Source organism: Manis javanica, chromosome 2 (genome assembly GCF_040802235.1).
Source record: "Manis javanica isolate MJ-LG chromosome 2, MJ_LKY, whole genome shotgun sequence".
NCBI lineage: Eukaryota > Metazoa > Chordata > Mammalia > Pholidota > Manidae > Manis > Manis javanica.
The window spans coordinates 46,350,536-46,635,841 of NC_133157.1; the positions used below are offsets into that span (position 1 = coordinate 46,350,536).

Here is a 285,306-nt window from a genome sequence, read left to right on the forward strand (position 1 = left end):
TCTTCCTCCTGCTGGTGAGCTGGGGTGGGACAGCTCTAGTGTGTTACCCCATTCAGTGAGGTCGGCTCTTTTCTCCAGGTGTGTGCACTCTGACCATCCTCTTTCCTGTTGCTCTCTCAGAATTAGTTGCGCCAATTAAATTTTCTAATTGTATCCAGTTTTAGGAGGAAGCCTCTGTCTCTCCTCTCATGCTGCCATCTTTAATCCTAGCTGCCTTAATTTTTATATAATATTTTAATTAATTTAATCAACACACATTTATTGACTAATATATGCCAAAAATCATGCTGAGTGATTTATTTATAGCATCTCATTTAACCCCCATAACATTCCTGTGACATAGTTATCATGCCTGCTATTCTGAAATGACAAAACAAATGCAGGAAGTTGATATATAAATCGGGATTTGCCTCATGCCATAGCTCATACTCTTTCTGCCATACCTGCCTAGTTATTTAAGGCTACTATGGAAGGAAGGTGACATAAGGTGTCCCATATATCAGCTAAAGCACAATCAGATCTACTGACCCTAGAAAGGTACACTTTCTGGCTCAGAGCTTAGGAGAAATTCCAGAACTAAAAAGATGTCCCTACTTCAAGTCTCTTGGTTCCTAACAATCTGCTCCCAAATAATCAAAAGAACCTTCCCTAAATTAAGTTTCCCAAACATGATGCCTCAGAACTCACAAAGCTTTCAATAAAGTGTGGTGAATGGTATGGAAACAGAATCATGCTGTCTACTTGCATCTTTTGATTAACAATAATTAAATTCAATTCTCATAAAATTCTATAGGAATAATTGTAATGTTAAAATAAGACCAATAGCAGCAATCTTTCAACTATTACTATTTTATAGATGCATTTACAAGTGATTTCAGTCTAACCTCTAATTTTGCATTCATTAGTTTCAAAATTATTTATATTTGGTATGGAGATGTTCAAATGAAATCTGACTGCCCAGATATCTACCTAGATTTATATATCTGCCTCATAATACCAGACCTAACTATCAGAATGTGTCCTATATCTAATAATATAATTTATATTATTTTATTTTAATTCAAAACTGGTATGTGATTTCTGAAAGGCTGGGAGTCACATCCTCTTGCCCATGTTTCTTCCGAGCTCTTACAAACCACCTCAGACAAAAAAACTCTCTCTGAGTGACCACAGTAGATATAGACAACAGAAACAAAATTTATTGTGTTTATTATTTAAAAAACAAAAATAAAGTAATTTGTCCTCCATTAATGAAAGAATAAATACAGGCAGAGTAGCTAATTAGGAATCTGTAAGTATAGAATAACATTGACAGCTGTCTCTCAAGGTGCTCAGGTCATTAATATCATAATTTTAGAGAAAAAAAATTACTGCTTGTTTTTTTAATAGCCATGTAATTCTTCACTCTAATAACCATGACAAGATGTAGGAATTTTGTGACAAAGAATCTTCCTTTTTTTCAGTATACTTAAGCTTCTTAGGATAACCCCCTTACCTCTCAAAAGTCAAAAACAACCATGACTATTTTAGTAAATGGAAAAGAGAGAACACTCAGATGAGAAGCATGATTATCAACTAGGGATAACAAGTCAGAAATACCAATTCAATCCTAACTCTGTCATCTACCAATAGCATAACTTAATATCAAACAACAGCATGATTTCCCTCAACCTATATCCTTCCCATGTAAAAATGGAGAGTGTACATATAAACTGAGATAATATATGTCAAAATACCTAAAACCATGCCTGATACCTAAAAGCTTTCATAAAATATGAGTTGACTTAATTATGTAAAAAATGCCAATCATGGTATTCTCTCTGAAAAACTTTTCAGAACACAGGGAATTCTTTGTCATATTCTCTAAGATGCTAAAAATCTGGTAAAACAGAAGAAAATGTGAATGATTTACATTTAATTATGTGTACTTTTAGAGACTTTCAGTTTCCATTCTGGCATGTAAGGAGGTCCTAATTAATCATCATTGTATCCTAACAAATAAAAAGCAGAACAAACAGAAAAATCAGTAACTGTTCTTAGATCCATTAGAAAAGTGAGAACACAGGGCAAACTGCTGCCCCCAACATTAAAGAGGCAGACAGATGGATACAGAGTATCACAACTTCCTAGAACAGAACCCCTCTGGGAATCAGTATAGGATATGAATACCCGGATTGTAGTTAGCCAGTTGCTGAAAGCTCAACATGGACAATTCTGAGAGTTAAAACTCCAGAAGAACCCAACACTTTGGTGAATTTCACCTCCAAGAGCTCTACCTGGTACTCACAGTGAGTATCAGAGGAAGCTCTGCTTCCATTAGGGGGAAGGGAAAAATTTGAAATACATCAGAGCATTCTGTTCTTCTTAACAAAGCCTGCCCTCAAGAGAAACAATTTTAGTAGAACCTAAACTACTATAATATCAGAACCTAACCAATATGAAAGAAAGGAAATGTGCAACTCCAGGCCCATCTAGCCATCCTGTCCCACACAAGGGGATACAGGGCTGAGAAGCACTTGTGAAGTTTACAATCACTAAAAGACTGAGAGCTAATCACAGGACTATAGAACTTTTCCCTTCCTACACCATACCACCAAATTACTAAGGACCTCTTTACTACAGTTCCTTTTACCTAGTGCCTCATGTCTGGCTTTCAAAAAAAATCAAAAGACATGGTAAAAGGCAAAAAAACACAATTTTAAGAAACAGAGCAAGCATCAGAACCATATGCATATACAGCAGGGATGTTGGGATTATCAGAACAGGAATTTAAATCAATTCTGATTAATATGCTAAGGACTCCAATGGAAAAACCAGTGTGCAAGAACAGATGGAATGTGCTAAGTAGAGAAATGTAAATTCTAAGAAAGCATAAACAAGAAATGCTAGAGAAATCACTGTAACAGAAATGAAGACTACCTTTGGTGGGCTCATTAGTAGACTGGACATGACTGAGGAAAGAATCTTGAGCTTAAGGATACATCAATAAAAACTAGAAAGCAAAGAGAAAAATAGATGGAAAAAAAGGAACAGAATATCCAAGAACTGTGGGACAACTACAAAAGGTATAACAGATATGTAATGGGAATATTAGAAAGAGAAAAAAGAGAAGAACAGAAGAAATATTTCAGAAAGCAATACTAACTGAGAATTTCCCCTAAATTAATGTTAGACACCAAAACACAAGATAAATGGAAAAAAAAAACTACACCTAGTTATCATAGTGGTCAAACCACAAAAAATAAAAAAGACAGAAAATATCTTGAAAGAAGTTAGTGATACCCAAATTCTCAGAAACAATGCAAGCAAGTTAAATATTTAAAGTGTGGAAATTAAAAAACCAACAATCAAAAAACACCAACCTAGAATTCTGTACCCTATAGTTATCTTTTAAAAAAGGGAGAAATAAAGACTTTCTTAAACAAAGACTAAGGGAATTTGTTGCCAGTAGACAACGATTCTAAGAAATGTTAAAACTACTTGAGAAAGACAGACATAGTCAAAATGTGAAAATTCAAAGTCTAGAGAATTGACTAAAACGTGTTCACTGATTTTAACCAAAAAAAAGCATTCCTAAATAATCAGGGATAAATTAGGCAAAACTCCATACCTATTTTTCACTCCTAGTTTCAACCTTGGCCATAAATGCTACCATATCATCAGGTCAAAGAAAAGGAAGAGAAATTGAAGAGAGAAGTAATCATTTGTTGAGATGTTGTAGAAGAATCATGTAAGATTATGATAGATTAGGACCTCAGCAATGTGGCAACATCATATCCTTTTGAATGCACCCAATTTCTGTCAGAAATCTAGAGCAACTAAACAACTCTGATTCTGCAATTACATAATTTCATGTTTCATAGAAAAATATATTTTTACTTATGGACTATTTTCATGTGATTGGGAGAAACTGAAAACTCAAGGATTTTCTTTATTTCATTCTTAAATTATTTATGGTATCAAACACAGGTACTGATACATAGTATGTGTTCACTGAATGTTGAGTAAATGCATGAATATATGAGTGTAAGAATAAATTAAGTAAATATCATTGATGTTAAAAATACTACAATGTTCAGCTATGCTTTATAGCTTGGTTTCTGCAGATATACCGTTTTCTTCATATTCAATTATTTTTTAAAGCATTCTTCCGAATCAACAGCTTAGTTTCATGAAAAATACATTAGTAATTCATAAAAAATACACTTGCTTATGAAAAACAGCCGTGTCCCTGGCAACATACCAATCACAAAAGATAACAGTTTCTCCTTTTTTATCTAATGGAGCAATGTGACACTTCATTACCTTTGTATTTCATTATGTATATGACTAGGTTTGTGATACCAGTCTCTCCCATGGAGTACATGTCTCCAAGATCAAAATGAAAGGTCAGAATGACCTGTGAAGTTTATTGAAGCTACCAGTACAACTGCTAAAATATATCTAACTTACAAAAACAATGTTAGAGCTGCTTAAAATTAAGCCACACTATTTTGAAATCCATGAAAGGAATTTAAAATAACAAATATGGTATCCACTGTGGGAAGTGAGAATGGCTCTGTAAACACGGAATATCAAGACACACAATCAGGAATGACTTCTTCCTCTAAATGCCTTATTGCTAGCCAGTATTATTCCTGCAGCAATAATATTTTATCCAATAACTAGCATAATACTTAATAAATGGCATTGTCAATATTAATCATCAACATAAGTAATACTATATCCCTCAGCTACATATGTAGCTTGAGGTTTTATAGTCCTTTCTTTGTCAATATCACAGTGGGCCAGTTGTGTTTGATTCCTAACTCCATCATTTATGGTGGAACTTTTGTCAAGCTGACCAATTATCAACTTCTTTATCATTAAAATAGGGATAAATAGTATTTTCTTCATTGGGTTTTGTAAAGATTAAATAAGATGATATATGAAATAATTTGTAATATATGTCCACTATTGCTATCTCAATTTTTAAAAATTGCAGTTTTCTACATTTGGTGACTTAATTCTTAAAGAGATACTTCCCCCACAATAACAATACAGGAATTACTTCTTTTGATTCATCAAGAATAATTAACTAGCATAAAATATGCCTCACCAGATCTTCTGTAAATACCTTTTTTCATTACTCCTCAAACTGTTTTAAGCCTAATGTCAGATTTCTCATAAATTCCCTCAAAACTCTCTAAGGCCTTTTCAGTTAGCTAGCTATCTTTTTATTCTATTATATGACTTATCTCCATCAGCTTCTCCCAGTACCTAAAAACTGATAATTCAATTTAGAAAATTTAGAAACTAAAGGAGGAGGGTCTGAAAATAAAAGTGCTAGAGAGAAACTGTAGGGAATATTTAAGTTGAAACTTTACAGCCTGTTTACTATTACTCATTTGCTGTTGACAGTAATTCAAAGAATATAAATAGACCCAAATGAAAGGGACCACCTGTCCACTAAACATCAGATAGTCAAAAGCTTCTTACGTCAGTCAGTTTTCTTTGTCTTACCTAATTCTATACAATAAAACAGGGATGCCTAACTTTTTATGATCAGAAAACTTTTTGAAAGTAGAAACTATGAAAATTCAGCCCAGAAAAATTCACATAAAAAATTGCACACTTCTGTCAATGAGTTCCAAGTCTATGAATCCTTTAGGGATGCATTGAACGCAGATTTGAAAAACTTGATTTTGAATATGACGATATACCTGAAAGTTGTCCTGTTACTTTGTTTGGATTTATATGTTCCCACAAGCAAGTAAGTAGTTTGCATGGAACAGATGCCTGCACATAGGTAGATGTAGCCCCTCTGCAGCACATTTATCCACCTTTAAGTGAATGCACATACAGAAGTCTGCAAGTTAACTTCTTCCTGAGCATCCCCATGGCAAAATGGACTGTGAGGTAGCCCACCACATTGCTTAGATATTCCCAAATGCAAATATCCCTTAGTAGACACTCCAGTAAGGCTATAGTTACAGACTCTAATCCCAATGATACTGAATTGAGTCCACTCTTGGTTTTCAGATAGTTCTATTAAATTTCCATAAAGAGTTCTCCCCTTGGAGTCCTATGCATCTATACTTACCACAAATTAAGTCATCAGTAACAATCTCAACAACTTCCAAGAGAACATGCCATTAAAACTAATGGTGGCTGTATTTTCATGCATTTTACATACCTAACGTGCAGTTCTTATAATGGCTTTTCAGTGTATGTATTATACTCATCATTTTATAGATAAGGAAATTAGACTTCAGAGAGACTGAATGATTCACCCAATACCAAACACCAAACACATACTTTCCATCACATCAAGCTAAACTAAAAAAAAAAATAGCTCCTTAGGAAAATTATTCTCTGGCTCTGCATACAAAAACTCACATACCCTGGCCAAATGCCCTTAGTGCCCACCAAAATAATGCACATGAAAGATCGGGGGTACAAGGTATGTCAGTGGTGGTTCACTAGGGTTGACCCAGTCTTTCTCTGTTGACATCTTTCAAAATCAGTATGTTGCAGCTACTGTTTCAGACTTGCAACAAGGTCTTACGCTGCTACATTGTGATTTTAAGCCATTGCCTCTGTATATGCACATCAACTGCTCATGCACTCAGGTCTAGCAGGCTTCTTTGCTTCCGCTCCCTCATCTGCTCCTCCTTCCTCCTAGCTCTCCACTGCACCCCCACCTCTTCACTAAATGACAGACTGGAAGACATAGCTAAGTGTACCTTGTTTAAACATCTGCTTTACTACTGTTGAGTGACTGCCCTATAGGTAGGCAGGGTTTTTTCTTATCTTTCACTCAGGAATTCAGATGGTCTGATTAGAGAGGTAAACTGCTTGGAGGATCCTGACAGATGTCTCTCACTTTCTTTTAAGACCACCATGAGTGCTTAGGCATTTCTCCCAGACAATTTTCAGTAGTGGAACAACCGTCTGTTTAGGTACCTGGCTATGTCAAGCACTCATTTAGCTGAGGAATCCCACTTCCACACCCAAGGATTAGTTTTCTCCTGGGAAACAGTCAAATAAAGAACTATTTATTCTGTAAATGTTATGAGTATATTATGGGTCAGTTGCTGCAATTGTATAATGAGTGACTGCTGAGAATAACTATTGGTAGAACTAAAATAAAACACAGAGAAACCTAAAGACAGAAAAAAAAGGAAGAAAGCAAGCCCCAAATACTAAGTATATAAAACAGAAAATAGAAGGAAGAACATGGGTTTTATAAAATAAACCACAGGGTTTTTAAAAACGTGTAACTATTTTAAAGCTTCCTTGTGAAAAAAATTTAAAACAGAGAATACTGTGGATTCAAGTATCAGGGATACAAATGAATATAAGGACAGACTTCAAAAAACATATTGTTGCACTCTAGTTAGAATCCTTCAGAAAATGAAAATATTACTGATGGCAACTTCATGATGTGAAGGGTTACAGTCTGAAAAAAAAATTAGTTGTATCAGAGAGTTCCAGCATATTATGTAAGGGAATTGAGGCTCAGAAGAAAGTGGTGGAGTGATAACAGGAAATGGGTAGAGATGAAGTACAAGAAGGAGACAAAAAAGGAGCGTCAGTAGTGACACTATCAATTACTTTAGGGCATGTCCTTTATTGTTTTCACTCAGTTAACCATTCACTAGTCATCCTTGACTTCTTTCTACCCATCCACTTGTATTAAGCTCATGGGCTTTGACGGTCTGTTCTTTCTACCAGGGATACTCTTCCTCTAGATCTTCCCTTTATGTGTTTCCCAAATTCAATTGTTCCTTCACATGAAGCTGGATTATTCAGCCTAAATGCCACCTCTCAGAGGAGGCTTCCTTAACCCTGCAATTTAAAGAGCTCTCCAGCCACTCTCCATCACATGACCCTCTTTTATTTCCACTAGTTGACATTTTCTTGAATTTTTCATTTTTCAATCTGTTTCAGAAAACCTGTCTCATGCACCATTGCATTTTCAAACCTCAGCACACAGTAGCTACTCAGTAAAAGTTTGTTGAGTGAATCAAAGATAAAGTAACATGGAATCAACAAAAAGTATTCTATTAAATATATGGGGACAACTGCTTCCAAAACACAAAGCCCCCTCCATAGACCTAAACTGGTGAATGCACCTCTTCACTTCTTGAAGAGAATAGGCTGTAAGACAAGTATGGTCTGATATGCTTTTTCAGTTTCCAAAAGAGATTCTGGAGAATGGCCCGCTTTCATCACAGAGAACCCATATCGAGATGACTTGCAATGTAGTTGACTGACCCAGGAGTGCCTGCCTCACCTGAGTGCAACAAGATCTTTATAAATCCAGAGATAAGGGATTATCCCTTCCCACCATACTGCCTTTCAGTGGACTAATTCTGCCCCCTAGAATATATTGCCCAATAGATATTAGGATTTGCCAATCTAAACAGGGTAGTTTCTCATATTTCTAAAGGAAAGAAAAGATTAAGTAAGTGGAAAGATAATCTGAAACTGTTCATTCCAGTATTTCCACCTGTAGAGATTGCAATGGAAATTACTTTCCCTCAGTAAAAATGTGAGGACGTGAGATAATGCTCTCCTTTAATGAATCCTGGCACATAGTATATGCTCCACAAATAGTTAATGAATATTTTATTGAAAAATAGAAACAAAATTTAGGAAAGTTAAGGAAAGGAATCAAAGATGGAATGTAAAATAGGTCTGATCCCTGCTCCTTTATCTGTAAAAACAAGAGAAGACAAAGGAATAGAGGCACATGAGAAACTGTCACATAGATAATCATATCTATACAGAATACATCAGTGTTTGACAATTTCTTTAGATGAATGCTAATAATTGTGGGCTTCTTGAGGACAGAGACCAAGACATATCCTTTGAACCCCAGCCTTTCCCTCTGTCTGGAATACCATAAAGCTTCAAAAACTGATTTTGGAATTGAACTGATTATATTTGAAAGTAAGATGATAAAGACTTTCTTGGAAACTACTGAGTTTCTTCAGAGAACTGGAAAATAGATCATATAATCTATTGACCGGGAGACATTTGTAAAGTGAAAAATTTAACAAAGTATACCGAAACATTCTCTGTATAATAGCAATTTGGGATAAATAACTAGTTGTTTATTTATTGAATTCTGCAAGAGTATGACCTGGTACGCATGACTAAGTGCCTATGCACTAGGGCAGTGAGCTCTCCTAACTCAAGACGCCTTGTGGAGGAGTGAGATACACGCTCCCAGAAAGCAGGAAGTCAAAAACCCCGACACATGGCGTCTCCCTTGCTCCAGGAAATAAGGTTGGTCAGAAAGAGCCAAGACATTGCTAGATGTTGAGTACTCTTCCAGTGAGAATGGAGCCTGCATCCTGAGTTTGTCTTGGTGGCACCACACCCTGAGTGAAGCTTCTCCACACCCACTATTCAAGGTGGGGGATTTTCTTTGCTTCTTGTACTTTGGGACCTCCTCTACCTCTTGGTCTTACATCTGCAACTTCTCTCCAAAATCCACATAAACCTAGTAGGTGATGATATGAGAGTACATGACTATATGAGTCATGTAGTTCCCTGACCATCAAGGAATTACTTAGAAAATTGAAGTGAATATTTGCGTTTATATTGGAACAAATGAGAAGAAAAAGTGGTGGCATCTTCTTGATATTTACCTCATTTTTCAGGTATACTGAAGTATAAAAAGTACATCAAGGTATCTAAACTTCTTCTTTGATACATAATAAGCTGTGAGCTTCTCAAAGATAAAGATGAAGTAAAATGTACCCTTTGTCAGGGTAAAATTCAGCAAGTTTTGATAAATATATAAAGTTGTGCCACTGACACAACCAGAATCTAGATATAGAATATTTTAATCACCTCAAAAATTTCCCTCGCAGTCCTCTACCGTCAACCCCCTAACCCCACCCCTAACATCTAGGAACCAATTATCCGGTTATAGTCCAATAGTTTTGCCTGAAACAGAGTGGATAGACTTTTGTACCTGGTTTCTTTTACCTAACACAATGCTTTTAATATTCACCCTCACCGCTGCATGTATACACATTTGCTCACTTTCCACATAGTTCATTCCTTTTTATTGCTAAGTAATAAAATGCGATTGCATGGATATACCACAATTTGTTTTCTACTTGCCAGTTAATGGACATTTGAGTTATTTCTAGTTTGGGACTAAGAATAAAGCTTCTATAAATATTCTGTAAGGTCTTTGTGTACACATCTGTTTTTTTTTCTCTAAGGTAAAGACTTACAAGCGGGATATCTGGCTCATTGTAGTGAATATATGTTTAACTTTAAAAGAAATTGCCAGTTTTCTAAAGGGCCTGTACCATTTTGTTTTCCAAGTAGGAATGTATGAGAGCTCCATTTGCTTTGCATCCTCACCAGCAATTAGTACTGTCAGTCTTTTAAATTTTAGCTATTCTTGTAGATGCTCAGTAAAAATCTCATCATAATTTTAAATTATATTTCCCTAATGACTAATAATGTTCAGCATCTTTTCATGTATTTGTCATTCATAAACTTTTGGTCAGTATCTGTTCAAACTCTTACCCATTTTTAAATGGGTTATCTTATTGACTTATAAGGGTTCTTTATTCTAGTACAAACTTTTATCCAACAGGAATTTTGCAAAGTTTCTACCATTCTGTGCCTTGCCTTTAAATTTATTTAAAATTTATTTTGAAGAACAGGGGATTTTAATTTTAATGAACTTCAGTGTATCAATTTTTCTTTTACAGTTTAGATTTTTTGTAAACTATCTATGAAATCTTCACCTAATCCAAACTCACAGAGATTTTTCTCATTTTTTTCTAAAATGTTCAGTATTTTAGCTTGTAAATTTAGGTCTATAATTCATATCAAGTTAACTTTTTATAGTGTAAAATATACTTATTTCTCATATGGATGTCCAATTATTCCTGCATCACTGCAAATACACTCCTTTCCCATTGAGTTACCGTGCTCCTTTGTTGAAAATCAATTGACCCTAGATGTATGGGTTTATTTATGGACTCTGCTCTATTCCACTGATTTATGTTTATCTGTATACCATATCATACTTCCTTGATTATGTAGCTTTACAATAAGCCCCAAAATCAAGTACTGTGATTTTTCCAAATTTGATCTTCTTGTACAAAATTGTTTTGGCTACTTATGTCCTTTGTTTTTCATATACATTTTGGTGTCAGCTTACCCGTTACAATTTTTTTAAAAAAGCCTGCTGGAATTGCATTGAATCTACAGATCAATTTGTGGAGAATGAACATCCTAAAAGTACTGAGTATTTAGATTCATAAACATGGTATATCTCTCCATGTATGTGTTAATTTTGTAGTTTTCAGCAAATAAATATTTCAATTATTTAGTTACATTAAACCCTAAGAAGTTCAAGGTTTTCATTGTCCATTTACAAAATGATTAAAAATTTCAATTTGCAAGTTTGTTATTGTAAGGTACTACAGTTGGTTTTTATACTGAATTTGTATACTGCTACCTTGCTAATTTTATGCATTCTCAAAGAATTTACAAAAACTTTAAAAATTTTTTCTACATAGACAATTGTATCATCATCAAATACTGATGGTTTTATTTCTTCCTTTTCAAATTTATGTGACTTTTGCCTGCTTATTTTTATGTATGTATGTATTTATGCCTTATTACTTGATGAGAACAGACATCCTTACCTTCCTCAGAATCTTGGAGGGAAAAGAATTTCCTCAACCAGCATCAAGTAAAATGTGACCTATAGGGTTCTTGTAGGCATAGTTTATCAGGTTAAGAAGTTCCCCTTGCTGAAAGATTTTTCATGAATACATCTTGAATTGTGTGAGATACATTTTTCATCTACCAAGATGACAATATGGTCTTTATTTTTTTAGTTTGTTGATGTGCTGAATTGCATTAATTGATTTTAAAATGTTGGACCAACCTTATATGCCTGAGGCAACCCTTACTTGGTCATGATTTATTATTCACTTCACATACTGTCAGATTTGATTTAATAATATTTTGTTAGGAATTTTCATAACTTTGATGGGAAACATTAGCTTTATATCTTGTGTTACCTTTGCCTGGTTTGTATGAGTTGGGAAGTAGTCTCTGTTTTTCTATTTTATGGAAGAGTTTACATAGAATAGGTTCAGTATTTCCTTAAATGTTTTATAGAATTCAATGGAGAAGCCATCTTGAATCATAAAGATTTCTTTTTTGGAGGAGAAAAAAGTTATCTACAAATTTAATTTATGTAATAGAAATAGTTCAAATTATTGATTTCTTCTTGAATGAGCTTTGATAGTCTGTGCCACGTCATCTACTTTATGAATGTATTAGCATTAAGTTGCTTATAATATTTCCTTAGTATCTTTTTGTGTCTGACAGGTCAGTAGTAATTTCCCCTCTTTCATTCATGACATTCGTAATCTGTGACTTTTTGTGTTTTCTTGATCTATCTGGCTTAGTTTCATCAAACTCCTTGATACCTAGTTTACTTGTAAATTTATGCTTCAAATGCTAACCACATGTCTATTTACAGAATTATCATGATCTAGCTCATAGTTTAGATGGTTTATATAAATTTATCTTCTCTACCAAACTTTGACCTCCCGCGGTACAAAGATTATATATAGAATAGGGCATGTTATGTAGTTAATGTTTCCTAAGAGACAACAGGATTCTGTTTTGGATACCTTATGTTCTTGAAATATCTTGTAATTGTTCCCCAAATGATATTTTCAACTTCTAGGAGGGTCTTTTAACTAGGAGTATCCTCATCAACTGATACATTTAGTTAGTTTAAAAATGCTTTTCATCTTCAAAAATTTTCTTTCTTACAGCTTAGATACTCTGCTTTTGTCAGCATTGAGCTTCACTCAATGGATACAAAACTTTAAAAAATTTTTCTACATAGACAATTGTATCATCATCAAATACTGATGGTTTTATTTCTTCCTTTTCAAATTTATGTGACTTTTGCCTGCTTATTTTTATGTATGTATGTATTTATGCCTTATTACTTGATGAGAACAGACATCCTTACCTTCCTCAGAATCTTGGAGGGAAAAGAATTTCCTCAACCAGCATCAAGTAAAATGTGACCTATGTAATAGTCTTTCTTCAAATCTGGAAGAACTTCCAGTTGATAGTAACTCTCCATAGACGGTAAAACCTTAAATAAGCTTGCCAGTCTATAGGCATACCAGTTTAGCCATATAGAGGTCATAGCCTGCCCTGACATTATAAATGGGGTATCCATGTTCTATAACTTAGTTTAGATAAAGTAGTCTAAGATATGTCATAATCCCTGGAACCAGTGAAGGTTGTCTTATATGGGAAAAGGTATTTTGAAAATGTTCTTAAGGTTAAGAATCTTGAGACAAGGAGATTATCCTGTATTCTCTGGGTAGATCTAGTATAATCACATGGATCCTTTAAAGTAGACAGAGGAGAAGACAGAAGAATGACTGCGAGTGAGAGGACATCAGCAGACCACTGCTGGCTTTGAAAGTAGAAGAAAGAAATTATGAGACAACAAATATGATGAAGAAGCTGAGATCATCTTCAGTTAACAGCCAGCAAGAAAAAGAACCTCAAATCTTACAAGCACAAGAAACTGAATTCTGCCAACAGAAAGGAATGCAGCTTTGCTGAGACCTTGATTTTAGCCCAGTGAGACCTGTGTCAGACTTCTGACCCACAGTACTGTAAGGTATGAAATTTGTGTGAAGCTGCCAAACATGTGGCAGTTTGTTATAACAACAATAGAAAACAATAAACCCAACAAAGGGCTAAGGATTTAATATAAAGTAACATATACTATATATGCATTAAATATTCATAACGTATTCATTATAATTTTTTAGACCACAAATGGAGGACATTTACAAAGCCAAGAAAGAGTAACAGGAGCAAAATATACTCCCACTTGAAACAAGCAAAAATAAATAAATAATTTAAATTACTGTTTTCCACACACAGGACACCAAAAGACAGTGATGTCTGAGAGATGGAAACTAAATGAGATGAGCCCTCCAATAGACTGCCTCTGTTTACTACCATGAGAGTTTCCAGGTGGTGAAACAAAATACGGGAAATGCAGTCAGAGTCCTTGAGTTGAGGGAGTTGAGTATCTGGGGAGAACAGTGTGGCTAGAGTCCACAATAATAAATACCAGGGAGGAGAAAGTGGTGCAGAGAGAGCCTCAGGGATCTGCAAAGGGTCCACTTAAACTATTCAACAGTGTATTGATCAGGGCGTGTGTGTGAAGAAACTACACAAGGATGGAGAGGACCATCTAGCAGGATGGAAGGAACAGTGTTGGGTACTCAGTGGGAGGAAGAGTGCCTCTTCCTATGAGAAGGGATGAAGTAACTTCTAATTCCAAGGGTACTGCGTGGAGCATCCAGAAGTGTTTTAACTCATTGATGTGGGATAATTAGCCCTGGATGGGCCCCCAAACAAATGATAAAACTAGAAGAACCAATGTGAAAATACTAAATAGAAGTTTGGCAAATCAAATCCAAAAATATAAAAAAAGAATAAGGTATCAAATAGTGTTTATAGGGAACTCTCCTGCTGGAATGCAGTGGTGGCGTAAGAATCCACAATTAGTCAAAATAATATATTATATTAACAAACTAAAACAAAACAAACACAACCCCAATATATGACTGTCTCAACAGAAGCAGGAAAAGCATTTGACAAAATTCAAAATCCATTCTTACTAAAACTTTTCAAGAAATTAGGAATAGGAGAAACTTCCTCAAAGCAATAAAGAACATCTACAAAAAACCTATCAGTGATAACATTATGATGAAAATCTGTTTTCTTCTTGAGATCAGGAAGAAAACAAAACTGCCTGCCCTCACCACTTCCATTCAGTGTTGTACTAGGAGTTTTAGCCAGTGTAATCAAGCAAAAGTCATTTTTTTTAAAGAGGAAGAAGAAAGAAAGGGCTTCCAGATTTGAAGAAAGAAGCACAACTGTCTTTACTCACAGATAACAAGATCATCTGTGTAGAAAATCCAACTGAATCTCCAAAAAGGCTCCCAGAACTAACACGCAACTTTAACAAGGTTGTAGGGCACAGGATCAATACACAAAAATCAATTGTATTTCTATAAACTTGCAACAAATAACCAGAAATTGAAATTTAATAAACCAATGTAATCTTACAAGCACAAGGAAATACTTAGGGGGAAGTATGATAAACCAATGTAAACTTACAAGCACAAGGAAATACTTAGGGGGAAGTATGACAAAAATAGGAAATACTTAGGGGGAAGTATGACAAACATGAAAGATGTGTACACTTAAAAACTACAAAACTTTGCTGAGAAAAATTAAAGAAGGCCTGAAAATTGACTGCTCATGAGCTATGTTCGTGGTCAAAACACTCAATATTATTAAAATTTCAGCTCTTCTCAAATTAATTTATAGACCCAATACAATCCCAGTATGCTTTCTTATAGAAATTGTCAAACTGACTCAAAAATTAACATGAAAATGCAAAGGAACTAGGGGAGCCAAAATAACTTTGAAGAAGAACAAAATCGTGAGACTACTTTATTTCAAAATAAATTATACTTCATCAAAATTAAAAAGGGTTATTCTTCAAAGGACTTTGCCAAAAGAATGAAAAGACCCAACCACTGACTTGGAGAAAATAGTTGCAAAGCACTCATCTTACAAAAGACTTGTTTCCAGAATAAAGAACTATCAAAACTCAATAAAAAGTCAAACAACCCAATAAAAAACAGGCAATAGATTTGTGCACACAGTTTATCAAAGAAGATGTGTGTTTGGTAATAAATACATGAAAATATGCTCAACATTATTTGCCATAGGGGAATGCCAATTAAAACCACAATTAGATACCACTACATACCTAACAGAATGGGTAAAATGAAAAAGACTCACCATACCATTTTAATGAAGGTGTGAAAATACTAGGATTTTCATAAACTTCTACTGAGAATATACAATGGCACAACCATTTTGGAAACACTTTGACAGTTGCTTAAAAAGTTAAACATACAAATACCATATTATCCAGCCATTCCACCCCTAAGTATTTGATGAAGAGAAAAGAACAAATATGCCCACACAAAGTCATGCACACGAACAACTACAGAAATTTCATTAGTAATAGCCCCAAACTATAAACAAACCAATGCCAATTGAAACAGGTTAAGTAGATAAACTGTGATGTATTTCTATAATGGAATATACTACTCAGCAGTAAAAAGGAATACACAGTACAACATAAATGAATCTCAAAATAATTATGTTGTGTGAAAGGAGCCAAAACCCAGCCACAAATGGATATAAAAAACAGGAAATACTTAGAGGGAAATATGACACCTAAGTATAGGTGTACGATCCCATTTATATAAAACTCTAAAATGCAAACTAATCTCTGTTAACATAAAGAAAATCACTAGTTTTCTGGAGGGGAGAGAAGGGAATGGGAATTCAGGAAGAAATTACAAAGGTACAGGAGGAAATTTTAGGAGGATGTATATGCTTTCGATCTTGATTGTGGCTATGGTTTCATGGGTAGTTTGTATGTTAGAATGTACCAAACTATACAGATTAAATTTGTACAATTTTTGTATAATTTTACCAAAACTTTGTGTGTGTGTATATATACACACACACAAACAACAAATGGATTCTACATTTATGCTCTCTAAAATAATACACTGCAGTAACTAAAATGACTGCATCTAAGATCTTTCAATAAGACATTACAGGAAAATATCTCAAAATAGAAATGTCAGGTATAAAACTATTTATAAAAAGTAGAAAAGGACACAGAAATGAGAAAATGTTAACTACTAATGCTTTAAATTAACACTCTAGCCTCTAAAGTCAAGCCCCTGTAAAGACACTATTATGGCTGTAAAGAAAAAAAGTTTCATCTGAAATACCCATAAATGAAATCAATATGATACCTTTTAGACTAGGCTGTGGAAGACAAAAGTATTCTGACTTCAGCAAACATTCGTTTTCCTCCTCTAGAACATGGGAAATTAAAGCTAACCAATAAAGTTGAAAGTTTTATATAAATTGTTTATGTAAAGTGCCTGCTACAGTCTGTTAAATTGCCAATGTTCAATGAATATTAGTTCTTCCCTCTACCTCATTAAGAAAACATAAAGTCATATCTGCATGACCATAGAGAAAATGTTTGTGGTAGCAAAAGAGAAGATTGTGTAATATAACATTTTGTTAATCCAGCTGCAATCTTTGCATTAAAGAGGCAAATTATGTACAATGCGCTAAATAAGACTTTGTTTCTGGAAGTGCAAATAAACTTCATGAAAAGTCCCCTGTGAAATACAGACAATTTTAATTCAGAGTAAGAGACAATATTTGAAGTGGAAAGCTGGAAAGGACTATGGATAAAGCCCTAATTCTCCAAAGCTTTTTAGGGTCTATGTCTAAGGATGTCACATCAGTTACTAGAGAGAGAAAAGAAATGTTTTAATGAAAAAGAAAGTTTCATTTTCATAATATTTTAAATAATCTAAAGTGACTTGACCTTGGTTAGGTTGTACTATTAAAAAAAGAAGAGAAGAAGTAGAACGCTTATAACAAAGTTTGTTCTTGAGAGAACAAATCTCAGATCTAGATATTCAACTGGGAAAATAAAATAATTTAGTCAAAAAATGAGACCACCCTACTTGGAATTTCCTGAAAAAAAATCATCTGAGATATTCCTGAACCTGCACAATTCTATTTTCAAGTTTTAAATTCAAGTATCTTAGAAAAAATAACTGGGTATGCTGGTAACAGAACATGTAAATTCATGCTACTGAATATTCTGATAAGGTTTTATTAGTAGTAGTTCAACACACACACACACACACACACACACACACAGTGGCTTTAATTCAGTCTCAAGCTATAACAAGTGCTACTTACCTCATCTGTGCCCTGAAATCTTTATTGTAAATACAAGTTATGTCTATCTACTTCGAGTATCTCCTAACACATGAAGAGATCAATTACTTGGGACCCTATTGAAAAAGATAAAATTTTGTTTAGATAACCCAAACTCACTAACAGTTTAAAAAGAGCAATTACCAACTTAAATCAGTTACCAATCCCTTTCCACTGGACTTTTATAAAAGGTGAAACCTCTAGCCTGGAGCAACTGGGACAGTGTTTTTCAAACTGTTTTATTAAAGTGATTTTGAATAAGGTAAGCTAATACTACAAACATTAATGTGTCTCATTACAGCTAGTGTTCTTGTCCAATCTCTGCCCTGAGGTTTCATAAAGAATTCCTATGTGAAAATGTCTTGTAATAATTGAATTTAATCTACTTATTTTTTATTGTTATTACAATTATTTTGCATTTGTTTGTACTATTTGGGGGGGTTTTAATTTACTAAATTTACTTTGATGTTTGTCTTTTTCATCTTTGATGCTGTGACTACATCTTCTATAATATGTTATTTCTGTGAAATTCTGTGGTTTCATTTGTTTTACTCTTTACTTATTTTAAAACTGTGTTTTAGTCTTTTCCTTCCAACATTTAGGATTAAATTTTAATCTGCATACTTGATTTAACAATATCTAATTTAATAATTAGTTCTTCCTTCTTTCTGAATAATTAAAGAACCTTAGAACTTTAACATTAAACACCTTAGGATCTTGTTATCTAATATATACATTTTTAGTTTCAACATCTTTTGCAATGCTACACAATTACCCATGATTATCATTTCTATCAATGTTTTTAGTCTGGATTACTTTTGCTATGAGTCTGGGACTTTGAGTTATGGGAAAACTCCCATTTTGTATTTATTCTTCTATGAATCCCAGGATTTTTCACTTGGTCGGGGGAAAGTATGCTGATTTCTCAGCTTGAACCTGCCATAACACTGCAAGTTGCGAGAATTTGGGCCCCATTTGTGAGTAAAGCTTGGCGGTTCAATTACTGAAGAATTATTTTCTCCTCACCCTCAGTCCAAACCCCTACTTCTCTGTTTCACTGAGGAGTTTTTTAGGAACCTCTGAAAGAGCATAAAGGCCTTTATGGTCCCAACTTTAGACTAGGGCTTTGTTTCAACTCCCCAATTCTTTTTGGCCAGGACCTCATTAGTGAGTGTTATATCTCTAGTCCCTGGTTTTTATTGTTCCCTAGACCACGGGACAATCTTGGTCTGGCAGCACCAACTTGCACCTGGGGGCTCTGGCTTTGAATTTGTTTTTATTTCTGGATCCAGTGAATTGCCCATTATTTCTTTGAAGTTGGACTGTGTGTAGCGTAGTGCTGAGGGCTAAACCTCTATTCACTTCGTTTGTCACGTGACTGGGAAGTGTTCTGGAACACCTTTTCAGTATCTTTTGTTTTCTTGTTTCTACCCTGTGTTCATATATGTGCAACTCTTGATCTTACCTAATTTTACAGGATAATTCTTATTTCTCCTACAAATGTTCTTACTAGTAATTAGGTATGTGACAAGGCCACAGGCTGAGCCACACAGCCCGCGGGCCCCAGCTGCGCGCGTTTGCCTCCTGGGGAACCTCCCACTGGGCCAGCCACCCCAAGCCCCAGCCTGGCCCCGGGCATTCCCCACGCGGCTGGAAAGAGGAGCATTTTCGGATGGAGGCGTTTGCCCTGAAGGGGCCAGCGCGGCCACCACAGCCTGCCAAGCAGTTGGGCTGGGTCAGAACAACTCCCTGAGGCAGCTCTGCAGCGGAAAGGCGCCAGAGACAGGCGGCAGTGGGCTCCTAGTACAAATTTCAGACACCTCACAGCTGCCGGCACAAACAGCTGGCCCCGAGAGCAATGGTTCAGTTTGCTGAGGGCGGGACCTTGGCAGCCACGGAGTTGCCCCGACGTACCTCACCTGAAGGCCACGCCGCTGCCCTTTCAGGCCTCCTGGAAAAAGACTGATGGGCCGCCGAGCATGCGCAGTTCACTCCCCGAGTCTGGCCTGCGGTGGTCCCGCACAGCCTTTGAGCCAGGCAGGGCCCTTCCCCGCATTTGGTGTTTAGGTTTGAGTCAGGTAGCAGAAAACAGACTCCTTACTGGGGAGTCTGGAGGAGGGGCTCTGGCACCTGGCACACCCAGGTGCTTCTCATCCCAGGACTCCTGTGCCGGCGGGGGGCAACTCCCCAGAGCCTGCGAGATCAGGTTTCTTCTGAGTAGAGCGTTCACTTCCTCTTTTTGAGAGGTGCTCTGTATATTCAGAAAGTACATTGATTATTTGTGAATGAATATATATATACACAGAAATAATATATATAATTATTATATATTCAGAAATAATCTATAGACTTTCCAGATACCATCCAATTTGTCTTATAGAAGTATATGTAAATGTTTGCAGGTGAAGAAAAGCTGCACAGAGATGAAATGCCTGAAGAAAGACTACCTTGAACTTGGAAAAAGAGACATTTTCAGTACATATTAAAGTATTCCCATTTAGCCTTAAAACTGCTCTCCCAAGAGACATCTAAAGGTTTTTTTCTCAGTAAAATGTCCCAAATGCAATAACAAAATTAGAGTATCTTCGCTTGGAGTCCAAATACAAGGAAGTATTTTTTAAATTGTCCCCAAAATGACCAGGCCAGACTTCATCAGGATTATATGCAGAAATAATTTCCTACTACCCCCCAAAAAAGGATATAACAGATTGTAAAAAAAATGTAGCCTTTGCTTTTGGCTGCCCCCAACCAGGTCTGAATTCTGTACTTTCATATGTAAGGAAACCAAAATCTTCAAAAGGGACTTTATAGAAGTGTAACTGTGACCTTTTTCTACTGTTTTGTTTTTGTTTACATTTATAGTAAAACATATCTTCAAGCTTGGGTATTTCTGGAAATCTTAATTCTATTAGCCCTTTCTGTTTTATGAGAAAAATAAACACAAGGAGCCCAAGTCTCATATTTGCAAAGCAAAGCCACGGTAGCTAGGCTGAGATTTGGTGGATACTTACACTGTACCTCTTTGTTTCCACATAGCTGAGAAATCTAAAAAGTCATCCAGTGTTCTTAACAGCTGGGAGGAATTGGAAAGGAGACAAGTCTATCTAATCACAATTTTGGAGCCCACTCCACAATTTGGGAGGTGCGGTTAGCAGCTATGAATGTAGGCCCTGTTGAGACTGTTTGCAGATAACACGGTAAGAACACAGATAAAGCTTCAGGTGCAGAGGTAACAGCTGCTCTTCTGGCATGATGGGCAACCTGGCATTCTTTCCCACTGGTTACAGCAGTATCGGGAGAATCACGTTTTGTCTTCTTGAATAAATATATATGTCCCTATATAACCTGCTTCCCCCTTTCATTTTTTTGTTTGTTTGTTACACAATAGTGAGGTAGTTTGGTATTAAAAACTAATACAGCCCTTATCATCACATCTTGATTTCAATAAAAGGAAATGAGAAGAAGGAGGTCTTTATGTGAAATATAACTATTTATTTACCTTTTAATGCCAATAGCATGTTTAAAAAAGATCTTATTGAAAGAATTGTTTCTCAATCTAAGTTCTAATTCTTGTAAATCCCAACTATACAACACAATAATATGTGTGTAATAAATAATCATATTAAAGAAAAATAAATTCAGTCCATTGCTTGGTTCATGACAACTCAGCAGATTTGATGTTTGCATTCATTATTTTATTAATCTAGTCATGATGCTTTCAACAAACACATGCTGACAGCCTAAACTGTGCTAGGTGCTAGAGACAAAACATGTCCAACACCAAGGACCTCGTAATTTCAGGAGAGATATAGACAAGTATACCAACAATTACCAAAAATAAAGAATAAAAAGATAATCTCTAAGATAGAAATATCCTTAGGATTCTAAGAGGACAGAAGAGGGGCATGCCGATGAACCTGGAAAAAGTTAAAGGTGCCACAGAAGTGGTACCACTTGAGAAGGATCTTAAAATTTGCAGCCCTGTCTGGAGCAGAGCTCTCAGCTCAGCCAGTGCTGCTGATTCAGACATGTGTGGGGTTTTGAGCTTTTCACAATGTTTGGGCTCAGGCCCACATGTGTTTGGAGCGCAAGGGCCAGGAATGTAAAATGTCCTGCCAGGGGAGAAGATTCCTGCACAATAAAGCAACATCCTGTAATTCACATAATTTTTTTTTGCTTGGACATTATTATTGATAAAAATCCAATGTATAATCATCTTAACTTTAAACTCAATTCTATTTTATATATAAGCACAAAAATAATTTTTGCATAGTTTTATTCACTGAATTTTCCAGAATTTACACCCCTGTCATAAATCAAGGAAAAAATTGGAAAAAAATTTTTGTAACTCTTAGAAGATTACTAGTCCTGTTTATCATTCCATTACAAACAGCACTACTATGACACCCATGAACCCAGTATAACACAGTCTCTGTCTGCACTTACAGCTGCCCCATTCCAACTGAATCTGTGTGTGTGTGTATGTGTGTGTGTATTTATATACATATAGTCTGTTTATATTTCAAAATATGATGTAAAAAAAGTTTTGACAATATTCAATTCAAAATTGAAAATCCAAATTTACTTATCAATATTAGATGCAAGCATCTGACTACTTCATTATGCCCAGATATAGATGATCCCAAGCACTTTTATATTGAAATGTATATTATTTAAAAATACTTTTATTTATCCTATACATATTACTGTTAGAATTTTATATTCACTTAAATTTTTACCAAGTTATAATTACAAAAAGGAAAATGTACAAATCGTAAGTATATATTTTGATGAGTTTCACAAATACACAATTCATACATTCCATACCCCACCAAGATATAGAACTCTACTCTCCTCATGCCTCTGTATTGTCAATCCCCTGCCTTCTACACCACAAAAGCAACCAATGTTTTGATATTTAATCCATTGATTCATCTGTCTGCTCTTGAATATCATACAAGTGGAACCACAAAGAATATACTCTTTTGTGCTTGAATTTACTCAGTAGTATTTCTGAGATTCATCCACGTTGCTTTGTGTAGTTTGCTCAGTTACATTGCTGAGCACTATTCCATTTTACGAATTCTAAAATTTTGTATGTAGATAGGTTACATTATCTATACATTTAATTTTATGATAGTAAAGGGAGCCTTTCAAATTTTTTTATAAAGGGATATGGGGATTGTGTCCAACAGATTGAGAACCAATGGTACAGTGGTTAAAGGACAGAATTTATGAAAGAATGGTCCAAGGTTGGAATTGCCATTCCTGATTCACTTGCTCCTTGACAAAGATTCACCTAACCTTTCCAAGACTTGGCTGACTCATGTTGTAAACTAGGGATCCCAATAATCCCTACATCACCCAACACTGTGTGTAAAATTGCAAGAATTAAATGTACACATGCTTGACACAAACACTTAGTATTCAATTCTTTGAGCATGTTATGGTAGAAAATGGCCCATTAAGTTTTTGGGTGACTTTTAGGACCTACCTCTCTCTCTGACTGTATCCATTTCCAACCAAATATTCCCACTGACAGGATTCCTAAACTGGCCAGTCATAGGATTTGGCTCCCTTCCCAGGAGGAAGTTTACAAAAACCTACCTCTATCAGATGGTTATTTAATACCAGTATCACTTGGTGCCTGTAGCTCAGATTACACTTTTGAAAGGCGATGCTTCCCCTATTATGATTCAAACTGGAGGCCAAAGTGGGAAGACAAACTTAAGCCAGAAGTGACTAAGAGATCCCTGGGGTCACAGGTGGCATAGCCCTGCTCCCCAGGTACATGATCATATAAGGATTTGTATATAAGGTCAAACTAGCCATAAATAATTCCTCTCCCTGGAGGTACCTCTGAAAAATATGTATCCAACACAGATCAAAGTCAGGACTGACTTTCTGATGCCAAAGTAGGAGTGAAAATAGTTTGTGTCTCTTTAGATGAGTGGCTTTGGCATAAAAGCACAGGCTTAAAACATGTACATAAACAGAAGTTTTAAAGCCACTTGCCATTACCTCAGTTAGGTAGGAAACAAAGGGGAACACCCTTCTCTGAAGGAAATTAAAGACAATAGTTTTTTTAATCACTCCAGGGAGAGCACTGTGCAATCTGGTACTGGAGAGGGACTGAGCTTTATTCCAAGAGTTTTGGGTTCCAGGGACAGTAAGGACTTCATCAGGAGTCCAAGAAGGCACAGCAGGAGAAGCAGCACAATTAACTGTTGCTTCAAAATATGCGAGAAAAAGACTGACAGGCACTCTTTCATTCTGGGCCAGTTGAATCTAGCTTGACTGTTGGGGAGTGGTAGGGTAGGGAGAATTCAAGCAGCCTCATCACACATAAGCGGTAACCACTGACCAGGCTGAGCAGGGAGTCACAGATTGCCTGTCCCCAGAAAAATAATCCATACATTCCTTTAATACATGTGGCTAATAACAAATTCCTCACACAGAATTGGCATTTACATTCATAGAATTGTGCATAAATTCAAACTGCCGTAATATGATTACATTGCAGAGTTTTACACCAAAGGCCTTAAGGTAATATCCACTTTAGAACAATGGTTGTCAAACTTTAGTAGGCACAAGAATAATCTGAATGGCTTGTTAAAATATGGATTGTTGGGCCCAGCCCAGGGTTTATGGCTGAGCAATTCTTGGTCAAAGCCTGAGAATGTGCATTCTAACAACCTTTCAGATCACACTGATGCTGCTAGTCTGGAGTACCACATTTTGAGAAACACTGCTTAGAGGAGAATCTGTGGCCAAAGAATGTCTTGCTACAATGTGACTTTTGCTTGGAGGGGAGAACAATCCTGGAGATACCTTACCAAGTAAGGATCTCATAGAGAAATTAGACCTTCAGGTCCTGGCAAGTTACAAGCAGAAATAAGATTTATCCTATGCTTGAGTTGTGGTGATACTAAGCACCTTGCCTCCTGACCTCATCTGGCCCAGGATTTCTGCTTTTACTAAGTGCCACAGGTCCCTCTTGAGAGTCGTCAAATATTTGTGCCTATCTCCCTGCACTAGGTTATCAGTCTGTCCCTGGGACTGTAATCGGTGGTTTCCAATATTCCCCACCATCTCTGGAAATTCTTATTTAGGCCAAGGACAGTGTGGGTAAAATTGCAATATTTCCAGAATCTCTTGCCTGGCCTTAGTGCATCTCCATATCGATAGGTGTTTCCAAGGGGTGGAGAAAAGTAGTCCAACTCCATATCAACAGGTGATTACAAGGGGTAGCAAGGGCATATCTGGACCAGAGAGGTTGGGTGGGGTCCTTTTGCAGCTGGGTCCCGAGATGTGGGTGAGCAGAAGCAGACAGCTGCTTGTAGGCAATAAACAGATTTCTCCCACTTTATTTCTCCCTTTGCCTGATTTCGGCTTCAAAGGTTATTTGCCCCAGGGGGGTGGGGGGGACATATTGCCCAACCCCACTCCCTCCCCACCAGAGTTACAGACAGTCAATCTAAAGAGAGCTCTTTAACATGGATTAATCTTAGACTGAATTAGCTCAACACAGAAAATCAGAACAGGTCAGTATCAGATCTTACAGTGGGTGAGAAAAAGTAATGAATATGCTCTGTGAAACAATTTTTCTCTTGAATCAATCACCTTAGAAGAAGGTTTAAGGTAGTAAAAACAGATTTTTTTCAGGATGACATAAAATATCTCCTATTTTCCAAACATTTCTGCTTTATATTTAAAAAATAGAGATCAAAATAGTGAGTCTCCTTGGAATAAAAAGCATACATTCATAATTTTTTGTTTGGAAAGTCACAAATAGTCAAAGATGTTATTACAGTATTTTTTTTTTCTTTTTTACTCTAAGCATTTAGCCTCTACAGCCAGGAGATTGCTTGAACAAATTGTACCATTACCTACACATGTGAGAAATGCATTCAAGGACTAATTATATTGGCTTTGGGACAAAATGAAACAATCAGTAATTCTTAGAACTTGCTCAGTCTTCACCACCGTTCTTATCTTGGAAGACACCTCAGGATAATGTTTATTTTTCTTTTGTTATTACCTGGCACCTTTGTTCTGCCTTTCATGGTCGAAGTTGTATTTGCCAAGATTAAAATTCACTTGATCTTTAGGCCTTTTATAATGTTGGTTAAAAAAAGTAACTTCCTGTTTCCTATCAATAAAAGTTAACAAGGCTACTGAGGCAGATACCCATGGGTTTAATTTCCTTTCAAAAATAAATATTGGTTTAAATCTTAGATGAGAAATGGTCAGGCGTAATGCATTCATTACCCGGGACTTCCATGCCACCTGATGAACCACCCCCACCCACCGCCCCCCCCCCCACCCCCCACCCCCCCCGCCACATCTCCCTGTGCCCTGTTCACTCCCCTGACAAACAGATCACCTCCTAAACAAAGAGAAGCATGTTTGATGCTTTCACAAAGAATCTGAAATATGTCACTGGTCTTTTAATGGGGAATGAACTCTTGTGGCCAAAAGAGACCACTGAGTATACAATAGACGGATTTAAATGCTATCCATTTTACAAAGGCAGGACAGGGTCCCCTTGAGAAGGAGTTGTTGATCTTGACATCAAAAAATAAGTTACAATGCTTAGCATTGCAACTCAACGGACTGTATAAAGCTAATCTTTGAGCTAACCATAGAATGGATTTTTAAATAAGAACTATTTCTCATTTTGGGGAAAATACCATCCAGAAGACACAGAAAATCCCCTAAGTTACTATAGCAACCTGGACTGCATTCTTCAATATTGGGTTTAGGATTATTAAATCGAAGTTATATTTTCTGTTTCACTCCCAACCACGTACTCTCTTATTCAGATGTTATCCTGTAGATGTTTAGGAAAAATCAAAAGCCTGAAATGAAAATTAATCAGGAAGATTTTTCTTTTGAAAAATGCACAGTACCGTATCTGTCCTTATATTTCCACTCTCAGTCTACAGTATCCAGTCACTTCCCAAGCCCAGTTCACACAGATATAGAAAAAAAACCTTTGATCTTCCCCTCCTTGTGCCCCAACCAGTTTACCTAAGCCTGTTGAGGTGTAGAGCAAAGAATTCAGAATTGAGAGGACCATATTCAGGCCCTGGCTCTGCTACCCACCAGCTGGGTGACTTGGCCCAAGTTTGCTGTGTTGGAAAGAACAAATAAAATGATGTTTACATACTGTTCGTATTAATAGAAAGTGTTATATATACATATTATTATTGCTACCAACTCTTTCCTTGAATAAGAGATTGTACCTCTGTTAGAGGAGGTCATTGAGAGGACATGGCCGCCAGCTGACCACTGAGAAGGACCTGGGGAATTGGAGGCTCCTCCCTTCTTCCCCTATTCTTGGAATGTATGTTGCTGCTCACCATGCTCACAATAGGAGCTGTTTCAATCATACCACCTTGAGAGAATTTGAGACTGTCTGGCCTGAACATGTGACTGAACCCAGTTTAGGCCTCTATATCAACTTCTAAGATTCTGACAGTTGGGTGTGGAGATCTACTCATCTGGCAGTCACCTAAGACAAGCTTTGTATGTAAGTTCCCTTGCTCATGAAACCTGTCACCTACCAATCCAGAGTGGCTCCCCTCTTTCTTCAGTCTCTCCTTGCCTGCTGTGTACGGCAGCACCCTCTGATGGAGACCACCGCATCTACAGCCTTTGGAGCCATGATCAAGTAAGAAGCATTGCAACATTTGTTTTTACTGGTAAGGAAACTGAGACATCAAGATTTAAGTCACCTATCACGGTCATCCAGCTAGAATTAGAACCTTCATGTGTCCCCCTACACCACTTTTCTGAACTCTCTCCTGGCTAACTCTGGTTTCATGGAAGGAGGAAGGAATATAGAGGAGGAAGGAATGACTTCATAGAATAAGAACAAGGCTGTATGTGGAAGGACAATAGAACATAACCAACAACCCAGGGTTACAGGTGCTATAGAGGCTGAGAACACCCAGGTACCTCAGGCCTAATGAAGAGAAAAGAAATTTGAACTGGAATATGGTGGGGTAAAGAGAATGATTATGTTTGAAATATTAAGATAGGACACAGAAGACAAATTGGAAATGCTGTAATCAACAAAATGTGTGTCTGGAGGAAATCAGCTTGGAAGGAAGCAGAAATAATGGAATCTTTCAATAACATCAAAAGCAAATTTGATATTTTGAATACACATACCACATGTTTACTTTAGGAATCAAGCAGGTAGGCAAATTTGCTAAATTCCCTTCTCTGGTAAACTGACCCTCTGAATCAGAAGATTTTGTTACATAATATGTGAGAGGAAGTAACTTTCTTACAGCAAGTTCAGGCAAATGAAATAGACCCTAATTCTTGATTTCTACCCTTGGGGACTTGACAACCCTTGTGGCATACCTGCTCCTCCACTTTGGGAACTTGGGCAAGTTTCTTAACCTCTCTGGGCTTCTACTTTCTCATCTACAAAATGGGAATAATAATAAGCCTTTGCAGAGTTTATACAAGTATTCAATAAAATTATACTGCCAAGCAGAGTGTCTGATGTAAAGCAGAAATGCTGGTGTGCTTCAGAAATGCTAGGTCCCTTTCCAAACTGATGAAAGAAATGATTGTAGAGAAAAAAAAAAATCCAAGCTCACATTCTTAGACTCTTAGACCAAAACTTTTCAAAGCTGTTTCAGTTTATTATAAGCAAATCAAAAAGGATGGCAAATTTTTAATATAATCTGTTGTCTACAACATAACAAAAGTATATTAAGCATCTTGAATATCATCTCTTTGGATTCTCACCACAAACTTGTAAAGTTGATATTATCCCTATTTGAGGTGAGAAAAGTGAGACGCAGACAGGCTAAGTAATGATAGGTTACCAGGGGTAAAGTGGGATTTCAACCCAGGTCTGAACAAAGAAGGCCACATGAGCACTTTCTTATCTTTACCTTATGTTACAAGTCTAACTGGATATAATGTATGAAACTTTTCTCTTGACAGAACAGGATGTAAACAACTTATTTATACTTTTACACAGACACTTTCAGCCAGTTCTTTCAAAAGCCAGTTTCAACTTAGAGGAATTGTCTCTTGAGCTTGAGCTGCTTGCATCAGGCTGTGACAATAGAACTTTGCAACTGAATTTCAGCTTCTACTTTTAGCTAGATTTTTTTTTCCCTGGATGGATGTGAGATCATTATGAAGGGATCAATACCAAAGATTTTTGTCCATGTTCCACTGCTGTGGCTTCAATAAGCAATGTAAATGAGGGGAATGGTGTGGGGGCTATTCACTCACTCACACAGATGCACTGTTACACAGACACACAACCTCACAAAGACACACTTTGCCATGGTTCACTTGGAAAAATCCAAATGAAGAAGGTGGATGAATAATAAAGCAAAAGAGAAAAGGGAGCTAATTTAGGGATAATGAGTACTAGACTGCCTCAGTAAAGAACAACCATGTGTCATTAGGTGGCAAACTTAGCCTTGGGGCAAGATTACACTTTGCAGCCCTGCTCCAATTACCTATTTTTAAGCATAAGTGAAGGGGAAATATAAAAAGAGGGGGAAAAAATACTTATTCTCCCTAAACTCTAGTAACATTCAGAGAGAATTTACAGTTTCTCTCACAGAGACTCTTTTTACAGTTGTAACAGGAAAACGTCAGAATCCACCATGCCCACGTGAAACCATGCACTCAGCCAGCAGGTGGAACCGCATTTCTTCCACTGCTCAAAAAACAAACTAAAGAGCAATGAAAGTGTGCCCACATATTTGCCTCTTGCCTCAACATCTGGGAATCTGGGTAGCCTTTAAACAAAGCAGCAAGCCTCCATCTGAGGTGACCTGTTCGCTGCATGGGTCAGTTCATGAGAATGTGGCTCTTTTGCCACTAGGACTAATGACAGGGCAGGAAAGGCGGCTGATGAGAAAGCCTTGAGCCTTGGACAATGCAGACAAAAGCCTGGTTAAGGAGCACTTCCAAAGTCATTCCTTCCTCAACCCACCAGCAACCACTAGTATAAAGGTAGGGGTGGGGTGAAAGGATAAAGATGATCAAGGAAAGGGAACCATGATAAGAGGTTTATCTCTGAATAACTCAAACTTTTCCCTTCCCAGATATCAACTCTATTACAACAGATTGCCTTATCTAATCCCAACCCAATTTGGGTAATTGTTGGCTTTTACAAAGGGAAGCAGGATATATTCTTTTCACAGTTGCCTGCTTTTCTCAAGTGTCCAGCTTCCTAAAATCCCCTTTAATAAGGATTACTCGCATGTAAATCAGCTTCCTTTTTTGATGCCATAACAACAGTGTTCCTTGTAATCTGGCCAAATACAGGCTATTCTAAAAACCATGTAGCTAACAGGTGTGTACTTCCTGCCCCCAGGTGAAATTGGCAGCTGCCCCTCAGATTCCAAATATGTATAAGCATTTCCTCCAGGGAGGGTCAGGACTCATTTCCTTTCCCTCACGCTGTTTCCCATAGGGAAAGCAGTGTGACAGGGACAATCTTTCAGATGTCCTGGATACGTTCATCTACGACTTCCGGAGAAGGGGTGAGATGAAATCATCTTTGACTTCATCATATTAATGTATTTGTCAGCCTCAAATTGGGAAAAAACTTAATTTATTTTCTATTCAGATACAGGTTATAATTTCAACTTACTCACTAGGTAAGAATGTGGGATAATTTGTGAAAACTCTCTAGGCCTCTTTTACCTTAGCGCTGAAATGGGGACAAGCAAAACTGTATCAACCTAAACCTTAAACTTAGGTAATTAAATAATTCAAGTGCTAAGTGGACATAAAAGACACAAATCAAACACTAAACTATTTCCCTAATAGAAATAATTCTGAAGCCAAGACAGTGGCTAATTACTAAATTACAGATTCTCACAAGACAGTATGACCAAGACGTGCAGATAAAGGGAAGAGCAAACACACATCTCCACACTAAGGAAAGGGAGGGAAGATGGTGTGTGCAGAGTGTTTATCACTGGAGAAAAGGGGTGTTGTCTCTTTTCATTCGAGGCCATATCTGAAAGGAAATAAGAGAGACTGAAATTATATTTGTTAACTAACAATTTTAAAAACAAAGTAGAAATATATTCTGCTATATCCAATTATACAAAATTAACTGACGCAAATATAGAATGACATGCTTCATTCATTCTAAAATATCAGCATTGTTTTATTACAAAATAAAAAGAGCCAGAAAAAATTGCTGGGTTATGATTAGCATTTTTCACTCTAGATACAGTATTCTTTTATATTGTATTTAATCACTAATAACATCCTCACATAATTCCTATAAATCTACTGCTTATTTTAAAAATTTCAAATGCTTTGCTTTATTACCAGTCTCTCCACTCCCAGACTATTAAAACAACATTCAACTTAAATACTCTCACTGGGAAAAAAACCTTCCCAAGAGTATAGAGTACACATTTTACACAGCTCACAAAATTTAAAAAGCAGGCAGTGATAATGACTACCGATAATGCTTTAAAACAAAGGAATTGGTACACAATGTTCTCCGTCTTCCCAAGAGCAAAATGATGGCTGTGTGCCTGCAAGACAAACCGAGATCAGCTGAATATGCATAGAGATTTAGACCATGTGTCATAAGACATACATGGATCCAAAAATCCTATTGTAAACACAGGGATCAATCTGAACACATTTCTAAAAGCAGAATCTATTCTCTCTGAGGCTTAAGTCACTTACTGGGAGTTAGGTGGGTGTTTAAGAAATCATATTCAGGTCTTTTAAACATATAAATGCCCAGAGGTATTATGGTGATTCAGGCTGGCTATTTAGTCTTTGAGAGGAAAGAAGCAGCAAAAACAGAAGCATTGATCAAATGTCGACTATATTTATCAAATGTCGACTATGTGCCATATGCTTTCATTTGCTCATCACGTTGATCTTCACGACACCCCTTCTGTGGGGACGTTATTAATCCCAGTTTGACAGCTGGAGAAACCAAGTCTCAATGAGGTCAGTAACTTGCCCAGGGTTGCACAGAGTTTGTGGCAGAGCTGTGCCTCAGACTCATGTTTGCCTCTCCTCAGAATCTGTGCCGTTTCTACTACAGGACTCCATTACATTCAAAATTGCTAACTGCCTGTTTTTCACATTTAACTTTGTTGTTTTCTGACCTCTGTTCTTCTGCTTGGAAGTTACTGACACTACCCAAATTTCATTTCCATTCAATTTATCATTAACAAAGGCACAATAAGCAATTTACACCTAAATATATACCAAAACTTTAATTCCTAGTAGGTTGTGCTGTTAAAAATCCTGTGTTACAAGATGTTTTCACACAAACTACCACATTTTTACTTCACTACAGAAAAAGAGGTTATGAGATGCAAAGTGCCTCTCCCAGAATAGCAGGAAAAGTATGTAGTACAAAGGGAATGGACCGGTATGCTGATCACTTCACAAAGGTGGGTTTTCCTCTTCCTAATAACCATGCAGGTAGTAATCTCTATACTATTGTATAAACAAATAATAGAGGCTCAGAGTGTCATAAGCAGTTAGAAGGGTCAGTATTCGACTCCTCATACGTCTTTCTTCAGTATCTTTTTCTCTTATGTCATGTTACCCTGCCTTTAGGCCATGTTTAACCCGAAAGAAATACACAAAAGGAAAAAGAATGACAGTATCTAGAAAATATTTTAGACTTTTAAGACTAATCTCAAAAGATGCCTCTTCTCTCAGAACTTCTCTGGTTCTCCCTCTCTACCCCTTCTGTGTTGACTATGTGTGCCATACACCCGCTACTGCATGCTGCAGGGGCCACAAAAATAAATAGAACGTTGTTCCTGCCCTCAAGGAGCTTACAGTCTAGGAAGAAGGGAAAAGATTACAATCAAATTGACTCTAAGACTCAGAGCATACGTCCAAATAAATAGAGTGAATTAAAATATAAATGCAAACTGAAAACATAAGCTAGCAAAAATCTGACTGACTAATCCTAAAATAAGGAGGGATTCTATGGGCTTAAAACAACAGAGGGACGCACAGAGGGAAAAAGTACAATTGCTCTGATGTCTTTCTTTTCATGATATAGGTTATTTATATACATTTGTGAATTCCCTCTCCATAATCCTTGCAAAGTTTTTCTCCTTGTTTTTTTTCCTGCTGATTTTTACAAGATCTTAATATTTTAATTACATGCACACTTTGTATGTCATATATCTTGGAAATATTTTTCCTGGATGGCCATTTGCTTTTGAACCTTACAAATGGGTTTTTTATTGGATTTTTAATGCTCATATTTAATCTTTTACATTATTCTTTCTTCTTTTTAAATTTTATTTAGAAAGATCCTTCTAATCTTGATATAAAATTATTGTTTCTCATATTTTTAAAGTATTTTTAGAATCTTTTTTTTTCACATTTAAGATTCTAATCAGTCTGAAAGTTAGTTTGGTGTATGTTGGAAGGTAAGAATACAACTGAAATATTTTAAAGCCAATATTCACAACTAGTTCATGAAATGTAGTTTCCCATTGATTTGACTTGCTGTCAGTACTATATGCGAATTCTTATAAATAGTAAACTTTCTTAGCTTTCTAGCTCCACTGGCAACTTCCTCCTCCTTTTCCTTTCTCCTCTACCTCTTCCTCTCCTTCGACTTCTTCTCCCTTTTAAGTATCTCATACTGTTGAAAAGTTTTGAACTATACAGTGATAAAATTACTCCCAATCTTTAGAATGATTCATTAAGGGACAGTATGTAGCTTGAACTGGTGACAAGAAAGCAAGCTAACAGCACTCTGTCTGCCTTAGGGTAGAGGCAATGAAATGGGAAGAGGCAGATAAAGGGGAGATACTTTGTAAAGAGAAGTTGCTTGATGGAGCAATCAACTCGAGGTAGGGCATAAAAGACAAGGGACAGCCAAAATGCCCACACAGACTTTTAATGAAGTTGACCAGGAAGGGCAGTAGTTGTTAATAGGAAATAAGGAAACTTAGAAGAAGAAAAGTGGTAGGACAAAGAGAGAGAATGAGATTTGGAAGGTTGATGATTATTAATCCCACTTTAGAGTCCTGAATGAATAAATCCTAACACTAGCTTGTGACATTGGTGCCATGTCTCCAGGCAAAGTAGCATTCAGGATGCAAAAAAAAAACTTGCTATGCCTATGACCTAACTGGACAACCATCATATTATCAAGGAAAAAAAAAAACTATTCCACATACATCTGAGAAGATGCAGTGTCATTTCACTTCCCTGCGAGAATGGGAAAGATAACAAAAAAAAAAAAAGTGCGTGTTACAGATTTTGAAGTCACAGATATTAGTCTTAGTTTTTCCTTCTTTCTATAAAATACAAAATACTGTGAAACAAACAAACAATGCAGTAACCTGTTCTTAATACCAGTCGGCTTTGGGGAACTAGCTGTTTCTCTTACTAATAAACTACAGTATCCACACAAATTATTTCTCTCCAAAGGTTGCTGAAGCTGCTTAGATTACCAGGACTCTAAGGGACAAGGGGCATCTAGAGCCGTCTTCAGGCTTCCAGACGCTTCACCTCCACCAGTGCTCTCTATTTCCTGGGTCTCTAAGCGAATCCGAAGCTTCAGTGAGGTCTCTCCTTCGTCCAAGAGCTGCAAGGCAAGAGGAAGGATAAAGTGGGATCAGTGGACAACAAGGAGGGATAAAAGCTTGACTCACTAAGGCTTTGGATGAAACTATTATCTCCATTCGGTGAACCAGATGTTAACATTCCATGCTTATTCAGAGAGAGTTCTTTGATTGATTTGACAAAGGTCTTAAGGAATGTAATTCATTAGTATGAGGGCTTTGTCGTGGTTCAGTAACCACTAACCTCTATGCATTGTGTAATCCTGGGCACACCTAAGCAATGGTCCCTGATTTATTACAGTAACATTGTTTTACATTTAAAAGGGAATTGTTTCATTTACACTGACCCATGAATGAAAGTATGCGGTTCTTTTTTTTCCCCCCACCTTTCTTCATCTCCATTCTCTGATATTTCTCTACTCTTGGAAAGTTTCTCTACTCTCATTTCGCATGCTTTCTTCTTTTCTTTCTTACCAATAATTCTCTTGCATTCTCACCATATTTTTTTTTATTTCTGTTGGTTTTCCCTTCCGCTTACTATTTGATTCCTCCTTCTACTTTCCTCAAGACATATGAGAAAGAAGAAAAAAAAATAAAGGAAAAACTATTAGCTAGGAGGCATAGGCCCTAGGTGCCAGCTTTGTTCCTAGGTAACCATATGACATTGAACCAATGCCTTTTCACATTTCTGGGGGCATTAATTGAGGTGATGAGATTTGATCCCTCTCATCTCTAAACCTGTTATTCTGATTCAAACAATGTTTAAAACATCAAGTCAACAAATGTATTCTAATTTTTCTTCACTTGCTATGAATCAATGAATGAGAGCTACATTGTTCAATATGGTGATGACTAGGAACACGCAGTTATATTTAAATTTATATATATAATATATATTTAAATTCAAGGTAATTAAAATGAAATAATTTAAAAAATTTAATTCTTCAGATGCACTGACCACATTTAAAGAGCTCAAAAGCTGCATGTGCCTACTGATTACCACATTGGTTAGTGCAAACAAATAAAGGCATTTACACCATCACAGAAAATTCTCTTGGATGGCACTGAGTTAGAAAAAACTAGTATGTATGAAACACCATGTGAAATATGGACAGAAATTACAATTATTGCCTTCAAAATCTTGCAATTAAGGAAAAAAATGCAAACATATTTGCAGTGTTTGACAAAGGAGCACATTCATGGCTGCGTTAAAAAGGAGGTCAAAATGTAGAATATGGCCTGGACTTCAGTCAGAACCCCCTTATCTGTAAAATGAGGAGACTATACTAGAACATCTCTATATTCACTTCAGGTTTTAACTCACTGAGAGTCTATGATTCTGCTGGTTTTATCAGTTTATATTATCATCTTTAGTCTAGGAAGCTGTTGAGGAAATGGTAGGATTTAAGCTGGGCTGGAAAGATACATGAGGTTGAGCTAAACCAAGAAATGAGGGGAAGGTGTATATGGAGGACAGTGAATTAAGAGGTATCAAAACATGTTTAAGTCAACCAAGAAGTTCCCTGACGCTGAAGATTTTAAGGAAGACTTAGTAACCGTAAGTCAGGAATAGGGCTTCCTGCTTAGGCTGGGAAGTTTAAACTAAAATCCTGTTCAACGCTAAAGTGTTTTAAATTATGAGAGTACAAATTGGAGTATACAGATGTGGTGAGAGTTGAGGATATATGAAAAGCAAGGGGACAGACATTATTTGCTAGGTTATGGTAGTCACATCAAGTAAGTTAGCTTGAATTCTCCTTCCCTAACAAGAGTGGTGGTGAGGGAACCATGGAGAAATGCAACTGGAACAATCCTGAGACGAGAAATTTAAGAGGATCGCTAAAGACTCTCTGCCCTATTGAGGGATACTGTATAAAGATAAAAAGTGCAGTGACTTGGCTACCTGGAATTCTTGCAATATCCTCAAATCAATCTAAACTTCATTTTAGACCGGATTTATTCAGAACCCCTTGAAACAAAGCTCTGGTTGCAAGGATGAAAAAACATGATTAAGTCCTTCCAGAAAGCAGAAACATATACTTTCCCAAGAAGGAGGAATGTGTTCCCTGTCTTCTTAGAAGGATGTTCTTTTAACAAGTCTACCTTCCTGGTGGGAAGGAGTTTCAGAATTCTGTAATCTCATCAAAGGAAGCCAAGGGGCAGAGGCTTTCTCTACAGGGGCAGTTAATTAGCATGTCTTCTTTCCTTTTCTTCCAGGCCCTATTCATTGTTTTCCTGGGGATAGTTTCCAAGCTTTTGAAATTTCCCTTGATCCCTCTCAACCTTCAGTCAGATTTGAGGAAGTGATGATTTCCTCAGGATTCTTTCTTTTAAGTTCATGCTTTTGAATTAAAGGGTTCAGTTAAATCTTAGCACAATTCTCAGTCAGCCTAGTATTTGACATTTTGCAATCTTAGACACTAGTCTGAAATCAGTCTGATGCAGACATTCCCAAATGGTTACCTTCATTAAGCATATTTTGCCTCAGGTCTTAACAAACACTTCTGGATATAAAATAATCTGGTGGTTTGAAGATGTATCAGGAACCTTCAGGACTGAGCACCAAGTACAATAGGCTACAAACCAGCTAAATGGTTCAAAGCTGAAACTCTTCAATTCCAAATAAATAGGGTGAAATAGCAGCTTAGGAGTTTAAGCAAGTTTATTAGAGAGGTATACACTTTTACTCCACAAATTCACAGGTAGGTCCTGATAGTCCTTTTTGTTTTAATTTAGTAAAATAGGGCAGTCCTGACTTTTTTCTTATATTTTCTTTGCATTTCTTCACAGAAAATGGGAGAGCAATGGCTTCTTAGCTAAACACAGATGTGTGCTCAGTAGATGAGTCGCAGCCCTGCTGACCCAGTGCAGTGATTGCTAGGCTGTGGCTTCCCATTCACACACAGCTTGAAGAATCAAACTGAGTGTCTTCTTAGGAGTCATATGACAGAAGCTGCTGGTAGCATGGGTGAAGTAGAAGAGGAACATAGGAGCAGTTTTTTTAATCAAAAGGCTCAGCTTTTTAATATTGAGGTGTTTTTAAAAAGTGGTACTGGACAACAGCCATTTTGATACCACATTCCAGTCAACAGTTGACTCAGCCATCAACTTCTCTAGGCAACAGGAAACGGTTGCCCAGGAGCGTGGGGGTGCAGATTCTGCTCCCACTACAAACAAAACGTGGAATTGTATTGTTTCTGACATGGATTTTCCTGCTACCTACTACAATGTCAGTTATGTTACGACACAGTTAGCCAGGACAGACCAGACATTATGTGGCTTCAAAGGTCTTCTTATTTTGCTTTTCCAGTTCCCTCTTAGGGGAGGTAGTAGCTGAAACCTGAGATGGAAAAATGCTTCTACATTGGTCTTGGTTGGAAGCCTACAGGGACTGCCCACTTAATTACCATCTTTATAACCAGCACTGAGAGAATGTAACACTATCCCAATCACACAATAAATGTTAGCACTAGTCAACTGATAAGGTTTCCCTTCCTTCTTCTTGCAGGTTCCCTAATACTAGAAAGGCATCCTGTTTTGTGTACATTTTCTGAACAAAGCATTTAAGACATATTTAAATACATTTATTTACAAGCTCCAGAAAACAGCTGTTCAGCTCCAAATTATAGATCTTGGAGGGTGCCAGGGAAATACACCCAGAACCATGTAATGATTTCCATAAACAGTTGAATTTATCTCTTGGCAACTTTTCACAGCACCTTCAGCTAACAGGGCACCTATGCATGAAAGAGAAATAATCAGGCACACACCCTTAAGTGACAGGCTTTAGCATGTAACAAGAAAGGCAGACTTTTTTTCTCCCTACTCCCTGCTACCTACCAAATCCTCATCCCCAATGCCATTTGAGAAATCTATCAAATTCAAAAAATCTCAATTCTTACAGAGACTCTTATTTTCACCTCTGGATAAAGGTTTTCTCCTGTGACTCTTTGAAGATTCACTCCCAAAGCATTAGGGGCTTGTGGGGCAATAACACCATGCTATTCTCTTGCTTATTCAAATGAAAGATGTGGTCTCCTAAGAGTACTTCCCAGCACTGTATGGAAGTGGCCAATAGCACCTTCTGGATTTAAAAATGTACTGAAGTTTGTACATGTCAGTAGCCATTATGTCCAGGGTGTGTTGGAGAGAATCGGTGGTTAGGCCAGGACCCTCTGAGCTCCAGTGGTGGCCTTGTTTCCTAGGGAACACCCAATTTCAAGCTGGACAAGTAGCTCACCAATCATTCTGATTCTGAATTTAATATAGAAAGGCAACTGAGAATGCCACCCCAAGATATGACTGTCGGAGTTCAGGACGTGCCCCCCCGCCAAAAAAAAAATATATAATTTTGGTATATTATTTTGAGCTGTAAGTGCTTGAAAAGCAGCAAATACAGGGATGGGGGGTATCTGCAAACTCCCCTTAACTAAAGACAATTCCTCCAAAAGAGATTCAATAGTTATAAATTCCGTCCCTGGGAGTGTCATCAGCTTCTCACGGGAGACACTAGAAGTCGCTGCCACACCCAGATAAATTTTGTCACAAGCTATCATACCTCCTACCTATTATTTTAAGGTCCCATTCTTCTACGGTTCATCCTTCCTAAAAATCATTTACTCTCCTCTAAGAGGCCTATACCTGCTCCCCACCTCACCCTTTTCCCTATCAAGATGATATTTAAACCTGAATTCTAAGCCAACTCAGGGGGTTATGCATTTTTCCCTGCTTATCTCCCATATATACAGGGGGTGCACATAATAATAAACTTCTGTTTGTTTTTCTCTTGTTAATCTGTCTTTTATTACAAGGCCTCAGATAAGAACTCAGACTGTTGGGAGAAAATTCTTTTTTCCTCCACTACAGCTGACACATAATTCACAGAAGAGTTTTTCTACTTGAGTGGAACTTATCACACTAGGAGTATCAAATGACCCCCAAATGTTAGACAAGTGCTATGGCAATAAATATGAGGTGTTTCATCACCCAAATTAGCACTGATGCCAGTGAGTGACAGGGCATAACAAAGATGGGACTGCATGGAGCTGGTATCCCGTTGACCTGTGCTCACTTGGTTAGGAAGAAGAGTCAGTCTTTAGAATACTCAGGATTTTTCCTGAAAATCTGTGAATTATCTTGAATGCACATTTTCTTCCACCAAAACCCTAGAACGAGTACTGGCCATTTGGAAAACAAAAAAAAGTATCTTCCCACCTCCCATTTGATAGCCCTGAGAAATGCTATAATGACCATCTTACTAATAAAACAGGCATTAGCAGATGTTTGGGCCTTATGTACAGTGTGGTTCGGCAAACATAAATCCCAGCCAGGATACAATTTAGCTAAAAGGGGATTGTCTCAGCACCCATGCCAGTCTCTCCAGTGTTTTCATCATAACCCGGTGAGGCAGGGATATTATCCAGTTTTCTTGGATAAGGAGCTAACACATATAAAGATGAAGTGATGAGCCTAAGTTTGCACATCTAAGTCTCAAAGCTCGGTGTGCTTTCCCTGCTTAGTACCATTTCCACTACCCCACAAAAGCATCAGTATACTATACTTGAAGATTGTACCTAACACCTGAAAAATACATGATAAATAACCAGCACATGGTATTGCATATACACTTAATGTTAAAGTTTCTTATTCTTTCTCTAGGAAACTACTCCATTTACCTACCTGCTTTGATGCTTTTTTAATATGACTTACTCATTACATCAAATTTTAGATGGTAAACAGGAAATTATTCTATGTAAAGTTGTTTTCCTTATTCCTAATAAATATTAAGCCCTAATCAATATGTGATTTTCTTAATATATATTATTCCTGTGCTTTAACACTATGCTTACATACATGTGAATGGGCTCAGAGAGCTTACATGACTTCCCATAATAAACAGTGGAATACAAAATTAGGTCTACCAAACGTTTAAGGGACTGTATGTACTTACACCTCACAAGTTTCTGTGGCTGTAAAAAGTGATTCCATTGTTTATAACAATGAAATTAGGAAAGGAAATGTGTTTGAGTAGGTAAAATTATGAGTTTCATTTAGGTGTGCTTATTTGAAGGAGGTGGTTAGTCAATCTAATAGAAATGTCTGATAGGGCATTAGGAAGCCCTGGGAGAGACATCTTTGGGACACATCCTGGATGAAGCACAAGCTTTAAGATGGTATTCATTTTTAATGCACAAATTTTATTGAAAATAAAGAAGGCTGAAACAGAGACTTGGAGAATATCCAAAGTTAGTGAAATGTTAGGAAAAGAAAAATCATTTCCTGAGTGCCTACTATCTGCCATATATTGCCTTCTATGCCCATTCTCATTCATGACTATCAAACAGGGATACTTCTGCTCCCCTGTCAAGGGACATTTGTCAATGTCTACATACATTTTTGTCACAAATAGGCTAGTGTCACTGGAATCTGGGCAGAAGCCAGGGTTGGTGCTAAACACTTTACAGTGTACAAGACGCCTCAACAACAAAGAATTACCTGGTCCAAAACGTCAGTAGTACTAAAGCTGAGACATCTTGCTTCTACCTATCCAAAAATAAAAAAAGAATGAATAAAAGGGTAACATTCATTTGGCATTTGGGGACAAGTTGTCACAACAAGGAAGAACCTTTTGGGAAGAATGGCTTCAGGATAAGCAAGCAACATTTTCTACTACAGAGTTATATTTTCTGTTATAGAGTATAAGGAGAGCTTTCCCTAAGAAGTTACAAAGGGTAGTGAATAGTGTTAAATAAAAAGAATTTGCATAGAAAGAAGTAATGTTTGATTGGTTTGGTGGGATGACAGGTAACAGAGAGAGGGAAAGCAATAAGAAATGGCCTTGAGTTTAAAGATTGAGACTAATGGTGCTCTTCATTCTAATTCAATGCACACTTACTAAACTTGGCAGCAGGCAAGGCATATTCTCACCAATGGGCTTGTTAGGAGTTGAACTGTGTCCTCCTTCAAATTCCTATGTCAAAATCCTAACATCCCCCACCCAGTTGCTCAGAATTTGACCTTATTTGGGAATAGAGCCTTTGAGGAGGTAATCAAGTTTTAAAGTGAGGTGATTAGAGGGGGCCCTTATCCAATATGACTGGTGTCCTTGCAAAAAAGAGGAAATTTGGACATAGAGATATGCATAGAGGGAAGACAATGTAAAGAGACATAGGGAGAAGATGGAGGCTTGGAACAGTCCTTCCTTAGAGTCCTCAGAAGGAACCAATCCTGCCAACACCTTGATTTCAGACTTTCAGCCTCCAGAACTGTGAGACAATAAATTTCTGCTGTTCAAGTCACTGATTTGTAGTACTCTGTTACAATAGCTCTAGCTAATTGATACAGAGCTGTAGAATACAGCAGCTTTTGACTCTGATGGTAAACTTCTTTGACTGAATATCTGAACTGGTTTCTTTTGCACTACACTTGGATAAAGACACCAAGTCTTATGTTAAGTGGAGATAAGAGCACTGCCTACTTGTGGTCACTGTTCTAGGAGGATCCTGAGAAACAGTATGAAATTATAAGTCACCGTTTCACATTTTTTCCTATAGTCAGGAGTTCAGCAACTTGGTAAAAGCAAAGAGTCTGAGCATCTAGGTTTAAATGACACCAGAAGTGAATTTGAAATACTAACGTCTTAGAATTTCAACAATTCTCCTATCACAGAAATGGCAGCTATGAAGTCCTTGACCTAGTTCTTGGCAAAGAATGCAACTATAAAATGTATAATTATTATCTTAAAAACCTAGCACAGTGTATGGGAGTATGTGGTATGAGTCTAAAAAATGTACATTGGTCCTAATTTTTTTTTAATTTACTGAGAACTTTTGCCAGACCTGCGTGAACACCTTCACATGTCTGCATTATCTCATGTAATCATCATAATCCTGAGATGGAGTCCATGATTCTTAGTAATATTATTCCCATCATATGGATGGAAAACCTGAGGCTTAGAAAGTTAAGTAATTTAGCCAAATTCACTTAGCTAATAAGTGGCAGAACCAAGGCAAGAACCTACATCTACCTGATTGCTTAGACCATATCTAACCACAGCTACGATGTCTCTTTAATTGCTTCCTTATCAAGGAAAGGAAAGGGGAGAATGATTCTGTAACTGTATCTGGCACTATAACAAACACAACTTATCAGGACCAATGGGTTTATCTGAGCAAACATGATTTTTGACGTTGGCTTGCCAAGCCCTACCTATTACCTGCTGAGATCTGAAAAGGTAATCTGGTAGTTAAACTTTGGTTGAAAAACTACTATTAGATTTTGTGAAACATGGGAATTGTCTTCCATGACTTTTCCCAAATAAGCAAGCTAGCAACTTGGTAGGTTGAGGTGGGGGTGAGGGGTGAGCATTAGGAGCTAAGAAAGGTCTCCTCCTGCCACCCCCTCACCTTCTGGTGCAAGGGCACAGCTGGTGTGTTACCCTGTGTTCAGGAAATACGCTTTTTTTTTACCTTAGGCTTTGGTCCTTATGGCATCACCTCCCCAAGGAGAGAAGGAAGCTGTTTCATTTTATTGAAAATTAGGTTCATATATACATAGTGTTGACAAAGGCATTGTAGCAGTAAGAATCATTTGTTAACTTATAATTTACCAAGATGCCCCTTTGGAGAAGGCAGAGGGCTTCAAGGAGCCAGGAAAGCGCCTGTTTGCTGTTTGTTCAATACTAATCCCCCCAAATCCACTGCCTGAAACCAGACAAAAGACAAATTACATGGCTGTTGAGGAGTTTATTTTTCCAGATGGCCAACCTGAAGCTATAGTTCACTGGCAAATTAAGTTTCCTAATACAGAGAAATCCAGCCCAAAGCCCAATCATGTGCTTAATAAAAAGCACAAAGTGTGCTTCTCAAACAAGTTATTTGGAAATGTGGAAGGTGCAGGAGAAAGTATATAAAGGGGAGCCCTTGCCACATATTGAGTTTCATCTTTCATGTTTGGTCAGTTGGTGAGAAAACAAAGCTGTGAAAACTACTCTCCAATTGTCCAGTGACTCCTGTTTATATTGGTCTCATTCTTCAGAGACAGCCACTTGCCTGACTACCTCAACAGGATCAAGCTGCTTCTGTTTCTGGGTTCCCAGTGAGCTGAGTTTCCTTCTTTGATTATTTCTCTATGGCAAAGAAATAGCTATGTCTATGTAGATATATGATCATATAAGTAATATAGGAGATCTATACATTTACATATATATACCTCCTAGATATATATATGTGCATTATCTCTCTTCTATTTATGATATATGATATAAGAGACATATAGGTTACATAGAAACACACATCCATATACATATATATATATACACACACACACACATATATCCCTCTCCTAGAGATAGAGAGATACACCATATATAGATAGATAAATATAGATACAGAACTATTGATATTGATATAGATACAGATTATATAGATACAGATATAGATATATGCTAGGGCTTTGATTGCGTTGGGGCAGAGAGTGGGAAAGTAAGCTGGAATAATGAAAGAAAAGAAAAACCAACCTATCCTACTGTTCAGCAAGTTCAGTTAATATAATCATCAGTTCCATCAATTTGGTTTTTCAAATCAGAGATTTAGTGCACAGCAGAGTAGAAGGATGGAGGACTGTGGTTAGGAATCAAGAGTCCAGTTGTCTTCATGATAGTAAGCTTGGTAGTAAGAGTGGTACCTCTCATTTAATTAAATAAATACTTTTTGTGTATCAGGGAATAGGCTAAGCACATCTCATTTATTTGTACCATTTAAACTCACTGTGAAACTATGATACTGTTTTCCATTTCACAGATGGGAAAACAGGCTTAGAAGGTTGTTATCCTGCTAGTAAATGGTGGTGGAATCAGGATTCAAAACTATTATTCCTGTTCCAAGTATCTTATGCTAGCTAATATGTTTTCATTTGTTTACACATTCATTTATTCAACGAATGTTTACTGAATACCTGCTCTGTGCCATACATGATGCAAATATTGGACATTCAGAAAAAAACACTCTTCATTCACTGAGCTCTACACCTATTGGGGGAGATAGTCACAAAAATAGTGCAATATGGTGAGGGATGTGTGAGAAAGGAGTCATAGAAGGGTACCAATGGCCCAAAGCAAAGTCATCCCTACTGACCCTTTGAAAGGGAGATGGAGAGAGCTCACAGGCAGAAAATTGGCATGCAGAACACCTATCTTTCTTCTGCCTCAAAGACCAAGGGGAATGTTCTAAATAGGATTTGTCTGCAAAAGATATTTATTTTCATGTTTGATTTTCCTAAAGATTCCATTTATAAATCCCATAAAACTGCCCTGCTTAAGAGGTAGAAAAATATATTCCATCTCCAAAGTTTCTCATCTCCGTTCTAAGTCCACAACCTCTCTTTACCTTGTAGGCTCTCGTCCTCTATTTTTTATACTTTCTCAATAGATTTCCTGTTTTTCAGCTTAGTCCCTGCAGCCCAGCCTCCATCCTGCTACCAAGGGGAACTTTCTAATATGAAAACCTTACTATCTCATGTCCCTGCTAAATATCACCCAGCAGTGCTGAGTGGCCCTTCCCGGGGTGTGTGGTTTGGTGCTCCTGCCACGCCTGCCTCCACCTTCACAGCAGACACAGCTGTTTCTTCAGTGATGACTTGCTCCAGGCACTTTATACAGCCGATCTCTAATGTTCACAGAAATCTTATAATACAGATTTTATCCTCATTTATAAATAAGGGAATAATCAGAGCAACTGAGTGACTCATGCAAGCTTGTGATAATAATAGGTGGCAGAGTGACAACATTTCATACACTTCCTCAAATGCCATCACAAAATAAAACCAGCTTTTGGTTCCTTCCCCAACTGGGTTCCAAGTGGAAATCCCCAATCCACTTAGACTCCTCTTCCCCAAGGGTGGAAAGCCAAAGTGTGCATGATCATCCAGTACCTTGTTATTTATTGTTTGCAAGGTGCTGTCAAAATCTCTTAAGATGTCAGTAACGTGTAGAGCCAGACCACCTCAGTCCATATCCCAGCTCTGTCATTAAGTTGTATGACTTTGTGTATACCTGGCTACATGTGTAGGTTCTTAGTTGGAATATACAGGACAAATCAGAAAAAGAAGATGTTGTAATTTCCCTGTTGGGGTATATGGTAGTGTCCACCTTAAAAGGTTTTTCAAATAGATGAGTTAATATGTGCAGAATGCTCAGAACCATAATTGCCACAGAGTAAACATCCCAACTGTGTTTGCTCTGACCAATATTTCAACTTTAATTTATGTAATATTGTTAATAATTTCATTCTGTCCTTATGTCCATGTTACAGTATTTGGTGTAAATATTATTATTTTAATTTTACTGATAGGGACATAAAGGAGAGATCAGTCATGTTCCAAAGGTCACTGAATGTTAATAATGAGAAGTGCATTTCCATGAGGCCTTTGACCACATGGTACACAGGAATAAAAGAGGGACATCAAACAATGAAGGTATCTCTCTCCTGTTGGCATGGTGAAGAGGCCCCAAATGAGAACACCTCAATAAGGTCCTCAATTAGGCCTTTGTATTACTGTTTTTCCAACTGCATTTCCACTCTACTCATTGAATCTCAGACCCTGAGGATTAAGTGAATAAAGGAGACTTTTTTAAACATATTTTATTTTATAAGTGGCTGCTATTAATCACAAAATAAACGATAAGTATGTAGATGGAGGTCACTATACATCAGTCCCTCTTCCTTAACTGATACTATTTCCTAAGCATTTTATATACACTGGCTTATTTAATCCTATTTTACTGATGAGGAAGCTGAGAGACTACAGCTCAGTATGTGGAAATAGGACTTAAACTCAAGGCTACCAGACTTACAAGCCTATGCCCCTAAACACTTTTCTATTGAATACACAATCATAAAGATAGCTCAAAGCCCACGTTCAAGTACAGAGAACTGAGAAGTATTATACTGATATTTCTTTCTTCTAATTTAAAGATTCTATAAAGTGACAGGCCTCTTTTTGATGGTGGGCAATATGCCATGTCCTGCTTGATCTAACTGGTAATATTCATGTGGCAATTGATTTTACAGGTTCCTAATATAAGGCTATCAGTTTATGCTAATTCCTAAGCTAAAAAAGAATATTGAAAGCTAATCAGAATGTAATTTGAAACGAAGATGATACCATGTGATTTTGCCATTACACCATCAAAAACATCCTCTACATTGAGAAAACTGTCAAATGAAACCCAGAATGAGATACATGGTCAAAACTGGAAGACCTAGGTTATTTTTTCACCCATGAATATACCCTGAAAACCAATTTTTAGCAATAATTATGGAGATGTAGGGCATTTCCAAGGACTACTGACATAGAAAGGATCATTCACCCCAGTTGCTCAGTAATCCTTCAGAAATAAATGTTCATTTCCAGAGTCATTCTGCACTGATAGATTGTCCGGAGGGGATAAGGAGGATAAGTGTCTTAACAAAAAACACATAAAGATTCTTTTGAACTGGTAGGCAAAATTGCAATATATGTCCAGAAAAATCAATACATAAAAATGCAAACCAAACTTCACTGTCATCATTTCAGAGTTTGAAGGTGTTCTGAACACAAAATATCAAATCTTTGTCTCTTTCCTCTGACCCAGTAAATACAAATTTATCCACCACCAATAAAACATGAATCCATCTTCTGTAAAAAAAAAAAAAAAAAGTATTTATGCCAGAACATCCTGGATTTGAGTTCCAGTGCTTCCATTTAGCAGCTATGTGTTATTAAGTAAATTTCTTAAACTCTTTCCTTCAATTTCCTTACTTTTAAGATATAGATACAATAGAGTTTCCCTATGGATATATACACAGCATTTGTAAGACACAAGGTGAGAGAGAAACACAGATGGGAGAGAAAGAAAAAGAATCTGAATTTGGAATGGGTCTGCCCATAGGAAGCATTATAGAAGTACTGCTATTATTTAAAAGTACATTCAGATGGAAAACTAATTGTACATTGTGCTCTCTTTGGAATTTCAAAGTCATGGAATATATTTATATCAAGCTCATATATGTATCTTAAACCACACATTATCACACAATAGATTATGGTACAGACAAGCAAAGGTATAATATTCCGTATAATATTCTTTACATGAGCCTTTCCGCCCTCTGTAGTCCCACTGCAGTAACCAACATTTGACACTTGAAGGCATAAGTAGATAAGAACTGGTATTTCATCTTGAGACTTCTGAATAATAAACACAAACTCAAATGCCCCCAGGAGAGTTTATTGGCAGCAATGCGTATACACTGAGTAGACACACAAGTGTCCTCTCAAATTGATACCATGTCTTCTGTGTTTCTTGTCTTCCTATCCTAACCCCACCTATCAATCATGGTTCTCTTATTTTCCAAGAAGCTTTTCTTAGCTTCCAAAAAGCTTTTAATGATTATCCCAAACCAACTATATTACTTCTCTGAATTTATATATTTAAAGTCCAGTCATGTATTTCATATCATGTATTTTAGGTTAAAAAGTTGTTTGCCCTATGTTTAATAAAGTCTTATTTTTTCTTTCATTCTTCCCTTGTAATCCTCAGTATATAGGTAGCATCATGAGGGAAAAATGAGAATCTTCAATGAATACTTAAAGCTGAAAATTGTGATTTGATGGAAAAAGACCTATTCAGTAATCTCACCTATAAACTTTCATAGAGCTCAAAATGCCCATACATTAACCGTTTCTTCAGCATGTATCACTAAAGCTATTAAAACAAACATTCTCATGATGAAGTGGAGAACTCCTTATTCTCAATCATTAAGATTTTTGTAGGGGTGCATTTGTAAGCCTCACTAGTCACCGATCAGTAAAGCCCTAGGTGACTGAGACCCAGGAGCAGTAATTCTAATAGCTAAAAACTAATTGAAGTGCATGCCAGAACAATTCTGGTTGCTTCAAATGCACTAACTCATTTAATCCTTACCACAATACTATGAGGTTGTTTCTATAATTAGACATTTTATATATGAGTAAAGTAAGGCCCGGGACATTAAATAACTTGGAAAGATTCACAGAGCTTGTAAAAAAGGGGACCAGGATTTGGTTGCAGTCAGTCTGATTCTCAAACCCATGCTTTTAGCTTCATATTTCATGGACAATTAGGTTTAGGAGAAAGAAGAAACATCAAAGTCCTGGACTCGAGTTTTCCACAAAGAAGGGAAGATTTGGGTGCTACCATGTTTGGAAGGCAGTGTAAAATCCCTATGTGGAAAGCCAGGGGTGCAAGACCTGCTGTTTGTTTCATAACTTTATCTAGTGTTGAAAAATTCTGATTGATTTTTACTCATTCATCTACCCAACCAGCAAATGCTTACTGAGCATTCAGCATGTGTGAGGCTCTGTGCTAGATAATGGGACATCAACATGAATAAAATCTAGTCCCTTCTCTCAAGAAACTCATTTTTACAGTTTAGCAAACATTAAAAAAAAAGATTGAATTTCATAACAAAGGCATAGACACCAAATCCAGGGGATCAACTAACGGTTCTTCTAAGAGTATCATGAAGACAATCTATGTGGAGGTGATGTTTTACAGGGCTTTGAGAAATGAGTCTGAATTCTCTGAATGAAGGACAGAAAAGTCAGTCTAGGAAAAATGAAAAACAAATTTGAAGTCTGAAGATAAGAAACAACAACGTTCAGAGAAATGCAACTGAAGTATACGGTCCGTAGAAGAGCAAGAGGGCTGATGATGGTGGGAAGGGAGGTTGGGTCCTGATTCAGGAGCTTGGTGTCTGATGGAGTTTGGACCTGATTCTAGGCACAATGGAGAGAATCAAAGTTGACAGTCAAGGAAATAAATTTGTATTTTAGAAAGGCTATTCTAGGAGCATTGTTGACTTTAGGATGGAGTCCAGACAGGGAGGCTGCTTAGAAGGCCATAGCATTGAGATAAAACACTGAACTCAGCCAGTGACAGTGGGAACAGAAAAGGTCAAGAGCTATATAACAGACTTTTTGAGTTAGAATTAGGAGAACTGGATGACAGAGTGGGGGTGGTAGCTTAGACATAAGAAATAGTCTAATAGAATTCTTAGATTTCTAGCATCTATGACCAGGTGAATGATAATGATGTACACTGCATGTGAAATACAGTTTGAGAAAGCAGGGAACAAGAACATCAATCGTAATTACACCAAATTATTATGATAACTTTTTAAATTTTTCCAGATGTAGATTCAAATTGCTATTGTCATTTTTTTAAAGAAAAAATAATTTATTGAATTTTGGGTCTGCTAAACCTGGCAATGTCAAGATAATGTATTTTTCAATTTTAAACATGATGATGATTTATTTTTTGTTCAGTGTTACATAATTTTTTCATTTAACCACTTTTTTCAGCTTTATTTAGTATATTTGACAAATAGAAATTGTATTTACTTAAGGCATATAATGTAATATTTTGCTGTATACACTGTGAAACATAACAATCAAGCTAATTAATATATCCATCGCTTCACTTAGTTATGCATTTTTTGTGTGTGTAGTGAGAACACGTAGGATCAAACTCTTAGGAAAAAACTCCAAAACTCATTTTATAAGTTCAGCATTACCCTGATACCAAAGCCACAACAGGCCAATCTCCCTGATGAATATAGATGCAAAAATTCTCAACAAAATGAGAACAAATTGAATTCAACAGCACATTAAAAAGATCATACACCATGATTAAGTGGGAGTTATCTCTGAGATGTATGGATGGTTCAATATAAGCAAATCAATAAGTATAATATACCATGTTAACAGAATGAAAGATACAAACCATGATCATCTCAGTAGATGTAGAAAAAGCCCATCACAAAATATAGCATCACTTCATTATAAAGCCTCTCAACAAACTGGGTATGGAGGGAATGTACCTCAACATTGTAAAGACCATATATGAACAAACCCACAGCTAACATTATACTCAACAATGAAAGGCTGAAAGCTTTTCCTTTAAGATCATGATTGAGACAAGGGTGCCAACTTTCACCACTTTATTTCGGCTTAGTACTGAAAGTCCTAGCCAGAGCAATCAGGCAAGGAAAAGAAATAAAAAGTATCACAACTGGAAAGAAAGACACAAAATTGTCTGTTTACAGATGACATGATCTTATACGGTTGGCCCATGAGCAATACAGGGTTGAACTACACAGGTCCAATTATGCAGATTTTTAAAATAAATATACAGTATCTGTAATTGGATGTAAGGCAATAGATTCCACAGGTGCTATGATATACAGAAATGGAAAAGGACAAACATTGTAGTAGTGGCCTATATGGCAACCTTGATGTAATTAGTACCATGTTCTAACCAACTGAGCAAACAGACCAGTGCCTGGACCACAGAGAAACCCCAAGATCTGAGAGGAGCAGAGTTGCTGAGGCCCAAACTGTGTAACTCAGAGGAAGGAGGAGAGGGAAATCTTTGCCCCTTCCAAGTGTGCACTTCCCACCCCAGGCCTGATCCACCTGCAGGCAGGCATCAACCCTGGCAGGGACCAGTAGAGCAGCTAATTCACCTTCTGCTTGCTCTCTTTTCTCTGTTAGACCCTACAAAGCTCCCATTTCTCTGCTACTTTTCTACTCTTTGTTGCATCTGAAGTTAAGTGAACCTTTTATATAAAGTAGGCTATTAGTAGTTAAATTTTCAGGGAGTCAAAACTCACATGCAGATTTTTGACCGCATGGGGGGTGTCAGTGCCCCTAGCCCCGTCACTGTTCAAAGTTCACCTGTATATAGAAAACCTGAAAGACTCTACCAAAAAACTGTTAAAACCAACAAACGAATTCAGTAAATTTGTGGGACAAAATCAACAGACAAAAATCACTCATGTTTCTATACACTAACAACAAACTATCTGAAAAAAGAAATAAGGAAATCAATCCTATTCACAAAGCATCAAAGCAATAAAATACTTAGAAATAAAGTTACCCAAGGATGTGAAACCTATAAGACAGTGATGAGAGAAACTGACAACACAAATAAATTGAAAGATATCCTGTTCATGAATCAGAAGAATTAATATTGTTAAAATGTCCATAACTTCCAAAGCCATCTAGAGAGTCAACGCAATCCTTAATTCCAATGACATTTTTCACAGAAATAGAAAAAAACAATCCTAAAAGTCATATGAAACTACAAAAGATCACAAATGACCAAAGCAATCTTGAGAAAGAAGAACAAAATGGGCAACATTACACTTTCTGATTTTCAACCATACTACAAACCTATCATAATCAAATCAGTGTGGTACTGGCATAAAAATAGACTAACAGACCATTAGAACAGAATCAAAAGCCAGAAATAAAATGATGCATATATATATATATATGGTCAACTAATATTTGACAAGGTAGCCAAGAAAACCCAATGGAGAAAAGATAATCCTTTCAATAAAATGGTGCTGGGTAAGTGGATATCTACATGCAAAAGAATGAAACTGGACCCCTATATTATAGTACTTACAAAAAGTTAACTCAAAATGGATTAGAAATTTAAATGTAAGATCTGAAATAGTAAAACTTCTAGAAGAAAACAGGGCAGAGGGAAATCTCACAGTCTTGCCAGTGATTTTGGGAGTGAGACTCCAAAATCATAAAGGGCAACAAAAGCAAAAATAAACAAGTGAGACTACATCAAACTAAAAAGCTTCTGTACAGCAAAAGAAATGATCAAGAAAATGAGAAGGCAATCATATATATGATTATATATTGTAACACTTAAAACAATTCACTGAGGGAAAGGCTTTCCCTAAGGTTTTTATTTTTTTTGGTGTATTTATTTTAGTGGTTATAATGATACTTTATCTCCATTATTCCTGATATTCCCTTAATGTTAAGATGCCAAATCACTATAATCAGAGATAGAGACAAGCTGAACATAATAATCTTGGCAATAAATAAAGCAACCTCTTTTTTGAGACTATTTCTACTTTCTCTTCCAATCCAAGAGCCATTACATTTATAGAGAAATATTATTTCCTTAGGCAGTCATCTTCAACAGGGTTCACCCCTTGAGCCAATGAGATTACCTCGTTTCATAGCACTCTCTATAAAGCTTAAAAACACATTGTCTCAAAAATGAAATTTAGGAACTTCCTTTCCAAAAATTCAAAAACTTGCCTTTTCCTACCAGACAACTATGATGAAATAAGTAAATGACTCAAGAAGAACAAAAGGTGGAATGAAAGCATACTCTTTATTGTGAGCAATCAAAATAATCCTAAGAAGCAAGCCAAAGCAAATGTTTAAGGTTCTTTTGTCTTGTCTCTAAAGATGTAACACTTCTGGATCTTTGGGATTTTCAATCTTTTTTTCTCTCATAAAACAAAAACAAATACAAAAAAATGTATGCTTTAATTTTGAGGGAGATTAAAAACATAGGATGAATAATTCTTTTATAAAGATAGTTCCCTGTGAAAGACAACATTTTGATGTATTTATTCAAATTGAATGTTTTCTCAAAACAGTATTATCTCCTGGTGTTACCATCTTATGAAGCTTTTAATTGCATGTAACTCAGTAGCATTCATGATCATTTAACAGCCAGCCAACAAAGGCACTTTGTTTTCCAAAGAGCAATGTGTGCTCTTATAATCTTTATACTGAATTGTTCATCTGATAGAAAATGAAAATATATACGTGTATCTTTTTGTGAGTTTCGTGTTGCTATTTCTGTTCTGGAAAAACTGTCCTGAGATAACCAATAAATTGGCCAACCCCACTAGCTCAGAAATACTCCCCTGGTGTGATTTGCGTTAAATTAGCGTTGCTGGTAAATGCTTTCAAGGAGAATACACAATTATGGCCAGATGAACACATTCTTCATACAATTTCAGGATTAATATTAGTCTCCTAACAACCTAGAAACCAAGATCATAATTACTGACTGCCATTTCCCCCCATTGTCCAGGTAACTGGCCCTCAATATATGACCAATTTGAAACCTGGGAATCTTGAGAGAAAGCATCAGTTCTGCTGTTGGGAAATTGAATTCAAGTGCAGCCTTGCTCCCTGAACACTCATATTCTTCTTTTCTCTTTGTGCTATTTGTTCGTCTCTATTGTGCAGAGCTATCGTTTGTGCACACATTCTGTGTTAGATTTTCTACCCGATTGAGCTTGAAAAACCAAAGCTTAAGTACTAAATGTTTCCCTAAGGCCTGAATGGACTTAAAAGGACATAGGTGCAAAATGAAAAGAAAGGAAAATAGGGGGAGAAAACACGGCTTGTTAAGTTGTTGCAATAATCTCATGCTGAGAATAAAGACCTTCAGAGTTAAGAGAATGAAAAACACTCTTCTAAATAGATAGCTTGCTTTTGTTGCACAGGTGGCAAGGCCTGGAAATATAAGATACAGGGAACAGCAGGGCAGCCTGCTAGCATTTCATTAAGCTTAGAGAATAGCAGAATTGTGGAGCGGTTTCTTCCCACTTTATAGGAAACACAGGCTCCTGGAAAACTTGGACTTCAGAGTGCTAGTTTGCTGCTTTGCTTTCTACCAGGAAATACTCTGAGGAAAGGGTACGTCTGCCTACAGTTTGTAGAGGTTTACCCCCCTCCTCCTTCTCACATGGAGCATGGATTTGTGATCATCATTCCTTTGGACTTTCCACCATTTAGCTACTTTCATGCCTTTAATATAAAGTCAGTATCATCTGTGAGATGACACAGCTTCAGACAAAATGCTGTCTCTGAACACTGCCACTTAAAATTATATAAGGGCAACTGGCATGGCAACTGGCATGGCATGGGCAATCCCTTTCATTCTGGAACTAAACCACTCCTCTTGATAAATGAACACTAACTACAAAGCTTTTTCAGAGCAAAGAAACAATCAACAGAATGAAAACACAACCTATGGGACAGGAGAACATATTTGCAAACCATATATCTGATTAGGAGTTAGTTTACAAATATATTCCAAATACAACTCAATAGCAAAAACAAAACAAATAAAAACCCCAAATAACCCAATAAAAAAAAGCTTTGATGAGAAATTTCTCAAAAAAAGACATACAAATGGCCAGCAGGTATATGAAAAGATGGTCAATGTCATTATCAGGGACATGCAAAACAATACTAGAACTATCATATTATCCAGTAATCCCATTTATAGTTATACATCCAAAAGAATGGAAATCAAGGTCTCAAAGAGGCATTAACACGTCCATGTGCACTGCAGCTTATTTACAACAGCTGAGCTATGGAAGCAATCCAAGTGTGCATCAACAGTGAAGAGATGAAGAATATGTGCTATATGCACACAGTGGAATATTATTTGGCCTTAAAGAAAAAGGAAATCTTGCCATTTGTGACAACATGATGAGTCTAGAGGACCTGGTGCTAAGTGAAATAAATCAGTCACAGGACAAATAGTATATAATTCTATCTGCATGACGTATCTGAGATAGTCAAACTCACAGAAGCAGAGAATACAACAGTGGTTGCAGGGGGCTGAGGGGTGGAGGAAATGGGCAATTATTGTTTAATGGTATAAAATTTCAGTTACGGAAAATGCAAAAGTGCTACAGATCTGCTGTACAGCATAGTGCCCACAGTTATCAACATGACACTGTGCATTTCAGAATTCGTGAAAGGGGGTAGATCTCATGTTAAATGTTCTTTCCACAACGGCCAGAATGGAAACAAGAACAAGGCTCTCGAGGAAACTTCAGGTGTTGATATTTCTGGTACCTCATTGTGGTGATGGGATCACATATATCCAAACTCCAATTGTACACATTAATTAGGTACAGTTCTTTGTATATCAATTTATTTAAATAAATTTGTTCAACAACTAAATAAAACATAATGAAATAAAAATTAGTACTGTTGAATGTGAAGAACGGTGGGAAATTTAAATAAGTAGTTTAGTATTGGCTGCTTTTATTGGCCTCCAGCACAATGTCAAAAATAACATGGGTTGGCCACAACTCATAAGTTATATTTCCCATCCCTAACTTATAAAGTTCTAGTAGAAACTTAATATCATGCACCATTGATTATAATTTGGTGGTTATATTTCCAATCAGGTTAAATATTTGTGACCCAATGTCATTTTATTCTTGATACAGCCATTTCCAATTTAGGGAGTTCAGTCCAAACTGAACTGAACTAACAGTTAGTAGTCAGTGTTATTAAAGGCTTACCTGTGTTCCAAGCTCTTTGTGAAGTGATTTTCAATGAAACATTTTACAGTATTTCACAACTTTATGAAGTGAGTACCTTTATTTTCCCTACTTCAGGAGGAGAAAACTAATACACTGAAGGGTAAGCAGCTTACCCAATGTCGTAAGTGCGTTAGCAACGTTGCAATTCACCCCCACCTACAATGGAACAAATCCTTCAAACTTCAAATACTTTCCCACATATAAGAAAGTTATAAATACTTCCATCTTTAATTTTAAAGTAACATCATATCTACAAAGCAAGTGTTTTAGTACAAGAAAAAGAGAGGAGGCAAAGAGAAAAGAAAGTCACACATACTGAATACTACAATTAACTAAACTTTGTGGTACCTGCTTTCTGTTCATTACCTTATTTAATCTCCTACACAACCCTATGATACAAAGAGTATCATCTCCACTTTGAAAAGAAATAAATCAAGGCCTACATGTTGCAAGATTAAGTAAACTGTGTGAATCCTTTCATTTCACAGAGAATCAGATTGTGAAACCAGGTCTCTTCGTGTGTCTTTACCACTTACCAACCCCCCTCCCCAAACAATCTGATGCCACACAAGCTATTGTGCTTCCTCCCCTTGGCCATCAGTCCTCTCTGGGCAACAGAATAGTGTCATTGTCATGTTCAGGGAAATATTTACAATAACTCATTGAGTCAGAGAAATCCCCCACCCAGTGAGCCATTCATCCAATCATTCACTCAGGATTTTATTGAGGACTTACTATCTGCCAGGTACTGAAGCAGGAGGTTCACCTACATTACCCCCTTAGGTTTCAGAATGACCTTAATTTTATTTATGCCAAACAAAGACTTAGAAAGTTGATTATCTGTTCCAAACTCACATAAGTAGGAACATGTCCCATCACCATATTGCCTGTCTCCTTTGGAAAAATAGCCAGAAACATCCAAAGAAAATCCCTGTATGAAACACAAATCTCCATGTGGTAAGCAATTATAGTATTACTTCATGGATGAGAAAAACATGGCTCATAGAAAATGAGTTTTTTTAAACAGGCATTTTAAAGATTTACTGGAAATGGCTCTTAAGTTTCTAGTTAGTTGTTAAATTCATTTTCTGCAGTGAAGTCTTACATATGTCTTCAGGCTATCAGAAAAATAATAATTCAAGGAAATACAGAAGCAAAATACAAGAAATATTTTTGACATTATACATCTCCAAAGAATGATTAAGCCCATGGTTAAGGGGACAATGAAAGTGCAAGTCCAGCGAAGCAGAAGATTGTGACTTTGGACATATACCAGCGCAGATATAGATATATACCAGTGTGACCTTGTCCTAGATGACTCCATTTCAAGGAAACCTGAAGATCTCATTCAAGTCAACATATGTGAAGCTGGTACCACTTGGAGTCCACCTCCTACCCTATCTCTCATTTACTTACTCAAAATTAATTATTAAGCATTTACATGCACAAAGCACAAATAGTCCTAAATATTTTCTTGCACTAAATACCCCAATTAGATTATGGTGATAGTTGCATAACTCTGTAAATATAATTTTAAAGTCATTGAATTGCACTCAAAATGGGTGAATTTTATGGCATACAAATTGTGGCTCAATAAATGTTATCTCTTTATGTTATAAATATGGGATGGAAGATTTTAGAGAGACATCATCTTATAATGTAAGAACATAGACTGGAATGAAATAGATTTGGCTGAAATCTTCTCTCAATTTAGAGGCCTTGGGCAATTTAATTAATTTCAATGAATCTTCTAGTCCTCATAGGTCCTTCTCAAAATGAGAAGACAATGAACAGCATCACAGGGAAATTGTAAAGATAAAAGGAAGAAATGTGATGATGAGTGCCTACTAGAACATAAGGCATAAAATTCATTAAGTACTTATTTTAAGAGATGATAATGTATTTTCTGGAGCAAAACTATAAAAGGATGGAAACTTTGAATCCTGTTCTTTTCACTGCTGCCAGTGCCGGCCCAAGACAACAGCAGCCTTAGTCTCCACTGACACATTCATTATTCCTTACCTCCTTTTCTCTCATCAGCCTGGCCAACAGCGGCATGTGTCTCCCTCTCTCTTATTCTCAAAGGGATGATGTTGCAACAATGCCCCTTCTGATTCTTCTAGTTGTTGCTATAAAGCTTCTGAAGGTTGGGTCTAGGGTAACACCATCCTTTGAGAATCAGACCTGATGCCCAGACCCTTTCAGGCATTCCCTGAAGTAGGGCATAGATTCACTGACTGCAGTTCAAGTGAGCTCTGAGCATAGTAAAGGTAGCTCCCAGTGATTGCAGTACAGTACCTAGAGGTACTGACAAAACTTGCTCACATTCTTCCTGGGAAGTTTGCAGCAGATTCTTCTATGGCTCCCTGGGGACCAGGTATAAATCGGTCTTCCAGATGGCATCACGAGAGATATGCAAATAAAAAATGAAGCAATCTTAATATGCCTTCATTATTAATATTCAAAGAAAATATTCATATTCCAAATAGTTTATGATCTCAGAATTAGGGCACAGTTTAGAGAAAGCCCTTCACCAACTGAAGTAATGCCATTCTTTCCCACATTTTTACCTGGGCACATTTTACTCACCCTGTTGAACTATTGGGTATTAGGTATTGGAAGAATTAATGACTTCATAGCCAAATAAGTGAACCTGACAGCTAAAGATGAAAAGAGCTATTTAGGGAAAATGGTTATGCTAAAGGGGTTAAATCACACACATAGTATATGAGGGAACATTAGACTCTATATTCTAATCTTTCTGAAAGCTGTTATAGCTTTGGAATCAAAAAAAAAAGTCCCTGCATTTGCAACCATTGAGCATAATGTGCTCTACGGAACTGCTACAACATGCAATGTTGGGAAATATGAGACAAATAGTATACCTACCTCCTCATTTGTATATCCTTGAATAAATATATAGATCACAAACATCAGTTTTGAAAGTAATGCACTGTTAACCCAACCTGTTTGGTGACACAAATGTGATATTTGCTCACTCTGATTTGTAGAATCAGTAAGGAACTGACTACTTCTACTGCTTTTTCCATTTCTTTCAGTCTTGTTATCATTACACTGAAGTCTTTCCATTCCCCAAATTCTGCCTTCAAGTTTTTTCTTTTCTCAAGAGAAATAGTTTCTTTCTTGCTGATGTCATGTATGCCTGTACTTTCAACCAACACTTTGAGCTTGAAAACTACAAATTTAGGTGGTTCATATCTTATGTTTATTTGGAGTTCTTTATTCATGCAACCACTTGCTTATGAAACTTTTTAGTCTAGTAATGTCAAATGTACCTCAAATCAAGCATGTCCCAAAAATTAAATGGTTCATCTTCTCTCTCTTTTCCCAAATATAATTTTCTTTCTGTGTCCTGTATTTTCTTCTACTTTTCAAGCTGTATTTAGGACTACTCTGATCTTTCTTATCTCTTAATTACATATCCATTTAGGAACCAGTTCCTTCTAAATCTATATCTGTAAATTCATTGGACTACATCTTTTTATCTAATCGCCTTCTCCCATTTATGCCCAGGTTCATCACATTTCTCATTAGCTATTACAGGAACTCCTGTCCATCTACGCTATTTGTAATGTCACTTACCTCTGACCAATCCTTCACATAGCTACCCATGATCAGGCTGATTATGGGGGTAAATGATTGTGAAACTCAAGCATAATAAAAGGCCATTCACATTCTGCCTGAATGTGACCCACACGCACACACACAATCATCTCCCCATACTCCCAATTGTCACCTTTCCACTCCCTCCCTTTGCCACAATTGGTTTCTCCACATTCTCCAAACAAATTGTGCATTTAGGAATTCCCTGATGAGAGTATTTCATTTATAGATGTGGTAGGTTAAGGATTGTCACAAATTTTCTGGGAGTCTATTTCCCTTATCCTTGAATGTTGGCAGACAGGGAAAAAGATCCTGCGCTCATTTCTAGGCCGAAGACTTCAGAGAAGACATCCACTTCATGTCTCTTGCAACACATACTTTTGAAACCCAGATGCCATGAATGTGAGAAAGCCCAAGCAGTTTTGCAAAAAGGGCTTCACCTAGAAGCTCTGGTTGATCTGCCACCCCAAAAGCAGCCAACAAATTATCAAGCCAACCACCTGAAGCCACACTGAGTAGAAAGTAGCTGTCCCTGTCCAGCCCTGCTCAAACTGCAAATTCATGAGCCAGAAAAAATTATTATTGCTGTTTTAGTCTAAGTTTTGGGTGTTGTGTTATGTGGTGATACCTGAGATAGCATTAAATAACTTTCTATCTTTCTCTTCCAGGTTAATTTCTTCTCTTTTTTAAAAATACAACTCATATGTTACCTCCTTTAAGAGTAGAAAGACTTCCCTAATCTGCTGAGGCAAAAATCAATTACTTTTTTCTGTGCTTCTCCAGCCCTTAAGACATACTTATTGTAGTGATTAATGTCCACCTCCCAAAAAGTATTGTAAATTCCCTGTGAGTAGGATTTGTATGGATCTTTGTATTTTAGCGACTAGAACAATTGAATTACTTAAACATTCAATGTGGTAATTCCTGGGCTGTGCTAACTTCTTCTTTTAACTTCATTTTAGTTCAACAAACATTTACTGAGCACTGTATGCCGGACAGGCTATGTGTTATATGATAGGGTTGCCCTGGGACTAGGCTGCAGATTCTTGCCTTCAGTAAGCACCAATGTCTCTGAGGCACCCCAAATTACCTTCTCTGTGCTACACAGTGCAGATTTCTGGGATGTCAATAAAGTGCATGCCTAAGGGCTCACATAGCTTCAGAGACCTCATTGGAGGAAAATATTGGTGCTTTCTGCTGGTCCCCATGATTTTCAGTGAGAGCAGAGGGGGACTGGTCAACTATCTTGACAAAAAACAACAAAAATGCCATCAGACTAAGAGTTTCACAAGAAAACTAAGTCTGCTTCTGAAACGTCTAGTATCTAAAGTGTTCAATCAACAGCACATAACATTTCAGACCCAAGGTTCTTGTCTCAGAAATTACCACAGACAGCCTGTGATTTACCAAATTTACCAAAGCCTCATTTCTACATCAGGTATTTGAGAAAAACAGTTTAACAGACATGTCAAGCCTTCATTGCTCTGAATTTTCTATGCTCTGGGTTAAATGTGTGGTTCTGAAAGCACTGTCTCAAATATCCAAGGGATAGCATACATTAATTAAGATTTAACATTATATCCCCACATTTATCAAAGAAAAAGAAAAATACAAGCATTTGAATAAAGATGCACTATTTGTAGAATTATTATGCACCATTTTATTTATATTTATTTATATAGAGACACTCTTAGCTCCTTGGGTGCAGGGACTTTGTCTTATTTGTCTATAGACCTCAATCCCTAGCACAGTGCCTGATCATATAGTAGGGCCTCAATAAAAGAAGAATATCAGTTAATTAACTACTTTGACTAACAAATACGTTAGGAACAATAACTCTACCTTCAGCTCACTGTCAGTAAAAATACTGTCTCTACTCAGAAAATTGTTTCTTAGATGATGAATAGCACTACATATCCCAACAGTTTTTACTTCTTGTCTTAGCCATCAGGAAAATCTAGGCTAAATTTTATGCTCCCCCATAACTTTTTCCAGAATGTCAAAACCACAGAATTATAAGCAAATTACAGTGCACTCTTATTCATACATCAAAGCATGCATAGGCAAACATTGTTAACCTGACTTTCACTGCCAACTGTACTTGAGTGCAATAAAAGTGCCTTTTACTTAAAATCATCTATACTTCCTAGTATAGACATTCTTCCCCTCCCCCTTTCCATAAATTCAGGCCAATGAGATTTTGTCATACGTATGTTCCAACTTAAACCGGCTTTGGGAATATAGTCTAGAACAGAACTAAGAACTCTAAAAGACAATGTGTTACTGTTTCTAGGAAGAAAATGTTCATTCAAAGTGTACAAATCTTTTTTGAAGACCAGATGGATTATATGAAGAAAGTTGGTATCTGTGTAGCTTACTATGCTCTCTATTACAGGGATGTGAGATGGGTTGTAACAGAGTGGGTTTCTGAACACAATTTAAAAACATGACACCAGTAGCTTCTAGGACTAGCATAATCTTTCTCCAAGGAGAAAGAACAGTTCTAACAAAGCCAGTAAGATCATGGTATTCCAGAAGCAAATGGTAGCGCTGGTCTTCAGAGCGTTAGTCTCACAAAAGCACAAGGATCCAAATAATTCCAATGTTAGCAGCTGTATATAATTCACTACTTATGGTGCCTCACCGATAAGGAATGATAATCTCTTCTCCCCTATAAAAGGGATAAACCGGAGTTTGTTTGCACAGACTGAGGTTACAGAGAAGGTCTGAAGTATAGGAGGCTCATAAGCTTATTTGGTTACAGATATGATCTTTAACTTTCCCTAGCCTGAGAAACCAAAAATAAACATTTCATAACTTTTAATGTGTGGTTAGCAAATATAGCCGGCCCATGGTGGTATTCCTGAAATCTGGAGCCCTGGACAGAGTCAGTTTAGCTGGCTGCCTGCGGCTGCCTGCTTAGAGCCATCCCCTGGACTTTCAAAAGAACAGGGTCTTTTTTATCTGCTTAGCTCAGTTGCTATAAACACTTGCTGTATGTTAAATGACTTCTCAGGTCCATCCAATCCGATTTGCACATCATTAGTCTGTGCAGGATGAAATGGATGCCTTTGCATATTTAATTTTGTTAAATACTGAGACCTTTGTAAGTGAAAAGACCTTCATATAAAATATTACATCAGACTTGGCTAACATTCCTGTTTCATGAATCACTGGTACCTCCAAGTTGTCCTTGAAATTTCAAATTCACTACAGATGCTTCCAGACACGTACAGTACCTCTTTTTTTGTTTTATTTATTTATGTTTTGATTTGGATGCCAACTCTGCTATGAAAGAGCAAAATTTAGTATCAGAGCAAAATGCCCTTCATGCACATCAAAAAGGGAAAAGAAAAGCAGCACTACAGATTCGGGAGGAAAATGCTGGTCTAAACACCAGTAAAATTCATCACAAATCCGTGCTTTACCCTGACTTACCGCACAATTATTCAGGGAACATCACTCACCTTTTCTGTTTCTCATTCGTGATGGCCATATTAATACCTGCTACAAGCCTCTACTTTCTACATTCATTCAGGTTTGAGTTTCAAAAAACTAAGCAATGAGCAAAAAGCTTATGTATTTTACATGGACTTGTACATTTTTCACTTGGAATTTTGACAGAGCTCATGCACTCACTGCTTGGATTACAAATAGGACAGACGATCACTTTAAAAAACTAGATTTTAATTAGAACAACCAACTGTCAGTGTTTTCAAAGCTACTACTATGATATTATCACACGAAGGTGACTACGATGTTTCATGGCCCTTCAGGTCACAGTGCTCTAACTGCTGCTCTGGGACCTACCTGCACAGACTGTCAGTGAATTGCTACGGCAGCACCTGCCCAAGAGACAAGAAGCTGGACGGCACACACAGAGCCACTATCATTTCTTGGGGTACCCCAGCATCATTTTTCTCATGGAGTTTTCTTGCTGCTGTTAGAATAGAGCCATGGAGTCAGACACATACAGAATACTTACCAAATTTCAGTCGCCTCTCATTCTGCCTGCAGAATTCCTAGTAACAGGTTTTACCTGGGAAATTTCAGGTGCTGCAGATGCTCTCAAAAGGCAATCTATTGTGCACCAATAACACTTTGCACCCCTTGGATCAGACTTTTTTTTAATGAGATTGAGATTCTATTAAAATTAAAGAAAAAGGGTGTTCTTTGGTATTTATTGAACATATTTTATGGTAAGAGTTTAAGAACCATGTGAGAGTTTAAGATCCACGTGTCTCTCATTTAAACTCCAAAATAGCCCTGTCAAAGAGGGCATCTCATCCTTGCTTTACAAATACAGGCCCGAGTCTCACAGGGAACTTGTTTATTTTCTTCCAGAAAATATGTAATTAATTTACTGAAAATGTAACAAGAAGAGTAACCACCATTCTACTGAAAATTATCTAAACAGTGGCATTTTTTTTTAATCCAAATGTTGTTAAGAAATGAGAGCAACTCAGGGGGCGGAGCCAAGATGGCAGCATGAGTAGGACAGTGGAAATCTCCTCCCAAAAACATATATATTTTTGAAAATACAACAAATACAACTAATCCTAAAAAAGAAACCAGAGGACCCAGGAAAACAGCCAGATTACATCCACACCTGCGAGAACCCAGCGCCTGGTGAAAGGGGTAAGATACAAGCCCCGGCCCGGCGGGACACAAGGCCCCTCACCCCAGCTCCCGTGGGAGGAGAGGAGTCGGAGCGGGGAGGGAGAGGGAGCCCAGGACTGCTGATCACCCAGCCCCAGCCATCCGCACCAGAGCACAGACACACTGCATGCATGGGGTGCTGGAAACTAGGGAAACAGGGCAGCAAGATCTTTGAGTGTGTCCCGAAGCTGGCGCCCCTGTGACAAAGAAAAGCGAGTACTTTCTGAAAGTCTTAAAGGGACAGGGACCCCACAGCTGGAAGGAAGCATCCCAGGTCACAGTCCAGCAGCTGGAAATTCCAGGGAACTCCAGGTGCACTAACCCCCTGGGCAACAGCTCTGAGACCCCTCATGGAGGTAAAAAGCCAAACAGCCCCCTGTCCATTACCCCTCCAGGCCCTCCATAGCAGAGCAGCAGCCTGAGGCTGGCCACGCCCACAGCAAGGGAGCTTCCTCCATACCGGCCGGGCAAGATACAGAGATCCAGTCTACACGAATTGCCCAACATGAGCCACTAGGGGTCGCAGTTGTCCCAGTAAAGAAAGGCCAGAAGCAAGTGGAAAGCCTTGGCTCTCCCAGCTGACAGAAAGTCAATAGCTCACCATTGCACCTATCAACATGAAAAGGCAAAAAACTTTCATCCAGACAAGACTAACCCAGACAGCTTTGACATCCTCTACATCTTCCCCTGAGAAGGAACCTGGGGAGATGGATTTAACCAGTCTTCCTGAAAAAGAATTCAAAATGGAAGTCATAACCATGCTGATGGACTTGCAGAGAAATATGCAAGAACTAAGGAGGGAGAATACAGAAATAAAACAAGCTCTGGAAGGACTTCAAAACAGAATGGATGAGATGCAAGAGACCATTAATGGACTAGAAAACAGAGAACAGGAACACAGAGAAGCTGATGCAGAGAGAGATAAAAGGATCTCCAGGAATGAAAGAATTTTAAGAGAACTGAGTGACCAATCAAAATGGAACAATATCCGCATTATAGATGCCAGAAGAAGAAGAGAGAATAAAAAGGGATAGAAAGTGTCTCTGAAAAAATAATTGCTGAAAACTTCCCCAAACTAGGGGAGGAAATGGCCTCTCAGACCACAGAAGTACACAGAACTCCCATGACAAGAGATACAAGGAGGGCAACACCAAGACACATAATAATTAAAATGGCAAAGATCAAAGACAAGGACAAAGTATTGAAGGCAGACAGAGAGAAAAAAAAAGGTCAACTACAAAGGAAAACCCATCAGGCTATCATCAGACTTCTCAACAGAAACCCTACAGGCCAGAAGAGAATGTCATGATATACTTAATGCAATGAAACAGAAGGGCCTCGAACCAAGATTACTGTATCCAGCACGATTATTATTTAAATATGAAGGAGGGATTAAAGAATTCCTAGACAAGCAAAAGTTGAGGGAATTTGCCTCCCACAAACCACCTCTACAGGGCATCCTACAGGGACTGCTCTAGATGGGAGCACTCCTAAAAAGAGCACAGAACAAAACACCCAACATATGAAGAAGGGAGGAGGAGGAATAAGAAGGGACAGAAATAAAGAATCATCAGACCGTGTTTATAATAGCTCAATAGTGAGTTAAGTTAGACAGTAAGATAGTAAAGAAGCTAACCTTGAACCTTTGGTAACCACAAACTTAAAGCCTGCAATGGCAATAAGTACATACCTTTCAATAATCACCCTAAATGTAAATGGAATGAATGCACCAATCAAAAGACACAGAGTAATAGAATGGATAAAAAAGCAAGACCCATCCATATGCTGCTTACAAGAGACTCACCTCAAACCCAAAGACATGCACAGACTTAAAGTCAAGGGATGGAAAAAGATATTTCATGCAAAGAACAAAGAGAAAAAAGCAGGTGTTGCAATACTAGTATCAGACAAAATAGACTTCAAAATAAAGAAAGTAACAAAAGATAAAAAAGGACATTACATAATGATAAAGGGCTCAGTCCAACATGAGGATATAACCATTATAAATATATATGCACCCAACACAGGAGCACCAACATATGTGAAACAAATACTAACAGAACTAAAGGAGGAAATAGAATGTAATGCATTCATTCTGGGAGACGTCAACACACCATTCACTCCAAAGGACAGATCCACCAGACAGAAAATAAGTAAGGACACAGAGGCACTGAACAACACACTAGAACAGATGGACCTAATAGACATCTACAGAACTCTACATCCAAAAGCAACAGGATACACATTCTTCTCAAGTGCACATGGAACATTCTCCAGAATAGACCACATACTAGGCCACAAAAAGAGCCTCAGGAAATTCCAAAAGATTGAAATCCTACCAACCAACTTTTCAGACCACAAAGGAATAAAACTAGAAATAAACTGTACAAAGAAAGCAAAAAGGCTCACAAACACATGGAGGCTTAACAACACACTCCCAAATAATCAATGGATCAATGACCAAATCAAAATGGAGATTCAGCAATATATGGAAACAAACGACAACAACAACACAAAGTCCCAACTACTGTGGGATGCAGCAAAAGCAGTCTTAAGAGGAAAGTATATAGCAATCCAGGCATATTTAAAGAGGGAAGAACAATCCCAAATGAATGGTCTAATGTCACAATTATTGAAATTGGAAAAAGAAGAACAAATGAAGCCTAAAGTCAGCAGAAGGAGGGACATAATAAAGATCAGAGATGAAATAAACAGAATTGAGAAGAATAAAACAATAGAAAAAATCAATGAAACCAAGAGCTGGTTCTTTGAGAAAATAAACAAAATAGATAAGCCTCTAGCCAGACTTATTAAGAGGAAAAGAGAGTCAACACAAATCAATAGAATCAGAAACGAGAAAGGAAAAATCACAACGGACCCCACAGAAACACAAAGAATTATTAGAGAGTACTATGAAAACCTATATGTTAACAAGCTGGGAAACCTAGGAGAAATGGGCAACTTCCTAGAAAAATATAACCTTCCAAGACTGACCCAGAAAGAAACAGAAAATCTAAACAGACCAATTACCAGCAACGAAATTGAAGCAGTAATCAAAAGACTTCCAAAGAACAAAACCCCCAGGCCAGAGGGATTTACCTTGGAATTTTATCAGACATACAGAGAAGACATAATACCCATTCTCCTTAAAGTTTTCCAAAAAATAGAAGAGGAGAGAATACTCCCAAACTCATTCTATGAAGCCAATATCACCCTAATACCAAAACCAGGCAAACACCCCACCAAAAAAGAAAACTACAGACCAATATCCCTGATGAACGTAGATGCAAAAACACTCAACAAAATATTAGCAAACTGAATTCAAAAATACATCAAAAGGATCATACACCATGAACAAGTGGGATTCATCCCAGGGATCCAAGGATGGTACAACATTCGAAAATCCATCAACATCATCCACCACATCAACAGAAAGAAGGACAAAAACCACATGATCATCTCCATAGATGCTGAAAAAGCATTCAATAAAATTCAACATCCATTCATGATAAAAACTCTCAACAAAATGGGTATAGAGGGCAAGTACCTCAACATAATAAAGGCCATATCTGATAAACCCACAACCAACATCATACTGAACAGCAAGAAGCTGAAAGCTTTTCCTCTGCGATCGGGAACAAGACAGGGATGCCCACTCTCCCCACTGTTATTCAACATAGTACTGGAGGTCCTAGCCATGGCAATTAGACAAAACAAAGAAATACAAGGAATCCACATTGGTAAAGAAGAAGTCAAACCGTCACTATTTGCAGATGACATGATATTGTACATAAAAAACTCTAAAGACTCCACTCCAAAACTACTAGAACTGATATCAGAATACAGCAAAGTTGCAGGATACATAATTAACACACAGAAATCTGTGGCTTTCTTATACACTAACAATAAACTAATAGAAAGAGAAATCAGGAAGACAATTCCATTCACAATAGCATCAAAAAGAATAAAATACCTAGGAATAAACCTAACCAAGGAAGTGAAAGACCTATACCCTGAAAACTATAAGACACTCTTAAGAGAAATTAAAGAGGTCACTAACAAATGGAAACTCATCCCATGCTCCTGGCTAGGAAGAATTAATATCATCAAAATGGCCATCCTGCCCAAAGCAATATACAGATTCGATGCAATCCCTATCAAATTACCAACAGCATTCTTCAATGAACTGGAACAAATAGTTTAAAAATTCATATGGAAACACCAAAGACCCGGAATAGCAAAAGGAATCCTGAGAAGGAAGAATAAAGTGGGGGGATCTCACTCCCCAACTTCAAGCTCTACTACAAAGCCACAGTAATCAAGAGAACTTGGTACTGGCACAAGAACAGAGCCACAGACCAATGGAACAGAATAGAGACTCCAAACATTAACCCAAACATATATGGTCAAAGGGGCTAAGGACATACAATGGGGAAATGAGAGTCTCTTCAACAGATGGTCTGGTAAAACTGGACAGCTAAATGTAAGAGAATGAAACTGGATCACTATCTAACCCCATACACAAAAGTAAATTTGAAATGGATCAAAGACTTGAATGTAAGTCATGAAACGATAAAGCTCTTAGAAAAAAACATAGGCAAAAATCTCTTAGACATAAACATGATTGACCTCTTCTTGAACATATCTCCCCAGGCAAGGGAAACGAACGCAAAAATTAACAAATGGGACTGTATCAAGCTGTAAAGCTTCTGTACAGCAAAGGACACCATCGATAGAACAAAAAGGTATCCTACAGTATGGAGAATATATTCGTAAATGACAGATCTGATAAAGGGTTGACATCCAAAATATATAAAGAGCTCACACACCTCGACAACAAAAAGCAAATAATCCAATTAAAAAATGGGCAGAGGAGCTGAATAGACAGTTCTCTAAAGAAGAAATTCAGATGGCCAACAGACACATGAAAAGATGCTCAACATCGTTTGTCATCAGAGAAATGCAAATTAAAACCACAATGAGATATCACCTCATACCAGTAAGAATGGCTACCATCCAAAAGACAAACAACAACAAATGTTGGCAAGGTTGTGGAGAAAGGGGAACCCTCCTACACTGCTGGTGGGAATGTAAATTAGTTCAACCATTGTGGAAAGCAGTATGGAGGTTCCTCAAAATGCTCAAAATAGAAGTACTATTTGACCCAGGAATTCCACTTCTAGGAATTTACCCCAAGAATGCAGCACTCCAGTGTGAAAAATACAGATACACCCCTATGTTTATCGCTGTACTATTTACAGTAGCCAAAATATGGAAGCAACCTAAGTGTCCATCAGTAGATGAACGGATAAAGAAGATGTGGTACATATACACAATGGAATATTACACAGCCATAAGAAAAAAACAGATCCTACCATTCGCAACAACATGGATGGAGCTAGAGTGTATTATGCTCAGTGAAATAAGCCAGGCAGAGAAATACAAGTACCAAATGATTTCACTCATATGTGGAGTAAAAGAACAAAAGAAAACTGAAGGAACAAAACAGCAGCAGAAGCACAGAACCCAAGAATGGACTAATAGTTACAAAAGGGAAAGGGACTGGGGAGGAAGGGTGGGAAGGAAGGGATAAGGGCAGGAAAAAAAGAAAGGGGGCATTACGATTAGCATGTATAGTGTGGGGGGGCACGCGGAGGGCTGTGCAACACAGAAAAGACAAGTAGTGATTTTACAGCATCTTACTATGTTGATGGACAGTGACTGTGAATGGGGATGTGGGGGGGACTTGGTGAAGGGGGGAGCCTAGTAAACATAATGTCCCTCATGTAATTGTAGATTAATGATACCAAAATAAAAATTATAAATAAATAAAAAAGAAATGAGAGCAACTTCTGAATGACAGGAAGTCAGTGGGGTTATAGCTCAGAAAGTCAAACCGGAGGAAAGCGCAGTTCAAAAAACACACAGAGGTGAAAACTGCAGCAGAGTTTAAGAGTGGTTCGAAGATCTTCAGAGCCAGAATCAGCAGATGAAGGACGCCACACCTGGCCCTGGGAAACAGCAGGTGAGTCTTTGGAGAACTGCCGGGTGCAGCGGCATCTGCACCCAGGTGGCAGTTACAACTATGGGCATGGAGGGGCAAGCAACAGAACGTGGTTCCAGCTCGCCCCACGCCTGGAAGGTAGCTGGTGACAAGCGCAGCAACATGTTCTGTAGCTCCCTCATAGTCTGGGAGCAAGCTAAGTAGAAATACCATCCCTAGACAGGTAAATAAGGAATTTCAAACATAAGGATGGTTGTGTAATGAAGAGTAACTAAGCTCAGGACCAAAGAAACAAAAATTCTCCATAAAGTAATTATAAATTCAATATGATCCCATTCGAATTCATAAAGTGGACTTTTATGGAAACAGACAAGGCTCTTTGGGAAGGACAAGGGGGATGACTTGCCGTAGCGGGTATCAAAACATATTATGTGGCTCTGAAAATGCAAGCAGTATATTAGACAATTAGATAAGTGGGACAAACTGGAGCATCTAGAAGAGGTGTGTGTGTGTGTGTGTGTACTCATATATAAGAGAAAATGGAAATTTAAATAAGAGAGAAAGGTTGGATTATTTTAAAAATATTATAGCCCTTTAAATTATGATTACATTGAAACCCTACTGAACACCATACAGAAAATCAATCACAGAATGATTAGAGTGGTAATGTAAATAACAAAACTATTTTCAAAATTTTTTAGATATAATAATGGCTTTTTAATATTGGGAATGAGAAAGGGGGTCCCACAAACTAACAAAAATAATTCACAGATGAACTATATAAAAATCTTAAAACTTCCTTTTAGCAAAGATCACAACCACAACAATAAAACACAATACTGAGAGAAAATATATTCCCAAAAAGTTTAAGTAATTATCATTGCATATGAAGATCTCTATGTTATTAAGAAGCAATGACCTTACAAGAAATTGGATAAAAGATACAAGGAAAAATTCACAGAAGGAAAATTGGTATACTGAATATATATGAAATTATATTTATTTAATACTAACCTTAACATTAGTATAGATTATTAATTTTTATATATTATTACTATTATTATATATAAACCCTAAAACAAACAGGAAAATTGAAACTAAAATAGAATCAGTATACAATTTTTACTCCTTAGGTTACATAAATTTTTAAAGGTTGATAATATCCATTTTGGGGAGGGCATAAAGAAACAGGTACTTTCATAATTCACTGGTGGGAGTTTGAAATCACAAACCATTTTTAGAAGGTATTTTTGAAAATATCTATCAAAATTTAACATTTCTGTAAACCACATGCATAAATCTTATTTCTATATATTTAGCCCATAGAAATTCCTATTTGCCCAGAGATTCATGTTTAACAAAGTCCATTGCTGTACTCTTCAAGCAAGTACATCAAGTCAATCAAATTCCTGTAAGAGTAACTAAATATATCATGGCATGTTAGTTCTATGGAATACACTGCACTTAGTAAGTAATGATGTTTATCTGCATAGACTGACACTACAGAGTCACCAAAATAAACTCTTGTGACAATAATCCATTTCCTAAATGTGTACGGTAAGATTGCATTTAAATTTTTCAAATATGTGTATGTGAGAGTGTGTACATGTAAGAAAAAAAGAATGTGTGTGCAAATGCAAGAGACAGTGGATTATTTTGAATAAAGATTCTGATGGCAGAGGAGTGGCTGAATTGGGGAAGGGAAATTATCTTTCATAAGGTATATAGTAGATTTTTAAATATCATCTCTGTGTGATATTAAAACCTAAGGTACATAAACTTTGTCCTACAGGCCTAAAGTAAGTCTTTGAATATCAGCTAATAAAAATTATCTCATTTTATAGGCTTCCCCTAGCAAACACATTTCTTCCTATCTCTTATGGAAATTTCATAAACAGAAATTACATTTTTACACCTAAATGAAATCTAGGTAATCAATAATTTTGTTTAAAATACAACATTTGCAGTTCAACTAGTTATTCAATCATGTAGAATAACATTCCATTTTTTACTTTCAAACCAAGAGGGCAAAATACATTAATAAAAAACAAAACATTGGATTGTAGGAGAAAAATACTCTAAAAACTTAGCTATGGAAATATCCCTTTTTGAATTTTATCACAGCTTTTTCCTAGACCTTAACTCATTTTAGCACTCATTCCATGGATAAAAATTCTAATTTTGCTTTAGTTACTTGGACATTTGAGACCAAATGAATTTAAAGTATGAATAACAAAAATAACTGTATACTTTCCATTTTGGCCAGGAAAACCATCATGTTCATACTTGGCAAGATTTCCCAACATAATTTAATATACAGCTAGCTGATGCATTTCGCCTTCTCCTGTAGACATAATTTATTCACCGGTGTTATAAAATAACATTACAAATTGGGTAGTCTTACAGTTTTCTTTCAAAAATTAAAGACAGATTGATCTCTTTATTTGCTTTAAGTCTTCAAACTAAAAATAGTTGACAGAAAGTTCCTATATGATTTCAGTATCAGTTCTGTGTTAGATAAAAACTGGGAACAAAACATCATTCTTTTTCACTATAAAATCTCCTCAAGAAAGATTTTTCTTGTTTGATTCTAATCAGGACCTACAAAATTCTCTTTCTGTGTGTATGTGTATTAGTTTTAAGGATCTTCACAATGCTCGTATAATATCTAGAATTAGGAGACATAGATAGAATCTACCAACTTATTTCTCTTCTTGCATTTAGATTTTTGAGCTCCTTGTAAAGGATAAAATTCTTTTTAGCACTCCTCACTTCCATTTCTGGAAGCTGCAATGAATGGGCCTGAGGGGCAAGAACAGGTTTGTGTGTGGAAGGCAGAAAGCGGGAGGATTTTTTAATTTAAATTAAAACCAAAGATCAGGAGTTTGGAATGAGGCTAACTGATTTTAGAAAAGATATAGACAAAGTTCACTTATATTTGGACTATATAATTCAGGCTTATATTTTAATAAGAAAATTAGGCTTTAATAGTAATTTTGCAAGAGTCTATTTTAAATGTGATTTCTATAATGTTCAAGTAATAGTACTCAATAATAATCTAGACTCTGAGATCTCACCCCTACCAGACTGAATTCCATGAGGATGGGGGTAAGATTCTGGAATTTTCTGAATCCTCAAGTCCTAGTACAGTGACTGCTAAACAAAAGGCTAGGTAAATTAATACATTAATGCATCAATCAATCAATTAGGAAGTGATTCAATGCACCCCTTCCAAATTCTGAACAATTCTCTAACTTTATACAAATTGGCAGATAAACCAATACTTATTAAGGGCTTATCATTTGAGTCATATGCTTAACCATATATTGGAGATAATTTTTAAATTGTGGACAAAGGTTCAAACACTCAAGAAGCTGTAATCAAGCCAAGTGAAAAGACAAGGATGAAACCACAACAGCAAACAGCCAGCACAGGATTAAGTAATAGTGCTTAATTTTGGACTTAAAGTCCAAAATCAGGAAGGCACATGGCATAGCTGTCTCCAAGCCCAGCAGAGACACCCAACCAACCACAGATATGAGAGCCAAATAAATGCTCCTGTGGTGTGCTATCGAGATTTTGGAATACTTGTCATACAGCAAGGGTTAGTCTAAACGCTTCAAATTCCAATCCACCATAAAATTTTTAAGTTCACTTCCCAAATTCCCTTACAGTCTTAGTTAAAAACATTAGCTTAATTAATTCTGAGATCTAATGAGCTTGTCCATATTCTTTGCCATACCATGAAACACATCAAAATGACCTGAAACATTCAAAAAAAAAAATTCTTGCCTTTAGTTACTTTGAAATTGGAATAAATATCTTTATAAAACAAGGTACATACTTAGGTTATTTTAGAATACTACAAGCCTTTTCTGCCTTCTTTCTACTCAGAGTCATACTCAGAGAGTACTGGACAAATAATATCTCTTGTTTCCCTGAAGGGAATCTCGATTCATATATATTTCAAGCTTTAACCCACAACACAGTATGGGGGATAGATAAATACATAAAGAGATGAATGGATAGATTGATAGATCAAAAGATTGATAGATGGATAGAAAGATAAATAGAGACAAGCAGAAATATAGCTATATACATGGAGTTTTTAACTTGGCTTGTTCATACATCTGTGAATCTGCTGGAAGTCAGCTGCTCTGGGCTGCACATGCTTGCAAGTTCACTTAAGGCCTGATGTAGAGCTGGCATATTGTCATTTTTCCTTATTCTATTAGCCAAAGCAAGTGAATGCAGGAACCTAAGTCAAGGGCCAGAGAAATGTGTAATACTTGTTTAATGGGAAGAAACACAGTCACATACAAAGGGCATGTACATGGGGAAAAGTAAAGTTTGGGACAAATGTGCAACATACTATAAGAATTAGGGAATGGAAATATCAAAGCAGAGTGCATATATGTACTACTAATTAGGTAAGGAAGTAGTCCACCCAGGATGTAGGGTTTCCATGGCATTTATAAAGAAGTAATCCTCTACATCATCCTATTTTCTGTTGATTTGAAAACATCATTCATGATGTATTATGTTGGTTATCATTTTTGTTTTACACTTGTGTATGAGGAAATTTATCCTGAGCACTTTTAGTCTAAGGTTCAGCTATTACTGAGATAACCATTTTTGTCTATTTGCGTTTTAAGTCATGGTAAGAAAACTGACTCCAAATATTCCTCCTCAACTTCATGTCTTTATCATTTACCCTAAATATATGTATGTGTGTCTGTGAACTGTAAATGTGAATCGTCTTGGGGATAAAAAGAGATTCTGTTCTCATGATGATGAGACTGAATTTTCTTGACTGTGTGATTGGGTCTATACGACAAGGAACACTGAGAGCCACTGAGCTCAATGCCCTCACAGAGGCCTGCAGATCTCCTTGGTTTTCAATTTTTAATTATGTTCCCAAATCAGTGATCCGTATATTTTATGATTTCCAAATCAATGTAATGTTTTACATTGATTTGTAAACATTACACTATATCTGTGTGGCTGGGTTGTGCAAAAATAGTCTTCCTTAAGTTTTCAGTTTTAATAACCATATATGGAATTTATTTATTTTGTTTCCAGCACACATTATTATATACTCATTAGAAATCAAGGATATCATAGACCTACATTATCACTTGCAGTAGGAAACACCCCAGATTGAGCCACAAAAATGTATAAATTGGACAATACATGGCATATTTAAAAGATAAATGAAGAGAAGAAAGACTGAAGGAAGCAAATGTATAGAATATTTAAGGATTGTAACCTGTGGGAATGTCAATTAAAGTTCAGAGGAAACTAAATGGCTACAATTAATACCTGTTAACTGCTTTTGGCCTTGAGGCTTCCCCCTGCCCAATGATGCATAATAATTAGAAAACATTTCATTACAACTGGCAACAAAGGATTAAATGTGTATGAAAGAGCTTTGCAAACTGTGAAATTATGAAACAGGGTTATCTGTTATTTCCACTATTAGTATTAAATGATATACCAAATAAGAGGCTATTTGAAACCTCACCAATAAATGTTTCATGATTAATAAACTTGGAATACTGTGGACACACCACAACTAAGAGGATGTGTGGATTATCCTTCCCACTAATCTTAAAAGCACAAGTCAAATTTAAATTTGACTGAGTTATCTTTCTAATTTTGTGATATTAATGACACTAATTTATTTTCAGATATAAATTCCTCATATAAGTAATCTGAAGAAAAACTATACTTTCCCTATACATTTACATAGTTTCAAGGGGAAGTGAAACTTCAAATCAGTCATATATACACACACACACACACACATATACATACATATATATATACACATATTTATATATTTAAATTCATAATTACTACTCACTAAAATTAAAATTCTGTACAACTATGTTCTATAAGATTTATGAGAACCTCTGAAAGATGTAGGAGAAATATGAGGTTGTAGGTCTTAACATCTCCAGAATTAGTCCATAAAAAAGTAGATCAATAATTGGTTGTAATATTTGGATTTGTTTATTGAGATGTTTTCCCATTTGACCTGATGACCAATGTCCACCATTCCATACTCAACAAACATGATTTATGGACATGCTTGTCCAAAGTACTAATGACAGGCTCGCTCCATTCAATCATCTGTTACCTTCCATGTACCAGGCATTTTGCTAGGAGCTAGGGATACAGAATTGAACAAGTCATACTACTTGCCCTCAAAATGTTTATGACCTAGTGGGAAGGGTTATTTGCATAAGAATAACAACTAAACAACAGGATAATTGTTTTAGTGAAGAATAGATCTGCCTGGGAGAAGACAGAGAGTCTTTGATCTAAAAATTGATGGATGCATTTTCAAGAGTGTGACAGAGATATGACATGTGGTTGTTTAGGGGGAATAGCAGGTGATTCTAAAAGACTGGGAAGTTAAGTACAATGACCATGACATATGGAAAGCTGATAGATCAGAGAGTCGGAGGTCAGATGACTGTTTATTTTGTTCAGAAAAAGAAGAGTAATTGGTCTCTAAAATATACTGAGTATTTCTGAGTAATATGTTGAGATAACAAAGGTATCTTGCTACAGCTCCATAGATAAATATTGGGGCCACAGAATATAAAAATAAGCAATAACTTTTATCAGCTGTGAAAACTAGAATTTTATCCATTTGTCAGAAATATAAGGAATTTTTGCTAGATACAATGCACAGTGAACAAGACAGAATAAGATACAGCAAGCAATGACAAGGAGGTAAAGAAACTCTAACTGACCCTTACTCTATAACCTTGGATTATGAGGAATTAGAAACAATCAGGCCAAGGCCATTAGGGTGGAGGTTCCTCCGGAGACCCTGGCCAGGAGTCCAGAAGGCGGTTAGAATGGAAGGTGTCTCCATCTATCAAAATGGAAAACGGTAAGAGGAAAAAGCCATAAAATGTATGAATAACTCTATTTCAAAGGAGAAAAATGACATTAAGAATCAGAGAAGATCAATGAGCAGCAAGAAACAGGAGAAAAATGCAAGGGAAGTCTGGATTCATGCTCTCAGTAATATTGGAGAATAAAATTCCAGCTTCTAATATCAAAGCAAGCTCAAGAAAACAGAATGCTTTCTGAGTCCAGAGAAGGTGGCATGGAAATTAAAACTACATTATAAAATTACCAAACACAATGGTGATAGTAAGCAACATAAACAAAAATGTAGATGATGCCATTAAAAATGATAAAAGAAACTCAAGAATTTTTTCCAGAACTCAAAAACAATAGGTAAATAAACATGATGAAAGAAAAGAGATTTGTAAACATCTATGTGTACTGGAAATAACAGAACACACGGATACTGAGAAAAAGAACATGGGGACAAGTTCTGGAATGAAGCAAGACATAGGTCTTCAGAAAAAAAGGGTTTATTTACTAAGTAAGAGTGTTTCTTACCACGGAAGAGGTTAAATCCTAGATCTATTGCATATGGACAATTTCTGTTAATCTTGATATTTTTTATGTCTTTTTTAAGAGGTTTATAATTACCACAGCAAAAAAAAAGAAAGGAAAATATTACCTAAGAAGGTGCAAAAAGGAATGCGTTTGGAGTCAGACTTGTCTCTGGAATACCAGAAACCAATGGTACATGGAAGAAATGATTCTGAAACAAGAATTCCATTTCCAGTCAATTGGTCTTACAGGTGCAAAAGTAACTAAAAGTTATTTTAAGCAAGTAAGAAAGAGAGTGTGACACATATATTCTCCTCCTGAGAAATTGCTCAGCAACATACACTAGCTCACCAAGAGGGAAACCAAATAAAGAAATCAGCTGTGGAAATTTCAGAATAAAAGAATTGATAGTGATAAAACAATCTAATCAAATACTCTTTGTGTTTATAAAACATTTCATCTTAGAATATAATTATTAATGTCTTTAAACTTCAAAGTAATTATCAAAATGGCATCTCAAAACTAGTCTTGAAAGAAAGAGAAGTAATCTGGAGCTAAATCCCAGTTAACACCAAAAAATTTAGAAGGTAGAGAAAGAAGGAATGAAATTATTACATGCCAAAGTTTTCATCATATTCAAGACAAACCATTAAATAATATTTTATTCTTGATATTTATAATTACAGAGAATATATTCAATTATATCATCTGTATTTTCAAAACTTTCTCACAATGACATGCTGTTTATAACATTAGAAAAATAAAAATAACTGCAAATTAAAGGAATTGAGAGAAAAACAAAAGAATAAACTATGTATATGCTTTTTTACATTGAATGATAACAATCTGCTACAACTTTTGTATATCCTGATATTTTCCTTTTTACTTCCATATTACCCAACACTACATGAATAGACCTTAAAGAATGCAGGACGTCATGCGGCATTTGTCTATTTTTCCTCCTCCTCATGTTATAACCTATCCATAAGAGTAATTTCTATATAGCAATAAATGAATAGATGAATAATAAATAAATAAAACACTGTGATCAGGTTAAGTATCACTGGAGTTTAAAGGACTACTTTGAAATTTTATTCTGTATCCTAATGGAAATAGTACTGTATCAAAAAAAATGGATGCTAAAGAGCATGACAAATAGCATGACAAAGCTTTAAAGAAAAGGTTATGCAGCTTTACACAGGTTAAGCAGTGACACAGAAGAGTGAGAAAGTGTTGATGGAGGACATTTATCCAGGGTGGCATATACTAATGTACAGAACATACACCTTGAGATTCTAGTCTCAGTTTGAAAGCCAATTATAGTTACTTCGGAAATGACACTTCTTATTCTGGGAATTGGGAATCATCACCTACAGTAATGTCACCGCACGATCTGCTGCACCTTAATGCATTCTGTATCATAACTTCCCATGAGCTCTACTTTGATTTGTTTAGAATGTTAAATACAATGTCATAAGCAAATCAGTTGTCTCCATCTATTCATCATAGACTCATTTGTCTGTCTAAAGCTCTTTTATTTTATAAAGAAAGAAACTACTGTTTAAAAAACACAAGTCACAGCTTGAGGCTTAGTTTTCACCTCTGTAAAGTTAAGATGTTAGATTAAATGACCTCTTAATCCCTGTGAGCTACAAATCCTATAATTCTACCATCTGGTCACCTCAGGCTATAGAGTTCAGTGAAGTACTTACCATGTAGACTAATTGAAAAGTATTTATGAATAGTTAAAGTAAAAGCACTTGAACATTTTGATTTTTAACTAGTATAAACCTAATTTTTAAACCAGCAGTATAGAGATTTCTTTCTTCCCTCCTTCCACAAAACAAATCTCAGATGAAATAAACATACACTTTGTTCAATAAATGTGCGTAAATTGTAGCTGGTAATTAGTCAAAATACTTGTATCTAAGGCATGAAGAAAGAACTTAGGTTTTTTGCAGAGACACATAAAATAATAACTATAAATATTATATCTATATCTGCAGGTAATGAACTTGATTAGATCACAGTTTCCTCTGTAATAAATATGCCAAAACATGGCAGCTCTCCATCAAATTATATTGTGCTCTATTATACTGGTGTCAGGAATGTTTTAACTTGAATTTCAGAAGCATCTACACAGTATTCATTTAAATTGCTCTACCTAGAGATTCTATTACATTCGCGACCATCTGCTATGCTCAGAAAATGTAACATTTTCCTTAAAGTAATATGTCAAGTGCCAGGAACACTTTGCTATCTATACCTCACCTCCACCACCTTGTTGACACCCACATTAACTCAAAGCACCCAGGCACTGGAGAGTGTAACACAAGTGTTAATGAGATGTCAAGTGGTACAGTTGAGACTTGTTACTTTGATGATCCCATGTTAGACTCTTAAAAATGAAACTATTTAGAACTTACTCTAAATGTGAATTTTACCAGGTATAAAGGGAAAAAGAAAATCTTATATATTGAGACCAAGTTAGACTTTATGTCCAGAACTCTTGGAATCAATAGTCTGACTGTACAAATTTGGAATGCTTCACCGTATGAGCTGAAAAGCATGAACAAAATTAGGAGCTCCCACAAACCAAACTTCTTTTGTGCCGTGGATACAAAGAATTACTAGGTGCAAGGAAAGCAATTGTTTTCATGGGTATATGCAAATATCCAAACTCATCAAATTATAAATATAAAATATGTCCATTATTTTTATATCAATTATACCTCAATAAAGCTGTTAAGAAGAAAGAAACTGGGAGATGTATTTTTTTATGGTACTCATTTTGTAAAATCTGGAAATAATAGAAACAGATGAGAAATTTTTCTTTCTTTCTGTTTGCCTAGGATTCATCCCCAAGGCCTTCTCTCTTGGTTTTGCAGAAGATCAAAGAATTGCAAAGGGCAAAAGAAAAAGGAATGTGTCTTTCAAGGTTCAGTAAGATTAACAATATTATAAATTAATATTTGTATAGCATGTCACATTTTACAAACTGTTTTTGAAGGCTAGGCAATATTGACAATGAAATAGTCAAAAACAAACATACTCCTAGCAGAGGAATGTTTAATAATTTTTTTGCAGAAAGCATTATGACATCCATTTTCTCTCCTGGTGGGAGATAAATTAATTATCAGGTTGGTCCCTAAGCAAGAAGTTATTATTCTTGCTGAAAGGAGTAAGATTTGTAGACTTTTTCAATTACTGAAGTTGGAGAGCCAACAAAAACAAAGAGAATTAGAAGAAAGAATGTCATCCCTGTTAAAAAGCATGGTCAGTCATTCTGCAGAACTTAATGGAAAAACTACACCTTCACTGAAACTAAATGATAAAGCTTTGAACTTTGGACAATAACATTATCAGAGTCTGAGAATAATCTTCAAAGAGTATTATGACCCAATGAAGCAGGAAAGCATCAAATTCCACTGAAATTAGAAAACAGAAAGAATTCTTAGCACCTGGGAAAAGATAAACCCAGACCAAAGAAGTACTCTCTTAGCCTCATCACTGAATTTTCTCACCAACTTTTTAACTTTCTTTGTGACAAAGAACTAGAAAAACTCCAAAATGCCACTTCACAGTAGAATAATGTACCTCTCTAGGTATAGGCTAGCTGTTTATGTATAGCTCCTATTATGCAACTTGACTGTCTTTTTTGGTGTTCTGGGACCAATTTTAAAGTGTATTGCAGAAGGTGAGATGGGGGATTCCCCACACCAACAAGCAATTCTCTGGACATCAACTGGGAGTCCTACAATTCAACTCAATTCTGACGCTATCTAACTGGAGATACCATCAGATTCAACAAGGTTAAGTATCCAGTGCTGTAAGGTGTCCCCTCTCAACACTTGAGATGCAAATTACAAGCCTGTTGTTACCTATGCTTCTGACCCACCTGCTATAGATTGGAGGTTCCAAGGCCCTCTTCCAACTCAGGACGCCAATCACAAGTCCACGTTATTGCCTGTACTGCTGACTGACTAGCTATACATATCAGAGGTTCCCCCACGATCTCCTCCTTAGGTTTGATTAATTTGCTGGAGCAGCTCACATAACTCAGGAAAACTATTTACTCACTCGATCATTCATTTATTTAAAAAGGATATAATTCAGAAAAAAGGCGTGTACAGAGCAAAATAGCGAGAAAGGGCACAGAGCTTCCATGCCCTCTCAGCACACCACTCTTCCCGCAACTCCATGCATTCAGCAACATGGAAGCTCTTCGAACCTTGTCCATTTGGATTACTAGGGAGGCTTCACTGCAGAGGCATGATTGATTAACTCGCTGGCCATTTGTGACTGATTCAACCTCTGGTTCCTCTACCCACCCCAGAGGTCAGAGGAATAGGCCTGAAAGTTCAACCCTCTAATCACATGATTGGTTCCTTTGGCAATCAGCCCCTATCTTTAGATGGGGTTTAATGGTTTTAGGAGTTCTGTGCCAGAAAATGGAATAAAGATGCAATATACATTTCTTATTATAAATTATAATATCACACTTTCCTTCATCTCAGTTGACCCTTTTGTTATCTTCAGAGTGCTTTGACTAAAAGAATTCCTTCAACTATTTTTACAGATGTATGTGAACTACATGAAACTTGGGAGATTCTTAACAGTTGAGATTTGGTGTGCCTGGGTAGATAAAACAATTTAATGAAGTTTAATTCTCTTTGGATATTTTGTATTATTATAAATATAATCATATTTGATATTCACAAAATTTATGTGGAATTGATGGGGCAGATATTAATTCTACTTTGTAACAATACTATTAAAGCAATTTATTCAAGCTCATTCAGTTTGTAAGTACAGAGGAGGAAAATCTTTCCTTCTACCCATCTAGGTTATTTAGCTGGTTTAATAATTAAACTGGAATAAAACAGATTAATGGGAAAAAAACAGTTAATTTTGTATGTACCTGAGCCCCATAAAAATATGAGACCCAAAGGCAAGCTGGGCAATTGGGGCTTATGTGTCACACTGAGCTAAGGAATGGGACAGGGGCCTGGGCTTCAAAGGGGAAGAGGGTAATTCATAGGACAATAAGAAGAACAGATGTTTGGTAATTAGATATTTGCCCTGCCATCCACATAGGTCATTTCAACAAAATTATCTCGGGTAACAGTTCTCTCTGAGTCAGCCCCCCTATATAAATTCTCTTAGATAGTGAAGAAAAAGGTAAAAGCTTTTCTTGAGCCTACTGGGTCTTGATTGCCTTCAGCTCAAAATAATCCACATACCAAAGTCAGGCATTTGGGGGTCATGCATTCTGCTCTCTCTAATAAGCATATAACCTATTGGACACTAGCTGTTATATACCTAGAACTCGTTCTGAATCTAGCACTCTTGGCTCTTGTTAGTGCCACACTGAAAACTGAAAATTTTCTCCAGTCAAAGCAATTTACAGGCTCTTTAATCTTCCACTTAAATTTAAACCCCTTTGTTTTCAATGCCAAGCCAAATTCCAGTGCTATACACAGTTCAATGTTCTGATTTTTATTTAATCTCCTATAATATTTTGCATAAAAATAAAACAAATATTAGGACAATCAGTGCATTTTATATATTGAGATGACAGACTTCACCCACAGGTTTTTCCAGGTGACATATCAGAAAAGGATTACATTAGGGAAACACCACAACATACCCACCAAAATGGCTAAAATTTCAACAATTGAAAAATTCTGTTGATAAGAATATGGAGTATGCACACTGGTAAAGAATATCACTTTGGAAAAATGGGCAGCATCTAGTAAAACTGATTAAAGTAATTTATTCCTTGCTGGATATCTAATAAGGTCACATATATAAAAACACCAAAAGACATGTACAAGAGTTTATACATCTTTATTCGTGATAGCACTGAACTGAAAACAATTCAAATATTCAAGGGTGGCCCATAAGCCCAAATCCAACCTGCTACCTATTTTGTAAATTATTGGAACACAACCACATCTATTTATTTATACATTGTCTATGGCTGCCTTCATGATACAATGTCAGAGCTGAATAGTCACAATAAAAATTATCTGGTCCACAAAGCCTAAGATACTTACTATCCAGCTATTTACAGAAAAAGTCTGCTAACTCCTGGTCTAGAGGATACTAGCTTAAACATTTTTTTTGGTATTTTCATATAGTAGAATACTATATATAGCAATGAAAACAAATTAACTACACCTATATGTAACAATAGCAATAAACCTTACACACATAATGTTAAGTCAAAGAAGACAGAAGCAAGTACTTCATACTCTGTAATTCCATTAAAGTCAAGTTCAGAAATGAACAAAACTTATCTGTGGTGACTGAATATCATTGAGAAAAGGAGGGAATTTGTGATTGGAGGGGTCATGAAGGGCTTCTGGATAATGGAACATTCTGATTTAAGTGTTATTGAAACAGACTTTTTGCAATTCATGGAGATATTCTTTCCTATTTTGTGCACTTTCTCAGTCTACATTATACTTTGCTATAAAAGTACAAAATCTTAAATACAAATATTATAGAAGTGTAACCAGATGAATAAAAATAAATTTAACAGGCTTCTTTCCATGGAATAAATACACTGATCAGTTACTTGGGGTGGGGCTTAGACCCCCACCTCCAAAGGGATGTGGCCAAATAAGGACCCTCACCATGAAGTCCATGACCTAAAAAAGAACCTGAAAATATCTTAAAAGGGACTTTGAAGATGTGATTGAGGTAAAGAACCCAATCTAATCACAGAGGTCTTTAAAAGTAGAAAGTCTTTCCTAGCAATAGTCATTAGTTAATGATACAAAGAAGATGAAAAAAGGTTATATGCTAGATTTACTGGGAAAGAGAAGAAAGACTAATTCAACTAGAATAGACAAAGAAGACTTATCTTGGAAATACAGTGTGAGCAAAATGTTGAAAAAAAAGTAGCCAGGCAAAAATCTGGGAGGAAATGTTCCAGGCACAGGGAATAGCTGGTGCAAAGACCCCAAGATGAAGGCAAGATCTGAGACTTCTCAAGCCAGGAGGATGAGTGTGGCTGTTGTGATGGGAAGTGCAGGCCCAGATCAGGACGAGGTCTCCTAGGCCACGGGCAGGACTGAATTCATTCCGAATGGACTGGGATGACGTTCTCCGATTTACATTTAGAAAGATCTTTCTGACTAGTGTAGAGAAGATGGGTTAGGACAGGAGAGGAAGGGTGAGGGGAGATGGGAAGAAAAGATACCAACTGGTTGTAAAGGTCCAAGTAAGAATTGATGATTCCTTAGACTAGAGGTTTAGCAACAGATATCATAAGAAGTGGCAGGATTTGGGGTATATTTTGGGGGTATAGCATAAAGGATTTGCTGAGAGATTAGGTATAGATTATATGGGAAGGAGAGAAATCATGAATGATTCCTAGATTTTGGCCTGAGTAGCTGAATGGATTATGATGAGGCCCTGAGTGGGTATATTTGCAGAAAAATATATAGGTGATTCAGTTTTGCTCATGTGTGTTTGACAATACAGTCCTTGAAAGAAAGTTTCCTTTGCAATCCAAAATTTCATTTTACAGTATCAGTTATGTGTTCCTTAATAAGCCTCAGTCTCCTGATTAATGGATTCCCTTTGTGAACAATTAACCAGACTAGCAATGCCTATCAACACCAAGCTGAACAATGAAACCACTACAGAGACCATGCAGTAAGCTGAGCACTACACCAACAAAAGCCAAAAACTCAAGTCAAATATGTACCATATCCAATTTTTCAGGAGCCCATGCCTCAGCAAATGCCACTGAGATGAATTACATAACAACACTCAGAGGGACAGCCCAGGGATTCCAAATAAACTGGCCCTACCCTGACCTGATGAATGCTAACATCCTAAATCACACAGGAGGTAAAAGTTGTTGCCAACAGGATTTGAAACATCCTTGAAGAAAGACACCTGTTAATTCTGTGCAATTCTCTGGATAAATCAAGAGCTTAGTTCACATCTTTCCTTTCAACGGATTCCTTCATCTTCCCCCATCCTCTGGCAGGATGAGGTACCCTTTTCTCATGTGGTCCCACAGCACCCTCATCAAAACAGTGAATTCACTGCCTTTTTACTGTCTATTCCCCGACTAGGCTGGAAATCCTAAGGGGGCAAGAGCTGTATCTTACCATCTATACAGCATCCAGAAAAGATGTTGACCCCAGGTATGTAATATTTCTATCCTATTGGAAAAACTATCCCTGAGGTCAGGAACAGTAACTCAGAGAGCCTACCTGAGAAACCCCCTCCAACTGTCCAAGTCAGCCCTTTTATTCTGACTGCAGGCAAATCAGTCCTCTGATTTAAAAGTGACTTCCCTTGGAGTTTTTCCTAATAGAAAATAATTCTCTGATCATGATGATTTGAAAATGCAAGTTACATTTCTCATTGTTTTTTAAAATTCATATATTAGTTCATCTCTGCAAGATAGATTCACTTTGAAAGGGTTGCCTAAAACACTTTCTGATTTTGCAGACAATGAACACCCCTCTATGTACACCCTTTGGGAGGCAGCCAGTTAGCCTCCCTTGATAACAACTGACCTTCTGCATCTCATTCAGTTTAAACTTCAACCGTATGAATTGGTATTTTGTGGTTTGTTTCATTACTGACTTACTAATGGATAGTAAAATATTTCCTTGTTAATGGTTGGTCAAAAACAATCATTATTTTCCTTTAATTGTTTGCTTTTAAAAGATTTATTGCCTTAGTAATTTTATTATTTATTGTGCCAAAAATGCATTCAGTGAAATACATTTCCAATTTTATTATGAGATTTAAGGATAAACTTCCATTTCATATATACCAATTCAATTTACACAAAGCTCTTCTGGAAAATAAGCATTCCATAAAATGAATGATTTATTTATAAGTTAATATGTATAAAATTTATAATACACTGACTGAATTTATAGTTGTACCTACTTTTCCACTGTAATGTAATATTTATAAGATACTGGTAGCCAAAAACTCATCTCTTCCATTGAGTGTGTTGCTTCACAAGCAGACGGGTTAGGCTTTTTAGACATCTCTCCTTTGATCATGTTTCGCAGCCCTTACAAGTATGCCACATCATATAATGAGTAACATCAAAACTAAGGACTTCACTGCAATTGTAACATGCTGCCTTCCACCCATCAGGCTTTCCTACTCACACCCACACCCACACACACCCACACACACACACACACAACTTCTTTTCTAGTCTCTGACAATCTTTACAGAGGTACTTCAGGCAATCAGCATGTTTTAAAATTTGTGGGCATATATTTCTTGCTCCATGAATGTTTAACTGAAACAGACTGTGATTTCAAATGCCAAAATTGTGACATTCCTGGTTGCTTCACAAAGCTGCCTGGGCTAAGTGGAGTTGTGCATCACTTATACTGGATCATCAGCTCTCAATGCTCTTTTCCAGGAAGAGAATATTTGGAATGGATGTTAAGCCAGAAATATTAATCTAAAATGATAGCAGCAGTTCTTTTTTCCTTTAAGGGAGTTGGTTAAAAGGGATTATGGCCAAAATTTTCCCAAGAACTTTCAAACACATTAAAGAGCTTAAATTTATATCTCCCAATAATTTTTCTTGAAGGAGTTCATTTCTTATGATCCATTTTCTGTATCACACCTCAGCTCCCAAATTACTTTGAATAAGATATTGGAAAGCTAACCATCAGTGCCAAGGAAGTGCATGAGCTCCCTCTCGTGGGTCTTGTGAGTGGCTTCTGAAACTTGAAGCTCCAGCCACTCAAACTCCACATTGGTGAATTAGCAGTTAAGTTATTTTCTCCAAGAAAAGGCATGGTGCCGTGTCCCATCCTGACTAGTTGAACAATCCCCATTTCAAGCTATGCTGAGTTGCTTCACGGATTTCTCTTGACTCTTTGAATCAATCTTAGAACTATTATCATGCATAAAAAATGAAAAATTTAAAGGGCTTATTCTGGACATCAGTAATTCAGCTGTGACAATAAATGTCTACAATTTGCTTTACTAAATTTACATTTTACTAAGTATAATCACATATTATTTCACTTGAACCACACAGTATCTCTGAAAATGTGGTAAAATTTTAATTGCAGTTTTGGAGTCAGTAGAGAACTAATATTATACTACATTTTCTGGCACCAAAACTATCATTCTTTCCATCCCACCCAACCCTTGCCCATTCACAGATCTTGCAATTCCTCCTCCTAGGCGATTCCTTCGCAAGTTTGTAAGTCTCTGAACACTGTCCCAAAGTCTCAAATGTCCTTTTATTCCACAGTATGAAAACTTTCATGCCAGCTATATGATTGCAAAATTAAAACAAAAGAAAACTGACTTGGGAGCTAGATGTTTTTAACTCTTAAAATGGGCATCAGTTAACACTAATCCCTTCTCAGCAGTGACAATGTTTTTGAGCAAGGACTTAATTATGGTAAGTATGGGACTATATATGGGGACAAAATGTTTACAGGGTCTCTCAAAACTTCAGAACTTCAGATTTCCACTCCTACATCCTTTATTTGTTTGTTTATACAGAAACAGCTTCAGAATTTGAGAGAAACTATGCTTATATCTCATTTATCCAAAGTTCATTGACTGAATCTTAATCAAATGATAAATGATACTTGTTACACACCAGGAAATGCATTACAAAGCTCATTATGGAGAAATAAGTGACGTTTTACTTATCCCCTTATGCACGCAGTCCAGTTCATATCTGCTTACAACCAGAATTGAGTCTGGAAACCAACTCTTCCACTTAGTAACCATGTCCTTGGGTAAATTACTTAATTTCTTTGAGACTTAGTTTTCTCATCTCTAAGGTGAAAGTAACAATAGAACTTACCTCACCAGGATTGTATTAAGGATTAAATGACACAATGCACAAAAAATACTTAACAGTATCTGGCACAGATTGTGTAATCAATAAATGTAACTCTTATTAGCACTATTAATAGTTTTCTATTATTAATTTATCAACTATAAATGCCTCATTTCTTGCTGCTTTTGTCCCGTTCCTGATATCCAAAGTCTTGCCTAGTTTTTTGCACACATCCATTTGCCCTGGTCTCTTACTCTTTGTTGTTGATCTCTGTTGTCTTTTACCATATTCCACATTAGTAATGACAGATAGTGCCCCTTCCATTGCCCTGACTACTGGTCCTGCCACGTCCTCTCTAATAGAGCCACAACAGGCAATCCTGACTTCCCATGTGCAAGGAGATGGGTACTGGCTCTTGAATTCTAAGTCTCTGCTTGATAAACTGCCCTTTCCATACTTCTCAAATACAAGCCATCCAGTTTACAAGTCAGCTCAACAGACACCCAAAACCAAAAGGCATCATTTAGTCATTCACTTATTCACTTATTCATTATTTATCTTTTTAAGCACAATTAAGATAAAGGTGTGTACTGCAAGTAGAGACATTTCTACAACCAACCATGTTTATCACATCATTCAAAAAAGCCAAGAGGTAGAAGCAACCAAATGTCTGCTGATGAATGAATGCATAAAGAAAACGTGATAAATACATACAATGGAACATTACTCAGCTTTAAAAAAGACAGAACTCCTGACAGATGCTACAACATGGATGAACTTTGAGGACATTATGCTAAGTGAAATTAGTCAATAACAAAAATGCAAATACTGTATGATTCCACTCACCTGAAAAACATAGAAACAGAAAGTAGAACAGTGAGTTCCATGGGCCAGAGGTGTGGGTTGTTGTTTGTTCAGTGGGTACTAAGTTTCAGTTTTATGGATGAACGAGTTCTGTAGATTTGTTGCACAACAATGTGAATACATGTAACATGACTAAGCTGTTTTAAAGTTCTTAATCACTTAAAAATGGTTAAAATGGTAATTTTGTGTTATGTGCGTTTTATCACAATTTTTTAAAAAAGATCTGCTTAAATTGTCTTCAGCATTCTGTATGTGTATGTGTATTTGTCTGTGTTCTTTTGGCTGCAAGGAGTGAGATACCACAGTGTTCAACCATCACAACTACCCCAAACAAGGCTACTGAAGGTAGCCTGTCCTGACACCTTCAGTGCAGGTGAGGAAGCCTCAGGGGAATCCCCCCAAGGGGAAAACAGCTGCAAGAAGCAGAGCGTGATCTCTATTTTCTCCCTCTATAGAGAAGAATTTACAGGTACCCACTGTGAACCAAAGGTAGAGTGCCTGGTGCCTAGTTAAGGATTAAAAGCATGTCCTGTATAATGTTGCAAGGCTCATTACTTATGTTAACATGTGAAACAGCTTGGTAAATAATAAAGAGTATCCATATTTTGCACTATATTTGCCAACAAGGACCAAGCTCCACTCCCTTGAGTGTGAGTTGCTGGCATCTATCTCCCGAAAGCCTGTCTCCTTTCCTCCCTTCCCTCTGTCTCACTCTCTCCCCGACTTCCTCTCCTCCTTTCTCTTTCTGTCCCTCTCTGTCTCTCTCCCTTTCTCTCTCACACGTGCATGCATGCACACACACCCCTACACACCCACTATTCTATCCTAAAGTTTAATACCTCAAGAATCTTGAAAAAATTCTATTTCACCACTGTGATTACATTGCTGATAACATAACTTTGGGAGAGTTAATCTTAATAATGGATCTGCCCATTTTTGTCAATGTTCTTGCTATTCATTCTATCGTCAGACATGCCTATATTCATTTTATATAATGAGACACATCCGATTTGCTCAACTCTGTGTTTCTTCTTATTAAGCCAAGATAGCAGGCATGAATGTAAGTTATTATCAGAATATATCATAAGTTGGAATCTTTGGAAATGCCAATGTTATTTTATAAATGTCTGCTAGTTGAATTTTTCTGTCTTTATAAAGCCTCAACTGTAAATACTGGTATTTTCTTTCTCTCAGACAAATTCCATTTTGGATTAATAACCTCATAGCATATGGCAGCCTCATAAATTCTTACAGCTAAGTAGCAGGTTCTCTGCAAAGCACTTTATAAACATACCTTTTTCATTCCTCACAGGAAGCCTATAAGAAAGATATTATCATTATTAACCTTAATTTATGAAAGATAAAATTAAGATTTAGAGACACTAAGTAACTTGCCTGGTGTTACATAGGAAGTAGAAGAGCAGAGGTTATAACTCATCTGACTACACGTTCTGTGCTTAGTCACTGTTTTACTATCTATAAACCCCAACATCCAAGGCCTTGCAGGAAAACCAGCTTAACTCATTATTCATTTCACAGAAACAACACTATTACCTTATGAATATATTTTAAAACTCCCCTTTATTCATCCCATCAGCAGTGCTCCAGGTCCTAGGCATGTATGTATGTACAAGCAAAGTCCCCGCCCTCGTGGCACTTATGGCCTAGTTCAGATTCAAGGGGCCTTAGTATCGGCACACGTGAAAAGGCTTCTCACACAGAGGCAGAGAAGTGCTCCCTTCTTTTTCACTAGGGTCAGGGGGCCAGTGCACGACAGAAAGTCGAGATGGTATGCTGGAGACAAAAGCTACCATTTCTTATGAAGAATACCATTTTCTCTATTTCTACTTGACTCAGGATTTACAGACCCAACTTCGCTAAGTTACCTGAGTTTTCACAGATATTCTCAAATATGTTCTATGATACAGAGTTAGGACTTGTCCTGTGTTTGTGTTCAAACTCTCCCTTTAAAAATCATATACTCTGACTCCTCAAATATCTTCTGCAGCTGTGGTTACAATCATAAGGATCATTATCCCAGGAGGATGGGGTATCATGACAGACTTTTCCCTTATATGCTTTTCTTTCCAGTTGTCCATTCATGAGCTCAAAGATGCTCCATAACCAGCAATGGGCTTTCAGAAAACATGTGGCAATTAGAAATGAAGCCAATATCGTGACATATGGAGATTTATTTTTTCATCACAACATTTTTTCCCCCCTAAGTTACAGTTTGCAAGTGGCAAAACCTGCAGGGGCATCCCCCATAAGCTCACGAGTCTTAGGACTTCAGAATTGCCAACTGGGCAACTTCCATGCCCCATTAAATGTGCAGACTCGGAAATCCTGGATTTACCCTTGTTTTAGTTAATCAGGGCTGATTAGCTTTGCAATTAAGCCATATCGTTTTTAGGTTTTGCTAGGAAAGAGTACCCATCTACTTACTGCCACTTAAAATGTCTTACTTTCAGGATAATAGCCTTTTTGGTTAGTTTCCATTGGAAAGAACAGACAATATCTCACAGCATCATTTAACACAAACTCAGTCTCCAAGTACACTAAGGAACAAGCAGCCCTCTCAGCTCGCAGTTAATGAATCAAAGTTTAAGACGACAAATTGGCTCGCTGAGGCAAAATAGTTAATTAACTTTTAGACAGAAATATTCATCCTGCTTTCCTGGCATAAACAAGTCTCATGAACCCTGTTTACTTACTCAAGTGTTTTTCTCTTCTTCTACATCCTTAGGCATCATTCAGAGCTCTTAATAGATCATGTCGGAGTAGCTTCTTAATTTTAATCCAATATTTTATGTTTTCAGCCTCTAAGACAAAAAAAACATACATCTCATCATTACGTTCCATAAACATTGGATTATAATTTTTTAAGAAGAACCTCCAACATTAAATTCTGTAGCCTCCATGACTTCAGATGCTAATTGAATCAGACTTTGTGTTTCTTAAAGTAAACATGTTAATTCTAAATGTTTAGTTAATGCAGGCTGTTGAACCTGTCAGGTAAAGCTGTAGCCCAATGTTGTAGTGGTAGCTGGTGTGTCCAATTAGCAAAGGGGTTTAATGGCAGCCACTCCAGACCCTCTTGCCTCTGGTACTTCCCAGATGCAGCATTTCCTTAAAACAACACTTTAAACATTGACTAATAAGAGAAGTACGTCAACAGCTTTGATGAATATATACCTGAAGAGCCATTGTATTATATACTCCCTAGACACTCTTCCAAAGTCACCTTTTGCTAATTTTTCCCCCAATTATCATGTTTCTTCTGGAAAGAAGACTCCTACTTTCTCTGGAATGGCATCTATTTGTTATCCCCTGTCATTGGCCTGTGTTTTCTAAAGGAAGACTGTCTGCTACAGTGAATGCTTGCATTAAACAGCTACTGACATTAAATGCTGCTTACATTTTGTTTTTTGCAGTGGTGCCACAAAGTTTACCTTTTTCTAGCGCTGTGCCATATTTCTTAAACCTCAAGTCATCATCATTTTATGAGATGATTTTTCCAAAGGCAAATTACAGGTTCATGAATTAAGTAAGTGTAGGGCCAGAAATGGTGCTTATTTTTGGAAGTGACTCATTTGTGTGTGTAAAAATGTCAGGTTGATGTCTTTCTACAGACATTTAGGGATAGATGTTGAGTACTAGAGGAGGCAACCCTCAACTAAAAATTAAACTATTTTCCAAAATTTTATCAGTTGAAGTAATTTCCCATAAATAAGTTCAATAAATTTTAAGTTATGTAAGTAGTTAACTTAGATAAGTTAAACATATTTCCCATAAAACTAATTTTATACAAGATTGATATTAATTCAACAAACCCATGCTGGATTCCTACAAGGTATCAGGTGAGGTTCAAGGGTCACATATATTAAGATGAATAAGACAGTGTGCTGTCCTCAAGAATTTCCAAGGTAATGACACAGAATTTATTTTTATGGGAAATCCATTCAAAGCTTTTCCTTGGAAGTCTAAGCATGTATCATCCTTTACTCTCCTGGTGGACTCCTCATAGCCTTCTAGCTACGCCTGGAGCAAAATCTTCCCCTTCCATAACTCCAGTGCTGTGTGCCCAATGCATAGGGTATTTGTGAAGCAAAAAGGGTACTCATCCTAGATGGGGATGGGGTGGGAATGGATAGATGACCCCTCAGTTGAATTGTGAAGGATGGGAAGAACCTATTAAACCACCGATGCTCAGGAAGTGCGGGCTTCAGATCAGCCTCAACCCCGCCTGGGAACCTGTTAGAAATAAAAATCACGCGGCTTCAACTTAGGGTGACTGAATCAGAATCTGTGCGGTGGGAGGCAGCATTCTGAGTTTTAACAGGCCCTCAGGGTGATTCGCATGCACGTTGAGGTTTGAAAACCACTGGTACGAAGGCACATTTTCAGGCAGTGGAGCAGGAGAGGCCGATGATTTTCCATGGAGTGAACTATGTGAGCAGACACTCGGAGTAGCTGTGGTAGGGCTCCCATCTGCTCAGCCATTTTACAGCTACGACTTCTCCTGAGAGCCATTCTTAGCCTGGGGGTGGTGGCTCACTCGGGGATGTCTGCGAGGCTCCCCCTTTTCCAAAAGCAGCCCACAGTCAATAATGGACTGATAAGGAGATGTAAATGTAAAAAGCCAGTCCTCTTCCCTCAAAATAGAAAAATTTGGTGGTATAATCCCTGCTCCAGAGCTCTGCGTGGATCAGATGAACACATATCTTTGCCTGGATTCATCCCCTGCCCTATCCTGCTTCCCTCATTGCATTGCAGGTTCTCCCGAGAGCACTCCCTCAAAAAAAACCCTGGTACACGAATTCCCATCTTAGGCTGTTTCTGGGGAACCCAACCCAAGACAGCATGTACGGTATAAGGATGCACTGAGAACTACAGGAGATTTGCCCTGATGGAGCATAAAGTGTAAATCAGAGAATGATGAGAGAGAAAGCTGGAAGGGAGGCAGGGGCCAGTCTATGAGGTACTTTGGGCAACAATCCATAAAAGCAGTGTAACTCTCTCTCACACACATACATACACACAAAGATTGAACATTAATACATGTAAAATATTGACCCAAGTGGGAAGAAGGGAAATCACTCAGACTGCCATCTTTGATATGCAAGAGAAGTATCTTCCCTATTTACAATGAATAATAATTTACATTCCACCTCTTACTAGGCAGCAAAAATAAGGAGACTTCTGGATCCAAATGACAGAGGTCAGGGGCTGTGTGATCATTTGCAGAGACCAGTTTCTGGAGATCTCAAAGGGAAAGAAGGAATGGTAAAGCGAAGAACTGGGGTAACCCTCTAAGCAGTGGAAAATTGTAGGGAAATAGACACTGGGATGGGGAGAAATGGTGGAGACCGAAGGAATGAGATTCAATAAAGGTGAGACACAGGCTTCCCTTTTCCCTTGTCTTTTTCATCTTCTTTCCTTGGCTCAGGGACACCTGCAAGTGCAAACTACTGGAGCCATATTTCCAATGTAGAGGCGCTCAATGGTCATTTACATCCTTTTCTTCTAAGGGCTTCTGCTTTCCTTTCCACTCCACCAGTGACTGCTTCTAACCAGGATCTCTTTTCAGTTTTTTCCAGGGCAGTAGGGGAATCCAGTCAACACTGTGAGCTTCTCCTCTTGTCCTGTCAATCAAGTAAACACACATACTTTTACAGCAATGCTCTAAGGGTTGTTTTTTCCTGTTAACCCAACAGAAAATAGACCAGGAAGATGCACTCAATTACTGTTCTGGTATTTTGATTGTGTGCCTCCTCTAGTACCCATTCTCTCTTCTTATAGCAACAATCCTCAGTTTCCATTTTAGGTCCTTGTTGCCTCCATTCTCAATTAATTTGACCTTCCACCAAAGAAGGAGTCTCTTTCCCATTGCACTCCATCCTGAAAACACAGATGGCTGGACATTCTACAGCTATCTACCATGCTGCCACAAATAGAAAGCATAGGCTTACAGAGACTAGGCTAGGACTCAGGATAATGGCAGCACTGGAGGTGGAGTAAAATACTGCTCATTCTCTCAATTTAGCAGTGTCTGAAGCCAAGTCTACCCTGGGTTTTTCAGTATTGTGAAATATTAAATTCCCTTTTCACTGTAAACTACTTCAAAACATTTTATCCCTTTCAGAGAGTCTTGGTGTAAGATGCCTCATATTTTTCACAAAGTAAATATGACTGAATCTAATTTTTCTCCAGACTTCACTCTTTTGCTGAAAATGTCCTCATCTTCCTTCTTTCATGTATACACAGTATCCAAAAAATGTGTTCTAAGGAAAATTAGTTCGGAGTATTGTGCCATTCAAAATGTAAAATGAAAGAAATGTTTCAAGGTCATATAAATGTGGAAATCACTTCCTTCCAGAAAGTTAAATTCGTTTCTTTACTGCAGGACTTCTCAGAGTCTTTCACACATAATTTATGTGCTAAATCTCCAAGGGACAGTCATAGCATGCCTAACCCTTCTATGGGTTTGGTTTTGGAAATCTTATTTACATCGAGAAATTGAGACAAGAATATATAAAATACATTTCAAAAAATGGGAATCCAGCTGGAACTCCAGATTTTCTATTCCAAACTGCTTAGTGTGCAGAAGCCTTTTGACTTTCCCAGCTGGGCCTTTTGATCACTACATCTGGTGGGCCCCAGGAGGGCTCTGCATGAGAAAACATTTGGAGAAGAGTGAAGGAGAAGCCTAACCAAAGGAGAGGTATAAGTAAATATGCCTCCCTAACACGGAACAAGGCCTCATCACCTTTGGAGAGAGTCTAAGTTTCCAATGGAACATGGTCATTTTATCTTCATTGCTTCATGTGGTGTACCTTTGTTGACCTTAAGGTGAATATATCCATGAAAATTTCTGAGACACATTAAAAAACAAAAAATATCTACCCAGAATATGAAAACTACTACACCAGTTAATTACCTTGAGTACATATGAGCAGAACAGATTTTAGAAAGTCACTTATATGGTTTTGGCTGTACTTTCTGAAATGTTTTTGATGGGCTCTTAATGTTTTAAAAGTCTGACAGCTGTTCCTGAAAATGAAATGCTGTTTGTCAGCAAGCTACAGTTAACTCATTTTAATAAATAGGTAATTTGTTCCTTTAGAAAATAGTTGAAAGCATTCACTGACATTTGAGTAAAAAGAAAAACTGGGTAATTTGTGGTGGGGGAAGGATCAAGTCTTACACACCATCTCAGCTCAAGCTCTCTGAAGGTAAGAGGATTGGACACAGGAGGGCAGACCACTTTGGTGTCTCTAGTGAAAGGGATCAAATTGCAAATGATTCTCTTTTCCACTTGACTTACAAAAAAAGGCTACAACATGAAAATCTGATTCCCCTGGTGTGGCCTCTTACATTTACTTTAAAGAGACATGTCATCTACGGCCTCTCTCCAAACCTCACATGTTCCGTGCATAAGGAATGTTCTTGCTGAGACTAACAGGGAGTTAAGACATTTTCTTCCAAGATGGTCTTGGTCCAGACAATGCCTCCTCTCACAGTCCCTTGAAGGGGCAAGCAGTTTGCCGGACCAGGTCAGAGATTATTCTGTTTTTCTCCAGCCTTTGGGGCCCCAAGATGTCCATCTCCTCCACAGCTTAGACACACAAACACACACAATCAGCATCTGGTCAGGAAACAAACCAATGCCACATTTCAAAATACAAAGGATGTCATACAGGGAACTGGTTACAACCTTAAATGTTGAACAAACGACTGAAGGAAGAAAAAGGGAGCTTAGGCCGGCGGGGAAGCAGTTAACACCCTGAGCTAAGGCTAGGAGAAGGAAGCTAAGGCTAGGAGAAGGAAAGGAAGAGGTGGGGTTACAAGAACCAGGAGCTTGGACCAGGAGCTTGAGGAATTGGTGCTCAGGCCTCGGAGGAGTCGGGGGACCATCGGCCACGGCTGGTACCTCTGAGTGGGTTTGAACACACCGGTCCTTAGAGCACTGAAGGTGATTACAGGTCAGAACCAGCTCTTGCAGCTAGGGCCGCACACTGCCTCACACCGGAGGAACAGGTGAAGAGGGGAGAGAGGTCCCTTCTCTGCTCCTCTATTTTCTGTCTCTCTCCAGTGGGCCTAAGCAGATCCTAAAGAGAACTAACCCCCTTGGCAAAGGGATCTTGAAAATGTAGTTTCCAGAGTGCCCGAGCAATAGCACAGAGGACACACAGGGGAGGTGACTGGACCTGAGAGGAAATAGGTAAGCAGCCAGCTCCACATCGAACTTCCTCGCTCTTCCATAGCTAGCTCCAGGCTCCTCTTGCCGCCCTCCGGGTCCAAACATAACCAAAGGGTACAATTAAGGATCATTATAGCCTTCCCTAAGTGCCAAACATTAGGCGACTTGCCCTGGTCACAGTGCTGGTGTCATAGTCATGGCAATTTCCCTAAGGAAAGGGCGACTAACTTTGGGCAAACTGCATCAATTCACTGACGTTAATTTCTTCCTCTGGGAAATTACATCTACCTTGGCAGGCAGGATCAAGGATACAAGCAGATGGTTGAATGAAGGGCTTCGCCACTGCCTGACCCATGACAGATGCACAGTAAATATTACTTGACTTCCTTCTTCCCCTCCCTTATTCCTCATCCTTCCTTCTGGAATGAAAGGCTTTGTACCTAGTGACTGGAATTCCAGGTATCAATAAACACCTGTGAGACCTTTAGTAGAGAATTCTTTACTTTTAACTAAAGTTTCAAAGAAAAGATACACAGGTTGCTTACAAGAATGAATCTATTGTAAAAATATCTGGAAAAGGGAGGCCTTAGAAAAACAATTTCCTCCTCAGGAATGGGAGGCAAAGACACTGGGAAAATCCGCCTAACTTTGCTAAGAGATAGAACCTTCACTGAGTGGCCCGCATTTTCTTTGCTTACCTGGCATTTGTATTGCTTCCAAATTGTGAATTTGCCTGGGTCCTTCTGCGTCACTAAGTATGAAGCATTGCTACTGAGCAGAATTCACAGCAGGTCATCTCAAAGATTATTGGGCTCCCAAACCCAGCCTGCATGTGGTTGGTTGCAGCTTATGTACCTTCCCCTGCATAATCACTGTGCTAAGACATTAAGCTTTAGACTGGTTTGGGAAAGGCCCTCTTTTAATTCATTCACCTCAGAGCAAAAGGCTATCTAGGCATTTGTCCCATAAACTAGACCTCACTGGCTCTTTCCTTCTATCTTGGTCTAATGAAACATTTTCTATTCTTCTCCTATAATTACCTTGTCAAACTATTTGTCCTTGAGTAAGGGCTGCATGGAGCACTCAGAGCAGCCATTCACCAAAGTAAGTGAGATTCTAGGAGAGAAGATACTTTGTCTTTCAACCACATCATTACACAGATCTAAAAAGTGGGAACAAAGGAAAAGAAGAGAAATGAATGCCTAGATTTCTGAAGAGAATGATTAAATGAATGTTTTATTATTAACATAAATAGGGAAAACAGTAGTAGGGCTTGCTGGAGATGAATTAGCAATAGAAAAGTTGAAGAAGGTGTTTGGTGTGTCCAAGTACATGTTTAAGCATGCTACAGAGAAAATAGCTTAAAATCAGAGAATGAATGAGGTGGGGTTTTTAGTGTAATGATTCCTAAACTTCTTGCTATCATAGATGACTTTGAGCATCTAATGCCAGCTATATACACTGAGAAAAAAAAATAACTACAGATGTATACACAGCTAAAATTGTACATACACTTTCAGAAGATTTCCAGAACTCCCAGGTCAAGTTCCAATGCCCCATTCCACCTAGTGAAAGATGTAAGAAAGGAAGTACAAGCACTGAGTCTGTACTGCACCACAACTTCATATTTCCTCCTCTTGCAGTTCATCTTCCTCACCCCAAACAAGCTAAAATTCTATGTGTGCCAAATACAGCAGTCCCCCCTTACCCACAGTTTCACTTTCTCAAGTGTCAGTTACCAGGGGTCAACTGTGGTCTGGAAGCAGAAGGTCTGGATGCATCATCAGAAAGGCAATAGTAGTCTAACATTACAACACAGTGTCCATGCCATTCAGCTCACTTCATCTCATCACACAGGCATTTTATCAACTCACATCATCACAGGATGAAGAAGGGTAAGTACAGTACATTAAGACTTTTGAGAGAGAGAAACCACAATAGAAGTAATAACTTTCATTACAGTGTATTGCTGTAATTATTCTATTTTATCAGAGTTATTGTCAATCTCTTACTGTGTCTAATTTATAAATTAGACTTTATTGTAGGTGTGTATGTATAGGAAAAATGAGGTATATATAGGATTCAGGTCCTACCATGGGTTTCCGACCCCACTGGAGGTATTAGGAAGTATCCCCCATGGATAAGGGGGATTACTCCAGCTTCTTGCCTACCAATGCTTTTGCCAGATAATGAAAAACAAAGCAAGGTGATTCAATGGTAAGAATTTCTAACCATTGCCAGCGAGAAAATAACCCAAGGTGTTCATTTTCTCAATTACTGTAATGTTCATTTTCTTCTTGGATGGGCGAGTGCTCCTGAGCAAACCTTGGGGCTAATTGTATATATCCTGGCATATACAATGCGCCCCAAGCCCAGAGGCAGCAGCTAGCAATTATATTTCACTGATTAATGTGCAATCATAAATTTACAGGCTTGATGGTCCGAAGAGGCTCCCTGCTATGTAAGATAATGAATAGTAAATTGTCATAATAATTAGCCAAGTCAGACCTCATGAGTCTACCTGTGAAATGAAAGCAGTGAAACAAACAAAAAAATGCCTGTCTTTTAACAGAATCAGAGATTGAAAGATGGGATGTGGAGAAGGAACAACATAATCAAAATATTCCTCTTTGCCATTTTTGTTTAGATCACTGGCCATAGTGTCTGTATTGAATATAGTGCAGCACCTCTCAAGTTCCCCTTTCAGGGAACCAAGAATTACTCCAATTACACCAGCCACTACAAGTACTTCGATTTCAGCAGTCTACCCTCTCCAGAATTTGCCTTCAGCTGGAGACAGCTGCCTTGCCCAAGGTCAGGCTGTCTTCCAAGGGAGTGATGAGGATAGCCCACAGTCAATGGCTGGTCAGTGCCAGATTATAAAGGCCTAGCTGCTCTCACCAGAATAAGATACAAATTGGAAAGTCCAGCCCATCTTAAAATCTCCCTAAGGGGTCATCCAAAGCCTTGGCTGAGACTGCATTAGAGACCAACTTCTACCTCTGCCCCTTTCTAGTTCTTTCCCTGTGAACACTTCTTGTAACTTCCTACACACTAATTGCTATCTGAATGTGTTTCCCAGAAAAAGTACAACTTGCAGCACTGACAAGTCACAATCAGCATCAGGGTTACTACAAAGAAATGTCTTTGGCACAAAGAATAGTCTATTCAATTCAGTTCAACAAATGCCTACTGTGTTCATGGCAAGTCTGAAAATACACCAAAGTAAGTTTTTCCTTGAGATTTTCCTGTGAGAATTTTTTGTTATTTGTTCAGTTGGTTGATTTGGTTTGTTTAATCTTGTGAATCAGGTATCATTGACACCAACTTCTAAAGTGATTCTTCTGATCCTTTTGGATTTTCTCACAGTCTAAACTAAAAAAAATAATACAGGCTTAGAAAAAATACCCCAAAAGAGAAACTGTTGATGATAAAAGCCAATCATATTTTTATGTTATATTTGAAGTACATAATGATGTGTATAGCTTAACCATAAATTCACATAGATCAGAGGAAGGCATAAAAGGACTTTATAGGTCACTACGAAAGGTAATATTGGATGTAAATATCATTACATAGTTTCACTACAACAAAGCGCACCACAATCTCTATGAACAAGAAAGACCAAGAGCGCTGAGCAACCTAGATTACACGTGGTGAAGGGTGGCCTATATTTCAAGTGTTATATGAATATAGTTCCAAATGATGTGGGTGGACTCCACTTAAACAAACCTGATATATGAAACCCAAATTACTATAAAGGATAGAGAGTGATTTAAAAAATAATTTATTACAATATTGTTAAAACACTTCATTAAAATTATGTCCCAAGTTTTAAAATATATTATATTCAACTTTAGGTCAGAATATCTTACAGATCTCTGTTTAGATATTCAAAATCCCCTTTTTGGTCTCTATCTTCCATAATTATTATAAATGGTTTTACTGTTTTCATTTTTTAAACTTTGATATTGCAATTTATAATAAGAAATACATATTGGTCTTCACCCCCTTTTCTGGCACAGAGCTCCTAAAATCCTTGGAATTTCCTAAGTGAAAAGAGGAGGGGGGGGAAAGCGGTCTTTTGTTTTGTTAATGAGGTGATTTTTGGCTACCACCTATGGACCAGGCTGGTTGCCAAGGGAACCAGCTCTGTGATTAGAGGCTTGGAACCTGGAGTCCCATCCCTCTGACTTCCTGGAAGGGGAGAGGGGCTGAAGGTGGAATCAAACACCAGCGGGCAATAATTTAATCAATCATCCTATGTAACGCGGCCACTATAAAAACCCAAAAGGACTGGGTTCACAGAATTTCTGGACTGGTGAATACATGGAGATTTGGGAAGAAAGTGCACTCTGAGAGGCATGGGAGCTCTGAGCCCCTTCCTACATACCATGCCCTATGCATTCCTACCCATCTGACTGTTTCTTGATTATAGCCTTTTGTAATAAACCAGGAATCTAATAAGCAAAATGATTCTCTAAATTCTGTGAGCCACTATAGCAAATAAATGAAAATCAAACCCAAGGAGGAGGTCTTGGGAACAACTGATTATAACCAGTCAGCTAGAAGTACAGGTTAACAACCTGGCCTTGCAACGGGAGTCTGAGAAGTTGGGGGACAGTCTTGTACAGCGGACGCCTTAACCTGTGGAACCTGATGCTATCTCCAGGTGGACAGTGTCAGAACTGAGTTGGACACTCAGATGCCCTGCTGGTATACAAGAATTGCTTAGCGGTGTGTGGGGAGACCCCCACCCCATACGCCCCCACACTCATTAGAATTGGGTCCAAGAACTCAAAAGATTAACCTATATATAACACTCACTCGCCCACCCCTTACCAGCACTGTGACCTTACAAGGGTCATTTGTCCAGCCAAAGCATCAATTTCCTTCTCTGTAAAATGGAATTGGAAATAGCCAGTTGAGAGCTATTCAAGACTAACACATGAGAAAATGCCCCATAGTCCTCAATGGTTATTATTTGTTGACAATCATGTACAATGTTTTCTGCCCAGAGATTTAGAAAGGAATATGTTGAAATAGCATGATGATTTAGGACACATTCAAATCCCTTGTAGCTTACATGACTATATATATTTAAACATAAAGAGAGTATTAAAGAAAAAAAACTTTTAACTCTGTATTTAAAGATAATGCCCTGATACAGAACAACTCATTATCCCTCTTCAAAATGGCCCAGAATAATGGAAACTGCTTTCAGATTAAAACCATCTGCATGAGTCTGTTCCACCCAAACAGATAATGCTCCTTTCACCATTTGGTGCCAGAAAAGAAGGCCTCATGAGAAGAGGCAACTGCCTCACTAAGTACCCAAGCATTTTGTAATATAAGGATCCAGCAAGTGTAATAGGCCTTAAATAATTTTTCTAGAAGAAACTGTGTACTGTGTTCAGTAAATAATTTTGACTACTGGGATCATTTGCTTTAAAGCTGAATTTGCTGAAAAACCTCAGGCATAATTCTAAGTGTCCCAAAGCACTGTAATTGGGCAACTAGGGCTTAATGATAGAGAAGAAGCACGAAGCTCTATCCAAATAAAATTGAAAGAAAGGTATTGTTGAGCTGCTAAGACCAAGGAGGCATGCATTTTCTGCTGTCAGCATTACAGGGTTTTTGTTGTATTTTTTTTTTTTAAGTACAGCAACAAAAGCATATCTAATCTAAAGTCAATCAGTCAACATTTGGAAGAGAAATGTACAAATAGGAAAAGGGAGGCCTTGATTTGCATGCTCACTGAGAAGTCCAGTCAAGTGCAGAGCATATTTATGTGTTTGTTGAGTTTCTTTTACTTTTTCCCAGTCCTATTTCAGGCACGACACTAGGATTAAGTGAGTTTTGGAGTTCTGCAGTTTTAACATTTTTTCCAGTTTAGGACTTTTCTCCTTGATGGAGGCCAACATTTCTGTAAAATTTAGGAACTTTGGGAAATGGTTTCTTGAATCCAATTCTACTTCCACAAGACCTATGTTGTGACATTTTGAAATATTCAATTAAACAGACACCCAGTGCCATGCACTCTGGGAGGCACTACGAACACAGAAATGACACAGTGTGTAAGCAAGAGGCATTCTCTCTGGTGTTGTTGACAATGAGCTTTTATTATAACTACAACACTATATACAATGAGTTCATACGAAATTAAGGTTATTTTTTTGAAAGGCTGATGTGAAATGACCTTTCATGGATGAATTGTTCTTCTGAAATGTGACATCAAACAGAGCAGTAATTCACATAGAGATCATGAAAAACAAAAGAACTACTTTCCTCATGAGACAAACTGATTCGGAAGCAGAAGTCAGATTAGTTCTGGCTTAAAATCCATCCAGAGGGTGGGTGGTTAACTACTAACAGGACTGAAATATGGCCAGGAATAGATCCAAGGTGATATTTAATCACAATGATAATATTGTTAAATAATTATATATTTGAAGTAATCAGTTTACCAACATAAGTACAAATGAACAAAATGGATTTTTTAAATATAAGTATAAACAAACAAAATAGATTTTTTGAGGACTTAACACACCCAAATAAACACCAGGAGGCCTAAGGAGGAATCCCAACCTTCATTTACCAACTGTATGGCTCAATAATTTGTCAGCCTCTGCTCCCTTACCCATGAGTCTGACATAGTAATGTCTTCCCCTTATTTAAAATATGGATCATTAATATGAAAGTCTTTTGTGAATTACAAATACCATACATATGAGGGGAAGAAAACTGGCTGCCAGTAGGAGTATCTTCTTAGAAGACCACATATATTTACTTTAAAATAGTACAACGTTCCCGAACTTCTGTGTTTAGGAATGGGTTCACCCCCAGTTCCCCTGAGCCAAACTTTAGATGGTGCCATGCCAGATGAAAAATGGAATGTTTTTTTAAAAAAAGGAATTTTAAGAATAAAATCAAGAATTTAAATGACAGGACCTATTTAGAAGCAAAATTTAGAAACTAAACTCAAGAATTAGAGAACATGCACTTAGGAAATAAAGGCCAGAAAACAAACACAGAGTTTTTCTCTCATCTAGTCCTTCATGTCGCTCTTCATGTGGGGGATCCCAGAGGTCATTTCCAACTGGGAACTACAAGGACATTCATGGATATCATGCTTCTTGAACATCATTCTAATGCCAATATCCAACTCCCTAGCAAGTGTTTTTTCTCATTAGTTTTTTTATCAAACTGATTTTGGATCAAAAGACTGCTTTATTTTCTCTGAATGACCAGGAAAAGTTAGGTCTGAGTGTATATATTCTAGTGTGAAAGCCAATGTACAGATCACACCATCCCTTGAGGTTCAGAGTCCCTCTTCTGAAACAAAAGTTTAATATAGCTTTCTGTGATATCAGGGCTCAAATTCAAGATTAAAAGCTGAATTCTCCTTTACTTAACTGTCTCTGGGAACTGAGCACATAAACCAGCAGTTTGTTACCTGAAATTTGTGGACTTCAGGGGAGGAAATGTGTCAGGAAACTTCCAAAATGGTATGAAAAGTGTTTGTAAATATGAACATTTTTCTGGGGAGAGGATCTATTTCTGTCCTTACGCCCTCAAGATGATCTAGCACACAAAGAAAATGTAGGAGCTGCCTCTGAGGCTCAACACGGGTGAGGATCCCAGGCCTGTCAAATCTCCTATAGAGACTGTAGTTTGCTTGTGCCTTTTATCCTGTAAAAGATAAATCAGCAAATAACCAACAAAAGCTCTTCTTCCCTTATGTACTTTTTTTTAACTTCAGCTTGGCTTTTCAATTTCAAGTGATGATGAAAAATTATGCATTAAATGGAATCAGCCAGTAGTTCTTCAGCTAGTGTATATAATCTGGGCTCTAACTCATGACATTGATCAACTGGGCTCCTACTTGTTGGCACAAAGAAATGAGTGTAAAGGTTCTTTTCACCCTATTTTTAAGATTAAAAGATTGTTGAAATGATTTCTCTGACTGATGCATACTGACATTTTAATGAATTCTCCAAAATCTAAGCTCCTTGCTTCCCTAGCAAAGAAAGCATGACTGTAATGAAAGATTCCAATTAATTAAGCTGTCTCCACTGCTTCAGCATAACACCATTAAAGCATTTGTGAACTGACGTTAAAATAAAATTCTCTGGAACTGCAGCAGATGAAGTCATATTGGATTAAGGAAAATATTTCTTTCCCTTTTGAAGCCATTTCCTTTTTTGCCCATATGCAAAACTTCATAAAACCTGAAAATTATTATAACTCAAACCCATGAGTATTAGAAAGAAAATATTCTCAAATATAAATAAAAGGAAAAGTAGCTCTCCAGTTTAATGTTTGTCTGCAGAACGGCAGGCTGCTGCGGCACTGGTAGCAATAACTAACTTCATACAGGAGTTTCCTGTGGGAAAATCCTTTTCCATAATTTTATCTCTACTCAGTTTTCACAATAACGATGTGGCATTCATGCTAGACTTTATTTTACAAAGGAGAAACAGATCCCACCTGTGCTCTGAATCCTACATCCTCAGAAAACTTTCTCAAATGCTTCCATCACAACAGCTCATTCCCCCCCAGCATCAACACAGCAATATCGTCGTTTAATACAGAGGAAGGGAGAGAAAGAGAAAGAAAAGGCAGGGAGAGAGGAAGGAGAAGAGAAGGAGGACAGGTGAAGACGAAGGAAGACAAGGACGAAGAGGAGGGGAAGGGGGCAGGGGGAAGGAAGAAAAGAAAAGGACCAGAGGAGAGGGAGGGAGGGCGTGAGCCCTAACTGCTGTCAGCCATCGCCGGTCTATGTCTCATGGTATTAACAGAGTGGGCATTCTAGACATGCTCATGACGCTGGACACACTCAAAACCCCTCAGGGTCCCCCCATTAATTTTAGAACAAAACCTTAAGTCTTTAACGTGATTTTTTTTTTAAAAAAAGTCTTGCCTACCTGTCCAGGGAAGGAAGGAAGGAAAGAGAATGAAGAGAAAATCCTTCCCAGATGCCAGTGCTGCTTTAGATTGTCTCCTCTCTCTCAATCTTCAACACTGACTTTTTTATTCGTGGTTAATATTCATTGTTTCTCCATTCTCACATCTCATTCACGCTGCATCCCACTTTGACAGGCTCCTGTCCTCCCCACACCAGCAGAACTGCTCGTACCAACATCATCGCCTGTCTCTAACAAATTCACAGGGAATTTTTCAGCCCTTTACAAGTCTGATCTATGTGCAACACCTCATACAAACGTTCCTATCATTTCCTACATTTGAGTTCTTTATCTCCATTTTCACTAACATCTGATTGCCACTTTTGAGTTTTGAGATTTCCTTCTCTTTTCTTTTAAATGTTTATATAGCTGAGGAAGATAGCCTTAGCCCTCTTCTTTTCTCATTGGTGTCTTCTCTTCTCTACGCACGTTATTGAGTGATTTTATCTATCTGGTCTCAACTCCTAACTGTCTTTTGATGACTGCCAAATCTTTATCTCCATCCATAACCTTCTTCCTGAATTCCTGCACAAGTGGCAACCACCAGTCAAACACCATCACCCAGGAGTTCCAGAGTCACCTCCAGACATCCAAAGCCACACTTGCTCATTTTCCTCATCAGACGTTCTACTCTTGCCACATTCCCATTCTTTATGAAGGACACCAACTATCAAACCATTTGTCCCAGTTGGAAAGGACCCTGGACTCCTCTCCCCCGCCACCCCCATTTAATCAGTTATTCTGTCTGGTTGAATCTATCGTCTTAAGTATTTACCTTTCTCTTTCCCACTCTCTTTGGCAATGGCAACGTTTTCCTAACTACTCTCACCAATTTCCAGTCAATGCTTCACCATAGTGTCAGAGTGATCATTCCAAAAATATATTCATGATGACAGACACATTTAAAATCCCTCAGTGTCCCCCTAACTGCCTACCTTTCCAAATCTATCTCCCACTGTTTGCCAACACACCTTACAAGCTAAGCATACTTTAGAACCCCATTTATATTATACTTGGCCTCACCTCTGTCTTTTTATGGGCATCCCTCTGCCTAGAACTTTCTTCTTCAAATAATAGAATTAAGAAAAACATCTCTTTAAAATCCCAAATGAAATAACTGATTCAGGCAATGGTCATCAATAAACCATTAGGCATAAGGTTCACAAGGAATAATACACTTCCACCATCTCAGTTTACTGATATACTCAAAGTGAGACAAGCAGACATTATTTGATTCCTGAAGTGATATAATATGAGGTGCTCAGCACTGTCCACGAAGACAGCATCTGCTACAGTGAAATAATCTACAGGACAACTGACAATTCAACCAAACTTTGGGAAAAGGGACTGAGGGAAAGGCACTATTCCAGATAAGAGCAGACTTTTAAAGGATTTCCATGAAATAACCAAATCAGAAGCAGTTTGTTTGGATTCTGATTTGGACAAACCAAGATATTTTAGGACAATCAGGGCAATTCACATATGGAAGCCCATTCCTATGCAGATTCTGGGGATGGAAATGTTTTATGTCATGTTGTGAGCTTCATATACTTTAGGTTCTGAGTATAAAGATTGTACATTCAAGTGTTAGAACATACTTGCATACACTTGTACATACTTGTTTTTCCAGACCTTTAAAGCAGAACTTTTTGGTTTATTATATTTATTGTGTAGTCTTTTCCCCTATCCAGAAAATAAGCTATATGAAAACAGGTATTGTCATCAGTTTTATTTATAGATCTCTCCTGAGTGCAAGAATAGTGTCCAGCACATAGGAAGTGCTCATTAAATATTTACTGAATGAATTTAGGAGTTATTTCTAATAGTATTCAGGGCAATGTCATCCAGAAGATTTGTTTAATGGAAATAAACTGGGAGTGTTGCAATGAGGTGAGCCTTTACAATTTAGATTGAATCACAAAAACACTCTTCCTTTCAAAAACCCAAATGGGGTAAAATCTTTCCCAAAACCACTGCATGATAAAAAGAATGCAGAACAAACCAAAAAAGAGACACCGAGAAAAGGAGGTCTCAGCACCAGTAGAATGGAGGGTCATTCCTCAGGAGCTGGTAGTAATCAGCAGGTGTTTGCAGAACACATTCAGGAAATGTGAGTCCCGTTTTTTGATATAACAAGAAATGACTCACAACTTAAAGTGAACATAGTGCTATGGTAGAATTTTCTGCAATGCAATAAGTTTGTTGATAGCAAGACTATTTCAGAGTAAAATATTAACTTAATAAAGGAGAAGAGGATCTACAATTCAGTTGTGGGAAAAGAGAGAAAAATAGCACTTGCATTGTGACTATATTCCCAATAGCATGATCCTGTACCACAGTCAAGAGAAACTTGAGTTTCATTTTGAACTGATCTTTCATAACAGTTAAAATACAAGGAAGTGGAGCAGGCCCACATGCTGCAAATGACTAAAATAGGATGTTTGTTTTAAAAATAGGCTAACACTCAGACTCCAAAGCAATTTTCAACTCCTGTCTCAGGTTAATAACAAAGGAAATCATCTTTGGAGGCCAAGCCTCTCTGGCTACTACTGCACCCAGGAGCTCAAAGTTCTCTGATCAATTCTTCTAATAGGAGCACCAAGGTGTGCTGCCATTTCCTGATTCTAGACAAAACTGTCTTTCAGTTCCAGAAAGACTTTCAGCTAACCAACAAATGATTTTTTATTAAATGATTTTATTAAACCCCAGTTATAGTGTAAAGATTATTGGTTTATATTCATTGGCTTCCAAGCCAGCCCCCAAGTGACAAGTTAACATTATAGATGATAGGCAGCAGCACTGTTAGTAATCGTATCAAAAATTGTTACCTTAAAAAAGGTGCATCCTACCATCTGGAAGTTTTTCTGATGAGAATCTTTTGCTTGGCTATGAATAGATAACAGCTGGTCAGATTATCACCCTGCCTTACAGTTCACAAAAGCCCTAATTAATGTGGAAAAACGACACCTAGCCCTATCATTCACCATACACCTCCTGCCCAGCCTTGCCTTCTGTCCTCAGGCAGTGCAGAAATTCTTTCAGTTCTTTGAACATGGCTTGCTGCCTCTCACCATTACATCAGTTATTCCCCAGTCATTTCACCCAATGGACAACTGTGATTAACCTTTGAGATCTCAACTTTAATGTGACTTCCTCCATGGAAACTTCCAAGAGCTCCCTGCCCAAGCTGGGTAGCTGCTGTCTGCTCTCCTCACTTCTCTCCTAGTGCCAGCATGCTCTTTGCTTGTCCCTCATTCATTCTGAGGTCCACAAGGACAGGAACCATAGAAAATGTATGCAACACGGTATCTACAACAATTAGCATAGTGCCTAGTAAACAATAGCCACTCAGTTAACATTAATATGGGATGAATAACTGAGTGATTAATTAATCTTAAAAACAAAGAACAGAAGGCAAAATAGAATTTTGATCACATAATAAAATATGATCTGGAAATCTTTGTCTTGATTATACAGAGTCTAAGATTTACCTGTCTCTTGAAATGTTATGTCTAGATGATGAGGGTGTTGGGGCAGGGTTGATGGATCAACTCTCCATCACCACTGAAATACAGCATCATGAGCCTTAACCATGACGGCACACACCGTGGAAGGCTGGCTGGGTGGTGTTCCAAGTGCCTTGTGCTTTGTGCATTCACTCCCCTGATCCTCACAGCAACCTCATAACATAGATATTTTTACATAATGTAGATACTTTTTACTTTTATATCCTTGTAAAAGTGAGGCACAGAGAGGTTAGTTAACTTGCAAAAGGACACACAACAGGGAGTCTGGATTTGAACTCAGACAGAGGGATAAAGGAAAATAGGAGCCATTTCAATTAGATATAAGGAAAAAAGTTTTAACACCAGGGAAATGAGGAACATGGATAAATTATATCATGGTTTTGCTACAAAACTGTTTGCCTTTCTCCATCATGTTTAGAGTAGAAAACCAACCTACCTGGTCCACTGATAGCAGTCAAGAATTTTGGACATGGAAAATCTTCATCAAAATAGAAGAAACTACAATTTCAAAATAAATTTTCAACTATAATTTCACCTTTATTTATTACTAGGAAAGTAAAGTCAAAGAGTAGTTAAATTCTGAGTATTTTTCTTGGTCCTGAGGTTAAACATTGATACTGGTTAGTACAGAAAGTTAGTTTAAACTCTGGCCTTGGAGAAAATTTTAACAGTAAGAGAGAATAAATGAAGAATATGTTGCATGGATCCCAAGCTCTGCACAATATTATGAGAATAAAAACTCATAGAAATTTGGGAATGATAGGTAAAAGTCAAACAAAAATAGGTCCTACTAGCCTTCTCAGAGCCTTTTATATGCTATTTATTGTGAAACCTCATACATAATATGCCATATTTTCTAAGCTATTTAATCATCAGATTATTTTCTTAAGATGTTTTCTGTGTCAAGGAATTTACTGGGAGAATTTTGTACTAGCAGATAATATTATTCTTATTTACAAAAACCTACCAGGTTAGCCACTGGAGAATCATTATCTGGCTTTCACCAATTAACTACAGTACCACATAGAAACCGTATTTTGAAAAAAACTATCTATTATTTGCTGTAACACTGAAATTGGGAAAACTATTAGAACTGATTTGGCCTAATGTCCCACTCAGGATGAATGATTGTGAAAAGTTGAGTTTAATTCAATTTTCCCATGTAATAATCATACCATGAAGGGTTGAAAGGTCCAGAGTAAAATTTCTTTCTACAAGGAGATCAACATTCCACAGAAACAATTAGAGGCCACATCAGCTGCCTCACTAAAGGAATTATGAAGGAGAAAACTACAATGAAAAATGAATTTCTATTACTGTATTCATTTAATTGGACTAAATAAGCTCAACAGTAACTCTGTGTCCAGAGTTAATTATTCCAGGAAAGAACTTATTGCAGGAAAGTAACAGTGAACTGGGCACAATGGAGGGGGCATAGTTCAGGTCCCTAGCACTCCATAATTAACAAATGTCTAATAAAAGTCAGAAATGCATGCTAGGCAAAGACATGGAGAATGACACAGTCAGTGACACAGAACAGGAGAATTTAGGGGCCAAAATTATGAAAAACCAAAATAGAAATAGCCTTTCAAGTTGACACTCATTCTTGCCATTTTACAGATGAAAGTAGTACTGAGCAAAGAGAACAGGTGACTTAACCAAGGTCACAAGAACCTTTGGGCTGAGCCAACTGGAATTGCTGGTGTTCACTGTTTGGGGCCTACAAAAATGCTAAAAGAAGGAGAGGAGGGAAGGTGGAGGGAAAGGGAGGAAACAAAAGACTTCCCACTGCTTGTCCAGGGCTTTTTTTTTTTTCACAATATGCCAGACCTTTGGTGTCTGCAACCTTATTGCATGTAAAAAAGCAGGACTGAGGGGTTGGGGAAAGATCTGGGGATCTTCCCAAATAGAGTGTTTACCTAAATATTGAAAGCTGACTCCAAGGGAAATTAGAAAAAATAAAGTATGACTTTTCCATCAAAATTAATTAATTAATTAATTTAAAAAATTAAATAACCAGTGTAGCAAAAATGCACTGGAAAATGCATGTGATTTGACAACTGGCTCAAATGATGCCCCTGTTTGCAAATCTTAAAAAAGTAATAATCTTTAAAATTTTTTTAGTACAATCTGAGGGTTGGTTATAGTCGTTGTTTATTTTCAGCTTCCCTGCAAGGCTCCTTGGCTCCACCTAGTGCTAACCAATCAAAAATCACACCATAAACAATACTGGAAATCATAGCATAGTACTGCTGAGTTCCTCTTCTCCTTAGAAGGGCAACCTTCCATGTGGGGAATTCTGAGCCTCTTCTCCATAAAGAGAAGCTGTGAAGTGTTTTAGCTCATTGCAAATCTTGAACTTCATGACAGCACACATGGCTGGATATATCTACACACTCATATCCTGTAAGAAATACAACCCACTATGCTCTTCTTCCTTTCCTCCCACAGACATCATAGAGCATGTCTTTTGTGCCAGGCACTGTGCCGTTAGCTGGGATAGGAAATAAGACCGAACAGTCTGGTGAAGGAGAGGAAAAAAGTGATCAAATGCAACAGAGTGAAATAGGTGTTTATTGCCTGAATTAACTTCTAATAATAACAGGGGTTATCCAAGTGAAGAACCAAGGGAAAAGGCATGCCTGACTGAATTAGAAGCCTGGTGATAGCTCCTGAGGGCAGGTAGGAGGACCTCTGAGGAGCTGAGTAGAGTAGGGGGCCTCCCGAAGAGGCACAACGGCCTGATTTCATCTTGATTCTGCTGCTTTATTTCTCTGTGCCGTCGTTGTCATATTTGTGAAACTGGGGTAATAAGCCTCACGGGCGATGATGGTAAGGTTGAAAGGTGCTAATATGCACAACGCACCTAGAAGAGCAGCAGGCGCACAGTGAGCACTCAGCCTTTACCTGCTGTGACTGTTTGAGTATCAGGGCGCGTGAACTGGAAGGAAGGGGAGGCAGGCAACAAACCATGAGCAAATGGTTATTTTGTGAGGAAATGGGAGTAAAGCTCCTCCCTCCCTCCACACACATGTCCTGTAGTGCGGCCAGCCCAGGGATGCTCACACCCAGGGTGGAGTCCCTTGTGTAAGGACACAGCAGGACAGCCTAGAGAAGCAGGTGCCTCTGGAGGGATCACGCTCGCCTCCTGACCCAGCATGAAGAGAAGTGCTGCCACCATCTCACCACAGCCCTAATGGTTACCAGGGCGCTGCGGTTACAGAGGCTGAGAGGGTCAGAGGGGAGAACTGTGCGGTCCCTGCAGCCACCTCCAGGTCACGGCCGAGGATGGATGACAGGGCGGGCAGAGAAGTGTGAGAGGAAGGCCACGGCCCACGGCAATTACCTCTGACATCTCTCTGCCTTGTTTTCTGACGTGTCTTACATCTCCTAGTACATTTCTTATCTTCGTCCCACCAGGAAACTAAGGAACAAGAGAAGGAAGAGGAGGAAAAGAAGAGGAAAGAGGAGGAAGAGGAATAATAGGAGGAAGACAGAAACAAATATTTACTGAGTGCTTATGCCCTAAACATTTTACAGGTATTAATTTCAGTTAATTAACACAACAGTCCTATAATGGTTCTATTTTAATTCACACCTTGCAAATGAGAAAACAAATTAAGGCCCAGGGAAATTAAACAATTCACCCAAATCATACAGCTGGTTAAGTGGTGTAACTGGGATTCTGTCACATCTTAAACACACTTACTGTCACACATGTAGCTTTAAGCTCTCCAAAGGCCCTCAGCATGGTGGGCAGCTAGGCTTGCCTTCCTCAGGATGTGTGCACACCCCAAATTCCCTCTTTCTCCCCACCCAGACCTCTGTCTAAAAAGCCATTCTTTCAAAATGGCTGAAGCATATCAGGTAATAATAATCATTATATAATTAATAATATAATTTTCTATTGATAATTTATATAATTTTATATTAATTGATATGTATATAATTATATAACCAATTATTTTATAACTAATGAACTATATCAATTATTTTATATATAGTCAGCTGTATCAATCATTATATACTAATAAAACATAGTACATATCAATCATATAATTGCATACCAAGTTATATAAAGCCAAATACCAAGTTACATATAATTATATAACACATAGTAATATATATACAATATATAGTAATATAATATATATTTAATTAATTATATTACATATATTAATATATAACAATTATATATAGTTAATATATTTAGTTATACTAAAATTAGTATATAATTATATTAATATATAACAATTACATGTAATTAATTGTATATATTGTGTATACATATATGCATATGTATATATACACACACACATATACATGCATGTTTGTGTTCGAGTAAACTGGCATTAAAATAAAGCAGAGTTCTAATTCTCTTGCAGCACCATACATCACATGGTGCTGCAAGAGAAAAATAAATCTAATTTTTTCTTGAGAAGCCCTCACCTTATTTATTTAATATTTATTGGCTGTTAACTACTTTGGCTGGAATATTATTTACCTTCACTATCCTCAGACCACTAATAGCCTTAGGATCAGAACCACCCTCCACTATTAAATAGACTTATCAGTCATTTACAGTTTCATGTGCAATGAAGTTCATGTGTTACTTCTCCTGGGGATTGCTTTATAAGTTTCAACGTGGCTGTAAAATATAAAGTTGCCACCCCCACTCTGCACCCCCCACCCCACCCCCCGTTAAGAGAACTGGAGACGTCAATCAAATACGTGCAACTATAAGGACCGAAAGGTTAGACTTAAGTGGGAGTACAGATTCAAATTTGGAAGGAAAGACTATGAGAATAGGCCAAAATTGAAGAGAATAATTTTTACGTGAAGAATTTAATGTTTGACCCTAAGGATTTCTAACTCATTTTTCCACTAATAGTCACATACGTTTGCATTAAAAGAGCATTTCAGAGGCCTCCAAAGCTGAGCTATAAAAATAGAAAATGGAAAGGAAATAAGTATAAAGATTATGTGAAAACATAATAGGCTTTACAAAAGTCATTGTGATGTAATCAATTCAAAACCTCCATTTTGCAATATGTGAGGTCACTCTTTTAGGTCAACCAAACACATATCAAGATACCTTTGTTTTCTGGTCACTGTTACACGCTTTAAGAGCAGTCCTAGGCAGGCAATGACGAGGTGGACTTTCAAAATTGGGTTCCTCATTCTAAATTTAATTTGATTCATCTAGTGCATTATCTATATGTTTTCTCATTTCTCACTTGTTGAAACAGCCTGAGTCACTATTTTATTTCAAAATTTACAAAAGTAATGCTGTCTGCAGATATAGCAACTTGAGTCATTGATGTTTTTATAGCTGGAGTTTCTTAAATAGAAATGCAATCTGTAGATGCCCAACAGCTTGAGTCAGAGATGTTTTTATAGCCCCATTTTCTTACAGACACAAAAGGAGATTTTAGGGACTTTCCCTTAGCATTAGACAAATATTTTTAAAGCATGTACTATGAAAGCCATTATGCTAGACTGTGAAATCCAGGGTTGAATAAGACATAATCTCTAACTTTGAGGAGTTTAATGTCTAGCGGAAATAAAACTCATTAATTTTATTGAACATTTATTGTGTTGAGGCAATGAATGCTAATGATAAACAGGCTATGTTCCCTTGAGGATCATGGTGGAGGAGGTGGTAAAAAATCTAAATGTACAGTAAAGTGTAGTAAACGTTAAAACAGAGTCATGCACAAGGTGATGCAGAAGTGTAATTACGACGGGGGTAGGGAGGGAGAGGTCACCTGGAGGGTTGCCTAAGCTAAATCTTAAGGGATGAGTGGAGTTAGAAGTTTATCTGGTAAAGTAATTAAGAACTAACCAGGTTTTTAAAAAAATGGATAAAGGCAATGTGGAAAGCAGAAACAGCACAGAATTAAGAGTGGAATGAAAAGCCAGAGATCTAAAAAAATAGATTCTGATAAATGCCATTCAAAAGGTACTGCCGGGGATTACTAGAGTTCAAAAAAAGGGAGAAATTACTTCTGACCAGAAGGATCTGGGGAAGGTTTTCTTGAAATCTGATGTTTGAGGATGCAAGCACAAACTTGGGGTGAGGGCAGCAATAAGAAGAAAATCCCAAGAGGAAAGAATCCAGTTAATTTCAATTTCGGGTTCTACAAACTTCAATTTGAGGTTCAACTACATCTTAGGCAGGGCACAAGACTTACAGGCTCATATGCCCACCTATTCCCATTTCCTAGTAATAACAATAATAATCAATAAAAAATAATAACAATAAAATATTGTTCTGCAAGCTAACGCATGGGGTTGGTCACATACTCTGTCCGCAGGGGTGTGGATAGTTAGCAGCTGTTTTGGGTGCCCTGCAGCGTGGCCCCTTGGACCACCTATGATTTGAGCCAAGCTGCAGTGGACAGCTCCAGCTCACCAAAAGCCCTGTGCTGCTTATTACCTCCTGCCTCAAAACCTTCACTGACTGTGCTGGACAGCCTAGACGTGCCCTAAAGCCCCTGAGGTCAACCTCAAATAAGACAGGGTCATATACAGAGTGATCTAGGAATTCAAGGAGGCTGGAAGGAATCACCTGCAGGGTTGCCTAAGCTGAATCTTTAAGGATCTCAAGAGATTTCAGAGGAGTCTAGGCCCCCATTGATCAGAGCAGTAAAGTCAATAATGGCTCCTTCTATAGGATTTCCTCCTTCCCTGTCTCACTCTCCTGCTCTCTCACTTTTGAAATCACTTCCAAACAAACTGCTTGCACAGAAGGCTTTCTTTCAGGCTCTGCTTTCTGGGACGCCAAAAAGTAAGACAAAATGATTCATGTTTTAATTATAATGTGTACAAGTCTTAAGGTCTAGGTAGTTTTTGAAGAACTATAAGCTGAAAATGCTAGTGATCTAAGCATTTCTTTTCACACTGCAAGGTTAACCAAACATAAACAAGTCAGATTGAAAATGATTAAGCTAAGTGAATAGTAATCTCTAATTTTAAAAAAGCAATATTAACAGGATATGAAATGTAAAACTGATTTCAAAACCATACTCTGTTAACTAACAATATGTACTTCTAGAAATTCTAGTTACCTGTGAGCTTGGCAATTACCAAGACAAGGTGTCAGCCAGATATGTTAAAAGAAGGAGAAATTCATATCCTTGATGAACTTCATTAATGCACTGGTGCTTATGAATATCAAATTTTAGAAATGCCTTAATACTTCTGATAGTAGTTCACTAGTAGGTAAGCCTTAGTCACATGTAAAGAGTAAGGACTATAAAATTGCATATTAATCACTGACTAAAGAACCAACCTGGATTTTTGGATTAGTTCTCAACCCACAAACTGATGTTATGAAAAATCTACTGTGTGGGAATTTGTCTCAATGAAATTTGAGCTATTCTAAGTTTGCACAAAAGATGTGTAAGAGGCATTAATCAAATTGCCTGTTTTAAGGGGGCGGGGAGTATTTTCTGAATAGTAGAAAGATACAGATTCTTCTCAGGGAAGTTTCTTAAGAAGCAACTTTTGTGCATTTGAAACTATCAGTAACCAAAAATAATCTCTGAGGCCACGAGCATTCCCCACACGGCTGCTGAACCAAACAAAAGCTTTGCCAAGGGAAATGGTAGTGTGTGGAAATGCCCCACAGACTTTTCTCATTGATAGGGTTTGTTTCCTATTAATAAGCTTGGTTTCATTTATTCAATAATAAGTGCCCTGCATGAACCAGGTATCTTGATAGGTCCAGGAAATAAATAAACAGACAGACATGTCCCTATTTTCATTAAGGATACATTTCTAGTGGGGACACAGACAATAAACAAATACACATAGCTGGAAATGATGACAGGTGCTAGGAAGTCGTATAAGGAGAAAGAAAAAGGGAAGAGACCAAAGTTAATTTAGGGTCAGAAAAGAACTCTCCGGGAAAGCAATATTTATGCTGAACCCCAAAAGATGAGTAGGAAGGAGTTAGCCAGATGAAGAGTAGGAGAATGAAGGGTCCAAAAAGAAGCCCATTCATGTGCTAATATCATGAGGCAAAAAAAAAAACAAGAGCTCAGTTGGTTCACAGAAGGAATTTTAAAATTAATGAGTAGGAACATAATAAGTAATGCCAAGAGGGGCTCAAAATGAAGCTAAAGAGGTGGGTGGAGACTAGATGTGTGGCTCCTAGAAGGCCACATTGAACTGGACTTTATAGTAAATGCCATAAGGATTGCACAAACCATCTTGTCTAAATGTAATCCAAATGCAAAAATACAGGCATCAGTAATTTCCCTGGCAAAGAGCTGACTGTCATCTCTTTTTGAGCCACAACTGTCAGGGAATTTACTATTAGAACAGTATGTTCTATGAACTATGCTAAATATCATAACTAACAGAAAACAGCCAAATCAACTTTGTGTGATTTACCTTGATTTAATAGAACAGGGTTGTAAGACAAATCCTGGGCGAGTCAGCCAGTGAGAACCACAGCTGCGAGATGCGTTTAGCTCCTGGGACTCAGATGGGGATGGGTCTGAATGGCACTGACAGAGCTCTGTGGAGCCGTGAACACTTCCGTCCGGAAAACAGCTACAGCAAGGGCCATGTCCGACGTACAGGGTTGCTGAAGGGAGTGGTCAGGAAAGATCTTACCAGCTGTTCAGTATCTCCGAGATACTAGGCACTAGTTGTCTTGAGTTTCACGTAATCCTCGCAGCCACCTTATGAACTAAGTACCCTCACCTCCCTTCTACAATGAGCTCATTAAAAAGCACGTGTGAAACAAGGCCAAGGGAACTTGGTTTGGTGGCTGAGAGGTGGGAGTTGGGATTTGGCTCCAGAATCTGGCAAGGGCTTGTGTGTCCCCCAGGGACGCAGCAGTTGTGTCTTCAGGCTGAAGGCGAGTCCTGATAGCAGAGTGAAGGTGTTAAGTAGAAGAGGCTCCGCCCCTGCTATTCTATCCTCAAGCGGCTTTCAGTTACCTTTGAAGAACACCACCAGGAAACTGCCACTAGGTGTCCTCAAAGTAAAAATAATAACAGGAGGACGGCTACTTGAGCACTGCTAAGAACTAACTGGACTTTATTTGTCCAGGTTCTTTGGCTCGTGGGCTCTAACGGATAGAGTGGTATTTACTAGTTAAACAGAACATCGGACTTCTGTAAATGAAATGGAGTTCTATAAAGAAAAGGGCATTTAAGCTGCTCATTTTCATTTTAAATTAGATATTGTATTACCGTGCTTCAGGAAGGCAAGCCAAGGAGACTGAATGAGCAGTGGAAACACTGTTCTCACCCCAACCGACCAGTCTCTGGAGAGCACTGTGGAGCCGAGCACAGAGCTCCTCACTGGCTCCAGGCTGCTGAGCGATGTCACATGTACGGAAGCTGTGCTCTGGCAGATCTTCAACGTCTAAACATCTTAAAATTAAGTTAGTGAATTGCAGCAACTGCCTTTTCCCAAAACAGCAGTTGCAAATAGCCTTTGTTTTCTTTAATTCTAGCACGGGCAGATAGAAAGCACAATCTAGCAAAGGCTGTCCCTCGTTAGTCTTTTAACTAAACACAGACTTCTCTTCTGACTTTGGTCTCGCAGGTCAGCGTCCCTTTTCCTCCCTACCTTCCCTTCTCCCCTCCTCCTTTCTCGTTGTTTTCCCCATCTCCACCTTTTCCATTTCTCTTCTTCCATATTCTTCCTCTTTTAACCATGTTTACACAAAAAGTCAATTTCCTGATTTTGATCTTTTATACATTCAGCTTAAATAAGGAGGACTTGCCTTGGCTTCAGAGAGTTAGGAATTGGGGGGTGGGGAGGGAAACAACAAAGGAGAGAAAGACTAGAATAAAGATCAGAAAACCTGTGTAAAACAAAGAAAATTAGGCCACCAAGGGGTGGGGAGAGAATTAAAAGCTATACAAGATTGCTTCCCTTCCTTTTCCCTGTCTCAGATGCTGGACTCCTATATCATGTTTTAGGAATTTCTAATTGTACCACAGCCAGGTGACTCATAGCCACTGACTCCTTAGGTTCCCACAAAACACCTGGAAAGATAAGTCTAACTGAGAAAACAATCTGTCACTCCAGGGTAGCCTTTTGAGGTAGATAGGGGAATTTTCAGCATCTGTTACCATTTTGTTTACCTGAGACTCACAGGCCTTAATCTTGATTTCAGACATAGTTGTGTCTGACAGTCAAAAACTATTTCCAAATCAAGTGATAAACTGTCATGGACTGGGGCTTGCTTCTGCCTGGGGAGAGAAACTGACTGAATCAGTCTGGGGCCTTATTTGGGGCCAGAAAAAAACTGAGATTTCTGTAGGACACCCTGTCTGCTTGCAGAAGCTGCCCTCCGGATCCTCGGGCCATCCCTCCCCTTAGGCACCTCACTGGCACTGGACTGCCTTTTGGGGACACATCTTCTTTACCTCCCTCAAAGTTAACTGAGATGATCTTTGTAACTAAAGGCTCTCTGAATGCAAGCCATTAGGAGAAGAGAAAGTGGGCCCACAGAGTCTAATACAAAACTTTAATGTTAACTAAACCCATAAAAACAATCATATACAAGCACACCTCTCCTCTATGTATAAGAATCAAAAGAGAAATCAAGAAAATCAAGAACTCAAGAAAATACTTCTCTGAAGGTATATGCAAGAACCCTGAATGTAGAAACCCTGGACATAGAAGTAAACTATACATACAAACAAATACCTGTTCAACTCTTGTTTTTAAGATAACAGCTAACATTAATCAAGTACTTAAAATATTCCTGTCTCTGTGCTAGGGACTCTATCAACATTAATTAATTTAATACTCTCAACAACCCTAAAAGGTAGGTATCTTTTTTTAAATTGAGATATAATTGACATACAACCTACTGTAAGTTTAAGGCATATAAAGTGTTGATTTGACATTTTGTATATTGCAATATGATTACCACTGTATATCATTATTATATCCACAGGATATAATACAAAAATAAATATATCCTTAGCAGATAGAAAAATTTGCTCAGACAGATTTGAAACTTTCCTTGAAGGTTTGAAAATTTTCCTTGACATAATTTGACTGAGGCCCTGAGATTGTCTGAGAGCCTGAGGGACCTGGGAAAACTGAGTCAGAATTTAAGAGTTTAAGATGGGAAATTTGACCATTTTAGATCTTCAAAAATGAAAATGCCTAATATTTCTTAGTATATAAAAAAGGGAGGCATATTCTCTGACCACCACCACCCATTTTTGTCCTTCTCATTTTCAGAACCCTTTCCATATTCTTCCCCAGTAGATGCTGTTTCACAAAGCATCCATGGGCACAGGGCATGCATACTCTCCCAGGAGGAGAGGAAGGAAAAATTATTTCCATTTATTTCTTCAGATGAATTTCAGAATCATTTGGATACATTTTTCCAAAAGAATTCCATTGAGATTCAGATTGATATTACTCTAAATATATAAATTAATTTGAAAAGATACCCATCTTTACATTAAATCTCCTCACTTATGAGCATGTCTATTTATTTCCATGTCTTCTTTTATAACTCCCAGAAAAATTTTGTAGTTTTCATATACTTTCTGTATATTTATTGGTAGGCTAATTTTAGGATGTCTTATTGATTTTTATAGTTGCTAGAATGTATGGGTGTTTTCCACACCCTTTTATTTTCTAAGTGTTGGTCTAGAAGAAGAAACGTTTCATTTTGTCAGTGTCTATTTTGTATCCATTTACTTGAACTAAACTTTTACTTATTCTAAGAATTTTTCATTTGGCTATCTTGGGCATAATTTTGTATTATTGACAACTGATCATTTTGTCTCCTGCCATTTCCTTCCTTTAGTTGTACCTCTTTTTCAGCTCTTTTTCTTATTGCATCAGAGCAAATTCTTCTTAAATAAACTTCTGGTTGGGAAGGCATTTAAGATGTAACAGAATAAAGAACAAAATCATGAGGGTCCACATCTCAGTCTGGGTTGCTGACAATGCAGTACTTAGAGGAGACTTATTGCTCTCAATGCTTATATTAGGGAGGAAAAAAAGAGAAACAGTAAGTTAATACCTGATGAATTTTGTTCCCTGTAAGTTACAAACCAAGAGAATGAGGGGAAAAAAAGTAACACATTTAATTAACATGAAGGAACAAGAAAGAAAATAGGTGAAAAAAATATATATCCTTCACCACAGTAGTTTAAGAAGCACTAGTTTACAATACCAGGGTCTTGATAGGTATCTCTGGGTCTCCTTTATAAAGCCTAAGAATCATTAAACAAAAGCCACTCTCTCATTTTCCTTCAGTCAGCAAGACTACTTTCTAAAGTTCTTGAAGCCTATAGGCCTTGAAAATAAAAATAATTGATGCAACTATTCATAATTTTTTAATTTAGATTCCAATGTTTCATTTGAAGTAAAATATAAAAGTATGATTAGCCACTAACTGTAATTTTTTTTTTTAATGGTGGATTTCTTGTTCTCAGGCAGCTGCCACGGAGTGCTTGGTCATTCTTGATAAGAGTCAGAGCTATTCCTTGCTTGCCCAGTAAAAAGAAAGGATCCAGAGGGCATTTCTTCTACTGTACCTGCAGAAACCAACTGTGGGAATTGCCTAGATGAAGAACCAACTCAGTCTTCTTGGAGACTCAGGGGCTGTGAAAACAACTCTGCCTCCCACCTCTCTCCATCAGCATGCACTTAACCCTGACTAAACGGTGAATAAATGTAATTCATAACCTGTCTGTCTCAGGCCTTTGCTCAGTAGAGAAAATGTCTCCCTAAGAATTTTGAGATTCTCAGCTTCCCATCAGGAAGACTGGAGATGAGAGTTTTAAGTTATACCTCTGGGAGGCCCTGGAACACACAAGCAAATACATTCAACTAACGTGCCTTCAGATTCTTGTCAAAAAGAAACATAAAGCTTTTTGGAACTTCCAGCATCCTCATCCAAGTCCCCTCAGTAGTCCAAAAAATAATAATAATAATGAGCAGCCAAATAGGAGGAGTAAGAAGCTATCAAAAATAAGCAAAAATATGTGAGAAGAAATAAACAGGACTTCCAGGAATGAAAACATAATTGCCACATTTAAAAACTCACTGGATTATTTACACAGCAGATGAGAATGAGTTGAAGAAAGAATTGGTGAACTAAGAGCTAGATCTGAATAAATTAAGCTTAATACTTCACAAAGAGACAAAGGGTTGGGAGAGAGATGTTAAGAAATATGGAGGATAAAATTAAAAAAGACCAATAATTGTCCAATTAGAGTTTCAGAAAAAGAAAACAGGAAAATAGGATTGTGTTGGTTATCTATTCTCATGCAGCAAATTACCCTAAAACTAAGCTGTTAAAAACAGCAAACAGTTGTTTCTCCCCATTTCCAAGGGAAGTTTCCATTTCAGTTTCAGGTATCTGGAAGCAGCTCACCCCTGGCCTCAGGTCTCATGTGACATTGTAGTCATACTGTCAGCCAACATTATAATCATCTAGAGCTCAACTAGTTCACGTAGTCAGGAGCGATATAAAAATTCTAAACTTATATGTAGCTCTTAACATAACTTCATAACACATATGCATAAAAATTAACAAAATTGTAAGGAAAAGTTAACAAATCCACCATCAAATGGGGGAATTTTAACACACCTTCTACAAAATGAATAAAGAAAGCCAATGTAATAGCAATAAAGAATAAGTGAACAACATAATCTATGTAACATAGTCAACCCTACACACGTAATGATCAGAAAATACTCTTTTCAAGCACACATGGAACATTGACAAAAACTGGCCACATATCAGTACATAAAAAATTATCAATAAATTTTAATCTGTATCATTCAAACTGTGTTCTATGTCTTCAATGCAATTTTATAATCTGTAAAAATAATTATTACAAAAAAATAGATTCGGGAAAAATCATAAACATACTTTGTTAGGCAGCTAACAGATCAAATTAGAAACCCAAATGAAAACTGGAATAAACCTTAGACTGCACTGCAACTTTTATAAGGGCAAGAGCCATGTCTGTTCCTTTAATAACTTTACATTCTAGCTTTTAGCAGGCCCCTCATCAAAACTGCCAAATAGATAAACGAATGGATTTGAATCATGCAAGTTAAACACAGGTGCATATAATTGTTTTTTAAATTTTTGTTGCTGCCTACATTTTTCTGAAGTAATAAAAAAAAGCTCCTCTAGCTGTTGTTACAACACTAGGTGTCCCTAGCTACGCTCTTTAAAGAGTCTGTCTGCTTGCTGGCAGACTGGTTAGGCTGTTTTTTTCTTTAGCTTTATCAAGGTGTAATTGACAAAAACTATATATATATCTAAGGTATACAACTTGATGTATTGATATATGTATACATTGTGAAATGATATAATCAAGTAATTATATTTCTTACCTCATAGTTACCTTTTCTTATTCATGATGAAAACACTTATGATTTACCCTCTCAGCAAATTATAAATATGCAAGCATACAATGCAGCATTGTTAACTCTAGTCACCATGCTGCACATCAGATCTCAGAACTTACCTTGTGTAACCGGAACTTTGTACCCTTTACGCAAATTCTTCCCATTTCCCTCATCCCCCAACTGCTGGTGACCACCATTCTACTCAGTGTTTCCATTAGTTTGTCTATTTTAGGTTCTGCATGTCAATGAGATCGGGCAGCATTTGCCTGTGTCTGGCCTATTTCACTTGGCATAATGTACTCCAGATTCATCCATAATGTTGCAATGGGCAGGATGTCCTTTTTAAAGGCTGAATAATATTTCATTGATAATGCATGTAAATGTTTCAATTACCATAAGAGATTGAAGAAACTATTTTCCTAAAATCTGTTTGTAATCAGAAAAAAGAACAAAAACGTCAGTTATAAAATAAAGGAAAAATAGGAAGAATCAATTTGCACTGGTATAAAACTACACACATGAAAATGCTGTTATCTTAGAAAATGAATCATACAGTATAGCAAGTTAAATGGCATGAAAATCCCCACTCTACAACTAAGACAACTGAGCACTAGAGACAATAACTGTCTTTCCTGGGGTCTTTTGGCTGTTTATGGGAAAGGAACCACCTCCTGATTCCATAATGTGTAACTGTACCATGTCTACACAAAGTGTCTAGCATATGATTCCTGATTTCACATGTCATGACCTTTCTTGCCACACAGTTTCCCCCAGGTGACCCCTAAAGAACTTCACCTGAGAATCAAAATAATAATTATATTCACTTACAGGAATTGCTGATTACATAATTAAATTATATATTTAATATAATTAAATTATAACAAATTATATATATTTCTAGGAAATTCTCAGCTAAACACTATATAAGTTATATTTTATCCCAATTATATTGCCCCTGTGCAATTTTTCTTCATGATTTCTACTATTTTTATCTGCTCACAAGTAAACATTAACACAAATATTTCTGAACCCCCTGCCTAGGTGGCCAGGAGAAGAGAGAGGACACCAGAACTGAGGAATGAGCATTTATTCTGACTGACTATTTTTGAAGGCCTAGGCACTGGATTAACTGGCAAATTTTCCAGTTTCTTTCCACAGATTTGTCGTTACACTATGCGATATGACATACAATGCACATACAGTGCTTCTCCCAAGCTCAGGTTTGAAACTGTCTGCTCTGTTCTCTTACCTAATTTAAAAGTGCTCTGTGAACATGCAGTTGAAGTTCAGAAAGACTGTTTAGAGTCCATTTGTTTTTGGAGAAGAAATTTTCTAAGGAGTAGGGGAGGTGTTGCCTTTTGAGAAAGTCTCAACTCTCAACATGCTATAAAGTTCTTTTAGAATTGGGAAAGTGATTTCATTTTCAAATTTTCACATTATTTTTTAAATAAATCTTTTTATTATGAGTTCTAAAGTCCATTTACAGGCAAAAAATCTAAATTTTAGCAATTTATTTTGAGAACTTTTAGCTGTCACCAACTAGCTATATCTGAAAGTCTTCATTTTTGTTCTTTAAGAGAATAACATTTTCTCACTACAAATGAAAAGAGGTAACATTTGATGCCAGAATTTACATCATTATGCAAGAGCCTTATGTTCTTCAAATCAAGTCTTTTTTTTCATCCACTTTGGTCCAACTATAGTATATAGTGAGAACAAAAGAACTTTTAAATAATTTTCTTTATATGAGGAAAACCTATATTATATGACTATTACAGTAAGATAGACCACAAAAAGTTATTTCAACCTCTGATTTTACTACCATCAACTAAGTTTAGAGGGAAAAATTCATGTTCCTGAAAACCATAGCAATTTTCCAGTCTTATGAACTGACTCATCCATTCATTTATCCATTCCTCCATTCTGAGAAGGATTTGTTAATTGCTCACAGGGTAGAAAGTAGGCATGGATCTAGGTACTAGAGAAACAGCTATAATTAATATGAAGTGTTTCCCACACCACACCTATCCCATGGAGTTCACACTCTCACAGAGAAGACAGGCAATAAATAAGTAAATGGATGTGTAAGCACTGTCCAGTTTTATGAAAAAAATAACAGCAGGGCTAGAGTGGGGGAAGTGATACCACAGGTAAGGTGTCAGGGTAAGGTGTCTCTGAGGAGGTGACATTTGAACAGAGATCTGAAAGAAGGGAAGGAACAAGCCACAGTGGTATCTCAGAGGAAGGTGTTCTTGACAGAGAGCACGGCAGATCCTGCAACAGGAATATGAAGGATGTTAGAATTTTTTAAAACTAACTTAATCTTTTATGCTTTTAGTCACATTTTGTCTACATCATCTTCCATTTTTGACAAAGGATTGATGCATACAAACCAAAGATGCTCACAGAGCACCTGCATGCCAACACCAGGCTGATCAATCTAGAGATGCAGACCCTGTTTAAAGGAATTTAATAGTAGTCTCTGGGTTGGAAGATATTTTAGGTTTTGAGTTTAGCCATTCAAGCAGAATCTGTGGAATTGGGCAAAAATGTACTCTATCTTGAATTGTGTAAGAAATTCAATTTAATTTTTTTTTGTAAGGGGCAGCAGGCATATCACTTGTGAAACAGAAATGGAGATTTATCTTTCACAGTTTAAAGTACTTCAGTAAATCATAAGTCAACTGGTCATTTGTCTAATTAATGATTTGCCATCTTTTGTCACCTTATCAGAGTCATCTCCTTGTCAGCTTTTTATAAGGCTTATTATCTAGAGCCAGCCTCCAAAATTAGAGGCTAATAAATTATTAGTTACATGTCCAGATGTGCAACAGCTCACTGAGGAGTAATAAAACAATCCCTCCTTCCTCACCATTCAGCTGGGTGATTAGTGTCCACCAGCACAATCTATGAAGTTCTGGAAATGATTCTATTAATGTGTTCAATACAGGTAGCTGGAGGAATAGCCTCTTTGAACTGGCTTTGGAGTAGCTCAACAATCCGATGCAGCTGCTTATACTGATCACATTTAGAATTCTCAAGCCTCTACCTCCTTCTGTCACCTGTCCGTACATGGAGGCAGATATTGATATTTTGGTTTTTATTTATAATTCTGAAAATCATGGGATTTTATGCTGTCAGATTTCACCCATCTTGATTCAGATTCCACATTTTTTAGACACCCAAATAATGCTTAGCAATAACTTTTTTTTAATATCTACTCTGTGTAAGTGGAAAACCAATTTCACTTGCTGTAACTAACCTGTAACTGTACAAAGGTGCACTATGAGTAAGTAGTCGAGACTTACTCAAGTCGAGAGAGATGTGGTTGCCTGCTCGGAGAAGAGTTAAAAACCTCACTAATGCCAATGAAACTTCCCACTTGACATAATCAGAAAATTGAGAGAGCATATACTCATTCTGTACTTCGATGTCATGCAGTGCCCTATTCATGTTCCACCTAAAACCATTTTAAGGATCAAACACAGTAGTCTCTACTCCAAAAAACAAGACATTGTTTTAATTCTCAGGACTCCTCATTGTCCTCTGTGACTATGGCTGCAGTCACCAAGCAGGTGGTTATAATCAAGTGCATAACTGCCATTAAACAAAGACATCCATGACACCACTTCTTTGTCTTGTACCCCACCATAGGCTCACTTTTACTTCTGAAAAGAACATTTTCTCCAGATCTGCATAGTCTTTATGAGACTTTTTTGAGTCCTATTTTCTTCCTTTTTCCATTGATAATCAGTTTCTTTTCCTGATGAGACAGGAAAAACATATATTTAGTGATTAGAATTCCCCCCTTAAGTGTCCTTGCAGCTACAAGGAGAAAAATTAAATCTTATCTGCTTGCTTTTTACTGTTGTGATGATTTACTCATAATCTATCATTTTAAAAAAAGAGAATATCATGCATGGTTATACAAAAACATTCACAGGACACACTAGAAATTAGTTATTATGATTAAACTAGATAATTCACAAAATAAAGATGGCTTATCATGAATCATAATCCACAATTGTAATATTGGTAATATTACTCCATGGACCCCAGAGGTTTGTCTTGAGCTCTCTGTTGTTGTGTAGCTTCAACTGTATTCAACGTAGAGCATTACTTTGACTTTAGGGAGCAGGGACTCCAAGGACAGATGAGTCCTTTAGCCAGTGCTCATTCTCTGTGAGTTACCCACACTAAACACCAGAGCAGTGCTTCTGAACACACTAGGACAAGCTCTGAGTATGCACAAGCTACAGAAATGTGTGTGATATTCCCAGAAACTGAATAGGAGTTGAATTTTTATAACAATGGGAAGATCCTACCCCAGACATTTCTTACCTAATGTTGAACTTTAATCAAAGAAGTTTTTTTCCAAGTAACTGTTTCAAATAAATGCTAACCATAGGCTCTTCTCTCCCTTCAGGATATACAAACCACAGAATTCCGATGACTCACCCCAAAATAGCTTATGAATATGCCAGGGGCGGAAGGGCATGCTGTTTGGTTCTTTAAAACTTCCTGCTAAACTGAAGAAACTGAGAAACTGAACATACACAGATATTTGGGGACTAACTGTGAGTAATAATGAGAATTTAATCCTTTTAGTCTTCTGAGTTAGCAACAGCTTGCCTAACATGTCCGGTTACATCCTGTTTGTTACACATGTGATTCCTCAAAAAAATAATAATATAGTATTAATAGCACAATGTTTCATTGTTAAGACTGCTATTATCTATCAATGGTTCCCAAGCATTTGTAGACTATGGCCATTATTTGGAAGAATTATAAAATAATGGCTTTATGAAACTAACACTATCATTATGACTTTGAAATAAAAGGCCAGGATTCAATAGATACGGAAGTTTAAAGTTGCATAAGCCCTTAAAAAGGAAAGGCAGTAATGTATATTGATTAACATCTTGGGTTTGAATCTCAGACCTTACAGCAGCTGTGTCACCTTTAGCAGTTACTTGACCTCTCTGAGTATTAATTTCCCCATATGTAAAATGAGGATGATAATAATACTATCTAAAAGTCTAGGTCCCAATGTCTGTAGGGTTAGGATTAAACAGAGTCATGTATGTAAATAAGGGATACTACTAAGTAGAAAATTATTTAGCGCAACCTCTTTTCTGAAATAATAAATCTAAGACCATTAAGTGACCTAAGAGTCGTCACACATTCATCAGTGTGGTGCCAAGACAGAGCACGGTTAGACTGTACTTAAACACTGGCTCTAAAGCCAGTCAGCCCAAGTTCTAGCTCCAGTTTTCCCACTTGCTAGCTATAACCCTGGGCAAGTCACTTAGCTTCTCTGTGCCTCATTCTTCTTATCTGTAGTTTTAAGATAATAACAGTACTGTTCTCACAGGGTTGTTGTGACAGCTTAAAAGAATACATGTAACAGTGCCTGGCATATCATAACTAGTCAATAAACACTGATTTACCATAACTGAGAATTCTGGTTTTTCCAAAAACAGTTTTTAAAGTAAAATAAATGTCAACAATACCACACTTTGCAAAACTGTGTCTATAAAAGCAACCCAAACAAATGAAAAGAAAAATAAAATATTTTTGATGCAGTTTGCAAGGTGATCAAAATATTTACAGATCTCTTTTCAGATCAAGGTACACGTTGTCTTCAACCATGTTTATGTGTCATATTTCCCCTTTCTTATAGAGGAAGGATACAAAACAAACAACTCTAAAATATTCCAAACAACAACCCAAATTGCTGAAGAGTCCCTTGGACTGGAGTTTGAAAAGCATGTCAACATGCAGTTGCCCTGGACATTTGTGGAAGAAGCAGAATGCAACAGGAAGAGCAGCAGCCCAGGCTCTGCCACCTGCCCAGCGATGGTCAGGTCACTCGGCCTCTGAGTCACCATCTACAAAGTGGGAGCAGTAAACAGTTTCTGCCTTATTATAAATACTACATGGAATCAGCACGTGACATGCTTCATAAAATGTAGTAAATTCTGTTCATATTCATGTCTTAAACACTGTTACAGCACTTCAAGTAGCTTATTCAAAACTATTCCGAAATAGTTAAGAGCCAGAAATATTCTTTTATTTTCTTAGCTTCTTACACATTCAAAGGACATAGAGACTCTCATTTTAAGAAGCAGTGAAGAGGAGAAACAGGAGATAACTTTCAAATCCCAGAGGAAGAGAGAAAGAAATGGAAACTTGCCAATCCTGACATGTGACAAAGGGCACGTAAGGCTCTGTAGTTTGACATCTCTTGACAAGAATTAGCACAGAACCCCACACAGAGTAGGTGCTTAAGACATGTTTGTTACTAGGATAGGTGAAACACGAATTAAGGATTTTATAGTTTACTGTTTCCAGTCCCTGGTTGACACCACTATATTCCTACTCCCACCCAACAAATACCTAATTTGAAAATCACTGATCTAGGGCCAGCCATTGAAGGCCTCTAAGAGTTATATGCCTATACCTGCTAGCAGTTTAATAAATAGGTTAAAAACACACCAGTGATATAAAGAACTCTCCAACCCACCATTTGTTCCCCAAGCAATAGACTAATGTTTTACCTTGCACAGCCTTGAAATTATGCAAGTGTTTTCAATCCAATTGAAATCAAAGTGGTCAAAAGACCTTAGAAACTTTATTTCCTATTTTCAATAGACATCATTTTCAAAAATGAGAGGAAAAATATCCACATGGCCTTTGTACTCTTGAAGCACCATAAGGAACAAACGGGAATGTTCTGTGGTTTGGGAGTGGGGTGGGGGCCTGGTCAGGAATGGCTCCTCACAGCTCCTCACACCTTCCAAGGGAAAACTTGCTGAACAGAACTCTGCTTAAAGACTTCCGAGAGCACCACATCTTGCTCCTGATCACATCATAACCAAAGATCAGATGGCACTTCCTCAGGGCTGCACATGTTTGCTGGCACAGCACACTCAGTGTGCCAGGGCCTCCCCTGACACTGACTCATAATTGGATGAAAAGCCAGGGCCTAAGTGTGTTGGTCATATGTAACTCGCCACTTACAGCCAAGTAGGCCAAGCTGTTTCTGAAACAGTCTACCAGCTCACTTTCTCACTGTACCTGAAATCTTTCTAAGACCATAACCACCACAGAATCCTGAGTTCTCTTGCCACCTGAGTATCCTCCTGGCTCTTCCAGTTGCTCTCTGCCCCCATGACAGCCTACCTCTGTATCAGACTCAAAGCAGAAGCTCAGAGGCTCTTCTCTGTGGACACTCAATAAATATTTATTCAACTCAATTCAGTCACACTCAAAGATAACAGGCAGCCAGGATTACCAGATTTCCTGAATGCATCTGAAAACCCATTGCCTGGGGGCAGGATGACACGGGGTTGTTTCCTCACAGAAAAACCAATTCTGTCAAATGCACTGCATTAAGCCTCAGTATAGACACTGTGTCTTATTGAAGCTTTATAAAAAATTCAACTTACCTGTCACAGCAGCTTAAAGCTCCAAGACAGAAAATATGAATCAGTAACAAAATTCTCCCAAAGTAATAGATGGTTCACCAACATCAGAAAGTCAAACCATCATGAAATATGTATGGGACAAAATAGCACAGCTCTTATTTCTTGATATTTCAGTGTGTCCTCTCATCTTTCATGGCAGATGCTTTGTCTTACTAGTTTGTAGACACATTGTGCCTGCAAAGTGCTAGGAACATAAATGTATATTGTGGGTGGTTTTGTTACAGAAATAAAGAATGCAGAATATGGGGATGCAAGAGAGAAAGGAAGGGAAAAACCAAGAAAAAAAAAGATCAAACCTGTTGCGAATCAACATTTGTTCTATGAACACAAGCACTGCAGTACTAGTTTTGTGTGCATTAACATCTTAAATCTAAGAAAGGCCTTAAATCTGAAAGCAGCCCAATTTTGTGTACAGTGGCAAAAGATATAAATAACATCTAGACTTTGAACAAAAAAGAATAAATTGGGGAAAGAAATGTTCACAAAAATTATTAAAGAAAAATACCAAAGTTGTTCAAGATAAAAATATTGGCTATGTAGTAGGATCAAACATAGCTGATTTCCCAAAGCCTGGCACGTTCAGTAATTTTACGATTTTAGAGGTGAGGTAGACTATGTGGTGCAAGAGTACAAAAAAACACCAACATAAATAAACAAGCAAACAGACAAAAGTAGGTGGGCCTCAGAAAAATTTGGGACTTGAATAAATAAAATAGAAAAGAGAATTTCAGAGACAAAACCAAGAAGAAGTGTTTTGAGTGACTTAATACAGGCGATCACCCGGGAGTGTGGAGGAGACAGAACTAAGTGACTCTCAGATGTAAATGATAATTATCAACATTAAATTATAAATAATAATATCTGTTAACAATTAATAGCTACAAATCCAAACTGAGTAGAAAAGGATGGAGACAGAGAAAAATGTTGAGAAAGTCTGAGTCTGGCAAGGCCAATGGGGAGTAGGCAGAGAAGCTAAGAGACGCTGCACGGCAACACGCTGCACCAAAAAGCCTGCGGGGCCGTCCTAGCACCAGAGGGGGCAGCACAGAGCTTTTGGCACGGATTTCAGCCACAGCAAGTATTCTTACCTGTGACTGGTTTGCGTGGTTTCTCCCGCCAATTTTATCACCTACTATCATGCCAGCACATAGCAGGTACTTAATAAACAGTTGCTGATTGAAAAAAATCATCCAATGACATGGAGTCTGACGATGACAGACTCTCAAGTAGCTGAGGAGGGAGTAAATTCGGCGCTGGTACACGCTTTTTAAAACAATCCTAGACCTGCCTCTAATGTTGAGCCTGCATTGGAATATCCCAAACAAGGAAACTCAGTAAGCGTGGACTCCCAACCTGGACAAAGCTAAACGCTTATCTATTTTCTGCACCTGTAACCACTTGATGTATAAATAGTTTGCCCTTTTACTTCGCTTCACGGTCAGCTGCCCAGCAGAAGACATGCCTCACATCACGTTGCTATTGTGACTAATCTCCACAAAGAATAGCAAAGGAGATGAAAGGGAAACACCTCAAAAGGCCTCAGTGCCAGGAGCAGGGAGCCACCAGCCCAGGGTGGACAGTTGAAATGCAGAGATCTTGGGATGTGACTGGCTAAAAAAAGAAAAGCAAAGAAGAAAACAAAAAATATATAAACACCAAAAAAAAAATAGGCAATTGGGGCAGAGCCTAAGAAAAGAAAATAATTGACCAGTTCCTGAGAATTTTTGCATTTATAAGACAGGTGTTACAATATCTTAGTATAGGTTAAAAATACACTGCCTCAATTAGTCAACTCAGTGGTATGTTACACAGCTTCAGAAATGATCAATATGAACATTATATGGTAACATAACAATTCACTTATTGTAATCTGATGACTAGTATAACCTCCCCCCATGTACCAGCTCTGCTTTAGATGCCAGGTGTAAATGAGGGGAAAAAAACAGAATTTCTGTGAATGAACCTAACACTCTAGTACAATACACATGCAATAATGCCATGTCAGTACACAGAACAAAATCCAGGGCAGCAAAAAGGGAAGAGCATGATCTTTGGTGGCCTGGCAGACACAGTTTTACATCTCAGTTCTGCTCTGACTTGCTGTATAATGTTTAGCAGTCTAGGTGTTCTTGCTGATTCTCTTTTCTACATTTAAAATAAAGAGGGACATAAGAGCTATCTCATAGTATTATTCTAAAGACAAAACAAGATATAAAGTCAGTCAGTACCAAATTTGATGATACGGTGTCCAAAGTATCAAAAGAAATCCTCCTAGTAAAGAATACCACACACACACACACACACACACACACACAGCTTATAAAGGAATTTAAAAACACTAATGCATGGCTGAGTATGCAAGGAAGTCAGGGAAATCCTCAGAGGACAGAGACAGTTGAAAACACATCAGCGGAGAGGTAAGCAAGGGCTTCACAGCATTTCTGTTTGGGCATCTGCCAACTCACAGTGGACCCAGAATCGAGAAACCAGTAAGGTGGGAAAAAGCCTTAAAGCCAGGAGTCCCAAAAGATAGCACCTTTAAAGGTGCTTTCTTGTCTCATCCTTAGATCTGGGTGGAGAAAAAAATTCTGCCCAGAAAGTTACTAGACATACTCCTGCACGCCCACAGGTTCAGAACCTGATCACAATATCTGCGTGGACCTTTAAAACAAAATTCAAGCTGAAAATTTCATTTAAAATTCCTGATGGCTGATGTCCAAACCTGGCACCTGACAGAAGTGAATACAAATTCCTTCTAAAGGAAAACGCTTGAAATGCAGGCCTCAAAGAGTTCCCACAGATAGAATGGCAAGGCACGCGGTGTTTGCACACAATAAAATCCGTCACTGTGAATGCAGTCAGTAGGAATAATAAACAAGTAGCCAAAATATTAAATAAGTACAGTAAGCATTCTAAAGAAATAAGTACAAAAAAATATGAAAGGAAATAAGGCTTATAAAAATAACCAGGCAAACTTTAAAAAAATAAAATTCCTCCAAATGAAAAATATAACCATTAAAATTAGAGATGTGCTGGGGAGGTGGCCCACTATTATGTGGGAGCATGTTATTTATATAGGCTTGTATCATTGATCCATACTTTTTAAGGTTATTTTTAACAGCTTTATTTAAGGTATAAGTGATACTCAAAAAAATGCACATATTTAATGTACAGTTTCATGAGTTTGGACATGTTGCAAACACTCACGATATTGTCACCACAATTAAGGAAATGTTTCTTTGTGTCCCTTGGGTTTTTTTCTTCTTTTTGGTTTGCTTTTTGTGATAAGAACATTTAACATGAGACCAACCCTCTTAACAAATTTTGAAGTATACAATACTGTACTACTAATCATAGGTATTATGCTGTACAGCAGATCTCTAGAATTTATACATCTTGCATAACTGAAACTTTACACCCCTTGAGCAGTAACTCTGCATTTTCCCATCCTCTCCCCAGCCCTTGGAAACCACTATTGTATTCTCTGCTTCTATGAGTTTGACTATTTTCAATTCCTCATAGAAGTGGGATCATGCAGTATTCATCCTTCTGTGACTAGCTTATTTCACTTAGCATAGTACCATCCAGACTCATCCATGTTGTTGCAGAAGTCAGAATCCTCTTCCTTTTAAGGACTGAATAATATGCCATTGTGTGTATAGACCACATTTTCTTTATCCATTCACCCTGCTGATAGACATATTGGTTGCTTCCATACTGTGGCTATTCTGAATAGTGCTGTAATGAACATGGGAGTGTGATCCATACTTTTTTTATTAGGATACCATAAAATTTAGTGATTTTTTAAAGCCAAAGTTCTTAATGGGGTCCATAGCCCATAAACCTCAGGGAGTCTGTAAATTTGTATAGGAAAAATTCACACATTTATTTTTACCAACTGGAACTTAGCATTTCTTTCAATTCTGAGTGTAAACAATAAGCCATACTAGTGATAACAATAACTTTGACTTTTCCACTAATATAAATCTCAGATATTAAATATATATAATTGTTGCAGTATCACAAAATAATGTTTATACTCCTCTCATTAGAATCATATTATTCAATTAAAATAGGACTATAGTTAGTTCCCTGTTATTTAATGCATTAATTTTAAAGAATGTATATATAACTATATCACAATTATTTTGTTTTTTTATTTTTGATAACTATATTTCAATATACTTGGCTTCTTTTTTATAATTGGCCTCTGTCTAGGCTTACATCTTTTATTTTATCCCTTTAAAAATCATTATTTAGACCTAGAAGAACTGGACAACTTTCTAGAAAACTACAATCTTCCAAGGCTGACCCAGGAAGAAACAGAAAATGAACAATCACCAGCAATGAAATTGAATTGTTAATCAAAAAACTACCTAAGAACAAAACTCCTGGACCAGATGGCTTCACTGCTGAATTTTATCAAAAATTTAGTGAAGACCTAATACCTATCCACCTAAAGTTTTCTAAAAAGTAAAAGAGGAGGGAATACTTCCAAACACATTCTATGAGGCCAGCATCACTCTAATACCAAAACCAGGCAAAGACCCAACAGAAAAAGAAAATTATAGACCAATATCCCTGATGAATATAGATGCAAAAATACTCAACAAAATATTAGCAAACCGAATTAAAAAATACATCAAGAGGATCATCCATCATGATCAAGTAGGATTTATTCCAGGGATGCAAGGATGGTACAATATTCGAGAATCCATCAACATCATCCACCACATCAACAAAAAGAAGGACAAAAACCACATGATCATCTCCATAGATAACGAAAAAGCACTCAACAAAATTCAACATCCATTCATGATAAAAACTCTCAAAAAAATGGGTATAGTGGGCAAGTACCTTAACATAATAAAGGCCATATATGACAAACCCACAGACAACATCATACTTAACAGTGAGAAGCTGAAAGCTTTTCCTTTAAGATCAAGACAAGGATGCCCACTCTCCCCACTTTTATTCAACATAGTTCTGGAAGTCTTAGCCATGGCAATTAAACAACATAAAGAAATAAAAGGTATCCAGATTGTAAGGAAGAAGTCAAACTATCACTGTTTGCAGATGATATGATACTGTACATAAAAACCCTAAAGACTCCACTTCAAAACTACTAGAACAAATATCTGAATTCAGTAAAGTTGCAGGATACAAAATTAATACACAGAAATCTGTGGTTTCCCTATACACTAATGATGAACTAGCAGAAAGAGAAATCAGGAAAACAATTCCATTCACAATTGTATCAAAAAGAATAAAATATGTAGGAATAAACCTAACCAAGGAAGTAAAAGACCTATACTCTGAAAATTACAAGACGCTCATGAGAGAAATTAAAGAAGATACCAATAAATGGAAATACATCCCATGCTCATGAATAGGTAGAATTAATATTGTCAAAATGGCCATCCTGCCTAAAGCAATCTACAGATTCAATGCAATCCCTATCAAAATACCAACAGCATTCTTCAGTGAACTAGAGCAAATAGTTCTAAAATTCATATGGAACCACAAAAGATCCTGAATAGCCAAAGCAATCCTGAGAAGGAAGAATAAAGTTGGGGGATTACTCTCCCCAACTTCAAGCTCTACTATAAAGCCACAGTAATGGAGACAATTTGGTACTGGCACAAGAACAGACCTATAGACTAGTGGAACAGATTAGAGAGCCCAGATATAAAACCAAGCATATATGGTCAATTAATATATGAAAAAGGAGCCATGGATATACAATGGGGAAATGACAGGCTCTTCAACAGCTGGCATTGGCAAAACTGGACAGCTACATGCAAGAGAATGAAACTGGATTATTGTCTAATCCCATACACAAAAGCAAACTCAAAATGGATCAAAAACCTGAATGTAATTCATGAAACCATAAAACTCTTAGAAGACAACATAGGCAAAAATCTCTTGAATATAAACATGAGCAATATTTTCCTGAACGCATCTCCTCAGGCAAGAGAAACAAAATAAAAAATGAACAAATGGGACTACAACAAGCTAAAAAGTTTATGTACAGCAAAGGACACCATCAGCAGAGAAAAAAGGCATCCTACAGTATGGGAGAATATATTTGTAAATGACATATCCAACAGGAGGTTAACATCCAAAATAAATAAAGAACTCACATGCCTGAACAAACAAAAAGCAAATTAACCCAATTAAAAAATGGGCGGAGGATAAGAACAGACACTTCTCCAAAGAAGAAATTCAGATGGCTAACAGGCACATGGAAAGATGCTCCACACTGCCAATTATCAGTAAAATGAAATTAAAACCACAATGAGATATCACCTCACACTAGTTAGGATGGCCAGCATCGAAAAGACAACAACAAATGCTGGGTGAGGATGCAGAGAAAGGGGAATCCTTCTACACTGAGGGTGGTCATGTAAACTAGTTCAACCATTGTGGAAAGCAATATGGAGGTTCCTTAAAAAACTAAAAAAGAAATACCATTTGACCCAGGAATTCCACTGCTAGGAATTGACCCAGAGAATACAAGTTCTCAGATTCAAAAAGACACATGTACCCCTTTGTTTATTGCAGCACTATTTACAATAGGCAAGCAACCTAAGTGTCCATCAGTAGATGAATGGATAAAGAAGAGGTGGCACATATACACAATGGAATATTATTCAGCCATAAGAAAGAAACAAATCCTACCATTTGCAACAACATGGATGGAGCTGAAGGGTATTATGCTCAGTGAAATAAGCCAGGCAGAGAAAGACAACTACCAAATGATTTCCCTCATTTGTGGAATATAACAATGAAGCAAAACTGAAGGAAAAAAACAACAGCAGACTCAAAAACTCCAAGAAGGGATTAGCAGTTACCCAAGGTGATGGGTGGGGGAGGGCAGGTGGCAAGGGAGGGAGAAGGGGATTGAGGTGTATTATGATTAGCACACATGGTGTGGAGGGGATCATGGGGAAGACAGTGTAGCACAGAGAAGGCAAATAGTGACTGTGTCATCTTAATACACTGATGGACAGTGACTGCAATGGGGTATGGGGGGGCTCAATAATATGGGTGAATGTAGTAACCACATTGTTTTTCATGTGAAACCTTCATAAGACTCTATATCAATAATACCTTAATTAAAATTTGTATAAAAATAAATTTAAAAAATAAAAATGATTATTTAGATAAGTCCCTAGGCTTACAGTTTAAAAAAGTATGGATCAATGATACAAGCCTATAAAGAAAAATATGACCCCATGTGTTGGCTGGCCACCTCTCCAGTACATAATATGTATATATGTCTATATTATTATCACATTCTTAGATCTTTTACCAAAATATTGGAGTTAAATTCAAATATTTCCCTTCACACAGATATTTTACACATTTTAACATCCTCTCTGGACCTTTTCTATGGCACTCTATCTTAGTCCTTGGATTTCTATGTGTTTATATCACAGGTTCATTAAATTCAACTGACCCACCACACCTCAACCAGAACTTCAAAAGAAGCCATTTACAGCAGCACTTGTTCTAGCTGACAGATCATCCTGAGTCCCTCCCTGTTTACTCCTGAAGAGTTGGGGCCTCCTTTCATCTCTAGTTCTCAGATCCTGGCAGAATAACCCAACTCTGAGGTCAGCATCTAACTGTCGGACTCCCAGGCAGTCACTGATATTTTACGCCATGCTGATTCTGGGGCTCTGCTCTCACACAGCTAATTTTGCAGTCTCTATTGCCTTGAGTGAAGAGTCTCCCTATCTAGGACAAGCTTTCAAATCCCCAGAGGACAGAGGTTTGGACATCTACTGCCTCTTTCACACAGCCCAGCCAGACCTGGAAGGATCTATACTGTAAGTCACAGTTGAAACAGGACTTTTGAATGACCCACTGTATATCATTGATCCTTTCCTCTAATTCAAGTAAAATCAATCTTCTTATTATACTTTCAAATCTACTTCAGCAAAGTGACTTATCTAATACAAGAGAAAAGTAGTCTTTTCAGGCAGTTTTCTTAGATGTTGGGAAATACAGTGAATTACACCTCACAGCCCAGAGAGAAACTTCCAAAATATGTTTTTTACTCATCTTTCTCCCCCAAATCCCCTCATCACACAACAGTCACCCCATCTCCTTCTCTGTCTCTTTGTGAATTTCTAGCTCATTGCTGCTAAGCCCTATGCAGCTATAAGAAGAAATCAGAGAATGTTGACAGATAGTAACTGTACTAGTTGGGGTGAGGATTTAATAATGTGGGTAACTGGTGAACTACTGTGTTGTATACCTGAAACTAACATAAGATTATATATCAACTATACTTTGATTTTTAAAAAAAAGAATGAGAGAGATGTGAGGAAATTTTCCAAAGATATTTTGAAGTGACTAATAGTACAATGCATAAGAGAATATACAGTATGCTACCTTTTGTGTAACAAAAAACAGAAGTAAGAAATCATACATGTACCTACATGTCTTTATAAAAATAAACAAGAAAGAAGAAACCTGAAAACAATGAAAATGGTTACCTACAAAGGGTGAGGTGAACAGGTGGAAGGGATGTGCAAGGCAGTGGTATTTCCCTAAGAATTCCTATTTTTAAAGTTTTGACTTTAAATCATGTTAATATTCTACATTCTCAGAGAATAAACATAAATTTAAAAAAAGGATAAGAAGAGAGAAAAAACTAAAACTGGGATCAAACTGAAACAAATGAACCCAGTGTTATTTCAAAAGATAAACATAATGTTACAGGGATGGGATGACAATGAAAGAACTATTCCCAGTCACTTCTGATCACAGCAACAGATTCTCAACCTTGAGTTTTTCTGGGGTGGAGAAAAACCAAAGCATCTCAAACTCTTTGTAACGGTTTATTGGTATGGGCAAAGAAATTCTGAAATTAGTTGATATCTATTACAGGATTTGGCAAATAAGGAATGTATTGAGGTTGTTGGGGGCCATGGTTTTCTCACTGTGGAAGAAGGCAAAATCCTGTGAGAATAGATCTGAATTGGTAGTATCAGCATGGACTCAAGATTTCTCATATATATATATATATATATATATATATATATATATATATATATATATATATATATACATACACACATATAATTTGTATGTGCATGTATACGGGTACATATATATATGTAATTAATATATGTGTATATACATATACATGTAGCATGGATATACGTAGTATGTATTTATATATATATATATATATACTTGCATATGTGTCTTAGTTCTGCTCACAGGAAGCTTTACTTTAAATGCAAAGCTATCATCATAGCAATGACCACCCCCTAGTGCCCAGGTCTTTGTCTCTGATGCCATTCTCCACTCAAGGGAACCAGGAATCCCAGTTGCCTTGACATCAGACTTCACTCAAGAGTTCAGACCAAAATTTTTCAATTAACTTTAAAAAAGGTTGATGAAAGACCTCTAAATGCTCTCCCTGTTCTTTTGAAAGGTATGGAAGGACCTTTCAAATACCACAGTCTGTAATATTTTTAAATTGAATCAAATTCCTGGAATACTTTAGCAAATAACTTGCTAAAATCTTTTAAGATCACTATTTTATAATTCAAAATGGAAATGAGCTATTGATCTGCATGTACTGGGTTTGGAGATTACAAAAATGTGAATATGCTTAGAGACATACTACTCTGTCTATACCTATGTCACCAAAGAAACTATTTAGGCAATTAAATAGTCAATAGAGTTGTCTTAATGTAGAAAACACATCTCTTTTTTTGCTTCCAAAGACTTTTCTTAGGTAGAAGTTATTCAGAAAGGTCTCTGACCTCTGGGTTGTCAAAGTTTTGTCATTATGCTTTTTCTGACCTTCTTGAGAATAACTAAGTGAACATTTTTTTTAATCCAAGAAGGTTGACCATCTAAGGAGGTCCTAGTTGTACACCCTTCATTCACCCCGGCAGTCTCCTGTTTTGCATCCTATCTCACTTGATTTAATTTGGCGACACCTAACTTACAGTTTCTTTGCCAACAATCGTTTGCAGTCTTAGTAGACCGGTACACTTTGAAGAGTGGCATACCTTAAAGGCAAAAAAAGTATATAATCTTAGCCTGCTCTTCTTCAATGAGGTGTGGCCAAGGGTTCCTTCCTGGGACCTAGGTTTAGATGGTGTCAGGAGGCAGCCCTGTAAATCCCCACTAACCCATCAGCAAATGACTCACCCTGCTTCCAATTGATAAGGTCAATGAAGAAAGGGACTTTGGCGAAAGTCCCAATGGGGGAAAACCTCTAATTGGAAGCCAAGGCAGCCTCCTAGGCAGTTAACCTGTAACAACCTGAGGTTTAACTACAGTCAGCTTGCCAACCGATGTGGAAGTGTGGGTGTCCTAAAAACTCAAAACTGGAAAGAGATCTGGATTTCATTTCAGGTCACTAGTTCATTTTTAAGAGATCTAAAGTGAGGTTTAATGAAACAGCGGCATACCTAGAGCTAAAACCCTAAGCGTTGTCGGTTCTGGAATTTTATCTGGAAAAGAGTTTGTTGTGATGCTGATTTTTTATGTAAGCTGCTCTAATCAGCGAATAGATATAATGTACACATGTTATTAAATGTATATAAATTGTTGAAGTAAAATTCTCAATTTGTGAAAATCATTACAGATGACAACAGAGGCCTGTGATGTGTTGTAAAGAAAAAGAAGAAAAAAATTTTTAAGCACAGCACATTAGCATTTAAAGAATACCAGAGGGTTATCTGCCTCAGTGATTTTACAAGGGGTTTTTTGGTTGCTGGGTTTTTTGTGGTTTTCTGTTGGGGGAGGGGCGGGGGGACATGTTACTGTTATTTGTTTTAAACAACATACAGGCTCAACCACAGTTGGAAAAACACCCATCTGTTCAGCCCGTTGTTTTATTTAACCAGAACTGAAGGTCAGGCACCACGGTTTTTTAGTAAGAAACAAAGACGTTACTTAATGAAGTAACGAAATAAAAATACTTTCTCAATCCATTGTTACTATGCTGCAAAGGGAAGCAGAAGGGAGAGAAAGGGGAAGGAGTCGAGGACGGGTCATCTCCCACGCCTGCGCCCAGAACCCTGTTGGGGCATCAGCCAGCGCCCGGCGAGCCCTGGGGCGACCTTGGAGGAGAAAGGCAGCGACTGAGTGATAGACAGGCTCCGCTCTCTCTGGGAGACAGGGAGGTGGCCGGAAGACCCGGGACCGCTCCGTGGCTCCGGTGGAGGGCGGTGAGGTGGGGCTCATTCAGGGGCAAGCATCTGGAGAGTGAACGCAGTAGTGCAGGAGGGTGCAAAAGCAGTTCAGATCTGAACCTGCGAGGATGGAGTTTACAGTCAAGGTAGGACTTAGGAAGGGACCGTCTGAATAGTTAAGTTACATTAAAGAATCACAAACTGAATGGATCATTAAAGAACCCGTTAGGCCAGCACCCTTTTTTCCAAAAGTTAAATATTTAAACCAGTCAAAATAGGCACTTATTTATCTTAAAGTTAATACTTTCCCAGGTATATTAATGACTCATTAATCATTTATTTCATGCAACGAATTTTTACTGACTACCATATTCAAAGTAATGTAGGAAATACAAAAGAAAATTATAAACAGGGTCCTCTAACAGTCCACCAGGGAAACATAATAGGTAGACTGCCCATTTGCTTGTAAATCAATACACCTACGTACCAAAATAGACATAAAAGTTTAGTATATGATAAAGTTACAATTAAAAAATCAATAAGGAGAGGAAAGATTATTCATTGTCTGATATAGAAATGAAATGACTAGAAAAAGTCCCATCAGTGCCTCTCATCACACCATACTCCAAAAATTAACTTAGAAGAAATTAAGAATAAAGTATTTTTTAATCATAAATCAATATGAAAAAAAATTAAAGTATATACTTGTTATCTTAGAACAAGAAGGGCTTTCTAAATAAAATCTTTGAAAGAAATAATAATAAAAACATTTGATAGGCTTTACTGTAAAAATGTAAAACCTCTTTAGGAAAAGACAACCGAAATTAGAAGAAAAAGCTACAAAATCATTTAACAATATGAAGATACAAAAAAAGTTTTTATCTTTACTATAAGCAAAGTTTTACAAATCAGTAGCATGGACCCTGATATTTTATTAAACCAATTTATTAAACCAATTTATTAAAAGTTGGTCACACCCCATGACAGGCAAAGAATTACAGTTATAAACATTTGAACTTTAAAAAAAACATTCAAAAATAATTCATTCTCTTAAGAAGTTGAAGGAAAAGAAAACTGAGATGTAATATTTCATATATCAATTCATTTAAAGAGTTTTATGTTAATACTGTATATTAATGAAGTTGAATTGAAATAAGTACTCGTTTTCTAGAAACTGTATTAAAAAACAACTTCTGGGGGATAATTAGGCAATAGATCCTGAAAGCTTACAAGTATTCATAGTCTTGAACACAGTAATTCCATTTTAGAGAATTACGCTATGGAATAGTCATAAATTCACACACAAAGATTTGTGAAAATGATAATTGCTGCCCCATGGCTTGGGAAATGCATAAAATAAAATGTAAATGGTAAAAAGTGGGTTACAGAGAAATCCTGTTTGTAGGCATTGTATCCACTCATATGCATCATACACACATAGCCATACAGAGGACTGTGGGACATATTCCAGGATGTTGAGTGGCCATCACTGGGTCAAGGAATTATCATTTATTTTCCAAAATTTTTATAAAGAACATGGATTACTTTCATGCTCTTTATGAACCAGAAAAATAAAAATTCATAAAAAATAAAATAGTATAAAATGGAAAATAATAGAAAAGAACAAAAATTACCCAACATTCTCAGAAAAGCAAGAAAATTTTATAAAAATTAAAAAGCAAAAACTTTTAAATTGACTCTCTAAAATATTATTCAATTTAAAATTAAAGATTTTTGCCAGATAATCCCAGAGACAATAATTATTTTTACAATAAGTCACCTATTATCATTATATTACATTAGTATAAATGTTTCTTCAAATAAGCATCCTTTATGATTTCCAGTGATTTCTCACATCATTTTTGCTTAATTATAAGTGGGATATGTTGTTTAAAAAATGAGACAAGTAAATTTGAATATTGATTGAATATTAAATATTAATGTTAATTTTGTGAATTGTGATAACATGGTTTGTACATAAAACATATTTCAACTAGCAATGCAAAATGAAATAGTTGGGGTGAAATAAAACAACATCTGGAATTTGCCTAAACACCCCTCCCCCAAAAAAGTGAGGAACTATATGAAACATGATTATAAAACATTAATAATTCATGATTGTAGACTCATAAGAATTTACTGTACTTTTTTTGTACTTTTGTATATGTTTCAGTCTTTCCACAATAAAACATTTTTAAAATGCCAATGGGATAATTTTGGCAGTTACTAATAAATACATCTTACAGAAAGAAAAACACTGTCCAAGAGAAATCAGACAGAATGACACCTAAAGCAGTAGAGTTTTTTCTCAATATTCTTATCACTGGCTTTTGAGTCATCTCCCTTCCTCTGGACCCCTCACACATTCTTCCTTCTATTAACAGTGCATGTGACTACAGGACTGCTCGAAGTGGATCAAGAACCATTTTTAAAATCTCAGTAATCTTAATGCTGTTTATATTTTTTTAAAGCAAATTTTTAGAAGTAATTCACATCTTTATTAAGTAAGACAATTTTCCCATCAGTAATACATGGAAATAACAATGTATTTACATAAGTGTTGTCACTGTCAATCTGCATAAAAGTACATCCAAAACCAGCTCCTCCCTTGTTATACTCAGGGACATGGTCCTTGTCAGCACGGTTAGACAAAGTTTGAGCAGAACATTGATATCAGATGAAATAATAGTTCTCTAGCATTACTTCAACTTTGTGCTTTTCTCCTGCTACAGATCTGACATGGGAAACAGTATAGGAACATAGAAGATGAAACCTCTTGTGCCTGAAAATCTCTCATCACTTGCAAACTGACAGGAGATACCTGCTTATGTATGGCAAGTCTCACCTTGCTTACTAGTCTGTTCTGTCCCACAGTCTTAAGCTAGCTGGTCAGTTTTTGGGGCGGACTTGCCGTGTGTGATCTGCAAACACAGTGGCATCTACAGCCCCTCAGGCTTATGTGATGCTCTCACACCTTCATGGTCCTTACTCAGCTTGGAACTCTTGGCTCTGCGAACCAGCAGCCCCCGTCCTTGCCAGTAGTGCCATAGGTCTTCGTTCTCTTAAGTTCTTTCCCTCCTGTTTGCACCTTCAGTTTCTCCAACAGATCTTGATTTATCATGCTTTCTGTAACTACCCCCTTTCTTCACTTTGGTTTCAATGAATTCTACACACACACATACACACCAGGCTTTCCAGGCTCCCTACCTTCCTGCCCCTCCCCCACACACTTTCCAGTCACCCCAACCACAACCCAATAGAGCTCAGTATGAGTAACTGATGGTCCCAAGGCTAGAGTTGTGATATCTCATCTACCAGCTCTAAACATGTGAGTCTCACAACAATGTCACTTTGACAAAGATTTATGAACTAAATGCTGACAACATGCATTTTCTGGGGTGTTTTTGCCATCACCTTGGCCAGAAGGAGAGGATGTGGGCTTCATGTACAGTTGTGGGGACAATGAAGCACCTTTAGCACTGGGTACATTGCGAAAGTATGACTACCCTCTCACCCACTTCGTTCAGACATTGCTTCTTGGAAATTAGGAAAGTGAGTAAAATTTAAACCTGAAGCTAAAACCAGACTCTTCATTTGAGTCAATATTTTCTAACTTTGCTAAAACCAACAGTACACTAGAAAATTTGATCTGATTTAAAAAAACCTTTAACTTGAATGTCACTTCATTTCCCCCAGTTTGCATTCAAACATTGTAGAACTTAAAGTATTTTCTTTTCACCTATTCCCCTCATCCATGAAATGTGTTCTCCTTGTGGCCTAACTACTCTATTCAATTCAACAAACATTTGCTAGGTATCGATTATGTTCAAAATACTGGCAATATAAATATGTCATAATAATCATGGTTAATAGTTATTCAGTGCTTACTATGTGCTATCATGTTTATTACTTTATTTAATCTTTAGAGCAACACTGTGAGGTAGAGGGGCTATTATACTCAACTGTTAAAATGAAATTCATTCATTTAACAAGAGCGTTATGATGGAACCACTATTGGTTAGATCCCATTAAACAAAAGAAGAATATTCGTTTACACAAATCCTATACATAGAAGAGTAAAACTCAGGATTAGATGATGAATCGAATTAGTTAAAAGTTCATCTATGGTCTCTAGAATTTGTAAATAATGTACATAAGAGAGAAAAAAGATCTTAGAAATCTAGTAAACAACAGAAACAACCTTTATTGTGTATTTGGATATGCACAATAGATTTATTCCTGGCTAGTTAGTTTTAGAAGAAAGTCAAAATCTCATTTAAGAAACAGATGAAATGTAGACAGAAAGATGCTGGCCCTTTACATCCATCCATGCCAGAGCAATGACATAATTTATCTACTACCATAACCCAACAGCCTGCAACTCTGAGTTTTCTCCTCACAGGACTATATTGATTTCCCATACCTCTTGCCAAGTCTCCTTAGTAAGTAAGGATATATTTCAGAGGGTTAGAGAGATAGTCTAAAACTTTGGGATGTAACCTAAAACCTGGGCCTTAAAACCAAATGTTGGAATCAAACTCATACTTACTAGCACTGGACACTAGCAATTGATAATAAATTAGTTAACCTTGGTGATATTTGTTTTTCTAAAACCTGATCTAACAGAGAGTTTAGAGTCAGAATTTAAATGAAAATTTATAGAAGATTATTCAACATTGTTATGACCATTTTTATTTCAAATAGTCACAAATTGACTTTTAAATTTCATGTAATTAAATAATGAGTCAAATTTTTCTAAGAATCTAGTCTATTTTTTCCTTGTGAACTTTACATGATACATAATGAGCTTGAGACTATATGTATGTTTCCCTGTTGGATGACATATTTATCATTATGGTTCCAAAATATACGGGGAAAATACTTTTAAAAGTAGAAAGTCAGAAGGAAACTCTTTGTATTCTGCCATCAAACAAAATTGTTAACAACCTTCCAGAACCCATCCCAATATCCTTTTTCTTCTTCTTTGAACACGGTCACAGGGGTTTTGTAAATATTGTCTTCTGAGAAGAAAAGATTATTCATTATCCTGGAGACATTCATTTTTTTCTTAAGATGGAAAAGGTTAATTAAAACATCAATTAGTAGTTTTCTACAATGTCAATAAAGAAGATAAAGGGCATCAGCCCTTATCACAAAGTTATCAATGAAAGGATAGTTTGATAATAGCACAAAAAGGGAAATGTTCAAACAATGGTATTTATCACCTTGGATTTCCAGAAGGGCTGTAAAATGCTCTTGCAGCTTATGTCGCCCCCTTCCAAGTGTGAAGCAGATAAGGGGGATGGCCCTCTCTCTTAGGGACTGCAGGCCTAAAGCAAAACGATTAGTTGACTTTCTTGGACTAACAAGGTTGCCTCTAAACTAAGGGCAGCATCATAAATTCTTTACGATCTGCAATGGTTAATCTTATGTGTCTACTTGACTAGACTATGGTGCCCAGTTGTTTGGCTAAATACATCTAAATGTTGCTATGAAGCTATTTTTTATATGTGATATACATACCCTCCATAATGTGGGGAAGTGTCATCCAGTTAGTCAAAGGCCTTAAGAGCGAAGGCAGAGGTTTCTGGATATATATGTATATATTATCCTACTGGGCTATTTGTATGAAGAACCCTAATATACTATCTCAGAGTGTTTCCAAAGCTTTCATGAATGGAAAGTGACTCTATTTTATAAATATAAAATAGTTCAAACAGATGATTTTTTCTGACTTCATATTTTGTACATCTATAAATAGCCCCACATTTTCTCTTACTTCCTTATTGAAAACCCACAAATGGATTCCCAACCCCCAAAATCCTTAGCATGGCCTACAAGCCCTGTGTGAGCTGCCCCAGATAGAAGGTTCATGTAACAAGATGACTATAGGCATCTGCACAAATCACTTCCTACTGCTGGGTATGAACAAGCCATGGAACAGAGTGCCTCGATCTCTGCCCTCATGAACACAGATTTTTTAAAGCTGGACCTAGATGTTTCTTTATAGTTTCAGCAGAGTATCTGAGTGGATTATCCAATCCCTTGCTAGATATTTCTGTCCACAACTGGTGCCTGACCTCAGAATCAGATTACCTTCTATTCTGAGAACTGCTGGGTGCCTAATGAATAGGCTTTACTCACAGACAAGTTTCTCCAAACTCTGTTTCCATATTGTTTTGACAATACAATGTTCCCATAGGTGTGTTACCATACTATTAGCCTGTTTTCCCAGAGTTCATGCCCTGATCACTTTGATGGAACTTGAGAAACACCCTGGTGCCTATGAATAAACAGAAGGGACATCTTGGTCTCCTTGGCAGCAGAGTCAGAAAAGTATCTTTTAGGTTACCCACAGAAGGTATTTTACATCTACTTTGGATCTATTTTTGTTTTCTTCAGTTTGAATGGACAATGTTTGCTGACACAGTCCCTCTAATCTGTGAGTAATGTTCCCATTTGGGAGCTAGTGCTCCCTGGGCACTGTTACTATTCCTGAAAAATATGGCCATGTGGTGTTCAGCACCCTCTCCCAACCTGTCTGACCCTCTGTTGTCAACACCTTTGGAAGGGCTTAGGTTATCCCATTCCTACCCCTCCCCAGGCAAACCACAATGTTTACCTTTTGAGAGATATTCTAATAAAATATCCCATAACAGAAGCAAAAATCTATAGAAATTTCCCAACAAAAGACAAGTCATAAAATGGATGTGTGGAAATTTGCAGCTACATGCAAGTCCATCAGGACAGCTATACCAATATATGTCAGGGCCACAACTCATGCACACACGTGTTCATACACACACGCACACAAAGACCACTGTCACCACCACCACCACCACAAGGAAAAAGGACAAGGAAAAGGGATAAACATCACATAATCCTTAGTCCATTATGATGATAGGAGGAAACCTTGACCCAATTCAGCAAAATCTGGATTGTGTGGCCTTGAGTATTAAATGTATTGACAGATGGAGGAAGGTCTGCACAGGACCTTGAAAAAGAGAAGTAAGAAGCAAGAAGTGGTCAGTGTGTCTCACGCATCATCTAAGGGGGAAGTGTTTGAAACTTGAGCTTGGAAATTCCTTCCTCTAGGCAGATAATAAAGATAATAGCTTATACTCACACATTCCTACTTTGTGCCAAAAAAAGTTCTAATCACTCTGTACTTCCTAACTCATTTAACATGCATAGCAGTCTGCAAGTAGCTATTATTATTATTATTCTCATTTTCAGATAAGAGAACTGAGGCACAAAAAGCTTATTTGTCCAAACCCAGGAGTGGAGCTGGACTAGAATACAAACAGTCTGACCCCAGGATCTGCTCTCCCTACACACACACACACACACACACACACACACACACACACACACACACACACATATGGGTGTGGGGCGGGGGGCGCAGAGAAACAAAAACAGGAAATTCAGTTTAGCCATCTTCTGGTCAAACTGAGTTGAGCATGACTCAATTTCATAGACCCTCTTCTACTGAAGATCTGAGTCAACATAGAGTATTATGTTTAATGAAAAAGACATCTTAGTGTCTACAGAATTGAGCACATTTAAAATCACTCTAGTTGTTTGGTTAGCACCAGAAGTCTCATTTAGATGTAGGAGGGAAGGTCCAAGGTTGCAAAGGAAGTCAAAGCTGGAGCCAAGATCAGCATACATGAATCTCTTGAGTATAATGACTTATATAGAGACCTTTCATTTAAACAAATTTACATTTTCTTCCAGTGATAAAAAGAATGTATTTTATGGAAAAGTCTATGGGAAATAAAGATAAAAATTGCAAAGCCCTAAAACTCATTATCTCATGGTAATCATATCAACATCTCATGAGATAGTGTTTTACAATGAATATATCTTAGATAATATTGGGATCACACTGTGTACCCCTTCCTGGATATTTTTCCACTTAATATCTTATCTGGAAAATTGTTCTATGTTATTAAATATTCTTTGAAATTTAAAGACTGCACAATATTTACAGCTTAGATAATGCAGAAGATATCTTCTACTGTCAGACATTTATATTGTTACCAGCTTGCATATAAACCAAGACAGAGAGAGCAAAAGCATTAACACATTACTCTGGAAGATGATAAATAATGGAAAGAATCAAGCATGTGTCATGCCTTTCCAGCATGATTTTTTTAGTTTTGTCAAATTGTTGGAGAGGAAAAGATTTTCTTTATAGAAAATTTGTATTTAATTAATGCAACAGATTGATAAATTAGAAGAATACTATTTTGAAACTCCTAATGAAATAACATATCCAGGTAATGATCATTAGTGAATGTCATAACTAACAATTACATAAAAAGTCAGTAGGGGACTTGATAAAAAGGGGGGGGCGCCTCACCAGAGCCTATAAATCTTAGTGTCACTGAAATGCAGCAACACGAAATGATGTGCATTCTGGTATAATACAACAGGAAGTACAAAACACCACATGTATAGTATTCTTGCCAAAAGCAAAAATGAGCCTGATTCTAATGAAGCCTCAGCCAAAGTACTAGTTTACAGGAAATAAGAGAAATAGAGATAAAAACTGAATGATACCATGAAGCAGCCATTAACTAAATCAAGAATGTGGGACAATCTACAAGACTAATGACCTAGTTTATTTGTCAAATAAAAAACAAGTGAAAGAGGAGGGGGAGGCTGAGAAAGAGGAGAATAAAATTAAGAGACATAACCTCAGTGTATGCAATGTGCAGACCTCTTTTGGATTCTAATGTGAATAAAACAATCACAAAAATATATTCTTGAGACTGTGAAGAAATTTGAACATAAACCCTCCCAATCTTCTTAGTCTTAATAAGGTCCTTCGGATACTTTTTAAAGTTTCTGTAGTACAGAAGTATTTACAAATAAAATAATAAGACGACTTGGATTTGCAGTGAAACACTCCTGAAGAATGAGTAAGAGAGAGGGAGAAAACAGAAACAGGAAACAGGACTGAGAAAATATTAATAATTGTTGAATCTGGGAAATGGGTACATAGAGATTTATTGTAATTTTCTCCCTACTTTTTCAGCATAAAATTTTCCATAATAAAAAGCTTTCCTAAAATGCTGAAATAAAAATCTTTGTTAGAAATTTTTTCTAAAACCACAGAGTATATTCCTAGAAAGAAGTATGAGTCCAAGGTATGAACTTCTTTGAGGTTCTTTAAAAAAAAATCTTTTTTTAGTGCTCTCAGAAACTTTTTACCAATTTATAACCTCCCCAATATGTATGTATCTATCTCACCAGACCATCACCAAAATTGAATATATATTTTGAAACATTCATTCTATTTTGATAAAGAAAAGATATCTTGTTTCAATTAATGCTTTCCTTTAAAAATGGGATAAAATCTTTTAACTAAAATTACTCACATACTTCTTCACTGAATTGTGTGGTTATACCCTTTATCCATTTTTTCTTCCAGTCTTAGTGATTTTTGCCTTTAATTTGTAAAGGCTTTTTAATATACTAAAATGACAACCCTTTTTAATCTGATGCCAAATAATTTCCCATTTATTACTTGATTTTTATTGTATTTGTTATGAATATTCAGAAATAAATTTTTATGTAATCAAAACTATAGACATTTGTGCTTTCTTTCATTTCCTTTCTGCTTAAAAATTCCTGTCCTCTCCTAAGATGAGATAAATATTCATATTCTTAAAGCTTTTTAATGACTTTACTTTTACATTTTGAATCCATCTGGATTCATCTTGGCATATGGATTATAAGGCCAGTTAGGATCTTTATTATTTTCCAAGTCATAATCCAATCCTTTATTTTTTTTTTCATCTTTTTCTCTTTCCTTTTTCAGGTTTAAGATACCTCCCAACACATAATACTTTCTCCATATACTCTTGTTTCTGACCTTTATAACATGGCTCTTTCTTACTGTTGAATTTTGTGCCTGCACCATATTATAGTAGTTTTGTACCTGATGAACAGAGACAGACATGTTAAACAAACTAAGACAGGAAATGAGAGAAACAATGAGAGGGCAAGAGATTATTATAGCAAGGACAACAGATTTACTTCAGTGTATATCATCTATATCACCCAAAGTTTGTCAGCATATATGCAAAAACTACATGTTCTAGAAGAGAGAGGAAAGACTCTGGAGTCTATATACAAAGATTCAGAATCTGGTTTTATTTATTTACTAGCTGTGTGTTCTTGGATGAAGCACTTAACCTCTCTGATCCTGTCCCCTCCACTAAAAATGAAAACAATATTTATATCATGGGGTTCTTGTAAAATTCAAATGTAGGTGACAGGTAGCTAGAAAATTCTGATGATGTATAAAAGCATATTTTTGGTTTTTTAAACAGAAATGTTGATAATGCCCAGGATCCTGTTAAAAAAATAAGTAACAGTTGAGAAGATGCTAGAGTTGTTTGCCATCTTTTTCAATAATTTCTGCTGTAAAGATGTTTACTTTTAGTACAAAATGGCATTAGGGGGGCTCTTTTGTTCCCTCCTGGCATGAGCCAGGTTCTTTCACTTTATTTCTAAATAAAAGCCTGTACCTTGCTCTACTAAAAAAAAAAAAAAAAAAAAAAAAAAAATGGCATTAGTACCTGTCAGCTATGCTAAATGGAACTAAAAAACACACAAAAGACCTTGTTTAGCTTTTAGGGGCTTTGCATCATTAATGGAATTAAAAATTTGCAATTAACTTCAATTATGTGATGAATTTGGGCACGGGATAGACTAAAAGCTAGCTCCATTAGTTTATGTCTCTTGGCAACTACCAATTTGACTTTCCCTATAAAAAGAGAAATTGTGAGTAGAAGAGAAAAAAATCTCCACCATAGTTGTAAACAAATAGGGTAGATAAATGTGCTAGGAGTCATCCTTCAAAACCTCAACAAGTGAGCTTTGTATAAACTCTCCTCTCTTCTCTGGTATCAGAAGGGTTATCTGTGCCTTTAAAAAGATGGAAGGGCATACCACCCGATGACAAGGGGGGATCAAACACTGGGACTCAGAGAAGCAGCCAGGCTCCAGCAGTGATTTGGAGGGCCTGTCCCCCCTCCTCCTGCTTCCACAACTCTGTGTCTACCTACAGTCGGGAACCCTTGCTCTCATGATCATCAGTCTTCAGTCTTCCTCAAGCTGGCTGCTCTTCCGTCCCATCCAGCCCAGCATTGACTCCTAGTTGGCTTCCTAGACTTCTGCTGTCCTCACTTGGTGTGCCTGGCTTCATCTCTTATGTCACCAAATCTCGGCATGTGGGACATGAGTAGGGGCACACTTTCAATACATTTATTTAATGGGTAGAACTGAATTTCAAATGAATAGCAGAAAAAGTGCTCCTAAAAAAGTGAAAGATGCCAGTTTCAAAATGGAATAATGCAGCATCAGCTGGTAAATGAGCTGAAGGCTGAATTCTAGTGAAGCAGATTTCCTGGCTGCTCACATTTACATTTCTCTCAGATCAGAGAGACGAGGTTTAAGTAAAAAGAATATGTTTAAACTAAAGCAGGTACAACTAACTTCTTGTCCCAGCTTGGCTTCTTTCACTTTTAGTAATGTTACCACCAGAGGGACTTAGTAGTCTGCGTAAGAGAGCACTTAAAAGGAGGAAAAAAATGGTATAAAGGCTGTATCTGTTTAAGTGTGAACTATCATGGAAATCAATGTATCATCCCATACTTAAACTTAATTCATTCAATGAATTCCCTTTTGACCTAACTAGATTCACACTTACAAGCATAAAATTGAGTTGAATGTAAACAAAATGGTCAGGCACACCCTACTATAAATCCACCATGAACAAAAGAGCCCCCAAATGTACTACAATCCAAATAAATAAAGCCATATCCTTTCTTCTTTCACTTGTCTTGACATTAGAAGTACTTACCTATATTTTCTGCTAATTTGTCAAATTCCTATTAAATGCCTACCATGTGATAAGCATAGACAGACAGTTGCCCATACATTTTCTCATTTAATCACATAACAACCCTGAGAAGTTGGTATTATCGTTTTGAATTGCCAAAGAACACAAAGCTGAGAGAGGTCAGGCAGCTAAAATGAGCAGAACTAAAATTTTAATTTAGGTCCTTTGATTCCGAGCCCTTTCTATAGCTTTGCTTTCTTTTCCTAAACTTCTTGCTAAGTTCAGTTAGTGATGGTGGATATTAAGTATTATTATCATTAATGATAACAACAAACACATACAGTATCATCATAGAATATACTTTAAAATGTAAGATATTTAAAATTGGACCATGGATTTTCAAGCAAAAAGGAAACTCAAAATGCAACTGCTGCCATCACCATGTGAAAGCAGAAGAGAGGCAAAAGCCCAACAAAGGCAAAGGCCTAGGCTGACGATAAACAGACGTTTCTGAGACCAAAAGCTGGCTCTTCCTTCATTTACTATCTCCATTTCTCTGGGTAAGTCACTTCAGCTCTCAGAAACTCGATTTCCTTATCTATAAAATGGAAACAATAATTTCTTCCACAGAGTATTGACTCAAAAAGTAAATCAAATAGCATATAGACAACTCTAGTACAGGCCCAGGAAATTATAGCTGGTATGTACACTTCTGACTTTTTAGGAGCAAATTGATTTGCAGAATAAAGATGGATCGAGTTCAAAACATATATTCACACACATAATATTGTGTGTGTGTGTGTGTGTGTGTGTGTGTGTGTGTGTGTTTAAGTTAGGAGAATATTCATAATATTTTTTAAATATCATGATCATTGTTGCATCTGGGATCAGCTGTAGTGCCTTGACCTCAGCTCCAACCGCACATTGTCTGCTCAGTCTTCTCCAGCTCCTTCCCTTCCTTCAGTCTTGCTATCTCCACCCCATCAGTCTCTTTCTCAATCCTGGTCAAGATTTGGTCTCTTCTCTCTCTTCTGTAATAACTGCTGCCTAAACCCCCCTCACCTCCCCAGCTAAGGAGGTGATTAGAGTCCAAGTCCCTTCTTCACCCAACACCAGTGAACTTGCACCCACACAATGCGGAGCTCTATGGCCATGTTTACAGAGTACTTGGGATTACTGTTGGCCTTCCAACACCCTGCCCGACTCCAAGCCCCCACACACAAACATACCTACAACCACCAGTACCAACACTTTTCTCTCAGTTAATTTATGTTTGGCTCTTTCATTTTCTACACTTTGCCTTCCAAAAGGAAGCTATGTCTCTACACTCATAATAACAGGAAAATAATTTCCTCTTGAAGATGCATCCTATTTGGTATTTTGACAACTGAAAAATTCCTTTCTCTTACTCGACCAAACTCTCCCTTTGGATAATGTTAATCTGAGTCTTTTCTTCTCTCTAATGATCCAAAACAAAAAACAGAGAACAAAAACCCATATATAATCATTTTTCCATGAAGTCAACTCTTCAGATAAGATCTTATATAAATCAGTTGTACCACAAAGATATTATGCTAAGTAAAAGACGCCAGTCTCAAAAGATTATATACAGTATGACCCCATTTTTTTAAAATTTTATTTTGGTATCATTAACCTACAATTACATGAAGGACATTATGTTCACTAGGCCCCCCCCCTCACCAAGTCCCTCCAACATACCTGTTCACAGTCACTGTCCATCAACATAGTAAGATGCTGTAAAATCACTACTTGTCTTCTCTGTGTTACACAGCCCTCCCCATGCCCCCCACACACTATACATGTTAATCGTAATGCCCCCTTTCTTTTTTCCCACCTTTATCCCTCCCTTCCCGCCAGTCCTCCCCAGTCCCTTTCCCTTTGGTAACTGTTAGTCCGTTCTTGGGTTCTGTGCTTCTGCTGCTGTTTTGTTCCTTCAGTTTTCTTTTGTTCTTATACTCCACATATGAGTGAAATCATTTGGTACTTCAGTATGACCCCATTTTTATGACATTCTGAGAAAAGGCAAAACTATAGGAACAGAAAAAATATCAGTGGTCGGCAGGGATAGTATTTGGAGAAGGGTGGCACTAATGTTGACTACAAAAAAGCAGCGTAAGGGAGTCTTTGGGATATTGACTTATTCTGCATCCTATTGTGTTAGTGTGTTGGTGGGTATAATAATCTACACATGTATTAAAACTCAAAGAACTGTACATCAAAAAAAGGTGACTATTAATGTATGTACATTTTTTAAGTTACATTTACTGATTTTTTTACTATGTGCCAGGTGCTTATCATGATTCCTTCATTTTAATCTTCATTATAACCACATGAGATAGGTAAGATTATTATCTTCCCCACTTTGCGTATAAAGAAACTGAGGCCCAGATAAAAGAACTAATTTGCCCAAGGTCACAAAACTGGAGAGAGGCAGAGCTTAGATCTAAACCCAAGCAGTCTGACTCCAGAAGAGAAAATCTTTACTGCTGTCCTAGGCTGTATTTGAAGAGTGAAAAAGGAGCTTCATCTACCCTCTATCAATGATACTACAGATTATCGGACAGACCTACACCAATACAATGAGCTCACACTGGAACACAGTATATGCCTCCAAGGCAAACGTATTTCTGGGCCACAGACTGTCTTTTGTTCTAATAACTAATTGCTGTTTTAATAATTAATATTTATACTTTCCAACAACCAACTTTCTTTGCAATAAACTCTCTTCTTCTTAACATAGGAAATAAATTTCAAAATCAACTTTCTAGTTCCTATAGACACTGGTATGGAAATCTTTCCCTACCCATCCCTTCAGAAATTCTGATTCCAATAAAAAGAAAATTGAATATATCAATTGGAAGCTCAAATAAGTTGCTTAGAAATTCAAAAATCTTTTTCCATTCCTTCTCCCTCCCCACTTCCCCAAAACTAAATCCTTCCGGATATTTTTTGGAACTAAAACCTCTTAGTAATGAGACAAGCAGATAAATACACCCACGTCTGGTGCCTTGTGGTTATTCTTACACATTCACTTAGGTCTTTCAAGTGCCTGCAGTCTACATCCCCACAAACCATCCCGTGAACTTTGCAAAAATAAAGCTATCCACTGCAGAAGGGGTACGTAGCATGCCTCATAGTTCAGCAGCAAAAACACTTGGAAAGAGAGAGCAAAGGGAAAGAATTACACTGGCTTTTACAACTAGAGTTACCAAGAATCTCTCAATTTGGTAAATACAATCTTGAGATAATAAAGGTTGCTTAGCTTTGATTCAAAGAGTTGGTTGAAGAAAATCTTTTTTTGGATTTTTTAATATTTAATACTTGCTTGTGATGGATTTAATCACTTCAGTACTATGCCCAAGACAGATTATACACACAGTCATGTACACATTCTCCTTTTCCAGGTAAGAATCATCTGAGGTCTATGCAACACTGCTGCCTTGGAACCACATTCCCTGAAATATTTAAGAATTTAATGGAGTTATTCTCAGCCCACCATCCTCCTCCTCCACATATCTGTAATCTGAACCCATGTAATAGTCAAGAGATAGTTCTTCTAATAAATTCTACTATACTTTATGTAACCTACAATTAAATTTCATGCAAAGTCACATCAAAAAAGGAACCAGAGAGAGCTCTGGGGAAAGAAGGTAGTTAGCCTTTGGAATCAAACAGTCCGGGTCCCCTTCATCACTGTCATTTACTATCAGTGCACCACAGGACACAGTATTTGAATTATTTGGACTTTCTTCATAAATGTGCTCTAGCCATATTTATCTTTCAGGGCTACCATTAGAATCAAACAGATGGTGTAGACCTAACAAAGTTCTTACCCCATAACTAGGCTTTCTATTAGTGGTAGTTGTAACTACAATCAAGGAAAGAAATCCTACAAATTAAACAGTATTCATCTATAGCCATTTGCAACTTTATGTCACACTAGTTCCTTAGGCAAATTTCTCTACTGTCTGCCTCAATATCAGATTTGATCTGGTTATAAATTCATGGGCCTCTCAGTGTTATTAGTTACCAGCACACTCCCCATGGAATACAGTGGCTTTTGGTTCATGAGATTAAGCTGACCAAAGACATATTTAAGACACGTGAAATGACTTTGCAACCTGATGCAGCTAGCAGGGAGATTGCACAATCTCAATTCACAGGCACAAGCACACATGCCCACACACCCAGGAAGTGCGGGGGCTCTTGTAGAAATCAGTAGCTTATCTATTATGTGCACTCCGGAGCTGTAAACAAGACCATGTGAGGACTCAGCTAGAATGCTTCCTCTGAGTCAGTATTAAACAAACTTCCGAACCATTAGGGAAGGAAGTAAGGCCAGTGTACCCCCAAAGACACCCAGCACAGAAAGCCAAGGATTATAGGAGTTGTGCTCAATATTCTGTCAGGGACTGATGCAATTGTTAAAGTAAGTTTTGTAATAAAAACAAAATACTGCTTAGTGTTCAATAGCTAGTATGAGGTAGAAAAGGTTGTAACCTCCATATGGAGTGCCCTCGCAGATATTACATGACTTCTTATGTGGAATGGTAGAAATTTTTAAAACTTTTGGGGTTTTACTCCATGAGAATACTAGCAGAACTTCCTATTTGTTGATAACATTAGTGTCATGGTCTCAAATATGATTTTGATTCAGAATGAATCAGAGACAAAGATCTTGTCAAAGGTGAAAAAAGATAAAACACCAGGAAATCACAGATTCTCACAGCATAACATGATATGGTGGAAAAGACAGAGGCTTTGAAATCAGGACTGCTCCAACTGTGTTTTCTAGCTGTGTGACCTTGGGCAACTTATGACTACTTTCCTGAGATTCCATTTTCTCATCTATTAAGTCAACAACATTCATGGGGCTCTTACTAAGATCAAATTAGATATTAGGTGAGTCAGCATTTTGACAAAATTGAAAAGCCTTACAAATATATTACAATTCATTGCTTTAACCTGTAAATGTCCTCAGAGCAGCTAAAACAAGAGTTGGAAAGACATACAGTATGGAATATCCTGGAATTATTTTTGCTTGAGGTAGATAATGATTACAATGAGGTAGATAAAGCTTACAACCCCTTTGACCTTTAGCACCTTCAGCTTTTTAGGAAAGAAAAACTGGATGTAACTGGAAATCCACAAAGCTGAATCCAGAGAATGCAGCTCTTACACATAATTTTTCCTCTGAATTTTTGAAGAAATCACAAATCATAAGAGGAAATAGTTAAAGCACTTTAATCCTTACTAATGTCCACAAAGTAGGATGTTTCATTAAGTGTTGTCTGGGTATTCAGACAGTAAAGGACATTTCCATTTCCAGCAGTGCAAAGCTTGACCTCACACTTGGACTTCTAAAGGTAAACTTCCTGAGAGGAAATTAAATGTAGAGAATCTCTTCCAGTTTGGGATACCAGTTTTGCCAAAAAACACTGTAAGAAACATTTAAACTAAATTAATTTTGTAAACTTTGCCCTAAAAATATTAAAGCCAACAGAAAGGGCAGGGGGGTTTTTTAGAATAAGGAGTGAAATCAAAATCTAAGATGCCCAAACTCCTTTTCTCCGTGCCCATGTGCCTACGGAAAGATGCCCTAAGGTAAGATTAGAGCTCCTCCTTCTCTCCCAACAGTATTTTTAGTTAAACCGTAATCTCTAGACCTTAAAAATGAAATCATTCAACCAAAAGGAAAAGAAAGAACTGTAACAGACATAATCTACATCGGTGACATACATAAATCAAATTAAATATGAAACTTCACCCTACTTTCATTACTCAAACTACCCAGGATCATTCAAGCTCGCTTTCTTCTCAAAGGTGTGGTGCACCTTCTGGGTTCAGTGGACACTCTGAAAGGTCAAACAGAGTCCATCCTTCAGGCAGATGAAACACTGTTCTATTTTTACAAAACCTCAGAGTAGGAAATTCCACAAGCATCTCCAGCTACACATTCCAGCGTCTATCAAATCTCACTGTCTGAAAATTTTTCCTTTTCTCTTATCTAAATCCCTTACGCTGTGTCCTAAGCCTGCTGCCTCCTGTCTGGTCCCTAGTGGAGATGGCCATCATCCTTCAGGGATCAACCTCCTCACATGAGGCTCTTTTCAAATTCTGCCAGCCAGAAACCACTTGGTTTCTTTTTATCACAGCTCTTCAATCATCATTCTTACGCACTTATCCTTTTAGGCCACATTTTCTTCCTCCAACCTTGTATCCACTCCACATATTCTTTAAAAATCATATTTTTTAAAAAGCAAAGGAAATGAACATTAGCCAGGAACTCATTACACTAAAACAACCCATTTTCAATTTTCTTTGCTCTTGCCCCTGCTCTATACATCGTTATAACCACGATGTGTAATTTATTTAATTTATTCCAAGTACTAAAATTCTCCTTACAGTTTCACAACCCAGAGTATGCCTAGAATGAGCTCATTTATAACTTTGACAAAGTTGGTATAAAGTTCATGATCTGAAGAACTTCCTCCTCCACTCAATAGAACTAAATGATTGATTAGTAAGTACTGAAGCACTCTTAGGTTCTAAGGATTCAAAGCATTTAACACACAGTCCTTGACCACCAGCAGGTCATAACAAGACACACAGCCAGCTAATTAGAATGAAAAAGATCCTGTGTAGATGATTCCTGCACATATACTATGCAAATGTACGGGGTAGGTTAGGAAATCTGGACCTCACGAAAGGGCTGACAGTGTACAAGCCAGGAGTATGGAGTCACCTGGCAGGTGATTGGGAGGAACAGGAACTGTGGATAAATTGCCACAGCCCCCACCATTTGGTAGGAGACCAGACTACTGAAAATCATAATGCTCAGAGTTTAACTAGGCCTCTATAGGAAGATGTTTGGTGAGAGACTTGAGCTGCTTCCCAAATCTGTTCTGAATTATAAGAAAAGAACTTTGGTCACTAGAATGAAATGGCAAATTTGTGCAACTGTGGGGAGAAAAAAGGATAGTTAACAGGGTCAGGTGACTCTGGGATAAGTCTTACTTGAGGATCACTTAATAAATGCATGAAACCATCTAGTATCATCAAGAATGCAAAAATCTGAGAGCAAACCTGGTTCCAGTACTGCTGTGTCCTTAAACTACTCACTCTTCAGGTCTGACTCACAGTCTCTTCACCTGTAAAAGTAATGTTGTTCATGATATATTTCATGTACATTCCAGGAGATAGCAAATATTAAAAATAATACATTGTATTTCAAAAAACTAAACATATAACCCTTTCTTCCAAGAAAAAGAAAATCTATACCCATTTTCACTGTATCTTAGGCTTAGATTTTAAAATGGAATACCCAGACGATGCTCTAAGGAAGTTTAATTTTACAAATGGAACCCTGGTTTTACAATGTTAAGGGAGCTTGCAGTTTAAGGGATTCTGATTGAAGAGCAAAAGAGCCCAGTCACTCCTCCACTCGCTCAACAAATGTACATTAAACGTTACCTGTGCCAGGCTTTGCGCTAGGTACTGCCACACTTTAGAGGCCAAAGTCAAGGTCCGAGAAAGAAAGTTGGCATACTTGAAAGAGAATTAAAGAGAGTTTAATGAGGGGTCAGTTTGTAAAGGATGTGGACAGCACTGGCAGAGCTGAGGCTGCCTGGGACCAGCAACAGCTAGGAAGAGCAGGAAGAAAAGCCACATAGCCAAACTTTATCACCCACAGGCCTACACCATCAGGGAGAGGAGACAGTTACGGATCCAAGAGCTGGCTGCCTGAAAAAAGTGATGGCCTTCAGGAGAAAAACACAGCTACCTCCGAGCCTTTCTTCCTGCCCTCTGATCTCCACTTAAACAAACTCAACTGGAAGCCGGAGGGCCCGTGGGCTCAGCTGATTCAGCTCTTGGAAGTCAGCCTCCCAGGACACAGAGCAGGATGGAGAATATACAGCATATCCTCGCTTATAAAAAGCATATGGTTCCAAAGGCAGAGAGATATTAAACAAGTAAATAAATGATTTCACATAATCACGGACAACTGAAATTGGTCTGAAGCATTTAAAACAAAGAAGTGACTGAGGACGTGAAGGTCTTTTTGAGGAGATGATACTTTGCAGAACTTAAAGATAAGTAGGAGCAACTATAAATATTAGGAGGGGAATAGCAAAGGTAAAAGTCCTGAGACAGAGGGATCCTTGGAGTGCTTGAGAACTGGGGGAGATGTCAAGTAACTTCTGAAGCATGTTAAAGCAGAGAAAAGGGTAAAACTTGAGGAGTAGTAGGAAGTGCCCGTATCCCACGGTATGGTAAGGAGTTCACAGCAAGGAGTTTGGGCTCTCCTTTGGTGCAGGTGGGGAGCAACTACATGATTGCACACAAAGCTGTGATGTCTGTGAGTGAAGAATGAAGTTTATGCGCAAGGGAATGGAAGCAGGGAGACCTGAAATACAAGGGTATCTCAGAAGTCCATAGATATAGTTCATGGTGGTTTGGACTAAGATGGCAACATGGGAATTAAAGAGAGGATATTTTCAGAAGGATGAAGATAAATGATTAAAAAAAAGAGAGAAAAGAATAAAGGACGGCTCACAGATTTTTTTCCACTCACACCTAATATACTTCTTGCAAGCTATCTAAACAATTTGCATTTTCATAAACATTCACTATTCACTCATACTTCTCTGCCTTCAAATTTGTAGTTTTCTCTTTCCTCCCTCACTGTCCACTTTTCTAATCCAGATAAGTTATTGTTCAAGACTCAGGTCTAGGAATATTTGACCCATAAGCTGTCCCTACCAGCCTAGAGTGAGTTGGCATTCCCTCTTCAGAGCTTCCCGGATCAGCGTTCACATGTACTATTTGTCATCTTTCTATTGACTTGGCTTTCTCTACCACTATAAAGCAGAGATTTCTCATGGATGGGAACTATGTCTTTATCCATCTTTTAATCCCTTGCATTCAATATGGCTTCTGACACCTGAGTGGCTTATTAAATGAGTGAAATAATTAAATATCAAGAGGTAATTTAGTAGAAAATAAGGTCCCTTCAAACATGGGAGATAAGGATAGCTTTCATGGAGGCATTGACATTTGAGTTAGATCTTGAAGGATACTCAGAATTTGGACATGCAAATATAGGAGAAATGTTATTCTAAAGAAATGTATGACCAAAGAAGGATACTCAACAGAATGTTTGGGGGCCAATTCAGTTTGGCTGGAATGGAGGGTCTGTTATATGGACAACTTTTTTAAATAGAGTGCATCCAGTTTAAGGAATCTGTTTTTATTCTACAGATAAAATCCATTCAATTTTTAAAGAGATATATGACACGGTAAGAGCTATAATAGTAAAGTCTAGTTCTAAAAATGGCTGAATACCTGTATTAGGCTAACCCTGCCACAGACAACAATTGTAAACCCTGAACCAGTATCAGAAAGAATTATTTGAAGGTACTCGAGAACAACAAAAAGAAGTCCAAGATGAAGGTTATTCAACCCTTACAAGAAGGCTAACTGCATTGGCTGAGATTTATACTTATAAAGCTTTTCTTCTGAGGGCATTTCATATGTGGTGCAGAGTAGCTAAAATTAATGAAGCAAGCCATTGTCTTTCTGACTTGAGGAATCAGAGAATGAATCAGGGATGCCAAATGACTGGATATCAAACAGAGAAAGCCCTGAAAGGAGGTAACCACAGAGGAGAAAGCCCCCAAATTTCCATATTGACTTCCTTCAAATCCTTGACTAACCGCTGAACTGTGCTCACATAGAGGAGGCTTCAAATAAGCCAGCAGAGAGCAACCACTGAAAGGCTGAAACACTGAGCAGAGATTTCAGCTCTGGCGCCCCCACCACAACAGCATCAACATTCTTCTGACAAAGGTAACAGACCCCAAACCTCTACAACAAATTACCTGCAATTCCTGGTATATAATTAAAAAACTCATTTTTTCTAAGAAATTAGCAGAAAGAAGAAAATTAACCCATAGTTAAGAGACAAAGTATTCAAGACAATGCAAACTCTGAAATAACACAGACATCATAATTAGCAGAAAAGGACTTTAAAGCAGCTATGATAAATATGTTCAAAGACTTAAGAGAAATTATGGCCACGAAGAGTGAGCAGATATAGAATATCAACAGAAAAATAAAAACTATTTAAAAAAAAGCAAAACACAAATGCTAGATAACTACAGCATGTAATATCTGCAGCAAAAAATTCTCAAGTGAACTTAAAAAATACATTGTAAATTTCAGGGGGGAAAAGGGGAAGGGGGCAGTGGTCTTTAAGATTGATTTGTCAAAAGAAAAAAGATTGAAAAAAGTGAACAGAGCTTTCATGACTGTGGAATATGAAGAAGTCCCACATAGAGAAAAGGGAGAGACTAAGGAAGAAAATATTTGAATAATAGCCTAAAACTTACAAATTTGTTTCAAACATTAACCTACATATTCAAGAATTTCAGTGAACTTAAGCAAGATAAATATAAACAAAACTACATTTAAGTACATCATAATCAAACTACCAAAAATAAAAGGGAAATCTTGAATGCAGCTGAAGGGACAAGAACATATTACTTACAGAGGAACAATGATACAAATAATGCCTAGCTTCCTATTAGGCACAATGGAGACAAAACACAAAAGAACATATATAAGCATGGAAGAAAAACAAAAACAAAAAAATCTATCAAAACAGCATTATATATCCAGTAAAAATATCCCTTGAAAACAAAAGTAAAATAAGACTTTTTGAGATTAATAGAAACTGGGAAAATTTATTACCAGCAAGTCTACACTAAAAGATACTATTCAGGTTGAAGAAAATGACATCAGATGGAAACTCAGAGCTACAGGAAAGAATGAAGAACAATAAAAATGGTACATATGAGTATATATAAAAATGATCCTTTTTCTTCTTTTAATTTACTTAAAAGACAACTGAAAAATATAAAGCCTTCCAAGGATTGCCAAGCATCTGTGGAAATTTTTAACTTAAAGGTCAGAACCAAACACAAGTCCTTCATCAAGACACTTCATAAAGAAGATTCTACAAAACTATAGAGACAGTAAACAATAACATTTGAAGAATTATAAACAAAATAGCTTTTGGATTTTTCAATAACAACACTAAAAATAAAAAGACATAGTCTTCAAATATTTGAAGGAAATTTCTCACCTGTAATTCCATATTAGTCAATCATGAAGAAATATAAAGACTTCTTCAGATATTCAATGACTCAAAAACAATTACCTCCTATGCATCCTTTCTAAGACTATGAAGGTGTGAGAAAGCATGGGGTGTAAGAAATATAAATTTCGGCACCAGAGGATAATAAAAGGAAATCTCAGGAGGACAGCTGTACACCAGATGTAGAGATAAAAACAGACTATTCATGGAGAAAAATTTCAAAGTAGTCTATTTTTAACCATTTTCTGGGCAACTTAGTGGACTCTCAATTTAGCAGCTGAAGTCCTTGTGGAAACTGTTCAATTATTTGCTGGTGGTATCTCCTCCATTTCTCCATTTATTTCCTTGGCATATATTAGGGAAGCAGCAAGGAGAAGCCGCATAAAACAGGATAAGTAGAGGATAAAGACATACTGGGATTTATGAACCTTTTCTCTTTGCTTGCGTTTTCCCAAAACTTGCCTAAGGCAAGAACTTGTCAACAGTGATCAGGAGTGAGGGACTGGGAATATTTATTAAAGTCACTGTTGTAGGCAACTGGTAGTCAGTCTGGCCTGGAATCTTCTAAAGAGGTCATAAAATGCCTTTTGGAATTGTCTACCTGAGAATTGATGATTTTTGTCTATAGCTCATGTCCCACATTAGTTGAGATTTACTTTGGGGTATATTAATTCCTTTATACTTCCAGACTGAGCATACCTGCTTGAACAGAGGGCTTCTCAAAGGCCACTGTGGCATTGAGAAACCCCAAGGGCCAAAGAGCAAAACATCCAGCCCTTGAGAAAAGGTGTCAGCACGAGGCAAACCAAATTACCCACTGTTATCAGAGTCACAGCTAGGAGGATGTGAGTCAGAATTCCAGAATTGATTCACTCCATCTACCCTTTGTACCACTCAGATCCACCGGTGCTCTACAGGAAGTCCCACCCACCCTTAAGTCTTCAAGGTGGTGATTAGCCACAATCTCTACACATTACTTACTAAATAAAGATTAATACCTAGCTGCAGTTCTTACTACTGGGCAACTGCTCCTGAAATTATAATTGATACCTTCCATCTTCTTCCTCCAACTTTCCCTCTCCAGAGCCAGAGCTCCAGCCTAGTGGGGTGATGCAGACCTTCATCCATGAGCAGGCTAAGCCCTCAGCTACCTTGCCTTAGTCAGGCCATGATTGGTACAATTGACATTCACCTTTAACAATGGACATGTGAAGGCCAAGGAATGCCCATGCCTGACCCCCCCTTGCCAGTGCCTTTAGCTATCTCAAATCGCCCAAAGTTCCAGTTTCCAATGTCTCCTCGTCTTAAATCAACCCCAGTGAGTGTCTAGTACTATATGCTTAGCTTGAGTTCTACCAAAACGCAAAGCCTTAGTCAAGGAGATAATCCCAGAGTATAAATGAGGGACCAGAGAGAATGGGGGAAGGGGGAAAGTCTATATGCATTTTTCACAGCTTTGGAACACCAGGGCTTAATCCTGGTACGTAAGGGAAATACAGAATGCATCTCAGAGCTGTCTGCAAGAGGAACTGGGGAAAGCATCTATCCATAGGTTCCATCCCTCATTGATTGAGGAATGCTCTCAGAGAAAACTTGCATAAATTTTGAGGCTCTATGTGTGAGCTTAACAAGTAGAATCCCAGTCTTGCCCGTGGTAGTGGAGAAGTCCTGCAGCAAAAAGTGAAAGATGCATGGTGATCATATGTGATGAGATTCTATTGCATAATATGAGTCAAGTCCAGAAAGTCCATTGCTTCCAGGCTGGAATCAGAGTGAGGCTGAGAAGACGTGAGAAAGGTCCCAGAGACTCTGGTACAGCCTATAGGAGCTTCTCAAGGAATTTGGGCTTCCTTTGGCAAAACAGAAGCAAATATCGAAGACTTAAGCAGAAGAGTGGCAATACAATGTATTGGCAACCAGATACTACTTGTCTGTTGGTAGGGAGTAGAGAGTATGTTAATGAAATAAATGTGGTTTCAAACATAGCTCTGTGAATGGATCAAGAGGCCTCTCAGAGCATAAGCATAGAAAAAAAATTAATCATCTCATGTTAACTGTGGTTATATCCAGTGAGGTGGGTAAGAGGACAATTTGGTGCAATTTTTCACTTTCATTTTCCAAATTAGTATCTTTGTAGCATCTTTATCTTTCAAAATGAGATGATGGTCAAAATTTGGTTTTTAAATCAGGGGCAAAGGGAATAAATATATTAAAATTAAAAAAGAAGTACAATTCCGTCCCTAAACACACATGCATGCAAAACAAAAAACAAGAAAAAGAAAATCTTGTTTTTTATGCCCAAAATATTTGGTGGCATATACTTGAAAAAGAGGGTTTTTTTGGAAAAATAGCTAAAGGAAAACTTCAAAATAATATTCAAAAAAGAACTTAAAGAACAAACCAAAAATGCCATATAAATGCTGCAAGCACCAGAGTCTATCACTTCATATGACAGTGGTATAAAGTGGACATAAAACTCGTTTCAGGGTTTATCAGTTCTGTAGCTTTGTGCTCGTGCCTGCTTCTCTTTAGCTAGTATTTGAACACTTATCAAATTATATACTTAGCTTGTTTAAAAAGCTTTTATTAGCCGTTATATTCTATAAATTCCAGGGTCAAAATGTCATTTTCTAGTTCAAGTACAGTAATCATTTTGGTGTCTAAATTCAACAAGTAACTTGTGAATCTGATGAAGAGGATACCAGTTTACTTTTAAAAAGTCAGTAGACACTGAGCCAACAAAACTAGAAGCAAGCTAAAGCAAGAAGAAAAACAATGAGTAAAGAAAACATAAGGAAAAGCCGGAAATTTGGGGAGATGACTTTGTAATTTGTTACTGCAGAATCACATGTGCCTGCGTTTTTCTATTAACATTTTTAATGTGAGGACTACCTCGAGAAAGCCAGATATTTCACTGATAATCAAACTATTGATTGCAGTTCTGTGGAGCATCTCATAAGATGAGTTAACACAAGGTATCTGTGATATTTGTTTTGATATTTGCATTACCTGATATTTTAAACTAAATCCAGCACATATTTTTACATTATAATATATAATAGCCTTGGCAGAAAGTTAATGGTACAAAAGTTGCACTTGGTTTGCTGAAAAAAAGCAAATTTAAAGGGAGAGAAATATTTTGTTACAAAGTCCATAACTTTCTTCCAACCTTACTTCTTTACATATATTGATGAGATTTGTTATACATAGACATTTTTCATACCAACTGCCATCTACAGTCTAATATCAGCTTTTCTGTTTAATCAAAGCTTTATTATAAAAATAGGCACATATATATATATATTTGATGCCCTCAAAGAATATGAAAATCTCTCACATATACCACCTGTTCCCTGTATCACCATGTCAGCATCATGACTGACAACCAGGAGCAGTAAGTAAACCTGGACAGAAAAATGCAGTAAAATGAGAGCTAAAAATCAATGGACAGATCAGATAACTTTGGAAACAAGTGTGGACTCTATGACTTAAAGTAACAGGTACCATTCATAAGCACTCTACTCTAGTTGGTGCTGGTGTCTTCCACAGGGATACCAGTTAGCAGGTCGATGTTCCTATACGTGTACACTGGAATGGGCAGATGGCAGGAGCAAGGTTTCTCACTGTTGGGGTGGAAACACACATATAAGCAAGAAGAGGCTACAACGATACAAGTGGTAGTAGATTAGACTTGGAAACTCAATATGAACTCATGTTTAGGTCACTTTGATACATGTGGTTATATATAAAAATATTTATATATATGTAAATATATATATATACAGCTTAGCAGACTCACATATATTTCCTTGCTCTGTCAGCTGAGAGGTCCTAAAAGCAGTGACACCTCATAGCAATGAGCACACCCAGTGACCAAACCTTGGTTTCTAATAAAAGGAATTTATTGTAGTGCCAGAAATTAAGAAAGTTCTTTAAAATAAAAAAAACCTAGACAGGGTATGTCTAAAAGATACAGGAGCCAACTGAAAGAGTTCCTAATGACCAAATCTAGAACAATTTGAGGAACAAAATAAATAGAAATATTAGATTAGAACCCAGAGTATAAAATAAATACCCAGGAGTACATGCTGATATACATACATCATTGAATGAGTAAATAAATGGGCAAGTAGAGAAAAATCTCCCATGCAGAAGAACTCCAAATAATTTATATAAATACTCCATCCTCAGAGGAAGCATAACTCCTTGATCCTTTTTATATTTCTGTACTCTGTTAAGACGCATTGGGTTTTTTTCCCCAGCTTTATTAAGGTATTATTGATGTAAAATTGTAAGATAGGTAAAGTGTACATCATGGTGCTTTTTTATATATCTATTTATTGTGAAAGGATTCCCCCATCTAGTTAAGTAACACTTCCATCATCTCACATATTTATTTTTTTGTTTTGGTGAGAACATTTATGTCCTACTCCCTTAGAATTTTCAATTTTCAATTGCACAATACAACCTTACCAGATATAGCCACCATGTTTTACATCAGAGCCTCAAACCTCACTCATCTTAATGGCCAAAACCCTTCTACCAACCTCTTCCTATTTCCCACAGCCACCCAGCCCCTGGCAACCACTTTTCTACTCTCTGTTTCTATCAGTTTGACTCCCCACCCCGCATTCCTTAAGTGTGGTGATTTCTTTCCAAAGAATACAATAAGGGAAGGGGCAAGGGGGAGAATAGCTTTACAGTGGAGAGATCGGACAAACACTACCCTAAGCAGGTGACCAGAGACAACAACAGTGGCAGGTCATGTTGACAGCACGCACCCTGGAGATGACGTGAGGAAAATGCCCTTTACCTCTGTGGTCTTCCTCCCAAATACCCATAATCCTGGTCTAAACTTGAAAAAAAGCCCAGACCAATTCTAATAGAGGGACAGTCTATGAAATGCCTAACCACTCCTCCTTAAAACTGTCAAACTCATCAAAATCAAGGAAAGTCTCAGAAACTGCCATAGTCAAGAAGAGTCAGAGACATGACAACTAAATGTACTGTGTCATTCGGGATGAGATTCTGGAACAGAAAAAGGATGTTAAATAAAACCTAAAGAAATTGAACAAAATATGAACTTTAGTTAATGGTAATGTATCGATATTGGCTCATTGATTGTAAGAAATGTTCAATACTAATGTAAGATGTTAATAGGGGAAATAGGAAGTTATGGGAGGTCTTTGTACTATCTTCAGTAAGTCCAAAACTGTTCTTGAAAAGATCTATTTAAAAAATGGCTAGACATCAAGAAGAGTAGACATAAAAAATGAGTAGACATCTATTTGGTAAAATAGAATATCAATCCTCATAAATTTATTGAAAATTAAAAATAACAGGGTACTTCCTAAACATGACATATTAGAAAAATTTCTAAACTTAGAAGCTTTGGAAGATATCATAGGAGAAATTTTATATAGATTAAATAACTTAGAAGTTTCAAAAAAGCTCTCTCAAATTAAGGGGCAAAAAAAAAAAACTCTTAAGAAAATATATTCACAGTAAAAACACTAAACAATGATTGATATTCTGAATTGATATAGAGCTCTTACAAATTTACTTTTTAAAGAATACCTCCGTTTCAAAATGGGTAAAAGGCTTGAGAAGGCAATTGAGAAAAGAGGAAATAAAACTGCTTTAAAAACAATGGAAATTATTTTGCCTAGCTACTACTAAATAAATAAAAAAAAAAAAATTAAAGTATAAAAGAGATGCGGGGCGGAGCCAGGATGGCGGCGTGAGTAGAGCAGTGGAAATCTCCTCCCAAAAACACATAGAGCTATGAAAATATAACAAAGAAAAATCTTCCTAAAATAGAGACCACAGGACACAGGACAACATCCGGACCACATCCACACCTGCAAGAACCCAGCGCCTTGTGAAGGGGGTAAGATACAAGCCCCAGCCCAGCGGGACCCGAGCGCCCCTCCCCCTGGCTCCCGGCGGGTGGAGAGAAACCGGAGCGGTTTTTTTTTTTTTTTTGGCGAGCGCTTTTTGGAAGCCTTAGAGGGACGGGCCCCCGTTGCTGGGGAGGCAGGGTGGCGGGACCGGTGAGGAGGTGCCTGGGAACGGCGCCGGAGGACAAAGAATATCCCGCGTTTCTCCCTGCGAGACCGGCGGGCGGGTGCCTGAGACCGGTGCCTGAGGACGGAGGAGGTCGCGCGTTTTTCCCCCTTTTTTTTTTCTCTTTTTGGCGAGCGCTTTTTGGAAGCCTTGAAGGGACGGGGACCCCAGTGCTAGGGAGGCAGGGTGGCGGGACTGGTGAGCGGGTGGCTGGGACCGGCACCTGAGGACAAAGAATATCCCCCGTTTTTCCCTGCGGGACCGGTGGGCGGGTGCCTGAGACCGGCACTTGAGGACAGAGGAAATCACGCGTTTTTCCCCTTTTTTTTTTCTCTTTTCTGCGAGTGCTTTTTGGAAGCCTAAAAGGGACAGGGACCCCGGTGCTAGGGAGGCAGGGCGGCGGGACTGGTGAGCGGGTGCCTGGGACCAGCACCTGAGGACAAAGAATATCCCGCATTTTTCCCTGTGGGACCGGTGGGTGGGTGCCTGCGACCAGCAACGGAGGACGGAAGAAATCGCGCGTTTTTCCCCTTTTTTTCTCTCTTTTTGGCGAGTGCTTTTTGGAAGCCTTGAAGGGACAGGGACCCCAGTGCTAGGGAGGCAGGGCGGCGGGATTGGTGAGCGGGTGCCTGGGACCAGTGCCTGAGGACAAAGAATATCGAGCGTTCCTTCCCTGCGGGACCGGTGGGTGGGTGCTTTTTGGAAGACTTGAAAGGACAGGGACCCTGGTGCTAGGGAGACAGGGCAGCAGGACCAGTGAGCGGGTGCCTGGGACCGGCACCTGAGGACAAAAAAAAAAAAAAAAATCGCTTGTTTTTTACTTTTTTTTCCTTTTTTTTTTTTCTCTTTCTTTCTGTTCCCTCACTCATTGTTGCTGTTGTTGTTTTGGTTTGGAGAGTGCTTTTTGGAAATCTTAAAGGGGCAGGACAGGTCACTTAGACCAGAGGCAGGGAATCTGGGGATCTCTGGGCACTCTAACCCCCTGGGCAGCAGGGAGCACAGAGGCCCCTTACGGAGATAAATAGCCTCCTGGCCGCTCCCCCTCCAACGGGGCTCCACCATTTTGGAGGAACAGCCCCAGCCAGGCCAAGCCCACAGCAACAGTGGAGATAAACCCCAAAGCAACTGGGCAGGAAGCAGAAGCCCTGTCTGCGCACAGCTGCCCAGCACAAGCAACTAGAGGTCGCTATTCTCCCAGGAAAAGGCTACAAACCAACAAGAAGGGAAGCTCCTCCAGCGGTCACTTGTACCAGCTCTGCAAACTATCTCTATCACCATGAAAAGGCAAAACTACAGGCAGACAAAGATCACAGAGACAACACCTGAGAAGGAGACGGACCTAACTAGTCCTCCTGAAAAAGAATTCAAAATAAAAATCATGAACATGCTGACAGAGATGCAGAGAAAAATGCAAGAGCAATGGGATGAGATGCAGAGAAAAATGCAAGAGCAGTGGGATGAAGTCCGGAAGGAGATCACAGATGTCAGGAAAGAGATCACAGAAGTGAAACAATCCCTGGAAGGTTTTATAAGCAGAATGGATAAGATGCAAGAGGCCATTGAAGGAATAGAAGTCAGAGAACAGGAACGTATAGAAGCTGACATAGAGAGAGATAAAAGGATCTCCAGGAATGAAACAACACTAAGAGAAATATGTGACCAATACAAAAGGAATAACATTCGTATTATAGGGATACCAGAAGAGGAAGAAAGAGGAAAAGGGATAGAAAGTGTCTTTGAAGAAATAATTGCTGAAAACTTCCCCAAACTGGGGGAGGAAATAATCGAACAGACCATGGAATTACACAGAACCCCCAACAGAAAGGATCCAAGGAGGACAACACCAAGACACATAGTAATTAAAGTGGCAAGGATCAAGGACAAGGAAAGAGTTTTAAAGGCAGCTAGAGAGAAAAAGGTCACCTATAAAGGAAAACCAATCAGGCTAACATCAGACTTCTCAACAGAAACCCTACAGGCCAGAAGAGAATGGCATGATATACTTAATGCAATGAAACAGAAGGGCCTTGAACCAAGGATACTATATCCAGCACGACTATCATTTAAATATGATGGTGGGATCAAACAATTCCCAGACAAGCAAAAGCTGAGGGAATTTGCTTCCCACAAACCACCTCTACAGGGCATCCTACAGGGACTGCTCTAGATGGGAGCACCCCTAAAAAGAGCACAGAACAAAACACACAACATATGAAGAATGGAGGAGGAGGAATAAGAAGGGAGAGAAGAAAAGAATCTCCAGACAGTGTATATAACAGCTCAATAAGCGAGCTAAGTTAGGCAGTAAGATACTAAAGAAGCTAACCTTGAACCTTTGGTAACCACGAATCTAAAGCCTGAAATGGCAATAAGTACATATCTCTCAATAGTCACCCTAAATGTAAATGGACTTAATGCACCAATCAAAAGACATAGAGTAATAGAATGGATAAAAAAGCAAGACCCATCTATATGCTGCTTACAAGAAACTCACCTTAAACCCAAAGATAAGCATAGACTAAAAGTCAAGGGATGGAAAAACATATTTCAGGCAAACAACAGTGAGAAGAAAGCAGGGGTTGCAGTACTAATATCAGACAAAATAGACTTCAAAACAAAGAAAGTAACAAGAGATAAAGAAGGCCACTACATAATGATAAAGGGCTCAGTCCAACAAGAGGATATAACCATTCTAAATATATATGCACCCAACACAGGAGCACCAGCATATGTGAAGCAAATACTAACAGAACTAAAGAGGGAAATAGACTGCAATGCATTCATTGTAGGAGACTTCAACACACCACTCACCCCAAAGGATAGATCCACCGGGCAGAAAATAAGTAAAGACACACAGGCACTGAACAACACACTAGAACAGATGGACCTAATAGACATCTATAGAACTCTACATCCAAAAGCAACAGGATATACATTCTTCTCAAGTGCACATGGAACATTCTCCAGAATAGACCACATACTAGCTCACAAAAAGAGCCTCAGTAAATTCCAAAATATTGAAATTCTACCAACCAATTTTTCAGACCACAAAGGTATGAAAGTAGAAATAAATTCTACAAAGAAAACAAAAAGGCTCAAAAACACATGGAGGCTTAACAACATGCTACTAAATAATCAATGGATCAATGAACAAATCAAAATAGAGATCAAGGAATATATAGAAACAAATGACAACAACAACACTAAGCCCCAACTTCTGTGGGATGCAGCGAAAGCAGTCTTAAGAGGAAAGTATATAGCAATCCAGGCACACTTGAAGAAGGAAGAACAATCCCAAATGAATAGTCTAACATCACAATTATTAAAACTGGAAAAAGAAGAACAAATGAGGCCTAAAGTCAGCAGAAGGAGGGACATAATAAAGATCAGAGAAGAAATAAACAAAATTGAGAAGAATAAAACAATAGCAAAAATCAACGAAACCAAGAGCTGGTTCTTTGAGAAAATAAACAAAATAGATAAGCCTCTAGCCCAACTTATTAAGAGAAAAAGAGAGTCAACACAAATCAACATAATCAGAAATGAGAATGGAAAAATCACAACAGACTCCACAGAAATACAAAGAATTATTAAAGACTACTATGAAAACCTATATGCCAACACGCTGGAAAACCTAGAAGAAATGGACAACTTCCTAGAAAAATACAACCTCCCAAGACTGACCAAGGAAGAAACACAAAAGTTAAACAAACCAATTACAAGCAAAGAAATTGAAACAGTAATCAAAAAACTACCCAAGAACAAAACCCCGGGGCCGGACGGATTTACCTCGGAATTTTATCAGACACACAGAGAAGACATAATACCCATTCTCCTTAAAGTGTTCCACAAAATAGAAGAAGAGGGAATACTCCCAAACCCATTCTATGAAGCCAAGATCATCCTAATACCAAAACCAGGAAAAGACCCCACCAAAAAAGAAAATTACAGACCAATATCCCTGATGAATGTAGATGCAAAAATACTCAATAAAATATTAGCAAACAGAATTCAACAGTATATCAAAAGGATCATACACCATGACCAAGTGGGGTTCATCCCAGGGATGCAAGGATGGTACAACATTCGAAAATCCATCAACATCATCCACCACATCAACAAAAAGAAAGACAAAAACCACATGATCATCTCCATAGATGCTGAAAAAGCATTTGACAAAATTCAACATCCATTCATGATAAAAACTCTCAGCAAAATGGGAATAGAGGGCAAGTACCTCAACATAATAAAGGCCATATATGATAAACTCACAGCCAGCATTATACTGAACAGCGAGAAGCTGAAAGCATTTCCACTGAGATCGGGAACCAGACAGGGATGCCCACTCTCCCCACTGTTATTTAACATAGTACTGGAGGTCCTAGCCACGGCAATCAGACAAAACAAAGAAATACAAGGAATCCAGATTGGTAAAGAAGAAGTTAAACTGTCACTATTTGCAGATGATATGATACTGTACATAAAAAACCCTAAAGACTCCACTCCAAAACTACTAGAACTGATATCGGAATACAGCAAAGTTGCAGGATACAAAATTAACACACAGAAATCTGTAGCTTTCCTATACACTAACAACGAATCAATAGAAAGAGAAATCAGGAAAACAATTCCATTCACCATTGCATCAAAAAGAATAAAATACCTAGGAATAAACCTAACCAAAGAAGTGAAAGACTTATACTCTGAAAACTACAAGTCACTCTTAAGAGAAATTAAAGGGGACACTAATAAATGGAAACTCATCCCATGCTCATGGCTAGGAAGAATTAATATCGTCAAAATGGCCATCCTGCTGAAAGCAATATACAAATTTGATGCAGTCCCTCTCAAATTACCAGCAACATTCTTCAATGAATTGGAACAAATAATTCAAAAATTCATATGGAAACACCAAAGACCCCGAATAGCCAAAGCAATCCTGAAAAAGAAGAATAAAGTAGGGGGGATCTCACTCCCCAACTTCAAGCTCTACTACAAAGCCATAGTAATCAAGACAATTTGGTACTGGCACAAGAACAGAGCCACAGACCAGTGGAACAGATTAGAGACCCCAGAAATTAACCCAAACATATATGGTCAATTAATATTTGATAAAGGAGCCATGGACATACAATGGCAAAATGACAGTCTCTTCAACAGATGGTGCTGGCAAAACTGGACAGCTACATGTAGGAGAATGAAACTGGACCATTGTCTAACCCCATATACAAAGGTAAACTCAAAATGGATCAAAGACCTGAATGTAAGTCACGAAACCATTAAACTCTTGGAAAAAAACATAGGCAAAAACCTCTTAGACATAAACATGAGTGATCTCTTCTTGAACATATCTCCCCGGGCAAGGAAAACAACAGCAAAAATGAGCAAGTGGGACTACATTAAGCTGAAAAGCTTCTGTACAGCAAAAGACACCATCAACAGAACAAAAAGGAACCCTACAGTATGGGAGAATATATTTGAAAATGACAGATCCGATAAAGGCTTGACGTCCAGAATATAGGCTCACATGCCTCAACAAACAAAAAACAAATAACCCAATTAAAAAATGGGCAGAGGAACTGAACAGACAGTTCTCCAAAAAAGAAATACAGATGGCCAAGAGACACATGAAAAGATGCTCCACATCGCTAATTATCAGAGAAATGCAAATTAAAACTACAATGAGGTATCACCTCACACCAGTAAGGATAGCTGCCATCCAAAAGACAAACAACAACAAATGTTGGCGAGGCTGTGGAGAACGGGGAACCCTCCTACACTGCTGGTGGGAATGTAAATTAGTTCAACCATTGTGGAAAGCAGTATGGAGGTGCATCAAAATGCTCAAAACAGACCTACCATTTGACCCAGGAATTCCACTCCTAGGAATTTACCCTAAGAACGCAGCAATCAAGTTTGAGAAAGACAGATGCACTCCTATGTTTATCGCAGCACTATTTACAATAGCCAAGAATTGGAAGCAACCTAAATGTCCATCTGTAGATGAATGGATAAAGAAGATGTGGTACATATACACAATGGAATACTACTCAGCCATAAGAAGTGGAAAAATCCAACCATTTGCAGCAACATGGATGGAGCTGGAGAGTATTATGCTCAGTGAAATAAGCCAAGCGGAGAAAGAGAAATACCAAATGATTTCACTCATCTGAGGAGTATAGGAACAAAGGAAAAACTGAAGGAACAAAACAGCAGCAGAATTACAGAACCCAAAAATGGACTAACAGGTACCAAAGGGAAAGGAACTGGGGAGGATGGGTGGGCAGGGAGGGATAAGGGGGGGGAAGAAGAAGGGGGGTATTAAGATTAGCATGCATGGGGGGAGGGAGAAAGGGGAGGGTGGGCTGCACAACACAGAGAGGACAAGTAGTGACTCTACCACATTTTGCTAAGCTGATGGACAGTAACCGTAATGTGGTTGTTAGGGGGGACCTGATATAGGGGAGAGCATAGTAAACATAGTATTCTTCAGGTAAGTGTAGATTAAAAATTTTTTAAAAAAAAGAAAGAAAGAAAGAAAAGGGGGATTACTCCTTGATAGTATAAAACTATTGGTAAATCAAAGATCAACGCATGCTTTAAATATCCTTAATGTTGATCACTTAAAGGGTGTCAGATGATCAGCTATGGAGGTACTCTTTTCTGATAATATTCCTTTCTCTTAATTAAAAAAAAAAAAAAAGCAGTTACTGTGTGCTGACCTCCAATGAGTTCTGCACAGTGGTATAGAGGGCATGTCAAAGTGTGGGCAAAGGGTCTGTTTGTTTCTACGCAGAAGATCAAGGCCTAGCTTGGATACCCAGAAAATGAACTAAGATACGATATGAGGAGGAGCTTCCGGCATCAGCACTCTCTGGAGGACTTGTGCCGGGGGATGATCATCAAAAAGCCTCCACAGGGATCCGGACGATGCTGCGGTTGTGGCTGCATCCAGCCCACCGTCTCCTGGACTTGCCATAAGAAGGAGGAGGGAGATGTCTAGGCTGGCATGTGCATACAGTGAGACAACGAATTTGACCGGATCTGTACTGTTGGAACTCAACCAGGAGTTGGGAGGGGTGCAAGTTGTAGCACCCCAAAATCTCATGACTATAGACTATCTATGGTTAAAAGAACATATGGGATGTGAACAGATCCCAGAAATGGGCTGCTTTAATTTGTCTGATGGTTCAAGTACAGTTGGACAATATCTATCATATCATAGATAAATTTCCACAAATGCCTAGGGTGCCTAAATGGTTTTCTTGGCTTCACTGGAGATGGCTGGTAATTATAGATTTGCTTTGTTTATGTCACCGTATTCCTATTATGTTAATATGTGTGTGCAAATTAGTTAGTAGTTTAAAACCTATACATACTTAAGGTACTATACAAGAAGATATGTCAAAGAAATAATCAATCCTCCCAAGTTTCCTTCATATGCTACATCTATAGCTTTTCTTCTTCCTTCCTAATTACAAACCTTAAATAGAATTCGTGCCTCATATCGAATTTACCGAGTATCATAATTCCTCCAGGTGGTAAAGATACCTCGAGACAAGTGCTGGGCATAGAAGCCACAGGGCATAAATCTGCAAAGAAGTAAAAAGCTAACCTTTGCAAACAATATGGCTTCTCTCTCACTTACCAACTTTACATTTCCCTGTATGGCCCTGGAAGATGACTGGTTAGCCAGAGACGGGTAAGATTCCTCAAGGGAGGAACAACCTAAGACAGGCACAGTCGCAGGGGGGCCATCAGGTGAGAATTTGGGGATCAACAGAGGTGAGGCTCAGAACCTCACCCCCCCTGCTTTGAGAGAAATCTTCTGCATCCGTGGATGTCTTGCTGCCCTTGTCTAGCCTGGATTAATACTTAGTCCATAGGCACACACCTGATCATCTGATCATCTACATTTGCCTTCTTACAGCACTAAACTATGTTTTCTACCTTTATCTTGCATCTACCTACCACTTCAGCATTTTATTAAAAATAAAAATAATAATAATAATAAAAAAAAAGAGATGCAACACTATTCTGTGTCTATCAAATTCCAAAATTATATATAATTAAATATAAAATTATATATAATACATATATGCAATATATATATAGTTGACATATATATATGTATATAACCATATATATAGTTATGGATATGTACACACATATATATCTATATGTACATATACAGATATATGTATATGTATACAGATATATATATCTGTATCTATGCGTATTTCTGGTTACAGCTAATCAAACAGGTAGTCTCATCAAAAAAATTCTGGTGAAAGTGTCAATGAATACATAAACTTTTAATATATGTTTATAAGAGCCTTATAATGTTATTCACATGTGACTATAATAAACTCTTTCTGTAAAGAGCCAGAGAGCAAATATTTTAGGCTTTGTGGGCCACATAGGTTCTGTTGCAACTACTCAGTTCTACCCTTGCAGCATGACAGCAGCTGTAAACAATTCTGTAATTGAGTCAGTGTGGCTGTGTTCCACTAAAACAGTCAACAGATTCGGTCTATAGTTTACCAATCCATGATTTCTCCTAAAGAATAACAAAAGTGAAAGAAAATGAGAAACAAAATTACATGAACTGTATGAACTCAACTAAGCAAAAAGCATTTGTAGAGAAAAAAATGTTAGCAGAAACAGCACTGAAATGTTACCAGACTTTTTCTCTGAGGAGTGGAGTAAGAATTCTTTCCCCTCATCATACTAAAATAAGAAAATACATACTAAAAATAAGAAAAAGAAATCCTAAAGCCATTTGCTTTGAATTTATACTTTTATCAGTAAGCTAGAGATTCCTGGGCCAATTTAAAATGTATTTTTGTGATATTTATGTACATTCAAGGACATATTTTAATCTTCCTCCAATTCTCTGTAACAATGGGCTTCTTTTGACATTCACAAACTGTATTTTGAAATATTACTCGCTTCAATTCAATTCAGATTATGAAGTCAAATCTATTGTTAGGTATCTATGAAATGCTCCATTTCTTCCAGAGCTTCTGATACTTTTTGGGGATCGCCTAAAGCCACAATATTGGAAAATGTTTCATGCTTTTCGAAAGCTCTTTTTAATGACTCGTGTTCTTAATAGCCTCTGTTTAAGTGACAAAAGAACCACTGTTGTTAGGAGGGATGTACAGTGCATCACACAAGTTCACCCTGGCAGGCCACAGGCCCTGGTCTGCAGTTCTGTGTCAGCGCTTTTCAGTCCCACTAACGCAGATGCAGATGGGTGTGCAAACTGCTCCAGGCTTCTCCCAGAGCCAATCGAAACATGGAAAACAAAAGCCTTTAGAGGCTTAGTGCTGACCACAGCCCCCAAGGTATTGCTAAAGCCACATTTTTCCCTTGAATTTCCATATGCAGAATACCTCTCACCTGAGAGAAATCAGATTTCATTCACAGCCAAGGACTTCAGTCTGTTCTAGTTAGAGCACATAATTACTCCCTTTGGAAAAGAGGAAACGGGAAAAGAGAAATTTGTAAAAGGGAAGCCTTTTTCAGCTTTTCTCTAGAACTTACACAACAACCCAATAGCTCTCTGAACACACAGGATGCGAACCAAGTTCAACTAGTTAGCCAGGATGTAAAGGCACGCGGTTGGGCTGAGACTACATAAATTAAGGAAAATGAGAAAAATGAAACCGTTATCTGAGACCAGTGTAGGAAGAGAAAGATGTGCTCACTCAGCTTCACTAGCACCACAGAGGGTTCCGCCCTTGCGGCCACCAGCAAGGTGGTCAGCTCCTGCCTTCTACCCTAACCACTACTCTCTCCCAGAAGGACATTTGTGCTATTATAAGAGCTTATCATTATCTCATGGTTTAAAAATACTTGTTTTTGTCTGTTTCCCTCACTAGAAATATGCTCTTCTTAAGGGCAGAGAGCATAGTCTGTTCTCTGTGTGTGTGTGTCTCCTCTGTTTCCATAGTAAAATATGCGATAAATACTTGTTGACTTCATAGATGCATAAAGAATAACAGTAGAAATACTCTGGATTACTAGTCAGTGTGTGTTCTAGTCTGGCTTTATCATGAACTAGCTAGGTGCATTAAAGAGGTTCCCATTAAGACGTTGCCCTATAACACCCACCCCAAATCTCGGAAACCTACAGCAGAAAGCATTTATTTTTACTCACAAGTCTGCACATGGGCTGGGGCTCTGCTAGGCTTGACTACAGCCTTCAGTTAGGGTAAGGTTGCCTCCACATGTCTCCCTATTCTGGAATCAGCAGCTACCTGGAGTATATTTTTCTGGGGAAACAGAAGCACTGAGAACAGAAACACATAAACCTCTTACAGAGAGAGATTACAATCAAAAAACAATGTGATCATTGCTTAACATAAGCTACGTATAAAATATTGTGGAAATAAGAGACAGAATTCCTTATTATGCTGTCCCTGGGTGATGTTCAGTTCAGCAACCTACATTAAAATTAAATAAGAATGACTATTGTGGGGAGTAAGGAAGTGGAAGTGTATGGGAAGAGGTAAGGTTTTAGCTTTACCAATAATATTTCCTTTTAGAATAAAAAGGAAAGACGTGAAGCAAACATGGCAAAAAAAATGCTGTCATCGGATAAATCTAGATGTTGAGAAAATGGAGTCTGTTAATGTTATGTTCTATGTGTGTGCTTGAAATATTTTATAATCAAAAATGATTTTTTTTTTTCAGTTATTTCAAAGTAAGTACCTGGCAGACAAAGAAAAGAAGGAGGATAGTCTGGGCAGAAAGAGCACAACTGGTGGGAAAAGCAGTTTGATTTAATAGGTAAAAAAGTGGGTGAGAAAAAAAAGTGGGTGAGGAGAAACAGTGGACGAAAGAACGCAAGACAGAGGAATGGGAAGGGAATGTGTGCCTCCTGGGGCTGCTGTGTAAGTACCATCAGCTGGGTGGCTTAAAACAACGGAAGTTTATCTGTTTAGCCACAGTTCTTGGGGCTAAACATCTAAACATCTGAGATCAAAGTATCGGCAGAGCTGGTTCTGCCCGAGGGCTCTGAGGCAGAATCTGTCCGGCTCCTCTCTCCTTGCTTCCAGGGCAGGCCCTGATCCTTGGCACTCCTTGCTTACAGATACATCACCCCAAACCCCACCTCATCTTCACATGGTGTCTCCGTCTTCCCGTGACCACCTTTGTACTGTGCATGTCCCTATGTCCAAATTTACTCCTCTTATAAGGACATCAGACCTGTTGGATTAAGGGCCCACCCTACTCCAATATGATCTCATCTTGATTCCACTGATTTAATGACATCTGCGATGAGCCTTTTTCCAAATAAGATCACATTCTGAGGTATTAGGGGTGAGGACTTCAACAGATCTTTTTGGGACACACAATTCAACCCATAAGAGGGAGCAAGATATTCCTACTACTTTTTGGCTATTATTATCAGATTTTGATATTTACTTAAAAATTCCAAAGAGGAGCATAATATGTTTTAACCAATTGAGAGACCTCCTCAGAGCACCTGACTCAGCTGGCTCCGTGGAAGAAAGGAAATCACAAGGATGACGCTTTCTCCGTTTCTTCCATCTTGCTGTCCATGAGCCTCCTAGGCTAACCTACATTATGTGCCGCTTCACTCCAGCCCACGCGGAGTGACTCACCAGCCTGCCCCACTGTCCTTTGCAGAACAGTTTCATAGTCCAAAGAAAAAAACCCTCTGGCTACTACCACCACTCTTTTGGACTGCACTGCTTTGCCCTGGAGTTAATTTTTAACTTTGGGCTCTTGAGAAGCTTTCCTGACACCAAGACCTGACCCCAGCAGTCTGCCTCATATTTCCATCTCTGCTTTGGGAGACTTCTTTAGTAAACGCTTCATAGTGGAGGGGCTGCTTTGGCAGAATCTTCAGTCTCTTATAATCTCTTTTCCATTTTACAGATATAAAAACAGTGAACCATCTCAAAATCAGTTGTTAGACTACTTGGAGCATCCCTCACTTGAGCCAATGCTTTTCCTCCAACTGTCTGATCTAGCTCTTACCAGCTTCTCTATCCTGCACTCCACACCACTCTCTCCTTTGCTCCCTACCCTCCAAATCCACTTCCTTTTGTTCCTTGAACATGCCAAGGCTGTTCTTACATCTAAACCACTCTGCGAGGGTCCTCTTCCAGCCCTCAGACGTGTGCTCATCCTCAGACCTCACTCTCATTCTCAAGTATCACTGCTCTGGAGAGGTTTTCTCCCGCCCGCCTGTCTACAATACTCTGTCCTCAGATGCTCAGACTTATCGTGCTGCTTGCTTCCTGCTGGAATTACTTGTTCATTTCTGTATTTACTGGTTTATTGTATATCTCCTTTATAAAAAGAGATAATATGTCTACTTAGTTCAATAACAGTTCCTGCTACATACACAGTGCCTGGCACACAATAGGCACCCAGTAAATATGAACTGAATGAAAAAATAAACCTTTTGGCTCAGGCCTTCCCAAAACCTTCACAAGTTTGGACTCTTAAGTAGGAATATAAAAGCACTTGCCTTAGTGGCCTGTTAGTGCTGGTTTCCTAGGCCCCTGGTTCTGTTCCTCAGATTCTTTGCCTGGGTTACTGATACTTTATTCTAAAGTCCCTTATCTTGGGTTTTTATTTAGCTCCAAAGCTCTGGATTCTAGACTCAGTTAACAAGAAATAGGGACCTAGACTATCAGGTGGGCTTCTTTCTGGCTTTTGCTGAACTCAACTCCTTGTGTGCTGAATATTATAACTGCTGCTCCTACCTGCCTTAGCTAATAGCCACAGAATTGACCCCAGACCGGCCAGAGTCCTCTTTGTCTGGTTCAACTCCCGTCTTCCCTGATATCTTATCCTGATCTGTCCATTCCAACACTTCCTTGTTTCTACCCCAGTCATGGAATGTTATAAGCATAAAGGAACAGTTAATGTGAACACATTTTTAAAAGCTAATCATTCAAATTCACAAGCCTCTCTATTGGAGGCTTGTGCAAAACTGCTCACCTATCTGTCTCACTGGATACATCTCTGCATCGATAATTGGGATCTATCTATGCAATTGCTAATTCCAACATAGACAGGAGCTGAATCTGCAGTGGTTTCAACTCTGGGTAGTTTTAAACCCCTTTCAGATACAACTGCATCCACTTACAGTATTGATGGTGGGTATGGTTTGAAGACTGTCCTCTGTGAGCCTAATTCTATCACTTTTCTTAAAGCCCAATGTCCAGAAAGTATATCAGAAAAGCTACTGTGAGTTGCCTGGATATTTTCCAAGCTCCGGATACCATAGTTTATCACATGGAATGTGGAATGGGCTAGACATCTGGGATTCTTCTTGTTAAACTGGTGTAAGCAATTGACCCAATAATTTTAATAATCATTATTTGTTTAACAAGTTCCTGTGAGGAAAGCTATGCAGTTGTCTTGTGAAGTAGCTTCTTAAAAGGCTATTATTTTGTCTGGATATGATAAGGATCATTGCATGGTATGTCTAACTGATGACTTAGTGCTCTTTCAGTGCATAGAAACTTCTATGGGAAAAAGAATTAGACAATAAGTACCAGTGACTTAATACATGCCATGTTTCCAATTCAATTTGCTTTGATAAAAATCAAATAATCCCCAGGAACACAAATATTTATCTACAGTGACTGGGCAGTCTGTTAAAATTGGCATTCTCAGTCCCTCCAAAACATTCATTTGTCCTTTATACGACCCACATATTGTCAAGAGGTTAATAATGCTGAAAAATTCCTGTGGTATTCTTAGTTTCTGTCCTATCTAGCAGACAAACATTAGGATCCTTAATTTTCTTTTCAACATAGCACGTTATTTATTCACAATCAATGCTCCTCCATCTTAACCAACAAAATAGAAAACAGATTTTTAAATTCTAAAAGCACTGTAAATTCATAGCATTGTTCCTTTGAAGTAAAATGTCTTATCTGTCTACGATGAAACATGAAAAGAATTCATATGATCAGAAGGCTTAACAATTAAAAGCATAATAATTTGTCCTCTGTGGAATAGACCAAGATTTCAAAGGTAAATAGCTATTATTAAAGAGTTTGGTTAGGTGATTTTTTTAAAATCCTAGTCTTTATATTATAGAATATATTTCAAAATATGATTCAACCCTAAGTACAGTTATATTCCATATTTCCTATGTGCAAAGGTGATTCTTTCCTTTTTAGACATTGTTTTAAGTATTAATTTTACCTTGGTAGCAAGTGCCCTGGCACCAAAAATGTACCATAAAAAAAAAGATAAGTTATCTACTCCAATAAAACCGTAGCAGATAAACCCTTTTATTGAATAGGTAAAGTACATAATAAATCATAAAATAGCATAGGACAAACTATAAGGAACACTTTCATACTTTCAAGGCTACTCTATTTATATACATACCTAATGTGTTTCAAACAAGACTTTGAAAAAAAGAGAATTTATAATTAGTAAGATATGGCAATTAATATTCATCATCAAAATAAAAAGTGTAAGGGCTTCACTTCAATAAATCTTAGGTGTTTAGAAGGAAAGTGCAATGGGGAGAAAGCCTGTCAAATCAAAACATCAGGAAAAGAAGTTAGAACCCAGTTCTAACCCCTCAGGGAGATGGAAGTCTCTAAAAATAGTATATTATATAGATTCCCATTAGATGGTATGATAAGCATGTTGCTACTAGCAAAGCAATAGACCACCATCTTTCTTAAAGTATCTCGTAGCCTAGAGATTTTCCATTGTCATTCCCTATCCTCAACTTCTTTTCTGGACTTTGAATCTCCTCCATTACCTTTATCTACCATACCCACTAACCACCCTTCTTCTCCTCTCTACTTCCCGGTACCAGGGTGGGAAGGGCCAGGGAATAGACTTACTATCAGGTGAAAACTGGAACTGGAAGGGAGTCTGTGGTAGAGCTGGATCCCCTATTGACAAGGAAAATGGGTCAGGGGTCTGTGGTTTCAAATGCCTTCAGTAATTGTATCTGAGGACGGACTCGACAATGCCTCCTAGTCTGTTGACTGGATTGTTTTGGAAAAATCCCAGCTTAACTCTTAGAATCTCACCTGCTTAACTGCAACTTGGTCAATCTTTTAAATATGTGTTAATGGAATGTAAGGACCAGGACCTTATGAAACCCTACCATTAAGGGAATATCACAGAAAAAGACAGAGACAGACAGACAGGTGTGTGGCTGAGGGTTGGTAGACCAAGACGACAGCTCTGATAGAGCCTGGTTTTAACAGATGGCCTCCCGTGTTCCTGAAAAGGAATTGCCAGAATAGACACACCCCTAGACAAATCTAAGTACAGCAATACATCCCAAAGTCAAATACAAATGCTTTCTATTATCTTCCATCTTTTATGATCCATGCCTCTGTGCCCAAGCATTTTTGTGGATGATTGGAAAATGACAACATAACAAATTTATTTCCTTGAGTCTCCATTGCTCTCAGGGCAGATGAGCTGTGATACCCAAACTGGACACCACATGTAGCAAAATCCAATGTGTCTCTCAGGCAAGGTAGTGACCTTACCCTGACGGTTGGTTGTCCCTTTTACTGCTCTCCCCACCAGTGAATGGATCCAATACACATGTGCTCATAGGAATAGAACAGCTCCAAAGGCATTTGTTTTCACCTTCCTAATCTTAGTCTTCAAAGTCTTCTCCTGACTTTGCTTTACTTCCAAGGTGAAATATTTATATCCCTATTGTACTGTAATTTCATAGCTGATTTATTGTTATCTCTCACTCTGCTTTTTAAAATGTCACTGCTGATAACCCATTAAGACTTTGTATTGGAAGAAAAAGATATTCATCCTATACTGGGGTAAGAACTAGGGCCTAAAAGGTAGAAACATATGGTCCATTATCTACTCACCACCAAATACAGACACACCATTATTTGTAGCAGTTTTATACAGAGCAGAAGAATAGAGCAGAAATTATTGACTTCAGGTCTAGGTACCTAGTTTTTCTTTACACTATTTTCTCTACTATAGTGTATACTTGAAATTTTCATTCCTAAAAAACTTTAAAAATGTATGTGAGATTAATCTTTTAAAAGTGCTATTTTGGAGAGAGGAGAAATGGCGGCGTGAGTAGGGCAGCGGAAATCTCCTCCCAAAACCATACATATTTTTGAAACTACAACAAATAAAACTATGCCTAACAGAGATACCAGAGGATACAGTACAACAGCCAGGCTACATCTACATCTGTGAGAACTCAGCACCTCACAAAGGGGGTAAGATACAAGCCGTGGCCCAGCGGAACCCGAGAGCCCTCTTGACCCCAGCTCACCAGCAGGAGGAAAGGAGTCAGAGAAGGAAGGGAAGGAAGCCCAGAACTGCTAAATACCCAGCCCTAGTCATCCAAACCAGGAGCGCAGATGCACATTGCATGGTGTACTGGATATTAGGGAAACGGAAAAGTAAAATCTGCAAGTGGGTCCCCGCAGCTGGCTCCCCTGGGACAAGTGATTTTTGAAAGTCTTAAAGTGACAGGGACCTCACAGCTGGATGTATCATCCAGGCACACACACTCAAGCAGCTGGGAATCACAGGGAACTTCAGGTGCCCTAACCCACTGGGTGGCAATGCAGCTCCGAAGCCCCTTACAGCAATAAACAGCCTGCCATTCATTCCACCTCCCGTGCAGCTCCAGCAGAGCAGCCTGGGAGTGGCTGCACCCACAGCAGCTGCCCAGAGCCTCCTCCCAGCACACAGCCACCCGGACCAGACCTGGGGCCACCAATTTGGTGAGCAGCTGCCCGGCACAGGCAGAGGCATGAAGGGGCACCGTTCTTCCAGGAGAGCACACCCAGCACACCTACCTCTCCCTGCAGGGCTCTGGGCTTCCCACCCATGGTGGCTCAGGAAATTAACCCAGAGCCTGCTCCCAGTGTGCGGGTAACTGGCAAAGGCAGTAGAGAAGGGTAAGCAACCAGCAAGCAGGAAAGGACTTTGTTCTCCCAGCTAACACATGTACTACCTGCCTACAACTACCTCTACTGCCATGAAAGGCAGAAGAATTTGGTCCAGTCCAGAATCACCCAGACAACCCTGAGAGAGGACTGGGGGAGATATATTTAACCAATCTTCCTGAAAAATAATTCAAAATAAAGGTCATAACCATGCTGATGGACCTGCAGAGAAATATGCAAGAGCTAAAGGATCGAGTTGGGAGGGAGAATATAGAAATAAAACAATCTCTGGAAGGACTTAAGAGCAAACTGGATGAGGTGCAAGAGGCCATTAATGGAATAGAAATCAGAGAACAGGAATACAGAGAAACTCAGGCAGAGATAAATAAAAGGATCTTCAGGAATGAAAGAATATTAAGAGAACAGTGTGACCAATCCAAATGCAACAATAGTCACATTATAGGGGTACCAGAAGAAGAGAGAGAAAAAGGGATACAAAGTGCCTTTGAAGAAATAATTGCTGAAAACTTCCCAAAACTGGGGGAGGAAACAGTCTCTCAGACCATGGAAGCCCACAAATCTCCCAACACAAGGGACCCAAGGAGGACAACAGCCAGACATATAATAATTAAAATGGCAAAGACCAAAGACAAAGACAGAGTATTAAAGGCAGCCAGAGAGAGAAAAAAGGTCACCTACAAAGAAAACCCATCAGGCTATCATCAGACTTCTCAACAGAAACCTTACAGGCCAGAAGAGGATGGCATGATCTATTTAAAGAAATGAAACAGAAGGGCCGTGAACCAAGAATACTGTATCCAGCACGATTATCATTTAAATATGAAGGAGGGATTAAACAATTCCCAGACAAGCAAAAGTTGAGGGAATTTGCCTCCCACAAACCACCTCTACAGGGCATCTTAGAGGGACTGCTCTAGATGGAAGCCCTCCTAAGGCTAAATAGATGTCACCAGAGAAAATAAAATCACAACAAAGAAAGCAGAACAACCAAATACTAACTAAAGGCAAAAAATAAAATCAACTATGCACAAAAGCAGTCAAAGGAAACACAAAAAAGTACAGATTAAAACACCTAACATATAAAGAATGGAGGAGGAGGAATAAGAAGGGAGAGAAATAAACAATCATCAGACTATGCTTATAATAGCTTAATAAGCGAGTTAAGATAGACAATTAGATAGTAAAGAAGCTACCCTTGAACCTTTGGTAACCACGAATGTAAAGCCTGCAATGGCAATAAGTACATATCTTTGAATAATCACCCTAAATGTAAATGGACTGAATGCACCAATCAAAAGACACAGACTAATAGAATGGATAAAAAAGCAAGACCCATCTATATGCTGCTTACAAGAGACTCACCTCAAACCCAAAGACATGCACAGACTAAAAGTCCAGGGATGGAAAAAGATAATTCATGCAAACAATAGGGAGAAAAGAGCAGGTGTTGCAGTACTTATGTCAGACAAAATAGACTTCAAAACAAAGAAAGTAACAAGAGATAAAGAAGGACAAAGGGCTCAGTCCAACAAGAGGATATAACCATTCTAAATATATATGCACCCAACACAGGAGCACCAACATATGTGAAACAAATACTAACAGAAATAAAAGAGGAAATAGAATGCAATGCATTCATTTTAGGAGACTTCAACACACCACTCACTCCAAAGGACAGATCAACCTGACGGAAAATAAGTAAGGACACAGAGGCACTGAACAACACAGTAGAACAGATGGACCTAAAAAACATCTACAGAACTCTACACCCAAATGCAGAAGGATACACATTCTTATCAAGTGCACATGGAACATTTTCTAGACTAGACCACATACTAGGCCACAAAAAGAGCCTCAGTAAATTCAAAAAGATTGAAATCCTACCAACCAACTTCTCAGACCACAAAGGTATAAAACTGGAAATAAATTGTAAAAAGAAAACAGAAAGGCTCACAAACACATGGAGGCTTAACAACATACTCCTAAATAATCAATGGATCAATGACCGAATTAAAATAGAGATCAAGCAATACATGGAGACAAATGACAACAACAGCACAAAGCCCCAACTTCTGTGGGACGCAGCAAAGGCAGTACTAAGAGGAAAGTATATAGCAATTCAGGCATATTTAAAGAAGGAGGAACAGTCCCAAATGAAGAGTCTAAAGTCACAATTATAGAGATTGGAAAAAGAAGAACAAATGAGGCCCAAAGTCAGCAGAAGAAGGGGCATAATAAAAATCAGAGAAGAAATAAATAAAATTGAGAAGAATAAAACAATAGAAAAAATCAATGAAACCAAGAGCTGGTTCATTGAGAAAATAAACAAAATAGATAAACCCCTAGCCAGACTTATTAAGAGAAAAAGAGAATCTACACACATCAACAGAATCAGAAATGAGAAAGGAAAAATCATGACGGACCCCACAGAAATACAAAGAATTATTAGAGAATACTATGAGAAACTATATGCTAACAAACTGGAAAACCTAGAAGAAATGGACAACTTCCTAGAAAAATACAACTGTCCAAGACTGACCAAGGAAGAAACAGAAAATCTAGACAGACCAATTACCAGCAACGAAATTGAATTGGTAATCAAAAAACTACCCAAGAACAAAACCCCCAGGCCACATGGACTTACTGCTGAATTTTATCAGACATACAGAGAAGACATAATACCCATCTCCTTAAAGTTTTCCAAAAAATAAAAGAGGAGGGAATACTTCCAAACTCATTCTGTGAAGCCATCATCTCTCTAATATCAAAACCAGGCAAAGACCCCACCAAAAAAGAAAATTACAGACCAATATCCCTGATGAACATAGATGCAAAAATACTCAACAAAATATTAGCAAACCAAATTCAAAAATACATCAAAAGGATCATCCATCATGATCAAGTAAGATTTATTCCAGGGATGTAAGGATGGTGCAGTATTCAAAAATCCATCAACATAATCCACCACATAAACAAAAAGAAGGACAAAAACCACATGATCATCTCCATAGATGCTGAAAAAGCATTCGACAAAATTCAACATCCATTCATGATATAAACACTCAACAAAATGGGTATAGAGGGCAAGTACCTCAACATAATAAAGGCCATATATGACAAACCCACAACCAACATCATTCATAACAGCGAGAAGCTGAAAGCCTTTCCTCTCAGATCGGGAACTATACAGGGATGCAAACTCTCCCCACTGTTACTCAACATAGTTCTGGAGGTCCTAGCCATGGCAATCAGACAAAACAAAGAAATGCAAGGCATCCATATTGGTAAAGAAGAAGTCAAACTGTCACTATTTGCAGATGACATGATATTGTACATAAAAATCCCTAAAGACTCCACTCCAAAACTACTAGAACAAATATCCGAATTCGGCAAAGTTGCAGGATACAAAATTAATACACGGAAATCTGTTGCATTCCTATACACTAACAATGAACTAGCAGAAAGAGAAATCAGGAAAACAATTCCATTCACAATTGCATCAAAAAGAATAAATACCTAGGAATAAACCTAACCAAGGAAGTGATAGACTTATAGCCTGAAAACTACAAGACACTCTTAAGAGAAATTAAAGAGGACACTAACAAATGGAAACTCATCCCATGCTCATGAATAGGAATAATTAATATTGTCAAAATGGCCATCCTGCCTAAAGCAATCTACAGGTTCAATGCAATCCCTATCAAAATACCAACAGTATTCTTCAACAAACTGGAACAAATACTTTTAAAATTCATATGGAACCACAAAAGACCCCAAATAGCCAAAGCAATTCTGAGAAGGAAGAATAAAGTGGGGGGGGAATCTCACTTCCCAACTTCAGACTCTACTACAAAGCCACAGTAATCAAGACAATTTGGTATTGGCACGAGAACAGACCCACAGACCAGTGGAACAGGATAGAAAGTCCAGATATTAATCCAAACATATATGGTCAATTAATATACAACAAAAGGAGCCATGGACATACAATAGGGAAATGACAGCCTCTTCAACAGCTGGTATTGGCAAAACTGGACAGCTACATGTAAGAGAATGAAACTGGATCACTGTCTAACCCCATATACAAAAGTAAATTCAAAATGGATCAAAGACCTGAACGTAAGTCATGAAACCATAAAACTCTTAGAAAAGAACATAGGCAAAAATCTCTTGGACATAAACATGAGCAACTTCTTCATGAACACATCTCCCCGGGCAAGGGAAACAAAAGCAAAAATGAATAAGTGGGACTATATCAAGCTGAAAAACTTCTGAACAGCAAAGGACACCATTAATAGAACAAAAATCCATCCTACAATATGGGAGAATATATTCATAAATGACAGATCCAATAAAGGCTTGACATCCAAAATATATAAAGAGCTCATGCACCTCAACAAACAAAAAGCAAATAATCCAATCAAAAAATGGTCAGAGGAGCTGAACAGACAGTTATCCAAAGAAGAAATTCAGATGGCCAACAAGCACATGAAAAGATGCTCCATATCGCTAGTCATCAGAGAAATGCAAATTAAAACCACAATGAGATATCACCTCACACCACTAAGGATCGCCACCACCCAAAAGACAAACAACAACAAATATTGGTGGGGTTGTAGAGAAAGGGGAACCCTCCTACACTGCTGGTGGGAATGTAAATTAGTTCAACCATTGTGGAAAACAGTATGGAGGTTCCTCAAAAAGCTCAAAATAGAAATACCATTTGACCCAGGAATTCCACTCCTAGGAATTTACCCTAATAATGAAGCAGCCCAGTTTGAAAAAGACATATGCACCCCTATGTTTATCACAGCATTATTTACAACAGCCAAGAATTGAAAGCAACCTAAGTGTCCATCAGTAGATGAACGGATAAAGAAGAGGTGGTACATATACACAATGGAATATTATTCAGCCATAAGAAGAAACAAATCCTACCATTTCCAACAACATGGATGGAGCTAAAGGATATTATGCTCAGTGAAATAAGCCAGGTGGAGAAAGACAAGGATCAAACGAATTCCCTCATCTGTGGAGTATAAGAACAAAAAAAAAACTGAAGGAGCAAAACAGCAGCAGACTCACAGAACTCAAGAATGGACTAACAGTTACCAAAGAGAAAGGGACTGGGGAGGATGGGTGGGAAGGGAGGGATGGAGGGGGGAAGAAAGGGGGCTTTATGATTAGCATGTATAATGAGGGGGAGTACAGGGAGGGCTGTACAACACAGAGAAGACAAGTAGTAACTCTATAGCATCTTACTACGCTGATGGACAGGACTGTAATGGAGTATGTGGGGGGCACTTGGTGATCGGGGGTGTCTAGTAAACATACTGTTCCTCATGTAATTGTAGATTAATGATACCAAAATAAAAAATTTTTTTAAAAAGGAAAAAAAGTGAATATGAGATCAGAGATAATCTCAGAGAAGTAAAAAAAAAAAGTGATCTAAATGATAACCTCTAATTTCATATTGTGTCAACTGTGTTCCTGGCTTCAGCCTCAGGAAACTTGTTAGAGGAAGAGGGGTGTTTATTTTTGGTCCAGACATGAAATGTTATATATTTGGTTTTTTAATCTACATGGAGACAAGTTAATAAAAAGTGTGAAGTCTTTGGCATTGGGTAGACTAGATTCAAACCCTCCCATCTGTACAATCTTGGGAAAGTTACGAATTTCTCTGACTTTCTATCCCTTACACAGAGGAGTTAATACCAGCTTTACAATATGTAATGTGCCTACTGGTATGTCTGGCAAATAATAGACTCTCAATGCATATTTATTTCCTTCCTTCCTGTCATAGTTTCAGTTCCTAATCATGTTACGTTTAAGATACTCCAAAGACTTTCTACGTATAACTCAGAAAACAAAACACCAGTAAGATGTTGGCATATCCAATCACTACACATTATTAATAGAAAAGCTATTAATAGATGAGGAACCCATGTCTTTAGACAGAGTAGACACCAGACTGTGTGCTGTATTAGGAAGGACAATGAACTCTTTGTTAGGGACATGAATTCTCAACCCAACTCTCTCATTAAGAAGCTTTGCCTTTAAAAGGAACACCTAATGATCTCTGTCCTTGAAAAGGGAATTTTCCAAAAGCATTTTTAAGTTTTCAGCTTTCTTAAACACAGAGAATGATGAGGATAGAGACTGACTAAATTACATGGAATTAATAATTTGATATGTTACTCTATTAAATAGAGAGGGATCAGTTTGGTTTTCCTCAGATATGAAAACTACCCTTATTAGATTTTGACTGAGTAAAAGCACTAGACAAATGTGAGGTTTTGTCTCTGAATCAAATGGCCTTGGCCAGCAGCCACTGCAAATAGTTGGGTTGTGTGATTATTTTTGTCTTTACCGTAATGAAAGCAGGATTATGCATTTAATACAATAAGCAGCTTCAAATTAGCTGAAGTCCAGCAGAAAGAAAGAGTGTGAGATCTCAGGTGTGAGAGACAGCAGGCCCCGGCCTGGCCCTGCCCCTTACCGTGGCTCTGCCCAGTTTCTTCACATCTCAGAACTTCCATTGCCTCTTCTCTAAGATAAAGCATATCTATCTTTAAGAGTTGTTAAAAATTAAATTAGAAAATGCTGGCAAAATATTCCTGGCATTTAGTAACTACTTAATAATCTGTTTTCTTCATGAATTTCCATTTTTAGAAATAAAATATTAGCTTCTTACCAATAGTGCTGATTTTTTGCATAAAATTCAAAATTTTGCTTTGCATGTTTATGACTCACTCATCGTTATGTGTGTGAGAGAGATTATACATTTTTGTGATTTTTTAAAAGCAGAAAAATTTTAATAAAATAGTGAGAGGGCAGTATTGAGCATGGCTGAGCAGTCACAGAAGCAGCATGAGACTCACAGACTAAAAGGATTTAGGATTGGGTGCCTTTTAGTAGGAAACTGATTCTTTCCATCAAAAGCCACAGATGTCTCTAAAGCCCTCCCACCACAGTCCCAGTCACAGAAAACTAGGCACTGGTCAAGACGATTTGCAAATCACCCTTGAATAACAGGAAGCATACCTCTGGCACAGAGAAAGAATTCAAAGCTAAAGAAATAGCCTGCATGCTATCTATGTAAATACAGTTGAAAAGTCTACATTTAAGATACCACATTTTGAATAACTGCAGGAGGCAGAATTTTTTCTTAAGTGGAAAATCAGCTTTGATTCACGAAAGTGGCCCATGAAGCCAAACATGCAAAACATGACTTGAGCATGCAACACGTGACATGAACATGTAAACACATGACATGAACATGCAATGCGTGCCATGAACTGTGACACATGATGTGAACATGCAAACACATGACATGAACAGCTCTGACACCGACTCAGATCCACAGGTGACTCAGGCCCAGATGACAGGAAGAAAAACACATAGGAACAGAACAACCCAGAACAAGCATTTCCTGGACCACATTTATCATACGCCTATGGGCTGGAAAAAAGGACAACCTACTGTGAAACCTAAACCACTCGGTGGTGTATGCTGGCTTGGCCAGATGTAATAAATACATATATGTACATATTTCCATTGTTTAAGCTGGGTTTTCCTCAAAGATGACCTGCAGTTTTAGTAATAAAAAATCAGGTGACCTGCTGCAATACCAGGCAGCATTTACAGAGAAACATGCCCATAACAAAAGGTGGCCAGAAAAGGCCCTGATCCTGTTTGAGAGCACCACCTCTTATGCATACACTATAAGTATTAATTCTGGCTTTTATAATTTTCAGGACTCTCACCACAAGATGGGATTTGGAACACTTATGTATGTTGGCTATCTTTAGTTAGGGGCTCAATATAATCATTGGTACTCCAAGAACAGATGTAGGGCTTTATTACTGTAGTAAGAAAAGATTTTCTGACTGTCTCCCATGCCAAATTGAAAAAGCAAATTACCTACTTTCATACTTTATCTGTCTCATAAGCCTTCTTCAATGCATAAATAAGGATTTCTCTTCTTCCCTTGTATCCCTATAATTTCTTAATACAAAAGCTAATCACCTTTTTCTCACCTCCTATCAACAAGGAAGTCATGTGGCTGATGAGACTGGTTGCCCCACAATGGAATCCTTTTGTTGAAGATGGACTTTCCCCACAAGGAGTCCTTGCCGGAAAGAAAGCTCCAAAACCGGCCCCCACCCCCACCCCCACGTCCTCATCCCAGGGACAAGAAAACCCAGACATTCATCTGGACCTGCAATTGCCCTCGCCTGCGAAAGCATGAGCCTCTGAGACAAGAGAGGAAACGCTGGAGACAATAGCAGAGGCTGCTCAGTCCACAGCCGCTCAACCTTTCGCCACACCCATTGGTGGAATTTGTCACCAGTAAACACGCATTGCTCTCAGCACCATTATTTATTAGAGATGAAAGAGAAGAGTCAGTCCTCTGCTGGAGGAGGCAGAACTCAAAGTCAGCTCAGCTTCAAATACAATACATGTGAAAATTGTGTATTTTTGCTTCTCTGAGAAACTCAGACAGGGAAGCCCTTTGCCACCTAAAGACTGCTCTTCTCCAAGTATCTGGATCACAGTTTCTCTCTTGAAACTCCAAGATGGGCAGTAATTTCAAGTCAGACTGTAAAGTAATGAGGGCAGGGAACAAGATGAAAAACCCATGGAACACTGTTTGAAGATCTTATAGAAATTCTCTAGGAATTATATCTGCAAATGAAATCTTAATACTTAGAGTTAAACTTACTAAGCAATGAGAAATATTTAACATCTAACCTAAGTAAAATAATAATGGAAAGAGTAATGACAAATAAAGAAAAAGAACAATGAAAGTACCAGCCATACTCACATCCTGAAGAGGTTCCTCCTGTTTTACCCAAGCCTGTCTCCCCATAGGGGAAGCTGCTGTAACACTCAACTTGCAGAGAATCTCTCTTCCTCCCTTTCACGGTGTCTCACAGCTCAGCTCCTGGCTGTCTATCTGCCTCTCTCCAGCTCCCATCTAATGATGAGAAGGCCATTCTGTCTTCACAGCTCCCGCAAATCGTTCATCTCTGAAGTCCATGGGGCTCCCTTGGTTTCATGCCATGCAGGTTACAGGCTAAAGTAATGCCCCTCCCTAACACTCGGGAACCTGGGCCATTGTCTTATGCTTCCAGTTATTTGGAAGAGAAAGTCAAATCTCGACCTTCCTGCTTACTCCTTTCTTAATTTCTCTGAGCTTCAGTCTCCTCATCTATAAAATGGGCAAGACCTAGACATCCTAAATGACTGTTAGGTTTAGAAATACTTCATATAAAATACTTAGAGCAAGGCTGCAACATATTAGGCACTCCACAAAGCATAGTAATAACAACAAAAATTAAAATAACGATATCACTACATTGGAAGTAAACAATCCCGTGTTCTGAAACCAACTCCATACACAAAAAGTTGTTCAGCTATCCTAGAATATGTATTGAGCCAATAAAGTTCATAGAAATGAAAAAAAAATTTAAATATTATGTCTAATCCTCACAAATATCCCATGAGGTAGTATGATCAGCATTTCCAGATGAGGAAACTGAAGCATGGTAGGATTAAACAGCTCACCCAAAGCTAACCACTTATAATGCTTTAACCTTTTCTTGAAACCATTTCGCTCAGACCCTAGAGCCCACACTCTGTTTTGCCATTTCATTCCCATTAGATTGAGATAGTTGTCTTAGCTGAGATAGGACTAGAGAAGTAGACAAAAGGCTTCTGTTATTGAAAGCCATGCTGATTCAGTTTGAAGTGCCTTAAAGAGATCTCATGGTTCAGCATCTCATATGATGAATCCACAATCCTTCCGCGCCAGAACCCAACCTTATTAAAACCACGATGGGTTCAAAGTTGGTCTTTAGTTCCTCCTGCCTCCCTTCCTCACTCTCTCTTTTTTGCCCTCCCTTTCCCCTATCCCTGGATCCTCAATGGACCTAAGCAGACCTCTAAGTGCCAGAGAGTTCCCCTCTAAAAACACAGAAGTACCCACCAAACCATCCTTTCCTCTAAAATTATCTTTCTTCCCTCATTAAAGCTCTCATAAATTCAGTATCTGAGTACTCCCCGCCTGCTGTGAGAAAGGCTGGCAGCTTAATGACACTAGCTCACTCTTAAAAATGACAATGTGACAATGAACCTGGGTACACGTAAGGTAACAATCCCCAAAGGCTAATAATTGGTGAAGTGTCCAAATATAAAAGTTTCTTGTTTTATTTTGTTTTTTAAGTAAAAGAGGTTAATGTAAAAGAAAGATTTGATGAAGAATGTCATTTTTCTAGGCTTAACACTTCACCTTCAAATAAAAAGCCTTGACACTTCCTTCACATTCTGTTCACTACAGATCACTTGTTTTCACTACAATCCATCACTCACTCCTTCCAAGTACACCCACAGAGCAAGAATCAAGTTTAGTTAACCACTTGTGAAAGAAGATCAAGTCCTGCTCTCAACCACACCTTAATCAATACATTCCTCTATCATATATTTTCTCTTTAAAAGTTATTATTTTGAAGTGAATACATGCACATGATTAAAAACTTTAAACATACAAAAGGGTACTCAATAAAAATTATTTTCTCACCTGTAATCTTCTCTATCTTCTTACCTCTTGCTTCATTCTACAAATGCAACTGCCATCACATTTTCTTATGTACCCTTCCAGGTATTTATCATGAATATGCACATACACCTATATATTGTTTCCTAAATTGAGAAATATGAACAGTTTTAATTTGGCTTTTTCATTTAATAGTATGTTTTGCAGATTTGCATTTATAAATTATTTTATTTTCAATTATTGTATATATTATTCTGTTGGTCAGATATACTATGATTTATTTCAATCAATTTCCATATTGATGGGCATTTGGTTCGTTTTTAATATTTTCTTATTACAAACAACACAGTAATGAACATAAGTTGCATATGTTTGTGAATATTTGTGAGCATATCTATAAAGCACAGCTCAATCACAATTGCTGAATAGAACATTAAGCATTTTGATTTTGATATTCTCAACTTATCCTTCAAAAGCTTTTCCAATTCACACACACCACCAATAAGTACATAAGGGTGACTGCTTTTTCATACCTTCACCAACACAGTATTTACCATAGATCTTCCTTATCTCTGGGTGTGGCTGCTTTTGAACTATTGATCATGTGTCCAGTGTGTGGACTGACAGTAGGGTAGTGACCATAAATTAGGCATCAAGTGGTACCATGAAAACTATCCCAAATAAGTTAGGATATGAAGTGGACTTGATTAGTTTTTATTTTATAAATATTTTAACAATTAGACATTGAAATATATCCTTCCAAATAGCATCTTGGAAGGCCATTCTGTCATGCTAAGTATACTGCCAATATTTAAAATATCTTTGCAGCTTTTCTTTGAGTCTGGTCTTCAAGGTCAGCACCCCATTATATTTTTTTACCTCTTCAATAGTAACACTGTCATAATGATGGATTTGATTTTCCTCAATGCCAGAGGCATTCACAGCCAATCCTCTGGAAAATAAAATTGGTTATCAACCAATATAAATTATTTCTTACTGATTAAAATTAACTGATCTTTATTGGTTTTATTGATTAAAATAAATTGATATTGATTTTAAAAGTGTACCTTAAAATAATTACTGTGTGTGTGTGTGAAAATAGGACTGAAAAGTTTAAATGTATTTTATGTCCATATGTGTGAAAAGTTTCCCATTGTCAGTTCTGAAGGACAATTCACATTTGGATATAGACATTGTGGTATGTTTGCTTTAAAAGACTGATTATTTTATAGCTACAGCTCATAAAGCCTACAGTCATAAAACACCTCATTCTATCTTAGAGGCAGACCACACTTGTTGTGTAAATAATGATGTTAAATTCCAACTCAGCTAAGACCACTTCCGGCCCTGACATGGTTAGACTTCACAGCCCAGACATTTTGGACTCTCATGTGACAAGTATGGCTTTTAAGCTTATGCAGAAAAATTAAAGAGGACATTTTGTTTCAAAAGAGTATTATTAAAGGATAAGAAGTTACTAAAAAATTTAAATAGCTTAAAAGATAGAAATAAGTATAATATTGGCTTGGGGGCATATATGCTTGTTATAAAGGGCTTCCAAATCAGAGAGGGAGGGAGGCAACAACTCTATCTTGACTCCACGTCTGCTGCTTGCCAGGACGACCACACCCTGTCTCCAGCAGCCCTGCTTTTATCACAGTTCAGTTCCAACTGACTTAACTGTCCTCTTTGTCACTTTCTAGCCATACTGCCTAAATCTGCTGTTTGCTATTTTAGAAGCTCTTAATCTCCTTCAATTTAGTATTTGATACCTACCACCTCCACGTTTTGTCTACCCATTCCCATCTTACTCCCCTAAAATATGGGACTGTGGTTTATGAAAAATGACAAGACTTTAAGTCAGACAGAGATGGATTCAAATCTTGGCTTTTAGTTGTGACCCCAGAAAATGTAGCTAACCTGCTTAACCTTTTCCAAATTAAAATACATATGTGTGCAGGTGTGTATAGTAGGTTGTTCTAAATTATTTAATACAGATTTATAAAAAACTGAAAAAATGATTTTACAAGGCAAGTGTTTGTGAGTTTAGTGTATTTGTGCATACATATGATACATGAGTTTTATAAAATGGGAACATAATTTAATATTTATTGTTCTACAATTCACTTTGTTTCTCTTTAAAACACAAGCCAGCAATCCAGCGTCTGCTTACACATTTACAGTGTCCAAGAGCTACATGTTTTAAAAGTAGTCCTTTCTATTGTTGTTTTTATGCTGTCATTGTAGTTGAGATTGGAAGGTTCTGCTCCATTTTGTTTTTAAATCTTCCCCCCTTGCATATATTTGCCCTAGTTCTGTCCTCTATCACAACACAAATAAAGTGAATCTCTCCATCACCTCATAGCCCTAAATTTTAAAAGTCAGCCTTTTTATCTCTCCAACCCTTTTCTTCTCCAAGCTAAGCAGCTTTGGGGTTTGGGGTTTTTTTTAATCCATTTCTGGGTCCTCAGTCATCCTTACACTAGCACCTGCCAACTCTTTGACTTCTCTTCCCCCTCAAGGCCTCCCTCAGTCCCATCTCTCACCTGAAACCCTTACCTCCTTATACAGACTCATTTCTCTTCCAGTTTCTACTGCATTGTCCGCTGTTTTCCTCTCCCTCCTCAGCTAGACTGTAAAAGTTATGTCTTGTATTTCTTTTAGAACAAACCACTTACCCAGTCTTCACCTCTGCCACCACCAGCCTCATATGGAGTATCTCAAAGCCATCTTGAAATTAGTTTGGTTGCCTTTAGCAGCTATTTCCTCTTTTAAGGTAACCAATACACTCTATGTGTGTTGTTTTAATCTTTAAACATTCTGAAAACCTACTAAATAAATCAAAATGTGTTGTGAAGTGAAAAAAGAAATAATCAAACATAAAAGAGAACCGCAATCATTGTCTGAGCCCAGCTTTATTCCTTAAATGTGTATGTGGAGAACATAGTGGTCATGATTACTCTGGAGTCACGCTGCTGAGATTCAGACCCCAGCCACTTCAGCTGTGTGATCTCTCCACACCTCTGTTTCTTCATCTGTAAGATGGGGATAATAGTTACCATGAAGATGACATAGGTTACCAATAATACACGTAAAGCACCCAAGTCAGTGGTTGGTACCAGGCAAGCATTAGGTTTCCTGCTATGATGAGGAGAATGACAGTATTTGCTGCTATGATGTGGAGAATGACAGTATATGCGCTCAGGAAAATCTTTTTGTCTTTCTGGTTCTCAGTTTCCTAACCTATAAAATGAAAAGGAAAAGGAGTAAGTATTGACAATAGTGAGCATAACACCAGACAACCCTAGGGCCCTTGATGTTTTATGAAGCACTTCCTTATGCAGTAGTTCATTGGGAAACACTCATTAGGATCTCCCATGCTTGAACACTGACCAAAATGGTACAACAAATAAATAAATACTGAGTCTGACCCCTGACCTCCAATTAGCAGAAAGCTTCGAAGTCCTCAAATAGCTTATACCTCCTGCATTGTCTGACTTGCTATCTTTAAGCAATTTAAGCCTGTAAAAGCTAGACACCCAATGGCACTAAGAGATTGGGAAGAAAGAGATAGGAAAAGAAAAAAATGAAGGCATTCATATTTATTGGGCATCTATAACATAAATCATAATAATGTTAATCTCATTAAGTCTTCACAACAACCTTGGTGAATGGTTTTACTGCCCATTTCTCTAGAGGTTCAATACCAGTGCCAAGGTCACACAGCTACTAACTTCAAACCAGGAAGAAAGCCTGACTGAGCCTGAAGCTCAAGCTCATATGCTGAAGTTCCATGCTGTTTCACTGAGGTTTGCATCTACTAGGACGGATGTTGACTATCATCTTAGCTGCTTTGCTAAATTTCAAGCCCACTGGAGAGCTCTGCTTGATAAAGGTAACAAGGTAAGAATTACATGAGGTAAGAATTTATTTTATTATGAGCAACTAGCCTGTAGATGGCGATATCTTTCAATCGTGACTGACCAGTCAGGCACGCACCCTGCAAGCCTTAAAGCAAAAATGTCACGGTACTTCAGAGGCACCTGAAACAGCTATACCTACCAAATCCACCTGGTAAGTGATCGCAACAGCTATTGAGTGAAGAAATTTCTCCTAGATTTATAGTATAACAGAGAACAAACACATCTGAAGAAGAATCACCTTTCCATATAATAAATATTGTCAATGAGTAAGCGCATGACAATTTTTTTGTCCTTGTTCTTCCTCATTTATTTCCCACCAACACACTTCTTTGCTCCCCTGATTTGATGGATGATAGCCCCGAGGGCACAAGAGGGTGACATCAGCATAATATGTATTACTGAGAAGTCTTGAGTCAATCGATTGCAACCTGCTTGCCTGCTCAAAGGAAGTAGCATAAAAATGAGGGAGCGATGAAGCCATGGTCTTAAAATCACAAAGATTTCAAGGTGTTTGGCAAATTCCATTAATTAGAACACTTGGCCTTGAGTAAGCAAAATTACAGTTACACATTAAGATACATCTACATTATCTTCATTGTCATTTTAATAGCCAGTTACTAAACACGAGGCAGATGACAGTATACACTATTGCACTTGGGCCTCACAATAATACGATGAGGTAGGCACAGTTGCTATACCCATATTTAATGAGGTAACTGAGGCACAGAATGTTATGTAAAATGTCCCACTGTCATAGAGCAAAGCCATGGTAGTGTGAGGATTCACATCCCAGAAGCTTCCAATAGCCATGCTTTCTCAAAGTAAGTTTCTAATTGCCTCTGGAAAAGGTGTGTGCCCCTAACCAGGAACTGTTTACTTAATAGTTTCCATGAGATTTCCCAATCCATTTAGACAATCCTATACCAAGCAGTTGGTATGACAAAAACGAATACAATTTATATACACTAAGAAAGCCAACACCACCATGATCACATGAATTTCCTCAATAGGTTCATCTCACGTACCTGTTGGATTACAAACCACACGAGTTAGAATTACATGGAGAATTTTTGGTACTAATGGAGCTAACCTGTGGTTAATATACTCAAGGGTTTACATTTTATTCTATTACTTTTATTCTAAGTCTTTCACAATGAGCTGCATAGCCATTAGAAAGGAAAGGTAAGGGGAAACTGTCAGCCTATGGAATCTATGATTTGTTTCAAAGCCTGTGATGTGTTTCAGAGTCTAGAGATTACCAACTTTCCCCTCCTTTCTACTCCACAAAGGTCCTTCTCCTTCCAGGAGTTTCCTCTTCCCAAAGCCAAGGACTGACAGGAATGAGGACAGAACAACAGGTGCCTTGTTGTCTCAAGTGGCTTATTGACATCGCTAAGATTTTTCAGACTGGGTAACACCCAGTGAGCTCATTATGCCCCTTAGAGCAATTATTTCCTTTGGGTACTTTCTCCCTGTTGAGAGGGAGTGAGAATGAGAATGGGGCGTGGTGGGGAACATGCTACAGAATGGGTGTCTCCCTCTCCATTTTCAAGCTTTTTGCAGCTCAATCTATGTCACATAAGGGATGACCCCATTACAGGAGCTAATTGGTGGTGGCCACAAGGTACAACTAAAGGCAAAGATGGGAGAATGGCTCATGACAGAGGAGCTAGGAGACTCCCCCGCCCCAGGCAAAGCAACCCTGTGTCAAAGAAGCCTGCCAAGCAGGCATGATGAATGGAAGGTGGCGCAGCCCTGGGGGTCGGAAGGTGTGGCTCCAAGTGCTATTCAGGCTGTAGTCTTGGGCAAGCTCCTTTTCCCACGGAGACTCCAGGAGACTCCAGCTGTCTCACTGTACAAGGCACAAAGCCTCACCAGAAGGCCCAGAGGAGCTGATGAGGTCCCGCACAGACAGATACAAGCTCAGTCACTCTGGGGCCAAAGGCTGGTTGCGAGTTTATTTTTCTGAGGTCTGGTCTTGCCTCTCACTCTAAGTGGGTGCTTGTCCTTGATCCCTGAATCTCTTTCCAACCCAAGAGAGGGAGAGATCTGATATTACCTTGGGTTTGACCCCAGTCAGTCTTATTAATAAACGCCCCTTCCTGTTTCTCTGCAGTGAGGAAAGAAAGAGAGAAGCAAGGTCCAGGGAGAGTGGCAGGGGCCACACCAAGCGAGGACCTCAGCAGGGACAGAAAGAGCTCGCTCAAGTTGAGTCAGTCTCTGTTTTTTCCTGTTACGTGATTCATATGCCGAGGCACACTGGTCTGAGATGCGCAAACTCTTCTCTGCTTTCATGAGCTTCCAAGTGAGTTGGTGATTTTTGTTTTTGTTCTTCCTGTTTCTCTTCTCTTCCCTTGGAAACATGATTGCAGTGTTTTCCATATCAGGTGGAGGCTCCCCCACCCCCATCCATTCCTATCATTGAAATGCCCTGGGCAGGAGGGGTTATCACATCAAAGAAACACTGTGCTTATACTCTTGACTCTGAATCTCTTTAAGCAGCAATTTTAAATGTTATTCATGTTTCTTAAACTTCCCTGTAATTTTTGAGTCAAGTAGGTTAAATTATAAATAAACAAAATTCCATAGCACATTACATACAATGAAAGCTGAGCTCTTTAGAAATCAAGCTCTAGATGTGTGAATTTCCTGTGCCTTAAAAAGTTTATTGTTCAAACATCCAAGACTTTTTTCAATTATTTTGAATGGGAATTCCTTCTGGAATATATAACATTTTTCTTCATAATAACACTTAACCTTTATTCATTATTTATTCATTATCCTTACCTCATTTTAACACTCCCAGCTACCATTTCATCCTCCTCTCATATTTAAGTGAGGTCGATTTTACTTGAAGCCCTTCCTACATGTTCGTCTTCCTTTTCATGAATACCCGTAGCCATAGCATCCTTCTTAGCCAAGTTATTCAAGAAGACATGGTTTTACTATTTTCCTCTTTGGCTAAATCTGGAAGTGATGACATTCCCAGCTGAAGACCTCCAGTACCTTCTCACTGTAGAATATTAACCAAACTCCTTCCTATGATCTACAGAGCCCTATATGGCCCACCCCTGCCCTTCTCTCCAATCAGGTGCACACACTGGCTCTCCCTCTGCTCCCCCAAAGGGCAAGTGTCTCAGGTCCTTTGCACTTGTTTTGCAACTCCCTAGAACATTCTTTGCTCATTTTCATCCGACTGCTCCTTCTCCTTACTCTGAGCTCAAACATCACTTCCTCAGAGAAGCCACCACTGTCTCCACACCACACAGGCTATCACCCTTTCCTTCTTTATATTCATCCCATCCGTCAAAGCATTATTGGGATGCTTTAATTTCTTTCCTTATTATTAGTTTTGGTCGATATTCATTCTCTGTTATGCTCCACCAGAGTAGGCCTTTACCTCTCTTGTTCATTGTTGTCTCATAGTTTCTGGGACAGCTCCCATTACTTAGGAGGCACTCAATAAATACTGTTGATGGAATACTTCTTAGCTCAGCGCCCTACCTCCTGAAAGCTCATGACGATCCATCATGGGGAGTTCCAGCTGCCCTGAGTCTCAGTACACACTGGGCAATCTAGTCTGAGTCATCAATTACAATGAAACCCTCACATGGCCATCAAAACAGCAAGAAGCTGGTAATGTCCAATGTCATTTGAGCCAATTTTGGAAAGAGATAACAGAGCTAAAAGAATGTTGATGACACACTCTAATTTCTTCGGTATTTCTTTTTAAACTTGTCCAAAAAAGCTCTAGCTAACAGTTTTAGAGGGGGACCTAAACAGGAGTATAAAGTAGCCCCCAAGGACAATGTAACTCTGAAGTCTCATGATTTACTTTTTAAATCCAGATGAATTTTGCATTCTAATCCCTTATATATCTGGGTTTGATTTAATATAAAAAAATTTTATCCACCAAGAATCCCAAAGCACACAGGATCCATGGTGATAATCATCTAGAAATTATTCTGGAGGAGCCGTGAGGGAGCACAGTGCCCACCCACTTGCCCCAGTCTTCACCCCAGGGAGAAAAAGTTCTGACATAAAGACACCAAGTGAACCAGGAGTCCCAGGGGGTGTCAAGTTTTAAGAAAGAAAAGAAAGGCTAACAAGTTCTCTCTCTCTGCATCACTCTTTTTTCAGATCTCTCTTTTAAATAGTTTCACTGTTCTCTTTCCTTGTGCTTGGTGAGGTAAGGCGTGCAAGTTCTCCTCATTCCCAAGAGGAGAGACCCGAGAGTGACAATATAACTCGATTTTCTCCGTTGACCTGCAACATTAACAGTTCTCCCTTGTCATAAACATACGATATATATGGTCACTCTAAAGGACATTTTCCCCACTTTTTCCCCCACTTAAAAGGACAAGCAGGAACCAAACTGAAGAAGTCATAGGTAACATGATACAAATCTTCTTCGTGTCCAACTTCAAATTACCAAGGGAAAGGAGTCCCTTTGACTCAGATCAGTTGTCCAGTTCATCCATTATGGAAATTGCAGAAGCATTTGGGGTCCAAACCTTGATTCATTGTAATGAAGTTGCTTTTATCTGATATACTTCTGCAGTTAGGAGTCTGTAATCACTATTTGATTGCTCATTGAGGACTGAAGGCTCAAGATCCAGGCCATTGTACATACATTACAATAATAATATTTATAGGGAGAAGACAGAAGAAGCAACCAGGATAGTAAGGGTGAGTTGTGTTAATTAGTAAAAGTCTTTTTTAAGTAAAATAAAATGTGATGAATGCAAAGTATTCAGTCAGAGATGCCACATGAATTTAAAAAATCAGCTCTTTCAATGACCTGGCACTTGAAGACATGAAAGAGAAGATCTTTGTCCCATGAATGTACCAAAAAACATATTTCTGCTAGAGTAATTATTGTGGTCACTGCGGGAAGCATAGTAGACCAATGCTCCCAGCTGCTGCCCTCTTAAATCCATGTGTTCTCGGGCCTTGTTTTCTGTGGCCACACCCAGCCATGACTAAGCCCAGCCAGGCTACTAAGGCAGGCCCGTTCCTGGAAGAGGCAGAACCCTTTGTATGAAGTCCTCATCTTCAGCTTAAGGACCCCCAATTAGCCTTGCCCAAGTGTCCTCAGAAATTTAAAACTTAAAGCCTTTCTTCCTAGCCTTCCTTCCCTCTCTCCTTCACAGGGATCTGTCCTACCCAGCGATCTGCCAGCCCTCCTGGCCTCCTCCTGCACCCTCTCCATTGTCTCTCACAAGGTTTTTCTCAACAAATCTCCTGCATTTCTAATCTCATTTTAGCATCTGCTTCTCAGAAGACATGAATTGACACATTAATCCAAATAGGGATCTAGCTGAGGGACAGGAAGAATTAGATCATTTAATGCATGTAGGATAATGTGATACAATACTAAGAGTAATGGGTGATCATAAAAGAAGTTTGACCAGATTTAAGAGGGAACTTTCTGAGAACAGCCAGGTCATAACTAAAGTAGTTGTGATACTGGGGATGGAGGTGAGAGTAATAAGGGCCTGAAGTTATTCATTTGCACATCTGATGCAACATTAAGTCCAAGGGCCAATTCAAGAACCTGAAGAGATTTTACTGTTTTTGGCAACATGGATACTTTTTTTGATATATGTGGGCTGGAGCCTTTAAGATTATTCTATCTATTTTTATTTGGATTCTATATAGTTATTTTAAGAGAACTCTATAATTTTTACTTTTGAGGGCTTTATGGTGTCTTACTGGCAGTTTTTGTAATGACAAGATTTTGTATAATTAGAGAAAGTAAATCAGAAAGTTAATCATTTGCCCATAGGACTGCATTTATTATAAAAGCAGTAACTTACATTTTCGTATTCCAAGTATGTGGAATTTTGTATCCCCAGTGAGATACAATAAAGTTTGCATAACAGAACTGAAAGCTGAGGCCCAGGGGAGTTAAATAGCCAATCTATGGTAAAGTCCAACCCAGAAACCAGGTTGTAGTGAGCAGAATTTCTAGGAATGACTCCTAAAGTTCCACACCCTAATCCCTGCGATGTGTGAGTGTGATGAGACATTACTCATTCCTGTGACAGTGCTATGGCATATGGCAGAGCTCACCTTAAAAAAAGACTATCCAGGTTGGACTTATCTATCTCAGCAGCTCTTAAAAGCCTTTTCTGCAGGTGATAGAAAGGAAAAAAGAAGAGCCAAAGACAGATGTGGCAGCAGGGGAAGTCAGAGAGATTCAAAGCATGAGATATGCTTTTGCTGCCCTGAAGATGGAAGGGGACATGTGGAAGGCCTGAGAAGGAACTGAATTCTACCACAACCTGCAAGCTTGGCAGGGGACCCAAGCTCCAGGTGGGAACTGCAGCCCCAGCCGATATCATGCTTTTGACCTTGTGAGACTCTGAGCAAAGAACCCAGCTGAACCACAGTGTTCCCAGACTCCTAACCCACAGGAACTGTGAGATAAGAAATGGACACTATTTTAAGCCACTAAATTTATGGTGATTTGTCACAGAGCAATAGAAACCTAATACATAGCTTTTCTGATTCCATCACTATTTTCACCATGCCACCCTTACTCTTAACCAGTGTGAATGGAAATGACCCACAGTAAACTGAAAAAAATGCAGAACTGACCTTCCAGTTCCGCTACTTTAATTTTTATTAGAATTTTAACTTTCTTGGATTTATTTTAGGCCTGACCTCATTTCCTTTGGTTCTGAGCCTATGGGTTTGAACTCCTTTTCAGGAAGTTGGAACTCTCATGTCCTAATATTAATAGTTTATCTGAAAAATATTTCAGGTAAATTATAAATAAAATAATCCAAGATGAACACATAAAATTGATTTTGCTGTCATAGTTTGGGAACAGTTTAAAACTCTATAAAATTTTGAGAAGTATCATGAGGATTGTCTGAACAGTGAAGCACTATTATTTTATCTGTCTATTACACCTCCTTCTGTAAACTTTACTCCAAACCAAGTGGTTCTGAGAAAATGTCCATGTTCATATGTAACCCCATTCTCCCCCTCTTCTGAGAACAGTAAATTGGTGTAAAGATGGACCAAATCTCCAAGCTGAGACAACCAGACCCTCCCCTGGTAATCTGTAACATTTCACTAGAGAAAGTTAATCCATCACCAGCAGAGAAGTTGTAGGATGCAGAACTCAGGAAATGTTGACAGCAGTGTTTCTTGCCATCTGAAAGAAGCTCATCTGTAGTGAAAGAGAAGGGGGCCAATGCAGAGAGAGAAGCAGAAGCGAGAGCTAGAGACAGAGATCCCTAATTGTGTCTGACCCCTTGTTTCAGTTTTCCTGGGAGTCCTTCTGCATCCCTGTACTCGCCATGGTTTGATTGTTCAGCTCTGCAAGACATTCCATGAACCAGCATCTCTCATTTTACCTAAACTAGTTCAAGATGGGTTCAGCCACTTGCCCCAATAGAGATGTGGCTCATACAATAGATAAATTCTATTTCATCTTCCCTTGCAAATATTTATCACTGTGTAGTGGGAAAAGTTTCTAGCCAAGAAACTGATTCAACTGTCTCCAAGAATTGGTGATTCAGCAGGGCTTACATTTTGATTCCTTTCATGTCAAAACTGGGGCTCTAACACCAACTGCCACCCTCACTTGGTTTTGCTCACCACACCAAATACTCCTTCCCAAATTCTTTGCACCTGCAAAATCTTTTAAGTTATTAATGTTGTCTTGATTATAGCAGCCTATAATCTGTCAGGGTCACATCAGACACTCCTATCGGGGATTTGTCTCACTTTTCTAGTTAACTTCTTCTGAGTATTTTTAACACTAAAATTAAACGTTTACAAGTGTTACATATTGCTAAAGATATTTGGCATGCAGAGACAGCACACACACACACAATATATACCACTGTGAAAACCTGTGTTATTTTTCACTTCTATTCATATTCTTAAGGGGAAAATGCTATAATTTTAATAGTAATATATATATAGATAATATGAAATCTATAGTTTTTACATTTTAACATCTGAGCACTTGTAAGGGAGAGATAAGCAGGTCAAATACAATCTCATTCTCTTGTGGTTGGTTAATGTTTCACAAATAGAATAACAATATGTGCTTTGGAAGATAAACAAATAATGAAAGACGTTAGACTGACCTTTGTTGAATCCCTTCCCTTTAGGAAAATTATTTTAAATTCTCCAAGACCTCTTCTATAAAATGGGGCTTTATTGAGTGTTGTGGCTAAGCATATAAACTCCGACAACAAATTTCTGGGTTCAGACCTGGGGCCCCACCACTCTGATCTTAAACAAGTTGTTTGGTGACTCTGGGCCTTGGCGTTCTAGTGCATCTTAAGATAGGCAGACAGATACAGACACTAATATAATATATACACATGCATGTACTTACACCAGGCATATAGAAGAATATTCAAGGCCACATTTAAATAACAAAAATAAAATAAAAACAACACAAATATTCACCAACAGTAGAATGAATTGTAGCAAAATCATCCAAAGCAATATTATTCAGCAATAGACTGCAGACACACACATCAATGAAAAATCCAAAAATAAAATATTGAGAAACTAGAAGTTCTAGAAAAATTCATACTGTAGGATCTCCAATTACATCAAAGTCAAAAATAAGTACAACTAAACCATGGATTAACAAGGGATAATTAAAGAGATGGTAAAACTAAGAAAAACAGTAATAGTTTATAAAAATTTAGGATAGTGGTTACTTCAAGAGCTAAGAGCGGAATGTGACTGAAAGGGGCACACAGGAACAGCTAAGGACTGATAAAGTTGTATTTCTTAAACAGAGAGGTGTGTATAGGTGTTTCTGATTCTTCTATAAACAGAGCATATATATTTAGTACACTTAAATGTGATAATTGAAAATTAAAATTAATAATTATAGTAACTACTACATTTTGAGAAAATTGAATAAGATTGTAGATATTTATAAATAGTAAACTTTAGCATATAGTAAGCTCTCAATAAAAATGAGACAAGCCACAATATTAATGCTATGACACAGCAGATATTTGCACCACTTAGAAGAATACCAAAAGGCATGTCTTCATCTGTGTACACTAGTGTATTCCAAGAGGCTTTAAAATCTATTTTAAAAGCATAGTTCTATTAGAGAATAGAACTTGAGGGGTTTCAACCTTCACTTACCCAAGGGATAGCATCAGAAAAGAAATTCTCGTCCACAGACAAGAATTCCACTTGGTTAAACATCAGGCACCTAGTGGACATCCATAACGATGAATATTAGGTATTTGACTACCTGATATCAGAGAATTAAGCCCACCCTTCAAGAAAAAAATGGCTAATATCTGTGTTTCACCTGAGGGGAATGGCCCCCAGGCAATTTCACTCTGGATTCGGTGAGACTGAATAACAACAGTGGAACATTAGGGGTAAAAGGGTTTATACCAAGCTTTATTCTCATGGTGGCAGGTCAAGGGCTGGAATCATGTCTGCTTCTGGAGCATTCACTATCCATCTCCATCTCTGTCTCTGCACATCATGCTGGGCGGAGTTCTTTATATAGCAACACCGGCAATAACAGCTCATTGTCAAAGGGTGTATAAGCTTTAGCCTAGCAGTAGGCCAACTACATCAAGTAATTTAGGGTCAGGTGAGCATCCTGGCCATAGGAACTTCCATTTTCCCTCACTCTACCCCTCCAGGATTCTCGCCTCACAATCTACACACGCTCAATCTTCTGTGATGGTCCCTGTGTGAGAAAACTGGAGCACTGGAACAACAAAAATTATAATAATACTAGTCATCCTCAAGCCTGAGGGCTGATAACAACAAAAATTATGATAATAGTGGTCACCCTCAAGCCTGAGGAGATCATCTGCCACCCAGTGGTCATTCCAGCTGTATTCAAAGCAGTTCTACTCAAATGAGTTCATGATTTGCCTTTCCACAGAAAGCTAATAGCAGAGCTGGTAAAGAGTTCCAGGTACATCCAGCAAGCAGCAGTTTTTTGCTAGGGTGTGTGCCCAATCCACAAAGACATTAGAGGAGATTAACCTTAAAGACAATAAGACACATGTTTTACAACACAGGCAAATCTTGTCCATCAAGTAGGATGCATGCAAGAAAGTGGGCCTGGGATAGACCATGGCAAGAAGAGGGTCCTGTCCAGGTCCTTTACTCCTCTCCCTGTGAGGGTAACTGAGGGATCTATGGATAGTGCTACTGGAGGTGCATGCAGTGGCCATAAATATAAAAAACTCCTTAGTAAGATGCCCTGACATCCTGGACATTTAGGGTATATTACCATGATCTGTGGGGGCCACTCTGTCATTAAGCCAGGAATGCATAAGAGACCAGCTCCAGGTCTTGTCCCCATGGTGCCATAAGGGCCAGCCATCACTGGTCCATGTATTGAAATGTCCAAGGACACTTCATTCCATTGAACAAAGTCTCCAGGGTTTATGGCAGTCAGTGCTGGTAGCAAGATATTATTTTGGTGGCTGAACCCCAGCTTCAAAGATTCCTCATAGGTTTGTATTTGCAGTTGTATAGGGGAGGAAGCAATGTATGTTCGCATGTCTACAGGGTTCAATGCCCCCTTCCAGGACTTCTCATTCAAACACCGTAGTACTGTCTGTAAGCAGACTGGTCATTACCATAGACTAGTGGTGTGTGACTTCAGGCCAGATTTTAACAAACCTTGTACCTCTCTATAATGCCTGTCTGGTAGGATTATACAGTATATGAAACTTCTACTTTATCCTTAATTGTTGCACCCATTCTTGCAGTGCATGTCCAGTAAAATGGGTGTCTTGATCACTCTTTTACCTGCATTTGGCCATAGGTTGTGAAGAGATACTCCAGGCCTCTTTTGGTCATTTTCCAGTCTGTGCAACATGAAGGAAAATCAACCAGAAGTCCAGTAGCAGTGTCCACACCAGTCATGATATATCAATACCCTTCAGACATGGGCAGAGGCCCAATATAGTCTATCTGCCACCTGATGAGGTTATCAGCCCCTTAGCTATCATCCCAGGTTGCTGTGGGACTTGGTGTATGTCCCTTTTAAGAGCCTACAATGCACTCCTGCCAAGGCCTGCTGATTTCTTCAAAGGTTAAAGGCAGGCTCCACCAACAGGCTACAGCCCATGTTGTCTTTTGCCCCAGATGCAACAAATGTTGACATAACCATTGGGCCACATCACCTGCTCGCCATTTCCTGGGGCCAATTCACCTGCTTCATCATTTCCTGGGGATGCCAGTAGTAAATGGCTTGTCACATGATATACTGTAACTGTTTAAGTTTGACAGGGCCCATAAGTCTTGCCACAATTCTTGCCCACAAAGGGACTGCTGACCAACCAACCAGCTGGCATGATACCATGTTGGTAGCCACAGAGTCAAGCCTTGATAGACAGCCCAGCTATCAGAGCAGACAACTAGTGGAGAGGGCTCCTGGGTGATCGCAAGCCACACTGCCCACAGCTATGCCCATTGACTGTTCTTCGGCTCTCCATTCTCTATCCATATTGCCTCAGTCTTAGGATGGAAAGCTACGGCCCTCCATTTTGGGGGCTGCCCACTGCTAGAGCCATCTGTATAGGGCATAGGGGCTCTTCCCTTCTGATAATGGTTCTCTGCTACTAATGGCTCCAAAGCAAGTTCTTCCTACTTTCTACTGGTGTATGTCACTGGCCCCAGTAAGCGTTGGAGTTCTCCACTCAAAGGACTGGTAGAGAGGGCGCTACACTGCTGTAGCTATGCACCCCACTTGGCCAGTGTAGGAATCTGTGCCACACCGCTCCATGGCTTTGGGTCCAGTCTCGTACCCACACTGTGATAGGATAGGTGGTTATTACCTTTATCGGGGCCATTCCAGTGATGGGTTCTGTAGTCAGCAGGCATGGTACATGGCAGCCAACTGTTTCTCTATTAAGATGTATCATACCTCTGCTCCTTTCCAGAGTTGCAACCCAAATCCAATAGGCTGGTGAGTTGTTCAAGCCACTGCAAGAGAGCCCAGCCATAACTGTCTTCTGTCACATGAACATCCAGCTCACAGGGCCTTGATGGGTCTATCACACTCTAGGCCTGCAAGGCTTTGACTGCCCGTTTTGAAGGAGTAAGAGTAGATGTACATGTCTCATCCCAGTCCCACCTGATACCCTTTCATACCAAACAGTATAAGGCTTTCAGAATTTATGCCAAATTCAGGATAAACACTCTCCATAGTCTAAAAGACCCAAAAACCAATGCCACAGTTGTAGGGGTAGGGAAGGCCTGGACTTTATCTATGATTGCTTCTGGGATAACTTTAGTCTTACACAACCAGATGATCTCCAAGAATCTGACTGTAAAAGCAGGTCCCTGAACCTTGGTGCTATTCACAGCCCATCCTTTCTCCTGTAGATGTCACAGTAGTTTAGGTGCCGCACCTTCTAGATCTGAAAGAGCATCAGACATGAGCATGATATCATTATAACGGTACAGCTGCACCATTGGTGGTTTCTCCCATGCTGCCAAGTCCTGGGCTACAAGTCCGTGAGAGATGATGGGGCTGTGGGAGCCAAGTCCATTGCCATCTTTCCCACGTGAAGGCAAACTGTTCCTGACTTTCCTGCTTTATGTCAATGGAAAAGAAGGCATTAGCAAGATCTATAGCATAATGATATGTACCTAGTTCATGACTGAGGGTATCCATAAGGCCTGCAATAGAGAGGAGAACAGCATGCAGAGTGGGTATGACTTTACTCACTCTGAAAGAGACTTTCAGTTTTCTTTAATCCATAGTCATAAGCCAGGAGCCATCTGGCATTTTTACTTGCCATACTGGGGAATTACGTAGCAGACTGTACTCTCCTACTCGCCTGCATTGCTTCTGCCTCACCCAAATCTGCCACTGTACAGGTAACCACATTTATAGGCTGCCCTAAGTGAGGGCAAGAATGGCAACTAAGGGCCCAAAAGGGATGATGGAACTGTTTGCAGCACTGTATCCCTCATTGCTGCTATAAATAGCTCCTCATCTGGGTCATAATTTGGTGGGTTATAAATGGCATTTTCATGCCTAACTCCCGTAATACCTGTTGGAGCTCAGTATACATCTGCCATCTAGCAAGAGAAGATGGTAAATCACCCCAACTGGGCCATACAGTGTGAAGTCCAACCATTCCCACTCAAGAAGTAAGTGATTCCCTGGGGTCTGGTGCACATTCTGCAGTTGCTGCTGCAAGGCAGGATGAGTTGTCAGGGAACTCAGCTTTCCCATATCTGATCCAGACAAAATGATCCCATCCACCCCTACATCCCAAAGGCACAGGAGCTCGGCCAATATGGACTCCAAGGGCTTCAGCAAAAACTGGGAGCCTAAATCCATCAGCTTCACCTACACAGGTTTAGGGGTGGAACACACAGTACCCCAGGACCTGAGAAGGTGGCTGTACCTCTCTTGGAGGAACCCATGGTTGTTGCATCTTTATTTTCTTGACTACAACCAGGGGATTCCAATAGAGGAGAGGTCGGTGCCTCTGGCACCCCCTCTACCTCCTTGTTCTCACACCGCTCCTACACCATTTCTGGGGCTGATGGCAGCATTCTTGTTCCACAGAGTGCCTCCTCTGTTACATCCTTTACCTTTTCCACAGTACCTCACAGAAACACTCTCTCAGTCTCCAACAAATCTTTTACTTCCTCTGCAGCACCTCGCAGCCTGTGTTCTTGCGCTGTCTCTTCTTGTGTTACCATTACATCCTTTACTGTCTCCATAGCACCTCACAATGACACCATTTCAATCATCAATGAATTTTTTCTTCCTTCATGATCTTTACCTCTTCTTGTGCTTCTCACAGGAGCACATTCTTCTCCTTTATGGCCTTTCTTAACACTGTGAGAAATAGTCAACCCATGGTTCCCGCTGCCACATGGACACTGTTTCTCCAAGGACCTCCCTATTCTGCAGAGCACCTCCTCTACTGACTCAGTCATCACCTCCACTTCCCCCAGTCCTGGGGAGGGGCCCAATTCTCTAGGAGGCAAGCCACCTCAAACCACATGCCCACTGAGGGAGACCTGAGTGTCTCCCTATCCATAGGGCAGCCCGCTGAAGTTCCCTTCCCATGAGGGCATCTTATTCTGGGTTTTTTTGGTCTGCAGTGAATCCTGCTAACTATGTCAATTGTTTTGCCTGATGGGGATTGCCCCCAGGCAAGTTCACTCTGGATTCAGTGAGACCAAATAACAACAATGGAACTTTAGGGGTAAAAGGGTTTATACCAAGCTTTATTCTCATAGTGGCAGGTCAAGTTCTGGAATCACATCTGCTTCTGGGGTGTTCACAATCCATGTTCATCTCTGTCTCCACACATCACACTAGGTGGAGCTTTTCATATAGTAACATCAACAATGATGACTCATTGTCAATGGGTATGTAAGCATTGGCCTAGCAGTAGGCCAATTACATCATCAAGCAGGTTAGGGTCAGGTAAAGATCCTGGCCATGGGGATTTCCATTTTCCCTACAATCTGTATCTTAATAGAGTAGAGAAAAATAATAAACAGTGGATCAGTATTGACTTAAAACTATTCTAACTAGGGTCTGGAATAACTGAATATTAGAATCATAGAATTCATAAAACACCTTGACAATGATCTCATTCAGTTATTTATTTTACAGCTAAAGAAGCTAAAGCTCAGGGAGGTTAGTTGATTTATTCAGGGTCAACAGTAAGTTTATGGCAGAATTAGGACTGAAACACAATTTAGGATGGATGCTGCAGAAAATGTCCTATTGTTGGTGTCCACTAGACCAAATAAAAGGGAAAGTGGGATGTGGATGGGAGTAGAGGAGAAAGGAGTGAGATTAGGTATGAGAGGTCTAGCACTCAGTTCCTTTCAAAGGAACCTAAGAGAATCCATTGACGCTTCATAGGGTACAGGCCTAAAACACCACCTTTTGGGTAATACCTCTGATTGGACTCCTTTTGGGGTGAATTCCTGGGATGACAGTTTCAACTAATTCCCATAGCTGGTAACATCTCATATGCAATTTCACATAATTCAGATATCCTTCATCTCACCCTCATTCTATTACCTGCATCTATTTCACTTGATGGGCATACAATACTTGCTCTTATGTAATTATTCTACTCTTGAATGATAGTTATCCTTGACCAGTCACGGATCTAAGGCTAAGTTTATAGTTATTCCTCCAATTAGCACCTATACGAAACCTGTTAAGGATAAAGACTCTGTACTAGGCACTAAGAATTTGATGAAAAGTGTCTAATTAAATTCCATTTACTCTATCCAATCAGTGATTTATTAAAAAGAAAAAGAAAGCAACAAGAAGTAACTCAGTCCAGACTAATCCAACCCAACCCTTATGTCACAAGAACAGCCAAATAAAAGCTCATAAAGAAAATTTGCTTCAGGACCTTATCAGCCTGAGCCAGCTGATAGGGAAAGTAGGTCTCATGGCTGAACTCTTGAACCAGGAAAGGATCAGTCCAAAGTTTCTGTCAGGTGATCTGACCTACAAATAATCCCATTCCTTATCTTTATGACCACCAAATGATTGCCTCTTATTTGCTCTACATGCTCCAAAAGTGTGGTTAAATTGCTGAAGCTGCCCCAAGCAAGAGGTTTCCCTCTGGGAAAAAAGAGAAACGATCCCCTAAACACAAGGTTTAATTTATGGAAAAGTAGCTTAAATTATCAAACTATGCCTTTTTTTTTTTTTTCGGTCTGATGTTTAGTGGTTTGGGAGCTTTTTAAACAAGCAAAAAAAAGATCGCTAAACAGAAACCAGACCTTCTCTAACTTTTATATTCTAATTTGTTGCCACTGAACGGTGTTTGTAGCAGACCATAACAAGAAAGTATGACCTCATCAGTCATTCACTCCCTGCTATTCACCAACTTAATGACTTTCACTGGAAATTCCCATTTTAGGGGAAATTTCTAAATTGTAAAATAGCTCTTTTTTTGTTGTTCTTTATAAAAGAAAAAGTTGAATTGTAATCGAGGTATAGATGATTTCTCTAAAGGAATAATCCAGTGTGCAAAGCCAGGTTTAAGCCTTCCTGTTTATTAAAGGAAGCCAGGTTTGAGACCCTGAAGCAGGAAAATGACCAAAGCGTGTGAACATCTAGTGACCTTAGGCTCTGGTATAACTTAACCAGCTTGCAGTGTCAGAGACTTGACAGCAAAATGCAGAGTTAATACTATTTAAAACTATTTATTAAATGACCAAGAAGTGTGCATAGACAAGTGTTCAATTAGAGTAACTCTTTTCTCAAGTGACTTATTACCTGAGATACTGACTGAAATGAGCACCCACTATATCTAATGGTAACAGGGGACAAAAGCTGTTCAATCAAACACTAACCTCCCCAACCCATTTGGAAAGGCAGCAATTTATTCAAAATGTAGCACCAGAATAAAGTAAAGTTACTGTTCAAAATTAATCCTACTATAAAGACAACAAAGAAAAGAGAGAGCACAAACAAGTAATAGAGTGAACACATCTATCAGAAAAGGTCATGGTAGTTTCTTTTTTAATCTCAGAAATAAATCCCATTTAAAGAAAATAACTTGAAAAGACAAATATTTTCAAAGTCAGAAAAACTAGTTTTGGGGGTTGTCTGTTGGTTTCTTTTACTTGTTTTAGTTAACTTTCCCATCGAGGGCCAGCTGACCATCAGAAGCCATCAGACCTAGACCCACAATAGATTAAAGTCCTTAATCAGACATATGGAACACCTTATCAAATGACATGTATACTTTCTCTGTCCTTTAAAGCAGATATTGTCCCTCCAAAGAAAATTCACCATGAAACTAAATGACACAGTCAATAAGTACCTCATATGGAGATTCCCCCCAGCTGCCTAAAGACCACCTCACAGCACCAGTCAGTCATTCTGTACAAGAACCAGCAAATTGCAGATTGTAGATGTAGTTACAGTGCTGGGTAGAGGACACAGCGACAGGACAAAGCGGCCTTAAGTCATCCTCCCAAGGCCGCTGATGTGGAAGGAACAATCACCTAGCACACACAAACGGGCATTGTAATCCCAGGCGCGAGGGCCTTGGGTGTGGGAAAGGAAGCTTGGCGTGGAATTCAAAAGCCAGAATTGCAAGGTATGAGATCTGAGAGCTTCAAGAGGAGTCTGTTTTGTTTGTTTTCAGTCTAGACTGAGAGTGCAAGGACTTAGGAAACATGCTTTAGGTTAGAAGACAGCCTGGGGTTGTTTTTTTTCTCCACTTAGAGCCCTGAGTAATGGCTCACATGCCCGAGCCTGCACCAAAGCTGACTAATGGCTACAGAAATTCCCTCTCTTTCTCTCCTCATCCAATCAGTAATCAAGGATAACTGACACTACTTTCTTAGGACCTCCTTCCTCCACATCACCCCACTACTTATGTCTCCAATATTTCAGATGTCTCAATATTTCTCACCTGGATTAGCAATCATCTTTTAATTGCTCTCCCTGCTGCCAGCTGCAATCCATATTCCACACTGCTTCTAAAGAAGTTTAACCATAAGACTGCCCAGTTTAAAACTCTTCAGTAAATTCCAATAGCCTTCGGCTTTGAATCCAGATTTTCGTAACACAGGTTCTGATGAAATGATATTTTGGTTCATATCCTGACTTTACTATTTACCAACTTTCTTAATTTCTTTGTTAAAATGAGACAACAATAGTACCTCTTCATAAGTTTGTTACAAGAGTTTAGCCATCTGCTTAGTTTTCAGTAGTTTTGGGCTATTATTACTAGTATTGTTCCACCAACTTAGTATCAGCTGCAAAAGCCCTCCCACGACTTGGCCCCTTCTCCTTCGGTTATCCATCTTGCTACCAGCCCATCAATAATCACAGGTCTTGTATATGAAGTACCTATTTTATGCCAGTCCCAACATCAAGGGATTTACATATATTCTTTAATGATTAGCAACTCTATAAGATCAATACTAGAATCTTCATTTTACACATAAGGAAACAGAGACTCAAAAGAGTTAAGCAACTTGGCCAAAGTAACCCAGCTAGTAAGTGGTAGAGTTCATAGTGGGAATCAAAGTCCAACACTCCAAATAAGTTTTATTACTATACCCATGCTGCCTTTATCCCACTTTATTTTTTTTTTAGTGCCACTGTATTTCTGGTCCTACATGCTTTTCCAGTACCTTGCTATCTCTCCAGTAAGAAGTGGAATCTATGTCCCCTCCCCATGAGCTTTGGCAGAACCTTCTGACCACCTCAACTAATTGAGTCTGACACAAGTTAAACCATGTGATCTCTGAGGCTAGGTCATGAAAGGCAACATAGCTTCTGTCTTGTAGTCTCTTTAGAAGCATGCACTTTTGGAGTGCTAAGCTGCCATGTAAGAAGTTCATCTACCTGAAGGTGCCATGCTTAAGACACCATGTGATGAGATCACATAGAGAAATGCATGAGGAGGCCCAGCTACCAGCCCCAGCAGTCACCAGTGGAATAAAAGGAGCTGTCCCCACCAAGCCCTGCCCACATGGCAGATTTCATGATTATTTAAGCCACTAAGTTTTGCAGTGTTTTGTTATGCACTAATAGAAAACCAGAACACCCACAGAAACCTCCAACACTAATTAATCACTTTCATTTCCCCTGACAACACACTTCTTACAGCCTTCACATATGCATCTGCCACTGCCTAAAAATCACCACCAGCCCACAGTGTACCAACCAGCACACACATTCCCTTACTTAAACAGTCACTTTGCTTTTGAGATCATTGAAGATGTTGTAGTTTTAGTCATCTTTCCCCAAATCTGGAAGGGGGTGGTGAAGAGCCCAAACTTCCAGTCACAATGTCAAGGCTTACGGTTTTTTTTAACTTAAAAAAGTTCCAGTCTGTTCATCTCTTCAGACCTCTGTTCCTCCAGAAGGGAGTAAAAATCAAGCCCCTATCTTGGTATTATAGAGATTCATCATCTGTAACACCAAGCAAAGTTCCTGGTAATTTATAAGAGTTCAATACATAATGCTGTTATTAGAGCACTAATTATACAGCATCACAATTATCTCTTTATTTTTGCTTCCTTTTCTGAATAAGAACAGTATTTCCTCAATACCTGGCACCTAAGGTATACAAAAATATTTTTGTTAAATGAATAAATGAATGAACAAGGAAACAAGTGGATGAGTGAATGAACAAATGAATGAATAGGTATGTGTAATCTAGCCTCTCTTCAGCTCCTTTCATCCAGCATATAGGACAGGCAAGGCAACAGAAGTCTCCAATGCTTTGAGAAGCAGCCCTGTGCTGGCTGCATGCTTTTCTTCATCAGGTCCAGTTCTCAATTTTCCAAGTGGTGCTGCAGTACCACAGCCACTATTTTGGAGACTCCCTCATTCCCAAAGCCCAGCAGACAACATCCTCACCTGGCCAGGTGAGCCCTTTTGCTCTTGACAATTCAAACCCCATGGCAGGACCGTAAGGAAACCAATGCTAAAATCCCAGGTGGCCTCCAACAGATCCCCTTTCCTTTTATAACCATTTTATAGCATGACATTGAAATGCCTAGCCTTAGCAAGTAACACCCAGTTAATCTTTTACAATGTCAGTCCCATTTATGGACCCCACAGTATGTCAATGCCATATGGTGACAATGCTGTAGAATGGACTCTGCTCTTAACTGACAAGCCAGCTTCTGCTGCTCTTAAGCAAATAATTCGCCTCTTGTCTCATGCATGATGTTTCTTCATTGACTTCTGCCCAAGAGAGAGAAACTGAGAGATATTACTAAACAGCAACACAGCCTTGATTAAGAAGATGAGATTTTCTACACTTAATTCCCAGATTCACCACAGAATTTATATATATATATGTATATTACTCATCAAATTCTCATTATAGCTGCTAACAATCTACAGATACACTGGCTGAGCTCTGACAACTGCCGCTGGAACTCAATGCTAGCAGAACATTAATGCTATTCCAGTACACCTTGATTTCAGCATCAAGAAAACCCCAATGTACCAGTGAGTCCTTCAGTATGTCCTCTTGCCTCAGCATAAAAGGAAAAATTGAAATATTTTTTAAATGAGTAAAATCCAGGGTGTTGGCTGTCTATGGTCACAAATCACTTTAAAAGCAAATAGGAGTTTATATTATTGTGGTTATTGTAGATCCTATACTTATTATAAGTTCAGTCATTTCTGCATTCTTTCTCTGGAAGGAGCTGGTTGGAGCTACAGAATGCTGAGGTTAAAAAGATTTCTGAGGCGTGGTGCCACACTCTGATTGGACAGCAGCTCTCGAACGATGTGGGCCTTCTGCTGTTGACTCACCAGAGGGCAGCAGCTTTGCAGCTTGATGTCAGCATGCAAGAATGTCAGACACTTCTCTCCACCAGTCACTTCACCCCTCAAGCCCCCAGCAGTAGCCCAGAATTAAGCAAAGCTGTTTGGGTTAGCCTCTGACTAGCCTCGTGGCTGGGCTTCTCACAGTCTTAGTTACCATGCTACAGCCACGATAATTCCCACCAGATCTCAGCAGGGGGACAATAAACTCTCCCGACTATGTATCTCTGGGAATAGCAATACAATTGTCCAGTTAAGGTTTGGATATTTAGAGGACTGGGTATAACTTTCTGGTTGCCTCTCTTTGCCATACTCACACACCACACACACACACGAACACACACACACATGCACACACATAAGTCTCTAGAAAGAAAACACCGCAATGCAGAAAGAAATCTATAAACAGGCACTGGCAAAATTTCTAGACTCTAAATGGATTTTGTGCTGTGGTACTTCTGGTATTTGATTTGCCTCAATTCCCCCCACATTTCTGATTGTTCCAACTGAAGCCTCAGATGACAGCAAGGACCATCCCTGAGGTCCTTTCTGCCCTAACAGTCTGTGATCCCATAAAATTAGACAAGTAGGAGCTTTCTGAGAGGGTTAGTTTCTTGACGCTCATGAGACATGGCAGAGTTGCCTGCCCCACCATAGGTATCTATTTTTATAAATGACCTAGTGTCACATCTCCTCTCCCACCATTTCCCCATTTAGCAGAAAAGAGAGCCTTAGTTTTAATTAAAATATCATATTTTTTGCACCTTTTAAATGGTTCTTGTGGTTTTAGGCAACTGTAAACAGTAAGCAGATTCATTATATATCCAGTTAAAGTAATCATGGCCAAAGTCAATTAAAACAGTACAGTTAAGCCAAGGTAAAATGGATGAATCACAGAAACTAAGCCTGTCTGAATTCAACTTGCTAAAGTGTGGGTATCCCAGGGTTTAAGGCTGTTTGATTCCCATGGTACACAATAGTGTGAGGCCAAATTGTTGTCTATATCTTCCCCTCATTCTATTTCTTTATCCTGATGGAAGACACCAGCCTCCCCTCCCCATTTCGTTTGAATGTCTTCCAGGATTCTTTAGTTTGATGCTGTAGTGGGCTAAACTGTGGTGGCTGAAAAGCTATGTCCAGGTCCTAATCCCCAGAACCAGCGAATGTGATCTTATTTGCAAAAAGTTACAACTCTAGCGACCAATGATCCAATGGTAAGTATCCTTGTAAGAGACACAGGGAGAAGAGAACAAGGCAATATGAAGATGGAGGCAGAACTGGAGGGAGGCAACTATGGGCCAAGAAATCCCCGGAGCCTCCAGAAGCTGGAGGTAAGGAACAGTCTCCTCTGGAGCCCCTGCTGAGAGCACAGCTTCTGCCAGCATTCTGATTTTGGACCTCCGGCCTCCAGAATTGTAAATACATTTCTGTTGTTTTAAAGCAACCAACATTGGGTAACTTTTATAGCAGCCGCAGAAAACAAATATCAAATACAGTTACTAACTCAAAGGCCTTAGAGGAATCATACAGATAGTGAAATGAGCAAGAAGTCTAGGTAGGGAAATTCTGGTTTTAGTAACCCATCTAATTTTTTATTACTAAAGATGATCATCTCAAAATCAGAGAAACAACAGAAAATGCAAGTGGTCTATAGCAAAAGTGAGAACAGATGTCTGAGTCAAAAGAGGTACCCATCACTCTGGATCTATATAATTGTTAACATATGAAGATATGAGGCCACTATGGGCCAACTATTGGCATTTGTATTGGATTTTTCTTTTAAATCTCCTGAATGTTAAGTGTTGATTCAAAAGCCAGGCAGGTAAACTGCACTCTATGTGCCCCAACCAAATGTGAGGGCTAAATTATGACCACAAGTGGCCATCTACAGCCCCTGGGGCCAGCTGACCTTTCTATCAGTATTTAAGGTATTTGCCGCAGACAGTTCATGACAGAACCAAGACCAGGACCTTGTTTTCCTCCTGTTCAACCTGGTCTGCCAGCTCAGGCCACTTACATTCAAAATCTCTCCCATCATTTTTGTAGAGACAGAGAAATGTTTTGTGAAAACTAAGATAGCATATCTGCTTCTTTCTAGGCCTCTCCTCTTAGTGTCTCTATCAGCTTAATTTGAACCCTGGCCATTTAGAATCCAGAAGTGTGTGTGTATGTATAGATGCATGTGTGCTTTGAAGAGGATTAGGGATAGATACTTTGCAATATATATGTGATCTCTTTAGAAGGAAAAATAAAAGAACAATTATTCACCAGGGAGAATTGAAAATCGAAAGCCATTTTCCTATGCTTATTTTACTATAAAACATTAAAATATATTTTACTAAAAACATTGGTGTTTAGGTCAGACAAGACCTAGGTGTCTACCCAGGGAAAATGAAAAAAATACTTCCACACACAGACTTGAACATGAATGTCCATAACAATATTATTAATAATAGCCAAAAAATAGAAACAACTGAATTGTCCCATCAACTGGTAAATGGATAAACAAAATATTGACACAATGTCCATATTTAGTGTATTAAAGGTTGTTACTTCTTTGGTCATATATCTCTAGAGCTATTTCCTAATTTCAGACAGTAAGTGTCCTATAGGACACTATAAAGTGAGACATAATTCAACTAGATTGAGTTTTTCAGTCTATGAAAATGATTAGATAGTTTCAAGCTTTGAAAGTACTGCAAAAGTGAAAGAAATACAAAGATTTCTGTTTAACTCCTGCTGTGCCTATAATGTGAAAATAAAGTTATAATAAATTTTTATGACTGATCCCTGTGTTCTCCTGGAAATGCTCTGAATATAAATAGGCGAGACTTTTAAAAGCATCCCTCTTATACCTTCTAAAAGGCATAGGAATTTTAAACATTTTCAAGGGATAGAGAGAGAAATAAGTCTCCTTACTGAAGGACAATTTTCCTTAGTCAAATTAAAAGTTAAGGATGCAAAGAACTCTAACAACTCTACAATATGACAACCCAATTTTAAAGTAGGCAAAAGTTTTAGATACACATTTCACCAAAGAAATGGCTTAGTAGCACATGAAAAGGTATTCAACATCATTAGTCATTAAGGCAATGCAAATCAAACTGAAGTATCGCTTCAAGTCTGTCAAAAAGACAGACAATGACAAGTGTTGGTAAGGCTGTGTGGGGAAGTGGGAGCACTCCTCCATTGTCAGTGAGGACTTAAAATTATACAGCCACTTTGGACAACAGTTTGACAGTTTCTTGAAAAGTTAAGTATTAATTTCCCACACAACAGAGCAATTCTAGTCATAGGTGTCTACCCAGAAAAAATGAAAAAAATACTTCCACACACAGATTTAAACCTGAATGTCCATAACAGTATTATTAATAATAGCCAAAAAATAGAAACAACTGAATTGTCCATCAACTGGTGAATGGATAAACAAAATGTGGACTGTCCATATAATAGCATGATATTCAGCCATAAAAACAATGAATTACTGATACATGCAACAACATTTATGAACCTAGAAAATGTTACACTAAGTGAAAAAAGCCAGACACAGAATATACATATGGTATAATTCCATTGATATGAATTGTCCAAAAAAGATGAAGCCATAAAAACAGTCAGTATTTGCCTGGGGCTGGGATGGGGGCTGGAATTAATGAAATGGGCATGAGGGATCTTATTGGGATGATGAAAATGTTCTAAAACTACTGTGGTAATGGTTACATAACTCAGGAAGATTATTAGAAATCACTGGATTATGGACTTAATGTGGGTGAATTTATGGCATGTAAGTCATACCTCAATAAAGTTGTTTTAAAAAATAGAGAATCAATCAAAACCGAAAGTTTCTGTGACATGACTGCCCTTGCACTTTTCACCATGTAAGAACTTATTCACTATGTAAGAACTTATTCACCATCTAAGAACTTGTTCATTATGCTTCAGAAGATTGGAGACTGTTGAGAGTTAGGCTTGGGGTTGATTAATGATTGTGCATTGAGTCCCCTATACAGAATTTTATTGTTGTAAACAACCATTTGATCAATAAATATGAGAGGTGCCCTCTCAAAAAAAAAATAGAGAATCATTAAAAGAATAAAACCTGATACATAAAACATTGTCTCTCCTTTATTCTATAACCAGTCAACAAATTTGTCAACTATTCCTTCCAAATAGGTCTTACGTTTTATCTTTGTACATATTTCAAGCACATGATATATAGTTCAAAATATAACATGTATAAAATAGCACATAACAAAAACTTTTCTGCCACTATTCTCCCTCAGTAACTTAATGCCCCTCCCTAGAAGCAATCAATGCTATTGGTTTTCTGTGTACCACTCTAGAGACATTTTATGCATCCCCAAAAATATATATGTGTGTGTATCCCAGCCTTCAACACACACACTTTTTTCCCCCACTTGTAGCATACTATACAGTGTTCTGTATACTTCCTTTTTTACTTAATAACAAATACCATACCAGATCTAAATATCACTCAAGTATTTTCCCTCCTTACTGTCCCACTGCCAGAGAACAGGATTGCACCCTCAATGCCTCTTGCCTGGACGATTGTATTTCATCTAATTTGAAATGCCATCAGTTATAAGACACACTGGCATCTGGGAGCCATTAGGAGAAAAAAAAATGCCCATTAAATTATGACATACCACTGATTGTAGGATACAACCCAATTTCAGGAAAAAAAACATAATGTTAAAAAGTACATACATATGTACAAATATAAACAATAAAATATGGTATTATACCATTCTCCCAACCATAATATCAAACCTGGCTCCCTCTCAATTCATTGTCCCCTGACAGAGTGATTTTTCTAAGCTGTAGGTTTAATCTTTTCATTCCTCTACTAAAAATCCTTTATGGTCTCTTCATCTCTCATATAGGATGAAGTACAAATAATTTAGTGTGTGACATAAAAGATCCTTCCCTTTTCTGGCCTCATTTTTCTCCACTATCCTATGCTCTAGACATGCCCAGCTATTGACTATTCCTCAAAAACGTAGTGTTCTTTCGAAACTTCGTGCTTTTGTACACGTTGTTCCCTCTGCCTGGAATACACTTGACCCTTTTCCTCCTAGCTAAATACCATTTGTTCTCTAAGACTCATCTCTGGGAAAACTGCCAGGAACTCCCCAGTTCAATTAAATGTCCGTTCTGTGCTCCCACCCTCACTGTGGTGTTCATTCCATCAAAAGCACTTCTTGTCCCGCATTTCCTTGCCTGTCTTCACTACTCTTATTTTTCTCATGTCACAGGAGATTGCCACAGTGCCTAGCCCATGGTAAGCATTCAATAAATATTTATTGAATGATGTGTACTTCGGCCCCTGGATATAACCAACGCATCTGCAATAACAGGTGCGGTCAGCTCAGTATAGGGCAAAGTACACTGGGTCTGAAGTCAGAAGGTGGCCAGTTATGAGCTCTGACACTTGTAGCTCTCTGAACTTAAATTGGTCAGTTAATGTTTCCAAGACTTGGTTTCCTCATCTAAAGGCACAACTGGTATTACCAGCCTAAGGGCTGCTGAAGGGATTAAATGAGGGAAGCCTCTGAAGTAACTGGCACAGAGCTGGCGGTCTAAACATAGCAGCTTTTATTAGAGTGACTGTAACATTCTTTGCTGTCGAACAGATTTTATGTACCCTGAAAGCAAACACACCACTGACACATGTTGTAATACCAAATGGACTTTGTTTTCCTGTTTTTATTTTACTTTATTTTATTTTGGAAAAGGTGATATATACCATGCTTCAGAAATCAAGATAACAAAAAACATGTCCCCAATTCTTGCCCATATCATTATCCCCAATCCCTGTAGATAATCACCTTGAATAGTTGCTTTTTAGATCCTTTCCATGTTTTGTTTTTAACACAAATACAAGCCCATATCAATACATATTACATTCCCCTCTTTGTTTACACAAAATATACCATGTTACATATATAGTATTCTGAATGTTGCTTCTTTCAATTAACCTGTAAATGGACTCAGTGACCTTCAAAGTTTGCCCAGGAAAATTCCCATCAAGTGGACAAATATGTGTGAAAGGGATTTTGTTTATTGCTTTGCATCACAACTCTGAAATGTAGGCAAAAAGTAAAAGCTTTGACTCACAGCCACCACTCTTTCTAAAGGGAACCACAAAGAAACGGTATGACTAAAACAACGGAAGACCAACTCTGCCTGTCCTATCAGGCCACAAGCAAAGAAATCGTAACCAGACCAAAAGGGTTTCAAAGATCTCAGTGTATTGACTTGAGATCAGAAGACGCTGCAAACAGCACCAGCACACAGTTGGTTAAAACAGAAGTCTAGGACTACTGTTTCCTTCCTGTTTTTCATCATATGAAAAATGTGCTCCCTAGTGAGCCTTCCACTTTAAAAAAAGATTATTTTCAGAATGCAAACAGGTTCCATTTTGGGGCTGTGGCTCAGGTACAGAAGACCAGCATTTTTTTAAGGCTATGTCTGTTTAGAATTCAAGAGCTCATAGTATAAGGAGATGGCTTGGGCTTAATAAATAGTTATTATGCTTTTAGTCTTACTGATCACATAAATGATAAAGTCACAAATACAAGAATATTAAAAGTTTGGCAAAATTAGGCTATTAGAATAACAGATCTTCACTTCACTAGCAAGTTTATGGCCCAAGTTGCCCATGTCTTCTCTCCCACTCTGATTTTTAACTCAGGCAACTATAACCTCAGCTGACCAGAAGTCCTTAAACTCCCACATGAATGGCCCACACTACACTCCCCACTTCCAAATCCCTGACTGCTCACTGCCTTTACCCACATTCTCCAATGGGCAGGGAAACAGACTAGTTAGAAGCCCAATAAGTCAATCAGCACAGGCAGCAGATTCACCATGTTGTTCCCAGTAAATTACTGACACTCTGACCCCATTTGTCATGTATACACACTGCAGGAAATTTAGCAGAAAGATTGAGAATGCCCTGGGGAAGAGGTCAGAAACTTCCTGATGATCTTAGATGGGATGAAAGCACAGGATTATGTCTGACCACTTAAGCCCAGAGAAATGGGGGGCCTGAATTGGCTCTCTACACTGTACAGGCCACAAACCCTGCAATCCCAGCAAGCAAAGAACAGTACAGGGAGCTCTGGGAGCCAGCAACCAAAGACATTGAATTCAGCCCGTGAGGGGGAGTGAGGAGAGTAATTAGGCCAATAAGATGAAGCCCATTGACAGTTGATTTCTCAACAAATGATTATGATGTTGACACGCTGTGTTTATTATTTGGTGTCTGAGCCAGAATAGTAGGACAGTCTGATGAAGGAGCTGGGATGGCCATGTGTGGAAGGGCAGAGGGAATATGACAGGCAAAAGCACTAAGGCTCTAAGTCTTGAGATCACAGAGCGTTGCAATAACTCCAGACAATTCTGTGTGAATGGAGATGGAATATCAGGGAGACAGGGCCAGCATCGTAGTGAGAGACAAGAGAAGGCTAGAGAAATGGCCAGAGCCAGATGAGGAAGGATTGTGTGCAGTCTTGCTATGGATCTTAGATTTTAACCTGAAGGCACTACTGACAGCCACTGCAGGATTTTAAAGAGGGAAAAACAAGATCCAATTTAGTTAAGGTCACTCACAGCATGTAGATCATGGATTTGAGTACTGCTTCCATAGCACTACCATACTGTATTGTAACAGGCATTTATCTCTCTCCCTGCTCCTGTGTCCTCAGTAAGATCAAGAGGCATGTCTGCTTTCTCATATATGGTGGTACCTAGCACAACACTTAGCACACACTTAGCCATGAATGAATGAATGAATGAGTGAATGGAGGGATTTAATCTCATTCATCTTTTTGTCTCTAATGGTTCTGCAGTACTTACCACAACATGGGTAATTGATAAAGGAATTTTATCAATTGAATAAATGAATAAATGTTGACTTCTGCCCCACTCTTCAGACTGATCTCCCAACATTCCCCAAAATTCATGGTCCTATAACAAGAAAAGTGTATAGTTTATCCAAATTCCCAATATTGTTTGCCTCTCATATGCTGTTCCCTCTGATTGGAATTCCATGCCCCTAACTCCTGCTTATCTTCTGAATTCCAATTATGTCTCAACACTCAGCTCAGATTTTACCCACTTGGGACAAGCCTTCTATAATGCCAATACCACCATCACCACGCTGACCCACGTAAGATTCTTCCCGATCCACTTACTCTTTGGTTCTGGTTGTGCACTTTTTCATTTATATAGTTTTTATTGCATTAATCACATATTATATTGTAATGTGTTTATGTAAAGCTCTAGATTTTGAACTTGTAGAGGACAGAGACCATCCCATTTTGCTTGTTCAACACCCATCCCAGCCTAGACCTTGATCATAAGGGACACTCAAATAATGCCTTTTGAAATCTAATTGTCTGTTTTTTGAAGCTCTTCATATTTTATTACTTCTGGACTTGATTAGTTTCATGGTTTACTCTCAGTGTGTTAAGGAGTTCTTACTTTTTGCACCCTAAAGTCATCTAGCTTTCCTCAGCACGAGCCCTGGGAGTTGGTGCATAACCCTGTGCCCACAGGCTCCATCACCTTTGTGATTCCCTTTCTATCTTCTAACCTTTCATGTCCGGACTGAAGAGTTCTAAGTCCAATGAGGTAGCCCCTTATTCATCTTTCTTTTAATTTGCCCTTCAGATTCTATCTTTATCCAAACTATCCTGTAGGAAGGCTACAGGATTCGAAACTATACAGTATTCTAGGGACAAACACATTGTACAAATGAAAGGTAATGTAGTTTTGTCTCAATTTCAAAATTTTTCCAGCGATGATCATGATTTTGTTGGCTCTTGAAACAGAATCTTTGCAAATGACCTCTTGTTCTCCTTCTTTTCATAAAAAAGAACTGCAAGCCAAGTGCAGTTTCCCCAGCAAGTGTCTTTTGCCCTAATTGTGATCATGGGCACCAACCCCTAACTGCAAGGGTTTCTTCCAACCCTGATTTCCAACAAGATATGGTGTACAACTCACTCCTTCCAACTAGAATAGGTGAAGAAACTAAAAACAACTGACTGTCTTTTAGTTTTCTCTAAAATTAATCATTTTCCATTTTGCCATCTAATTTCTACTCCCAAGGTTTAATGATCATTTTTATTGTCATTAATATTTTCAGGATGCTAGGTTTATGTCAGGTTTGTGTCACTGTTCTAAGTCATTTATATTACATACATATAGCCATTTAATCCCCACAAACTCCCCATCACATCCATACCATTATGATCCCTATTTTATAAATGAAGAAATTGAGGCACAGAGAAATTGGCTAATTTTGCAATAACACATATTCCAAAACTAGAATGTGGCAAGGTGGAGATTTTAATCTGTGCAGTCTGACTCTTGGCTTAAGCTGAGGTTTAGTAGAGAAGGAGGGAAAGGGAAAAGGGAAAGTTTTATCTGAACCTTTCTACCATTAGCAGTGACTTTGGGGGAATGTTTAAACTTGCTGAGCCTCAGTTTTGATATCTGTAATGTGGAGATAGAAATAGATACCTTACAGTTTGTTGAGAGTAGTAAATACAACCATGCATGTAAAATATCTGGCTGACTGAAAGTACTTAACAAATGTCATTTCTCTCCTCCACCCAGTTAGTTCTCTATTTTTAGGTTATTACAACCATTTGAGAGCCACCAAATATAAACCATACAGTCTACTTCCTGGCCCTGTCCTGTACCAGCTGATGAACTGAAGCCCCGATTTCCTTTACTGCGACCCAGCAATCATTAAACCCATAGTAAGATTAAATGAGATCATGTTTGAAGGGCAATCAGCACAAACCCTGGCATATGGTAAATGCTTAATAAATGACAGCAGCTATAATGATGGTGATGATAAGGACAAGGAGGGGATTGTGAAAGATTATCGGTAATGATATTTTCAACGCTGTTCTCCCTTCTCACCTAAAGAAACTTCCATCTGCCCTCCAGGGCTATGAAAAATAGAAAAACTTATCACTGTTACTTCCTTGAAGGAGGGAAATTACTTGAATCCCCAGAGACTATCCTCAAACACAACAGTCTCAACCTTCTACTGCACAGAATAATCTGGGACAGTTATTAACACCCAGAAGTTCTGGTCAATAGGAAAGGCATGTGGACCAGAGACCCAGAGATCTATTCTTTGAACCAGCTCTCAGGTGACTTTGCATTGGTAGCCCTAGAATCACACCAAAAAACACACTCTGGGATTAAATCAGCATATTTATTGCCTTGAATCAAGATTATTTCTAAGAATCTAAATGGGATTTTTAGTGAGAGTTAAGGTTGATTGTTTCTTTAAGGGGATTGTTTATTAGGAAATATTTATCACTGCTTGCCAACTTGAGGCATTTGTTCAAACAGTGCACAGTTTAGTTCTTGAAAATAAAATATAACAGATACTCCTTTGACAAATGTATGTGTGTATCTAAACACATAGACATACACACACACACACACACATACATACATAAAATATATATATGAACATTGATTTCAGCAGTTTGAAGTATCCTTAAAGGAAATTTCTCATTATCTCATACAGCCTACTCTTAAATTTTAGTCCCTGGTAGACTATGGATGGTATTATCAAATATTTACCTATTATTTTATAAAGGATAATGTATTTGTGTTGTCTGTAACTCTGAGAGAGCTATCTTTGTCTTATTAAGCCTGTATTCTTCACATATTCACCAAGAATAGTTCAATGCACTTCACAAAGTTTACCCAATAAACATCTCTAATATTAATAAAGAAAATTTAATCATGGATAGTAACACTTAACAGATTAAAAAACTGACAGAGTAGAATTTACATTGCCATAGACCACAAAGAAGGGCAACATGATAATTTAATTGTCATCAAACTGATTCTGAGCCCAAATTATGTGACCATGTCTACCATCAAATCAATTTGATCAACCTTGGTTTGTTTTGGAGAAAAAGAATTTTCAAAGATAAAAAATTAAATTTTCATATTTCACTAGTGGCCATTACTGTGGCTTCAACAGTATATTAAGAAGTTAAATATAAAATCTTTCCAGTAACAAATTTGAACTCACAATCCAGTAAAGCAAATAATTCATCTTTACTGATATTAAAACAATTTTTGAGACATTTGATAGTTTTTAGATGTCTCTGGCCAAGCCTTGAGTAAACTAAAAACTAAAGAAAAAATTACAGGTGGTTCTTAATATAAACTGAATAACTTTACTTGGAATAATGAACAGCTTACCTTTCATAAGGCTTTTCTACTATTTTTGTAACATATGCTATGTAAAGAACTATATCAGATTAATATCTACAATCCAGATCTCATCTTCAACATTACTTTGATCAAATACTTTTATTCCAAACATTCTTTGCAATATTTGGAAGTGAAATATTTCAATGTAACCACTTACACGTTTGAAATTAACCATTGGCTCAATATAATACCAAATTCAAAGAAAAAAACTTAAGAAGCTCAGTTTATGATTTTCCTAATTTCAAAGCCAATTAAAATTTGGCCCCAAACTATTTTGGGTCTTATTACCTATATAATATATTAGCCTAAATTGAATATATTATCTTTTGAAATTAGAGATTAAGGCGGTCTACTTCATCTTGTTACTCATCCTGTGCCTTTAAAGGAAGAATAATTTGTCTGGAAGAAAGGGGATAGGTGTTTTTAAGGATGCATGGGGCATCATAAGTTAGAATCATGTGATATCTTTGCTCAGTTGACAATGTAAGAAACAGGTGCCTGTTGGGTTTCTCTTTGGTTTGACAAGCAGGTGTGTGGTATACTGCTGTTGCTGATCAGTGCAGACACTCAAGTTCAGACAAAGGCAATCCAAAGTTCCTAGTCATTTTGTTTATTTTAGCTAAGGAACCCTTGTGAACTCCACCCAGGCCAGGGAGTAGGCTTGCCCAGGAACACTTTTACTAGGTACATTCAGTGGTGCTTCAGTTTATAAGGAGGACTTTATATGGTTGACTGACTTTCTTATTATAGAGCCTGACCTCATCTCTTGAAGCCTCCTGGAAGGCGATATAAGTGTAACCTACATCTATTCAAAGTAGATGTTGAGAGGAGAGTAATTCTCCAGTGTAGCAAATTTAAATGAACTTACTCATTTATAGACATATTCAAAAAACCATGTCTTGCACTCAACCACAGCTTGCACTGAACTGAATCGCATGATGAACTGTAGAAAGATGCATGTAAACTATACAGAATGTTGGTTCTTAGCATAGGGTCCCTGGACTTCTGATCATGTGTGAAAATTCTGTGTGTGTGTGTGTGTGTGTGTTCAATTATTCATTTTCCTGAATAGATGCAGTTTCCAGAAATTCTCAATTGAGTATATGGTCCCCAAAAGTTAAAAACCACTGATATGAAAAGAATAATAAAAGACTACTTATCTTTGCTTTACTATCAAGTATAATAAAACAGGGCAACATCAGCTTCATATGACTTTTCATAATCACATCAATCCAAGGACAATTCTTAGGCCTTTCCCCTCTCCTCAGGGTGACCCTGAGCCTCACTCCAGTAGGTATTGTTCAGGATGCCAGGCCCTTAAGAGGGCTCTCTGCCTGGGTCAGTCACAGAAGCAATCAGAGCACTGGTGAAGCACTGGATGATTTCAGATGACACAGGCATGACATTTAAATAAATGAAGATAGTAACAGATGTTCCCCTTGACCTTCTCTTTTAGTTCTTAGTATGGCGACAAAATAGTCCCACGCAGTCTTGGGATTATTTCCCCATTTCTATAACACTCCCTAGTAAATGTCAGGCTTCAGGGCAACTGTATCTGGCAAGGATTTAACAACATTTCTTTGTTCATTGTATTTCCTTCTATAATTATCTTCTATTAAGGCAAGTGATAGTGGTTTTTAATTTATAGTTAATGAGAAAATTTTGTTTTTAATATAAATGTATATAATTTTAAAAAGGAGAGGCAAAGAAAAATGTTTTTACAGTAGAGATGATACAAGGATGTGGCAAAAAATCATAAAAGTGGTATATAAATGATAGAAATTTGGTTAATCCTAGACCACACAATTTCTAATCGAGTCATGCTTCTTTTTCTAAAGAGATTGACAGTCTTTTGAAATTCAGTCCAGTTAGGCCAAATTTTATCACCAGCAATAAAAATTCCACTAAGTACTTCTGAAAAATTAAGTGCAAACTGTGAGAGATTCCTTTACCATTGGTTAGTTAGGATGCTTTCAGATGCTTGTAAGAGAAAAAGACAACTAAAAGGATCTTGAACAGTGAGGACCATCTCAATTAAGTTAGCAACTCAAATCATCATCAAACACCCAGGTTCTTGCCATATTTTCCTCTGCCATTCTTAGCATGTCTGTTTTGCCCTCAGATTTGTTCCCTCATGACCTCAAGATAGCATCCACAGCTCCAGCCCTCACCCAACAATGACCAGATTCAGAAAAGTGTGAACTGACTGTCTTTTGTCCTTTTCAAAAGCAAGGGAAACTTGCCCAAAAGTTTCCCATATTTGCCTTCACATTTCATAAGCAAGGTTGCATGCAACTAGTGCCTCTATCTAAACTAAACATTGCCAAGGAAAAAGGAATTACCAGGATTGCCTTAACCTAATTCTCCCCCAGGGGCAAAGGGAGGATCAAGAATGTTCAGAACAACACTGGGGTTCCCTTGTCAAGGAAACATGAAGGGATGGCTATTGGATAGGTAATCCACATTTTTTGCTATGAGTTTGTATTAACACAAGATTTTCAAGTCTAGTAGGTGCTGAAAAGCTAAGGATTAACGTTGGAGAACAATCTTATTTTGGTGTCACAAATAACTACACAGAAGAAGGTAGTTTAAAACAGGTATTTTTAAGGGTTCAGATAAAATAAACTCTCAAAAAAAAATAATCTTAGGGGTTTAAAATCATCAGTTGGCTGATAAACCTTGCCCCCTAGCCAGCCCCTTCAGATCTGATCTTGTGAGCAGAAAAAAGATGCAAGGGCAATTCCAGGGCAATAAAAAGTGGTTACTGTTGTTATTATTTTTAAGAATTTGCTGTTTTTTAAAAGCTAACTAGTAGTCATCATGGAGAGAAATAAAAACATTATTGACTTTGTTAGTATTTTCTTTTTCTTTTAAGTTTTAACTTATATGTGGAATATGTCAAGAGGTACCTTTCTCTTATCTGTGCACAGGACTTGTGAACAGTGAGGCCCTGACACGTAACTTTAGCACCAGTAAATGAGACAGGGTATAAACCTCCAACTCTTCTCTCTCAAGTTATTTGTACTGTGAATACTTTCTAAGCATAACTCTTGGCTTTATTCCCCACTCCAGAATGAATGGAATCAAATAAATGGTGGCGACAAGATGTAGACTGAGACATGAGGAAACAGGAAAGGTCGTTCACCGAATGTTGAAATACTGATTGAGCACCAAAGGGGTGACAAGTTCTTTGTATTGATTCTTATTTTCATCGCAATAACTCTGTAATATAGATATTTTTATTCTGCTTTTAAAGATGTAAAATTGGGGGCCAAGAAAGAGAGTGCTTTCCTAGTTTACAAAGCTAATAAAGAGTGGAACAAAGATTTGAACTCAGGCCGTTCTGACCTCAAATCTCATGTTCTTTTCCATTGAACTATCCTGCCTCCTAAGGTTCTGGGCAGCCATATTCCAAAGGGCAAAATAAAGAGGTTATGAAATGGGATCAAAGGAACAGAAAAATGAGAGTCAGAACCAAATCTAGGCAACAAATGTGTATTTAACACCTATTGTGCCAAGCATGGAATAGAAGAGACTGGGATACCTGTCTAGACATGGTGTGGGGAGAGAAAGAGGTCAAGAATCAATAGTGACTCCAAGACACTCTGAGATCTAAAGGGAGGGGATTTTTATATGTTCCTTGGTGTGGGGCCAGAACAGGGAGTAGGTGTGGCTGGGACTTGGGCATAAACAGGCACACCTGGGGAATAAGGCATGCACTTGGCAGGGTGGGGTTGGAGAAAACATTTATGGTAAGGTTGTCTTTTCATGGCTAGCTGAGGTTTCCCTTCCTTTACACTCACATGGATCTGAGGGCCAGCTCTAGCAACCCAACTTAATTAACTGACAGACTTTTTCTCCTTGATTGATCATAGTCCAAATATTTCCATGTTTTATACATTGGTAGAAGTTATTTTTATCATGAATTTTAGTAGCCACAGTATATTGGGGATTATTAAAGTTATGATAGTATTACCATAGTTGAGATTCTTCTGGAAAAATGAATGCTCCATTAGCATTCCTTCTGTTCTCATACCAAAAAGCTGGGCATTCTTGCAAGAGTTGTCATCTAGGTGTCAGTGTTATCTTAGTTATCTGTCACTTATGAAGATTAAATGTCTTATTATGGTTGTTGGTCCAGATGATACCATGCAGTTTCAGCTGCATGATTCATCTTGTGGAAAAGAATGCAATTTCTTCTAGAATATCCATTTTAATCAGCCACCATCATAATGACCTGCATATTATACATGAGCCCTTGTCCTACTTAACAGTACTACCAAGACTTGGCAGATGTCTGTATTTATCCAAAGCTAAAGAACAACAATGTTAATGCTGAGCCATATTTTCAACTTGGGCCAAGAGCCCCCATTTTAGTTTCAACCCAAAGTTGAATATACCCCACAAAGCAAGTTGGGAAAACCTCAGGAGGCCAAATCATGCAACAGAATTTCCAGAGACAAAACCAATGCCATACTGCTTACCAACCTTTTCTGTGAGTGTATAGAAGAAGTAGTCTACTCCACATGTTACTGGGTATGGGTCAAAAGGTACTTTGATCAGTCCAATCCTACTGATGCCTAAGGAGTGTACATAAACTCATTTTGTTGAATATTATAAAGTAGCCCATTTTTCCAAAAGCACTGAACTCATTTTTCTACATGAACTTTTCTCTATTTAAACATACAAATTAGCCAGAAAAATCAGCCTGCATAATTTACTGGTGGTAGATTGCATTGAGTCTTTTATAAAAGGTAATCTGAAGATTATCTACCTGTCCTAGGAACAGCTGTAATATGAAACATCCCAAAAACTCTGATGCTAGAGTCAAGTGTTGGGTTCAAATCCTGATTTAGACATCTGACTCTGCATGACCTTAGGCAAGTTACATAACCTCTAAATCTTTTCATCTAAACATAAAGATAACAAATTTTACTTTAACAAGTTATTGGTTTGAACCTGATGAGATGGTGCAAATAAGTCCTTATAATAGCACATGATTCTCAAGAAACTATAGAGAAATGGTAACTTAAATTTAAAAAGCAATAGACTCAAGTGTCAGAAAGGGAATATAGTTAACATATAGAATGATTATTTGATTATTGAGAGAAATTTTAAGGTTTTGTTTATTTTGAAAATTCCATGTAAACAAAGAGCAACCACCCTTCAAACCAATCACCTCAATATCTAAATCTGCAGCCTTGACCTCTACTCCAAGCTTCAGACTCTGATTTTCCAAGTTTCTGTAGGACTGGTCCATCTCAGCATGTCCAAAACTGAACTCAGCAGCTTGACTTTCAAGACTACTGTCATTCCCTAACTTAGTAGAGAGTACCCATAATTCACATAGTCCCAAAATTCAGAAACCTAGATATCATCCTAAAATCCTCCCTCTCTCATATTCTACCCCAAAACATCTAAATGAAGGCCAACAGAGCCATGATCCTTGAACCTGGAGCAGTTTCAGAACTAGGGCGCTTTGTAAAAATACCAAGCCTATCCCAGAGGTTCTGACTCAGAAGACCTAAAGTATGCTGTGGGAATCTGCATTTGAAAAATAAACAAACAAAACTTCCTCAGAGAATGTGATACTCATCGAGATTTAGGAATCACTGTTTTAGTATATCTTTTTGCCAGATCTCCTTTCCTCTCAATACTGACTGCAGCTCCCTTATTTAAGACCCTCTATCTCTCTAGAATACTGAGATCACTCTGAAAGTGCTCACTCCGGCCCCCTGCTCTCCTCCCGCCCCCACCCCCACCCCCATTTAACCTATCCCTCCCAGTGCTACCAGATCTATTTATCTGAACCTAAGCTTTATCGAAAAACAGATCTAAATTCAAATCTCTGCTTTGCTAATTACCAGGTCTATAATCTTCAGCAAGTAGTTCATCTCCCTAAGATTCAATTTCCTCATAAGGAAAATGAGGATGATACTAATACCCATTAAATGAGATTCAGATGTGGTAACATATATAAAGTTCTTAGTACAGAAACTCGCATATAGCAAGCTATCAGAATTATTATCATTATTGTCTTTGTTATAGTGACACAAATCTAATCGTGTAATTCCTGTTTCCTGTCCTCCTCCTCTTTCAGCCACCTTTTCAGTGAGCAAATCCCACGGTTAGGCCTCCTTGATTTCAATTGCCTTTCTCCAGCCTAACCATCTCATTATATTCAGCCATGAAGCATCTTCTGATACTGCACATCCTTTAATATTTCTTCCCATGGCTCACACCTGAGGCCTGCCCAGATTGTGCAGCTCAGCCAAATGAGAATATCTAGCCTGTATGACTTGGTTCATTTGCTGCCCAGGTCTGACTTACCCAACTACCAACCAACTAGAGTGAGGTATCCTGACTCTAACTGAAGTTAATAAACACAGTCGTCCATATGCTTTGTATAGTACCCAATTCACTACAGATATATGGTACACAGCATCAGATGCTCCTCTCTGTAAAGTGCTGAGTGATTCTTGCCTTAGCCAATACCTAACATTTAAGCTCAGATAGAAGTGAAGATAGAAATAAAGAAGACAGAAGCTCAGGTAAGTTCAGGTTGATGCAAAGAGCCTTTCTGGAAAGACATCATTATCAGGGGGTGGGCAAATCTGGTGGTCAGATCAGCAAGAGCGCCAGTATTCTTTACCAGGTGGTGAAACATCCTGATTCTAGAAAAAAGTTGCTATGGTTGAAGCAGTACCCCAGCCTCTGTGGGATATCTGAGGGCTGGGGGAGGCAGAGTGAGGCCCTTGGGATAAGAGATTAGTAGGAAATATATAACAATAATGATGATGATGCTAGCTAACTGTTACTGGGTATCCATTATAGACTGGGTGCTATGTTAATTCTTTTGTAGACGTTTTCTCTAATTGTCACAACAACCCTACAAGAGGTTGAGTGCCAGATGGGAAAACTAAACCCCAGGGGTTTTAGAGACTTGCCCAAGATTATACAGCTACTAAACAAACCCACCTCTCACCCACCCACCCCCAACAGCAGCCCAATCATAACAGCGCTTGAAGGAGGGATTTCAGCTCACTGAACATGGGCATTTCCCAGAGGCTCTCACAAATCAGTTTGCATACTATGCTCAGAAGAACAATTAGTTCCTATTTCTTCAGTCCCTAGGCTCCCTTTCCCTTGGTTCAGGCCAGACAGGGCTGAGCCCATTAGTTGTGGGTGAGGCTGGAACAGAAAGAGAGTGACTTAAGTTAATCAAGTTCCAAATCTGTTGACAGTACAGTTTCCGCTACTGGCCTAGACAACACTATCACTTTAAATCACACAAGAATCCACTCAAAAATCCGCCAGACTCTGCCCATCCATGAAAGTAAATTACTTGCCTGAGAATCAAGTCTGGAGAATGAATCCAAAATACTCAAGACACGTAACCTCATTAGTTATAATCAAAACAAAAAACAACAAACAAAAATAGCCTAACATGGGAGTAAGTAAGTAATTTTTGGCACAAACCTACAAAACACACATTAAAACATATGTGACAAAATGTCCATGACAAATTTGAAACAGAAAGAGATTAATGCTGTAAACTAAAGTTTAAAAAGGAGTCAAAATTATATCTACCATATGAACATAATTATTTTTTTATTTAAAGTGTAAAAAACAAAACAATAAAAAGAATGAACCATATTAAGAACAGGGGTTGACTCTAGTGGGAGCAGAAGATATACTGCTTATTTTTCTGCTTGTTAACATTTCATGGTATTTTTAATGAGCATAGCCTAATTCTCAATGTAAAAAAACAAAAAAAGTTTATTTTTAAAAAATAAAAAGAACTAGCTTCCTGGAAAGTCATAGTGCATTTTGGAGTTGTTTCTCGGTCTGGCTCAACCCACCCTCCTGTTTTCTTCGTCATGTAGCCATGATCCCATGACCCAACAGCCTGGTGGCCTGTGGTAATTAGTGTTATTAAGTAACCTCCCTAAAGTCTTGGGGATCTTGCATTTTCTCCACTACCTTATTAAAAAGTCTACAACAGGTTTTTGGCTTCATAAACTATGAAAAATCCAGTCTTCCTCCCAGCAGTCCATTTCCATAGAGTCATGTGGTAAAACACAGGACCACACAAGCAAGGGCTGGTTTTAATTGTTAAGCATTCCCTGTTGTGTTTGGTTTCTTTCTTCTCCCTGATGTACTGCAATAGAACTCATCTGTAAATTGCTGTTCTTAAGGATTCCCCATCCAAATAGGGCTGCCCCCGCACAGTGTATCCTGAAGTAGCCAGGTCACAAGCTCACGTCAGCCAATGACATCTCGGAATCCTTACCTAAGAAGAAATGGATGCCAGTTTGATCATAGTGAACACAAAACTATCAAAAGACCCTCGTTACTGTCTTCCAGGGTTCGGTACATTTTCAAGTTTCTGTTTCGAAATACTTTGGCCGTCATTTTACTTCAGGGATCCAGAGAGGGGAGAGTCTGTTCTTGCATCATTACCAACAGCATAGGGAAAACCCAGTCCTTTCACCCACAAACAGGGCTGGCTACATCTGACTGCACAAAGCCAGACAAACTGGGGCTCCTTAACATCTCCTGCTTCCTGTGGTCAGTCACTCGGCACACCTCTGCGATTTAGTAGAGAGCACAAAACACTCCAGTGGGCCACTTTCAAACCTGTACGTATGAGGTGCACCTGGTTTTTCCTGCCTCCTTTCAGCCCTGCTTTGGTGAATGGGCAGAGTCAGTCAAGTTCATTTCCACAAAGCAATGCTGCTCTATATGACTCCACCGAAACCACATTAAAGGTATCGGGTGAGGGCTATCTGCATTACTAGAAAGACACTTTGAGAAACAGTAGGTTTTCAAAGAAGTATGACAAATGCAGTGTGAGGCTAGATGAACCCAAGATGATTAAGAAGAAAAAAAGCCATACCAGTGGAGGAGGAACAGGAGCATTTAAGGGAGATGTAGGTCTAAGTAGGATAAAGAAATCAAGATAAGACTGAAAAAAACCTGGAGCAAATTTCTATTCTGAAAAAAGAAAGAAAGAAACACTCACTTTTGACCTCATCTTAGGTCTGCATCTGAGGGGCACCAACCACCCAACAGACTGAAATCCCCTTTTCCACTAATCGTTTCCTCACCCAGGACAGGAACCACTACACTTGCCTCGAACCTTCCTTTCTCTTCCACCCTCCAGTGAAATTAAATGATTTCCAATATTATGTTTTGCATTAGTTTCTTTTTAATTTTGACAAAGTGAATCAGAACTAAGGAAAATAAAAATGAAATCTGATACAAAAACAATGGGAAAAATATTTTCCTGGGATTGACAACTGCTTTGATGACAGCCACCCCTGCCTCCTTGGTGAGGCCTACAGGACTGCGGCCTTTCCTAGTTCTCATGGGGGATCCAAACAAACTCAGCAAAAATCAATACCACTTACTAAGATTCTTCATTTTATCAGGAAACCCAAGAGAAGAGCCTGCAGGCACCTTCCCTTGAGGAGCTGAGAATTCAAAATTCTGTGTGCATAAGCCCCAGCTAAGATTTAAAAGGACCTCAGAGTTGTTTTACAGTGAGAAAATGCATATTTGTTTCTGATAATGAAGAAAATGTGGAAGGTAGACTAGGTGTTAAAAACAAACTTTCAGCTATCCTAAGTTAGAATTTGTTACTCAAAATGTAATCAGGGGAGCTTAAAAATGGAAAATCTTGGGCCCTACACCAGACCCACTGAATCAGAATGTGCATTTTAACCAGATCCCCAGTGTAGGTGTGTGTTCATTTAAGTTTGAGAGGCACTTACCTAAGACTCTTCACGTAGAGTCCCTGTTTAGATTGAATGCAATATGGCTTAAAATGTTGGATGAGGTAAGAAAAGGCTCATAGTACAGAGGCAAGATCAACTTTTTTTTATTAACAAAAAAAAAAAAGTGAGGCATTTTGAAGACTGCAACAAAATTAATCAAACAAGTACAGGAAGAGAGAAAATGGGGGTTTCAGTTACTGATAAGCTTGATATGAGTCAAAGTGACTATGGCTACCAAAAAAAGAAAAAAAATTGAAAAGCAAGCAAATACAAAAGCTAGAGACTGCATTAACAGAAGCATGGCATCTCGGTCCAGAAGACGACTGCCCTACTCTACCTATACTTATGCCAAGTCTTATCTTAGTACATTCAGTTCAAAATATCATGTTTAAGGAAAGATAAACAAGAACATGCTCGATTGAGAGGGCCTAGATAGTAAAAAACTGAAGTCAGGACCTAAGGGGAAAAAACTGGGGAGGAACTGGAGTTGTTAAACACAGTTAAGATTTGATGGGGGAAAAAAGCTTAATAATATGGAGGAACATCATGTGGGAAGCACATGCTTGGTCTGGGGACAAGCATATGAGAGCCATTGCTTAAGATATTTAAAGACTATTCAAACCCCAGAAATCCACTATTTATGGGCTTTGTTGAATCTTCAAAATATCTTCTACAAAAACCAATAAGGCAGAGAAGCAGATACCATTTTCCTTGAATTACAGGAGAGGAAAAACATGATCAGGATAGAGCCTGGTCTAGATGAAATTCCTACCTTGGTAAGCAATATAGAAGAAAAGGGGTCAAAAGTGACCAAGAAAAATCATTTTGATTTTTTTTCCTTCTATCCTATGATCCAATACAGTTGCCACTAGCTTCATGTGACATTGTGCACCTAAAACATGGCTAGTGAAACTGATGAAGTGACATTTTATTTTAACATACTTGAAATAATAAAAAATTACTTACATTAAACTAATATGCAATTCAGTTATTGGAAAACTTTAAGTATGTTTGAAACATTCTGGATATATGAACCTAGTTTTTCAAATGCGTATGTTACAAAATATAAATGCTATTTGTAGTGACAATTAAATGTCCTAATTGGCACTATAAATAACACAAATGGAAAATATGCCCCAATATCAAATATTTACATGAAAAATATTTGTATTTATATATAAAACATTTCATTAGTTTGTGTATTTATTACATTAGACAATTCTAGATAAACTGAGTTAAATACATTATTAAAATTAATTTCACTGTTTCTTTTTCCTTTTGTAATACATCTATTAAAAATTACATTTGTGGCTTATATTATTTTTTTATTATTAAGGTATCACTGATATACACTCTTATGAAGGTTTCACATGAACAACATTGTTGTTACTACATTCACCCATATTATCAAGTCCCCCCCATACCCCACTGCAGTCACTGTCCATCAGCGTAGTAAGATGCTATAGAGTCGCTGCTTGTCTTCTCCGCGCTACACTGTCTTCCCCGTGAACCCCCTCACACCATGTCTGCCAATCATAATGTTGTGGCTTACATTATATTTCTATTAGACATTGCTGTTTTATGTTATTCTGAAAGAGCATGTAATTGTTATTTCTTTATGTTCAGGAAAGGAACCCAAACCTCTCCAAGCTGAAGCTTCCATGAGCTGACTCTTCTATCAAACATGCCTGAGTTAAGAAAAACAGACAAGGACCCTGCCAAGAAAAGCGAGGTCTCCAGCACCCGGGGCCCCTTGCCTTCCCCGCTCAGAGCACTGCAGAGGTCCGAGCAGAGCCCCATTCTTAGAAAGCCCCTGCTCGAAGACACTTGCAGACAGACAATGAAATGGGACACTTTGGGAATGTATTAAACACAAGGAGAAATTCCCTCTCATTCCTGCTCCTTTACTGCAGGTGGCTGGTGGGTCCCACCTTTTTGCTGTTGCTCTGTGCCCTCACATGGGACTGGTCAAAGAGAAGACATCACCCTGGTCCTTTTGTGCTTTACAGGGGAAGCAGGAAACACCATTCTAAGTACACTTGAAAGCCTGTGTCAGGAATGAAGTCACACTTAGCCTGGTCCTTCCCACCTCCCCAAATTTACCAAAAGTGAACTTGGGGTTGTGCTTTAAGAAATGAAGTTAGAGTACATCATTCCTTTCCTCCTCTTCTCCATCTGACTAGCTCCTGCTCATCCCAGTTAAGGCTTTTTTTTTCTTTCAGGACAGCTTCCCAACTCCCAGCTGTTCAGTCACAATGTCCTCTTCTCTATTTCAGTTTCAGCCTATACCTCCTTCTTTCATATGCATCCCTTCTCTCAAGGTTAGAGATCCCTTGGAGTCTCCTGAGGTACATTTTGTCACCATTGCCTAATATCTTAAAGTAAAGGCCAAGATGCAAAGGACATCCAACTGCAGAGTCCAACTAGTTTATGGGCCTAGGGATTGCAAGGAGCTAGCCTAGAGTCTATAAGAGTGCTTCCTAATCTCAACGATTCACATGGTACCTTCATGAGTTTTGCCCTACCTGAGATCCTCCAGAACTCTTATTAATATTTATCTTTAAATCAACTCACATTTTTTAATTTAAATAAATGAATTTAAAGAATTAAAGAAATTCAAGGAACTTTATATCACTGCCATAAATGGGAAATTAATATTTGTTCATATGAATTAAAAATACAAAAAACATTTATCCAAGTACCACCTAAAATTCTCTCTTCTGCCACCAATAGTATACCCACGGCATGGAGGAACAATGGCCTAGAATGGTCTGCAGCAGACCAGATGGAAGTCTGGCGTGTGGACACAAGCCTAGGACAATTTCATGGCAAACTGATCCCCCTGGCTTAGGAATCCAGATAGAGCTTCCTGAGGACACAGACTTCCTTTGAACCATGGTCCACACACATGCAGATCCCCTCTCTGGACTAAGAACAGAGGATGAGGAGGGGTTTAGGGATACACAGAAATTAAGTTAGGTCAAAGAAAAGCAAAATGGCCTCAAGAAATTCATTCCCCATCCCACTCCACTCTCATCTTCCAGCTGTAGCATCTGAAGTGTTGGCATGGACAAAGATTTTAAATGGGAGGCAAAAGGAAAACAAATTTATGAAGTCTGAAATTTACTTATAGTGTGCTATGTGCCCCAAACTGAGACTGGTCTCTCAAGTGCTTTTCCTTCCACCTTTTTCATCAAAGACTATTTAGTGATAGTCTCACAATCCCCCTTAAAACAAGTCCTGCAGATAAAATATATTCGGCTTGGCTTTTTCTTCCAAGTCCTTTTTCTTATTTGGGACTACTATTTTTACCATACAATATAGTTGCTCTTCTGCCACACATACAAAACCCTTCCCTGTGTATAATGACTCTAGGTGTAGACTACATTGTAGTTTCATGTACACAATTTATTTCAACCAACTCTCAAGTAGAAATAGGAAGAACTAAATTAAACACAAGATTTAGGCAAGTAGGATGGTAAAGAAAGACAGCTTCTGGTAGCTGAATGGATAAGAGATAAGCAGTTTCCTTCATATCAAATAAAAGTAAGGGTACAGCAGGCAGGTTATTTTAGAGGCAGATTTCCACGAACTGTCAGTCATTCTCAGTTAACAGAAAATTACACCCATATATAGAAATCTCTCAGTTCTCTCCTCACTACTTAGTCCTCAGTGGTAATGTTCCTCTTTGAGGTGGTGTATATTAAATACACGTGGCCAAACACGAAAATGCTAGGGGATTTTTGTGTACTTTCCCAACCTAGAGGCACAGATGCTCTTACAGAGGTAAGTAATGATGTGACACAGGTTCCAGATAATCTTAAATAGTAGAAATAAAAATTAATAGTTTTTAAGAGGTAGGTAATTATTTTCTTGATAGGAAAAAACATATTGAAAACAGCTATTTATTTTCAGCAGAAGACCTTTTCTCTTTTAAATCTTTTGCCTGAAACATCTAACAAATACTACTTATCTAGGACCCTTTATAAAGTACAAAGGCAGTATTAGCCTCACAGAAATCAATAAATGGAGAAAATAATATTTTAATATATGGAAGGGGCCAATATGGATATAAAATAATTTGTTTTATGGAAAAAAGGAATGGCCTGGAATAATATTAACTTTTATACCATATGAGCATGAACTTTCACATTCATGTTTTCTACTCTCATAAAGACTTTCATATTCATTACCTCCTTTCAGTTTCTATGAAATGATAGCAATATTATGCTCAATCTAGTTATGAAGAAACAGAAGTCTAGAGAGGTTAAGTAATCTTCCCAAAGTTACAAAGCAGCACAGTAGTAAACCTGGGACAAATTCCACCACTTTTATCTTCTGGTTCAATGAAATGTTCAATGAACTGTGGTGCATCTGCTTACTGCATATCAATCTTACAAGTTAGATTGTCTCGTGCTCCTCTCATTTTCATTCTTTGCAACCTAATATATGACTTGAATACAGTTCAAATAAAACCTTGCTGATACTATACTAATACAGTCTAATAATATTTATTTAGGCTATGTTGTAAATAATCACTGTGTTGGGCAATACTTTGAGGGAGATAACATTATTCCCATTTTACTGAAGACAGAACTAAAAGAGCTTAAGTTATGTGTGCAAGGTCATGCAGACAAAAATGGTTAGCTAGGAAATGAAGTCAGGCTCCAGCAAACCACACAGATACTGTCTTTACCCCACTCCAAGATGCCTCAAGTGGGGCTGTAGAGTTCCAGTGTCATTTTCCAGCCAACTGAGCTGCTCAAACATGGACAGGCTAAGAAACAGATCTACACTGGTCTTTTTACAAGCTATAAAATTACTTAGGTGAATCAAATTAATTGCTATATTACAAAATGATTATCCAAAAGAATCCATCAAGCAACATAGTGCTTATAATATCATAGCAAGAAAAATGTTAGCAAGATGTTCCAACCTAGAGGGCAACCACTCCAAAAGGACCCAGAGTTATCCACAGTGATGACCGTGGTGCAGATATTCTAAAGACCTATGATTCCAAACCACTTCTATTTGAGCAGGGATGTGCTTCTGTGCATGTACATGGTACCCTAACTGCCTGCCCTTCTCAGGATTCGCTCTATGCCTCCCTCTGACCACTGAACACTGTGGTATCACCTCTCACGGACACGCGCCTAGCCCTCTCTCTAATCCTGCTCTTCTTTGGGACCACACATTCCCTAGATTAATTTCATACTTGGGGTTACAAACAATATTTAATGCATCTGGGAATACAGAAGTAAACAATACTGACTAGAAATAACTATTCACTTTTACAACACCTAGCCCATAATTGGTATTTAGTGAATATTTATGGGGTTGAACCAAATAATATCAAAAACAATTCAAAGGGAAAATTTCCCTAGGGTATACAGAAATAAGTAAGACCCACAATCGATAATTGAAAATTGAGTGAACTTAATGCTTATAATTATAGAAATGAAAGAGGAATTTGAGATAATCACATCCTATGAGCAACTGGGAGAGAGTTATGCCCAAGGTCACAAAGATAATAAGCAGCAAAAGTGGGCCATGAACCACTAATGCCAGACTCAGTTGAATCTCTTTCTACAACAATGTCACTTAGAAATATCATTTGCAACCTAAAGTCAATCACAATTTCAAGTATGTAGTTACTGCAAAACAGATCTCTAGGTGTATGTGTATTTAGGCTCTCACAGGCAGATGTTTTAAAAATGATGGATATTCCTAAGCCGGCTTCCAAGTTGGGAGACCTGGATTCTAGTCTCAATTCTTAACTAACCACTTGATTGTGAGTCATTTAGCCACACTGGACATTAGTCTCCTGAACTGTAAAATGAAGAGGACAATGTATCTGTTAGGTTGTAACTGACAAAAAAGATAAAAGAAAAAACTGACTTAAGCAAAAAATTCAAACTGAATTATCTCTTGTAAGTGAAGAATCCAGAAATACATATTTCAGGTATTGATTAATCCTGGAGCTTGGATCATGTCACTAGGATCTACTCTTCTCCCATCTGTCTGCTCTGTTCTTCTCTGTTGACTGCTTTCAAGTCCCATGTGTCACAGGATGGCTGCCAGCTACTGGCTTACATCCTCCCAAATCCAAGTCCTTGGGTCAAGCAAAATCAACAGCTACATGGACAAGAAGCCTGTTAGGTCAGTTACATGTACATTGATTTCTGGTTCTGTGAGCTCCTATCAACATCTATATTAGGTTATAAGAAAACATAAACTGTTTTGTGGAAACCCAGAACTTGTTTAATAGGTTGAACAACAGTTTACTACCAGTCCTGGAATTTAACAGAACTAAGGAACTTTGACCAAGGAACAGAGATATGATCTAAGCTTGCTGATACTTTACTTGCTTTATTCACTGCCCATGACTTGGGAAAAACAAACAAATAAATTCTGAAAGCATGTATCTACGTTTACCAAAAGAGCTCATTCAGTATTGTAATAGTGATGTTATTGTCACTGCAAAGCCGCTTAGAGACCACACACTACACCAATGGAAAAGGGCCCAATAGAGGTCTCTCAAGAGTTACAATGTAACACGCCTGCTATGAAAATTCCACCTTTCAGGTTCTATGAATGAACCGTGCTGTCTCTCAAATCCAGGCTTGGGACATACTGTCCCCTCTGCCATGCAATACCCTTCCCCCACTGCCTGCCTGATCCCCGAACTTCACCTAATCAAATCTTTTCCTTCAGCTCACAGTTTCTGAGAAACACCTCCCATGATCTCCTGAACTCAATTATACTCCTTTGTATCCTGAACTTGTCCTTCCCTAACACTTACCACATTTATTTGTTCAATTTTTGTCTTCCCTGATTGCTTATAAAGTCCAGGACCCTTTCTGCCTTCTTCACAGCTGTGAAGAAGAAAACTGGACTGTGGAGTAGTCTGATTAAACTTGGAGAGAATGGAGGGAAAGAGAATGAAAAGACTGAACACTTGCCAGTTTCACTGACTCCTTTTACTTTCTGTACCTACACCCCAACATACAGTAATGCTTTGTCACTGTATATGGAACATAAAGGCCTGCTTCTTAACATTTATAAAGACATTGGGGCTCCTCACTTTGTACATCATTGTATCCTTTCAAAAAACAGCTCAATCAACAAACATTATGGAACCCCCACTAAGTAGCCAACATCATGCTACCACCACAGGCTGTATACTTTAAGAGAGATACTTCATCCTGCCTTCATATTTCAGCTCTCTACTACACACATAGCTGCTTGTGGGTGTGTTCATCCTTTCCAGCTACCTTTTAAATTAGCACTCTATAATCACAAATATACATTTTGGTGCTGTGTTAGAAATGAGGAAGCTGAGATATTTGCTTACATGACTCAACCTGGCTCATGTTCTCTGAAGTTTTATTTATTTGACATCCCACAGTCATTCTGACCACACTGCCTTGGCAGCACTAAGCCCTGAGATGATAATGATTAAGTCCAGTCTCCTAAATAAAAGAGAGATTATAAGTCTGTCTTTTTACACTAAGAAAAATCATGCTAGTCTCTATATGACCCTTAGAGTCCATGCAGTTCTACCAAGAATACTCATATATTACATTTCACTGGCCCACAAAAAGAAAAAGAAGCAAAATGGTTTTTTTTTCCCTTGGCAATTGGGGCTTTTCTTCCAAAAGCTTGTTCTGAAGAGGGAGATTGCAACAAAACTCCCCTCTGCCCAAATCCCTGTGCTTTGATGGCGGCTTCTCTTTGGGCTCGAAGGGACATGATGAAACCTAAGTGTCGTGCTTGGGACATTCTCAGGAAGCCAGGAAACTGGCACTAGCAAGGCAGAAAATGTAAGTTGAGCAGGAATTTTAAACAAGTGAATGTTTACTTAGTAGGTACCAACTCTTTGTCACTCAGATGGTATTAATCCTAGGGATAGAAATGAAGGTGGGGGTGATTCAAAGGGATAAAATCAGAGAGCTGGGGAGAATTCAATATGAGCAATCAGAGAGAGGTAGCATGGGGGTAATCAACCTTCTGGGGAAGGCTTCAAAGCCTCAAACAGAATCGATGATAGTTCAAAGAACTCCCGTGTCCAAGAGGTATTCCTGAGGGAGTTTCTCCAAAAAAATTACTCTTCTGCCCAGAATGAAGAGATAAGAATACAAACGGATGCTGAATGAAATACATTGCAGAATGTTATGAACAAAGAGAGTAAAGGGAACATACAGCATAGTATTTTTTCCTCCCAAGACTGACTCACATTTTACTAAAATTAATGTGTGCACTACATAATACTTGACCACATGTGCTGTACTGCACTGAACAGTTGAGAGAGGTGCACCCAGCATACAATCAAGAGAAGGCATGGGGTTTCTGAACAAGAGCCATCTCCATGCCCCAGGTCTTTCATGGAAAAAAAACCCTGTCATAGAAAAGTGATGATAGAATGAGGTGCTTGGGAATTACCCTTAAAAAAAGTCTATTCCAGCACAGGAGCTTTCTGCTTCCAAGAAAATTTAACATCTGAAAACTTAAGTACAGTCTCACTTAAAGGGAGTTAGGAAGTATTAATACAGGAATGCCTTTTTCTTCCTTAGAATTATATCTGCCTCTCTCCATGAAAGTCTAACAGATTCTGGACATTGTAAAACTGCAATTCTAAGACTCTCCTACCACTTTCCTGTGGACACCCTTCTGTCAAACCATCAAGGGGAACCTGGGAAACTAGAATAGATTGGCAGCCTTTGCCTAAGATGTGTCCATCAGCTCAGTTCTGCAAATGAGCCAGGAGCTGGAGGTGTCCTTAAGACTGGAGTGAGGAACTTGGTGGGTGGCCTGGAAGGGTGTATGGGTTTGTAATAGAAAGACACAGAGATGGAGTTTCTGGCCATGAGAAGCTGCAGAGGGAGACACTCAAACTCCAGGGAAAGTTGCCAGTCCACATCAAGACTACGTAATCATAAAAAGAATCAGCCCAGGTGCCAGCCTAACACATAAATAAAGAATTTGGCTTTGTCAAAGGGAAGCCTTTATTATCTAGGAAATACGTTACAGATAGATGGATGTACACAAAGAGAAATACATCAGAGGTGTGAGTAACAATAAAATGGCATACACACAGTGATTAAAGTGCCTTCCCACAGATGATTTCACTGAATCTTCACAACTCTGGGGATGGAAAAAAGGCAGATATTTTATTATCATTATTGCTGTGCCCACCCACCTTTCAACTTTACCATGAAGCTAGAAATGAGATCTTAAATGAAAACTGTCTTAGATGAAACCACTCAGCACATCATGAGACCACCCCGGGGATGATCCCTCCCCACTGCACACAGGAGACAGCCTATGTTCAGATCCTTCATAACCAGGGTCCCTGCGCAGTGAGCCCACCCACCCGTGACCCAGCCAGATCCCACCTCAGACATCTGTGTCACCAAATGACTCACTCTGTCTTTGGCATACGTGTAGTCAAATAATTTCAATTAAGGCTTCCATTCCTGTAATCCTCACATGCCAAAAGAAAGCCAACTTACTCCCCTGTTCTTAACTCCTTAATGCTCTGTACTCCCTCTCTTTGGCTTCTCCCTCAAACCACCATGCCCTCTGAAATCTTCTTCCTTTATGTGAAAGAAACAAAAAGGCTGTAAGCACATCACCCCACATTATGCTCTGTATTTCACCTACCATAGCAGTGAGGGTAAGGGTGACAAAGTACTGGCTCTTCAGTGCTATTTTAGATCCATCACACTCCGACCCTGGTGCCCACACCATCTGACTATGCCACCATGTACACTTCCATCAGTCACAACCTCCTGGTCACATTCTTCAAGACATGACATTCCTCTCCTCCCCTCAACCCCAACCTCTGCCCACATCTAGAAAACTTCAGTATTTTTCTGGGCAATCTGCCCAACATCTTCAATCTACTGTTCCCTGACCTCAAAAACACAATAACAAGTCTCACCTCCACTAAACTGAGATGCCCCCACACTGCCAGGAATACATCCTGAACTTTGTCATCACTAAGAATGGTTCCACACCCAAAATCTTAACTGCAAACACCACGTTCTCTGACCCGGCTGCCTCTCCTCCAGTGCTCTCAGAAGCCTCGCTCACACATACCCACTCTGCAAACTCGTGGACTCCTCCAGCTCCTGGGTCTTCATTTGCTCACGGTCTACCCGCCTTCCCCCTACAGGCTGTTGGTTATCTGAACCGCGCTCCAGCAGTACCCTCAAATCCAGGCACACCCCTCCATATATGGCATTCATCGAGCAAACTCCCAACACAGGATCAGGGTTGTCTTGTACCTAGAAGGCTGAGTACTCCCAAGTAAAATGTTATAACCATTCAGATTATTGTCACAACAAACATATGGTCTCTGATCTTAGGAATTCAATACATCTCAAACTTTTCATTTGATCAACTCTCCTTCTTACTTTCCTCTGTAATTATTTTAAACCTATGCATGTCTAAAGAGGAACACTGCCAAAGCCTGACCCCTCCTTCTAAGTAGACAACAAAATCTTTTTCTTTACTGAAGAAAAAAAACAAAAAAACTGATGTCCAGAGAATTAAGAGGAATAGGAAGGAGTGAGTCAAAATTCTTTAAAGAATCCTCTACCCTCTCTCTGAGACTATTCAATAGAGGAGCTCTCCAGGCTCACCCTAGGCTTGTTTCTTTCTTTCTTCATTTTCAGAGGTATATCTCATCTACTCCATAAAGAATTGTCTTCTTTATGCAAAGGACTTAGAAATCTCTATTATCAGTTCAGACCTCTCTCTTTTGCTCCATTAAAACTTCAACTCAACATTTCCACTTATATATCTAGAAAGCACCTCAAATACTCATGTACAAAATTGATTTCTCTCTTTCTCTAGCTTCCTCTCTCTCTCTCTCTCTCTCAGTCTCAGTCTTTCTCTCCTCTCCCCTCACATACACACACACACACTATCACACACACACACACACACACACACACACACACACACACACACACACACACACACAAATTGTTTATCTCCCCCTCAGTAAAAGGTGCCACCACCCAGCTGCTTGGGATAGAAACCTGGCAGCCATCCTCACCTCTTCTCTGTGCTTCTTCCAGTTAATCAACAATTTCTACTAATATTATCTCCCCACCTTCTCTAAAATCTAATCACTTTTTCCTGTTCAAATAATGAACAACCCTGTTCAAATAAGGAAACTGAAGCTGAGAGCGGTTAAGACAATGTCACACAACTAGTAGGTGGCAGAGCTGACTGAGACTTACACCCACTCCCAAAGCCCATGCTTCAAATTAGATAATACCAGAGGACCTCTCAGAGCCAAAGATAACCCTGAGAAACACAAATTAGACTATTTCAAATGCAGGATGGCCTAAAGCCCACAGAAAGAAGGCACTGAGGGTAATCAGCCTCCTGGGAAAGCATCTAAAGCCTCCTACAAAATCAAAGATAATTCAAAGATCTTCTATATCCAGGGAGCTCTCCTAAGGCAGTCAGTGGGAAAAGCTGCAGAAAGAGCAGGATTTCCAGCAGAGGAAATGAATCAAAATTCAAGAATCAAGATTCAAATCAAGAATATGATTTAGACTCAGAGTTCTAGACATAAAAGGTGAAGATGTGGAATAAACAATTTGATATACAGCCTAGATAGAGGTCAGAGAAAAGGGCTAAAATCTTGATACTGAAGCCCTTCAACAGGGAGAGCTCAGGACGAGGAAGAGCAGCCAGGACAGGTGACTGAGAAACACAGGCCAGTAACACTGGCAAAGAGCCAGGAGGGCTCTGGAGTGTCAGCTGTGTGCATGAGGCTGAGCATTCACAGGATAAACCCAGACATCCTTTATTCCCTGCCTCTACCCTAAATGGCAATACTCACAGTTCCCTCCCACTTTCTCACCACTGTGCTTTTTGCTCTTATTATTCTCTTGCATTGGAATGCCTCCTCCTCTGCCAAAATCCTGTCTATCCTTCATGACCCAGAAAGAATGACATCACCTTGGTAGTGTACTTCCTGACTCTACTAATAAAATACACCCTCTTCTTCCATAATATCCCATAGCCCACTGTGTACTATATTTTATTCTGCTTTATATACACACATACGTCTGTTTATCTAAGCCATAGCAGCTGGGTCTAAAAGGCAAGAGAATGTGGAGCCTCTTTTGGGAGATGGGAGAAATAAACTCCAATATAGATGCAAGGTAAATAATTATATGTTCTCTCTTCATCCTTCCTGTATCCCAGTTGGACTGGAGTAGAGGCTCCCAACCCCTCATAATGGAGCAGAGTGTTTGACATCTACTAGGTGCTCAATATGAGTCAAATCCAAATTGAGTCAAATCTAAAACTATAGGACCCAAGCCTGGAAAAGTATTTATAAATGGCAATCTATTTTCTCTCTTTAGATTTCTGTTTGCCAGCAAGTCTATTATCTGTACCCAAGCCCAGAAACTATTTTTCACATTTTTCCAACCCTCTACAGTAAAATAGTAAGAATGACTGTTCCTAGATAATAAAGTTTTTTTTAAAGATACCTTTTTTAAAGATTATGTGACAAAAAGCAGGCTAATGTGGATATAGCTCCTGTCACATGCCTTGGCTGAATATCTCCTGAGCTAAAGCTACTTTTTAAGCCATTTAGACTGATCTTTCCCCCCAGATGTCAGGTATGAAATGACAAGTTGCAAAAGTCTCATGGATGAAATACCCTTTGTGATCTCTGAACTTCACTAAAAACCTAAAAGAACTGTACGAATCCAAGCCTTGGGTCAGGTGTCAGGCAAGGAGTTCCTGAATGTTCATACCTCAAACACCAGCATGTACAGCCCTCCTGTTCTCTCATACCAGCAAGGAGGAGTGTGGTAGAAAGAAGTCAGCTTGAAGGTAGTTCTGGCTAAGAGTTGGAGGAGAAAGAAAAACCGGTTAGCAATGGTAAACACAGAGTCAAAACTTTATAAACCAAATACAATTACCACAGGCCTAATGATTAATGAGAATTATTTGCGAAGTGCCTATGTGCAACATGCTACAAAAGCAACTGGAACTTATGGCAAGAAAGTTCGGCTTTAGGATTTCCTTTATCCCCTCTTCTGTTTTGCATGATGTTGCATCACAATTGTCCTTTAAAACTGATCACTCCTTCATGGTCAATGCCCTTGCAGAAACACAGACCTCAAACTTCTGCTAAAAAGTCCAAGCCTTTATAGATATTTGCAGATAGACAAATAGCCTGGTGATTAAGGATACACATTCTTTTTTAGTTCACATTCCAGATCTACTACATATTAACTGTGTGATCATCCAAACTGGTTGTTTGGTGTTAAGATTCCTACTTTCTGCACTTTTCAACCGATATATTCAGAGTTAGAGAAGTTTTTCAGAGTGCAAGGTGGTAACCATCGCCAATGCCCAGTAGAAGACTACACACAAGTAGCAATAACCAACCTAACCTCCCTTTGCTGCTAACATTTGCTCACAACACAAAAGCCCAGTAATCTCCTTTTCTTAATGGTGGCACCAGTTGCACCACACTCTGGAAGGTATTGGTTTCCTTAAGTATAATGTAGACCCACCTAAATAAAAGGGCAACATGAGGGAAAACATCAGTGTGAGGCTTTGTGGTCTGTAGATTTAGTTGCTCATACAAGAACCGGGAGGGGGAACCCCCAAAGATTAGTCACTTCATTTTGTCTTTCAGGACTCAATTCAGGTTAAAAAAAAAAGGCCTTTGCCAACAAAGGAGATGGGAGAATGGCAGTATTCACTTGCACTGGACTGAATAAACAAATGTGGGATTTGTTGGCTGACTAATGTCCTGGGATAAACCAGGCAGTCAGCCAAATTCTAGAAGTTTTGATGAAAAGACAGCAAGCCCACACTTTTCTTCGTAGAAGTGCTCCATGGGAGTATTGATGTCCACAGGAGCAGCCTGGGCCTTCAACTTGCCTTAAAGATTTACCCATATTCAGCCACAGGGAATTCTTAAATGCTTCTGTAATTGAAAACCTAGATCAAGTGATAGGAGCTGCATTGCTTCCTGTTGCGAAGTGTTAAATATGCCATTTATCTCCTTTTAGAAATGTGCTATCACTGTCCCTTTTTAAATACTATCTTACTCTGAAAATATATAATAGGACCACTAAAATGTGGCTCTGGTTCTATCTTTCCATTCATTCATTTCATTCACTGAGAGCCTTCGATATGCTTCAGGCACCGTGTTAGACTCTGTGGATAAAACAGTGACTTAATCAGACACAGTCCATGCCCTCAGGAATCCCCTAAGCTAGCCTTGACACTGAAAAATAAATAAAGCCTTGTAATTTCAGTTTTGGTTGGAGGAAAGTATTAAAATTTGCAGGTTTTTTTGTAGGAAAGGCAATAAGTCATTCAATTAAGGTCACAATGTAAGTGTGCAGAGAAGTCAGAAAAAAGAAGAAAGGGTTTCCCTTTAGTTGGCCACCACCATGCTATGAAGACCATCTATCTATGGGCTAGACTAAAGTAGATTTTACTACAAACTGCAGCTAGTGAAATGTCAAGGCTAAGTTTCATAGGTTCTTGACTAACTCAAGAAAAATTTCCTAGCAGCAATTGATGTAATCTCCTTTACATAAGGCTGGCTTATCTATCCAGATCAGAAACAGATATGGCATATGCAAGCTAAGAAGAAAACCCCTAAGAAGAACGATTCAATGTGAGTATAATATAAACTACAGGGAGAAAATTCACTGCAGTAACTGACATACAGGGAGCACTTTATGGGTCTCCACAAAAATCTCCAACCTTTCTTAAAATTTAGGATCTTCTTAAGTAGTGTTTACCTACATCAGAGCTTTCATACTTCCCGTATGAAGATCTAATTTCCATGACTTACTGGCCTTCCAGAGTCCCAGTAGGAGGCTGTCAAACTGCTAATACATAGAATTCGTTTTAAGAGGCAAGATACATAACTGCCTTTAGAAGTACATTGAAGTAGATTAGCAGAGATTTTAACAACTCTTTCACACACAAAAAAATGGCAATGAGTGTGGGGTTTATGAAGTCATCAAATCAATACCAAGTTTAACATTTTTAGGTGAGGCTTATAAACCTAACTCTTTAGGAATAAAGATTTGGAAGAGAAGTATAACTCCTGCTTAGTTAACTTGGAGAGGGAGCATTGAAAGAGAAAGCTATAAACAAACTGGAAAAGAGCTAGTCCAGGTTTAAAAAATAGAGAAAGTAAACCTGATGCTGGGCTCGGATGATAAACAGGTAGCAGAGGCCACCCACAAAAACTCCATTTGACCAGCAGCTCGGTGTGCACCTTGAAGGAACAAGATGAAGTATACAGCCCACAAACCAGAGGAAGGCCTGCACAGGAAGCAGTGAGGACGATGTAGTGCTATGGACTGCAGAACAGGATGAAGCCAGTCCATGTGAGGTTCAAGAAAACCAAGTAGTCAATACAGGCATCAACATATTTCCTTGTGTCATTAACTCGGGACCACATCCTGATTTCAAACACCACGGAACCACAGATGGAAAGCCGTGTAAATTGGGGCCATTTTTCAAACCTCTTTCTCTGCTGTCTGCTCATCAGAAATGCCCAGAACCCACTTTGAGCATGTCACTGGGCATACACCAGATCCCAGTGAGGTGAGCAGTTTGATGGGTGGTGTCAGATTTCCCAGCAAAATTAAACAAGCAGCTTGACTTGACAAGTAGTATGAGGCAGCATAAACAGCTTCCCTAGACAGTGCCAGACAATTAGGTGCCAAAAGCCTGAGGTGGTTATTAGAAGATGGTTACCACCTCTGACTGTCTGACTCCAGCCTCTTCATCGCCAGAAAACTGCTCCAGCAGAAATCCAGCCAATCACTGCTCCCTCAGGAGGCACATACTGTTCACCGTGAGCTCTTGCTAACATCCAGCTATTTGCAAAGTGCTAGACAGGGCAGTGACAGTTAAGGAGAAATTGCCCTACAGGATTTTAACTTCTAACTGGATCTCAGCCATGCTGCTTCCTTTGTATACCTATCAGCTGGGACTTCTTTGGCAGCCAAGTTCTAGAGCATTTCACTTTCAGTCATCAGAACTATCTAGAGGAAGACACACTGGAAAGGGGTCAAGACACCCCAGTTCTATCCCTAATCAGCTGTACAGCCTATGGCCCTGCCAAGGTGCTTCTCTGGGTTCCCTTTTCCCTTAATGGTAAAATAGGGTACCGTTAAACCCACTTCACAGGTTTCTAGAGAAAGTCATAAGAGAATAGATGACCAAAACGTTATAGGAGGTATATTCATATATACATGCTCATGAGTGTGTGTGCCTATATGTGTTTACATATAATGTTTTAATGTTTTCCCATTGCATAGAAATGAAGTGTAGATTTGGCATATACCTGGGTAAGTTAAGTGATGGACAATCATTTTAGAACAAAAGTGCCTCTTCATTTTTAGGGGAGAAGGCAGTTGTCTAAATTGTCCAGACCAGTTTTCTTCTCCAAGTCCTAGTCATGGAATCTACACAAGACTGACTTTCCTGTTTGCTAGAAAATATTTTGAAGGAAAAAGAGAAAGAGCTACTGGTTAAATGTTTACTATATGCTGGCCAATATATGAAGCATTTTATAGATATTTCATCTTCATCATTACAATCCCATGAAGTATTATTTAAAAACATTATACATTATGCAGAAGAAAGAGAAATTCTGTGGAGAAAGAAATGCAGGATCAGGAAGGTTAGGTCAATGTGGTATTAGAGCGTTGGTTGATAGGCACCCTTTGGCCAGCTCCCCTCCCTCACAGAGCCTGCCCCACCTGAGAGGTTTCTACCAGCACCTACCAACAAAACACAGGACTGACTGAGACAATAGGTTAATACAGAAGGAAATTTGCAGGATGACAGCTGCAAGCTAGCTGTTCATGAAATCCAGCCCTAAAATATGACCAATCCTTCCTTGGGGGATTCTTACTCCATCCTTGGGGGTTCTATCTTTTCTTAGCCAGTGTCAAACTACAGAAAAACTGGATCTCAAATCTCCTTAAAGGGAAAATATTGGGGAGAGAAATATATAATTATAGGTTCTTGTTTCTTTTTGTTGGTGGTGGTATTAATTAGTTCTGTTTTACAAAATATCTTCTTTAATGGTAAGACAATGTGAATCACAAAATGATATAAGGAATTTTGTACAATATAAACGTGAGCTGTAAGAATCATAATAAACAGTAATTATCATAATACATTTGAGTATTTGTGATGTAGTGTAGTGTGACAGACTACATTAGCTTTTGCTCATTTCCTACGTTTTGCTTGACTGATCCATTGCAGCTGGTAAGTTCTTCGGCTCACCAGTTATCTGAAGCATGCAGTTGCAATAGTGGTGCAAGGACATCCTTCAAGGCCCACGTCAAAGTTAAATCTCACGAATAACTGCTTCTTTCTTACCAGTTCACCAGCATCCAGACTTTCCTTCTAAAGCTTGTGAGGACGACTTACATTAGCATATAAATGAATGCAAAACATCAGTGTCTCCTTTACCTATAGCTGCTGCAACAACACACATAAACATCACTATTGGGCTTGTGAAAACCTATTTGGTACAGAAAAAAATTAAGAAAAGAGAAGAGAATGGAAGAAAAGAGGAGGACAAAAGAGGGGAAGGGAAGGGAAGGAGAGGAGAGGTTGAGCAAAGACAGCAGATAAAAGACTTTTCTCATCCAGTTTGTTTTAGTATTATGAATTTATCTGCATTATATGCTTTATATCTTTATAACTGGAGGTAATGTGAATGGCCCTCATTTTTTTTTTCCAGAAAAAGAAATCAGTGCTCAAAGAAGTGAAGGATGCAGCATTACCAAAAAGGGCTACACCCCAGGATTTGATCCTAAGTCTCCATGATTTTAGAAATACCCATGCTCATGCACTGTATCTCATTACTACGCTTCCCAAGAGAATGCTCCTTTGATGTGTGCTTTCAATTCTGGAAGTGCAGATAACATTTACCTGGTGAAAAGAAGATAGAAATCTATTCCTTGATCTCTACTCTACACCAGAATAAGGTTTATTCTTCTTCTCATCTGAAGAGAGACTGGATGTAGGAGAAAGAAGAGGCAAATGTCAATACTGTGATTTGTCTATGGCCTAAACATAGCAGAGATTTCCTAACCCCCCTTCCTATGCCACTTTGTCACTTTGAACAGTGTGTGGAATAGAGAGATACATCGTATATGAAAACCTCTAATTCATTCAACAGAATACAATAGTTCCACCTTTCAATTTTAGCACAGATGCCTGCTTTAAACCTATGTGCCAGATTCTCCTGCCTTTTTCCTTTCTTGAAGCAATTGTCTGTACAGAACCAAGTCTCCACCACAACCCTAGCAGTTCCCTGACGAGGCAGGCGGACAGTCTAGCAGTCTAAGTGTATGGGCTTCGGTGTCATACCCAGGTATCCATATCCAAACTACTTAAATCCTTTGTAGAGGGAGATTGTGTATTAAACAAACAAACAAACAAATCCAGCAAATTCTGCCTCCATTATTGATATGGCCTGGGAAGGGGAAATAATTTTACTTCTCTGATCTTTCTATGATTTTTCAATCTCAAAATGGGGATAATAATATCTCATGGAGTTTCTATTAAAATTAAACAAAATAATGTGCATAAAGTTCCTAGCATGGTGCCTAAGACATAATGAGAGTCAGTATATTTTTCTTGTTATTGCTTTGGTCTAGCTCAATAAGCTGTCAAGTAGACAAATTACAGTATTTGAGGTAGCTTTAAGGTCCAGGGAATCATTCTGATGGCTTCCATTTCCTTCTTTTTCTGGAGGAAAAGAAGCTGTTCAAAAAAGCTGAGAACTTTTTCAAGAGTCCTGAACTATTCAAGTTGTTCCAAGTTTTTTTTCTTTGTTCTTTGTCTGGTGCAAACAAAATTATAGCCTATTAAATATTCAGTATTTAATACAGCCAATGAATTCATTTTAGGTCCAGATTGTGATGCTGTGGTACAGTATTATTATTGATGTGTGTAAAATATTGTTCAATGAATGTGCATGGTGATTGATGAGTATTTGAAAGAGCTTAGAGCACAATTTTGAGGAATTCACATTACAGTAGACTTTTATAGTGTTGTATCATCACTTGTGTAATTTATTTTGAATCTAGAAGGTTTATTCAGCACCAAGATCTTGGTGAAGAATATAACCTCCAAGGATAACTTTACACCTGAAATGACTACTTTTTGACCTGCACTATGGCAAAGAACAGAGACAGACTATGTATTTTACTAGTTCCTCCATCAAAACCACAACTACCCCTAGCCCCCAACAATTATGCTCCCCAAATCTATTCTACTTCTTAAGGATTGATGGTTGAAAAAAATAATTGACTAACTTAATGAGGTTAAGTTATTTGTATATTTGCTGAGATAGTACTGTGTATTACTATTAATAATAAAAACCTGCGCCAAAAAGCAAGCTATAGAAGTTGCAATGGTGACTGCAGACAAGACTACCAGAGGGGACAAATCCCACTTCCAACCACCAATTAGCCATGTATGGTCGAATTAAACTCCTTAAGCCTCGATTTCTAAATCTATAAAATCTAAACAGACTCAAAACAGTGACTATTTCATTAGGTTAGTTAAGATATTTTGATTAGATAGTGTTAAGTGTCTGATATATCAGTGATGCTTAACAGACAGTAGCTATTCTATGCTAGTATACAAACAATTCATTTTCACCTTATAATTTTGCCCATATTTCCCTTTCCCCTTTTTAAAAAAATCTAGATATTTTTCCTTTTCACTATTGATCCTACTTTATTATTCATGTTTGTAAAACTACTTAAATCCTTTGTACAGGGAAATTGTATGTGTATTTAAAAACACACACATACAAATAAATAAATATTTTCTATTTCTTTCTTCAGAGAATAACTTTCTGAGTATTGATCTTGTGAAACATATATGCAGTTCTGACACTTTCTATCTTGAATGCAGAGTGGTGTCCTCAGGGGAGGGTCAGGCGGGTGGCGTGTGAGCCCTAATGAAACATATTCAGGCACCTTTTGCCTTCAAACCTCTTTTCCCAGCCCGGATGGAAAATGTAGGTTCAACATTTCCACTCTGACTGACTCACTTGGCAGAAAAAGAAGTCCAGATGCCAAGAGGAATAGAAAGAAAAACGTGGCAGAAAAAGGCACCGGAAGGAGGAGGAGGTGGGAGAAGCATGCCATAGTTCATCAAACTATAAAAAAAAACAATCCTGAGGATTAAAAAGAAGGATGCATTGACTTTCACAGGTGAAAACAGGGCCCTGGAAACAAAAACATTTCTTAAAAGTATCCTTCACACCAAAGAGTGTTAAGAACCAATGGATCTTTTTACAGAATTACTATGCCATAATTTTTTACAGAATTACTATGCAATAATTCAATTATCTACCAGATAATACCAAAAAATATATGTCAGCCTACGCAGGATATCCAAGGCTGAAACCTGGAACACATTCAAATTCAAATATACTAACAGATCCAAAGCTATACTGTACCTTAGTCTACTGTGAACAAATTCAAGAGTATGGTTACCTGAGTAGATCTGTATCCCCAAACTCACTAACCTATACATACTAATTATGTGCTGGCTTTTGTATACTACTTGTATTTCAATAAATCTGGAGTGAAAAGAAAAATAATCAGAGTAATTGTTTGATAATGTAATCATATGAAATAACTAGCATATTTTAATCTTTTTCTAAGCTTCTTACAATCTTAGGTAATTCATTCCATAATAACCACTAATGATAGACTCATTATTTCTTACAACTCCTGCCAGTTAATGTAAAATGAGGAGGATATCTTATATCCCTTAGGTCCCCTCCAGCACTAATATTTTGTGATAATATGTTTATAAAAATATTGCACTGGTTTTTTCAACAGAGCTAGAAGAATTTTGCCTATAATAGGTTAGACACATGTGCCAGAGAGTGCAAAGGCCTTTGAACAAATGCCTTGGTTCAGTAAGACAAAGATATTTTTGCTGATAAGGAACTAGGCAAACAGAAAACCATTAGCTAAAAAAAAGAAAATGTGTTTTGATCTGATTTCTCCCTCTCAATCCTGTAGTCCTAGCATGGGTGTAATTAACACTAACATCATTTTTCTGGAATTGTTATTTTGTTTGACTAACAGCAAATACACTTGACAAAAGTTGTTTAATCCCCCCCCATCACACTCCAGTTTTCATAAAATAATCAGGTGTGAAATAATAGCTGGTAAAAATTGTCGCATATTCATAGTTTTTGAACTCAGAGCCTTGCTGAAACACAAGGGCTTTTTGAAAAGTTTAGCAATATGTTTTGCTTCAACAAGATAAGGCCAAGGTGAATATTATGGTCAAGTTTTTTATCTTCCTAGCGGGTCTAAGTGCTTATGAGACAACATCCTGAAGACACTCAAAGGCAGTGTGGGTCGAGCCCCTTGGGAGTGGTAGTTCCAGCAGCTGCAGAGGTGGACAGCCGAAGGGCAGGGTGGAGTCAGGGTGCCACAGGGGGGGTGGGGTTTGCTCTGAACTCACAGTAAAACAGATGAACCAATCATCATGTATTCATTCATTTTATGTGTTGTAATCTGTAAACACATTTCTATGCCAAACCTTTCTAAAGAGTTCACTTTCTGCTTTTTAAGGACAAAAATAATAAAGATTTGGATTACTGAGTTCTTTGATCACATTTTTCACTGAGTATTATAATTATAAATGCATAGGTCCACAAAGGCAGGGAATGTCTAGTTCACTGTAATATTTTTAGAACCCGGGTCAGTGCCTGACACATTACAGGTACTCAGTAAATACACATTGAACCAACAAATGACTTATAAATGATTGCTTTGAGCCCTAGAGAGTTGGCAGATAAAAAGGGCTTTAGAAGAAATAGGAAGAAGAACTTCTGAGACCCAAAGTCAGGCCATTTATTTCACGGCCTCTTCTGCCTACCAGGTCCAGCAATCAGGCAGTCAAGCAGTGATCTCACCTGTAGAACCTGCTGGACTAGTCCCATCAGCAAGTGAGTGAGTTCAACCACTCATGTCAAACACAGTCAACCTGCCTAATAGATTTCCAGAAGTACAGTGTGACTGTTCTCTCCATCCAAATCTGCCCTAGTAAAGGAGATCTAATTATCCACCACGGAATTTGGCCAGTTACACAGAGATTATGGTATGTTGAGAAATTTGAACTTCAACCACACATAAATAAAAGCACAAGGATCAGGGCCACTCCCTATTGCTTCTGGGTGAGTTTTGAATTTTTTTCAAAAAGAAAACAGTTGCTTTGGAGTCCGTGAGTTTTCATCTAGAGTGAAATAGAAATCAAATTGACTCGATTTTGAATGCAAACTGTCTTCAAATGTCTTTCTTAAAATAATTTAAATGCATGCAATATCTAGGATTTAAATAAAACACACCCTTCATTAATCATTTAAAAAAATGTATGTTAGGTGCAGAGAAGGATGTAAAATAAGTAAGACAGCCTCTGGTGCTGCCTTTTTCAGTCAGATTTCAACCTAGTTCAAAGCCCTCAGAAAATGTTCTCCTTCATCCCTCAGCAATAGATGCATACAGGTTAAGTCCTTCAGATGTATGTTAGAAGGTCACCATGCACTTCATCACATGTCCATGCAGTAGAAGTACACAAATTTCAATATTCTTTTTTTGGCAAATGTTCCTGGTAAACAAAAATAGCCTCAGAGTCATGCTTGTGTGGTATCCTCAAGCTTTTTGGGTACAGCTGAGCATAAGCAAACTGATGGAGGTTTTCTTCACTTTGGAAAAGAGTTCACAGGAGGACCCCAACAGATTTCCACAGTGCATTATACTTTTGTTTGCCTATATTCTTCAGGATCACACCTACTGAGGAGGTTCAGGCATGCAGGGGACATTTGCTCTCCTCACTGCCTCAGAACTGACTCATTGCCTGTAATTTTCACTTTTCCTTCCCTCCCAATATATTCTTTTTCTCTTTTGCACTGATGGATACCACTTTGCAACATGCCTTCTCCTTGTCTCTGTTTTATCTCTTCTACTACCAACCGTTCTGGTACTTTGTTTTCTGTTTTCACAGGAATTTCAGCCTCAGCTGAGAGTGATCATGAAAGGGAGGGAGATGTATGAAACCACAGGAGTGACCAAGAAAAGCAGAGAAAGCAAAGCTGATTCTATTGGCAGTGAGAAATGATAGAAAGAATGCTGGAATGAAATCAGAAAACCTGGAAACTGGTTCTGGCACCAGGCATTATTACCCTGTGGCCTTGGAATTCAGAGAACCTCTTGAGTATTTAGGTTTCCTTCTCTACATAATTAGTGTGCCAATCCTGACTCTGTCTACCTGACAGAAATGACAATAAAATCGAATCAGGCTGCAGGGGAGTTTCATGTTGCCTCATTTTGTAAATGGCTATCTCAGCATCACCTGAGTTGTAGTTGCAGGTGACATTAGGCACCTGGCTGCAGAGAAGACACTCATACCACAAATGGCCCAATGCTCTCTGTTTACTCTTGCCTGGACTAGACTAACTCAGGGATATTACAGAGTGCATTCCTCAGGTACAAGGAATCCTTGCATCTTCAGTATACTCTGTCTAGTTGGTTGGGTTCATAAAGCTCCACCCAGCCTGCTCTATTGACAGGCTGATGCTGGCCATGACCTTTCTAACCCACAAGTGCTGCTCACACCCCCAGCTACAGTCTGGCTGTTTGTAAGCATCTGGATTAGACTAGAATTGAGTAGGGTCTGGCATCAGACTGGCTTGAGTTCACCCACTGGCACTACAATGAAATAGCTGTGACACTTTAAATCTGCTGTGTAACTTCTCTGAGGCTCCATTTCCTAATTTGTATAACTAATAGCTACACTGTAAAGGCATGGGATGAATAAAAAAAATAAGGCTTTATGATAGCCCAAGAATTAAAAGTAATATACCTCATAAATATGGATAATTAGAATTCTGCAGATATTTGAGTTACAGTCTCTTAAAAATAAAAGTTTAAAGAGAGGCAGCTGTGCATTAAAGTGAGGTACAGTCTGTGGTTTCTTTGAGCTCAGAGCTCTTGAATAAATTATCAAATCTGCACTGGCACAACAATTAAGCCTAGCAGAAACTTAATTTTTTAAAGTAATAAATGAGTAAAAAATTGAATGAATGAATGAATGAATGAGTGAATTCTATGGAAGTTTGGAGAAATGTTGAATTCCACATTTCTCCTGTAGGTGGCGAACTGATACCTCCTACAGTGTATTGCATTTCCTGTCTCAACAACTGAGAGATGAATTGCACTAAAAAATTTATAAATTTATGTCTGTCATAGTGAAGAAATAAGCAAAAATAAATGTACTTTCTTCCATATTTATCTCTTTATTTTTACATATTTAAACTTCTGCCAAAAAAGTTGTTTCTAGAAAATCACTAAGAAATATGGTTGTGTAAGTACTATAAAGAAATCGAATTGTGCAAGTGCTTTGAGTACTTTCAATTTTCATGGCCTACACTTAGGAAAACATCGTTTTGCCCAAGGCTCATTATTATTTTCCTAGGGTATTCACTGTCCCCTAAATATAGAAACAAATAAAAGTAATTCTACTAATAGTGATTTTTTTTTAAACTAGCCCCAACATATACTTTTTCTTCCTGATCCACTGTGAATTAAAAGCTGAATGCATCACCCTGTAAATTTAATATAGAAGAACAATCAAATGAGATAAATTAATCTAAATGCTTTGCTTTAATTTTCCTTCAAGCCAGGATAGGAATTTCCTGTATGATTTAAGTAATGCCCCCCAATCTCCACTTCCCTTTATAGTGACACAGTCTATGTGGTTTTACACAGAAAATATGACTGAAAACTAGTGGCGTGTCATGGAAGCTGAAATCCATCTAAAAGCACACCAAACAGGAACAACAAGAACTGAAGATGTCTGTCCTGTTTCCAAAAGTAAGGGGAGGAGATGAGTAAAAAGAACAATGACATGTTATAGCCCAAGAGCTAAAATTAAATGCGTGTAAACAATTCTTGTTGAAACTAGAAGCCAATGTAGATTAGGCAAACCAGGCAAAGAGTTCTTTCCTGCCAAAACATGCCAGGGTAAGAGTCACCTAGCACTGAGACATGGCTCATGATAGAAGTGGGTTAACACTGGAAAACTACAGAGGTGAACTTGCACAGCAGCTCTTAAATTCTACATTAAAGTGGCAGTCTCTTCCAAAAATCCATATTTGTTCTTATCCCATCCAAAAAGCTGAAAGCCTTTTGAAAGTTTGAAAGTTCAAATGCAGGACTCTGAGAATTTCTAGCTTTTGTATAACTATTTCTCCAACACACATTTCTTGACTAACAACTCTGAGCCAGGCTCTGTGCCAGAAGAAATGTCCTATCTTTTTGTCATGAACACACAACTATAAACCCTTCTAAGGAAACTAAGAAACAAGCTAATAATCATTATTAGGGGAGTGTTAATAAACTATAGAGTATTTCATACAGTCATTTTAAAAGAATGATATAGCTGTAAGCATAGAAATATTTCCGTATGTTTAAAAGTGAAAGAAAACAGCCAGGAGGGAAAAATTTGTGATATAAACTTGCCTTGTTATTTGATACAACTGTAAAAACTTTTCTAGAGATTAAACAAAAGCAGAAAATGGCACAATCATGCACATGAAGTATAAAATACAATGCACTTATCACTATACTGTTATATCTCTAAAACTATGATTTAAAGTGATTTATTTAAAATTTGTATTTTATATATCTGAATTTAAATATGAGCATAATATATGTTATATATGTAAATATATGACATAAATATATAAAATACATAATGTGTGAAAATAAATAGAAACAAAATATATAAATATATAAATATTTAATTTATATTAAAATGATGTATTTTTTTAATTTTTTGGTGTTTGGATTATTTTACCTACCAAAGCAATATTTTGTCTTGAAGTATAGTATGTGAATACCTTTAATACTGTCCCTGAATATTACTAGGTTGTTTTAGGCCGTCTCTCTGCAGTCACTTTTGCAAATTTTATCTTCATGTTTAAAGCCATGAATCTAATTAGCCCACATACACTACAATTTCAATTCAAAAAGAGAAAAGTGAATTTTGACCTAACTTCTGTTATTAAGTGGATATCTTGTCCCCATGCCAGATCTTTTATCATTTGTCTTTACTCTTTATTATAAAAGAGGAGAGAGAAAAGGAGATGTGAAGGGGTTCAATAAAAGAGGGGAGAAAAGAATTGACCATCCTTTTCAAAAGGAGGAATTGAAACTTGCTGTCAACTGTAGCCATTCCATTTATGGTAAATCAACAACCCAAACCCCATTCTCTGGCTTCTGCTTTACTGTGATTGGTACAATTTTTCCCTTAGTGAAAAAGAATCTCTTTGAGTAAGTTCATGTCTGCAATGATTCAGGACCCTCAGATGTGATAACAGCCCTCTCTCTTTCTAGGGAAATTTATAAAGATAAAAAGCCAGTTTCACTTGTATAAGCCAAACTCACCTCTAGAAATGAGGCAGAATGCTACAGAAAGCAAGCCAGAGTGGCATGCACAGGATGTGGGGAGCAGCTCAGCAGCTCCAATCAGCCAGTGACCTTTCACAGCAACAACAAAGGCAAACACACCGAGAGGCAGCCACTACATTGGTGCCAATGGTACCAAGTAGAACAGGTGCGTCCACCCCTCTGGTGCTACAGCCCAAGCTAGACACACCCCAACTTTCCCACTCACAGAGCCACCAGGGCTGCTCTGAATTCAAGTCAATAGGAGTGTGTTGCCATGGGGATAGGTGAAAGCTATATTTGATGCCAGTCAACATATGCATGATTACACAACAAGGAAAATCAAGAAGTAAAGCAAACATATGCACCCATATCTATACAACTCTTTTCAAAAGGAGCTAAGTACAGAAACCAGAACTAAGAGAGAATGGTATTAACTCACTAAATATAAAATAGGCACCAATACTCTCTAAAGCAACTAATTCCAGTAGAATTGTCAGCGATGAACCAGCAAAACGCAGTGCCAGCTGCTCCCAAAAGCACTTCTTGGTGGAATGTAAATACACACTCAAAAAATTTAGAGAAATTAAAATAATAATGCTGTAATGATGATGATAATAATTATACTTGCCATTTATTAAACACCTGTGAGGTACCAGTTTGTTATATTTAGTTACCCAGCTTAATCTTCATGACAGTCTTGTGAAATAGGTTTTGTTATCCCCATTTTATAAATAATGAAACTACATCAGATCTAAATTAAGATCTTTCCCATCTAGAGTAAAAAACCTAGAATGAAACCCACTGAACTCTTTCATACTATACCTGGGGTCAGCAAACTACGACCCCGTGTCAAACCTGCCCTGCTGCCTGTTTCTGTAAATAAAGTTGTACTGGAACTCAGACGTTCTCATTAATTCATGCATTATGTATGGCTGTTCTGGTGCTACAACAGCAGAGTTGAGTCATTGGAGCAGAAACCCTATGGATCCCAAAGGCTAAACAATTTACTATCTGGCCCTTTAGAGAAAAAGCTTGCCAACCTCTGCCCTGCCATATGCCATTAGGAATTTTTAACAGTTGAGTATCATAAACACTTCAGGAAATTATGAAATTCTAAGTAGTGGGAGTTCACTGCAACCAATGTCTTTGCTAACAGCTACCCTAAGACATTCTGCCTATGCATAGAGCCTTCTTCCACCCCTTAAAAACTCAGCTAGAGAAAGAAAATTTGCGTTTCAGAAGATAAGAACCTGAATTCTACAGGCTAATTCTTTCATCCCCTTCCCTGTCCTGCCTCCAACTTCTCCTCACCAGACCAGGCACCTGAGAGAGAAAGAGAGAGAGGAACACAATGAAAGACCAGGGCTATAGCTTCATGGAGCTTCATTCCATTTTCAGCCCCTGACCACCTGCCACAGGGAGATTCTAAAGGAAACATGCCAAATCCTACGGTTTACTTAGTTTAGGCTTGTCAGATTGATGCAAGCCCGGATGGATGAATTTATAGACTAGAATAATATAATTTTAGTAAGAAAGGCACATCTAGTAATAACCAACTGAGATATGCCATTTATCAATTTAAAAAAACAAGAACCTAGCTAGGGGAACAAAGCTGGGCAACTTGTCCAAGGTTAAACGGGTAGCAACAGAGAGAAGTCTTCTCTTATCCATTATACCACACATTCACCAACAGCCAGTTTAAAGCCACAGCTGGATCCTATTCGCCAGCTTCCATAAATTCATTTAGTTCATGTCCTTTATGAGGGCCACACTTTTGATGAAAAGAGCAGCTCTGGGGAAGTAAGCAGACTTGGATTCAAACCCTGCTTTGGTCATTTACTTCTTATATAAACTCAGGGAAGTCAGTAAACTAGTTTAAGCCTTACTTGCATACAAGTAAACACAGAGAATTTTTCCCTGAATATAAAGAAGATGAAATGAGATAGCATTTTCAGTGCCTAGCCAAGCACCTAGCACACAGTAGGCACTCTCAACACATGGCAAATGCTAGTATTGTCTTTAAAAGGCAGGTGAAGCTGCACCACCTAGTCTCCTCTTGGAGTTCAATAGATGCTGATGGTTGGACCAAGTAGAATTTCATGGTTCAAGTGTAGATGATACCTGCTGGCTGCATGCTGTAGAGATATTTTCATTCTGAGGGACATCTACTCAGAATTTTCACCCAAGAAGGCAAAATGTTCATTTTTAATCAAGTCTTGTACCAGTTGCATAGTTGTTATTATATGTTATGATTTATAGACAGCCTTGTTTCTAATTATGAGGTTTTTATTGAAGAGACAGGTTTCGGGGTGAGTCTGCCATCTGACTTGCCAGCACTTGTTAAAAGTTTTTATGGTGTGACTCATTTGTGTGTGTGTGTGTGTGTGTGTGTGTGTGTGTGTGTGTGTGTGTGTGTGTGTGTTTAGAATGATTCTGCTAGCATATAGTGAGCAATTTGTGATACAAACTTGTCCGTATATGTATCTCCCCACCAACCCACTCTATCCCCTCATGTATCCCAAACCTCCCTGACTTATCAAGGGCTAGCTTCAGATTATTTTCAAGGTTTTATAAAGAGACTCACCAGGAATGGTCCTCACCTAATCCCTTTATGCTAGTGCATGTGTAATAGAAGCAAACATTGCTCAAAAGTGAAAATATTTCAGCTTCTGTGGTGGTTGGAAAAACAGGGGGAAATCAGAAAGACAATGTAAAGCATGGATGTTATTGCCTCCTGCTCAATGTTTTTAATTTTACAGACACAGTACCTTCAGGAAAAATCATCTTTGCATCGAAGTAGGAGCAGTACTGATAGACCAGTGCTCTAAATTGCCTACAGAGGAAAAGAAAGAGAGAACATGAGTACACAAAGCCCATAAAAGAATAAAAACACTTCGATAAATAGAAAATAAATGAGAACAAAATGCACTGGACAGCAATGAAGCAATTCCATTATGATTCAGTAAAAACAGACAGACCTTTCTTAGGTACCTCCTACATATGCACAGGAAGCCTCCATATGAAGCCCAGGGCAGTGCACTTTGGAAAGGTATGAATGGTAACATTTTGCAGATACAGGAGTTTCCTTTTGTGTTGCTCTTTACTTTAAGTTTCTAACTGCTCTCTGAATTAATGTAGAGGAAAGAATAGAAGGAATGAAGGGAAGGAGGAAAAGAGAGATGGAAGGGAAGGGAGATGGGACAATAAGAGTCCAGTGTTAGATACCAGAGTCCATTAAAACTGCAGACCATTGGGGCCCATACACAGCACTGTGGACTTGATTCCACCTCCACTGAATCACTTATGGAAATGACTCCTGTGGATTCATATATTGCTGAATAACACACTAAACAACCATCCCCTAAAGAATAGAGCTTAAAATGCCTGTGGGTCAAATCAGGCAAAGATATTATAGAAAAAGAAAATTATAGACCAATGTCCCTGATGAACATAGAGGTAAAAATCCTCAACAAAATATTATCAAACTGAATCAAAAAATACTTAAAAGGATCATGCATTATGACCAAGTGGAATTTATTCCAGGGATGAAAGAACGGTACTATATTTGTAAATCAATCAATATAATATACCACATTAACAATAAGAATGATAAAAATCACATGATCATCTCAATAGATGCTGAAAAAGCATTTGACAAAATTCAACACCCATTCGTGATAAAAACTCTCAACAAAATGGGCATAGAGGGTATGTACCACAACATAATAAAGGCCATATATGACAAATCCACAGCTAACATACTTAATGGTGAAAAGCTGAAAGCTTTTCCCCTAAGATCAAGAACAAGACAAGGATGTCCATTCTCTCCACTGTTATTCAACATAGTACTGGAGGTCTTAGCCACAGCAATCAGACAAAACAAAGAGATAAAATAAACCAAATTGGTAACAAAGAAGTTAAACTGTCACTGTTTGTAGATGACATGGCATTATTCATAGAAAACCCTAAAAATTCCACCAAAAAACTATTAGAACTAATAACTGAATTCAGCAAAGTTGCAGGATACAAAATTAATACAGAGCAATCTGTTGGATTCCTGTATACTATCAATGAACTAGCAGAAAGAAAAATCAGGAAAACAACTCCATTTACAAATGCATCAAAAAGAATATAATACCTAGTAATAAACCTAACCAAAGAGATGAAAGACCTACACTCTGAAAACTATAAGAAACTCATGAGAGAAATTAAAGAAGACACCGATAAACAGAAATCTATCCTGTGCCCATAGATAGGAAGAATTAATATTGTCAAATGTCCATTCTGCCCAAAGCAATTTACAGATTCAATGCAATCCCTATCAAAATCCCAACAGCATTTCTTAATGAACTGGAACAAATAGTTCTAAAATTCATATGGACAGCAGACTCACAGAACCCAAGAATGGACTAACAGTTACCAAAGGGAAAGGGACTGGGGAAGGTGGATGGGAAGGGAGGGAGAAGGAGAATAAGAGGCATTACGATTAGCACACATAACATAGGCTGGGGTATGGGGAAGGCAGTATAGCACAGAGAAGACATATAGTGACTCTATAGCATCTTACTACACTGATGGACAGTGACTGTAATGGGGTATGTGGTGGGGACTTGATAATGAGGGGAATCTAGTAACTACAATGTTGCCAATGTGATTTTATATTAATAATACCAAAATCAAAAATTAAAAAATTAAAAATAAATTCATATGGAACCACAAAAGACCCTGAACAGCCAAAGTAATCAGAAGAACAAAGCTAGGGGGATTAGGCTCCCTGACTTCAAGCTCTACTACAAAGCTACAGTAATCAAAACAGTTTGGTACTGGCACAAGAACAGACCCATAGATCAATGAAACAGAATAGAGAGCCCAGATATAAACCCACACAAATATGGTCAATTAACATATGATAAAAGAGCCATGAATATACAATGGGGAAAAGAAAGCCTCTTCAACAACTGGTGTTGGGAAAACTGGACAGCTACATGCAAGAGAATGAAATTGGTTTATTATCTAACTCCAAACACAAAAGTAAACTTGAAATGGATCAAAGACCTGAATGTAAGTCATGAAACCATAAAACTCTTAGAAGAAAACATAGGCAAAAATCTCTTGAATATAAATATGAGCAATTTTTTCCTGGACACATCTCCTCATGCAAGGAAAACAAAATAAAAAATGAACAAGTGGGACTACACCAAACTAAAAAGCTTCTGTACAGCAAAGGACACCATCAGCAGAACAAAAAGTTATCCCACAGTATGGGAGAATATATTCATAAATGATTTATCCAATAAGCTGTTAATATCCAAAATATATAAAGAACTCATACACCTCAACACCCAAAAAACAAATAACCTGATTAAAAAATGGGTGGAGGACCTAAACAGACATTTCTTCAAAGAAACATAGATGGCCAACAGGCACATGAAAAGATGCTCCACATCACTAATCATCAGGGAAATGCTAATCAAAACCACAATGAGATATCACCTCACACCAGTCAGAGTGGCCACTATCCAAAAGACAAGAAATAACAAGTTTTGGCGAGGACATGGAGAAATGGGAATCCTCCCACACTGTTGGTGGGAATGTAAATTGGTGCAGCCACTGTGAAAGCAATATGGAGGTTCCTCAAAAAACTAAAAAATAGAAATATCGTTGGACCCAGCAATTCCACTTCTAGGAATTTGCCCAAAGAAAACAAAATCCCTGATTAAAAAAAGATATATGCACCCCTATGTCTACTGCTGCATTATTTACAATAGCCTAAATATGGAAGCAACCTAAGTGTCCATCAGTAGATGAACGGACAATGAAGAGGTGGTACATATACACAATGGAATGTTCATCAGCCATAACAAGAAAAGAAATCCTGACATTTGCAACAACATGGATGGATCTAGAGGGTTATTATGCTCAGTGAAATAAGCCAGGCAGAGAAAGACAAATACCATATGATTTCACTTATTTGTGGAATATAAAAACAAAGTAAAAGAGAAGGAACAAAACAGCAGTAGGCTCAAAGACATTGAGAAGGAACTGGTGGTTACCATGGGGGAGGGGTTGGGATGTGTGGGAGGGGAGGAAAGGGGGATAATGGGGCACAAAAATTCTCAATCATAACATAGGTTGGTCACAGGGTTGGTAGTACAGCATGGAGAATATAGCCAATGATTCTGTAAGATCTTTCTATGTTGACAGACAGTAGCTGTACTAGTGGGGGTGAGGATATTTAATAGTATGGGTAACTGTTGGACGACTGTGTTGTATACTTGAAACTAAAATAAGGTTGTATAGCAATAAATAAATAAATACATAAATACATAAATAAAATGCCTGTGGGTCAAGGTTCTGGGGATGGCTTAACTGAGTCTTCTGCTCACTCTCTCACAAGGCTACAGGCAAGGCATTCATCAAGGTTGGGTCTCATCTGCAGCCTCACCTAAGGAAGGATCTGCTTCCAAGCTAACACACATGACCGTTGGCAGGATTCACTTCCTCACAGGATGTTGAACTGAGGGCTTCAGTTCCCTCCTGGCTTTGGCTAGAGATTGCCCTCAGGTCCCCTCTCCTATGGCAGCCTGCTTCATCAAAATCAAGAGAGAGTCTTACAAGATAGAAGTCATGACGTTTGTAAACCAAGCAGGGAAGTGACACCTCTTACAAACTGCCGTAGTCCGTTGGTGAGAAAGCAGTTTCTCAAGTCAAGGGGATGACACAAGGCATTAATAATAGGAGACAGGAATGTTAATCAGGAGCTCTCTCAGATTGCCTACCATAGCTTGGCAATCTACTCTTAATTTCTTTGTTTGCATTTTTTTTTCTGGATGATCTCTTTTCAAATTACCATGAAACTCTGAAATAGTCAGGTCTAAATAGATAAAACTTCAGTTTTAGTTCTAAATTTTCATTCCTTGGAAGAGTTAGTAGAAGAGTCGAAGTGTTGGGCTGATATGGAGAAAGCATCAGTACTGGCCCAGTTGTGAAAATTTACCAGCTATAAGATTTTATCCGTTAACCTGACTTTCTCATCTTTGAAATGGGGATAATTATGCCTTCTCTGTTTACCTCACATGACTACTTTGAGAACCAAGGAAGATCATGTGTGTCAGTCAGTGTTTTCCAAAGCACAGTAATATAGTACTGGTAGTATTTGAGATGATTATAGGTGGAATTTTGTTAGGATATATAGAAAAACATAAGTTGTACATCAAACTCATGATTTACAGTCAATGTTACTTAAATGAGACTTAAATGAAGTTGGAAAAAAGATGAGTCAGTTTGAAGAGAAATATTAAGAAAATAATATAATAGATGGTCTGAGAATAGGTCAAACACTGTGAAAGGGATACACAAATGATTGCATAAAATTTTAAATGCTCCACAAATGCAAGTAATCTTGTTCAGTGATTTATGCTCCACAACTCTAGTTTCAGAAGGTAATTAGATATATTCTTTGTTACCAGCAGAGCAAACCTAACTACATCCAGTGAAGGAGACTGCTTGAAAATCCAATGCTAAAATTTTTGTTCACAAAAAATCCTTCCCCTGTTATTAATAAAACATTTATATTATTCATTTTCTGGTGTGTTGCCTTTTCCTAGCAATGCAGTGATAATCACTTCTATTTATTAGGAGCTTACTGTAAGTGCTAAAATGTACATATACAATTAACACTTAACCTACAAAGCAAGGTGAAGTGTCATATCTTATGAATTAAGAAACTGAAACTTAAAGAAGTTATATAACTCAGCCAAAATCACTCTGCTACAAAATAGCAGAGCTAGACACATAATGTAGAGGGGGCACCATGGAGAAGGCAGTACAGCACAGAGAAGACAAGTAGTGATTCTAAAGCATCATACTATACTGACGAACAGTAAAGTTAATGGGGTATGTGGTGGGGACTTGATAATGGGGGGAATCAAGTAACCACAATGTTGTTCATGTAAGTCTATATTAATGATACCAGAAAATAAAATAAAATAATAAGTAAATAAATATAAGAGGAATTTAAATAGCAAAAAAAAATAAAAGTAGTAGAGCTAGAATTTAAACCCAGGAGTACCTAACTCCAAAGCCTATGTTTACTCTGCTAGTAAAGTTTTAAAGGACTCAACTTCTACTCACTATGCCCACACTCATTCTTTTCTACTTCTTACACTTTTACATTGGAGCACTGCAGTATTTTTTTCTCTGAAACTTGGAAGAACATACCAACATGACAGCATTCAAAACAAGGTCAGTAAATAAGTCATTTTTGGCCAAATACACAGACAGGACCTACATGCTGAATAGAAAAAGAAAAGCAATTGCCTCCGGGCCCAATTTCTATCACCCCACTCATTCATTCCCAAGGGCAAAAGATCAAACAGAAAGAAAAAGTTCAGACACTTCCTAGGGCTCCTCCCAGGCAGTGATGTTGTGCTCACCACTTCCCTTGTATGACCTCCAATCAAGGACAATTCTACAAGCAAAACAGCAGCACTTTACCCCATCGGCTCCAAACACCTGGTGAGCTGTTTCAACTGCAAAGAAGTCTGTCCTCAAGAAAAGACATCTTACTGTTGCTTTTTCAGTATGACATGAAAGTTTTGACTGAAACTAGATATTCCAAGTGATAAGGGTAACTGAAATGTGTCTAATTCTTTTTCAAAAAGAGCTTTGAGCTTTGTCTTTAGATCTGGGGAAAAAAAGACTTAAAAACCTATTTTGAAAAAACTGATTACTAAAGTTATAGCTCACTAACCAGCGGAAATTAGAATTCAAGAGATTGCAGAGAGCAGAATGCTCCCATATAGGACATGTTACTTTCTATACTCAGATTATCCACTATCCTTTTTTTTTTTTTAACAGAAAACAAGTTTTGCTCATTTGAATCATGGAATACTAATGTCACAATACTCAGACCTTAGTGATTACAAATACAGGTGGAATGAACTTGTAAAAATACAAGGTCAGAAGTAACTGAAATAGAAAAGGAAAATGGAGAAGTAACATGAAAATAGAAAATTGTAAGTAAATATTGAAAACAGGTAATTGAAACATTTTCTAAAAATGTGCAAATTAAATTTAGCAAAGATGTTTTCCCACTGCTCTGCTCTTCTCACACAGCCCTAGAAGATGACCTGAAACATCAGCAAGTATCTCCCTCAGTGGTGCTCACCACTCTGCCTGCCTCAGAGACTCATGCAGGTTGGGGCGGAGGCCGGACGGCAGGAGCCCTCATGGCAAGGCCACCAAAATTCTCTCTTTTTGAATTCTTTAAAGAGCCCTGACCGTGCACTCCTGCAATACATTCCACAACCCAGATGTATTAGACCAACTTTTGTGATTAAATTTATAACAAACATTCGATCAAGAACCCTACTTAGATAAATCTCAAACTGCACATGATCAGGCTCCGTTACAAGATGATAACAGCCAGATCTCTCTCTTGAAAAGTGCCTTTTGTCTTTGTAATTAACAAACAAACTGTGGAGTCAGATCATGAGACCATTCTATTCCCCAACCCTGGTCTATTGTGATTCCTTGAGGTCACAATATGGCGGTTTTCTAATTGTGGGATTTACTCTGTAATTAGCTGCCATCCTCTAGAAACAGAATTGTATCCCTCCATGGTTTGTTTCTTAAATTTAGTGTGGTGTAAATCATATCATCATCCTTTGTGATGTTCAAACTGTCCCAAATTAGACCAATTGGAGAAAAGTGTTTAATTTGATGGGAATGTTAATTTTTCATTATGCCATAATCAATCTGTGAGAGGTTTATAGGTATATGGTGATATTGTCATTTATATGTATCATTATTATTATTATTATTATTATTATTATTATTATTCAGTAATTTTTTTTGCCATTCCAAGGAAAGGAATTTGACAGCTTTAATCAATTCAAGTTTATCATGGCACAGATTTCTGAAATGATATTTCATGTGATTATAAAATATTTCAAACTATACACCAAAATCAGTAGTATTGTTTTACAGACATATCTAATACTTAGTTGCCAAATTTCAAGTGCTAATTTTAAAAGAGTGCCAAACTTAAACTTTAAAAGTGCTTTAATATATATTATGTTTTTACTAACTCTTTATTTAAATTTGTTTTGAAACTTTCATTACAACACTGACTAGGTTATAACCACATCAAATACAATTTGAGACTAGGATGTTAAAATTTAAATCCAAAAGCTGCCATCATACTGATACTGAATCTTGACTTACGATACTTCTTTAAACTTTCACTTCAATTATGCCTTGGTTTATAACCATATCTAGCTTGTCAACACAGAATTATGAGTACTCACTTAATATAGGAGTAGCAAAATTAAAAACCTAAACCAAATGTGCCATATTTTGGTACCGAGTTTGTTTTTTGAAACTTTTCTTTTAACTCTGCCAAGGTTCCTCTGAAATGAACAACCACTTTGCAATCAGTTTATGATTATTGAGGAAATGGTTTGACTCATTCATATAACATATTACAAAAACTATTTTAAAAGGCTTGTATAATGTGGGTATTAATTTATTTATAAGCCAGGCCTTGTATATTTGAGTACATAGCATAAAATGAGAAGCATATTCAGTAAAAAAAACAAAACAAAAAAAGCCTCTTTTGAGTGTTATTTCTACAATGAGATTAACCTGCAATAGAAATTGGTGCCCCTGCTACAGTGTAAGAGCCATGCGGACAGACATATTTTACTGTTTTGTCACTAATGTGCCTTAAGGGACTGGAAGAATATCTGGCACATAATAGACACTCGATAAATATTTGTCAAATGACTATTAGATAAACTGAATAATCAACAGATTTATAGACAAAAAGAGCAATCATAATAAAAGCACTCCTTCAGAAAGGGCATTGTTTTTTAGGTGACTTTCTAATAATATTGTTTTACTAACTTTCATTTGGTAAGAATTCATAGAGAGTGAGAAATTTTAGAAGAAATGCTTATCAGGGACATTATGAGGTAAATGCCAGATAAACAGCATTATTTCTGTGTGGTTTTTTTGTGTAATTCTCTGAATTTTTTTTCAATAAATTGATCTAAGTTTGAATTGGAATTATATGTCTTGGGAACTGGTCCTTATATATAAGTATTCAAAGAAAATGTTGAGCCTACAAGTTTTAAAATAAAATAATGGTTACAGTCTCCTCCTCTGTCCCTCTGTTCCAACCATAAACCCCTCAGTATGGTCATGCTTCTTCCTACCTCAGAGCTTGCCAAACAAGTTCCTTCAGCCCAGAATGTTTCTTCTTTCAACTACTGCCCCATCCCTTTGATTAGTTAATATCAACATAATCTTTTAGATCTCAACTCAAATATCCCTTGATTTCTATGACCACCAGACTAGATCAGCAACCTCATTAAACACTCACATAGCATCCAGGATATTTATCTCACGGCAGTGATGTGTTTTGTAATGAATACTCTCTGATTTGCTCATCACTTGTACCTAGCACATAGTATCTGATAGTTAGCAGGGACTCAATATCCAATTTTTTCATGTATAAGTAAATACTTTATAGAGAGCTAATAATTCAGGATTTCATTTTAGCATTTTTACTAAAAATATGGATGAACCAAATGTAAACTAAGAATATACTTTAGTAGGATGTAAACATATTGGTATTATTTACATCATATACCTGACATGTATTATCAATAATGCATGAGAGGATGACTTCATGAGAGGCAAGAAAGCTAACAGCAGCAAGAGGAAAAGGGTTCATCAGGATCCAAAGCTGCAGAGGAGAAACTGCAGTGAGATGAAAACTGAGGTTATTGGATCTAGCAACAAAAAATCATTGGTCACCTTGGCAATGTATAACCCAGATTCTGAGTGAATGCCACATTACAGAAAATTGGGTAAATGGAATTGGAGATGACACTCCTGTTCCAAGTATCTTAAATTCTGAACATGCAATTTCTATAGCAATGCAAAAGTTAATTATTCAGTTGTGTCTGTGCTGTGTGATTGGATTTACACAAGAGCAATAATTTCAGATGAGAAAAAAAAAATCCAGGTTCCAATTCACAGTGGCTCCCAAAGATGAAAGCTTGAACACAGGACTGGATCCACAGCATATCAAACGAATCAAATCTTCAGGCCAATTGATTCTGCTGAGATATGTGCATACATGTTTGAGTGTGTATGCACATGCATTTTTTTAACAAGGAGCCTCCTAAAATTAAAAAACATTTGTAAAAATCACCACATTTTATCGAGTGGGTTTAATGCAAGAGCCCTGAAAAGAAAATATACTTTTATCAGATATGTATGAATTATCCCTAATGAAAGATTATTAAACATAGTAAAAAATAACACATTACTGAGGGGAAAAAGCAAACTAAATATGTAATTTATGCTAAATAACAATCTTCAAAAGAAAATTAAGATAAATTAAAATTCTCAATTCGTTGATCCTTTTAGCATATTCTTCAAGAGATTAAGCTCCCAGCAGCTATCTCTGCTTTGAGAAGATGTTTTCATCTGATTCAACCTCTCTCTCCCCTTCCTGATAGTCAACCTACAACAGTACACAGTTCTGAGATGCACTAGATCTTAATATTAATACTAGGCATCCAAAAGAAGAAAGAGAGAAAAGACTGCATACCCAATTGAATTTCACAAATAATTAACAACTCCTGTATTACTGTGCTAGTCAACATGTCTAACTTAAGCATGAAGTTATTTTAGCAGTAGTTCAAGTTTAAATACTGATATAGCATCTCTTTGCATGCAGGGGCCTATTAAATTCCCTTCAACTTGAGAAGGCTATTCTGTTTTAAAAACACCTATGAGAAAACAAATATACACCAATACCTCAGCAGAATCTATTAACATAATAAGTTAGGCATTTTGTTCATTATGTAATTTCTGACAAATGAGAAGTGTACACTGCTGATATTATAAGGCACAGAAGCCAAGGTTGACCTAATTTTTTAATGGAGTCCCTGCTGTGGTATGTGATAACTTTATTCAAGAACAAGCTTCAGTGAGAGGATAATATTTGATAAAGTGAGGAAATAAACTACCATATGCCTGAACTAACTGCAGTATACCCCTGTGTGTATACCTCAAAAAGTCCAAACTTGCCTAGTGCAGTAGAGAGTCTGGATTCAGCTGGGTGTGTGTGGAAGGGAGGTAGATGACACAAAGAGGCCAAGGATCTGATTTTATAATCAAATCATCCTTTTGATTTAATATTCTTCTATGTGCCACTTAAATCAGTGGTTTTTCTAAAGGATCCACCCTATGAGGCATTTTGGATATTTTTCAGTGTCATTTTTGGTTGTAACAATGATGTGTGGGCCTTCCTGGCTCAAAGATGGGCCAGAAGAATTGAATTTTTAACAACTCCCTGGACATTCATGTAGGTGTAAGTTTCTGAGCTAAGAACTAATTACATTTTATATCTAAACATAAAGGCCTACAAATATAATGACCAACTAGATAGCAATTAGGTCCTCAGCACACAGATTGTGCTTTTTAAATACTATTTCCCATGAAAAAGAATCAGTGCTCCTTTGAGAAATGCTTGATACTACATACAGTACAGGAAACATACAAAATAAAATTGGAATATATTGTCATACCGGAAATCAAAGTACTGTCAAAGACAACTGGAGTCAAGTTAAAAAGACTCAGGAACCAACTTGCAGAGGCTCCCATTGGCCAAAGAGAGCTTGAGCATCAACAGAAATTATAATTATAGTGGAAAGAAATATACCAATTATGTTTAAATCCATAAGTTTACAATCATTTAAAAATCATTAGTCACCTTTGGAAGATGCTAGGGACTCAATTCATTATTTTGAAAACTTAGAAAAAATTCTGAAAACAAAGTATTTATTCTATCTTTCTTATATGTACCTGAGGTTTCTTACATGTAATAAAGAAAACTTTCACTTTATAGAAGTATTCCAGCTAGTGAATGAATAAGGGGTGATAGAACTATAATATCACCATCTTTCAACCCCTAAGTAAATAATGTCTAAGAAATAATTATAAATGGCTGCTAAAATCATAGAGACAACCATACTATGTGCCCTGTGGTGGACATTT

The 285,306-nt window shown here is 38.0% G+C and overlaps 2 long non-coding RNA genes across 7 annotated transcripts; both read right to left on the reverse strand.

The window, feature by feature from the left end:
• Positions 1-28,455: 28,455 nt before the first annotated feature.
• Positions 28,456-161,837, reverse strand: LOC118972757 (uncharacterized). 5 transcript variants are annotated; one of them, XR_005061836.2, is made up of 5 exons: positions 109,092-109,388; positions 94,610-94,739; positions 91,809-91,916; positions 34,401-34,534; positions 28,456-30,949 (listed from the first exon to the last, which is right to left on the reverse strand). It is a non-coding gene; the product is annotated as an uncharacterized lncRNA (long non-coding RNA). The 5 variants fall into 5 exon arrangements; XR_012127685.1 differs by lacking the exon at positions 109,092-109,388 and adding an exon at positions 161,789-161,837 and having other exon boundaries at positions 91,809-94,739; XR_012127684.1 differs by lacking the exon at positions 109,092-109,388 and adding an exon at positions 132,739-132,957 and having other exon boundaries at positions 91,809-94,739.
• LOC118972758 (uncharacterized) lies at positions 112,383-118,880 on the reverse strand. Of its 2 annotated transcripts, none has more exons than XR_012123623.1 (3): positions 118,191-118,880; positions 113,137-113,214; positions 112,383-112,656 (listed from the first exon to the last, which is right to left on the reverse strand). It is a non-coding gene; the product is annotated as an uncharacterized lncRNA (long non-coding RNA). The 2 variants fall into 2 exon arrangements; XR_005061837.2 differs by having other exon boundaries at positions 112,383-112,731.
• Positions 161,838-285,306: the final 123,469 nt, after the last annotated feature.